General features: G+C 52.9%; 1 protein-coding gene and 2 long non-coding RNA genes across 18 annotated transcripts in view; 1 reads left to right on the forward strand and 2 right to left on the reverse strand.

Moving 5' to 3' along the window:
• Positions 1-12,708: 12,708 nt before the first annotated feature.
• On the forward strand, positions 12,709-231,486 carry LOC309647037. Of its 3 annotated transcripts, XR_014255743.1 has the most exons (5): positions 12,709-13,817; positions 68,319-68,360; positions 159,211-159,272; positions 226,425-226,506; positions 229,155-231,486. It is a non-coding gene; the product is annotated as an uncharacterized lncRNA (long non-coding RNA). The 3 variants fall into 3 exon arrangements; XR_014255745.1 differs by lacking the exons at positions 68,319-68,360; positions 159,211-159,272; positions 226,425-226,506; positions 229,155-231,486 and adding exons at positions 14,274-14,359; positions 14,477-15,379; XR_014255744.1 differs by lacking the exons at positions 68,319-68,360; positions 159,211-159,272; positions 226,425-226,506; positions 229,155-231,486 and adding an exon at positions 14,274-15,379.
• Positions 183,350-191,717, reverse strand: LOC309647038. The gene is made up of 2 exons (XR_014255746.1): positions 189,387-191,717; positions 183,350-184,692 (listed from the first exon to the last, which is right to left on the reverse strand). It is a non-coding gene; the product is annotated as an uncharacterized lncRNA (long non-coding RNA).
• Positions 231,487-282,231: 50,745 nt separating the features above from the next.
• The window catches only part of LOC309646811 (uncharacterized protein), a 7,076-nt gene continuing 5,538 nt past the window's right edge, over positions 282,232-283,769 (reverse strand). For 6 of the 14 annotated variants that reach the window (XR_014255592.1, XR_014255595.1, XR_014255597.1 and 3 more), the window contains one exon: positions 282,232-283,500. Coding sequence is in view for 5 of the 14 variants with exons in the window: in XM_082433462.1 (XP_082289588.1) it covers positions 283,391-283,500 (110 nt within the window). In the remaining 9 variants the exon portion in view is untranslated. Of the gene's footprint in view, positions 283,501-283,737 lie in introns of all 14 variants that reach the window. The other 8 variants (XR_014255594.1, XR_014255596.1, XM_082433463.1 and 5 more) reach the window with 4 other exon arrangements.

Here is a 283,769-nt window from a genome sequence, read left to right on the forward strand (position 1 = left end):
TGGCAAATGAGCACATGATAAGATGGTCAACATCATTAATCATTAGGGAAATGCAAATAAAAACCAAATTGAGATACCACTATACACCTATGAACATCTGAATTAAGACGCCCCAGGTTTTGGGGCAGATGTCGGTGAACTGGAGTTCTCATATGTTGCTGTTGGGTCTGTAAAATGGTGCATCTACTTCTGAAAATAGCTTGGCAGTTTCTTAAAAAGTTAAACACACATCTACTATCTGACCTAACATTTCCATCCCTAGGTATGTGCTCAAGACAATGAAAAGCATATGTCCATACAAAGACATGAATACTCATAGAATATTTGTAAGAGTCAAAAGCTGGGAACACCCAAATGTGTATCATCAAGTGAATGGGTGAACAAACTGTGTGATACACCCATACGGTGGAATGCTATTCAGCAATAAAAAGGAATTTCAAAATAATTACGCTGAGTGAAAGAAGACAAAGAGTACATATCATATGATTTTATTATATGAGGTTCTAGAAAATGCACTAATCTATCTTGACTGCAGACCGACGGTTGCCTCGTGACGGGAGCATGAAGGAACTTGGGGATAATAGACATATTGTCTTGATTGTGGGGTTGTTTCATGTACATACATGTGAGATTTACCAACTCGAACAACTTAAATGTGTGCTGTTTAATTTTATCCTCAATAAAGCTGTGAAAAAAAGGATGCAGAAAGGTTGAAAATAAAAGGTTGGAGGAAGATAATGCGAACAGTATACGAAGACAACTTGCTGAAGATAAAGCAGCCTGATCACTAGGAAACATCAGCATCCTACATTTATACCCAGTTAAACATAGCTTTGAAATAGGCACAGAAAAAAATTACAGAAAATTATAGCTCTCTACAAAAAAAAAAAAAAGACCTTCACACTAACATATCTCTCTCCCTGCAACTGATAGCACAAGCCATTACGTTTATGGAAGATTTGAACATGACTAGCAAATGACCTAAAGGGCAAGTGTAGAAAAGTGCACCCACCAACTGCAGAATAAACACTCCTTGGAAGCACCTCTTTGCCACTGAGTGTGCTCTTTGAGCACTGTGGAAATCGTAACAAAATGATAGCCAGAAAATGATGAGATTAGACACTAGGTAATACTTGTGTAAATAACAGATGGGTGAATGGAAAAATCACAATGGAAATTGGAAATATTTTGAATTGAGTGATGACTAAAATACTACAAGTTAAAATCTGTGGGATGAAGCAAAAATATTGCTAAGAAGAAAATGTATAGATTTAAAACATTTAAATTATGAACGGGTGAAAGTTGATCATCTCAACATTCATCTCAAGAAGTCATAGAAAGCAAAATTAAACTCAAGGAATGCAGAAGGGAGGAAATAAAGATAAAAATAAAAGTCAATAAATGAGAAAATAGAACCAACAAATCTAAGTTTGGTTCATTGTTAAGATGTCTAAAATTGGCAAGTCCTCATCAAGACATAAAAGGGAAGGCACAAATAATATTAGAAATCAAAAAGAAGAAATCACTAGAGATCATGTGGATAAAGATAAGATGATGAGGGATTTACGAACAACTTTATGCCAAGAAATTCGAAAACAGATAAAAACAAATTTCTTTAAAAAAGCCTTGATATCTACCTCACATCTACAGAAATCAGTTCGAATAGATTGTAGATTTAAATACGAAAGCCACACAAATCTTGGGATAGGAAATGATTTCTTAAACATTACACAAAAAACCACTATCCTTAAGGTAAGAGATTGATAAATTTTATCAGGATTCTGGTTTATTAAAAGATACCATTAAGAAAATGAAAAGGCTGGCCATCATCAAAAAGTCCACAAATAATAAATGCTGGAGGGGGTGTGGAGAAAAGGGAACCCTCCTACAGTGTTGGTGGGAATGTAAATGCCACTGTGGAAAACAGTATGGAGGTTCCTTAAAAAACTAAAAATAGAGTCACCATATGATCCAGCAGTCCCTGCTCCTGGGCATATATCTAGAAAAGATGAAAACGCTAATTTGAAAAGATACAGGCACCCCAATGTTCATAGTAGCACTAAATAAATAGCCAAGACATTGAAGCAACCCAAGTGTCTGACAGATGAATGGACAAAGAAGATGTAGCTAAATAAATAGAATATAACTCTGCCATAAAAAAGAATGAATTATTGCCATTTGCAGCAACATGGATGGACCTAGAGATGATCATACCAAGTGAAGTCAGAGAAAGACAAACATGATATCACTTATATGTGGAATCTAAAAAATAATACAAATGAATTTATTTACAAACCAGAAACAGACATAAAAAACAAATTTATGGTTACCAAAGGAGAAGGGCAGGGGAGGGATAAATTAGGAGTTTGGGATCAACAGATACACACTACTATATAAAACAGATAAAAAGGATTTACTGTGTAGCATGGAACTATATTCAGTATCTTAATAACCTGTAATGGAAAAGAATCAAAAAATATATATATAACCGAGTCACTATGTTGTACACCTGAAACTAACACAATATTGTAAATGAACTGTACTTCAATTAAAAAAAAAAAAGGCGAACTGAGTAGATACTTGCATTGCAAAGAATTAGAACTCAAATCTATAAGTAAAAATCCTATCAATCAGTAAGAAGAAGACAACCCAATAGAAAAATGGGTATTAATCAACAAGTCACGAAAGAGGACATGCAAATGGCCAAGAAAGTTATGAAAAGGTGCTCAATGAGTTATCGCTGATACTTCCAGAGTGGTCAAAATTAAAAAGGGTGAGGTTGCCAAGCTCCCAGAAGTCTTACCCGCTGAGGGCGGAAACCCGCTGAGGGCGGAAGCGTGAACAGTCTCGCTGGAAACTGCTTGGCATCATCTACTCAAGTCAAGGCTACACCTACCTCAAGTCCCAGTCACTCATCTTAAATATAAACCCAACAGCCACGGAACAGGAAGGGGGGGAGGGGGGAGGTGTGCATGGCGGCTGAGCCCTGGGCAGAAAACACCCTGTGCTACTTTCCTCCAAACTCTGCTCGGCACACACAAGAGCGTGGATGAGGATACAAACGTGTCGAATGAGAGAAGCAGGCCAGGAGTTCACGTACTGTGTGATTCTATTTATGTTGTTCAAAAAAACCCCCAGCAAAACTGACCTGTATTGTTTGACTCGTGATTATGTGGTAAAACTCTAAAGAAAAGCATGAATCTGGTTGTCATGTAGGTCAAGAGATGGTCACTGTGAACGGAGAAGTGATAATTCACTGAGCTGTAATGTTTGTTTTGTGTACTTTCTATGTGTTTGATGTTTCACAATAGAAAAGGCTTTTTGAAAAAGCCTCCAAAGGGTTTTACTCAATTAAGAATTTACTTAATTCCACACAGGTGCAAACGCGTAGCCATCCGTAGTTGAGCGCTGCGTCTATGACGGCAAACGTGCCTGTCCTGGTGGGCGAGGGATGGTGTGCGGTCGCTGTCACGGGACGGTTTTCCCCAGGAGGCCACGGAGCCTGAGCAGGAGTCGTCACTGGGAGCTCGAGGGGGTGCAGGTGCGAGGCCGAGCCCTCACTGCCGCCTGCGTGTATTCAGCAGGCGTTCACGAGAGGCTGCGGTTACAGATGGTGCCATGGCGCCGAGTGAGGGGCGGCGGGCGCGGCAGAGGGTCTTGGGCATTTCCTGCCCGTGTCCCCGGCCCGGTCGGCCGTTGTGCCTCAGCACGGCCCAGGCTGGGAGGGGAGGCCCACGTCGGGTCCAGGCCCAGCCGCTGCTCCAGAAGAACGGCCAGGAGGTGGAGGCCGGCTGCTCCGGGGCCCGGGACCTGAAGTTTGGCTGAGGGGACGCTGATCAGGGTGACTCCCTGAGGCTTAGACCAGGGCCCAGAGGAAGCGTCGTGCTGCCTGAGAGCCGGCTTTGCCGGGTATTCTCCAGGCTTGTGCGACCTGAAGGCCTCGAGCTGCGTCCGCAGATGCTTTGCAGTCAGGTGGCCTGCCGACAAGTTTTATTTCTTTCAAATAGGGACAAACACAAAGTGAAGTCGGTGCTTTTGGGTATGGGGGTAAGGAGGACACATAATTAAATGCAAAACAGGGATCGCTACGTGTATTAATTGCCACGGCTTAAGGGGATCTCAAGAAATAAAAGGGTTTTTTAGTACTGTTCTTCCAAGGAAAGAATTTGTAGTAATTTAATCATGTTCTGAAATGTTAATTTGAACCCACTCATCAGACATCAGACTCATTTTAACAAATCCATTTATTACATATTAGTACGTGGTTTCTAAACATCATTCTATACTTAGAAAATAAAAACAAAACACGGGCTCCTTAGAGACGCAGAGAAGATCCTTTCTTGTTGTGTTTACATACTGTTAAAGCCACATAAGCGTATTTAAAAACCTACTATGGTGCGTTACTTGCTTTTCCACGTCAGACCGTACTGGTGCAGCCCCTTCTGTAAGGGGCTCGATGCTCTCAACACACATTCAGGTCGAGTTTTCATCCTCTCCATTGCTGGCAGAGCTGCAGAGAGTAAATCCGTGCAGGTACCTTCACGCGCACGTGTGGCTGTGGAAGGGGCTCCCGTGGAAGTTCATGTCTCAGCAGGATGGACCTGAGTCCCTCGTGAGTGGGGTCTTCGGGCTCCTCTTCATGGCCGTCACCCTGGGGGTTTCTTCTGGGTATTTCCCTGGTTTTTTTTTAATCCTTTGCTTGGGGGTGTGTGTGTGTGTCTTTTTTTCATAGTGATTTGTGGGAACTGTTTGTAAACTTCTGGCTGCTAATCCGCTGGTTTGACGGCCCGCCCTCTGCTGGCGTCTGGTCGTCCACCAGACCTTAGCTGTCTGTCCAGCCCAGCATTTCTCTTCCTCTCAGACCTCCTGGTCCCCACTGTCGCCCGGGTTACCCCTCACACGGAGGATGGAGCGGGTGGTGGCTCTCCGGTTCCCACTTCCCAGGGCTGGTCCTTCCAGCCAAGGAGCTCTGTTCTCACACTGTTAGTTTTGTCACATTGTGGCTAAATGGATGAGGAATAAATCCTCCTTTGACTTGAATGCGGACTCCTTTGTGGGAGGCCTGTGTCTGACGTGTCTCAGGCTCCACGAGCCGGGGAAGATGGGTCAGGCGATGCGTGTTGTCTTCGCTCTCCGTGGGGGCCCCTTCCAGGAGGACCCCCCAGCCCCTGAACTCCGTCCAGGTTCGGGTTTCATCTCCTTGAGGACCAGGGTCCCTGGGCCTGGAAGCAGAGCAGGACTCGGGCCGTCGAGGGCGGGTCCACAGACTCCCCCGCAGCCCTTCCTCCCTCTCCACGCGGCCTCTGAGTTCAGGATTAACCCGCACGCCGTCCTCTCCGCGGACACCTGTCCCCGCCCGCTGGGCGCCTGGGGCACCGGTGATGCCGCCCCCTGAGCCCCGAGACCCCCCGCCCCACGCTATACCTTCTGAGGAAAATGTCCTTTTTAGAATTCATAAACACCATTTTGGTCTCTTTTTGCTTTTTAACGGGGGTTACAAGAAATATGTCCTAAAGCTGGGAGTGCCGCAGGGTTAGGCCTGGCGCGGGGGCCTGGCACCTGTGGACGCCGGGCCCTGGGGACCGGGAGGGGCCTTTCCGCCCGCGCACCTGCCACCTGGGCCCAGGGGGTGACAGCTCTCGGGCAGGGGGGCCCCGTTTAGTGCTGTGACTTGGAGAGCCTGACTCATCCCCCGGCATCCCCGGGAGGAGCAAGGACACGGCAAGGTCACGCTGTCATCACCGCCCCTGGGGCTCAGGAGTCAGGCTCCGAGCTGGGGGAGTTCTCGGCCCCAGGTGTCCCGTCCTGGTGGCCGGTCCCTGGGCTGAAGGCCGAGCCGAGGTCACGAGGACGGCCCCGCAGGGAGGGCAGTGACTAGGAATCAGCTGAAGTGGGGGCGAGGGTTTCCGAAGCTCTCAGGGCACCTGTTCCCCCATCCAGACTGTTTCTGCGTTTACTCTCAGGCTTGTGTGGAGCCGACAGAAACAGGAAGTCTCAGGAACAGTCTTCAGAGTATGATGTGAATGAAACATGCCTTGTTTTAACAACTTTCTTAGTTCTTATCATTGTAAATACTTGAGGGAACTGTTTTTTCAAACAGTTTCATCACATCTGGAAGCGGATTTCTTCTGTGTGTTAGGGGGCTCTTAGGATAAGCTACTTTGAGAATGAGGATAAAGGTGATTTGCTGGGGTGGTGGGATGGTGAGTGAGGTGAAAGTTACTTTCATTCATGTTGGTTTTATTAGGGCAGGGCTAACAAGACTGACGGCTTGAGAAATTTCATTTTTCTTCAGTTTTAAAGTCAAGTGCTTTGTCTTGGCTGTATCAGGTGGGAATGTAAATCATCCCCCATAGTCTCCCTAACCCCCATTCTCCACATCATCTGTAACATTTTTATTTAATACTTAACAAAATATATCTAAATAGAAAAATGTCACTTTTCATCACATAACAAGTACCTTGAGACTTTTTCTGTTAGGTTACATTTGGTGTTGATGTTTGTTAAGTTCTGTTTGTCTCTTAATATGAAGTTGTGCTGTAGTGGAATGTATTCCATAGAGGGGGTAGGATTTTCAGCAATAATTTAACCCTTTTCTTAAGGCTTGTATGACATTGTGTTAACTGACAGATTCATTTTTGTATCAGAAAAGTGACAATATTGATGTGCTTTTAAAATACTTTATATATGATTTTAAAAATCGAACTCATTATTTTCCAGATTACCACAGGAAAGAACACTTTGTGATCCGGACTCAGTCAATGCTTGGATTTCAGGGACTTTTTTTGAGTTGGAGGAGAGGTATTTGTGTTTTGTTGACATGGACGTTTCTTTGAAATATTTTACTGTATTTGACAAACTCATACATTGTGAAGTTACCCATCCTCTGCAAACACCCAATTTCCCCAAAGGGTTTTACCAGAGTGTTCCCACTCCCAGCATGCGAATACGTGGGAGGGGACGAGCAGAGAACATTTTATGTCGAGGAATGATTTTCTTCAGTGTTTTATTCCTGAACGTGAGGCTTTTCTCTGTGATACCTAGACCCTCCCTGGCTCCACAGGGCTGTCTGGTGTCAGTGCAGGATAGAACCCTGTGCCCGGACGCACGTCCAGCTCTGTCCTGTGTCCACTGGACCGGGAAAGAAAGCGGGGACACGCAGAGCACCGCTGGGCAGTGGGGCGATGTGGACCCTCAGACTCTGCAGCCCTTTCCGCCCGCCAGTGCCCTTGGCTGCAGGAGGCTCCGCTATGGCCTCGATGTAAGTGGAATAGAAGCTAGTCTTTGTCTGACAGAAGATTCTGAGGTTGAGTGTTAAATTCCTGGGTACAAATGGTGGAGACTGTCCGACAGGAAAGCGTGTCTACACGTCAGTGGCAGCAGCAGCGACAGCGCAGGAGTTGGGATCCTGTTCGTCCTTCACGGGGTCACGTGAAGGGGGAGCAGCTTAGACGTCGCGAACAGCACTCTCGTTTCTCGGATGAGGAAGGACAGTCCTGCGTTTCGCAGATACAGTGTTTGAAACGAATTATTCCCTTTTAGGGAAATGTCGGGTGGCTGGAGCCCTTTGCCCTTAAACAAGGCCATGGGCCCCTCTGCCGACACCCCGCCCTCCCCGCCCCCTGGCCTCAAGGAACAGGCCTCCCTGTCCGGCTCCTCTCCTTGCTAAGGCCTCCGTGTCCGGATTCCGACCTTCCGTCTAGGGAGACGGCTTTTCTAGAACAGCAGGGTGTTGACAGTCGAATTCTCACAGAGCAAGCGTCCTCTGGACACCAAGGGTCCTGTGAGCAGTTCTGGTCTGTGGGCTTGGTCCCCAAGGCTGCAGGCACCGCTGGGAAGTGCCCACGACCCCCCGGGACCCCTCTTAGGCCCAGTTCTGTGCCCTGGATTGAGACTGGGAAAGAGTCCAGAGGCACGTTAGAGAACTTTTGATTCTTCTCTAAGTCCCAACGTTCAGTCCCCAGGAAGCATTCTTAGGACCTGGGCCCAGCCTCGCCCAAGACCAGAGGGTTCGGGAAGATGCCTTGGGTGTTTGCCTCAGCCCTGACGTATTTTGTTGTTGCTGGAGTGGGCATTCCTCCGAGATACTCACTGTATCAGACACACTGCCATCGTGGTCACTGCTTCCCAGCACAGCCTGGGCTCCAGGGCTTCTGCTGGCAGCTTGGGGCGGAGGGGCCCTGGGCTGTGCAGCCCCCAGCCCCGGGGTGGGCCCACGGGCAGTGACCCCCAGGAAGGGCCAGTGGGGTGCAGGCCCGGGCCGACGCCGCCCCTGGACGCCCGTTGGCCTGAGGGGCTGGGTGGTCGTTTAGCGTTGGCAGTCCGGTCTGAGAGCAGTAGCCCCGGGCGACACCCTCAGGCCCGCCCTGTGGAAGCAGCGTGGCACACACGGTGTCTGCGGAGGGCTCTGAGGCCCCCGGGGGACAGCGCCTCCAGACTAACGAGCCTCGGCACTTCTGCTCACAGGGGCGTTTCCCCGGCAGTGATGCGCGGACCCCGGGATGGACCCCTTTCCCGCGCAGCGACGCTGACCGAGCGTGTTTGCATCGAGTGAACACATGGGAGGCCCGTGGGTGGTCCCAGGAAAGTGTGTGTTTGTCGTTTTCAGTTCTGCTGTGGAGTCTGTGCTCCTGGAGGACCGCCACCCTGTCCTGGGTGGGGCTGTCAGCCCACAGGACCTGGTGGAAGCAGAACCAGGCGTCTGAAGGGGGTTGAGTTCTGTGTTTGTTCACGCAGCTGGCTGATTTCAGTGTTTAGAGTCATGCATTTTCGGTTGTGTTTTTAGAAAAAGGCCTCAAGGTGGTTACTTGATTCAAAGGGAGATTTCAGCGAATGCTGTCACCACAGTGAAATCAGGGACCTTTTCTCTGCTTTGTCATCTTTTTACAGAAGTCACCCTGTAGAGTTTATTGAGCTGTTTCTGCCCAGGAATAGCTGTTCGGTTTAAGCTCTGGTCCTGTTGGCGTAGCTCTTGGCTGGGAGTCCCTCGGCACACGGCCACGTTGGGGGCCGGGGGGGCTCGGAGCTGGTGGCCCTGTCCCTCCTCGGGCCGTGGAGAGGGCTGTCGCTCCTGGTTAGAGGAGTCGGGTGATGGGCTTTTCCCCCGTGTGGGGTGGGCTCGTCTCCGGTGCCAGCAGTGCTTGCAGGGGGACCGTGTGCGTGGCCATGACTTTGGGGGTTGGTTTGCCCCTGGACTCCCCGTTGCCTTTGAGGACTTGGGTCCCCGACGCATCTGTGCTCAGGTGTCTCCCTCGTGACCCTAAACTTTGCAGGGACCAAGGTCTGGTCTGTCACGGGTGCTGCAGGCTGGTCTCCCCCTTGTGGGTGGAGCACGTTGGGGGGAGACGTCTGCGCTGCCTGCACCAGGCCGCTGTCCTGCCCCGGCTTTGAGTCATCAGCAGAGGGCAGTACCTACCCTCGTAAAGCACGAAGGACCCAGTTCTGCAGGAAAGGCCGCCCGTTCCACGTGGACACAGATGCATCCGGATGGAGCTGGGGTGTTGCTGGCCTCACCTGCTTAAAAAATACCCTGCGGTTGCACTCACTATGCGAACCTGCGGACGTGGGCCTCTCCTCGCTAACCCCGTCCACAGCTCTGGAGGGACGCCGCTGTGTCTCTAAATAGAAACATGAGTGGAGCGCAGAGGGATCACATCAGTGTGTCTGAAGGCGGTCCTGCGGTGAAGCAGGCAGGTTCCTGGTAAGTGAAAACTCTTACTCTCTCTACAGGGCGGCTCAGACAAGTAGAGACCTGGGGGCCACCCGACTGCTTGCCGCCCGCCCAGCCTGCCGGTGGCCAGGCTCTGAGGTCGGAGTGGGATTGGCTGGGGTGATGGGGGGACACCAGCTGCATGGGGACTAAGCCGGCGCCGTGCCGGTCGCTCTGCCTTCTCCACGCTTAGGACGACGCGTGCCCTCCTGTCTGGACACTCTTCCCGGTGGCTGAGGGGGGACAGGGCAGCCCAGGCTTTGAGGGGCGCTCGGGGGCCCTGCCCCGTCGGCCTTCACCCTCGCCTCTGTGCCAGTGACGCTCCTCACCTGGCTCTCAGCTCTCTTCCTTCCACGCGTGAAAGATGCCGGAGCTGGGGGAGGGGAGGGTCCCTGACCCGCGAGGCATCTCAGCTCTGCAGCTGAGCTGTTGTCAGCGTGGAAACCGGGGACACTTCCTTCCTGCCCCGTTAGCCGCGCTGCAGGTGCCCGGCCCGCGGGTCTGAGCGGCCAGCGCTCGGGTGGGCCTTGCAGGAGCCCTTCGGGTGCCAGCCCGGCTGCGCCGAGTTCCCCATCGGGAGTGGCTCCGGGGTCTGGGAGCCGCCCTGCCCGCTGCGTCCCAGTGCCTGAGCCGGGCTGAGCGCCGCCCACGGGGACAGGCCTGGCTTCCCGCGTGACGGACACGCCGCGAGGCCAAGAGTCAGCCAGTCATGTGACATCATCACTCACCCACATGTACACGGACGTATCTGTTTTTTCCCTGAGAGGACATTTATGTCTTTTATCTGAAGCCCAGTGTGCCCGAGGCTCTCAGACCATTTTATAAACCGGGCTAGTTCCCTCCGTCTCCTGCACATGCTCCCCTGTGTTACTTCAGTTCCCAGACGTGACAGTCAGGGCGCGGCCCCGCCCGGGTGACACGGCCCCAGGCGCCCGGCCTCCCCCCACAGCTGTCCGCACACCTATGCGTGTCGTCCACACTGCCTGCCGAGCACGGAGCGAGGTTTTCGTTGGTATCTTTTCACATGGAAAAAATAACAAATTTGTCTCTGATCTTTCAAAAATGCCTGAGCTTCTTAAGCAACTGACACACCCTTTGGGCCTCCGTGCTTTTATGTGCAAAATGAGGAGATGGGCTTCAAATCTTCTCCGGGCCCAGGGGTTCAGTACCTCCCTGGAAGGGCTGTGGGGAGCAGGGTTGAGCGCCCAGGGCCCAGAGAAATCCCGCGTTTGCCTCTTCACACTTGAGCATCCAAGATGTTTCACTGGAGGAAGGAAAGTTACTCGGTGATTCCTGACATTGTATCAACATGCAATTAAAATGCTTTTTTAAAAAATGGAGGTGAAGTTATGTAACATAAGATTAACCATTTGAAAGTGGACATTCAGTGGCATTCAGTACATTCACAGCGTTGTGCAGCCATCACCTCTACTCAGTCCCCAAATATTTTAATCACCCCAGAGAAAACCCGGCCCATCGGCAGGCACTCTCCGTTGCCCTGGCAACCACCCGAGCACTTTCTGCCCCTGTGCGTTCCTTCACCTGCTCTGGACGTTTCGTATAACTGGGGTCATGCTGTGTGAGGCCTTCTGTGTCTGACTTCCTCCCCTTGGCATCATGTTCAGGGCTCATCTGCGCTGTGCTGTGTCAGCACATTATTCCCTTTATGGCTGAGTAATAGTCCGCCGTAGGGACGGACCACGTTTGTTATCCATCCGTCCATCGAGGGGCATTTGGGCTGCTTCCATCTTTTGATTATTGAGAGTGCCGCTGTGAACACGTGTGCCCAGGAATGTCTGCCCGTTTCCAGTCCTTTGGGGGCATCAGAACTGCAGTTTGCAAGCGAGTCCCTTGAAGGAGGGAACTGCAGGTTTTGCCGGGTGGCTCGCCCAGTGCAGGACAAGCCCTTCTCCACTTGCTTGGGGCGTCCTCTTTCCTTGCTGTTTAATCCACATCTACCTCAATCTCTCTACTTCATTGGTCCTTCTTGGAAGGATCCTTTTGTGTTTCCAGTTACCAAAATTTGCTGTCTTGTAGAAGTGCTCCTCTTAGCTGATGTATTTCCCCAAAATGCCTCACATTTCTAGTCTCGTTTGGAACTGTTTAAAGACAGTGATACCACCTGAGTTACTCTGGCCAGAGTGTTGGACACACAGACCTCAGTCCCTCCCAGCTTCGGACACTCCGTCTTGCTTTCTTCTGGTAACTTGACCTTATTGTCCTTCTAAGCAATGAAAAAAAAAAGGTGGCTCAACAAATCTGGTGACTATTTGGACACTGAGTTTCAAGTTTCAGAAGCTCCCTTGGTTTCCTGTTTAGTCAGCTTGGAGGCCACCAAGGCAGAATAGAAACAACTGTTACAGACGCTCTTTCACATATTTATGGACGACTGTTTCTTGGGAAAGAATTGGAACCTCTCGGATGCACTCGTACCGGCTGGATTTACTCTGTCCCATCCTCCGTTCTTAAGAGAGAGGTGGGAGAGGAGAGAGGAAGACTCGAGGACCCGGGCCTGCTGTCCTGAGAAGGTACTGGGCTCTTTTTGTTCAGGGCTGCCGCCAGGCACTATGAGTGTCTGGACCAGATGCACAGCGAATTCACAGCCTGTCCATTCAAGTGCTGCCTGTGGTCCCCACCAGACGGGAGAGGCGCCAGCAGCTACTTTCACTAGAGGTCGGAGGGCAAATGGCCGAGAAAGGCCGCCTGACAGACCCTGGACCCCTGTGCCCACGCAGAGCAGATCAGGGAAGCCTGGGAAGGCCCAGAGATAAGAGGGGAATTTTCCCGCTGGAGACCCAGCAGGGCCGTTAGGAGGGCAGGGCTTTAGGACCCAAAGACCCGGGGGGTTCCCCCGCCCTCAGCTGGGAAAGGCCCGGCGGGGAAGAGTGAGGGGCGGGGCAGTGGGGGGTGACCAGAAACAGACTTCTGGGCCCTAAACTAACCGTAGGCCTCTTCCCCGCCGCAGCCCCTCGAGCAGGCGAAGAGCCGTCGGAGGCTGGAGATGGAGCCTCACAGCCAGCTGCCCACAGAGGCGGAGGGGCCGGAGGAGGGTGGTCCTCACCCCGCGTGTTCTGTCTCGGGGTGCTGCCCCATTCCTGGTCCTCTCACCGGGGCAGCAGGCCCTTCTGGGTGCTTTCTGCTCTGTGCCCACCGTCTTCCCCAGCACCCAGCCTGGGGCAGGAGGCAAAGAAAGAACCCGAACCACTGTTGTGTGGGTCCAGGTGTCCCAGGGGGTTGCTTCCTCATCTACACCTTTCAGAGTCTTTTGTTTGTTTTACAGATAACGCCCAAGATTTGGGGCTTTCCTTAATGGGAGGAATAGGAAAAAGTATGTCTACTCCATCCTTCTGAAAGAGGAAGTCTTAGAAAAGGATTTTTAAAAACTGAATTTGTACCCAAAAGTCTTACTAATCTCTACCATTAATTATGATTATTTACCTGTAGATTCTTTGGAATTTTCTATGTAGACAACTCTTATCATTTGTACATATGAATAATCTTTGTTTTGTCCTTCCTTTCTACTTCTCTTACCTTTCTCTTTTTCCAGCTGTGCTGTGCTAAGATTTCTAGTTTGGTGTGGTAGAGCGGGCAGATCTTATTTCTGATCTTCAATTAAGTATCAATTATGTATCTTGTATGCTGTAGGTTTTTTGAAGAGACCCTTTATTGGATCAAGAAGTTTCTAGCATGTTAAGAATTTTATTTTGTTTTAAAATCATGAATAGATATTGTTTTTTCCAAAGTTTCCCCAGCATTTGTAGAGATGATCATATGCCATTCTGGTTGATGTGGTAAATTACATCAATTGATTTTCTAATAATACATCAATCCTACATTATAGTTATAAACCCATATTATCTTTTATCTGAAGTAGTTTGTGTAACCTTTGAATTTTTTATCCCTTTAATGTTTGCTAGAGCTTGCTGGTAGAAACTTACAGGTCTCGTGTTTTCACTATGAGAAGATTTTGAACTATTCTTTCAATTTCTCTCTGCAGGCTACGTGGGGTGAATCTGATGGAGATGCTCACATCGCTTTTCACTTCAGACATCCAGCCCTGAGAAGCTCTGCCCACTCTCCCAAAGCTCGTGTGAAAACACAAAATAGGGTAAGTGCTGGAAACGGAAGCGTTACCTCTGCGTGACCCCTCTTGGTTTCCTCTACTGGGGGCAGAGCTTGACTGAGGTTAGGGCTGACCTCCCTTTCCTAGTCAACTTCTGTAACCTAGCAATGTGCGTTCCAATGGTGCTTTTGTTCTAAGAAAATTCTACCAGGGTAGAAAAGTTTGAGTTCTCAATACTATAATTTTTTTTCATTTGAGGGGTTCCTAACTTCTTTCAAATTCAGAACTGCTTTGAGAGTTTTATCAGCTACGGGCTGCTTCCTAGAAAAACGCACACACATACACAAAATTCTGCATAGCAGGATTGATCACTGCTGTGGCTCCAAGGCGGCTGTGCGTTTCCTGTTCTCCCCCTTTCTCAGCGGGAGTGAGGTTTTATTTCATTTTGGCACGCTGCACGTGTTAAGGGGGAAGATAGATTTTTAGGTCATGCGTTCATAGGTCTCTGGGCCCTGAGAAGCCACACCTGGACCCGATGGCAAGGATGTCACCCAGGGGTGCTAGACTTAAAGCTGACGGGGTGACAGGTGAGTCCTCAGGGCCGCTCTCCCATGGGGAGGGTCGGCGGTATTCCCTGTGTTGGAACGGGGTGGGTGTGGGTACCACTCATCCCCTGGCTGTTACACTGTATTCCTGTCTGTTAGATATGCTAGTTTTCCCCCCTACAAGCCTCTCCCGGTGGGAAGTTACACGTCACTGCATTTGTGAGATCAAGAGTGGGTGTGTGATGTGCTCTAGCCAGTGGAGTGAGGACCGAAGTGCCCCCAGACAGACGCTTCTGCAGCTGGCCTGGGATCGCCCCCCTTATTCTTTGGACGTGCTTTGGATGGTGCGCTCCGCTGGCCTCAGTTCTGGGGCAGGGTGGCGTGGAGTACGGCTGCAGCCAGTTCGTCCCTGGACGAACACGTGGCCGTTACTGAAAGCCACAGGGATTTGGGGCTGTTTGTTGCTGCAGAAACATTTGTTTTTTATGAATGACACATCCTTCTTCTTCAATATCCAAGTCACTGCATTTCCAACTTTCCCGCCATGCTGCGCGCTCTGGGAGCGGATCTGTGATCTCCGCTGACTGCCACCCACCAGGCTTCCTTCCCTTCAGCCGATGGGAGGCGCCGGCAGGATGTTGAAGAGCAGAGGCGGGAGAGCTCGGGGCCTGAGTTCCCGGCTCCCTCCTTGCCAGGCGAGGCCGGAGGCGCCTGTGTTTCTCTCCCTAAGCCTCGGCAGCCCCGTCGCTGCGCCCTCCGCTTGTCTCCAGAGCCCGAGGAAACGGCCTGCTGCTCTTCTGTGTCCGGTCACATCTTCTCATTTCCCTTCGCCGAGCTCTCTTTAGTCATCCCCGAGCCCCGACGGGCACACTCGGGGCGGATGGAGCAAGTGGGAGCGAGGGCAGAGGCCACCCTCACTCCCGGGAAGGGCATCCAGGACGTCACCCCTCTCGGGGGAAGGGCCGGCACCGACAGCATCGTCTTCGTGGGTATGTTATGCCTCTGAGGACGTTTGCTGCAGCGATGAAATAGCCACAAATAAACGTTTGCCTGGAATTTGCAGTCATTCTCATGGTGTCCTGAGTCCTGAAAAAGGGTCCTTATCCCAAGTTCTCAGGAAAGGAAACTGCCAATTTGGGAACTTAATGACACACAAGGCCACCTAGAGTGCCCGCGCGTGGGCAGTGTTTACTGCCCTGGGAGCAGATTTCCTGACCTGCCTGCTGGCCCCCGACGTCCCATCCGCTCCCCGAACCTGTCAGTGTGACGAGGTTTCACCCCCTTGGTTGTCTTCTGTTACGTGGCACAGTGGGCCTGGAAATGAGCAGACTGGATCATCTGGGTGTCCAGAGCGCACCAGCCCCGGGGCAGAGGCCTCATCAGGCTGCAGGTGCTGGGGTGCCCATGCTGCCGGCTTCGGGGGCCTGGAGAGGGGCCGCCCCCCTCGTGGGTGCTGGGCCGACTGGGGACCAGCGAACCCACAGACGCGGAGGGCAGCCTGAAGGGAAGGACGCCCGTCCTTTCGGACTCGGGACTCTCCTCCGGGACACGAGCCTCCGTGGCCCCCCTCCCCACTCAGGGCCACTCGGGGCGTAGCACCTGCCGGTGAAGAAGGCCGAGGGGGAGCCGCGCTCAGAGAAACTGCGGCGCACCTGGCCTCTGGCTCGGACCGCGTGTGCGGCCTCCTGTCCTCACCTGGCCTCTGGGTCGGACCGGGTGTGCGGCCTCCTGTCCTCACCTGGCCTCCGGGTCGGACCGCGTGTGCGGCCTCCTGTCCTCACCTGGCCTCCAGCTCGGACCGCGTGTGCGGCCTCCTGTCCTCACCTGGCCTCCGGCTCGGACCGCGTGTGCGGCCTCCTGTCCTCACCTGGCCTCCGGCTCGGACCGCGTGTGCGGCCTCCTGTCGTCACCTGGCCTCCGGGTCGGACCGCGTGTGCGGCCTCCTGTCCTCACCTGGCCTCCGGGTCGGACCGCGTGTGCGGCCTCCTGTCCTCACCTGGCCTCCGGCTCGGACCGCGTGTGCGGCCTCCTGTCCTCACCTGGCCTCCGGGTCGGACCGCGTGTGCGGCCTCCTGTCCTCACCTGGCCTCCGGGTCGGACCGCGTGTGCGGCCTCCTGTCCTCACCTGGCCTCCGGGTCGGACCGCGTGTGCGGCCTCCTGTCCTCACCTGGCCTCCGGCTCGGACCGCGTGTGCGGCCTCCTGTCCTCACCTGGCCTCCGGGTCGGACCGCGTGTGCGGCCTCCTGTCCTCACCTGGCCTCCGGGTCGGACCGCGTGTGCGGCCTCCTGTCCTCACCTGGCCTCCGGCTCGGACCGCGTGTGCGGCCTCCTGTCCTCACCTGGCCTCCGGGTCGGACCGCGTGTGCGGCCTCCTGTCCTCACCTGGCCTCCGGCTCGGACCGCGTGTGCGGCCTCCTGTCCTCACCTGGCCTCTGGGTCGGACCGCGTGTGCGGCCTCCTGTCCTCACCTGGCCTCTGGGTCGGACCGGGTGTGCGGCCTCCTGTCCTCACCTGGCCTCTGGGTCGGACCGGGTGTGCGGCCTCCTGTCCTCACCTGGCCTCTGGCTCGGACCGGGTGTGCGGCCTCCTGTCCTCACCTGGCCTCTGGGTCGGACCGCGTGTGCGGCCTCCTGTCCTCACCTGGCCTCTGGGTCGGACCGCGTGTGCGGCCTCCTGTCCTCACCTGGCCTCTGGCTCGGACCGCGTGTGCGGCCTCCTGTCCTCACCTGGCCTCTGGCTCGGACCGCGTGTGCGGCCTCCTGTCCTGACCTCTGAGCTCCGAGCCCTCGCTCAGCGGGGTCCAGGCCGTCGTCCCTTTTTTGCCGCGATGGGGCCTTCAGCAGGGAGAGGCTGCCTCGTTTCAGCCGGTTCTCGTGAGAGAGGCTCGCTGTCTACACTGGCGAACTCACTCGGAAGTCTGCGTCCTGCAGACGGCGGGTGGATGTGTTAGATTCTGGAACTTGACATTTCTAACTTTTCCGGCTCAATAGCGGTTTGCGCTGTTTGTGCACGTGGCTGTTTTGGATCCCGTGCTGTGTCAAAGGTCTGCGGGAAGGGGCTCGTTTGAATCATTTGTTCGGATTCGTGTGTGTTGTCTGGTTGGTGGCAGGTCTTTTAAAGACGGTCTAGTGCACACACAGAGGCCTTGGACACGGCCCAGGCACGTGAGGAATTAAAAATCCACAGTAAAAACAAACAGAAGTGTGACTGTGTCAGCTGTATGAGTGGGGTTTGGGACGGAGCGATTGGCCTGCTCTGTGGAAGCACATCTGGGCTGTTCGCCGTGAGAAGGAGCCTCGCCAGATGGCAGTCACGTCGGGACGGTTACCAAACAGAAGTGAACCACGCACGTCGGTTTGATCTACCAAAGCAGTTTGCAGTGATAAAGTGTTTTCTTTTCTTTTGAAAAACTAACGAAAGCCATGTCACCCCCAGAATACTACGATTTGGCTAATCTCTCCCAACTTTCTTGACTGTTCTTGGGAAGAAGAGCTCTTCTCTTGAACGACCCCCTTTCTTGCATGAAGCCCGGATAAATTGCCACCATCAGTGAAAGCACAAAAGCGCTTTACAAAGAAGCTGCCTTGGAGGACTGCTGGTGGGGACACGGTCATTCCCCAGCCCCTCCTCTGTGCAGGGCAACCGGCCGTCTCCCCAGCCACATTTCCTAGTAGGAGAAGGAGATTCCAGGCCGCAGGAAAGCTGACAAGGTTGGGAAACCAGTGGTGGACTTGTAGCAAGTCTTGGAAGTACATTTATATCCTGGAAACACTTCTGTTCACTGAAACTCTTTCAAAATGATGTGGCTCAAAGGCTGCCACACACGTGTAATTGGATGTAGGGAAACCAGTCCCGGGACCATATAAGACTGTCAAGGAGTCAGTTCTGACGGCGCGTGCTTCTCAGGTGGAGGCCCGGAAACTTTAAAAGGTGCTGAAGAAACTGTGGGGTGTTTGCATAACCTTGGGGTCGTGACGCGTTTGCTAAGCGAAACACAAAACCCAAAAACCGTCCAGGAATTGACGGACAGGTCTGACTGACAAAAACAAAACAAACCCAAAACACAAAGCACTGCTTATTAGTGAGAAACACCACAAAGTTAAGACATCAGCCAAAGAGCAAGAGAAAATATTTGCCACACACAGTACAGAAAGGGAGTTACAGTCGTAATGTTCAAAGCGTTCACACAAACCAATCAGAAAAGGGCAAATAACAGAAGGAAGGGCAAGATCAACTCCCAGAAAAAAAAAAAAAAGAAAACTAATGACCCACAAATACTGAAAAGATGCTTAACCTTCCAAATAATTAGGGAACTGTAAATTAAAAATTCAGCATGATGCCAAGTTTCAATGGTTAGATTAGTGGAAATTAAGAAGATAGAAATTATATCTGGGGTTGGTGGGGACACTCATATCCTGGCCGTCACAATTTGACAGGATCTAGAAAAATTAAAAATGTACGTTTTTGACCCAGCCATCCCATGTTTGGAATACAGCTTGTGTGAATACTTGCATATGGACACAAGATGACCAAAAAATTAAATGTACCCTGCAGGGTTACACAGTGAAAATTGGAATCAACCTCAACGTCCGTTAGAGAATAGTAAGCAGTTTTTAGTGCATACATATATCTTATGAAATATTATGGGGCATCGCAAAATGTAAATTAGAGATATAGATGCAAACATAGAAAATTCTCTACTGTATATTCAGTGAAATTCTTATTTACCTCAAAAACAGCACCCAAAACTGTGATGCACAAAGGATCTGGCAGCTGTAGGCACTCAGTAATTGTTTGTTTGTTTGTTTGTTTTAATTAATTTATTTATTTTTGGCTGTGTTGGGTCTTCGTTTCTGTGCGAGGGCTTTCTCTAGTTGTGACGAGCGGGGGCCACTCTTCATCGCGGTGCGCGGGCCTTTCACTATCGCGGCCCCTCCCGTTGCGGGGCACAGGCTCCAGACGCGCAGGCTCAGTAGTTGTGGCTCACGGGCCTAGTTGCTCCGCGGCATGCGGGATCTTCCCAGACCGGGGCTCGAACCCGCGTCCCCCGCATTGGCAGGTGGACTCTCAGCCACTGCGCCACCAGGGAAGCCCCTCAGTAATTGTTGAATGAAATGTGTGTCAGTGGACGGTGGGCAGCTGGATGCTCACAGCCGCCACTCGGGGATGGGGTGGGACACTTCACACCGCATGCACTTCTGTGGTTCCCACGTTTCTGCTGTGATCGTTTTAAAAAAGTTGTGCCCTCCCAATGAAGTGCTTTCACTGCAAAGATGGCTGCGTCAATGTGCAATATTAAGTTGTCTTTTTGGTGGCTTTTTAAAGTAATGGTGCCAGCGAACTCTGAGCAAATATTATTTCCCGTACTGTCGGTTGGGAAGGGAGCCTCGGAGCTGGAAGGGTTGGGGGTTAGGGCGCTGGTTCCTACTGTCTCCCCTTCCTCCCCTGCTCCCAGAGTCCCCTGAGGTCATTTTGCTGAGATTCCCGACAACTTCCCGGCTGCTGGGAGTGGCACGGGGGCTTCGAAGCGGGATCGTCGGCTGCCTCTCTGTCCTTCTCGAAACCTTCTCTTGCCGTCCTCAAAAGCCCACGCCCTGGTTTCTCTCTCTCTGCTGCTTTTCCTGTCCCTTTGCTGCTACTCTTCTCCTGCTCCTTAGGTGTTAGTTTTCTTTAGGATTTGTGTTCAGACTTCTCTTACTTTCTGTGTTCTCTACACCCTTCCTGCATGACCCCATCCACTCTCATGGCTTAAATCCAATCTACGTGCTGTGTTTCCAGCCCAAACTGTTCTGAGCGCCAAGCCTGGGCCTCCAGCTGTAACCGGCCGCCGTCACGTGGGTATGTCAGAAGCATGTCAGATTCAGCGTTTTCAGAATCAGACTCATTTTCTCCAAACCTGGACCAGGGCTCCCTTCTCTAAGCCCTGCTTTATGACGGGCAGCCCCCTCTGTCTGTTGAGAAACCTGGAATTTATCCTCTATTCGTCCCTTCTGTCGCATGCCGCATCCAGTGGGAGATGAAGCCCAGCCAAGCCTTCGTGACTAATGGCTCGTGAACCAGCCTATTCTGTGCTCTCTGATCCCAAAGCCACCACCTTGGTTTAGGCCCCATTCTTGGCCTGGACAGCGGAACAGTTTTCTGAACCTTCCCGCTGCCTCTGGTCTTGTTTCTCGGGAACCCTTTTACTGCAGTGGATGATGCTTCTTCCCAAAATCCATAGGTAGCTTTTCACCTGTTTCAGGACGAAGCACAAGGCTCGCCCCGCCGGGCACCCGCATCTACTGCCACCCGCGCTCTCTGCCGTGTCTTCGTTACCCCCTCACCTACACACAGAAAACACTGTGGCTCCTTGACACGCCATGTTCTCGGGCCACGCTTGTTCATCCATGGAGGCTTGTTGAACGATTGCTGAGGGCCAGGCTCTCCTCCTCGTGCTGCACCGTGAGCGGGACCGTGTTCCCGGTCGGGTTCGCGTTAGAGAGACCCCGGCTCTCTCGCTCGTCCCGTGGGGGGCTCGGCACCAGGTCTAGACGCGGCCCCCGGAGCCGTGAGCAGGCAGGTCGTCCGTGGAGGCGCCCGCTCCGTGTGTTCCGTGCTCGCGGCGCTGGGGGCTGAGACAGCGCACGGCCCGTGGGGGGAGGGCTGGCGCCGGAGGCCCCGGCCGGGGGTGAGGTCGCCGCGCTGGACCCCGCACAGCTGCCTGTGGCGTCGGTGTTTTGGCCACTGCAGGGGCGCCTTTGGAGTCCTGAAGAGACAGTTGGACTTTCACTGCCTCAGGGAGAGGGCTGCGGGGCGTGGGGACCCCTGGGTGGGCGGCGGGGGAGGGGTGAGGAGAGGGAAGAGCGAGAAAGAGCCCTGGGGGGTCTCTGAGGGGCGGAGGCGGGTTCCGTTCTTACCTGCTTGGTTCCCAGTGTCTACAGGGTGTCAGCGGGAGTGACAGGGTCCAGGTGTGGGTAGGGCTGAGTGGAGACACAGGGATGGAGATGCTGGGGGCCCCAGCGGCGGGGAGGGGGGAGGGAGCAGCCAGAGGAGGGTGAGACCCGGCATCACCCCACCCACCCCACGGGCAGAGCACTCAGACCTTCGGCGGTGAGGATGGGGAGAGGACAGCAGAGTACAAACAGGCAAGGAGCCGAGAGAACGAGGGGAAACGGGGGTGTGCGTGCGTGTCAGCGGTTCCAGACGCTGCTGCGACCACAAATAACAGGCCACAGCGTTGGGGACCCCAAGGCTGCAGGTGACCTTAAGGTTCTCCGTGGAGAAGTGGAGCGCGGGGTAGAGAGTGGACGTGAGCAAGCCCACACAGTGTGCAGGTCCGGGTCCGTCTGGGATGCAGCACTCGGTGACGTGAAGGAGACACCTCGTGGGGAAAGCTGGGAGGGAGAGGCCTGGCGGGTCCTGGGAGACGGGCCGAGGTCGGGAGAGGTGGTCCATCTGCGGAGGTTTCCACCTCCCCACCCTCATGGAACTGTTTCTAATTATCCTTTAAACCCCATTAGGCATTGCTGCCCCAGAAGCCTTTCTGCGCCCTTCCAGGCACCTCCCTGAGCTTTGCACACCTGTCGTAGCGCCCGTCACAGCACCTGTCACAGCGCCTGGGCGCCCCCAGCGTGGTTCCGGGCAGTTACCAGGTGCTCGCGTGTGTGCAGGTCACCTCAGCTCTGCTTCTCCTGAGATCCTGAACTCCTTGGGGCCGGGACCGTGCTCACTGCAAACCCGTTCGCTGTCCAGACACCAGGCTGTCTGGATGGGGAGTGAAGGGGTGGGTGGGTGGGCCCGCACTCTGAGTGAGCGCCCGGGGTCCCCAGCCTCACAGGCTGTGTGTTTGTTCTCCCCAGCGCCTCCGCGTAGGCAGGGCGGATGTTCACAGGGCGCCCTTGTCCCAGGAAGTCTGGGGCTCCTGTCTCCTCCTCCCACCCTTTGTGACATGACATAGGTTGATCATTTGTGCTCTGTCATCATTTTTCCAAATTATTCTCATGTGAATGCCCCTCCCCGCACTTTACCTGGCCTCCCTGGGATGTTTCCAGCTTTGCTACGCCTTTCTTGGCGTGCAGAGCGTGGGCAGTAGAGAGGCAAGTGTGTGAGGGTGTTATGCAAGGTGGAGATTTCGCCTTGGGTACATTATGGAGAGATTGGTCAAAGGAGCAACTTGTAAATGAATTATGCTGAGAGTATCTATTGAACGAAGGCAACCTGCAGGCCCCTCTGACCCTGCGGGGACCATCGGCGCATCCTCAGCCTCTGAAAATGGGATCACGTCTCTGCTGGCCCACGATACGCTGAAGGTTGCTCTTTGCGCCCAGTTTTCTGATGTCGTGGAGGCCCCTGCTGTGATCCCGAGGTGCCAGTTCGGCCAAGTGAAGACAGAGACATTTCAGTAAAGCCTCCAGACATTTACTTAGACTCAAAACTGCTTCTCCAAATTCACGCACTGTGTAACTCTGCAGATCTTCAAATATATTTCTGTCACTGGCTCCCATAAGCCTGTGTTGTAACTTCTCTTCTTGTCCTGGGGAAGGAGTTGGGAAGGGCTTAGTTGTCTCTTTTGCCCCTTCCAGAGAACTGCCAAAATATTTTGATTCTCGCAGATGAAGTCAGTTTTAAATTGTGCTTCTCCTGAGGCTCGTTTGGAAGAAGACACAGCAGTTCTGAGAAACCAGCGGTAGGGCTGCCAAGTTGCCCTGTTTCCCTGGCTGCGGCTTCGGCTTCGGCTTCCTCGCCTTGGGGTAGGTGAGAACCAATCCCGTCTCTGCGGGCTGGAGAGGCTGGTCCAGCCCTTGGCCTTGCCCACCTAGGGCCTCTCCTCGCCCGGCATCCTGGCTTCAGTTCGCTGGCAGCGGTCCGGGTCCAGGCCGAGCGTCTCTGCAGAGCCTGGGTTCTGCCGCCTCTGTCCTTCCCAGGGTGCCCGGCCCTCCTGGCTGGGGGCACCTGGACGGCAGGGCTGCGTCCGGCTCTGGCTGGTCACACACGAGCAGAGGAGGTCAGAGCTGCCAGGACGGAGCGGCCGAGCAAAGGAGCAGAGGCCTGACCTGGAGGCCGGACGGCCCTCCGGGGGCTGTGGTGGGGGGGGGGGGTGCGACGGTCTTGAAAGAAGTCTGCTGACGTTCAGGAAAGGGGAGGGAGGCCTCACGGTGCCCGAGGTGTGGTCACCTGGTGCCCGACACAGGCAGGACACGTGTCCTCAGCACCCCAGACACACCTCTCGCTGAGAGAGAAACACACCAAATCCCAGGAGGGTTAGGTGCTGTGCACAGGGGCGGTGGCAGGACTCGAGGACAGACCCCTCCAGACCTCCCGGGAGCCCTTTTCCCGCCTCACCCCTGCACTTCACATCTCTTGGTTGAGTCCTGACGAAAGAGTAAAATGAAGTGTTTTGATTAAAATTTCTCATGAATGTCTTTCGACAACAAAATAAGTGTGAACACGAGCGGTCTCGTGGGTGAGCCTCTGCAGGCTGGGGGCCGTGGCGCCGTCCCCGCGGCTGCTCTGCGCCCGTCCCCTGGGCTTGGCACTGGGAACAAAGGGGGAAGGTCCGGAAGCGGGTACTGGGTGCTGGGTGCTGGCACAGAGCTGGAGGGCTGGCAGAACGTACCAAGAGCATATCAAGAAGCAAAAGTAAAAGCACTTCAGTGTGTTTTGTGTAGTGTTTCCACTGTTTTGGTAAGAACACAACACACGAGCAGCTGTGAGCTACAAAATGCAGATTGTGTAATTTCTGTGGTTCCACATATGAATTAAATTCTCCTCTATTTGCAGGTAAAACTGGTATTCCACAGTAAAAGGTAAGCAGTAAAATTCATGCTAATGATCAAAATTGTAATATTTGTTTACCTAGAATTTAAGTAGTAAATAACCAACATCATGACTAGTCGAGGGGGATACTGTGGACAAAGGAAAAAGTTGCCTAATTTAGTTCCTTTCGTGGCATTTTCCTTTTTCACCGGGGGCCTGCACAGTACGGAGCTGGCCCTGAGTGGACGGGTTTGCGGAAGGAAGAGGAAGCGTTGATGTTTTGTTTGTGGACGTGTTGATTTTGAACTTGTGCACTCTGGATTTTAGGAAAAAAGGTCTAGATTTGGGAGCCAGCCAACAGTGTAGTTGGCAGTCAGGACCCCGGGCTGGGATCATCCAGACCCCCTGGTGGAGGGTGCGAGCCCGAGGCAGCGGTGGCGTGGGAGCGAGACGCTGCCCTGGTGCGTGGCCCACGGAGCAGACAGCGCGGGCAGCTGGAGAGCGAGCCGGGGGCGCCCTGAGAGGCCGCGGGTTCTCTGTCCAAGACTGGACTCTGCTCTAGTCTTTTAAGCAGGAAAAGGAGGAGCCCTGAGTACCCATGGCCTGAGTAAAGTATCGCCCACCCATTCCAGGCGAGGAGGTAATTTCCTTCAGTCACCTGGAAGTGACCAGACAGGAGAACATCATCAGTTGTTATTATAAATTCATTTGTTGCTGGACACTTAGGATGTTTCCACGTCTTGGCTGTTGTGAATAACGCTGCTGTGAACCTGGAGGTGCGTGTATCTCTTTGAGATACTGATTTCATTTCCTTTGGATAAATACCCAGGAGTGCAATTGCTGGATAGTATGGTAGATCTGCTTTTAATTTTTTGAGGAACCTCCATACTGTTTTCCATAGCAGCTGCACCAGTTTACATTCCCACCAACAGTGCACGAGGGTTCCCGTTTTTCCACATTCTCACCAATACTTGTTATTTGTGGTTAACAGGTGTGAGGTGATATTGTGGTTTTCATTTGCATTTCCCTGGTGATAAGTGATGTTGAGCACCTTTTCATATACTTGTTGGCTATTTGTGTGTCTTCTGTGGAAAATGTCTATTCAGTTCCTTTGCTCATTTTTAAATCAGGTTGTGTAAACATTTTTTTGGCAGTTGAGTTGTATGAGTACCATATATATTTTGGATATTAACTCGTCATCAGATACATGGTTTGCAAATGTTTTCTCCCATTCTGTATGCTGCCTTTTCATTTTGTTGATGGCTTCCCTTGCTTTGCAGAAGCTTTTTAGTTTGATGTATTCCCACTTGTTTATTTTTGCTTTTGTTGCCTGTGCTTTTGGTGTCATATCAAAAAAATCATTACCAAGACCAGTTTCAAGTTTTTAACTTATGTTTTCTTCTAGGAGTTTTCAGATTTCAGGTTCTACATTCAGGGGTCATTAACACATTTTTGAGTTAATTTTGTGTATGGTGTCAGATAGTGGTCCAGTTTCATTCTTTTTCATTTGCATGTGAATATCCAGTTTCCCCAACCCCATTTATTGAAGAGGGTACCCTTTCTGCATTGTGTTTTCTTGGCACCTTTGTTAACAATTAGCTGACCACGTAAGTGTGGGTTTATTTCTGGGCTCTCTATTCTGTTGCATTGGTCTATGTGTTTTTATGCCAGTACCATACTGTTTTGATTAATACAGCTTTGTAAGTTGAAGGGATAAAGAAAAGGTGGTATATATACACATTCAACGGAATATTGTTCAGGAATAAAAAATAAGGAAATCCTGCCATTTGTGACAACATGGATGGACTTGGAAGACATTACTCTAAGTGATATAAGCCAGACACAGAAAGACAAATTTTTTTTGATCTAACTTATACGTAGAATCTAAAAAAGTCTAACTCATAGAAGCAGGGAGCAGAATGGTAGATGCCAGGGACAGGGGATGAGGAAAAAGGGCACAAACTTTCAGTTATAAGATGAATAAGTTTTGAGGCTCTAATATAAAACATGATGACTATATTTGATAACACTGTATTAAAAAATTGAAATTTACTGAGAGTAGAACATAAATGTTTTCACTGTAAAAATAATATGTGAGGTGATGGATGCATTAATTAGCCTTACTGTAATAATCATTTCACAATGTATACATATGTCATCACATTGTACACCTGAAATATATAGAATTTTTATTTGTCCATTATTCCTCAGTAAAGCTGGAAAAAATATGAAATGCTTAAAATACACATAAATAAGCCACAAAGTTGTATAAATCTAAAATGATGTCGTACCATAGCACAATTAAAAAATGATTTTATGCTTGTGAAAAGTGTTGTTATGAACAAATAGTGTATTAGGCAGAAAGCTTCTTCCCCCTCACTTGACTGAGGATGAATTTGAGCCCCCCCAGGAATGAATTGATGTCTGTAAAACTCGACCCAGCACAGGGCTCGACCCATGGCAGATGCTCAATAAATGGCAGTTACTTCTGAGTGACTTGCACAGGGTTACATGACTATCGGTGCAAGACAGGACTGGAGCCAGGCACCCTGTTTCTGTGCCGTGCAGCGCGACCTTCCTGGTTTGCTGAGGCTGAAAGGGAAAACAAGGTTCAGAAATCATGATGAGTATTATGTTAACTGCACACTTTAGAGATTGCCAGGAACTCTTATTTGGAGCATAGAGGTTAGGGACACAGACTCCAGAATCAGATTTTCTGAGCTTAAGTCCTGACTGTTGCTTCCTGGCTATATGTTGTTGGGAAAGTTACTAAACCTCTCTAGGATCAAGTAGATCGTCTTTATAACAAGGATAGTAATAGCACCTACTTCAACAGATGAGAGAGGTAATACTTGGAAAGTTCCTAGAAATATTCTTCAGCACAGAGTAAGGAAATAATTAATGTTAGTCATTGTTGTTATTATATTCATTATTTCTTTTGTTCCTTACCCCATCCAGTGAGATAGGCAGGGTGTGTATTATCGCTCTCATTTTGCAGGTGATTACATAACTTGCTCAAGGTCTTGAAGCCATAAAGGAAGGGCAGTCTCCTGACTCTTAATTCAGTGTCACAAATATTTTGGTGTTTGACTCTCTAAAGACAAGAGATAGATGGTGTGTAACCTCACTAAGGTGAGAGTAAACGCGAAGTGTCCAGTGTTGAATTTCCTCCCCTTCCAGGAACCATGCCCTCCCCGGGCCATGAGTTCCAGTTTCTCTCAAGCTGGGTGCACTCTCTGCTCGTCACGTTGTTCCTGCCAGACTCAGTCGTGAAACTAGTGCCATAAGTTATACCGTGAGAAATGGTATTGTAGTCAGATAATTTGGGAAATAGAGCTCCAAGATTCCTATCTGGAAGTTCTAACAGTGTGTGTCAGTAAACCATAGGTTGAAAGTCACGTGGAATCTCATGAAACCCGGGGTTTCTCCGAGGTGCTTGTCCCCAGGACTGTGTTCCGCGTTACGTCTATGTTATTACCCTACTAGACTAGTGCTGAGTGGCGCGCACCTTGGGAGAAGCAGTAGGCCTGGTTCACCTCATGTGCTGGAACCCAGACGTGCACGTTCATCCAGGCGGCGGTTCATCCCGTGAAAGGTGATGGCCCGTCTACCACGTGCTGGGCCCCGTTCTAGACACTGGGAATGCTGCCGGGTGAGGCGGGCGTAGTCCCCGATGGTAGGACACTCACAGCCTCGTGGGCTTTCCAGGCACTGGTAAGTAATCAAATAGAGTAAATGTACAATTAGAAACTTAGATCAGAATTACAGAGAACTATGTCCCATGGTAATGCTCCACAAAGGAAGTCAGTATACATGAGGGGGCAGGGGAGTGTTTTGGGAAGAGCGAGCCTTCTGGGCAAGAGAGGAATGTGGGCAGAGGAAGGCTGGTGGGGGCCTCGGTGACTGGAGCACGAGGGTGAGGTGGTGGCACTTGGGGTGGGGTGGGGCACGCACGTCGGAGTCACCTGGAAGGCCTTTAAAGTTCCTGATGTCCAGGCACTGCTCCAGACCAGTTAAATCCATCTTTAGAGGTGGGATCCGAGCAGAGATATTCTTTAAAAGCTTCCCAGGGACTTCTGCTTCCAGGAAGGTGGAGTGGATGTACTTTCCCTTATTCCTCCTGCTAATTGCAACTGGGTGCTTCAAAGCTGGCCTGATGACGAGTCAGGGCCTCCACTGTGGCCCAGTGACCGGGAGCAGCCTCCCTTGGGGCAGGGGAGACAGTGAGCCAGAACTCCCACCCCCTCCAGCAGCAGTGAGGACCCCTGCCCGCCGTGGGTGTCCGTGGTAACCAGGTAGGGAGCCTGGGCTTCTAACTTTGTCTCCCAGTAATCGGACAGCACCCCGCACCGGCCCCCCTCCCCGGCTGCGATGGGGTCAGAGACGCCCAGCTGAAGTCGAGGCTCCCACAGGATCCAGGGGCTCAGTAAAACATCATTCATCGTACCGGCTCCCAGATGACCTCAAAGTGAACGAAAAGTCAATATATGGCAAAACCAAGATGATAAAGGTGTTAGAGTTATCTGTCAGAGAGATGGAGGACTGGGAATCCTGCCCAACTCCGCCCCACGCCCCACCCATCCAGACACACGGATTCAACAGCACACGGGCAGATTCCCTTTTAAGAAATCTGGAAACTCATTGAGAGGCTTCTGCACCCTGGACAAGTATGGAATTGGCCACCTCAAAGCTGGCAGGGAAGTTTGAGACATCCTCGGGCCATCATCCCTCCCTGAACCCTGTGCTGCGCAGGAAGAAGGGACCCCCAGCTCCCGGCTGCTTCCCGCGGGGGAGGCCTGGTGCAGATGTCCAGCTTTCCTGGGGCTGCCGGGCCTGGCTTCTGTCCTGCCTGCCTGGGAGTGTTGATGGGACCAGCATGCTCCGGCTGCCTGGGCGCTAGTGAGAAAAAGGTTTGGGTTAGCATGAAGGTTCAAGAGGCCCCCAGAGTCTCTGGCCAGGCTGGTGGCCGAGGGTCCTCTCTGTGCTCTGGGTGCGGTCAGGCCGCGAAGACCAGGAGAGGCGGCTGTTTTCTCTAATTCCAGACACCAACCAAGAGATCAAGGAAGTGGAGAAACAGGGGCATGTGTCCCCACCAAAGGACCCAGATAAATCTTGCCGTCCGTAGCAGAGCCGTAGCAGAAGGTATTCTCACGAAGCAGCTCTAGGGTCTCCTGAGCCCCCCGAGCGGTGTGGGAGGCTGGCGGGAGTGAGGCCCCTCCGACACTCACAGAGGATGCCCAGTGGCCGCCCTCCTCCCGCCGACAGCATCTTTATAACCAGCTCTCGCCAGTGGTTGAATGAATGAGACGGATGACTTAATTACTCGTGCAGTTCTCATTCAAGCTGTCACTTTCAGAATGGGGAGAAATCCACTTTTACCGTAAATTGGATACACGGGGACATCAGCCTCTGGAACTAGTTTGGAATTTTTCCTGCACATTTCACGTGAAGCACAACAGGAAAGATTTAAATAGCGGGACTAGCCTTGACGTGAGTTGGCTGGGTACCTGTCCCCCCCGTCCTCTGAGCCTCCACTTGACTCTGAAAAATGGAAATTATAATACTTGTTCTATGTACAGGACGGTTGTGAAGGTCAAATAAGATAACACGTGTGAAAATGCTTTGCAAACTATAAAAGTCAACTGCAGAGTCAGCTTGCAATGTCAGATCCCAGTTTACATCTTGCATTTCCTTTTCTGTTATTTACTTTCAAAGAATATGTCTGGAAGCGTATCAGTCAGAGAGCACGCTGAGGTTCTCAAATCCAGATGCATTTATTTCCTCATCATGTGGAGAAAAGGCATCTGATCCTTTACTTTCTCTGAGAGGGCGCCAGAGGGGTGCTGCCGCTGCTGTGTGTCTTCACCGAGGGACGCAGTGTGTGCGGTAGGGGCTGTGAAGAGTGATGGGGTCAGAGCCAGCCTGCAGGGGCCCTGGGGCTGATTTGGGCATTTAGTGCAGAAGCATGTTGGGCTGGATGGGGGAAGGGAGGAGGGGAGGGTGTGTGTGTGTGTGGTGCGTGCGTATATGAGCATGTGGGTCTGTGTGCATGGTGTGTCTGTGTGTGTGGTGCGTGCGTATGTGAGCCTGTGTGTCTGTGTGTGTGGTGTGGTGTGTACTTGTGTGTGTGTCCCTGTGCACGTGGTGTGGTGTGTGTGGTGTTGGTGGTGGACGTGATCCTGTAACTTAATTGAGCCCTGAGACCTCAAGGTCGTGTCTGGATTCGTGTCCAGAAGGGTCTCTGTGATGGGCATGCACGTCTCTGCCACCTGGGCCCTTGGCGGCCCTTGGAGGCCCCAGCACGATGCCTTGGTGACTTTCGCCGCATCAGTAACTACCATACAGGGTCGGGTGCCCCACAAGCCCAGGGCTGCCCAGGGAAGATGCCCAGGTCTTTGGGGGCATCAGGAAGGCTGCTCAGGGCAGGACCCCCACCCCGGGGAGGAGCTGGTCCCGTGGCGACTGTCACTCCACCTTGAGGCGTGTGGGGATGGGCGAGGGGGGGAAGGGGGGCCGGGTCCACAGGCAGCGGCGGTGAAGCTGGCCGCGGTGGCAGCGCCGGGTCGTGGGACAGAGGGAAGGAGCGGAGGGGAGGGTGGGCGGCCCAGCCTGGGGTCCTGCGCTTGGGAGGTGGAGGCTGGAGCCCAGCTCAGAGGCTGTGTTATCAAAACACACTTAAACTGCTCCATTGCCCAACTATTTAATTTATGTTTGCTAATCCGCATTCTAAATCTCCTTCTTTCTGGTGGGGGAGCTTTGAACAGACAGAAACCATTTGTTCAGTCCTGCGGCACTGGATACAGGGCCCTGGGGAGACTGCAGCCTCATTTTTATCCTGACTTGAACGCTCACTGCAGTTAATGCAGCGTGTTGACTCCTGCAGTGTTTGGTGAAGTATTGTGGTTGGCTGAATAATTTTCTCTGGCTGAAAGGGTTGGCTCTTAGGTCCCACCTAGGTTCCTAATCGCCTTATGAAAATGCACGAGAGTTTACTGTACAGCTGTTAATTTTTTAATCTAAAAACTTTGTTTTTATTTTGTTATTTAAAATAGAAAAAGCAGTTTGATCCCTTGCGGCCTGTTTGCCAAACATAACTTGTTTCCAAACTGCGATGATCTTGGAGCTGAACTACCACAAACAGTGTTTGGAACCAGTAAACTGTATTTATTTTTAGCTTTTAAACAGCCAAATAGTTTGCCCTCAATTTTCAGAGGAAAAAAATTCCCTTCTGGGCTGAAGCTCTGTGCTTAGTGTCTCTGTGCCCGACTGCTCCCGTCCAGGCTACAAATCATGGAAACAGAGGTTCCTAGTGATTCAGCCTTAATAACAGTGCCGGTGCTTATGAAATACCAGTTTCTGAAATTACAGCGAAGGATGTAGTTAGACTGGCCAAGTTTAGACAAGCCCATGAGACCAGAGCCGCAGCACCCGGTGTGAGCCGCACTGGGTCAGGGCAGCACCCCCGGTCGGGGTCCGTGCAGGCGTGCTCTCCGTGATGCTGGGTGCGTGGACTTGCACAAACAGGGCCACTGGTCAAAGGAGAAGGAGCGCATGTCCTGAGCACTGTGGTCTAGACCCGTCCACGCATGCCCGTCCTTCAGCTGTGAGAGTGGGTGGGGACGGGTGAGGCCGCGTTTACTCACGGGTGAGTTACCCCATCTCTCTGAGCCTCGGTTTTCTCATTTGTAAAAGTAATAATAGGACCTGCCTCAAAGGGCTGTTGTGAAAATAAAGCGTAAGTCTCTCCGGAAAGTATCAGGCACATATGCAACTATAAATTGTTTAGTATTTTTACTTCTGTTGTATTACACATCTTTTAGTTCAGGCTAGTGTATTTATTTCTTGAAGGCATCATGCAGAAGACAAGGAAGATCATTATTTTGAGTTTTAATGGTTCTGCTGGCCTCTTCCATGATTCAGAGAAACTTCTTAGCATCTCTGGTTCAGCTTCAGCACCTGCCACATCATCTTGTCTGGAATTTGGGCTGTGAGCGTCGGTCAGGGTGCTGAGGGCTCCCCTGCAGGATGGCCCCAGCTCTTCTCATTTCTAGCACCAGGGCTTGGTACCAAGCACGGGCATCTCCTAAGAGGCATCAGAAGGAGAGCCATGTGGGAGGTTCTCATCAGAGGCAGAGGAGCAGGGACCCAGCAATGCCCCTGGGCTTTCCATGGCCGCTTCCCGTTGTGACCGGGAGACCTTAGCGTGCTGGCGTGCCCTGCAGGAAATGCAAGGGACTGAGGTCAGGACCTATGCTCGCCGTCTGCCAGGGCCTGGGTGACTGCCGAGGCTTGGCCTCCTGCTGGCCCCTGGGCTGCAGGTCTCGGCCCGAACGCCGGAGCCTCTGATGCTGCTGGGCCCGGGCCCCCCGCGGGCAGAGGCCCAGAGGCAGGGCGGGTGCGGTTACTGAAGTCACCCAGCTCCTCCTCCTCTCCCGGAGCCTTTAACTACCCCGAGAACGATCTCAGGGAGCTGCTGTGACTCTGTTGCTGTGGCTGCAGTGCCGGCAGACTGTGCCCCGGGCAGCGTGTCAGCCGCTGGGCAGGATGACATGGCCAAGGCCAAAGTTGCACAGCTCGCGGCGGGGAAGCCGTGACTCCAGGTCTGCCTGGTCCCGACTGGCCAGGCCTTGAGCGAGGTGGTCGGGACCACCTGCTGGGGGAAGCCCCGTCCCTCGTGGTCCGAGCTCTGGGTCTAGGGCTGCCCGGCCCTGGGCGCAGAGGCGTGTGTGGGAGGGTGGCCTTCGTGTCTCAGTTGTGTGAGTGAGCATGGTTGTGCACTGGTGACATACAAATTCTGGCTTTGCTTCTTATTTTCCCTTTTTCTACTCTTGAAAATAAGAGCAAAGCATGTCTAAAGACAAGGATTCCATCCTGGCAGTGTCCACTGTGATCACCCGAGTTCTGCGGTGGAGGTGAGGGCTGGACCCTGATTTTCAAAGTCAACAGAGTGCGTGTGTCTGAATGCATGTGTGCACGGGGTAGTGTGTGTGTGCATGTGTGCGTGCACATGGTGTAATGTGTGAACACTTGTGTGAACGTGTATGCATGGGTGTAATGTGTGTGCACGCGTGTGTGTGTGCACGGTGTAAAGTTTGAGTTGTTGCTTGGCCCCTTTGGTGGTTCACGTTACGTGTAGTAAATCCGTGTCTCTTAATACAGCCGAGCTGAGGCGCGTGGGTCTCCGGGGCTGTGATGCGGTGGCATCCGGGTCAGATAAACAGCCCTCGGGAAGGAGAACAGCTGGAGTTTGGGAAGACAGACCAACACCAGGGAGGAGAAGCCTTTTGAAATTGGGTGGGAGAAGCCACTTTAGAAACCCCTGTGGAGCCCCTGGTCACGTCCCAGGCCCCCCCGTCCCCTGGGACCTCTGTCAGCAGTGCATCGGGTACACCTTTGTCTGCGTACCTGAGGGTATAAAAGTATGTGTGCACGGTTTCCCCAACATTTTTTTTCTGCCTTGAATTACATTAAATCTCATCCTGTTCTAGATTTTCCACAGGTGTATCTACATCTTTCTCTTCAAGTCCTTGGAAACTAGTCGTGTATGTCAGGAATGTCTCTGATTGGCCATGACCCTTTCTGTCCCTCTTCTTCAACGCACAGTTATTTCCTGTCGCTTTCTGGGATTAGCTCCTGTGAATAAAGGGTCTCTCATGTAAAAGCAGAATATTTATCTGAAGAGAACAAATGTGGATGAAAGGTGAGGTGGGGACCTTTCCTGCCGGACCGTCGGTGTTTTACGGCGTCTGCGGTCTTGCTCTGGACGTGCAAGGCTCGTGCCGTCTTAGGAGCCTGGGAAAGGGAGTATTATTCGGTTTCCGCTTCTGGTTCGGACCCTCCTCAGCTCCCAAGCAGACGCACTCCTGAGCAACTGCAGAAACGCGCGCGCCGTCCTGAGGCCGGGGCCCTGCTCCTCCTCCCGCCTTGCCCACCAAGGGTCCCTTGGCCGAGGGGCGGGGCGGGGTGGGGTGGGAGGGGCCTCGGTCTGCCCTGGCCCCGCCCCATGCCCTCTTTCTGGAGGACGATGTCCCGGGTTGAGATTCCGTGCTGATGGCACGTGAGGTTAGAACCGGTCATCATTACGAAGGCCGAGGGGACACTTCTGCTCGTGCCCTTTCCTGTGCCTGCGACTGAACGTCAGATTCCAAGTCCTTGCTCCTGCCAGACCTTTAGGGCTGAGGATTTGCTGGAATTTTCCACGCGCCCCTCCTCCAGAGCCCACGCCCTCCCCCGTCCCTCCTGCAGGGGCTGTGGAGCCGGCGGTGGGCAAGGGCACTCCCGCCAGCCCCCCTTCCCACAGCGACACTGGGTGACAGCCGAGATGACCCACCGTGCACTTCAGCCGATGGCATGTGAAATGATTCTGTACCATTATTTATTCTCGTCGTGGGAAAATAGTTACACGTTTGTTTCAGGAAGGCCTTGACATCTCTTACAAATTAATTTTTGTCTTTTATGCAGAAGACTATATTTTTGTTTTCAGTAAAGGCTTAAACTGGAGCTCATAGCTTTGGCTCTTTGCTCTGACATTTGAGACTTGAGAAGTATAAATATTTTTCAAGGATATAACCAAGATAAGAAGAGTGCAGTTAAATGCACCATTAATGCTAGGAATAAAAAAACGAGAGAGAAAAACACTTAATAAATTTTCTAATTGTTTTTGGTGACATGTGTCTAAAGAGCTTTTTTTCAGCCTTGACTTGTTTTATTACATTTGATTTAGTTAAGGCTGCATATTTAGCCTAACCAAACTGGGGGGGAGAAAAAAACACTGCAAAGGACGTGATGAAGAAAATGATTTTTTATAAAGCAGGCTTGAGGGACTGCCCTGGTGGTCCAGTGGTAAAGAATCCACCTTCCAATGCAGGGGACGTAGGTTCGATCCCTGGTTGGGGAACTAAGATCCCACATGCCGCAGGGCAACTAAGCCTGTGTGCCACAACTACTGAGCTCGCACGCCTCAATGAGAGAGCCCGCGTGCCGCAAACTACAGAACCCACGTGCCCTGGAGCTCGCGTGCCACAACTTCAGAGCCCACGTGCTGCAACTACTGAGCCCGTGTGCTCTGGAGCCCAGGTGCCACAACTAGAGAGAGAAAGCCCGCACGCCACAATTAGAAGCCTGAGAGCCACAACTAGAGAGAAACCTGAGCAGACTGCGTGCCATAACGAAAAGATCACTCATGCCTCAACAAAGATCTCATGTGCTGCAACTAAGACCAGATGCAGCTAAAAAAAAAAAGAAAAGCAGGCTTGAATAAAAAAAAAAGAACAAAATAATGTCATTTGCAGCAACACAGATGGACCTAGAGATTCTCATACTGAGTGAAGTAAGTCAGATAAAGACAAATATCATATTATATCACTTATATGTGGAATCTAAAAAAAGGGTACGAGTGAACTTATTTACAAAATAGAAATAAAGTCACAGATGTAGAAAACAAACTTATGGTTACCGGGGGTAAGGCTGGGAGAGGGATAAATTGGGAGATTGGGATTGACACATACACACTACCATATATAAAATATATAACTAATAAGGACCTCCTGTATAGCACAGGGAACTCTACTCAATACTCTGTAATGACCTATATGGGAAAAGAATCTAAAAAAGAGTGGGTATATGTACATGTATAACTGATTCACTTTGCTGCACACCTGAAACTAACAACATTGTAAATCAACTCCACTCCAATAAAAATAAAAATAAAATAGAATAAAATTGGACTTTTGACTAAAAGAAAAAAAAAGCAGGCTTGAACAAATTCTTTTCATTATAAGAGAAGTTTTAATGCATAAGAGTTTGCTTTGATGCAAAGATCTATTACAATTTTTTTAAAATAGAAAGTGGTTATTACATTGTATGTTCATAATAAAGAATTCAAAGGCTACCAATGAACAGAGAATTAACTAGGTCAAACCAAAAAAGCAGTCAACGTGGTTCTGTTCCCAAGGTCCAGGAAATTTGAGAGAACCACTTATGACAGCTTTCCATTTTGTGGTCTTTCAGCTTAACCTCAAATTACAGCTCAGAACCAACATGGAAAGTAGAGCAAGATGGCTAGGACGAGGGGAAGGGGAAAAATTAGGAATAACAACTACCATATTCTTGCAACTTATACTATTGAAAAGTTTTATGAATAATCAGGAAAACCAGGATAGAATCTGAAAAACTATTTTTAAAAAGTATTTCTCAAAATATTTTACACTATAGAGTTAATTATCGTGGCATATTATCACAGTTTCCCACTGCTGCTGTAACAGATTATCACAAACTGAGTGGTTTCAAGCAACACAGATTCTCTTACATTTCTATATGTCAGAAGCCAACAGGGGTCTTCCTGGGCATCCCATCTGGGAAGAGCTGTGCGTTTTGAGGGTAGTTTTTAGTCTATTTCTCATTCATTCATTCTTCCCCCACATTGATTGGAGATGTTCTGTGTGCCAGGCACCACGTTACCGTGGGTTCTGGGAGCACAGAAATGAATGGGATAAACTCGAGGACCATTGCCTGTTGATGGGGCCTGTGAACACATTTTTTCCCTGGAGCCTGCAATAAATATTTGTTGAACCCTTGTTCTGTGCTCAGCACTGCTCTAGGTGTTGGGGATACAGCAGAGAACAAAATGGACATTTAACATTTCTGTCTTCATAGAACTTACATTCTAGTCAGCAGTTACAACGTGAGGCCACAGGACACTGCCAGTTTGCCTGCTTCTGTTGGGAGGGGTTTCACAGAGGAGGCATCTCAACTTAAATGATTGTTAGGTCTGCCTTCTGTCTCTATATTTGGCCATTCTGGACATTTTCTATGAATAGAATCATACAATATGTGGTCTTCTATGGCTGGCTTCTTTCATGGAGCATAGTGCTTCAGAAGTTCATTTATGCTGTGGCGTGGTACTTCATTCCTTTTTATGGCTGAATAATATTGTATAGATTTACCACAGTTTTGTTTATTCCTTCATGAGTTAATGAGTGTTTGGTCTGGTTCCACATTTTGGCTATTTCGCTACTGCTGCTATGAATATTCCTGTACAAGTTTTTGTGTGGATATATTTTCAGTTCTTGTGGGTATATACCAAGAGTGGAACTGCTGGGTCGTGTGGTAATTCTATGCTTAGCATTTTGGGGAACTTCCAGACTGTTTTCCAAACTGACCGCACCATTTTGCATTCGTACCAGCAATGCTCTGAGACTCCAGTTTCTCCACATCCTTGACAACACTTGTGATTGTCTGTCTTTTTGATTTTAGCCATCCTAGTGGGTGTGATGTGGTATCTCATTGTGGTTTGATTTGCATTTCCCTAGTGACTAATGATGTTGGATACTTTGTCATGTGCTAATTGGCCATTTGCATTTTTGCTTTGGAGAAAGATCTATTCAAATCCTTTGCCCATTTTTAAAATTGGGTTATTCATCAACTTATTATTGCATTATAAAAGTTTTTGTATATTCTGGATACGTGTCCCTTATCAGATATATGATTTGCAAATGTTTTCTCTCAGTCTGTGGGTTGTCTTTTCACTTTCTTGATGGTGTCATTCGAAGCACAAAATTTGTTGATTTTGGTGAAGTCCAGTTTAGCTATCTTCTCTTTTCCCAGTTGTGCTTTTGATGTCAGACCTAAGAAATTACTGCTCCATTCAAGATTATGATGATTTACTCTGATGTTTTAACAGTTTTATAGCATAATCTCTCATACTTAGGTCTGTGGTTCACTTGAGGTAGTTTTTGGTGTGTGGTGTGAGATATGTCCTATTATTTTACCTAACATACTACATGATTTACTTGATTATTATGTTTATTGTATATTGTCCCTGTTTGAATAGATGCTTTCCCATAGTAACTGCTTTTCCCCTCTTTGTTGCTGTTAGATCCTCAGTACCTAGAACATTGCTTAAAGTAAGTGCTCAGTGAGTATATATTTAATTTCTAAGTGACAATCTATGGGTAACAACATGGTATTTTAGAAGAGGGGCTAGTAATTGTGCCAGGAAGGAGAGTCTGGCTGTAGTGAGAGGTTCTTATGAAGACCATTTGTTGCTCACTGAAGGGATTTATCTTGAACAGGAATCAGCAATTCAGACAAAGCCCCGGTGGAGATCCAGATTTCTGGAGGGTAAACTTGTTTGGGGAACAGGGCTTTTATCTGATGGATTCTTTGTTCCACATTTGTTTGTTTGAGTTTTTTTGTTATTTGAGTTTTTATGGATTCATTAATACATACATGGATGGAGAGGGTAAGAGTATGGTACTCATCTTACTATACCGTATAGTTTCCTGGAAATTCTCAGAGGGGTATCTCCTTTAACTATAATTGACAACCGTAGAACCCTGAAAACTGGGTATTTTTCAAAAGACCCAGGGGATGGTATTAACATTTTTCAGTTTTCCAGAGATGGACAATTAACGATTAAAGTTGATCTATGACATTTAACAGTTGTTTTCTGTGTATAAGGATGTTGAGAGGCTTCTAGGGATAGAGAGGGGAGAGGTACATGTTCTCTGCCCTCAAAGAGCTCAGTCTCTCGAGACAGATATCTGCTACTGTGATGCCATGCAGGGTTTGCTTATGCACAGAGGAGGTATGAAACGTTATTGGTATTTATAGGATGAAGAAATACAGTCTCGGAATGAACTCGAGAAAGCTTTCTGGAAAGTTCTCATTTGAGATGAACTTTGAAGAATGAGTAAAGTCACCTCCACAAAGTGGTGAAGAAGGAAGCGTGAGGATCAGGACCCAGCAGGGCCGGTGTGAGCAGATGCCTGTGTGTGTGTGTGTGTGTGATGCCTCTGTGTGTGTGTGCGAGATGCCTCTGTGTGTGTGTGTGATGCCTGTGTGTGTGAGAGAGATGCCTGTGTGTGTGTGTGTGAGATGCCGTTCTGTGCGTGAGAGATGCCTGTGTGTGTGTGTGTGTGTGTGTGTGTGTGAGCAGATCCCTGTGTGTGTGTGTGAGCAGATGCCTGTGTGTGTGTGAGATGCCTGCGTGTGTGTGTGTGAGATGTCTGTGTGTATGTGATGCCTGTGTTTGTGTGTGTGAGCAGATGCCTGTGTGTGTGTGTGAGAGATGCCATTCTGTGCGTGAGAGCAGATGCCTGTGTGTGTGTGTGATGCCTGTGTGTGTGTGTGTGTGTGTGTTGAGATGCCCGTGTGTATGTGTGTGTGAGCAGATGCCTGTGTGTGTGTGTGAGAGATGCCTGTGTGTGTGTGTGAGAGATGCCTGTGTGTGTGTGTGTGTGAGCAGATGCCTGTGTGTGTGTGTGAGAGATGCCTGTGTGTGTGTGTGAGCAGATGCCTGTGTGTGTGTGTGTGTGAGATGCCTGTGTGTGTGTGTGTGATGCCTGTGTGTGTGTGATGCCTGTGTGTGTGTGTGTTGAGATGCCCGTGTGTATGTGTGTGTGTTGAGATGCCTGTGTGTGTGTGTGAGAGATGCCTGTGTGTGTGTGAGAGATGCCTATGTGTGTGTGTGAGCAGATGCCTGTGTGTGTGTGTGAGCAGATGCCTGTGTGTGTGTGTGAGATGCCTCTGTGTGTGTGTGTGAGATGCATCTGTGTGTGTGTATGTGTGAGATGCCTGTGTGTGTGTGTGTGTGTGTGTGTGTGTGTGAGCAGATGCCTGTGTGTGTGTGTGTCTGATGCCTGTGTGTGTGTGTGTCTGATGCCTGTGTGTGTGTGTGTGTTGAGATGCCCGTGTGTCTGTGTGTGTGTTGAGATGCCTGCATGTGTGACACTTGGGATGCCGGCCACTGTCGCATGCTAGGCATCACTTTTAAACTTTCGCCGAATGTTCAGGGTTTTCTAGGAAGTTGCGTTCCTTAGAGATGAGACCTTGGGTCTTGTCGGAGAACCGCTGGCAGGAGTATGTTGGTAGGGAGTCCCAAATGTCTTAGGACGAAGACCCTTGACCGGCCCTTGAGGATACCAAAGCCGAGGCCCAGCTGAAGAAGCCGCGTTTCCGAGGGAGGTGTCCTAGCCTGGCTATCCTGTCCCTGTCCCCAGGGGCTTCTGGGCCCCTCGTGAAGGGTCGGACCCAGCATGTGTTATGTGGAAAGCAGGGGCCCCTGAAGAGCAGGCGGGCGGGGTTCGCATCAGCGCCTCTTCTGCGCATTCCTGATGAGTGTCCCTCCTGGGACTCACCCGGTGGCGGGCGGGGGAAGCAGGCGTCTGACCGCAGGTAGGAAGCTCGACTCTGCGAGGGGCCTGGGCGGGGAGGGGAGCCGGCCCGCAGGGGAGGGTGGGGCTGGAGGGAGGTGACAGAGGACAGGTGCCCGGGGCGGGGCTGTGGAGGCGTCAGGGGTGGGCAGCGGGCTGCCGTCCCCGAGGCCGGCCACCCTCCCCAGCTACGCGGCCCGCACTTGCTCCAGCCCTGGTCCAAGGTGAGTAAGTCGGTCACTTTTCAGCTTCCTCTGACTGCTATGTCCTAGAGCGTGTGGTGGCCTCCTCTCTTGGGATTGAAGGCAAACAGCGGGGCGGGCACAGCCCACAGCCTTGAAGCACCCGTGGTGGGCACCCCGACGTGGTCAGCGCTTCTCTGGGTGGGGGGCTCCCTCTGACCCGGGGCTCCCTGCGTTTTCCGGTACCTTCTCACGTCTGCAGAAGATGTAAGGAAGAACTTCTCTTGCGAATAATCTTCCTTTAAAAATAACTTGTATGTTCGGGTTCCCTGAAAGCTAGGTGCGTGTCCCTTCCTTTTCCTTTTGATGAAGGAGCGGACTGGGACCGCACCAGAGAACAGGAGGCTCTGCAGTTCTGAGGGGCTGGGAGGGCATACGGTGGCTGTTCAAAATTTAGAATATTGGTGATCAAATCTGAAGGCTTCACTGTAAATGGTGTATAAATATGCAACTTAATAGAGTTGAAACTGGGGACTGAGGGCTTAAGGGAATTCCAGGTAAGGTAACTCCTTCTTGGTGGAATGTCGTGTGAATGTTCACAGCCACCTTCAAGAAGCTATCTCACCCTGTGGTCTCCCTCCAAAGACAATACTAATTTCCAGTCAGCAGAGCAGTGATTTAAAATATGATATATAAATAAGTCATTACAAGCTAGACCAAGATCGCTGGCTGAAATGCACGTTTCCTTAAGAAAACAGACTGGGAAAACTTTAAATAAAACACTTAACAGTCTTTTTAATGTTTTAATTATTGGTTTGGTGCCAATTTTTTTTTTCACTAGACAAAAATTCAACCGTTAAAAATATGGCACCAGGGCTGTGCCTGGATGCTGGCCAGAAATGTTTACAGGGCACCACCGACGGGCCGGTGCTCCCAGCGTGATGGTGAGCGCGCTGCCTCGGCTTTGCGTTTCGAGGAGTGTCACACGGCTGTCTCAGCCTTAGCGCCCCTCCCCCTCCCCCGTTCTCCCCCCTCCCCCCTCCCCCTTTCTTCCACATGTTTGTTGAGCACTCGCCACATCAGAGCAAGGCAGGTAAGGCCCCGCCTCCTTGGAACTTACCTTATGGAGAGTGAGAGAGCAAGTTAGGTCAAGGAGAGCGAGTGATGCTCTGATGACAAGGGGTGTAGAGAGAGTAACGGGAGCCCCCCCCCCAGGTAAGCGGTGTGGGAATCATCCTGGTGGAATGTCCTGGAAGGGTTTCAAGGCTGTCCAGGCTGCCCCTCGAGCAAGGCATGGTCTGCGTGAGGACACAGCCTCCCTGATTTCTCCTGTGCCCTTCCTGCCACAGAGCCTGGTTTACTTCGGGGACAGGTGTGTCCTTTCCCAGGTGGTGGAGGCCCCTGTGGGTTTCCCGGTCGAGAGGTGGGACAGTTACCATCCCCACTCGACGCTGAGGAAACTGAGACTCGGGGACGCCAGCTCGCAGCCAGACAGCTGGGCTCCAGGGCGGCCGTGTCCACCCCGGCCTCGGCCCCTTCGCTCTTCAGATTCCTGACGCCCGGTCGCCGCAGGGCCCTCTGCGCTGGCGCTTCTCCTGTGCTTACGTGGGGTGACCGTTCGGGACCGAAGGGGAACAAAACCACGTCTAAGCGTCTGCAGATGTTCTCAGACCCGTTACTCACCCCAGGATCGGTGCGGCTGGACCGTGCGGGACTGGGGGTGGGAGGGGGAGGGTGATGGGAAGCCCGCGTTCCCAGGGTGATGTGCAGGGAAGTTGTGTGCAAATCCGAGACCTGAGTCAGCAGCTGTGCGATTCTGCCCCGCGTTCAGAGGGTGTGCTGGCCCGCCTGATGAGCCACGTGTGCTCTGGACGGGGCGGAAGGCCGGGCGGGGCCGTGTGTCTGCAGGATCCGCCACATCTGGGTCCTCCTGCGTCACAGAGCTGTGGGAATTGGGGTGACTGAAGTCTCCAGGTCCAGCGCCTGACAAACCGGAGGCCCGCAGCCCCTGTCGGCACCTGGACGTTTGCATCCTTCGCCCCCCTTCAGAAAAGTTGGGGTGGTGCTCTCTCTGAGCCACACACTGGGGGCGGCCCTGCACGGGGACGATGGTGAGACATTGCCTGGCCGGCGTGGCTGCCGTCCGGGGTGGGGTGCACTCGCACTCAGCCAAGGGGGTTTATCCGAAGGTTGTGTTAAACGTCCTCCGAACAGCACTGAGGTGGGTCCACAAGTCATCTGATTGAGGGGGGCCTGGTCTTGTAGCTGCTGCTTTGAGCTGAGCACACAGCAAGGTTGTTTTGGGGCATTTTATTTAAAAATGGAAATCTCGGGGAGGGTCATGCCCACGTCCCCCCCCAGTCACTGGGGCCAAGCGCGTCCCTCTTCACACAGGGCAGGTGCGCCCTGGGTCAGCTGCTCGCTTTGGGTGGAGTCTAGACCCCTCCCCACTTAACGCACAGCCTTAGTTATGAAGGGCAGCACCGAGGCAGCACATCTGGACCGAATTAGCGAGGCTCCCGACATCGTCAGCTCTCACTCATCAAGTCCCCGAGGAAGGAGGAGGCTTCCTTCTCTTGTTTATCTATTCAGTTGTTATTTACTGTCTGCTCTTCAGGTGTCAGACTCTGGTGACATGAAAGCACAATTTTCATGATCTACCCTGTGGGCAGATGTTTTTAATTGGTACGAGAGATTTCCAAGTTTGTTTAGGGGCATTTCAGAGCTTTTGCTTTGTCCACTTGATTTTTTTTTAAAAGAAATTTATTTATTTATTTATTTGGTTGCACTGGGTCTTAGTTGTGGCTATCAGTCTCCTTAGTTGTGGCATGCAAACTCTTAGTTGTGGCATGCATGTGGGATCTAGTTCCCTGACCAGGGATCGAACCCGGGCCCCGTGCATTGGGAGCACAGAGTCTTATCCACTGTGCCACCAGGGAAGTCCCCACTTGATTTCTTATTAGCACAGCATATGAAATCTTTGGCTGGTCTCAACATTTTAAGTAAGGAAGTTTTCACGTCGCATAGTGGACTGAAAAAAACCTAAAAGAGCCTAAATGCCTTTAAAAATGGCTTCCTAATATTATATGAAGACATATGAGCTCTTTTAGTGAAGGTGTTTTAGGTAAGCAATTTCATAATTTGTCTTCTCCAAAGTAATAATTTCAGAAGAAGGTAAGTAAACTTATTTTTTTGAACGTTGGGCTATCTAAACGTGCTCCAGTGATGGAAAACCCAGGCCATTAGACTCAGGACAGAAGCGAGAGCTGGCGTCTGCCTATCTAGGACACAGGCTGGTGTGGACAGAGGCAGGAAGGTCTCAGGTCCTGCTCACCACATGCAGGGGCCGCCGGCAGCAGCTGCTCGATGCCGTGTCTGGCTCAGGACACCATGAGTCATCCAGATGCGGCAGGTACCCCTTGGGCCCGAGTGGACGGCCCACCACTTCCGGGGCTTCCTTTCGGTTATTCAGTTCCAGAGTTCTTTTCCCCTTTTCTTGGTTTAACTTTTAAATTCAATTTTTTTATTACAAGTAATAATTCCTTTTAACAGTTTTAGATTACATATTCATTCATCACATTAAAAAAAGAACTCAAAATTCTTTCCCAGGCAAGACATGTTTGTATTTTATAGCTTTTTTTATTGTGGTAGAAAACACATAACATTAAGTTTGCCACCTTAACCATTTTTAAACGTTCGGTTCAGTAGTGTTAAGTATATTCACAATATTGTGCAGCAGATCTCCAGAACTTCTTCGTCTTGCAAAACAAACTCTGCCCCACTAAACATTTACTCCCCTCCCCCAGCCTCGGCACCCACCGTTCTACTTTCTGTTCCTATGAACTGGCCACTTTGCAGACTTCACATAAATGGAAACGTACAGCAACTGTGCTTTTGTGTCTGGCGTATGTCACTGAGCATGGTGTCCTCAAGGTCCATCCACGCTGCGGCGTGTGTCGGAATTCCCTTCCTTTCTAAGGCTGAGCAATACGCTGCCGTGCGTTCAGACCGCATTTCTTTAATCCGCTGCCCGCACCCGCCTCTTTGGATGGGCACGGCTGTGCAGGCATCTCTGTAGCGGTCAGGAGGCTGAGAAGCCGTGGTGCGTGCTAGGGCCGGTTTTGTCTGTGGACCGTCTTCGTGCCCGTTCAGTTCAGTTAGGTCTTATTAACAAAAAAGTCGGCTTCTCGAGGACATTTTGTGCTGAGCGGTCAGCCTAGGTCCCCTAGACGCTTTCCCCAAACAAATCAAATCAAGGAAGCTGTGCTTGGGGACAGGAACTCGAGGGCCACGCTCCATGGCTGTGACACGAGGGCAGGGCGCGGGCGCCTCCGCTCCCGGGCCGCTTGTCTCGTCCACTGCCCATGGACATCTTGCTCTGGTGCTGCTGGGTTTCACTGGGCCCTCTGGTAACCAATGTGGTGTTGTCCCTGCCGCTGGTGGTCTGCCTGCAGCGATTCCCGGGAGTTTATTCCCGGCTTGCGCTGTGTTTGTAAACACTGACCACTCCAGGGGGGTCACCCTGCGTGGAGAGAATGTGTTTACGCAGGTCGTTGGGTGGGGTGTGCTGGAACCCCTTGCCTTTCCTGAGCCCCTGGAGCTCAGCTTGGCTGGCTTGTCCCTGGGTTTCACTTCCTGGTTGTCTGAATACTAAGTTGCTTATTACAGCAGAATTAAGATATGTCTAAATGTTTGCAAAGCACCATTGTTTTGGAAGTTTTGGGTAGGAGAGGGACTTCTCTGTTTCTTTCTGTAATTTAATATTTTTCAGGCCGCATGGTCTTGGGGTAGAAATGGTCACAAGGAGAGAAACTCAGAGAAACTTCCTATATATTTTCCACACAATTACGGTGTGGGTTCTAGTTCATCCCCGATTCCCCAGCTGTTTCCGGGAGTCTCGTGGGCTGAGGTGCTGTGCTCTGAGCTGCTGAGCTGTCATTCCCAGTTTACTGCTCTGGTTTAGGGAGTGCCTCCCACAGAGGTCCTGGGCCTGGGGCGTTTCTGGGCCCCTCCATCCAGCCTGCCCCAGACGGTTGTGGCCCACATGCCACGTGTAATATTAAAGTTACAAATCAAAGCAACAGACAGGTACCAAATGTACATGTTCTATTGTTTTATCCTGATAAATGTCTTCATAATGACAAAATAAAAATATATGTAAAGCTACAATTCTTATATGACTGAAAGCAAAATATCAAGGATGAATTTAATTATTATTCCACATAATAATATGTGGAATAATAATTATTATTATGTATGGGTGTTCTGTAGATGTTTGAATGAATAATCAAATAAAACATATACAATTAATACATAGCACAGGGCTTCCCTGGTGGCGCAGTGGTTAAGAATCCGCCTGCCAATGCAGGGGACACGGGTTCGAGCCCTGGTCCGGGAAGATCCCACATGCCGCGGAGCAACTAAGCCCGTGCGCCACAACTACTGAGCCTGTGCTCTAGAGCCCATGAGCCACAACTACTGAGCCCGTGTGCTGCAACTACTGAAGGCCACGTGCTCTAGAGCCCGTGCTCTGCAACAAGAGAAGCCAGCGCAATGAGAAGCCCGCGCACCGCAACGAAGAGTAGTCCCCACTCTCCACAATTAGAGAAAGCCCGTGCGCAGCAACAAAGACCCAACACAGCCAAAAATAAATAAAATAAATAAATAAATATTTAAAAAAAGAACACTGATTTAAAAAAAATATATATATATAGCACAAAATTTATTTTCTCTTGCCTAATTTCAGCTAAATCATGAATTATATAGATCTAATAAAGATGTTTACATAATTTGTGTTCAACTGACAGTAATGCTGTAAATGATTAAAATGGAAATATTTTATAAAAATATAAATTAAAACAAGTGTAAAATCATTAAAAATTAATATTTTCATGTTTTTGAAAAATATTTTTTCTTTTAAAATATTAAAATTAAAGTGCAAATTTTAAAAATGAATATTCATCTTAAATCAAAATTATTGAAATAAAACTGAAAATTTAAATTTAATTTTAAAAAGCCTGATGATGTCTTACGTAATTTTTGTCATATTTGTATTTTTATGAACATGAAACAATTTGTATTTCTAGCATTAAATGTCGTCTCGTTGCCGACGTGAAGAATTGGTATTATGCTCGTGTGTTGTGTCTAGACCAACATACATAAGTTTACGAGTAACTTAAATGGTTTAAGACTGCGAGCTGTTTCTCAGTCACTGTGGTTTCTCAGCAGCGGTTGTGCGTACCGTGCTGACACGTGGACCCCTCGGGATCTGTGAATAGACACCACAAGAAAAGCAAGAGAAGGGGCTCTTGGCGACCTGGGTGCCGCTGGGAATCTCTGCTATGTAAGGGTCTGCTGCGTTTATGCTGAGGCAGGATTGAAAAGATAGGTTAACTTTCCACACGTGTGTGTAAAGCGTTCTCACACCCAAGCGTCCCCCCGTGTGCGACGGCAGCATTCCCCCCAGGCTGAGGGCAGCGGTCCAACCCGCAGACCGGCACAGCACCTGGACACAGCTGCCCTTCGTGCTGAGGATGCTGGGCTGGCGCCGGGGAAGTGGCGACTGGGTCTGGCGGCACCGCATCCCTGGGGGACGGCGCTGGGCTGGACCTCATGTGAACGATGTGCCCTCGGCGCTCGTCCTTCTTCAGTTTGTTGTTTGCTGTTCACGATGGGCAGAGGCGGGTGCAGGCCCCTCTTGCCTGGTCTAGCTCCTGAGCTCTCGGTCTGAGGCTGTGCCAGAGTGGGGGAGGGTCTCCCTCCTTGACTCGTGTTTCATTCCTTTATAGACCAGCATGGACGTGTGCCCTTGATGTCCCGAGGGAGTCGGACAAAACAGCTTTCGTTTCTACTTGGTCTGCGTTTCATTCCTCTCTCCCTGGGAGTCAGACATGAGCTGGGGAGCGGAGTGGAGGTTCTCTGAGTAGCGTACATCACTGTGCTGTCTGTACTCAAAGAAAGCTCACCTTCAACATGTACTCGCTGGGTTTGGGCCACCTCTGTGGACCTTGACTCTCTCCTCTCAAGAAGAAATCTTTCTTGGGAATCTTGACTCCTCATGCAAATATCCCCCATGGGCTCCTCCATCTGTCTTCCCAAAATACACTAGACACCCACCCTAGAACTGCCTGATATGTTGCATCACATTTATATGCTGTTATAGCAATGGAAACGAGAGAGCATATAAACCAACAGTTAGGCATCCATGTAATATCTCTTTAATAAAATTCGTTAGCATTCTTAGCTTTGGGGAAATTTTCATTGTCTTTCTCCTTTTTCCTAGTGAAGGGATCTTTAAATGCAGTATTAAGACTTTATATGTGCTATTTTATTTAATTTTCATGTTATCCCTGCAAGATAGTTGTTGTTTTCTCCACTTTTTTTTTTTCAGATGAGAAAATGAGTTTTATAGAAATTAAGTAATTTGCTATTAGTAAGTGCCAACATCAATATTTGAATACTGGTCTGTTTGATTTCAAAGTCTTTGTTTTTTGTGATAAACTACCTCCTGGTTTTCACTGCTGCAAGTAAAATTCTACTTAAAAATTTTAAATGGGAACCAAAATTATTTCTTATGATGGAATTTGGGGAATGGATGAGCATCTATAATTATCACCTTCGACTCAGTGCTTCTGGTATCTGCAAGGCTGTTGACATCTGTTGGCTGTTTTCCCTGGGGAGATATCATGGCTTGGGAACCTTAGTTTATGATTCATTAAAAACCAAAATAGCCATAATACAGGGTTCTGATTATGGGATAGATGCTGGTGAGAACATTAAGAGGACAGGACAGAAGACTGGGAGAACACAATGACTGGTTGATTGTGCTATTCTTTTATTTTTATTTTTTATAAATTTATTTATTTATTTATTTATTTATTGGCTGTGTTGGGTCTTCATTGCTGTGTGCGGCAAGCGGGGGCTACTCTTCCTTGCGGTGCCCGGGCTTCTCATTGTGGTGGCTTCTCTTGTCATGGAGCACAGGCTGTAGGCGCGTGGGCTGCAGACGTTGTGGCACGCGGGCTCAGTAGTTGTGGCTCATGGGCTCTAGAGCGCAGGCTCAGTAGTTGTGGTGCACGGGCTTAGTTGCTCCGCAGCATGTGGGATCTTCCTGCACCAGGGCTCGAACCCATGTCGCCTGCATTGGCAGGTGGATTCTTAACCACTGCTTAACTACTTAACCACTACTCCAGGGAAGTCCCCGTGCTAGTCTTTTAAAAATCTAAATAGAGACTTGAAGAACAATGAAGGGTTTGCTTAGTTGGTTGTGGATGACAGGAAGCTGGTGGAGATACAGATCATGTTGGACGAGATCATCTGAAAGGTAGTGTGATGAAAATCCAATAGGCCAAATAAGTAAATTGGTAAATACTGTATTTTGTTTCAAAAGGTCACTACACTGGAAGAAGTTCAAGAAATGTGAATGAAAGTGGTAAAATAAAAACAAGGACTGGGAGAGGGGTTACTAATAGCAAAATGGTGGTCTGAGAAGCTCTGAGCTCTTGCTTCCCCATGGAAACACTGAAAGGAACAAACAGAAACCGTCTGAACCAGCTTTGTCAGGGCTCTGGAAAAGTCAGTTTACAGCCACCAAGCAAACACCCAGTCAAGAAAAAGCCATATTCAAAGTGGTCAGGAGGTTTTGTGGTGTTCTTACTTACTCTTACCCGACTCCTCCCCTGGGGCGGTGGCAGGTTTGAAGCCGCAGCAGCCTAGTTCCCAGGTCCCTCCCTTAAACTGGAGGGAGCAGAGCAGACTTTATTGGGAAATTACTGTTTGTCTATTCTAAACTGTCTGGGGGATACCTAAAAGACTAATGCAAGGTGCTCATCTGTTTTGCCTAACTCAGAACTTAGAAGGAAAAACTGTGGGCAGTGCCCCCAACAGCTACACAGGTTCACAGATGCCTAGGGCAAGACATACAGTAGACAATCTAGGGCATGGGGGAGAAGCTGGAGTGAGACTCTGGAAATTAGGGCATTCTAAAGCAGCTGTGTACGCAGGAGCATTAGAAATCCAAATGCATACCTTGGCAAGATGCATATTCAGAAAAGACACGAGAAAACATTAAGCTTTCACCTTGGGCTGATTCCTAGGCTCAAAGCAAGCCTGACTGAGTGTTGAAGGAGCTCCCCAGACAGGGCCAACTGATAAAGACTTGTGACATTCAAGGAAGACTCTCACATTAGCTGAACACAGTGTAAAGGACAGACTCAAGTGATCACATGGGACAAAGACTAGTTTTTGCAAAAATAGTTTGGGAAAGTCTCAAAACTAATGGTCTACTACAAGGATCAACAAACAAAAAATTCCTGGAGAAGGAGGTCAATCTTATTTCCAGAGATACTACACTGTAATATTAAAGGGCCCAATTTTTAAGAAAAAAATCACAAGGCATACAAAGAAACAGGAAAACATGGCATATTCAGAGGGGAAACATTGACAGAAACTGTCTCTGAGGAAGCTCAAACATTGGACTTACTAGACAAAGACTTTAAAAAACTCTCCTAAATGTGCTCAAAGACCTAGAGGAAAACATGGAAAAAGAACTGAAAGAAATCAGGAAAATGATGTGTGAACAAAATGAGAATATCCACAAGGAAGTAGAAATTATAAAAACGACCAAACAGAAATACTGGAGGTAAAAAGTACAATAAATGAAATGAAAAATTCACTGCAGGAGTTCAGTAATAGATTTGAGCAGGCAGAAGAATCAGTGAACTTGAAATAGGACAATTGGAATTATGGAGTCTGAGGAACAGGCAGAAAAAAGAATTTAAAAAAGTGAACAGAATCTGAGGGATTTATGTGATACTATAAGCAGACCAATGTTTGCACTATGGGAGTCCCCAAATGAGAGAGTGAAGAGAGAGACTACTTGAAGAAATAATGGCCAAACTCCCCAAGTTTAATGAAAGATGTGAATCTACAAATAAGAGAGCTCAATAACTCTGAGTCAGATAAACTCAGAGTGACTCACGTGGAGATACACTGTAATCAAGCTGTCAAAAGACACGGCAAAGAGTATCTTGGAAGCAGCCAGAAGAAAGCACCTCATTACGTACACGGCATCCTCCATAAGACGATCAGCCTATTTCTCAGAAGAAACTCTGGAGGTCAGAAGGCAGTGGGATGACAAAGTGCTGAAAGAGAACTGTCAACCAAGAATCCTCTGTTTGGTAAAACTGTCCTTCCAAATGGGGAAGAAACTAACACATTCCCACACAAACAAAAGCTGAGGAGGTTCATTACAACTAGACCTGCCCTACCAGCAATGCTGATGGGATCTCTCCGGCTGAAACGCAAGGATGTGTGACAGTAAATAGTAGTCACGAGAAGATATAAAGATCTCTGGTACAGGTAAATACACAGCAAATGTGAACACCAGTATTATTGTAATTTTGGTTTATAACTCCACTTTTTATTTTCTACAGGATTTAAAAGATAAATACATAAGAATAAAAATCTATGTAATTTGTCACATGATGTATAAAGATGTAATTTGTGACCTCAATAATCTGGAACTGTGTGGGGACAGAGTTTTTGTATGTGATTGAAGTTGACACCAAAATTTCAGATTTGATTGTCATCACTTTAGGGTATTAAATGTAATCCCCATGGTAACCACAAAGAAAACATCATAAACATCATAAAGAATCAAAATGTCACTACAAAGAATCAACTAAACATAAAAGGCAGTAATGGAGGAGATGGGGGACAAAAAGTGATATGAGGTATATAGGAACAAATGGCAAAATGGCAGAAGTAAGTCTTTCCTTATAAGCAATGACTTAAAATTTAAATGGACTAAACTTTCCAAACAGAAGGCAGAGATTGGCAGGATGAATCTAAAACAACAAAAACAGGACCCAACTACGTGCTCCCTTCCTGAGACTCACTCTGGCTCTAAGGCCACACATAGGTTGAATGTGAAAGGACGGAGTGGGGTCAGCAGCATGGCGGCATGAGTCATTCCTTTATTCTCTCCCCTTTGATTTACAATTAGCTGGACACCCATGACTGAGCCTAACCGGCACATTACCCCAGGACACCTGGAAGCTTCTACCCACCTGTGCAAATGAAAGTCAGCAGACAGGCCTCAGTGGGGCTCTGGATCCAAGGGAGTGGGAGAGCCTGCCCCACTGCCACATGTCACGATGGGGAAAGGCAGCCTCGGAGTGTAGACCCGGGCAGGCATCTGCGGCTGACAGAGGATCCCTGGGGGTCCAGCCTGCCGATGGGAAGTCGGGTGCCCCTTCAGGGCAGGGTAGAGATGGGCTCTGAGGGAGAGGGGGTGGAGGAACTCACCCAGTCAGCTCCCCTCCCCAGGGTGACGCTGCAAGGTGTCAGAGGTGACCTCTCTGGCCGAGAAGGTGGAAAGCGTGAGTGACCGTCTGGCTGACCCAGCTGTGGGGTTGCAGCTGGAGGGACCCGTTTCTCTCCTGCAGCTCCTGGGTTTCTGAGGAGGGCCGTCTGACTGGGGATGGAGAGAGGAAAGAGAGGCGAGAGACAGAATATCAAACGGCACTGAAGGGGCGTGTCTCCTGCTCTCTGCTCCGGGATTCTGGCAGGAGGTCCACCCACTAGACCTCTGGCAGTGCCCTACTCGAGGGTCCCCTGCTGGGTCCGTGGGGACCCCCAAAGCCCAGTGCCAAGTCCACTCCTATCCCCACTCTATGCCAGCTCCTGTGCACCATCCTCAGTGTATCTGCGGAGCTCCTCCAGGAGAAGCTGCAAACCTGAGCTATAGCGCCACCTTCTGGGATACAAAAGAAAGGTTTCTAATTGCCAGCCTGTCGAATTGTGAGAAACAGAGTAAATATAGATTCTTAACTAAGGAAGGTGTCTGCTACTTCAGATGCGAAAGTAGAGGCACATATAGTCAAGCACTATGAAAAATCAAGACAACATGGTATTAGGAAAAGAAAATAATGGGACTTCCCTGGTGGCACAGTGGCTAAGAATCCGCCTGCCAATGCAGGAGACATGGGTTCGAGCCCTGGTCCAGGAAGATCCCACATGCCACGGAGCAACTAAGCCCGTGAGCCACAACTACTGAGCCTGTGTGCCACAACTACCGAAGCCCGCACACCTAGAGCCCACGAGCCACAACTACTGAGCCTGTGCACATAGATCCCGTGCTCCACAGCAAAGAGAAGCCACCGCAATGAGAAGCCTGTGCACAGCAACGAAGAGTAGCCCCCGCTCGCTGCAACTAGAGAAAGCCCGTGTGCATCAACAAAGACCCAACACAGCCATAAATAAATAAATAAAAGAAAAAGAAAATGATAATTCTTCAGCAACTGAACTCAAGGCTTAGAATATTGCAATCTACCTGATAATTCTTCAGCAACTGAACTCAAGGCTTAGAATATTGCAATCTACCTGATAATTCTTCAGCAACTGAACTCAAGGCTTAGAATACTGCAATCTACCTGATAAAGAATTCAAAATAGCTGTTATTAAGAAATTCCATGAGCAACAAGAAAACTCAGGCAATTCAGTGAACTCAGGAATAAAATTAACAGAGGATATCTTTACCAAAGACATTGGAATTATAAAAAAGAACCAAACAGAAATTCTGGAGCTGAAGAATTCAGTGAAGGAGATGGAAAATTCAACAGAGTATTGGTCACAGAGCAAACCAGATGGAAGAAAGAATAAGTGACTTGGAGGGTAGGAATAGAAAAATAATTCAGTTAGAATAGAGAACGGAGACTTAAAAAAGTAAAAAAAAAACCTTATGAGAGCTATCAGATTTGCTCAGGAAGACAAATGTGATAATAATTGGTGTAGCAGAGGAGTTGGGTGGTGGGGTGGAGACAGAGTTTATTTAAAGAAGGAATAGCTGAGAACTTCCCAGACCTGGGAAGGAATTAGAAGCATCAGTACAAGTCCATTAAGCTGGTAGAACACCTTATTATCTCAATACAAAAACACCTTCTCCTTAGACACATTCTAATGAAACTCAAAAAATCAATGATAAAGAAAGAATCTTAAAGGCAGGGAGTGAGAAAAAGAAAGTAACCTACAAATGAGCCCCTATTAGGCCAGGAGCAGATTTCTCAGCAGAAACCCCACAGGCCAGGAGAGAGTGGAATGACTTACTCAGAGTTGAAAGATAAAAGTTGCTAACCAAGAGTACTTTATCAGGCAATGTTATTTTTCAGACATGAAGGAGAAATAAAGGTTTTCCCAGAAGAACAAAAGCTGAGGGAGCTCACCACCACTAGACCTGCCCTGCAAGAAAGGCTGAAAGGAGTTTTTCAAGCTAAAATGAAAAGACACTGATCAGTGACATAAAAACACATGAAAGTACACAACACTGCAGTATAGGTGAAAAATAGGCCTTCAGAATTAGAAAACTGTAATTCTATGTTAGAATGGTGTGTTAACCACTCAACTATCGTATAAAGATGAAAGAAACAGCATGAAAAATAACTATGGCTACTGTAATTTGTTAATGAATTCACGGCATAAAAAGATATAAGTTGTGACATCAAGAAATATAAAAGAGGAAGAGTAAAAGGTGGAGCCTTAGTAGGTGAGTGAAGGTGCATTGCTATCAGCATGCGGTGGAGGGCTTTACCTATGAGATGTTTTATGGGAACCACAGAGCCGTGCCCGCCGAGCCTCCCCAGGGGGCCACCTCCGGGTCCTGCCTCCCGTCCCCGTGGACAGACCCATGGACAGACCCACAGATGGACCGTGCGACTGAGGCGGGGCAGCAGCTGGAAGCCTCGCGGGCGCTCCCTGCCCCACCCCAGTGAGAAGCACCCCCGTGCCCGGGCCTCCTGCCCCGGGGGCTCTGGGTCTGTCTCCACCTGCTTCGGGGCGGTGGTGAGACCAGCGTCAGCGGGGACAGGACAGTCGCCCCCCGCCCGTATTCCAGCCGCACAGAGCAGGCCGCAAAGGGCCCTCTGCCCTCCTTCCTGGTCGCCCCACCTCGGTTGTGGGCAGTGGGCCCCATGCCGGGCTACACCTGCATAGCAATGGCCGCAGGGAACGACCGATTACAAGGCCGGACCCTGGAGCCTCGGGCCACACGTTTGAACTCGTCTCCTTCTGAGCAACTCCTCATTCCCGACTTTCTGGGATTTACTGTTTGCCTTTCAGCCACCGTTGCCGGCGTGGAGAGGCGCTTGGGGCGAGGGCTGTCAGTCCTCCTAGCTGACAGATGCGCGCATGCGTGTATACACAGCGCGCATGTGCGTGCAGAGCCCCACGTGCACGTGCGCACACGTGTGGCCGGGCCCGCGGCTCCGCAGCCGCCCTCGGTGTGGCCGGCCTCCAGGACCCCTCCGCGTCTCGCTGCTCCGATGCGCCGAGCGCGCGGCCGTTCCGGCGAGGGGGCAGCGGGCTGAGGACGCGCAGGTGGCGGCTGGTTCTCGCAGTGGACCCAGCCTGGGTCTTTCAGGGATGACGTCAGAGCGAGCTTCGCCGGCTGCGGGCTCGTCGGGGGCCTGGGGGTGGATGAAGACCTTCCCCAGCAGCAGGACACGTGCCCGGGAGGTGATGGCTGGTCCTGTCCCAGTTTCAGGCTCCGAGGTCGGCGATGGGTGTGGCCGTGACCGTAGCTGAGCACCTGACACGTGTAGTGGAACTTCTGCAACTGATCCAGGTTCAGGGTCTGGCTGGCGAGGCCTCAGAACAGGCAGGTTTTCTTAATCACCTGGAGTTGCACTTGACAGAAGTACCAGAAGTTCCGTCAATCACCATGGGACAGCGTCTGTTTTTCCCTTTTCTCAAGACGTCCAGAGAGAGGCAGTCTGGGGCTGGCGTGGGCGCCGCGTCCTCTGCTCGCCCGCCCCCAGCCCCGCCCAGTGTGCGGTTTTTGTCCTGATTCCAAGGATGCCGGCTCCATATCCAGACATCCCTTCTGTGCTCCAGGTAAGAGGGGAGAGCAAGGGAGGAGGGCAGGACGTGTTCGCCAGCTGGGGCCCCTTTTCTTAGGAAAATGATGGCTGTATTAGAAGGGCCACCGAGTGGAATTCCATCTAATCGCCCTGACAGGTCCCAGCCGTCCCGGCTGCAAAACTCTCTTCTGTTAGGATGGAAGGACAAAAAGGACGGTGGTGAATTCCAGCAGGATCCCTGACACATCCTTTAAATGCAGGCGCTGACCCAGGCAGTGGCCGCCTGTCATTTCACGTGTCAGTTACACAATGATGTGACTATGTCAGTTATACATTACATATAATGCTCCTCTGTGAGGACCCTCTAGTAAGCGCTGGCGACTGAAAATCTTTGCCGACCTCAGTGGGCCAGGCTGGGGGCTCCGCGGGTCAGAGGGGCAGGGCTCTCGGATGAGTAGGCAGGGCCGTTTTGGCAGAGCCTGGGTGAGCATCGCCCCTGGTCCGGAGAAGGGGAGGTGGGCACGGCTTCGGGGGCTGGTGACCATTCCTGAGGCTCTAAAAAACGCAGCCATAAAGTTACTCAGTTTTCCTCCTGGCACAACCTAGAGGTGGAGATGATATCGTTAACTGCGTGGCCTTACAGGTTTCCAGGTGAAAATGCGTTTGGACAAGCAGACAGAGGTTTGGGAAGTGTTATCGACTATGTCGTTGCTGGTCACTCAGCCGCCGGACCAGATCTAAGCCCAGGTCTTTGGATTCTGAATTCAGGCCCCACTTCCATCCCAAGTGCCTCCTGCTTTAATTCACCCCTCTTGTCCTGCATCTGCGTTTAATCCTGTAGGATTGGGAATTTGGAGCAGTTTTGAGAGAGAAAACGGCAAGAAGGAGGGCATTTTGTAACTCGGGAAGAGGCTGCCCTCTGCGTGTGCGGCCCTGAGGCCTGGGTGCTCGTTCCCCCGGCTTCCCTCTGAGCCCCCCGCCCCTTCGTCTTCACGTGCGTTGCTCCTTTTGAAAAAATATTCATTGTTCATTGTAAAACTTATATTTTGCATGTTGTGCATATTTTTTTATCTGTCCAGAGAGAAGGTCAGGTAAGGACATCAGAGTTAGACAAGATCCCATTGTTGAGAAATAATCACTCAATTTGTGGACTGAACACTAGAATCTTCCTGTGTGTATATAAAATATGCAAATGCAGGCAGATGGATGTTTACATAAATAAGGTTATACCGTATTAGGTCTTGTTTCCTAGTTCCTCATACACCACCATGGCATGGACCTCCATTGGTGCCCACCAACCAGCTCTGCACCATTAGTTTCTGGTGGTCGGGAGCCGAGCTGCCTGCTGCTTGGACCGGTTCCCGCACGCCGGGTCCTGACTCGCCTGGGCGTGGACGCACCTGCCCGCCCGTCCACCGGGCAGTGAGCGGGGTGGACCACGAGGGGGGTGGGCAGCGCAGCCGTTAGCAGTAGCAGTGAGGACAGAGGTTTTCACGGGCGCCTGGGAACACCGAGTCCTGACCACACTGTTTAGCTTTCCCTGCGGGGAGGGCGAGGGCCGCAGTCCTAACGTAAATGGAAGAGACTGGAGTTTAGAAAATATGACAGAGTTGAAAACTTAAAGCTGGATCACACAGGAACATCCCTTAGAAGAGAGCTGTTGGGACGAGGAGGTGTGTATACATTTCCGCAGCAGTTTACGGTTTGGAGTCCTCCCGAGTCTGAATCCGGCCGGTGGCTGGGGGTCGGCGTGCCCTGGGCAGCGCTGTCGGGACGGGGACTCAGCCGACGGGCATGGGGGCGTGTTGGGCCCTGAGAACCCACGTTCGTGCGTCCGCTTCCATTCATTGTTTGTTTCAGGCTGATGTCAGTGCCACGCGTGGAGCTTGGGACCCTGAGATTGACATGTGCCGCATCCCTGCTTTTCCTGTGGGTCGAAAAGCCACTGCAAACACAGCGCAGGAGTTCGGTTCATAGGGGCCAGAGCAGGTGTGGGGAGGGGGGTGGGCCAGCCGGCCAAGGAGCGTCCTCCCCGCCCCCAGCAGCAGGGAGGTCTGCGGCTCAGGGACCCCCTCGCCTGGGCGCTGGGACATCGGGATGGTTCTGGGTGGAGAGGAAGCGGGGTTACTGCCTGCAAACCTTCGTACGTAAGCATTTCTGGTAAAGGGCTTTCAGAAGAAAGGGGCTGAGTCCCCAGAGCTCACTTAATTGGTTGTGGTTTCTTTCTTCATTCCGGTAAAATTTCAGTGTCATTTCGTATTTGTACCTGTGTATTCTTTTTCTTTTCTTTTCTTTTCTTTTTTATAAATTTATTTATTTATTTATTATTTGTTTTTGGCTGTGTTGGGTCTTCGTTGCTGCGCACGGGCTTTCTCTAGTTGCAGCGAGCGGGGGCTACTCTTCGTTGTGGTGCACGGGCTTCTCATTGTGGTGGCTTCTCTTTTTGCCAAGCACGGGCTCTAGGCACATGGGCTTCAGTAGTTGAGGCATGCAGGCTCAGTAGTTGTGGCTCACGGGCTCTAGAGCACAGGCTCAGTAGTTGTGGTGCACGGGCTTAGTTGCTCCACAGCATGTGGGATTTTCCCGGACCAGGGCTGGAACCTGTGTGCCCTGCATTGGCAGGTGGATTCTTAACCACTGCGCCACCAGGGAAGTCCCTGTATTCTTTTTCTTAACGAAGGGTCCCCACCTGCCTAAGATTCTGATCGCACAGAACCTGGAGCCCAGTGGCACACGATGTTTGGCCAGTGCCATCCGCGCACGCCGCCCGGTGCCCCTCGGGCCCCTTGGGGTCCGGCATGGGGTCGCACACGGTGGGGAGCAGCCCGTGTGCGCTGCTCGAGAAGATGAGCCCCCAGAACCCTCTTCCTGAGCCTCGCCGGGTGCCCTCGCTCTGGTGACGCGTTTGCTCGGGAGAAGGAAGGAGGGAGGGGGCGGTGTCTGGGGCTGCTGCCGGCGCTCCGGCCAGGGCAGCGGGGACACCGCGGGAGCGGCCTCGGCCCCCGAGCTGAGGGACTGGGCGCTCACCGCTGCCAGCGCGTGAACGGCCGACCTCTCCTGTGGCTCAGCCTTCCGGGTCACAGGTCAGAAAACAGGTCCTGAGAGGTCGCTGCCGGCTGGGGGCCAGGCAGCCGGGAGCGCGGGGGGCGGGGTGGGTGCCGGTCAGCAAGGACGAGCCCCCGCCTGCGGGTTTCAGCTTTTACGTGGCAGCCCCGGGGATGCGGGGGCCCCCGGGGGCGGGTGTGCGTGCCGCGCACGGGCCAGGTGGGTCTCATGGTGCCCCTGTGCCCCAGTGCACCTTGCCCCAGCCCGCCGTCCCAGCCACGTGAAGACACGTTGTCCTCGGCCCTATTTTCTGGCCACGACGCCGAGGCTCAGAGTCCGGCGCGTGAGCCCACGTGGCAGGGCTGGAAGCCGCGGCCTCGGCCGTGTCCCCAACTCCCGCCTCACTCACCGTGGCCCCCGGAGCACCGCTCCCCTTGAGATGCGGTTACCGTGTTGACTCGTGTCAGAAAGGAGCCAGCTGAAGGAGGCCCTTTCCAGGCCCGCGGCTGAGAAGCGCTGGCTCCCACTGAGTGGCCTGGTCGGTTTGGGCTGGGGAGCCTGTGATCAGAAATACATCACAGAGTGTAGTGTGATTATAAGTTAGCTATTTTAGATAAATGTTTTCTAACTCCTCAGTGTGATCCAAGCAGCTCCTTCTTTGCAAGAGTTGGCAGGGCACAAAGGTGTTTTTACTGTTCATCTTCTGTTTAAATAAGGTTAAAAATATTTTCTGAATTTTTTACTTGGAGGCCAAGAAATAAGTCCAGCTGTAGTAGAAAAAGGTCTTTTCTCCCTCCCGGGTCTGTCTTCACGAGAAGACTTCTGGGGCTTCTAAGCTGGGGAGCCTGGCTGGGCCTCAAGCCGGGCCGGGCCGTCAGGGCACCCGCAGCAGGGCCTCCGTGCGGCCTGGGGGTCACGTCTGATTGGTGTAAGGTCACGCGCTTTCCGTAACAATGCTGAAGCCTGTAAGCAGCGGCCCCCGGCTTGTGCTTAGGCCGCTGCGCCCTCCGTCAGGACAGTGACCTGCGTGCACTCCTCCAGGAGCCCTTCCGTCTTCTGGAAGCTTCTGGGCTCTGTGGTGTTGTCTTAGACCTCCAGCTGGCGCTTTGGGTGGACAACGCAGAGAGGGGCATTTGGGACATTCTTAGGGCCTCGGTTCCACCTGGTCAGCTGTCAGGGCCCCCGTGGGAAGTCTGGCTCTGGTGGCAGGAGAGATATTTCGGGTTCTGCCCTCTCCCCGGAGTGTGGTACGGAGGGGCCTCTCTGTGTTGGTCTGGTCACCATGGTAGCCGGCCGCCCCCGCAGCTGGACATCTGGAACTCGTCACCCAAGAAGAGATAGAGCTTTTGGACGTTTCCAAGATGGTAATCTGGTGAGTAATCCGTCCGCTGGAACTGTGGCTAATCTTGACTGCAAAGTGATCAGGTTTGATCTTCTTACTGAGGAGACATGAATTTCGGCCCCCGAGTGGGAGGGAGTTCTGTGCTGGTGGACCCTCCGGGCACGCCCCTCCGCCTGCCCCTCTGGGTCTGGCCTGCGGGGCGGTGTTCCCACAGCTCCAAGCTGGTCTGTGACGCCAGGTGACTCGTCTGCTCTGGTCCCAGACAGCGGCCTGTGGCGTGGAGGAGGTGCCCAGGGCAGTGCGCTCGTCTTCACTCAGATGTTCAGTGGCCTGTGACGGGCGTGAATAAACTGCTTCGGGTCTGTTCCCTCTTCTGTGAAATGAGGAGCTTGAAGTATCTTCTGAGTTCATTTCTAACTACAAGTCTGTGTGCCGGATTAGGTGCCCTGTTCTGGAAGCTTTCTGCTCCGTCAGTGTGATCTGCAGAAAAGCAGTAACTTGTTAAGCATTCTTTCTGTGCTGTCATTGGGCCAGGGAATCTTCTGGGGTCCAGGTGACACAATTAGACTGAGCACCAGCAGGTCTGAACCCGTGTCTCGGCGGTGCTGGAGGCGGCTGAGGGCCGGGGGTCTCTCCAGCAGCCCGAGCATCTGCCTCCTGGTCCTGCGGGTGAGCTGGGCCCCCGCCGAGCGCCGGACACCGCGACCTCGCAGCCCCACCCATGGCCAGGGGCGTCTGGGCGCGTCTCTCCCGCAGAACCTGCTCGGTAGATCGACTTTCGAGGTCTCATCAAGTTGTGTCCCACGGGAGCCAGGCTGTCACCTTCTTCCAGGAGGGCTGTGAGTAGGACGCACGTGGGGAACGGGAGAACCTGCGGTGAGCAGAGCACAGCGTCCTCATACAGCGCAGGGCAGGAGGGCCGCGCAGGACAGCCAAGCACAGCCCCGCGCACGGGGACAGGACAGTGTGGACGCGTGGCCCGTGGCTCTGCGCCGCACGGCACGCGAGGGCCGCATGTACTGTGCTGCACTGCACTGGGCAGGACTGCCCTGCAGGATGCTGCCCACGCTGCACTGCAGTGTGCCGAGCTGCACCAGCTTCCACGGTGCTGTGTCATCCTGGACCATCTGGGCGGTGTACGCTGCAACGTGCTGTATTGGGCCACACTGTATACGCTGCACTGCGCTGTGTGGCACTGGACTGTAGTGTCCTGCACCACACATTGCTGTGCTCTGCAGCTGAGCAGCATTACAGTAGGTGGTATAGCACAGCCCAGTGTAGCAGAGGGCAGGGTCCGGTACTGTCCAGGACAGTGTAGCAGAGGACAGGACACTGTATAGCGCAGCCCAGTGTAGCAGAGGGCAGGGTTCCGTACCGTCCAGGACAGTGTAGCAGAGGGCAGGACACTGTATAGCGCAGCCCAGTGTAGCAGAGTGCAGGGTCCTGTACCGTCCAGGACAGTGTAGCAGAGGGCAGGACACTGTATAGCGCAGCCCAGTGTAGCAGAGCGCAGGGTCCCGTACCGTCCAGGACAGTGTAGCAGAGGGCAGGACACTGTATAGCGCAGCCCAGTGTAGCAGAGTGCAGGGTCCTGTACCGTCCAGGACAGTGTAGCGGAGGGCGGGACACTGTATAGCGCAGCCCAGTGTAGCAGAGGGCAGGACAGTGTATAGCACAGCCCAGTGTAGCAGAGTGCAGGGTCCCGTACCGTCCAGGACAGTGTAGCGGAGGGCAGGACACTGTATAGCGCAGCCCAGTGTAGCAGAGTGCAGGGTCCCGTACCGTCCAGGACAGTGTAGCAGAGGGCAGGACACTGTATAGCGCAGCCCAGTGTAGCAGAGTGCAGGGTCCTGTACAGTCCAGGACAGTGTAGCAGAGGGCAGGACAGTGTATAGCGCAGCCCAGTGTAGCAGAGTGCAGGGTCCCGTACAGTCCAGGACAGTGTAGCGGAGGGCAGGACACTGTATAGTGCAGCCCAGTGTAGCACAGGGCAGGGTCCCGTACAGTCGAGGACAGTGTAGCGGAGGGCAGGACACTGTATAGTGCAGCCCAGTGTAGCAGAGCGCAGGGTCCCGTACCGTCCAGGACAGTGTAGCAGAGGGCAGGACACTGTATAGCACAGCCCAGTGTAGCAGAGGGCAGGACACTGTATAGCGCAGCCCAGTGTAGCAGAGGGCAGGGTCCTGTACCGTCCAGGACAGTGTAGCAGAGGGCAGGACACTGTATAGCTCAGCCCAGTGTAGCAGAGTGCAGGGTCACGTACAGTCCAGGACAGTGTAGCAGAGGGCAGGACGCTGTATAGCGCAGCCCAGTGTAGCAGAGGGCAGGACACTGTATAGCGCAGCCCAGTGTAGCAGAGGGCAGGACACTGTATAGCGCAGCCCAGTGTAGCAGAGGGCAGGACACTGTATAGCGCAGCCCAGTGTAGCAGAGTGCAGGGTCCTGTACAGTCCAGGACAGTGTAGCAGAGGGCAGGACACTGTTTAGCGCAGCCCAGTGTAGCAGAGCACAGGGTCCCGTACAGTCAAGGACAGTGTAGCGGAGGGCAGGACACTGTATAGCGCAGCCCAGTGTAGCAGAGTGCAGGGTCCTGTACCGTCCAGGACAGTGTAGCAGAGGGCAGGACAGTGTATAGCGCAGCCCAGTGTAGCAGAGTGCGGGGTCCCATACAGTCCAGGACAGTGTAGCGGAGGGCAGGACACTGTATAGCGCAGCCCAGTGTAGCAGAGGGCAGGGTCCCGTACCGTCCAGGACAGTGTAGCAGAGGGCAGGACACTGTATAGTGCAGCCCAGTGTAGCAGAGTGCAGGGTCCTGTACAGTCCCGGACAGTGTAGCAGAGGGTAGGACACTGTAGAGCGCAGCCCAGTGTAGCAGAGTGCAGGGTCCCGTACCGTCCAGGACAGTGTAGCAGAGGGCAGGACACTGTATAGCGCAGCCCAGTGTAGCAGAGGGCAGGGTCCCGTACCGTCCAGGACAGTGTAGCAGAGGGCAGGACACTGTATAGCGCAGCCCAGTGTAGCAGAGCGCAGGGTCCCGTACCGTCCAGGACAGTGTAGCAGAGGGCAGTTAGTATATCGTCCAGGACAGCAGAGCACGGCTCCCATGGGAAGCGCAGTGTGTGTGTGTGTGTGTGTGTGTGTGTGTGTGTGTGTGTGTGTGTGAGACACATCTCAGCAGTGCACAGCGCAGTGTGTGTGTGTGTGTGTGTGTGTGAGACACATCTCAGCCGTGCACAGCGCGGTGTGTCCTCTTGCGGCTCCCGCTCTCTCACGGCTGCATTCGCCGGTGGCCGGGTTCCCCCCGGGGACCCCCAGGCTGCCTGTACGAAGAGCCCAGCCTGTGTGTCTGCACGCTTGTGTGCTGGTTCCCCTGCAGCCTGTTTCCCGAATGAGCGCGAGGGCCTGGGGTCCGAAGGGCCTTCCTGGAAACCCCTCCAGCCCGGGTGCCGCATGACGGGGGGCACCTGGTGGGGTCCCGGGGCCGGAGAGGGTGCCCCATGGCCCAGCACGCATGGCCACGTCCCACTCGGAGAACGTCAGTGGCCCCCTTGGTGGGCCAGGCCCGTCCCGTCCTGTGCGGCCCCAGGCGACAGCCCAGGGTTCAGGGAGCCCAGATCTGCCGTGTCAGCAGCTCCTCATCAGTCTGCTGAGAGCCAAGCCAGCTCTCAAGGAAACATTTCCTGCACGGACCGTGTGTTTGTTATACTTCCCTCGTCTGTTTATGAAGGCTGTGTCAGCCACACTGATTTACATAAACACTGCGGGGCTGGGGGTGGGTCTCCCCCCATGAGCAGCTGAGTACAAACAGCATTCTGCGGCTCTTTTTCTTATTGTCTAAACACAGCAGATGTTGCTGAAATGACCCAACAAGGAACTACAACAAAGGAGACCATTTCAAGGGGGCTTTTGATTAAAATGCATTCCAGATTGACAAAATGTTACGATATTAATGGAATGGATCATTTAAATGTCATAGTTGGCTCCTACAGAAAGCAAGCCTGATGCAAACTTTTGCAGCTTCCAGACCGTAAATGCCCGGGATGAGCGCCTCGCAGCTGTACGCAAACCAGCTCTGTCCAGTGCCCTGCCCTCACCTCTTTAGTTGTTTATTTGCGCGTCCTGCGCTGCTGCCCTGGGGCAGCCTCCGTCCTGGACTCAATGGGGATGCAGAGCCCTGCCTGCCCCGGGGACGCCCTCTGCCTTCCTTCCTCTGGGCCAGGTGGGTCCACGGGTATAACATGTGGTCTTGCCCCAGTGGGCCGCATGGCTAATTTGGAACTTCTCACTGATGTGATTCTGAGAATCAGGTGTTACAGTCCGAGGGGCTGCGGTTGGAGATGGTAGACAAGGGTCTGACCAATCCCTCGAGCTTTACTTTGGCCACCAGGGAATATCTCTCAAAGAGTGTTGGCAAAATCCTGCCATTGAGTCATTTCAATCAGAACAGAAGGAGCAGCAGGGTTAAACCTTCCACCGTGAGGGGCAACGTAATCTGCTTGAATGTTGAGAGCGAGCCTTTGTACCATGGGTCCCAGGAAGCAGTGAAGTGGAATACTTGGATTCAGAGAAGGAGCCCTTGGCATGAGCTGGGGATGCCATGGGGACACTGGGCTGGTGACCCCTGGTGGCGGCAGACCACCTAGTGCAAGGACCCCTGAGGTCCTTCCTGGGATTCTGTGTCTGAGAGTGGCCTGAGCTGGAGACCTCGGGCCGCTGCAGGTTGGGGCTGGCTGGGGATGGCCTCGCGTCCTGGTGTCGCTGTGTTTGCATCCTGTGTGCGGACAGGGCTTCTCGCTGCCACTTGGGTTGTTGTGTCCAGATTTGAAATTGGGCTGCTTTTAAAAATTAAACTCTGCCAAGCTCTTAAAACAGAGCTTATCACACAGGAAATACCCTGTACCCGTGGCTGCTGTCTCTGAGTTTGTTTCTCACCACGTCACTCAATCACGTTTGTCACTGGGAATCAGCACCATCGGGAAGGCAGGATCAGCCCGGCATCTGTCTGAAGTCCTTCCAGCCGCAGAGGGTGTGGGGCTTGGTCTGGGGGCAGAGACCAGCACCTAGATATGTGGAACCTTTGCAAAAGGAGACTGGAAAGGAAACAGGATTAATTCCTTTGGCTCAGGCCTCATAAAGATGGTGGTGGGAACAGGGTTCCTTATAGGGTAAAGGTTAGCCTATAACCTTTCTATAAGTTAATTTTATAGAATTTGGTGTTTGGTGCAATGGCACATTCGGGTCCATTTTGTAGGTGGAGAAATAAAGACCAGAGAGGCTAAGTGACTTTTCCAAGGTCACGCAGGCTGGGTTTGGCTCCTGTCCATACTGCCTTTTTCAGTGGACTCTGTGTGATCTCTGCTCCACTGCTGAGAAGAAAGACTATGGTATTTATCCCAAGCACACAGTTGGTTCAGTAGCTTTATGGAATGTTTATGAAGGATGAACAATTTCCAGCTGGAGGAAAGAGTAAGGAAGCAGTAAAAATGGCAAAATTCTTTTTTTCCCCTGTATTCCCATTAGACTTTGGGCACCAATGAATTGTCATTAACTTTTTAAAAATTAAACTTTTTATTTTGAGATAATTGTAGGTTCACATGCACCCTTTACCCAGTTTCCCCTAATGGTGACATCTTGCAAAACTATAGAGCAATGTCGCACCCAAGATATTGACACTGATGCAAAATACAGAACGTCTCCATTGCCACAAAGACCCCTTGTCTCTCCATTTATAGCCGCATCTACAACCTTCCCCTATGCACTCACCTGAAAGGCGGTAACCACCCATCTGTTCTCTGGTTGCATAATTTTGTCATCAAGAATGTTATATAAATGGAATCATATGCTGTGTAACATGTCTCCACTCTGAATTATTTCTAGGGGTTCATACAGGTTGCTGTGTGCCCAGGTAGCTCATTCTCTTTTATGGCTGAGGATTATTCCGTGATGTGAAAGGACCACATTTCCCTGGACTGTTCACCCAATGAATGACACCTGGGTTACTTCCATGTTGGCTATTATAGATAAAGGTGTACATTTCTGTACGCTTGTACATTTCTCTAGAATAAATGCTCAGGAGAGCAACTAAGTCATATGGTGGTTGCATGTTTAGTTTTGATGACAAATGAAATTACAATGGAGCAATCAGTTCAGACGTACAAACATTGAGTCGGGTGGCCATTGGGGATCTGGTCTCAGACAGGTCTCTGCCCCACTGAGAAGCTGAACTTTCTCTGAACTGCACCAGGTCCAAGGACACCACCAGCTGTATTCAGAACAGCACCTGCCAGCCGCAACCTTATGGTCTCAAGGTGGCTTGTGAATACGCAACCATTTCAGACCCCAACCGACCCTTGCTTGACAAGCAGCCTTACTTCTTATCAGCTCCAGTTATAACTCTTGATAAACAACTCATGGAACCAACTGTAACTTTGCAGTTTTTCCTTTATAAGCCTCCCCCATTTTGAAGTCAGGGGAACACAATTCAAGTGCTTCTTTTTTTAAAATTAATTTTTATTGGAGTATAGTTGATTTACAATGTTGTGTTAGTTTCAGGTGTACAGCAAAGTGAATCAGTTATGCATACACATATATCCACTCTTTTTTAGATTCTATTCCCATATAGGTCAGTATTGAGTAGAGTTCCCTGTGCTGTACAGTAGGTCCTTATTAGTTATCTATTTTATATATAGTAGTGCATGTATGTCAATTCCAATCTCCCAATCTTGAACCTGTGTCTTCCAGGCTGCAGTCCTAATAAACCTCAGAGAAACACCTCTTTATTTCAATCAGGTCTCCATTTCTCAGATCTTGGCTAACAGTTTTTGTTGTCAAACTCCTTTCCAGAGTGACTCTCATTTTACGTCTCACCAGCAACGTGTCAGTGATCCAGTTTCTTGATACTCTTCCCAGCATTTAGCGTTATCGCTATTTAAAAAAAATTTTTTTAGCCATTGTGATAGGTGTGTAAAGCTGTCTCATTATAGTTGTTGTTGTTTTATTTTTTTTTAAATTTTATTTATTTATTTATTTATGGCTGTGTTGGGTCTCTGTTTCTGTGCGAGGGCTTTCTCCAGTTGCAGCAAGTGGGGGCCACTCTTCATCGTGGTGCGCGGGCCTCTCACTATCACGGCCTCTCTTGTTGCGGAGCACAGGCTCCAGACGCGTAGGCTCAGTAGTTGTGGCTCACGGGCCCAGTTACTCCGCAGCATGTGGGATCTTCCCAGACCAGGGCTCGAACCCGTGTCCCCTGCATTGGCAGGCAGACTCTCAACCACTGCGCCACCAGGGAAGCCCCTGTTTTTTTTTTAATATTTATTTATTTGGCTGCGCCGGGTCTTAGTTGCAGTACGTGGGATCTTCATTGCAGCATGTGGGATCTTTAGTTGCAGCATGTAGACTCTTAATTGCGACATGCCTGTGTTCCCCGACCAGGGATTGAACCCGGGTCCCCTGCATTGGGAGCGTGGAGTCTTACCCACTGGACCACCAGGGAAGTCCCTCTCATTATAGATTTAACTTGCATTTCCCTGCTTACTCATGATGTAGAACATTTTTTTCATGTGCTTATTTGCCACCTCTGTATCTTCTTCAGTGAAATGTCTCTGTGTCTTTTGTGCATGTTCTAATGGATTTAAAATTTTTCTTTCTTTTTTTTACTGCTAAATTTTGGGACTTTAATATTCTTTCTCTATTCTTTATATACCCTTTGTCAGATATGTAGTTTGCAAATATTTTCTCCCAGTCTATAACTTGATTTTTCATTCTCTTATCAGTGTCTTTCACAGAGAAAATGTTTTAAATTTTGATGCAGTCCAATTTAACACTGTTTAAATTGACCGTGCTTTTGATATCAAGTTTAAGAACTCTTTGCCAAATACTAGATCATGAATATGTTCTCGTACGTTTTTCCTAAAAGTTTTATAGTTTTACACTTTAAGTCCACAACATATTCTGAGTTGGTTTTTGTATAAGGTGTGAGACTTAAGTCTAAGCTCATTTCTTAGCCAATGGACGCCCAATTGCCCCAACACCATCTGTGGATAAGCTGTGTTTATGCCATTCATTTGCTTTTGCAACTTGGTCAGAAATCAGTTGGACACATTTGTGTGGGTCTACTTCTGGGTTCTTCAGTCTGTCCCATTGATCTGTGTGTCTGTCCCTTCACCGACACCACACAGACTTGCTGACTGTAGTTATAAATCTTGAAATTGGGTACTGATTCCTCCCACCTGATTTTTCTTTTCCAGAACTGTAGCTATTCTAGTTCTTTTGTCTGTTCATATACATTTCTGGATGACTTTGTTTATATCTACAAAAAATCTTGGTGAGTTATAATAGGAATCATTAAACCTGTATATCAGTTTTGGGGAGAATTGGTATCTTTTAACATTTGATTCTTCCAATCCATCAACACCATTATTTCTCTGTTTATTTAAATTTTGTTTGATTTCTTAATCAGCATTTGTAATTTCTCTCATACAAGTCCTGTACATTTTTTGCTACATTAACACCTGAGTATTTCTTTTTCTTTTTTGACCAATTGTAAATGGTATTGTATTTATAATTTAAGGGTCCTTGTGTTTATTGCTACTATGTAGAAATATAATTGATTTCTCTATGTTTATTCTATATCCAGTGACCTTGCTGAACTCACTTATTAATTCTAGGAATTTGTTTCTTTTCTTCAGATTCTTTGGGGTTTTCTATGTAGACCACCATGTCATCTGCAGGTAGGAACATTTTTATTTTTTCTTCTCTGGTCTGTGTGCCTTTTAATTTTCTTTTCTTGCCTTATTGCACTGGCTATAACTTCAAGCACTGTGTTGACTAAGAGCATTAGAGTGGATATCTTTGTCTGGTTTACAATCTTAGGAAGAAAATGTTCGGTCATTTACTATTAAGTGTAATATTAGCTGCAGGGTTTTGTAGGTCTTCTTTATCAAGTAGAGAAAGTTCTCTCTAGTCCTATTTTTCTGAGATTTAAAAAAAATCATGAATGGATATTGAATTTTATCAACTGATTTTTCTGCATTGATTGATACAATCATATGATTTTTCTTGTTTAGTCTATGAATATGGTAGATTACAATGATTGATTTAAAAATACTGAACCAGCTTTTCATCCTTGAGATAAAACCCACTTGGTCATTGTGTATAATTCTTTTTACATATTGCAGAATTCTATTTGCTGGTATTTTTAAAGGATTTTTACACTTATATTCATGAGAGATGTTAGTCTGTAGTTTTCTTTTTTTGTATGATGTTTGTCTACTTTTGAATTCAGAAGTATTCCCTTCTCTTCTATTTTCTGGAATGATTATGTAGAATTGGTAGTAATTCTTTAAGTATTTGGTAGAATTCTCCAGTGACACCATCTGAACCTGGAGATTTCTTTTTTGGGAGTTGCTAATTATAAATTAAAATTTCTTAATAGTTAAAGGGCTATTTGGAATAGTTATTTAATATTGAGTGAGTTGTGGTAGCTTGTGTTTTTCAAGAAAATGCTCCATTTCATCTGATTTGTCAAATGTATGCCTGTAGAGCTGTATTCCCTGATTATCCTCTAGATGTCTGCAGGGAAAGTGATATCTCTACCTCCTTCCTCATATTGCTGTTTTGTGCTTTCTCCCTTTCTTCTTTATAAGTTTTGCTAGAGGTTTGCTAGTTTTGTTGATGTTTTCAAAGTACCAACTCTTTGTTTCATTGATGTTACCTATTACTAAAAAACAATTTCATTTATTTCTGCTCTTATCATGATTATTTCCTTCCTTCTGCTTACTTTCAGTTTACTTTTTTCTTCTTTTTCTAGGTTCTTGAGGTGAAAGATTAAACTATTGATTTGAAACTTTCCTTTTTTCTAATGTATGCATCTAGTGGTGTGTATTTCCCTTCCGGCCCTGCTTTATCTGTGTCCCACAAATTTTGATATATTGTAATCGCAGTTTCACTGGGTTCAATGTATTATTTGATTTCCCTTGAGATTTCCTCTTCGACCCATGAGTTTTTAAAGGTGTTTTACAGGATTTTTCATTTCCGAGCGTTTGGATATTTTCTTGTTAATGATTTCTGGTTTGTTAACATTGGGATCAAAGAATATATGATTTCAAGTCTTTAAAATTTGTTGAGTTTTTTTTAATGGCACAGAATGTGGTCTCTCTTGGTGTATTTTCTCTGGGTCCTTAAAAAAATGTGTGTTCTGTTGTTGTTGGGTGAAGTGTTCTACAAATGTTGATTAGAAACTGAGTATTAATGATGATCTTGATTTATTCCTTCTCTTTGATGATTTTCTAATTCTTTTAACAATTGTTGAGAGACAGGTGTTGAAGTCTCCAACTATAATTATGGATTGGTTTATTTCTTTTCTCAGTTCTGTCAGTTTTTGCTTCACATATTTTGTATCTGTATTGTTTGGTGCACACACACTTAACAATTTTCATGTCTTCTTGGTGGAGTGACCCTTTTATCATTATATAATGTCCCTCTTTGTCTCTGGTAATTTTCTTTGCTCTGAAGGCTACTTTACTGGAAATTAATATAGCCACTCCTACATTCTTTTGATTAATGTTTGCATGATATACCTTTGTACATCCTTTTACTTTCGATCTGACTGTATCATTAAGTTTGAAATGAGTTTCTTGTAGACAGGATATAGTTATGTTTAGCCCATTTATGTTTAGACAAATAATAAAGTACTTATTAATATGTTAGAGTTTAAGACTGTCATTATCTTTGGTTGGTTTCTGTTTGCTCTCTCTGTTTTTTATTTCTCTGTTTTGTTTTTGCTTCCTTCCTGTGGGCTACCTGAACATTTTTTAGAATTCTATTTTGATTATCTGTAGTGTTTTTGAGTGTATCTCTTTATATAGCATTTTAACTGTTTTGCACTATGTATTACATTTTATAACTTATCACAGTTTACTGGTGCTGCTGTCATTTTGCCAGTGGAATGACTTGTGGAAATCTGCTTCCAATCCTTTCATCTTCCCATTTTTATAACACAATTATCTTAAACATTTCCTCTGCATACATTTAGAACCACATCAGACTGTTATAATTTTTGCTTCAATTTCATGATATAATATAATATAATACACTCAAGAGAAGAAAAGGTTGTTGTGTTTTCCCATATTTGTGCTTAATGTGTTCTTTCTTCCTTCCTGATGTCCCAAGATTCCTTCTTTTACCATTTCCTTTCTGTTCAGAGAAATTCATTTAGCCGTTCTTTCAGGGCAGGTCTGCTGATGACAACTTGTCTTAGTTTTCCTTCATCTGAGGGTTTTTGGTTTCCCTTCCATTCCTCAAGAACATTTCACTGGGTATACAATTCCATTTGACAGTTTTTTTCTTTCAGTTCTCGAATCATTTTGTGCCAGTTCCTCTGGCTCCTCTGGTTTCTGATGAGAAATCTATGATCGTTTGGATTCCTTCCCACTATTGGTGAGGTGTGTTTTTTTCTGGATTCTTTCAAGGATTTTCTTTGCCTTAGTTTTCAGAAGTTTAATGATGCGATGTCTTGGGTTTATCTTGTTTGGGATTTGCTTAGCTTCTTGTATCTGTAGGCTTTGTCTTCTGCAAAATTTAAGACATTTTCAGCCATTTTCTTTGGGTATTTTTCAGGCCCACCCACTTTCTCCTCTGCTTCTGAGACTCCAGTGACACAAATGTTAGATTTTTTGCTATAGTCTGAGGCTCTTACCTTTTTCCAGTCTATTTTCTCTGTTATTCAGATTGGGTAAATTCTATTGATCTGTTCTCTAGTTCACTGATTCTTTCCTCCATCCCTTCCGTTTTGCTGTTGAGCACGTTCATTGAGTTTTTTTATTTCAGTTACATTTTTCAGGTCTAAAATTTCCATTTGGTTCTTCTTTCCTCTATTTCTTGCTGTGACTTTGTATCTCTTTGCTGAGACTCTATTTTTGTTTTGAGCACGTTTATATTTGCTCATTGAAGTATTTTTATGTTGGCTGCTTTAAAGTCTTTGCCAGAGAATTCTAACGCATGTCATCTCAGTGTTGGCATCTATAGATTGACTTTCTTCATTCAGTTTGAGACCCTTCTGGTTCTTGGTGTGATGAGAGAATTTAGATTGGAGCCTGAACGCTGGTTATTATGTTTGAGCCCTTTGGTTGTTGTGTGTTTCCTCTGACACTGGTCCAGTGGGGGCAGGAGGGTGCTTCCTCATTATTGCCAGGTGGGGTGATGTCCTGCATCCCCACTCACTCTCCCTTGACACTGAGGGACATCCCCTTATTGCTCTGGGAGAGGCCCAACTCCCCTGGGCCTCCATGGGTCTCACCGGCTGTGAGGGGTAGGACTTCCCTCCCCATGCCCTGCCTTGACACCACAGCAGGGGTGACTCCATTACCGCTGGGCTGAGGTGAAAGTCCTACTGTCCCCTGGGCCTCTTCTGGCACCAACCAACCTGGCAGAGGGAAGGTCCCTGGGACTGCAGGTCGGGGTGGAGGTCCAGGCTCCCCATGTGGTCTCCACTGACACCAACCTGGGGGCTGAGGTCCTGGGGTATCTCCTGGCAGCCTGGAGTGGGGAGCATAGGCTCCTGACAGCCTAGGAAGGGGAGTGTAGGTCCTGACTAGGCCTTTGCTGGCATGGTATTGTGGAGGGACCATAGATTTTCCTGTGGTGCTTGGCTGGAACACAGTGGTTATTTTCTAAAAGTTCTCTTTCTTGCTGGGCTGCCCTTTGCCTGGCCCTTTGCCCAGAAAGAGCAGCTTCTGCGGAGGCTTCTTTGTCTGCGTCCGTTGGCATTTCCAGGTCACCAGCTTCTTTAGCTCCAACTCTGGGACATACGAGGCAGAGAGCAAAGCCAGGGACTCGGCGTGGCCATCCCTCAGGTCCCGAGGTCGCCGGCCAGTCTGGCCTCTCCTCTCACTTCTCAGTGTCTTACATTTAATGCCCAGTGTTTCCATCATACTTAGTGGGAGCAGGAGAGGAAAGTACACCTACTCCGTCTTCCCAGAAGCAGACGTCCTGTCATTAACTTTGAAATGTCTTTGCCAAATAATATAAACAGCAAGTGGAAAGCAGAAAGTCTGGGACTTTGTATGCAAATTCGTCACCACACTCTAACAGGATCCACCTCCAGAGAGGACTTTGGATCCCTTTCTGGTTGCTTGTGGTACTGAGGGTGCTGACATTCTCTGGCTGTAGGCACTGAATTTCCACAGACTTAATTTACGTTGGGTTATTCTGGGACCCTTGCATTGAATTTCATCAGGATGGCCAAGGTAGACAAAAGTGAATACGGAATCTGCAGCAAAGGGTGGTGACTTTCTGGGGCAGGGAGCCCAGGCCGTCAAGCCTCCAGGAAGGGCAGGGTCTGAGTTTTGAGCACAGAGATTTCCTACTTCACATCATCAAACAGAGATGGGCTTAAGTGGCTGTTGCTGGAAGAGACGCATTAGTGGATTTCCTGTGGCACCTCGTAACGAGCAGTGAACTTGAGCCTGCTCAAAGGAGAGCGTGGTCCTGGCTGGCGGACCGGCCCAGTGTTCAGGGAATCACTATAGTGACAGATGCGGTTATAAAGTATACAGAGGAAAGCGATTAGTAAGTGCCCTCGGATGATGAAGTGTTGCCAGATTTCTCGTGAGACAGGGAAGTGGTGTGAAGACAAGGGCACCTCCTGATGACTCGCGTAACAAGCTCTTGAACCCGACTTTTCCATTTGTGAGTTGTTTCTAACGGGGGATAGAAATGGAGACTATTTTTGGATCCAAACGCTAGACAGATTTAGGAGTTCAGAATTCGTAAAAGGAAGACTAAGAGCTGGTTGAAGTAACAGTAGAAACATAGATTATTTTAAAAGTCACCAATCCATCCAACCCACAACAAACACTCTGCTTCAAACTACCACCTCCTTCACTCTGATGCTTCACCAATCAAAAAACTTATACTTGGCACATAAATGTCCCGAAGGCCCCAGTCCAAGCTGGCTCTGCTCACTCGTGACGTGGAATAAGGCTTTCTGGAGCCACAGGCTCCCCTGATGTTCCAGGGCCTGGCCAGGGTCTGGCCCAGAGTAGGTGCTCAGTGGTGTTTATGAAGTGAATTGGCTGTGCTGGTACCTTTCCTCTATGTCCCTAAATCAATAGGAAGGTTAGAGTCTGTTTATATTTGGCTCTTGAAATTGGGTTGGCCTTAAGATGAGTAAAGACGTTTATTGAAGTTCAAGATTCTAGGTTTACTTTGCAGATAAGATCTGAGCTTTGGAAATGACCTTGCATTATGGGACATTATGGCTTGGTCTTAGAAGAACATTAAACCGTGAACAATCCAGTGTATGTATAACTAGCGGTCCCTTCTCGGCTGGATGTGTGTCACTGCTTACGGTGGCGCATTAGACACTGTGTTAAGTCCTATTTCAGCATCTTCTTGTATAATGTGCCTTATGGTTTAAGTTGAGTTGTGTGTTTGGACATAAGTGGCCCTCTTTGTGGGTCAGTTGGAATTGGGTTCCACTGTGGACAAGGGGACCATGTGGTCTGATTAACTGCACAGAGGGTTGTGAAAGTGTCTCATGGCTACACCTGCTGTGAAGGAGGCTGAGGGCAGGGAGTGTTTGTAACTTGGCACGTTGCTGCCCCCAGTGATCTGGGATTATGCTGATAAAAAAGGAAAGAGGATGGTCCTCGGTGGACAGTCTGCATTTTCTGCCACTTCCGCAGCGTGTGTTTACGTGCACCGTGTACACCGTCTGCGCTGGATTCCTTTCTCACTGCTTCTCAGGGTTCGTGCTGTGCGGGGCTCTGGTGGGACATCTCTGAATTTGCTTTTGTGATCAACCAAGACGGGAACATTAACTTGTTTGTACAGTTGTACGTCAACATCAGACTGAAAAACGGTGCTAGAGATATGTATTCTCAGAGAAACAGGACCTACCACGCTCGATGCTGCATCCCAGCTCACGCAGATCAGAAGGGAGGTGCTGGGGACCAGGAAGCACGGTCCACGCTGGTGCACGTGGGGCCTCCTCCGACTCTAGGCTGCAGGGACATGACCTTGTCCCGGGGTGGGGTGCGCGGGACCCGTACATGGGAAGGGATCTGACAACAAGGGCCTGACCAGGGCGCACTCAGGGCTGGTGCTCCCGCCTCTGGAGTGAGGTTTTCTTGTCTTTCTGAATCCTCCCCCCAACCCCTCCTGACAGTGGCTTCTTTACCCCTTTCCACTGTGTCTGATCTCATGGAGACCGTGTGTGCGAGCACTTAAGCCCAAAGGAACGAGGTATCAAGAAAGTGGCCCCGCACCCCTTCCCAGACCTCTAAGTTCTGCTGGTACCGTCCAGCCCGATCCCGTGCTCCTCCGTGACGAGAGAGCCTGCTGTGCTCACCAGCTGTCTCCCCCGTCCCCATGTCCTGCGCCTTGCATACGAAATGGGGCGCCTCAGGATGCCTGCCACGGCTGAATGGAAAGCGCTTGTTGAAGTTGGCTGCTTAAATCAAATAATGGGGTCTCTTCTTTGTAACTATAAGGCATGTGAAGACAGGCCATTGTGCTTTTATAGATTTCAGATTTGTATGTTAGACGAGAATCTGTATTTTTAAATTGCTATGATGGACAAAATAACTGCTAATATTATTGAACACTGAGAAATCTGTCAGTTGAAAGCTTTACATGTGTTTGCAAACAGCCTCCAAATGTATTGGCTTAAACCAAGCACCATTCATCACTGGTCACGAGCCTCTGGGTTGGGGCCCGGCTCGGCTGGTCTTGGGGTGGCTTACTCGTGTGTCGGCGGTCCGCTGGTCCAGGAGGGGTCCACGCGGATGTCTACGGTTGACCAGCTGGTGGCCAGGGCTGTGAGGCAGCTGGGCCACTGGGTGCTGGTCGTGCAGCAGGCCGGCCTCGGTGTGTTCGCAGGGCAGCGAGCGACGGGGCTCCTAGGGGGGAGACCAAGGTGCTCCTCCCGCCACTTTCTATTGGCTGGAAAGTCACAGGCAGCCCAGATGCAGGAGGGAGCTGCCACCTCCTGGAGAGGGGGCTGCAGAGACACATTGCGAAGGCGGATGTCCCGGGAGGGGCGGCCGATTGTCACGTTTTTGCATCTACTGCACACGGGTAAGCGCTCTCAATCCGACCATCCTGTGAGGAACACCACTCTTATCCCCGTTTTGCACACAAGGAAACGAAGGCTTACAGGGTGAGGTGAGTTTAAGTCTGTTCCAGATCCTACCTCTGAAAAATGGCAGGGCCGGGCCTCCCACTCGGGCGTTCTTGTTCCAGAACCCCTTCTCTCAGCTGTTCCCTCCAGCTTTAAACTAGGTATCGAGGGCGAGGGCGGCTCAGGCTGGGCTCCCCGTCACAGAGAGAGTTCCAGGTAGCAACGGACGAGTCCTGCAGGTGTCAACACCTGCCCGTTGGAAAGGGTCTTGGGAACTAGGTGGCATGGAGGGTGAGCTGCGCGTGGCCCACTGGGACACGGGGACGCAGCCGTGTCCCTCCAGCACCGTCTCCAGGAGGAGCACCAGACACAGTGAGCACGGCTGGGTCCCGAGAGCCGAAACTGCGACCGTGTCAAATCCCAAGGATCCCAAACGTGTGTCACCCAACGAATGTGCTCCGAGACTGTTCTGCGTGCTGGTGGCGGGTCTGGTGACACCCGTGGGCGCAGATGGGTCTTGAGAAGTAAACTGTCACTGGTAGCCAAGCCCGGACCCTGAGCACAGAGCGGACCTGCTGAGGAAAGGTGGGGTGAGAGGGGAGGCGGCCACCTGCCACCCGGTGTGTCTGCAGGGCCGGTGAGGCTTGTGCTGAGGCCACGTGGTTTTGCAAAGGTCCTGAGACTCAGGGAAGCACGAGGACAGGAAGCCTCTGGCGTCTTGGAGAAAACAAGCAAAAGGATGGATCTGTCTTTAGGGGGCCCGCGAGGCCAGCACAGCCCACCTGAAACGCACAGACGGAGGAGGGAAGCGTCCTCCCTCAGCCCCGGGTCTGCACTGGTCCTGGGGGGTTGAAGCAGAGCCGCCACCCCTCCTCCACGCCTGGGGCCCCAGGATGAGGGTGCAGTCGTGGTGGTCGGGAGTGGGAGGGGCCTGCTGGGGCCGAGCGTGTCATCCCACCCGTCTGGGAGAGAACAGCCGTGACCTTCTCAGAACGGTGACGGGCGGACAGGCGGGGTCACCGGTGCGAGTGTTTGTATCCCGGGAGGACTGAGGACATCCCGGCCGGTGGCCACCAGGTGCCGACAGGCAATCGTGCCGAGACCTTCTCTCCACACTCGGCGGCTGGAAGCACCTGAGGTTTCCAGCGAGGCCCCCGGGAGTGCCAGGCAGCCTGGGCAGGGTGAGAGGATGCAGACGAGGCAGGGGGGGCCTTGTGCTCCGTGACACCCCCCTGCCCCCGCCCCGCGTGCCTGACCTGCCCTCAACCGGAGATGGCTCTGGAGGGAGTGACTTTCTCAAACTTCTTTTGACTCCGATGAAACCACCTCCTTCCAGTTGTGTGATTTGAAAGAAGCGCTGCCCGAGAGTTGTTCCTGGGCCGCAGGTGACCCGGGAGGGCGGGGTGGGCTGGCGGCTGAGCCTGTGGACGAGACTCGTTGGCCGACACGAGGAGGTGGATCAGACTCGCCAGGGCAGATCCTGGGCGTCGGGGCAGGAGGTGCGGGGAGGGCTTGGCCCCGGGGCGCGTGAGCCCCAGGTGGGAGCCAGCCTCGGAGCCGGAGCGTGCTGCATGCCTTCCCCGCCGAGGGTGCAAGCTGCCTGATGCCGCGGGGCCTTTTCCTCTCCCCCAGGACCGTCTGTGGGCACAAGGTTCTCTGTCTACCGAGCGCTCGGTGAGAACCCCTGTGCAGTTCTTAAGAAAATCGGGACCTGAAGTGTTAGCGCTGCTATTTCTGTCTTAGTAACACCATGTCTTCAATGCCCAGCACTCTCGCCTGGAGAAGTGCTACAACAGGTGAGCGCACACAGAGCTCTGCTGACCGCAGCGTGTTGGGAGCAGGGTCGGTGTAGATGGACCAGGAAACCCTGGGGCTCAGGGGAACTTGTAGCCAAAGTGAAGCTAGAGATGAAAGTGAAGCTTCTCTGAGGAAAGGAACTTACTCACCGTGAATTTCCCTGTAGCATCACATGACAAAGTATATCACTGAAGCCGGAAAAGTGGGTGGAGTGGTGAACCCCAGAGGCGTCAGAAAGCAGAGCCCTGTGACATTGTGAGTTTGGGGAGTGTTGGGTTGAGCAGATTGGGTCCCTTTTCTGTGGACACTCCCGCCCTCAGGTGCATCGCGCCTTTTGGGAGGGGACATGGGATATGGCCCCGGGCCAGGGATGAGTGTAGGAATACTGGGTCAGCCCGTCTGCTTAGGTCCAGGGTCTCCGGCCTCTGAGCTAGGTGGGCTTAGACAAGTGCTTTGATCCGAGCCCCGGTTTCCTTGTCTGTGAAAGGAGCGCAGTCGCAGCACTTACTTACGAAGGTAAGGTTGTGCGGAATTACTCCCTGCCTGGAGGCGGTTGAAGGCCTCGGTGCAAAGTGCCCTGAGGGGTGAGTGCTGAGTGAGTGCACGCCGGGCTGGCCTGGGCCAGAGAGCTGGGTGTGGCTGGTCGGGGGAGGAAGGCTCAGGAGTGTCCGTTGCTGGCTGGGGAGGGCCGACGGGTGTGTGGTGGCCCTGGGCGCTTCACGGTGACGAGGTGGGTGAGCCTGGGGCGGAGTCGGGACAGAGGGTGCCGTCCTCCAGGCGCACTGAGCTGACCGCCACCCCCCCCCCCCCCCGGGCTATTCGGTCAGAGAGCCTGTAAATTCCTTGCAGCTTAAGTAAGTCTGAGTAAGGCTTTCTGTTTCTGGCCGTGAGCGCCTTCGAGGATGGAGCGCTGGGGCAGAGTGGCTGGAGGGGTGCTGGGTGCTGGCAGTGGCCGGGCACAAACACAGCCCGGCTCCCGGGTGGGGACACATGACCTCCGTCCACCGCTTGACCTCTCTGCTTCTTAGTGCCCTCAAGGACAAAAGGGGGGAATCCACATCTTCTCTACGCCAACCTCACGGTTACGGGCGAGGTACAGAGGAGAGAAGGGGTGTGAAAACACTCGGGAAGCAATCAAGTGTTCTGTAAATGCAGGGCAGACACATTTATAGAATAGTGGAAACTTGACCACTTGATTTAAAGCCGGTGGTACATGATTTTTGGCTAATGCTAAAATAAGAACGTAAAAGCCAGCTGTCAAAATATTATAATTGGTTTCCGCCTAAACCTAAGGCTTTAAATTCTGTGATGCTGTAAGTTTCAGGGCTTATCTGTGGATTTCTGCCATTCTGGAATACCGTATCCTATTTAAAATTCTATAGTCCTGAGTATTTCAAAAGAGGCTCTGGAAAGTATTCATGTATAAACAAGGAACTTCACTGCTGGTAATTTTATTTCATGCTTTAAATTTCCAAACTTTGTAATATATTAGTCCTCATTTGCAATCGACCAAATGGACCAGGTACTATTTGATAAAAGGTAGTGAAGTATTTACTTCAAGTTTTAAAGAGAAACAAATAGTTTTAACGAACAGCGTGGTAGAAAGATTTAAAAAGGAAAGCATCTACAAAAAAACAGGAAGAAATTATGCAATGACTTTAATGAAATTGGAACTTGAAATTATTAGCAGGAGTAATGACCCCGTCTTCGGTGAGGAAGGCAGTTCTGCATGGGTTCTGTGCTCCTACACGTCTTGCCAGGACACTAAGAAGCAGGCCTGGCTGTCCTCCAGCCGGGCCATTCCTCTGCGCTCTCCACGCGGTAACCGCGGCAGTGGGCCGGGGTCTCCCTCCAGGACAGAGAGGGGGCCGTACCGGGTGGGCCCCTACACCCAGTGGCTTCAGCTGCCGCAGAAGCCAGCACGTGTAAGACATCCTTCCCCCACCCCTGTGGTCCCGGGGTCTCGGGGGCCGCAACTGGGCTGCTGGCCGCACCCCGAGTGTTCGAGCCGGTGTCTCTGACCCCAGAACTCAGGTCTTCTCAGCAACCCTGGGACGGAAACTTCTAAGGAGGTGAAACAGCTGTCCCTGACTCTCCACAGGTCTTGACAGTTTCCGCGACGTTGTGTTTGGTTGATTTCCATGAAACATTCCTTGTGCAGGATTCAGTCCCGTGGCGTCTGTGGGCTCCTGGCGCGGGTCACCAGCAGAGGGAGCCCCGCTGATGACTGAGCTTCCCTGGCGGTGCCGGGCCTGCGCCTCGCCCATGCAGTCGTCCCGCTGAGCGAGATGTGGGCAGGGAACACTGGCCACGTTGACTTGGGCTTCAGGGCATCAAAGGGAAGAATGTCACATTTTCCAAGGGGACCTCCCAGGAAGGAGCAAGCCAGGGAACGTGCACGGCCAACCCAGGAGCAGCTCAGAGTGGTGTTTTATCAATAAAGGATTGTTCTGAAGTTGATAGCACCCGACTTGTGAAAGGAGAGGTCCTGAATATCATAGGATATTTATCTTTGGAACTCTAGAACTTTCTCTTTCCTTTGACACCCTGCATGCTGTTAAGAAATGAGGTCCTGACTTGGGAATTATCTGACATTTACTACGTCTAAAAACTTCAAAAGGGAAGCATGAGCGGGTCCGTGCACTTTGCTTTGACGTCTTCTTGTCTGTACCATCACCTGTCAGCTCTTCAGGTGACCAGCGCGTCCGGAGCTGACCGTCCGCCTGAGGCGAGGCCGGTTTCCCGGGAATAAGTCTCAGCATCAGTATGTGACAATCTCAGAACCTTCTGTTTGTTTCTATAATAAAGCTTCGCTAGGTGGAAGCACAAAAGAAATACGTTCATTAAAATAAAGGGGAAATAGTTAAAAACAATTCAAAATTGCATTTAAAAGTTGCCATATGGAGGGAGACCGAGCGGAATATTATCAGTGATAAGGATGGTGACGATGACGATTATTTCAACAGTGTCTCTTGTCACTTGGATTTTCTTCTGAAGCCCGGGAGTCGGGTAGACTGTGCAGTGACATCACTCAGCCTCCAAAACCGGCTTTTCGCTTCTATCGTGAAGCAGCAACGTGACCTGGTGGCTGTAACAAAGGGGTCTCTTTGCCTGTGTGCCTTTTTCATTTTTTCATTAGCTTTAATTTCCCCTTTTACTTATCATGACCACCACCTTGTGTAAAAATACCTTACAGGACTCACATGGTACAAGAATAAGAGAACTAAGAAAATACAGCCGGTCCCTAGGCAGGCTCTGCTCTTGGAAGATTTGTCAGAGGAAGTGACGTCACTCAGATCTAATTTTCCCGCACACACAGTGTTATGAATAAAGGATTATTTCCCTAGAAGAGGGCCTATGCCTAAAATTTAAAGGAATACCTTAAATTCCCTATAGACTCAAAAGCCATAGAACTTTCAGAGGCACAGGCAGATCAGTCAAGGAGGGCAGTTCAGAGCTGGTTGCATATTGTTTATTGTTGTTTGACTTGTTCAGGTAGGGCTGCAGCATCCCCAGGAGAGAGGCTGGTCTTAATCCAGGAACTTTAGGGAGCCCTGGGCGGGGCTGGTGGTCGAGCTAAGGAGCGGGCGGTGTGGCCACCTAGAAGAGTCACGAGGTGCCCTGAGCCCTGGGCTGCTCAGCGAGGGGCAGAATTAGGAGTGAGTCGTTGGAGGGTCCGGGGAGGCCGATGTTGGTTTTACAAAGGCCCCCAGAGGGAGTCGGGCCGCGCAGATGTGGGGGGCCAAGGAGACAGGGAGGCCCCTCTCCTGGGTGGAGAATCCTCTGGAAAACTCCTGGCTGCACGGCGAGCATCCTGCAAACACGCTAAGTCGCCACCACGTTGGCGGTGCTGTGCTGGGCCCTCCCAGTGAGATACACAGGGACGCGGGGCTGCCCTTGGGGCTCTCAGGACGCCTCCTCCTGGTGAGCCTCTGTGATTTGACATGAGGTTTTTTTCTCTCCACCACTCTGCTCCAACAGTTTCTGATATTTTCCACTCCCCTTAGTTTTGTGACCCAAAAGATACGTTTCCCTGACAGTAGAAACTGTGTATCAGAAATTTGGCTTCTGTATTTTACCCCCAGCCACTTGCCATGGGACACACACACAAATGTTGTGACACTGGGAAAGTGCAGGTGAGCGCAAAGTCACACGGCCCCCTGGGGATGGGGGACCGGCCTGGAGGCAGTCACAGGACTTGCGTGGCCAGTCTGAATTCCGAATCGGGTGCTTCGAGGTCCGGGCTGGGCTAGTTCAGGGCATCGTGACCCCGGCCGGGGTGGGGGTGGGGGATCTCGGAAGGCCTCCCGCTTGGGGCTCAGCCACCCCGGCTGCACGACCATAAACCACACGACGGGCACCACGGAGCCTTATTTACCGGCTTGTGTTTTTGGAAGAAAGGCCCAGAGCCTGGAAGTCAGCGGTGAGACGACGACCTCATGACGGTGTTTATCATCTCACGTTAGGCTGGCTCCTCCTAACTCCCGGGGCACAGGGAGGGCTTTCCATCTGGGGAAGTCTCCCCGCACCCCTGAAGCTGGGTTACTGGTGGCGCGAGGCACGCGGCTTCCCGGGGGTGCCGGTGGGGAGGAATAAAGACACACGTGACTCCCATTTCACTTTATTCTCACCCCTCCCTCTCCCTCGGAGTTGAGTGGGTTAAATTTTACGGGGCTCCGACTGGGTCCGGCTGGCACGTGGGCCCTCCCAGTGGCCTCCACGCAGGGCCCTGGGGTGAGAACCATCTCAGAACCCTGCCCCCAGCGCCTCCTTTGGGGCCAGAAATTCCCATCGTACCCAAGCCTCTGGGTTCAAGCGTTCAAGGGCTCCATTAACACGTATTATCATCAGTTTATTTGAGAGACGTGACATATAGAATTCTTAACATTTAGCAAAGATTAACTGAGCACATCAGTCGGCCCTGGGAAGGCTGAGCAAACGGGCCTGGTGAGTGTCCACGGGGGACGCAGCTCTGCCCACGGCGCGTCCGTGTGCTGATGGATGGACACACGAGCGCTCATGTGTGAACGTGTGGGCGGGTACCTGCGTGTGAATGCATGCATGTGTGTTGTGTGTACATGTGTGCATGCGTGTTGTGTGTACATGTGTGCATGCCTGTGTGCGTGAGTGTGAGTGTATACGTGTGTGCCTGTGCCTGCAGGTGAACGTGTGCGTGTGTGTGTACACGTATGTGCACGTGGGTGTGTACAGAGCAGTTGAGGCGGGTGGGAGTGATGGGGATGGAAGTGGTTCTAGGCTACAAAAGGCTTGAGATGTTTGATGCAAGTTAGGACTTAAGGGATTAAAAAAATCATAAATACATAGTTTTAAACAAAATCCAGAAAGTCAGAAAGTGGTGCGAGAGTAATCTTGGTGATCACCTGACCACCCCGGCTGCATTCTAGATACGGGAAAATTCCAGGGCTCTAGACGCTCACGCTTTATTTATTTTTTCCCAGAGTGAAGGCTGGCCTCGGCTCGGGGGACGTGAACAGCCCCCGGCCGCCTGGGGAGCCGCTCTCCTCCTCTGCGGCTGTGGTTTCCCTGCCTTCACCGCTTCTCTCCCTGTCTCACAGCAGCTGCATCGTTAAACTAACCCAGCGCCTGGAAAGAAGGATCGATCTACTCTGAGATTAATGATAATGCACTTGAATTTACATAACACGTCAAGTCAGGAGGGATCCCGAGGCGCGTCGCGCACCCTGCCCCCACGGCCCCAGGGCGGGGGTACTTCGGGGCCATAGCAGCGCGAGTCCAGACTCGACGGCCAAGGAGCACGAGATGCTCGACAGACTTTGGTCATGGTTAAGCGTTTGCAGCATGCCGGCTCAGCAGCTTAGAAGATGTTCTCGTGCCTCAGTTTTGCAGATGAGGGTGGGGGCCCTGGAGTCCCACACGGGAGACCACGGCCTCTGTGCAGGAAGGTCGCAGCCTGGCCTTTGTGGCCACAAGGAGCTGCTGCACAGCCCCGGGTTGGGGGCGGGCAGGAGACCGCCCCCCCGCTGGCCCTCCCCTGCTCCCCTGGTCAGGCACGCAGCTTTCTGCTGTTTCCCCGACTCACCATGTCCAGCTGCTCTGGGGCGGTGCATTCTGTTCTCTGCCTGGGGTTGTTTTGCCCAGAACGCACCCTCCACACATCCCCTGGGCCACCAGCCAAATGTCAGCTCGGTAGGAGGGCCTCCCCGACACCTGACCTCAGAGCTGGGAGCGACCTGAAATTATCTTGCTGCTACTGGTACACTGTTTGTGGTCCGTCTGCCCCACTAGAGCAGACGGGAGGGCTTCTGTCCCCTGCCCGCTGTGTCCCCAGTGCCTGGAACGGGGCTGAGGTATAGTAAGTGCTGCGTGCCTCGCCTGTGCTGGAGGGACGTGCGTGAGGTGACGGGGGTCTAGACGTGGCCGCTCGGGCCCTGGTCCGATGACACATTACTGGAGTAAATCGATTTTGTCTCAGAGAGGCCTGGCTTAGTTTAGGGTGTTTTGTCGTCGGGGCCTCGAGAGATGGAACCTCTCCTGTCCTTTCCCTTCGAGAAGGCGCTCTGATGTTTGCCGGGCGCGGGTAGGTGAGCTAGGCCAGCCGCTCTGACGGGCTGGGGCAGCCAGCTCCCCGACCCACCCTGTTCGGAACCCCCCTCCACCCGAGACGGAGTCAGCCACGTGGCGCGGGGTCCAGCCCAGACCTCCGGACAGCAGGGCGGACGGGCGGAGGACACGGTGCGAGCCGGTGGGCAGGGCTGTGTGGGGCTGTGCAGGTGCAGGGGGTCCTGGGGTGGCGGCGCGGTCCCCGCCGGGAAAAGGGGAGGGGACTCCAGGCTGGGGGCAGCAGGAGGAGACAGGAGCCCAGAGGCGCGTGAGCACGCCGCGGGCAGGCTCTGGGTCCCTGCCACTGGAGAGGTGGGGAGGGGGCCACGCCCTGGGCTGTGATCTCGTGAGCGAGGCAGGGCCGGGCCTGGCCGGGAATTTTACGGAAGACCTCCCAGGAGCGCCCAGGGTGCGCAGGAAGGAGGCCGGTGAGTCGCTCTCTGGGAAGTCTTCCCTGAGCCGTTGCTGAGTCCGTGCTCCAGGACACGGTGTGGAGGCGTGTTTGCTCGCGTGTGAGCGGGAATGGCTCACTCCCTGGGAAAAGCAGAGGACGGAGTCCCTCGCACCCTCAGAGCGCCCGGCGGACGATACGCTCCTGCGGTCTGCCCACGCGACCCCCTCTGGAAGAAGAGTTCAGCCGCCTGCTTCCCTGGAAATGCTCTCCTGGACCCCGCGCTCTGAGATGATGCCGGCTGCATTTACATCGCGGGGAGATGCACGCCTAGCTGTTTCTCTGCCCTGGGATACCTCTCGTGGGGGGGGGGGGGCAAGGTCACGTGCAGTGGGATGCTTCTCAACAAATAAAACCCTTCGGGGCAAAGTGAGGGTGTCCAGCTGTCCACAGGAGGGTGAGGGGAGGTGGCCTGGAGGAGAGGTGGGAGACAGGCCCTGCCAAAGGTCACAGCGTGGGGGGCCGTCCCTCTGTCTCCTGTTCTGCTTCTGCCTCTGTGAACCCCGCGTCTGAGCCGCAGCAGAGCCCCTCTCTCAAACAAAGGTATTTCTTGATTACCTTGGTGAAAGTGACTCTGGCTGCGTCAGGAAAGCGCTCTGTGTAATCGAGCCGTCTCTCCTCTGGGCTCGGCTGCCTCGGGTCTTACTCTGGACAAGCGGCCCCTGCGGGCACGCCCCGTCCTCGTCCTCGTCCTGGCCCGCCGGCCACGTAGCGGTGCGTGGACGTTCAGTCCCCGCCGGGCGGTGAGCCTGCCTCCTGGGTCCTCAGCACCCGGGCGAGGGTGGGAGTGGCACAGCTGTCCCCGTGTGAAGGACGTTGGTCTGGAGGCCGCGGGTAACTTGCCTCTTTGCCTCACTGGTCATCTCAGGGGAACGACTGAGATGGAGGTTTTTTACTGGTCCTGTCTTCAGTCAGCCAGCTGTTCCTGCTTATTGTTTGTCTCTTTTTCTCCCTTAAATAAGGACATACTCTTCACATCTTACCATGAAATAGTTTGATGTGCTCATTACTGGTAGGCATGCAACTAAGACTCACACAGCGGTAGTCATTTTTTTAGAGTGATTTGAAAAATAATCCTGGGACTCAGGATGTTGGATGCTGCAGATCACGGGCACACGTGGGAGTGTGGTTAAGCTTCCCAGTGACTCTCTTTCCTTCCTAAAGACCAGTAGCCCTCAAAACCGAGATCAGGGAAGCGCAAGGCTCCAGGACACCATCTACATTCAAGCACCAGCAGATCAGTTCTCAGAGGCAGATGGGAGCTTTCCTGGGACATCACCCAGCTGTGCATGGATACAGGGACTTGGCGGTTCCCTGCATGGTTTTCACTGATTTTTACACGTCGAGTATCCATAAGTCACGTGAGTGCATTGATGGTAAAAAATGAGTTTTCTACATCTCTTGACTTTTGTATGTTTGAATTGTGACTATGTGATGAATATTCTTATCCATATGGAGAAATATCGAGAATTCTGCCTGTGGTAACTGGGCATGTGTATGCAAACTTTCTGACACACCAAGTAATAAATCTCTTTGCAAATTTAAACTGCGTGAAGCGTGCTCTAAGGCTCGGATTTTATTTCCACATTTTTACTCAGTGTTGTGACTCTGTCCTGGAGGGAGGTGCGCCCACCTCAGCTCTGCCAGGTTCCTGGCGTTGAGGCTGCATGTGGATATGCTGGTCAGTGTGGGGAGGGGTCCCCTCTGACGGGGGCAGCGCTGGGCACTGAGAGGAACGCAGAGCCCAGCCCCGCTGACCGTGGGGCGGATCCTGCCTCCCCGCTCCCCGGTCCCACCAGCCTGCCCGCCCGCCCGCCTGCTCGGAGCCGAGGCTCACTGCCTGCGGCGAACCTATTTTGCAAACAGGACCTGGGGAAAAAGCCAGACGCGCCCAGGTGCTGCAGCGCAAGACGCAGAGCACAGACTGCCCGCAGCCCCTTTCTTAGCGCTCGGGGGTTGCCCAGGCTGCACGTAGCCTTTCCGAAATTTCTTTCCAGCTCCTCGTACAGAAAAACGTGTGTCTGTCAGGGTGGGTACCGCCCAGGGCCGCCAGATGTCACTGCCACCAACCGGCTGCGCTCAGGGTGAGCGGGGCGCCAGGCGGGGCTGGAGCGCTTCCTGCGCGGGTTCGCGGGTGGACGCGCCGGGGACCGAGCGCCGGGGGGCGCCCCGCACCTGCCCTACGCGCCCCGCACCTGCCCCGCGCGCGCCTCACCTGCCCGCGCGCCTGAGTCCGCGCCTGCCCCTCGCTTTCGAGTCCCACCGCCAGTTTCCACTTTGCAGGAACGAAATGCAGGGGGGGAGTCAGCGAAGGGACAGGGCTCGTTCTTCCTCCAGAGCCGGGAGGCTGAATGCGCGGTGCCCTGGGTGGGGCGGTGGGCAGGTCCAGGGGTGGGTGCAGTGAAGCAGGGGGGCCTTAGAAGCCACAGCTAATGTCACACAGCTGCAGGAGGCACACGGCCCCCAGGGGAAGCCTTAGAAGGAATAACGTGAGGAACGACCCATCTTTTGGAAACACCTTCCTTTGGGACGAAGGTGGCACCACCAGGGAAGAGCGCTGGTCCCCTGGATGGCTGAAGGGGTGGCATGGGCCAGGGTTTGAATTAATTTTTCTGATAATTGTTTATATTTCTTGATTAAATTCATTTTCTTTCTGTAGTGTTACACAATTTTAGGATTTGTTCCTATTGTGTATGCACAAACGCCCGCAGTTCGTACTGGAAGCGGTGATTTGTGTGGGAGAGCCAACACCTACATCGGTCCAGCTGCGTTGGAAAGCTCAGAGCTGCCAGGGTGGCCAGAGGAGGACGGCGGCAGTAAAGCAGCAGGCTGTACACTTCCATCCACGCGCTTAGTGCCCGGGGAAGTAAAGCAGCAGGCTGTACACTTCCATCCACGCGCTTAGTGCCCGGGGAAGTAAAGCAGCAGGCTCTACACTTCCATCCACGCGCTTAGTGCCCGGGGAAGTAAAGCAGCAGGCTCTACACTTCCATCCACGCGCTTAGTGCCCGGGGAAGTAAAGCAGCAGGCTCTACACTTCCATCCACGCGCTTAGTGCCCGGGGAAGTAAAGCAGCAGGCTCTACACTTCCATCCACGCGCTTAGTGCCCGGGGAAGTAAAGCAGCAGGCTCTACACTTCCATCCACGCGCTTAGTGCCCGGGGAAGTAAAGCAGCAGGCTCTACACTTCCATCCACGCGCTTAGTGCCCGGGGAAGTAAAGCAGCAGGCTCTACACTTCCATCCACGCGCTTAGTGCCCGGGGAAGTAAAGCAGCAGGCTCTACACTTCCATCCACGCACTTAGTGCCCAGGGAGGCGCTCCCTGTGTCTGGGGCCCGAGGGTGGCGACTTGCTGTCTGCGACCTCAGGATGGTGAGGAAAGCCTGTCAGCATGCTGGTGTGGCTCTTTCCCTTGGGAACAAGCCTTTTGCTGAGGAGGAAGGAGACCCTTTTCTCCTGCCTGCCCCACTGGGAGAGCAGGCCCCTGGGCTCGCAAGGCTTCTTTCTCCCATGGGCACATGTGGAACGATTCCTTTTCCCCGGTCCTGCTTGAAGGAGTTAGTCAGTCGGGTGACAGGATTCAAAGGTTTTACCCACGGTTGGTGTCTGGGCTGTGGCTAAGATGGTCTAAGTGGCCAGGGCGGAGAGGATGCCACAGGGAAAGGGGCCCTGGCCCGGAGCGAGGCTGTGAAGTGGCTCACTGAGCGGGAACAGCAAGAGCGGGGCTCAGGGATTAGTAAGTGCGGGGCACTGACCACAGCCAGAGGACGCTTGAGGCTGGGGACACACCAGTGCCCAAAGCAGACCAAGTCGCGGGCCTCCGTGGACTGCGTCTTCCGTGGGAAGAGACACACGAGCCGTGTAGGTGACGATGATGAGACACACCAGGGAGAGGTGAAGCGGGAAGGGGCGGGAGTGTGGATGCACTGGTCAGGGACAGTCTCCCCGCGGGGCCTGAGGGAGTCAGCCCTGGAGGCGACCTTGGGACCGCGCGGCCCAGACGCCGAGGCAGGAGCCCGCTGGCGTCCCCGGGGGACCGCAGGAGGCCGAGATGGGGAGGCCGCCCAGATGGCCGCGAGCGTGCCGTGGTGCAGGCTCACTGGCTGTCACCCTGCCGAGACGGGCTCCGCAAGGGGCTGTGGTGCTCTGGCTTCGGCTTCAAGACGTTAAAGTCATGCTGAGAACAGTCAAGGAGACAGAGGCTGAGGAGGCTACGGCAGTGGCCCAGGCGTGAGGTGGTCAAACCGGGAGGTGGTGCTGAGAAGTGGTCGCTATCCGGACGTATCTGGGCTGAATGTGGGCCGGGCCGGCCAGGACCAGCTCGAGAGGGTGGGTTGTGAGAAATTCAGGAGCTCTGTCCCCGGAGGTTAAGCATCAGGGGCTTGAATTCGTCCCGGGTGGGAGTGTTTACGCCACGGAAATGAGCAAACCTACAAATCCAGGCTCTTTCCTCTCGGAGGGTGGGTCTCTCGGCCCGTCACGGCGTGAGAGGGCAGGTGGCCACCCAGGACCGCAGTCACCGGAGGGGTGAGGCCGAGGAGGCCACAGGTGCGGGGCTCAGGCGATGAAGGCAGCTCGTCGCGGGATAACCACCCTTTCCGTCCAGGTGGATGCCATCCTTTCCTGTCCGGGATTAAGAGCCAGCCCTGGTGTTGGGCCCACTTGCCCTCTTCTTGACGCGCCGGCGAGAGCCGGACCGTAGTTCTTCCAGCAGGGCAGCCGGGGCAGCTGGCCCACGGGGCATCTCTACGGACTCGCCCCCTCCGCGCACATTCTCACCTGCCTCTCGCCCGCCCCTCTCCATCCGACTCTGTCCTCCGAGGGCACCAGTGGCGCTAACGCTCCGCTCCCCAGCCTTGTGGAGAATACCGCCCAGTGCCCCGCACAGCCCAGAGGGTGCGGTTTTGGCGCTGTCTGTGATTTGACTCGGACGCATCTGGTTTTCTCGGTTCACCCTCTTTGTCACCGTGGACGCCAAGGTTAAGTTCTCGTCAGGCTGTACGGGCGGGCAGGCTTCAGCGTCCGGGACAGCCCCGCTGTCCGGTCGCATGGGCAGAGCTGCAGCAACTGGGCGCACACAGCCTCCCTGTGGAGCTGACAAAAACACACCGGAAATTTTACAAGAGCTGACTTTTCTGTGAAGTGTCCAGAACTTTCCCCTGCTACGCGGTCTGGCGCCGTCCGTGGGGCCGTTCCAGCCCGAGCCGGAGCTCAGAGGTGCAGCTCTGCAGGGAGGCGGCCAGGCCAGGGGCCGTGGAGTCCAGGTGCTGACCCCGTCTGGCCTTGACTCACTCGTGGACGGAAAAACCTTCTGGGGATTTTGTGGGGATCGGGTACTGGGGGCCCGTGAGCTGCCTTTTCGGGGAGCCCTGGCTGCCGGTCCTCCTCCCTCGAGGAGTGTTTGGGGAGGTGGGGCGCACGCTTGATTTTCCTGATGCTGGGAGAGTGCTACTGCCATCAGGGGGTGGGCCGGTGGGGGGGACACGGGGCCCTGCCCGCTGCTCCTTCAGCAGGAGCCCGGGCCCCAGCGGAGGGCGTGGGAGTGGGACCCTGTGCACCGACGCGGCCACAACTCTGCGGCGAGGGATGAGGGCTGAAGGGTCCTGGAGTACCCCCCGGTCTCTCGGGGGGAGGGGGCTGTGCTTGGATCTCTGGGTGGTCACGGTCGGGCTGCTTAACCCCTCGGGCCTCCATGACAGCTGCACAGCCAAGAGGTCGACACACGCTCCCGAGGCCCAGCCTGTTGGGGCTTCTGAGCGATGCAGGACGGAGGGCCAAGCATCCTCTTGGTGGGGCGGGAGGTGGGGCAGGTGCGGGTTCCTGTGGAGCCAACTCTGGGGACTCTCGGGGGAGCCAGGGGGGGTGGGCGGCTGTGCCCTTGGTTGGGGGGACTGGCCCTTCGTGGGGTGGACGGCAGCCCCAGCGTTCACGGGCAGGGATTCCAGCTGGTCTGAGTGGAGACTTGGGCCCCGAGAGGAAATCTGCTCGAGGGTCTCGGGGGCCTGGGCTCTGCCATGGCCTCCGATGTTTCACGGGAGCTCTGAGCACACTGGGCCCCGGCCCTCTCTGAGCTGCCCTGGGAGCCCTTCTGCCTGGTGTGCACCCGGGGGTGATGGTTTGCTCTGTGTCGGCGTGACTGGGCCCCGGGGCCCCAGGTACCGGTCAAACCTTGTTCTGAGTGTTCCTGGGGGGGGGGGGTGTTTGGAGAGGTTAACATTTGAATCCTTTGAGTAAGCAGATGGCTCTTCCGGAGGGTGGACCGCGTCAGTCAGTAGAAAGAATAGAACAGAGGGCTGGCCTCCCCCGAGTAAGAGAAAATTCTCCCGCCTGGTGGCCTTTGGGTGCCGGGGCGGGTCTTCCCTTCCTTGTTCCCCATAGGTTTCGGCCCGTGGACTTGAACTGGGACATCAGCTGTCTGTTCTGCAGGTCTGGGACTTGCCAGCGACTATAGTCACGTGAGCCAATTCCTTATAATTAATCTCTCTCATTGTTAATGTATATTAATATCAGCATCGCCATCGATACATGTATAGATACGTAGCGCAGATGTAGGTGCAGACAGCCTGTGGGCTCTGTCTCCTCGAATTCCCTGACTGATACAGTGTTCGGTTATCTCGCACGCGGGGCCCCTTAGGGGGTGGGAGGCTGATGTGTCAGCTCCGTGGAGCCCTCAGCCTGGAAGGGCAGAAGCTGTTTTCAGGGCTTCACAGAGGGAATGAGCTGCCAGCAGAATAGAGTAACTGCCCAGGCAGTGCTGTGAGCGGCTGCAGGTGCCGTGCGGTCCACAGGGCGAAGTCCCCCTCCTCTCCGCAACAGGGGCGCGACGAAGGCCACACGCCTCGGCTTGACTTCCCTTGCTCGACAGAGAGGTCCTGGGTGGGGGGCACGCAGGTTCATCTGTGTGTGCAGGCTCGGGGCTTTTGAAAGAAAGATTCCGGAAAAATATTTCGTATTATTGCCACTATTATTTCTGGGTTTCATTCTACCTGTATTTAAAGAGAAGAGGGCATAGGATTCAATGATCTACATGTTTTTGGCAAAGCACTTAAAATTTCCCGCTCTCTCAAATTGAAAATAGCCTTCAAAATTCTGAGGTCAGAATATAATTACTCTGAACAAAACCTCACTTGTTCTGCCCAACCCACCATCTCTTGAGTTAAGCCCGGCGAATCTGGAGGTCGATGCAGCTGCAGGAAAGGTCACCTGGAGCCGCTGGCCCCTTGCACTTATGCAGAGCCTGTCATGCAGCCGGTAGCAAAGCTGCCTGCAGCCTGTGCATAGATAGATCCCCCCACCCCAGTCAAGGGCAGCGTCTCTCAGGCACCGCGTGACCAGAACACCACCCCACAGTCTCCTGGTTGAGAGAGGACAGGGAAGAGTGTTTTCTCCATTTCGAACTGAGAAGGTTTTTCCTCACAGCCATCAATTCTTGGATTCTCTGACACCAGCTGGGCCGACAAGTCAGTTCCGATGCCCATTCCTGCAGTGCGAGCAGACCCCGCGGGTAGGGGCTCAGTCCCACCAGACCCCCCAGTGCAGACACAGGTTCAAAGGTGGCGCCCAGGCCCCCTCACTTCTGCCTGGACGACTTCAGATTTGGTGTTTCTGGCCACACCCGCCTCCTGAAGTTGCCCAGGGCCTCACCAGAGTCACCTCGTTAGCATACATTTAGCTTTGCTCTAAAGGGCCTTGTTATGAATAACGAAAGACGCTCCCGTCACTCAGGAAATTCCAAGGGTTTTCAGAGCTCTGTGCCAGGAACCTGGACGGAGACAGATGTGTGTTTCCTATTATACGCCCAAACGAAGGCCGTTTCCCTTGCCCAGCACTGGTCACGGTGGCACGAGGCCAGAGCCCTGGGGTGAGCGGGTCAGTGCTCGGGGGAGGGGCTCTGGGGGCCGTGCATGGCTTCCTCGCGTTTTCTCGTCCCACAGAGCTCAACCTCTGTATCTGCACTGACCAATAAGATTTCCGTGAAGAGGAAGTGTTCCAGTGTGGCAGCCACTGACCACGTGTGGTCACTGAGCATTGGACGCGTGGCTGGTGCACTACCATGTTATTATTTATTAGGATGACCGATTTATTTAATTCCAATCAGCTCAAGCCCCTGTAGCTCGTGGATGTGTTATAAAGCTCTACACACAGACCCTCTGGAAATGACCGGAGACCTCATGGGGAGGGGACGGCTCCCCCGGGTCAGGAACAGCTCCATGCCCCTCATCTCCTACCTCCCTCCTGGGAACCGTAACCCAAAGTGAAGAGATGCCGGCATCCCTGGGAGTGCTAAGTGTTGGACCCATCCATCCACCCACCCATTTATCCATCCATCCATCCACCCACCCATTTATCCATCCATCCATCCATCCATCCATCCACCCACCCATTTATCCATCCATCCATCCACCCATCCATCCACCCACCCGTCCGTCCATTTATCCATCTATCCTTCCTTCCATCCATCCATCCATTTTTCCATCCATCCATCCATCTTTGATATATGGATGGGTAAATGGATGGATGGATAAATGGATCCATCTTTCAAATATTTCTTGAGCATATTCAACACTTGGTCACATTCAGCACTTTTCCAGGTACGTGAAGATTTTTAATTTAGAGTCACCCAGCAATTCTTGGTATAGATACAGAATCAAGTTTCGTATAAGAGCAGAGTTAATCACTAAAATTATGTTTAAAAGTTCTCCTCCCCGAAGTGATGCCAATTGAGAGGGTGAATCTGAGTGGGAGGAGGTAGGTGAGAAACAGGGTGAAGTGATGACTCCAAGCCTTAAATGTGTGAAGGGCCTCCCTGAGCGAGGGGCGGCTGCGTCTAGCGTGGAGTCCTGTACCTGCAGCCTGAGTACATGAGGTTCTCCCTCCACAGAGGAATGGGTGACTCTTGCCAAGGAGAGTGTGTCGGTGACGGAGGGCAGATTTAAGGAGCCGAGTTACTTCCCCCAAGCGAAAGTGTGGGTTAGAAGAGGCCGAGCAGGGGCCCTGGCGTGGAGTTCAGGAGGTGGAGTGAAACGGAAATCTCAGAGCAGTGAAAACGGAGACAGAAGAAGCTGTCAGACAGAGCTGGGCCACAGCACCAAGTGAGGCGGCAGGCAGCCCTGGCCGGGGTCCCCTCCCGTCGGAGGCTGGTGTTTCTCCAGCGGGGAGCGGCTCAGAGGTCAGAAGGAGGCGGGCCAGGTCTGGGAGGGCTGGGGGAGCATTGCCCAGGGACTGCCTGGAGGAAGCACTTGCTGTGAGCCTGAGCCGCTTCCCCGCTGCCTTGCGGGGCGGGAACAGCTCTTTCCAGGAGGAGAGAAGCCGGGTGCAAGTGTAGCTGCACATCTTGTTCTGCGCGGTGGCCGGCGCTGGCCCGGGTCTAAATGAGTCGTGCGAAGATGCTGGGCCAGGGCCCTTTGTGGGCGTCTTACTCTGCTCCTGCTGCTGCAGCAAGTTAGCGCAGACGGGGGTCTTGGAGACAGCAGAACCTTATCGCTCGCAGTCTAGAGGCTGGACGTCCATGGATAGGTATTACATCTAATATACTAAATACATACGCAGAGATATTTATAAGTATATATAAAATATATATAGCATTTGGAATGGAATACATACATTATGTCTCCAAGCAAAATGCACTTGTCTCTGTGTAAGTGAAAGAGCTGGGTGTGTGGGTGATTCTGCAGCTCTGCACGCTGCCTGGAAAGGGTTTGTCTGGAGTGGAATTCGTGGATTCTTACATTTGCATAAATTTTTTTGGTCTGATTTGTTCTAAACCTTTACAAGTTTACATAAGTATTTTGATCTAACTACCTTGAAGTCCCACTGTCATCAGAATGCCTGCAGCTCCGGCTCCCCATCCCAGGGCCCGAGGTAACTCCCCTCAGGCTGGGGAGCCCGCCTATCCCTCCACCGTGTGCAGGCAGAGCTGGGGTGCGGAAGTGGGGGCGGGAGCGCATCGGGCCTCGGGGCTGCGACCCCAGCAAGAGGGCCGGGCTTCAGTGCCCAGATCTGGACGGATGGCAAGGGCAGGGGCGGGGAGCCTGTGCGCCAGAGGTTGGGGGGTGGACCCACAGGCAGGTGGCAGCAGGTGTGCAGCCGAGCTCCGGGCTGGTGCTGGGCCCCAGCTCCTGGGAAACAGATGGCCACAGGGAGGGGTCTCCGGGGAAGGAGGGGTCTGCAAGGACAGAGGCTCAGTCTTTCCTGGGGGCCAGGTTCTCAGCCTCTGATTCCTGACTTTCACAATCACACGAAGCCCTTTCAAGTTGATTTCCATCCAAGAGGGAATGAAGGCAGTTAATGGTAATTTAGTAAAATGTTTAACTTCACGTGTGGGAGTGGAGTTTCGACGCCAGGGTTCCCGCTGGTTTCGGGGATGGACTCCTGTCTGTCCGCACGCACGCACTTCCGACCGGCCCACAGGTGCCTGCAGGGCAAAGCTTGTGCCTCGTTGATATTAGCTGGGTGGAGAATGCCTGGCCCTTCAAGGAATGTTTACTTGGGGGTCGGCTTGACCCTGTTTCCAGCAAACGGGGAAATGGGGGATGTGGGGGCCCAGGCAGCTGAGATCGGGGGCTCCTGAGGCTGTGGTCCAGGCCCTCTGCCAGCGCAGGGTGGGGCTGCATCCCCTGCAGGCTCCCAGGGAACGGACGCCAGCACTTTGTCAGCACCTGGTGGGGAAGAGCTATTGATTATGCTCTGCCTCTGTGGGTGGCCTGTCCTGCAGGGGGCCTGTCCCGCAGGGGGCCTGTCCCACGGGTGGCCTGTCCCGCGGGGGACCCGTCCCGCAGGGGGCCTGTCCCACAGGGGGCCTGTCCCATGGGTGGCCTGTCCCGCGGGGGGCCTGTCCCGCGGGGGGCCTGTCCCATCCACGGCCAAAGCCGGTGTGAGGGAAGACACTCCAGCGCGGCTGTAGGAGAGGAGGCCAGGCGGCTCTGGGGTCCCCGCCCCAGCGTTGGACCACGGCTTCCCGGGGTGGAGGTGGCCCCCTTCCCTGGCATGGGGGCCTTGCCCTGGGCCTGGCCTGGACCTGCGCTTCGGGAAGGGCCCTGTGGCTTTCCGCGCAGCTCGTGGCCAGGCCTGAGCTTTGACGGGCAGGGGAGCGTGCGGGCCGGGAGCCCCTTCCCCCGACACGCTCACTGTGGCTGGAAATTCCCCTGGGGGAGAATCCTTTCCAAGGAGTCCCATTTGGAGCCCTCAGGCTTCCTCTGGTAATTTATGAGAAATTTGTTATTGGATCTGCCCCCTCAGGGTTTTGAGTGTTAATGAAAAGGTTTTATTCTCAACCTTAAAATTATAAAACAGTCGCTAATTTTGTTTGAGGAAGCTTATGACTTTTAAGGATGAAGAGTCTTTTCTAAGACACGTGTGTCTGTGTGATCTGAGCACGTTGAGATCTTTCTGGACCTGAGATCACACTTCTGTAAGGAGGCAACCGTCCCAGATCCCTGCTTGGATAAACTGGGCCCACACGACGTGAACGCGTCTGCAGTTAGAGAAACAGGGCCCACGTGACACTGCAGGAGAGCGGCTGATGGATCCCACAGAGTAGAAACAGCTGGAATCAGGTGCTCTGAGAGCATCGCTGACGAGGGGCGGGAGCCTGGAAAGATGAGCAGCGAAGAAGACAAACAGAAAAAGCTCTGCTCTGGCTGGGCAGGATTCAAGCCTGCCCTCTGCACGCGGTCTGCGTGGCCTCAGGGCAGGGCTGCACCTCTGTGACCCTGACGCACAGGGCCGGGCGGCTCAGGGTTTCAGGAGGCTCAGAGCAGTTTCGAGGGTGTCGGGCTCGTGGAAGGGGCCCCTGCTTTTGCTAACGAGGTTTTCATCAGCCACATCCTGGTTCACAGCACTCTGGGTGACCCTTAATGCAGGCTCAGTCCCGGATCCGGACCCGGAAGCGGCTCCGGGAAGGCAGTGGAGGTCAGTCTGGCTTGCAGGTCGGGGGGGACCACGGCCACGGTCCTCAGTCCAGGGAGAAGCCCGTGACTGCACAGCACTGTGAGGAGCAAACAACCTGCTTCTTTTCTGTTGGCTCTGAAGTCTGTGTGGATTTCGACAAAAGCACTAAATTTGGAAAAAAAAAAAAGAGGCACATTATGTATTTTCAGGGTTTCAATGATTTACACATTTTTTTTTAAAGGATTTAAAAAAGGTTCTGTTTTAAGGTGACCTTGGTTGGCTTCATCGTCTCAAATGTTTCGGGTCTGAATGCAGCTTGAAAACACAACATAGTCTGTAAAGCCTTCGGTGCCTGTTAGTCACCCCCGACCAACCTGGCCCGGAGCCCAGGACCCTGCATCACCCTCCCCTCGGCCTCCACAGCCGGCCTGGAGCCGCTGAGGTCAGAGCCTCTCGCACGGCGGCCTTGCCATCCTCGCAGGCCCCTGAGTCTCCCTGGGGCGGGAGCCTCAGGGCAGAAAGGGGTAAAGCTACCTACGATTTCTTCCTTTTGCTGTCTACACCTCTGCCGCTACTCTCTGTGGGTTCATACTTTGCAAACGTACAAAATAATTTAATCATTATATACTGCTTATTTTAACTGAAGTATTTGAAGTTGCCTAGGTTAAAGCTCACATACGATAGGACCATTAAAACAAGGGTAAAGAAGAAGAAGCCAAAGGATGGGAAGGAGGACGTCACCATAATCGGGAGACACTTGCTGCTCCAAGCCTTAACTCAACTTTGAAACCACTGGCAACCTGGGTAGATAGAGAGAGAGAGAGAAAAAAATTAAATAAAACACTGTGAGTCACGTGCTTTCCATCATATCATGAATACAAAGAGACCAGTTTGAATCTTGACTTGCGTCCTCTCAGCTCTGAGAGGAATATGTCACGTGTGTCTCTACATAGGGGATGTTGATTGCGTCCTGTGCGAGTCTTCATGGAGATGATACAAGAGTTTCAGGGACTTTATTCTTCATACGTCACTTTCTTACATTTTCCTTCGTCCACCCCACTGAGAAGAGACGAGCGTGATCCTGGGGCCACCTGACGCGTGAGCACAGCCCTGGTCCCCACCCGCCGATGTGCCTGGCACTGTCTGGTCCATTGCTTCGCTGAGCAGGGCCTGCGATCGCCCCGACCTCTGACGGAGCTCCTCTGCTGTGTGGGATGCACCCTGTGTTGCAGCAGATGATCCCCAGAAGTGCAGCCCGTCAGCCACACCTGCACCACGGGACCCACGAGTGCCGGTGCCCCCAGCCCCGTGGTGCCAGCCCCAGGCGGGGGTGAGGCCGGGGGCCGTCTGTCCGGGCGGGGCGGAGGGAGATCTGTTTGACGAGGGCACAGCCTGGCCCGTCCACGGTGCGACAACCAAGAGGGCTGGCTTTCTCGAAAAGCTGTGACTTATGAGAATTCAGATTTCGGTGGTTAACTGCTCTCTTGTGGATCCAGATGTAGCGGGCTCACTTATTTCTTTTCATACGACAAAACCCGTTCTCTACTTTGAAGGGATCCAGCCACCTGGTCCAAGGGAGCAGGTGGGCTGTTTAGAATAACTAAAAAAAACTCTGCGTGGTGTGAGCTGCCTGAGCCCCTGGCTGTCTGCCTGCCCCCAGAACCCCTCTTATAACCAGGCCGGCGTGAAGACAGTGGCCCACCAAGCCCGCGTGGACTTGCCTGCCCTCCGGGTTCGCTGGGTGCTTCACGAAGTCAGCTCTGTGCTCTGGAAACATCGCCGCTTCACTGAGGTGCTGAGATGGTCCCTAAAGCAGCTGCTGGTCATGAGCCAGACCTGACAGGGAGGAGGGACGGAGGCCACGTGTACAAGGCCCTGACCTTGAACCTTGGGTTTGGTCGGTTGTGACTGACCACTGTGGTTCATGCCCGACACTGGCCTCCTGACGTGCCCTCCGGAAATGGGACCCTGCTTCTGGGGATGCCGCAGGGATGCTTCAGCAAAGACAGCACCAGCCATAGGAAGGCTGACCTCCACAGCCCCCAGGGTCTGCCTGGCGGCCAGGGCACCTCTAAAGCCAGCAGTCCCCTCAGACACGTGGGGTCTGCAGTGGGCGAGCAGCTTGCTCCCAGGATCTCTCCATGTGTCTGGAGCTGCTGCACCGTCACAAAGGAAAACCGTCCTCTATACCATCCCCGGCCAACCTTTTCGGTAAAACTTTTACTGTGGTAAATATTTTAGGTTTTTCGAGCCAAGAGGCAACTTTGAGGATATTATATAACTGCTTATGTAAGAAGAGAGAAAACAAATGTCTACGATTTTTTTTATTGACAAAATTCAAAATATAATCATTGTGTACAATATTTTATAAGAAGGTCTGCTAACGAGAAGAACAGAGTTCTTTCGTGGGAGGATAACATTTCACTTAATGAGCTCACGGTCAGGGTTCTCTGTCACCAAAATCGATGGCAAGTGTCCATCTATTTATGCAGACCTGGGATGAGATTTCAAATATTTGGCCTTTGAAAATGTCTTTTCACACAGTCACTGCTAAATATTGGTATTAATCCATGAGCACATGACTTTAATTGAACATATTCATTACTTTCAATGCATTTATTGAATTCAATTAAGTTCTTCTCTTGATTATGCTTTTATATTGCAGATTTATCACTTCCTATTGAAGTTGGGTGGAAGGCTCTCAGTTGCATAGTTTAATAGGTTTTTTTAAATTTAATTAATTAATTAATTTATTTATTTTGGCTGCATTGGGTCTTTGTTGCTGCACGTGGGCTTTCTCTACTTGTGGCGAGCGGGGGCTACTCTTGTTGCAGTGCGCGGGCTTCTCTGCTGTGGCTTCTCTTGTTGCAGAGCACGGGCTCTAGGCATATGGGCTTCAGTAGCTGTGGCACGTGGGCTCAGAATTTGTGGCACACGGGCCCTAGAGCACAGGCTCAGTAGTTGTGGCACACGGGCTTAGTTGCTCCGTGGCATGTGGGATCTTCCCAGACCAGGGCTCGAACCCGTGTCCCCTGCATTGGCAGGCGGATTCTTAACCACTGTGCCAACAGAGAAACCCTAATAGGTTTTTTAAAAGAAAATTATTTAATGAATATTTTCAAACATCACACAAAAATAAAGAAAATAATATAACAAACCACATTTATCTAGATTCTAAAATGATCAAAACTTTGCCATGTTTCCTTCACTTATCATTTCTCTTCTTTTTCCTTTTCCTTTTCTTTTTAAAACATTTGGGAGCAAATCCCAAGCATCATGTCATTTTAATTCTTACGTATTTCAGTATTCATCTATAAAAAATACGGCTCTTGTGTAGCTATTCTTTTAAACCAGGAAAAATAGAAATAATTTAAATTAGAAAACATTATTTTCCTCTCTTGATATCAGTAATGTGGAGATTAAAGCAAGATCACAGTAGTTAAGAAAAGAATGAAGCTATATTTTCCTTGCATATCTGAGTGTATAAAGAATCAATCCCATTAGCTTTATATGTCTTTTTAAAAATAATTTTTTATTTTGAAATAATTATAGATTCACAGGAAGTTGCATGGAAATGTAGAGATGTCTCCCGCACCCTTGATCCAGCCTCCTCTGACGCTATCTTTACGCATAAATACAGTACAATGTCAAACCCAGGAAGTCGGTGTGGGAACCATCTGTGAAGCTTATTCAGATTTCATTGGTTACATACACACTTGCGTGTGGGTATGTGTGTTTGGCTCTGTGCAATTTGATCATGTGTGTAGCTTTGTGTAACCACCACCACAATCAAGATGTCATCTTGTGTCATCACCGCAAGGCTCTCTTGTGCTATCCCATAATAGGCACAGCTACACGTCCATTTCTGTCTCTAATCCTTAGCGACCACCATTCTCCCTCTCTGTAATTATTTCACAAATTTTATATAAATGGGTTCATGCAATATGTACTTTTTTGAGATTGGCTTTTACTCAACATAACGTCTTTGAGGTTCATTCTAACTAGTGGATTAATGGTTTGTTCTCTTTATTGTGGATCAGTATCCCACAGTATTGATGTACTGCAGTTCATTGAACCACTCACCCACTGAAGGATATTCGGATAGTGTTGAGTTTTGGACTACTATGAATAAAGCTGCTGTGATTATTCACGTGCAAGTTTCTGTGTGAAAATAAATTTTCATTGTTCTTGGATACGTGCCCAAGAATGCACTTTGGGTCATGTGGTAATTTCACTTTTAGGTTCAAAAGGAACTGCCAACGTGTTTTCCAGAGTGGCCATACCATTTTACATTCCCACCAGCAATGCATCAGTGACCCAGGTTCTCTGTATCTTTGCCAGCATTTGATGTTCACACCATTTTTATTGAGTCTTCTGAGAAGTATGTAGTGATATCTCATGTTTTTACTTTGCATTTCTCTAGTGGCTAATGGTGATGAAAAACTTTTCATGGGCCTATTCACCATCTGTATGGCCTCTTCGGTGAAATGCTTCTTCATGTCTATTGCAGAAAACATTCCTATTGGAAATGTCTAATTTTCTAATTGGATATTTCGTTTTATTTAAGTTGAGGCTTGAGAGTTCTTTAGATAATCTAGGTACCAGTCCTTTGTTGATTATATGATTTGTAAATATTTTCTCCCTTCTGTAGCTTGTCTTTTCATCCTTTTAACAGAATCTTCTGCAGAGCAAAAGTTTGAAATTTCGATGAGGTCTATTTTATCAATTATTTTCCCTTTTACATATGACACTGTTGGGGTTAAGGGTAACACAACTTTGCCTAGCACAAGGTCCTCCAAAATTTCCCCTAGAAGTTTTATAGTCCTATATTTTATATTTAAGTCCATGATACATTCTAAGTTGACTTTTGTGTAAGGTGTTATGTTTTTGCCTATAGATGTCTAAATGCTCCAGCAATATTTGTTGAAAAGGCTTTCCTGGGACTTCCCTGGTGGTTCAGTGGTTAAGAATCTGCCTGCCAATGCAGGGGACACGAGTTTGATCCCTGTCCCGGGAAGATCCCACATGCCGCGAAGCAATTAAGCCCGTGCGCCATAACTACTGAGCCTGTGTTCTAGAGCCTGTGCTCCACAACAAGAGAAGCCACCGCAATGAGAAGCCCGCGCACCGCAACGAAGAGTAGCCCCCACTCGCCACAACTAGAGAAAGCCTGCGCGCAGCAACGAAGATCCAATGCAGCCAATAAATAAATAAATAAAATTAATAAAAAATAAAGAAATAAAATAATAAGTTACAAAAAAAGGCTTTCCTTCCCTAGTTGAATTGTTTTTGCTCCTTTGCTACGTATCAACTAGGAATATTTGTGTGAATTTATTTCTGTGTTCTCTATTCTGTCCCACTGATGTATGTGTCTATCCCTCGGCCAGCATGACACTGTCTTGATTGCTGTGGCTGTAGAGTGATCCCTAACATGGGGAAGAGTGATTCCTCTTACTTTATTCTACTTTTTGAAAACGAATTTGGCTCTTCTAGAACCAATCCTTGTTCGTATAATTTTGTCTATCTCTAAAACAAACCTTTCTGAGATTTTGTAGAAATTGCATTAAATCTGTATATAAACTTAGGAAAACTGACAACTTCTCTATGTTGAGTCCTTTAGTCTATGAGCACAATATGTCTATTCAAGTATTTATGACTTTTTAATTTCTTTCATCATTACTTTGCAATTTTCATCATAACCCTATTCATGTTTTGTTGGATTTGTAGCTATGTGTTTAATTTTCTTTGAAGATATTATAATTGGCAGTGCTTTTTAAATTTTGATTTCAATTTGTTTGTTTTCAGTAGATAAAGGTGAAACTGATTTTTGTGTGCTGATTTTGTATCCTGAAAGCTTATCAAAACTCATTTATTAGTTCTATGAGTTTTCTTGGTAGATTCCTTAGGATATTTACATAGACAGTCATGTCATCTGCAAATAGACACAGTTTTATTTCTTCCTTTCCAATCTGTACATCTTCTATTTCTTTGTCTTGCCTTATTGCATTGGCTGGAATGTGCAGAACTATGTTAAATGAGTGCTGAGATGAGGCATCCTGCATTGCTTCTGATCTTAGAGGGAAAGTGCTCAGTTTTTCAATAAGTATGATATTAGTTGTAATATTCTACAGCTCTGTCAGTTTCTGAGAGTGTGTGTTGTGGTCCCCAACTATAATTAGTTTATTTTTTTCTTTCAGATCTATTAGTTGAAGCTCTGGTGTTTCATGTATACAGGTTTAGAATTTCTATATATTCTTGAAGGACTGATGTAATGTTCCTCTTTCTACCCTAGTAATTTTCTTTGCTCTGAAATCTACTTTATCTGATATTAATGTAAGCTTTCCTATTTCTTAAAAATTCATGTTACAGCATATGTGTTTTCCTATCCTTTTTTTTTTACATATTTATTGGAGTATAATTGCTTCACAATGGTGTGTTTCTGCTTTATAACAAAGTGAATCAGCTATACATATACATATATCCCCATATCTCTTCCCTCTCCTATCCTTTTAATTTAAACATACCTATGTTGTTATGTTTCAAGAGAGTTTGTTGTACACATTTATTTGGGTCATGTTTCTTTTTTTTTAATCCAACATGTCAACCTGTGTGCTTTTCTTGTTGTATTTAGACCATTTACATTTAAAGTAACTATTGGGACTTCCCTGGTGGCGCAGTGGTGAAGACTCTGCACTCCCAATGCAGGGGGCCCATGTTCAATCACTGGTCAGGGAACTAGATCCCACATGCATGCTGCAACTAAGAGTTTGCATGCTGAGCCCTCCTGCCACAACTAAGGAGTCCTTGAGCCACAACTAAGGGGCCCACGAGCTGCAACTAAGGAGCCCACCTGCCACAACGAAGACCCGGCACAGCCAAAAAAAAAAATTATTAATATGGTAGGGCTTAGGTCTGCTCTTTATTATTTCCTTCTTGTTTATTCTGTCTGTTTCTCACTTCTTTTGATTTATTGTGTTCCTATGTCTAATTTTAACATTTTTTAGAATTCCGTGTTGACTTCTTTATAACATTTTTTGTATTTATAACATTTTTGAGCATATAACTTTGTACAGTGTTCTTTTCTTTTCTTTTTTTTAAAAGCATGATTATTGCCAGAAGAGAGACATTTTATTTTTGATTCTTTATTTATTTATGGCTGCATTGGATCTTAGTTGCGGCACGTGGGATCTTTCATTGCAGTGTGCGAGCTTCTCTCTAGTTGCAGTGTGTGGGCTTAGTTGCTCCGTGGCATGTGGCATCTTGGTTCCCTGACCAGTGATCGAACCCACGTCCCCTGCATTGGAAGGTGGGTTCTTAACCACTGGACCACCAGGGAAGTCCCTACAGTGTTATTTCTGATTGTTCTATGTATTATCGTATACTCATGTGACATCACTGCTTACTGGTATTGACATTTTATCACTTTGAATGAAGCATAGACCTTATTACTTCAGTTAAGGTCCTTTTTCTTTCTCCAGTTTTAAAATATAGTTGGCTTAAATATTTCCTTTACATACATTAGCACCATATCAAATGGTGTTATAAATTTTGCTTCAATCATAAAATATGATTAAAGTAACTCATCAAAGAATAGTCTATCATATTTACTTTTATTTTCAGTCTTTCTATTGCTCCTTTTTTCCCCTGAAATTTGCAGCCTTCTTTTATTATCATTCTCTTTACTTTTGTAGAGCTTCATTTTGCCAGTCTTTAAGATAGGTCTGCTAGTAACAAATTATCTTAGTTTTCCTTTGTCTAAGAATTTTTTATTTCCTCTTCATTCTTTAAGTGTAGTTTACTCAGATATAAGATTTTAGTTGACAGTTCTTTCCTCTCAGCACTTGAAAATTGTTGTGCTTCTTCTTTCTGGTCTCCTAGGCTTCAGATGAGAAATCTGCTGCCATAAATTCTTGTTCTTTCATAAGTAATGTGTCATTTCTCTCTGGTGGTTTTTAAGACTTTTTCTTTGTCTTTAATTTTCAGAAATTCCATTTTGATGTACTTGTGTGGATTTCTTTGGGTTTATTACATTTAGGTTTCTCTCATCTTCTTGAATCTATAGTTTTATGTATTTTACCAAATTTGGAAAGTTTTTAGTCCCACATTCCTACCTCCCCTCCTTTGGGACTCTAATAATATAAATGTTGGATCTTTTAGTATCCCACAGACTCCGATAATCTGGTCATTTTTGAAGCCTATTTTTTCTCTGTTCAGATTGAGTAAATTCTAATGATTTGTCTTCAGGTTCACTGAGTGTATTATCTAATTTCACCATCCAACTATTGAGTTTATCAACTAGTTTCAACATTTTGATTATTGTGTTTCTCTTTTCTGCTATTTCCATTTAATTCTTTTTTATAACTTCATTTCTTTGCTGAGAATGTCTACATTTGCATTTGTTCCAGGAGATTGTTTGGCAGGTAGTTTTCTGTTTAGGGTTAGCACATGGTGCTGGCCTACTGGTTCCGACAGCAGTTCACCTTTCAGAACGCTTGCTGTGCTCCTCTGGTCTGACGTTCTGCTGGCACCGCTGGGGCTCCCTTTCAATCCCTGTTGGTGTTGCCCACAGGGATGGATAGCATTCTTCTGGGTTGCCTTTTGTTGCTGGGGCAGAAGGTCAGGAGCAGCTGGGCCGAGATTCCTCATGCAGTTGGGGGAGGGCTGGCCCTGCAGGTGGGCTGGTCTACCTGCCAGTGACCCGGTTTGGGGAGAGGAACTTGGGTTTCCCCTTTCCCAGGCCTCTGGCTAAAGAGAGAAGTGAGAAATGTTTTTCGTCCATGCCTCTTGGCGGTTCTGAGCTGCAGTCTTCTCCGGCCCCTTAGTCCGAGACCTATGGCAGATAAAGGGAGCCCGGGGAACCACATTGCTTTTCCTCAAGTCTCCAGTCAGCCCCCTTCTTTCTTTCCAGGCTTTAGGGTCCTTTTATCATTCTCTGTTGATAATTTTCAGGGTTATTTAGTTGCAGTTAGAGGACACAGCAGAGAAAAGTGGGCTTACACCATCCTGTTCCAGACCCAGAAAGCCCAAGTGGATTTTGTAATATGGAAATTTCCTTTACACTTGCAACAGGAATTGCTGCCATGGCTGTAGCGTGAGTCGAGAAGATGCACCTCCCTGGCGATACGTGTGGGAATGGAGATTGTTTCTTGTTTTAAATTTTAACAACACAGAAAGTGTATAAAGCACCTTGACGCTACTTGTGATTCCAACAACGTTAGCTGTTGATGAAATGACTTTACCGCATGAAAAGTGTTATATATAAGCACCGTTTTGCCTTGTAATTTTAGGTTGAATTTATTTAGAAACATTATTAAACCTGCAGCAAGAGCTAGTTTCCAAGATTGTTCAGCGTTTGATAACAGTGTTTGTGGATGGTTCTTCCAACCATTAAGAAACTCAAGAACCCTTCCTGGCTTGAGCCCCAAGTCAGGCAGAGGCCCTTTTTTGTCTATTTCTGCTCTACAGCCTCGTTTTCCCAGTGGTGCTGCTGGAAGGTTGACAGGTCTCTGGGGACCAGAAGCCCTGGGTGTAAGGTCTGTTGGTTTCCGTGGTGGGAAACCCCCTGCATGGCTGATCTAAGCTCCCAGCGTGCTGTCACCCAGGAGGGCCATGAAGAGGTGGGCAGAGTAAGCTGTCCCGGGCGGGAGAGAGAGCTGGCTTCAGCAAACTGTTGACTGAGACCCTCCAAGGAAACCTGGCTTCCATGCCACACACATCAAACCGCTGCCGTGGGCATCGTACCTCGAGGGCTGTTCACTTGCAGTCTGCCTCACCTTTATAAAACATGCACACATATGGGAAAGCTGCTTTCTGCATGATTTCATTTTAATAGAACAGAACAGGGGAAGAAATAAATCAGATTTTTACTTTTCTGCACTGGGCCTGAAAAACTGGCTTAACCAATCCCACTGTTTTCTTTATACGCCAATATTTACTTTTGGAAGGACGAGCCCTGCACCCCGTGCGGTAGACAGTACCACCTATTAAGCAATGTTTCCTTATGGTATTGACAGAGACATTAGCCTGGTTTGGGTTCCGAAAAAATGGCAAGTCTTCTTTTAAGTGTCTTTTGTGGAGGCATTTGTGAATATATCAAAGTGATAAAGAAATCTGCTTCCTTGAGAGTTAGCGTTACTCAGTCAACCGTGTGCTTCCCTGCGCGTGAACAGATGCTCGTGGCGGCTCTGGAGCATGCCTGCTGTGACCCGCACTCTCCAAACCTTCCCATCTTCGGTCCCCACGCCGCCCCCCCGGCCGTCCACCCTCCGCGCTCCTGCAGGGTGGTCTGCACGCTTCACGCAACAGGCCCCCCTGGGCTCTGGGTTTTGTGGGTCCTGCTATGCCCACCGCCCGCGTCTGCCCTCTGGGTTGGTGGAGGCCAGCGGGACCGGTGCCTGCCGGCCCAGATCAAAGGTGGCTATGGTCTCGTGCCACTGGGGCCACCGTCCAGAGGCTCGAATCCAGATCAGGGTCTCTGAGTTCTGAGACCAGTTCCAGAGTGGGAGGGGGTTCCTCACACCCACCAGCAATGCTCAGACACCAGCCGGAGGTCCTACAACTCAACTCAGTTCTGACACCACCTCCCCAGAGATGGAATCGGGGCCCACAGCTTGAGGCCCCCAAGGCAGCCCCACCCCACCTCAGGTGCCAGTCTCAGTGCAGGGTGTCACCTGTGCTTTTGACCCACTGGCTGTAAATACAAGTCGAGGGCTCCCAGGACCTCCTTCTCCGTCCCCGTTAACTGTGTGTTAACCCGCGGGGCCGGAGACGAGGCTGGCCGGCCCAGAGCTGTCCACCCCCCTCTCTTATTTTATTGTTTCTTTTATTACTTCCCTGCGTTTATGTTAGGATGAGCGCGCCACAGCCTGCTGCCCCGTAGACACAGCCATGGAGGAAGGTAACCATACAGGCCGAGAGGTCGGGATCTGCTGCTGGCCGGGGGGCAGGGTCACCCCAGGCTGGGGGCCCTGAGCAACCCCCCCGCCCCAAACTGCGACCACCACAGCTGCACAGACGGGGCAGGTTCTAAAGGCTTCCTCTCCTCTTATGGGGTCTCTGGCCTTTAGACCTGGTGTCACTCCAGCTTTCCCGGGACAGGACGAGGCTGCCACTCCCCAGGGGCGAAGGCAGAGGACTTCTGGGCCCCCAGCCGCTCTGGGTCCGCTCTTGCCTCTCCACCTTCGTCCCCTCATCCCGTCAAGGCCCCTTCACGCCCCGTCCCGAGGTCAGCACTGGAGGAAGAGTCTGGGGTTGTCAAGGTAGCCCCCAGGGCGTGCGGTCCAGATGGGGCTGCCGGGGGGTCCAGGAGGGAGGCTGGGGGCCAGGCTGAGCCACGTGTGGGCACATGTCCCTGTCAGAGCCCGGCACGTGGAGCCCTCGGTGCGACTTGAGGTGTAGGGAGGCTTTACCCAGAAATCCTCCCCTTGACCAGACATTCCTTTAACAAGACACAAAGCTTTCATTTCATAATTGGAGATAAAAATCTGAAAATGCAAATGCTTGGAGAATTACTGCCCTGGCCTGAAGGGGTTTGAGTTCCAGGATAAATATGTTGCTTTAATTTTAGAAAGGAGTTAGGAAGCAGGAAGCCCGTGGAGACAGGAGAGGGCAGGAGGGAGAAGCCTTTCAGAGGGAAGGAGGTGGGGTCGGGCCTGAGTGAAGTGCCCGTTTCTGCCCAAACCCCTGCTTTTCTAGACCTGCTCCCGGCCAACGGGAGCTGTGATTCAGGCTGCGTGATGCTGGGCCGCGTCGGGACGGGGGTCACCGCGGGACTGGCGTCTCTGCCACGAGAAGCCTCTGAGAAAAGTGCTTCTCAGCAGAAAAAGCCCCCAGGGGTACTGACAGTGAGGTTAGGTGCAAGGGAGCGACAGACACGCGGGCAGCGCATGTCAGAGCAACTACAGGCACCGTGGGTGGGGTTTGGGGCGTCCGGCCAAAGGGGGACCGACTCCCAGCCACCCACGGGGAGCGGTTCGTGCTGAGAAGCGCCTGGGGAGGCGGCCGGGGGCTTCCAGGGAGATGGAGCCGGCTGCAGCGCACAGCCTCGCGGGGGCTGGAGGATGGGGGGCGGGCGCGGCCTGCATCCCGGCCGCGGGGGCAGCTGCAGGAACGCCCGCCCCCGCAGGGCCGCCTCGACGCCCCGCCCCCGACGCTGGGGAGGCCGAGGCTGAGGCCAGAGCAGAGGTTTCTAAGGAGCCCAGGGAAACAAACACAGAGGCCCCAGCCGACGTGCCCCTGATCAGGGCCCCTCAGGATGGCAGAATCACGGACCTCGGGATCAGGCTGGTCGCTGCGGGCGGCAACACCCCGGAAAGAAAGTAAAGACACATGGTGCACGCTGAATCATATTTTTCTCAGACAGCATTTAACGTCAAAGAAAGCGGGGAAAAAATAGGACCAGATTAGTCTGATGCAGCACATTCTCTTGTCGTGATTGTTTCGGTTTCCTGGACTACTCTTGGGAGGCTGTTCTTATTTGGGACAGGATGCTAAATGCTGTCGTTCAGGACTCATTTCACAACAGAAACCTAAGTTCTCATCCGACCCAACTTCTCCCACCAGACAGAGTAACATGTGTTTCTCATAAAGTTGTACATATTTATCAAATATGTAAATTAACAAATACCATACCCACCGTGTATTATATAAATGTGTATCAAATATTTTATATCCGGTAGAGAACTCTCTCAGCAGAAAGTGGGGAGAGGGTGGTGCCCACACCAGGACCCAGGTCTGGGTCGGAGGACCCCGTCCCGTCCCCGGTCCAGGCTGCTGGCCACTGGTTCCCTTGTCGGGGGGGGGGGGTGGCTGGGACAGGTCACACAGAGCTCGAGGAGTCAGGATGCGCGGAGGGCAGGTGGGCGTGTGACCTCTGAGAGGCCCCAGCCACCCCCCCCCCAGGAGTCCCACACCTGTTACTATTCACAGGGCGGGGCCTAGTGGGAAGGGTGACATGGTGCTTGAGATGGATGGCCCACCGGTTAGGGTTGGTGCCGGGTCTGTTGGTAACTCGTAGGTAAACACAGAGTTCGATCCTGTCGTCTGTGACCATTTCCTGATCAGTCCCATGTGCCCACTGCTGCTAAGGATTTCCTCCCCGGGGGAGCGCAGCCCCTGCCCCCCAGGCCTCGCTAAACGCTGTCAGGAGCCCCACCCCTACCCAGCCCCCTCTCCCCACTCCGTGGGTTTTCTCAGCCGCTGCGGTCGGTTCTGCGTCATGGAACTCACGTCTCAGAGCGAGGCCGTGATGAGCCCCACCCGGCGCTCACAACAGCCGCTTTCTGTTCCAAAGGCTTTTCGAACGTTAACTTGCTCCACCTGCACAGAGCTCTGCAGGATGACGCCCTTATCACCCTCCTTCTGCAGATGAAGGGCGCAAAGCCCGGAGAGGGCCCGCCGCCTCAGGGTCAGAGCCACGAAGCCAAGCAGGGCGCCTGGCCAGCCCCCCTCCTGGGCTCACATCGAGGATGAGCGGCCCCGGCGAGGCCGGCGGCTCCTGGCTGCACGGCAGAGTGACCCCAGGAGACGCTGCAAACGAGACTTCCTGGGCCTCCAGCTCAGAGCCTGACTCAGTGGCTCAGGGAATCTCGTCAACATCCCTAATGTGCGCCCAGGACCGTGCACCCTGCAGCACGACTCTGGGTGCATAGTAGGCTTCTGTGCACACGTGTGCAGACGGCCCAGCGGAGGCCTCGACCGCCGAGCCTCAGATGAGTCTGCGTCTGCAGATCAGATGACAAGCCACGGCCACGAGCTGTCACCGATCTTATCAGATATGGAAAGTTTCGACAATGGCGGGTGACTAATTTTAGGGAAATTTATTGTAATTTGAAAGGAAAACTTCTAACCGGAAGAGCAGTTTCTTCCCAAGCTCGTGCTTCCACGTCTGTCACCGGCCTGGTTTCTGAATCCACTCGCAGGGCGGGTGTGCCCGGCGACCTCACTCCAGATCGCTCTGTCCTGGTGGAGAAGTGGCCTCAGAGTCACTTAAATCAATTCCCTCACCGAGCATCTAAATCGGATTCAAACTCTTTCCACCAAGGGCAGCAGCCGGTCCTCTCGGCGGCCTGGCCTCCCCAGCGTGTGAAGGTTCTCACCCCCACCCCGCCAGAGCCGGACAAGACATTTAATGTAAATTCCTGCTCCCGGCACGTTTCCAGAGTGCACATCTTTCTCTCTGACATCAGAGTAAAACCCCAAAAGCAGAAAAATCCCAGGGTAGCAACTACCCGAGATTAATTTCCCCTTTCTGTTGGCCGTTCTCTCTGCCTCCAAGGGTTAAGTATGTGGAGGGAAGGGTTGCTAGACTTTGTGTCTGTGCTTGGTGGGAACCATTAAATTACCGCTGGATGTTTTTGATTATACTACACATCAGTGCCTCGGCCGGCGGCCTGGAAGCCACATGTGCCCGCCGGCCGGCCCGCGCCCCCCTCCCCTGCCCACGCTGGCTTGCGGGGGCCCCTCTGTGGCACCGAAACGCCGAGAATGGAGCTGGTGCCGGCCCAGGGAGAGGAAACGGCAGTAAAACCCAGAGCCACGCGGCTTCCTGGAGCCAGGACGCTGGGGTTGGCTTAACTGCTCTGAAATGAAAAAGATTCGGGGGGTTTTCAAGAAGTCCCCGAGGTATACTTGCCAAGCCTCAAATATCAGATTGAATTACAGTTTCTGATCCCGCCCTCTCCCCGAGCTGGTCTGCTCTTTTCTCCTGGAGGTTTGTCCTCGGCTCTGGGCCTGGGAGGAGGGAGGTGAGCGGGGGGGGGGGGCAGCTGAGGGCTCCCACCACGTGGAGGTGCTCGGGAGAGGGCATCGCCGAGGCCCCAGGGCCCCGAGGCTGCCCTTCTTCTGGGCCAGCATCCATGTCATTCATCAGAGTCTCAGGGGGGTCTTCGAAAGAACTGGGAAGCACTGACAGAGAAAACAGAAGTATGATCACACCCGTAGTGGTTTTCCTGGGGGAGCGGATGGCTTTAGGAAGTGACTGAAGGAGCACAGGGAGGGTCTGAGCTCACTCGGGACCCGCCTGCCTCACTGAGTAACCGGCAGGGAAGCCGAGCCGAGGGCAGAGAGGATGCAGCGTGAGAAGCAGTGCTGAGTCGTGCGGGGAACCCTGGCCGCGATCAGTGCAAGGGATTGTTGGGGGCAGGCAGGGGAAGAGCCCCCCACACTCGGGGAGACGGAGCTGCCCCGGCTCACAGGGTGGGCGCGTCCCAGGCCAGGCCCAGGGGACCAGGCTCGCCTCCTCCCGGCCCGCCGGGCGCTCGAGACTTTAGGCTCCTTTGCTGCCTCGTGGAACGGGGCCCTGGGGTGGCTCCGAAGGCCCAGGCCCTGGGGGGGGGGGCGGGCACCTGAGGGTGCGTCCCTGCTGGGTGATGGAGACTCACAGTCTTCCAAGCATTTGTAGGGAAAGAGAGCACCGAGATCTGTTTCGAGGACACGGGCAAGAAAAGTGAGAGGAAGACAGAATCTCCGCCACCTGGGGTGGAATCAAGGCTCCTGGAGCCGTCAAGGTCAAGATGTAAGGAAAACAGGGCGAGTCCACGGGCCACTGTCATGGCCGTGGCACGGGCTGTGCTGGGAGATGGTGTCCTTCCTGCACGCACGCCGGTGACCGAGCTCGCGGCCTCTCCTGTGGTGGGAGAATCACTGGCGCTTGGTGGTGGCCCTGCGACACGTGCGCCCTCGCCCGGGGATGGTCGTCTTGTCTCCCGTGTCCTCCTGCCCGATCTCTGGCTCCGCTCACCTTTGTAACCGTGGGTTTGCCCCAGTGGGCTGCGAGGTCCCTTATGGTTTTGTTGGTGGTGGAGGTGTCACCGTGGTGGCAGCAGGAGGGTCCAGGAGGGTCCAGGTTCAGCGCGTGCTGCCCCTGCTTCCGTGCAGACACAGGACACAGGGACCACGGTCGTCACGGGATGACGATTGATCCCAGGGCACAGCGTGGTTGTCAGGGTGAGGGCAGCAGTTGAACCGCACACGAGGGAAAGCACTGGGGTGAGTGTGTGTGTGGGTGGACGAACCTTATGGGGTGACCCGGGTGCAGGAGGAATGCTCACGTCACCGCCCCTGTTCCCGGCCTGTGCCACGTGGGTGAGGCTGCACCCACATGGCTCCCTCTGGGGACACAGGCTGATGACCTCGTGGAGCACAGCTTCACGCCTGCCCATGTGGCCAGAAAGGGTCTCTGTGTCCTCCGCCTGCAGCAGGGCAGGGGGACAGAGCCAAAGGTGCCGCCTGCTCCCTGGGGCTCACAGTGGGCCTTTCACACACGTTGTTCAATGTAAACTGCACAAAAATTTCCTAGAGGATAATTATTATTCTCATTCTTTTAAATGATGGAACTAAAGCCCGGAAGTGTATTAGTTAACATCAGCTGTTGTAACAATTAAGCCACTGAATGTATAAAGCTTTAAAAATGACAAAGGTTTATTTCTCATCTGTTTAAATCCCAAATGGGTGTTCCTTCTCGAGGGAACTCTCCTCCAAGCCACGCTTCAGAGACGTGGCTCTCTTAACTTGGGACTTGCCATTTTCTTTTAAGGTGCTTTGGCCCCTATGGTGAGATTGATTTAAAATTTGGTGAAAATGGCATTTTAGACCTGGAATGAACCATAGCAACAAATAGTCCAAACTCCATATTTTATTGATTGAGAAGCAGGCACTTAAGGAGACTGAGAGACTGACCAAGGGCTCAGAATTAGGTTTTATACAACTCAGCTCCTCGAAGCAGGAGGCATCACACGTCCTGATTTCAAGCTATACTGTAAAGCTATGGTAATCAAAACAGTATGGCACTGGCATAAAAACAGTCACATAGATCAATGAGACAGAACTGAGAGCCTGGAAATAAACTCAAGCCTATAAAGTCAATTAATATTTGACAAGGGAGCCAAGAATACTCACTAGAGAAAAGATAGTCTCTTTGATAAATGGTGCTGGGAAAATTGGATATTCACAGGCAAAAGAATGAAACTAGACCTCAATCTTACACCAGTCACAAAAATTTACTCGAAATGAGTTAAAGACTTAAACATAAGACTCAAAACTGTGAAACTCCTAGGAGAAAACATAGGGAAAGATCTCCTTGACATGGGTCTTGGTAATGATTTCTTGAAGATCACACCTAAATCAGAAGCAACAAAATAAAAAAAGAAACAAGTGGGACTACATCAAACTAAAGAGCTTCTGCACAGCAAAGGAAACCATCAACAAAGTAAAAAGACAGCCTATGAAACGGGAAAAATATTTGCAAACCATATATCTGATAAGGGTTAACATCCAAAATATATAAAGAACTCATATATCTCAATAGCATCAAACCAAATAATCCAATTAAAAAATGGGCAGAGGATCTGAATAGACATTTTTGCAAAGAAGACATGCAGATGGCCAACAGGTACCTGCACAGATGCCAACATCACTAATCACTAGGGAAATGCAAATCAAGACCACAATGAGCTATCACCTCACACCTGTCAGGATGGTTATCGTCAAAAAGACAAGAAATAAAAAGTGTTGGCGAGGAAGTGGAGAAAAGAGAAGCCTTGTACAACTTTAGTGGGAATGTAAATTGGTGCAGTGACTGTGGAAAACAGTGTGGAGTTTCCTCAAAAGTGAGAAATAGCACTACCATATGATTCACCAATTCCACTTCTGGGTATTTATCCAAAGGAAATGGAAACAATAACTTAAAAATATATAAGGATCCCCATGTTCACTGTAACATTATTTACAACTGCCAAGACGTGGAAGCTACCCAAGTGTCCACTGGTGGATGAATGGATAAAGAAATGTTTATATTTATATAACACAGTGGAATACTACTCAGCTATAAAAAATAGGGAATCCTACCATTTGCTACAAGACGGATGGACCTCGAGGGCATGATGCCCAGTGAGACAAGTCAGAGAAAGGCAAATGCTGTGTGATGTTTCTTATACGCGGCATTTTGAAACAACAACAACAGCGATGATGGCAACCCCCAGCCATCAAGAGACGAGATTGCTGGTCACCAGAGGCGGGGGAGGTGGAGGGAGGGGGTCCCAATGTACCAGCTGCAGTTCCAAGGTGAATAAGGACCAGCATGTGATGCCAGCACGGGGACTATAGTTACGGCTGAACCCCCACCCATCAAGAGACGAGATCGCTGGTCACCAGAGGCGGGGGAGGTGGAGGGAGGGGGTCCCAATGTACCAGCTGCAGTTCCAAGGTGAATAAGGACCAGCATGTGATGCCAGCACGGGGACTATAGTTACGGCTGAACCCCCACCCATCAAGAGATGAGATCGCTGGTCACCAGAGGCAGGGGGAGGTGGAGGAAGGGGGTCCCAATGTACCAGCTGCAGTTCCAAGGTGAATAAGGACCAGCATGTGATGCCAGCACGGGGACTATAGTTACGGCTGCTCTGTGGTGTACAGGAAGGTGAGAGGGGAAACCCTAACAGTTCTCGTCACAAGGAGAAATGTTTTTCTTTTCTCTTTATTGTATCTGTAGGGGATGATGGACTTTAGCTGAAGGAACTGTGATCATTTCACAGTGTGTGTAAGTCAAACCATTGTGCTGTATACCTCAAACATATACGGTGATGTATGTCAATTATTTCTCTATAAAACTGGAAAAATAATCCTCTCGGATACAATTTAAAAATAAGAGTCTTAGGTCTCTCTTTTTTTTTTTTTAAATAAATTTATTTATTTATTTTTGGCTGTGTTGGGTCTTTGTTGCTGCACGCGGGCTTTCTCTAGTTGCGGCGAGCGGGGGCTACCCTTTGGTGCGTGCGCGGGCTTCTCATTGCGGTGGCTTCTCTTGTTGCAGAGCACGGGCTCTAGGCGCGCGGGCTTCAGTAGTTGTGGCACGTGGGCTTCAGTAGTTGTGGCACACAGGCTCAGTAGCTGTGGCGCACGGGCTTAGTTGCTCTCCAGCATATGGTATCTTCCCAGACCAGGGATCGAACCCAAGTCCCCTGCATTGGCAGGCGGATTCTTAACCACTGTGCCACCAGGGAAGTCCTTAGGTCTCTTTTTAAAAAAAAATCAGTTCATGCATTTGGTTCTACAGATGCTAGTGAAAATTTGCTGAATGGGCCAAAATATAGATAAGATCTTTTCCTTCCTCAGTAAATTAAAAAACAAAGAAACCACAAATTCAAATCAGCTCCTCTTTGTAGACATAAAGTGTGGGTTCAGAGCTCTTCAGGACGGTGTGAATATCCCATAAGGAAGGGCAGTGCACGAGGCTGAAGGTGGAGATGACTTTCAAGAAGAAAATAGTGGGTGCTCTTGCCTCCCTGAATTTTCACCTTCTTTCAAAATAGATGTTTCTGTCTGTCGACTAACAATGAGTGTTCCCAGTAGGTGGCAAGTGATTTTTCTTATTAACAATCCAAAGGCAGATATGATGCTGTGTCCCTTTGGTGCTCCGGCGGAGCGTGGGGCAGGCGGGGAGAGGGGGCCCGCAGGCCTCATCAGCTCCCAGGCCATCGCTTTGGGCACAGGAGGTGAGGCCTGGCTCGCAGAACAGAGGACGGTGAAGGAGAGGAGCTCGGTGCTTCTAAACAGAAAACAAGCGGAAAGATGAGTCACGGCGGTGCTGGTGCAAAGGCTGCACTCAGGGAGGGATGAAGGGGTGACAGGCTGAATCTCATCCTCTGATTCACGTCCCGCTGAAACCGGTCCTCTCCTCAGGAGATTACAGCCCAGGCTCGCCGTCTCCACCGCGGAATGTGTGCTCGCTCACCAGCTGGACTTGAGCACGTGGTGTGGGTGACAGCGGCCCAGGGCCGGGAGTGACCAGAACAAAGGTCAGGTCGTGGCCTCCAAGCACCAAGTCTATTTTTTATCCACACTCTCAACACCCACTTCCTACCATCAAACAAAAGGTAGAAGAAAGACTACCACAGCTCAGAACCTTCACAACAGCAGCGTGTGATACCCACTAAAGCCCTGGAAACGGTCATCACCGCCGTCACCGCACTGAGGACCAGTGTCTCCCTGCCAGGGCCCGTGTGGCAGGGCGGCCCTCCTGAAGTCCAGCCTCGTGCTCAGAAGGCTGTCACCAAAGGGGATGTGCGCTTACTTTACTGGTGCAGACAGAAAGGCTGGTTTGCAGAATGATTTTTTTAAGTGAGAGAAGTAATTTGTAAGAGGAAAAGTCATTGCTTTGAGCACGACTTTTGTTGTCATTTGTTGTGGTTGTCAAATCTACAGAAGTGCAAAAACTTGCAGAAACCCATGTTGAACTCTCTTGGAGAATGCACAGTCTTCCAGAAACCCCCTGTGTTTCCCTTTCCGCTAGGTGACAAATGGTCCTGCAGCCTTGGTTGGCAGAGGGGAGTGTAAGTCTGAAGTTTGAAGCACTTGATTCTTATCAATTGTGTAGAGCAAAGTGGAAATAAATTACATGGATCTCAAGTAACTTAGTTTCCTGAGTTCTTTGGAGACTTGAGTGATTTCGGTGGAAATCTGAGGCTCTCCAGCCCAGCAAAGGCAAGAAGCAGACACACCACGGCTGAGATGGAGAAGCCCAAGTACAATGGAGTTTTTAGAGGGCCCTCTTTAGACAACACCAAAATTTCATTCTCATGTTCAGATCAGCTTCCTGGTAAAGGCAGCTGCTTTGCCGACAGTGAAGTCAGAGTAAAAAACATGTAGAGAGCAGGTGAGACACAGGGCATCTTTCTCTTCAACTGTAAAAGTTTGGTGACCGATTGCCTTGCTTTACTTACTTTTTAGGATTTTATTTGGTTGGTGATATTATTTTCCTGGGGCTTGTTACAGTAAATGTACAATACTTTTTGTTTCTTTGCAGAATAAAATGCAAAACCCTTAGTTTCTAGACAGGAAAAAACAGGACGGCAGCAAAAGGCTGAGGTGCCATTTGATCCTCACGGGCTGGTAGCCTGTGGACAGAGTGCCCGGCCTGGGGCGGGTGCTGTTTCTGTCTCCACCCACCCCCACCAACTTCTCCCAAACTATACAAGCTTCAGAGGAATCCCTGGAGCTAAGGGGCCAAGTCCTGGGGGCTCGGCACTGGGGTGAAACTCTGGGAAAACCTCACAGCAGGGCAGGCAGCCGCGTCCAGAAACAGCTCCACGGGGAGAGGGCTCCGGGGATGTTTTCTAATGTTGTCACAGACTTGGAATCAGCAAAACATGTCCTTTAAAGCAGATAATCTCTGGCTGCTGTGCTGTTTTTCATACAAAAACATTTTTATATGAAAAACTTCCTGTAATAAAAAAAGTTACATATTTTCTCCAATAGTGCAAACAAGTAGCTAAGGTGTGAACAGCAACAAACCCGTATTTATTTTAAGAACTTAATGCCCTGATTGCATTTTCCTTCCACTTCACTTCTCTCCTTCTATTATAAAAGGACATCCATGATGACCGCCTGGGTATGTTTTTTTTTAAAAAAAGATCCTTTTGCCTTAAATTCCATTAGATTTTGAACCTCTGGAATTTCACAAGAGGTGTCAAATTCAGCTGACCCCAAACTTTTCACTTGAACCGAAATAGAGCCTGGAGGAGAAAGCCCTGCTGGGTGCAGGGTACACGACCCACGAGAAGAGTGACAAGAGGATATTTTAAATGATCTTGTCCGAGCCCGGGGCTCTCGGGTTCTGCTTTCCCTCTGAGAGGGGCAGACAGGACTTTGTTTAGATTTGCTGTGGCTGCCTCGTCATCATCAAAAACCAAACCTGACACAAGTTTCTTATTTACTAACAACGCTTTCACCTTTTTCCTTCTCTTCATCTGGTCTGTGGTCGGTTGCTGTGCATTCCTTCCTTCAGCCCTTAGTCTGGGCCGACGGTGTGTGTGTGTGTGTGTGTGTGTGCACAGATGGTGAACAAGACAGATCCTACCCGCGCGCGTGTGTGTGTGTGTGTGCACCCCACGACGGATTGGACCGGCCGCGGTTTGCACGCCGTGCCTGTCGCCGGGAGGGATGCAGGCCGGCGCTCCAGGGCGGACCGGCTGCTCCGACAGCCTTTTGCGACCCTTGCTTGGAGACGCTTTCCGGTCTGAAGCGTCTGCTCACAACGACCCCGATGTGTCTGCTGCTTGGCCCGGTGCTTCTCGGCCGCACCGGGGGCGTGGAGGACAGGCTTCCCCCCTCTGGGCCGCGGGGACGGAAAGCTGCCTCGGTGCTCTGGAGCCGTCCGGCATCACGGGGGCCGGAGTGGGGGGGGGCGCGCCGTGTGGGAAACTCCGCGCCAAGGTCGCGAGCGGGTGCCCCGGGAGCGCACCTGGTGGGACGGCGAGCGGGTGCCCGGGGAGCGCACCTGGTGGGACGGCGAGCGGGTGCCCGGGGAGCGCACCTGGTGGGACGGCGAGCGGGTGCCCGGGGAGCGCACCTGGTGGGACGGCGAGCGGGTGCCCGGGGAGCGCACCTGGTGAGACGGCGAGCGGGTGCCCCGGGAGCGCACCTGGTGGGACGGCGAGCGGGTGCCCCGGGAGCGCACCTGGTGGGACGGCGAGCGGGTGCCCGGGGAGCGCACCTGGTGAGACGGCGAGCGGGTGCCCCGGGAGCGCACCTGGTGAGACGGCGAGCGGGTGCCCGGGGAGCGCACCTGGTGAGACGGCGAGCGGGTGCCCCGGGAGCGCACCTGGTGGGACGGCGAGCGGGTGCCCGGGGAGCGCACCTGGTGGGACGGCGAGCGGGTGCCCCGGGAGCGCACCTGGTGGGACCGAGGAGGGGCGGGGTGAGCTGGCCGCAGGCGTCTGGGCACGCTTGGCGGGGAGCTGCAGGGGCGCGAGCGGCGGGCGGCCCGTCCTCCGGCAGAGCGGCCTCCGCAGCAGGCCCGGGGCACGTGTGCTCTTCACCAAAGCGGCTCTGGGGCGGCACACGGGAGTCTGCGCCCCATGGAGGGCGGGTGAGGGCCTCCCGCCTGGAGACGCCCCAGGGCTTTGGGGAGCTGGCCGAGGACTCCGGGCTCCGCCAGCTGCGCTCTGCGCTCGGAGGGCAGAGACGACTTTCTTTCCGCCTCCAGGAGAATGCTGCCTTCGTCGTATCTGCACAGAGATGGAGAGGGACCCTGCTACAGCCCCGCAGCTGTGCGGGGCTCAGCCCTGCCGGAGGGGTCTGCCCGGGCCAGGCTGAAAGGCGCGTGGCCCAGGTCTTGCGACCCCGTCCCCTGTGCCACATCCGTCTGATTTGTTGGGAGTTGCCTTTTCATACAGGGACATTCTTATGATTACGCAGAATATTCCGTGGCTTCCCAGGGCCTCCTGCCCCTCCTGGGATCTGAAATTGCACCTTGAGGGTCTCTGCCTCCAGCGAGTCTCCCCCCGACAGTCGTGCACGGGGAGGTGCCCGGCTGGGACCGGGGGCTGTGGAGGCATCACCCGGCTGTCACCGGCAGCCAAGGGTGGACACAGCTGCGGCACCGTGGGGAGAGCGCAGGGTGTGGGAACCGCTCACCCATCACAGGCCTCTGTTGGGCCGTGCGCGCGCGCGTATGTGTGCGTGTGCGCGCGTGCGTGTGTGTTACTGAACCCAGGTCCCGCTGCTGGCCGTTCGAAAGCCAATTCTCGAGAGACAAGGGTTGCTAGGAAAGGAAACTTTGCTTTATTTCAGAGTCCGGCAACCGGGGCAGAGGGTGGGCTCCTGTCCGAGAACCAACTCCCGATGGCTGCTCAGGGGACAGGGGCTTTTAAAGGGGAGTTTCAGGGGTGTACAGGCAGAGCGGGGGGGCAGGACAGCACAGTCAGTTCTGACAGTCGTCTTGAAATCGGGAATGTGGTGGTCTGATCAGCGTCACCTTGGTTGTTTTAAGTACAGTTAACCCTTAGTTGCAGGGTTTGTTCCCATTTCTTTGAGGCCAGTTCCTGAAACTGTGTGAAGTGGGGCAGCTTATGTCGTGGCTTCAGTTTGGTCACCATGCAACCATCCTCCTCCACCTGGCGGGGGCTTCAGTATCTGCAAAACAGCTCACGGGATGCGGCTCAGAATGTGATCTACAGCCCTTAAAGCAGAACTAAAGGCCCTTGACTGTGCTTAATGACTCAACTATGATTGTTTGGTCTCCTTTGACTGTTTTCCTTCGTTTCTGCCTTTTGTCACTTCTCGGATTAAGCTTACTCTTTGGCTAAAGGTTTTCCGCTGAGGACATAGTGGTGGGGGGCAAGGACCGCAGGGCCCTGCTCCGGGTCATGTGGACTGCTCCTCAGATTCTCCAGCCAAGATTCGGTGCCCTGTGACGTGGGTGCCTGGTCGTATGGCCCTGTCGCTGCTGCTCCTGGGAGATTCTGGGCAGCGGAAGGTGGGCCACATCGGCCGCCTGTTCCCAGAGCCAGCTGCCCCGTGAACTGGGACACACTTAACGGATAACGGGGTCCTTCCCCATCCTAATTCAGACGTTCCGCTGTGAGCCTTCAGAGCTGGGCTGAGCTAGTCCAAATATCACTTTGTTTACCTGACCTAGTTAATCGGCTTTCTCTTTAAAGGAGGAGCTGAATTTGACGCTCTCCACCCCAGAATCACTGCACGTGAGGCGGGGAGGAATCTTCGGACTCCTCCTCGCTTTGTTCTGCAGGAGAGCCGTGCACCACGGTGGCCAGAGCACAGGCGGAAGCCCACAGCCCCGGGGTCTGGTTCTCAGCTCTTAGCTGTGTGAGCACCAAAGCATCTGCCGTCTGTCTCTTTCTTTCTACAAAGGGAATCGAGGCACTGACCCCGGCTGCTCTAATGACTGCACGAGGCGGTGGGAGGGCCTGGCGCTGGCATCATTGCCGCAGGATTACCATCTCTGGCACATGCGAGCCTGTGGCCCTGTCTGGGCTCAGAGAGACGGGGGCAGAGCTGGCCTGGCCGCTCTGTGCTGTGTGCCCTGGAAGCCGCCCTCAGGTCCTGCCCTTGGTGCTGTGGTGGGAGCAGATCACGGCCCGAGCTGCCTCTTCTTCCTGTAGGAAGAGGGGAAGAAAACAAGTTTTAAAAAACTCAAGACCTGACATGATTTTGAAGCCAGGCTCTGCCCTGTCCTGTGAGACCCGAGGAATGTCCTGTGAGGTCTCGGCTTCCTCTCCTGTAAAATGGGGATCACTGCAGCCTCTTCCTGGGGGTTTGGCAGGTGTGGACCATTCCTGGGGCGGCCAGAGTCACTGTCTTTCCGGCAGTGTCCCCATCGTCACCGGTGGGGCTCTGGGAGCCCCTGGCTCCTGGGGCGTCAGCGCTCGGCTTCCTCGGGCTCCACGGGGCCACAGTCTTAATCGGTCGGCCACTCTGTCACTTGGGCGCTGCCGCGGCTCCCGCCCCCTCCCGCCCCATAGGCAGGAGGCCGGTCCCGGCCTCTCCTTCTTGGGTCCTGGCTCCTGACCAGGTGCTCAATAAATATTTGGCGAACGCTGACTACGGCGGGAAAGCCACTCCTGCTGCTTTTCTGGACTGTTCTCCATGCTGTAGCCTTGGGTCCATATGCCAGGCACTGGCTACCTGGCCCTCAGGCCTGGGGCCCCTCACGTGAGGTGGCCACAGCTGTCCCACCGTTCCAGTGGTCTTCCTCTCTTATTAGGACGTGGTACGGCAATCTCACTGGCATGTTATCGTTTTCTTAATCACTACATCATAATTCTAATGCCTTTCCCAAAGGGAGAAATTTTGTTTTTCACTGGCTGTGTCTGTATAAACGTGTGTATTGACATAAATGCGCTGAAGTTAAATCAGTTATTAAAAACTTACAAAAGCTCAGGTATGCCAGCTTGTATTCAGCCTTTAGAAGGTCTGCAAACTGAGGTGATGGGCTCTGCTCGCAGCTCACATAGCCGGGCTGCAGAGATGGCCCGTGGAAAAGCTCCTGAAAAAATTGTTAGGGCCTTTCTACTGGTGGAAAAAGGAGTGTGGACCCAGAAAGCCGGTTTCCATGCTCCCCTACCCAGTCTCCCTGGAGCCCTCGCGCCCCCCCCCCCCAAAGGTCCCGCTCCCCGCGTCCGCGGGCAAGTGGAGGCCTGGCCAGTCACCCAACCTTCCCAGCACCCAGGGGACCTGGGATGTGACGCACTGGCCTCACCCCGGAAGCCCAACACCTTCGCCCCCGGGTTCAGGGCTTCCCATGCGGCTGCAGCGCACCTGACCTGACGCTCACCTGCGAGCACCGAGGCGCCGGCCTCCCTCCCCTCCCACCTCCGCCCGGGTGAGCCCCCCACGCCGTCCCCCTGCGCCGGTCCCGTCGTCCGCCGGCGCCCACCAGACGGGGGCCAGGGCCCCGCCGGCCTCGCCCCACCTGCCCCGGGACCGCCACCCGCGTCGCTGGCGCCGAGGCGCTCATGGCTCTTGCACTCTCATGACTTGTGTGAGCAGCTCATTTAGCGCCGCGGCCACGCGTGCCCGCGCTGCCTCCGCCCCCGTGCGCGCTGCAACCCGCGCTTTTAGGAGACCCTTTCAAGGGATCCCAGGCCCGGCCGCCCCCTCCGCCCGGCCCCTCCGCAGGCCTATCTGCGCTGCGATCTTGAGTCCTTGCAGGAAAGGAGCTATTTCTGGCCACCGGTCACTCCACCCAGGGCACTGGTCTCATCTAAGATTTACGGTGCTTTCCTGTGTGTGCCTGGGGATTAGGAAATCTGTTTGCTGTCACAGCAGACGCCTGGCTGCTGTCATGACATACTTGGCAGACTTTTTCTGCACAGTAATTTCTGTAGAATGTTGAAAGGCACATGCAGGGTATTTCTGATGCCCATGGGCACACACAACATCCCCTGCATCTCTGGGACCTGACGTCTCCCAGGCTCCTCCGAGATGCTCCTTGGTGGTCACGCTGCGTCCGTGTCAGGAGCCTGTGTTCGGGGGTTGGGCCCCTTCCTGAGTTCTAACAGGGGAGGGTGCCTGCAGCTGGGGGACGGGGCGGCCCCTCCATAGAAGGGCAGAGAGGAGGCCTTTGACATCTCTCGGAGTTTTCTAAACTCTAGCTCTCCTTTTGAAGGATTCCATGTCCCCCTTGCTTAGATTTCTAATATAGATGATGTTCCAGAATAATAGTAATACTCGGGCTTCTGCTTACAGAGAGGACGCTAGTCTCCGTGCGCAGTAGATGTGGAACGGGTAGACCTGGCGCGGGGCTGGCGCGGGGCGGGAACTTGTGAGCTGCGCGTTTGGACTCAGAAAGGGGCCCAGATGAGCTCAGGCAGAGGGCTCGGGGGCGAGCGGCGGGGACCTAGGGGACGGCAGGTCTTTTCTGGGCCGGTTTAGTGCAACCCGGGGGTTCCCATCTGCATCCCCACCAGCCCAGAGTAGCTCAGACCAGGATCGCCTGGGTGGGGCCCGAATTCCTGCCTCTTCTGGGGCCTCACTGTGTCCTGGGGGGCTGGAGGCTGGTCCCTCCTGCGCCCCGGGAGACCAGCCCCTTCAGCAGTGGACCCCCTTGCGGGGTGGGCCTGGGGGCACGGTCACCACCGTGTGCTTCTTTCTGCTGGCTGGTCACCTCCACGTTCTCTGACCACTTATCCATTCAAACCGAATGTCCCACCATGAGGTCACCTACCATTTGGCGAAAACCCCTGATTGCCCCCTCAAAGTGAGTGTCTTTGGGGTGACCCCAACCCGAGGAGAGAAATAGAGGTGCGTGTTTCTCTATGACGATGTAAACATGTTCCTGAGCCCAAGCCCGTGTCCCGTGACTCCTGCCTGACTAGAGGCGGCTCAGCACCCACCAGTGGCCTCGGTGTCACCGTCAGTGACCTGGCCCTCCTTCCTGGTAAGTTCTCAAGAGCTTTTGGCAAAACTGCCCCGTCAGCTCCGTCTCTGGGGCCCCGAGCCACCCTCTCTGCCCCTGCCTCCCACTCGGCCTCTTGACTGGAGGCCGCCTCCTTTGCAGGTGCTTCCAAGGTGGAGCTGCTTGATTCTCACGCCAGGCCGTGTTTCTAACCGAGGAGTCGTCTACAGGTGGCTGAATGGCCATCATCTACAGTGTCACCTGCTGAGAGCTGGGTGGTCTGTGTTCCTTGTATTGGGGACATAGCCGGGCAAACACCGGTGGGGTCCCTGGCCTGATGGGCGGGGGTCCAAGCTCCCAGGACCACCCAGCTCCTGTCTCTGGGGGGTAAACGCTTGGAGTCCCTTTCATGGCCCCTCGTGTTTATTTTTCATGTTCTGTCAAGGCCTATCGGTTCTTTCTAACCCATTCTTCCTTTTTCGTCCCCCTTCTCCTGCTGCTCTGGTCTGAATTCTAACTGCTTCTAATCTCCTCACACCGCCCTCCCCTGTAACTCCCATCCCCTCTCCCCCTGCTGCTGGATGACTTTTCAGAAAGGGCAGATACGATCAACTTAACTATTTGGTCAGCAAGCGTATACTGAGCACCTACTGTATGCCGGACACAGGGAAAAGTGCTGGGGCTGCAGAGAGAAGGAGCCCGCCTTAGAGACCCCCGGAACTCACCACCTCCTCCACAGCGACCTGGACTAAAGCACCGAGTGGTCAGTAGGCACCAAGAGACAGAAGTGCTGTTCCCTCTCACCTGCCAGATTAAACTCACGTTCCCCTTGGAGCCCGAGCTCCCGCCACCTGGGCCCAGCCTGGCTTCCCGGCTTCCTCTGACCTGCTTCCTGTCTCTCGGCCAGCCCGCACTCCTGTCTCTTCCTGAGCGGCCGCCTTTCCTGCCGTTCCGCTTCTGCCTTTTCTCTGTGTCTGCGATGCCCCACCCTGACCGCCAGCATCAGCTCAAGTTCCGTCTCGCCTCTAAACCTCAGCTTGTATTCAGAATCCCCCCGCCTGTCTTTCTCACACTTCCTGGCCTTGCATCTGGGTCTCCTCCACGCCATCGTCAGACACCGTCAGCGCTGGAGCCGAGTGCCCTGCGCACCCGCACGCCGCGGGCTCCCTAAGCGCCGGGCCCCGTTCTTCATCGGGCAGTGCTTTCGAGGGAACGGCTGATCCCGGGGCGAGGCTCACGGAGGGAGGAGCCGTCTCTGGGGCTGGGGGGGGGCTCACACCCAGGGTCCTTTCCAAGAAGAGGGTTTTGGACAGGACCCACGGACCGAGAGAAGCCAGGGCAGTACAGCTGGAATGAGAGGCTGGGGCCTCTGAGCCTATTTCCAGTGAGAATTCACATATGGTTGTGTCTGGGACCCCAGAAGAAAAAGACCTTATTTTAAGTGGGTAAAGGGAATGACTCAACCCTGGTCTCAGGGTGAAAGGAGAATAGACCAGCCCAGAGGACAGTGGCCCCAGCACTGAAGGGAAGTGGTGACTCAGTGACTTCTGGAAGTCAGCTGAATTCTTTTTTTTTTTTTTTAATTTTATTTATTTATTTATTTTTGGCTGTGTTAGGTCTTCATTTCTGTGCGAGGGCTTTCTCTAGTTGCGGCAAGCGGGGGCCACTCTTCATCGCGGTGTGCGGGCCTCTCATTATCGCAGCCTCTCTTGTTGTGGAGCACAGGCTCCAGACGCGCAGGCTCAGTAGTTGTGGCTCATGGGCCTAGTTGCTCCGCGGCATGTGGGATCTTTCCAGACCAGGGCTCGAACCCGTGTCCCCTGCATTGGCAGGCAGATTCTCAACCACTGCGCCACCAGGGAAGCCCCAGCTGAATTCTTTTACCCATTTACCTGAGTAAGGCAGTGTGGTCTTTTGCAATCTCTACTGTGTGTAATGTGTGTCCTGGCTTTTCGTCTCGCTCTTGGAGAAGGAGAGGTGGTAGAAGGCTGGGCCCCGGGGAGAAATGCGGAGAGTGACACTGGAAAGGGTGGAGGTCATAGGGGTCATAGGAGCACAGAGGCGACCTCCTCACAGGTGGCTGGGGAACCGGGTCCTCGGGACCTTTTAGGATGCATTTGGTTGCAAGTAATTGAAAGCCCACCTCAAAGTAGCGGGAAGAGTAAAGACAGGCATTTCTCATACTCTGAAAGGCCAAGGGAAGGGGCCCCAGTGTGGCAACTCCATTCCCTGGGCTTGACCCCGAACGGCAGCCAACCTGGGTGCCCACCTGGATGCGAGGCTGCAGGAGGGCTTCCAGGGCCACCACCGACACGGGACAGGGGGACGGGATGACTCGGGGCTGCCTCCTGGGGAATCAGGAGGGGTCTGGTCCCCAAGTTCCGCGTCTGCCTGGTGGGCTCCTGTCGAGGGGAGGGCTTTGGGAGGCACCGCCCAGGACATCATGCTCGGGAGCCACATGACGGTCAACAACCCACCGAACACGCTGGTTGAGATTTAAGTGCTTCAAGGACAGACCTTGACTTTTTGGAAACCACGCACGGTGTCTTAGGCGGTGCTGCCTGCCGGGGGCGCTGGTTCGCTCTGGTCACACCTGCCTCGGCCCCTCCCCTGTCCCGTTCCCCCGGACGCCCTGTCACCCTTCCGCTTCCTGTCCCGGCTGCGTCTTCTCTTTCTCCCACAGACGTACAAGCCTCAGGCACTGAAGCAGCATTGTAATGCTGCATTGAAGCCGACTGTTAGAAGAATGGGCAGGTGCGTTTTCCGTGCCTGTCCTTTCTCGGGACCAGCTACTCTTTCTGAGCAAACACGCTGGACCTCGTATACCTGCAGCCTCATCCACGTCTGGCAGCGGGTCCGTGAAGGGGCTGCTCGGTGACTTGTCTAAAGTCATACAGCTGGTCAGGGTCCTGGCTTCAAGCCCTGTGTTTTTATCTTTTACAACCTTCTGCCAAAGCCTGTCTCGCTGCGGGGACGTTAACACTGCCCGGTTTCTCGTCGCCAGCGCGGGTGGCTGAAGGGGGTGGGACCGCGCCTGCAGCCCAGCAACGAGGCCTCGGTGTCTTCTAGCTGCTCCTCGGCCGCAGATTCAGCGCAGGCTGTCCCGGCATAGGGCCCTCTGTGCAGGTTTCGGGAGACCGGGGGCCCCCTGTGCTGCTGGCCTGTTTCTGCACGTGGGTAGAGACACCACGGCCTGCCGCAGAGGTGGGTGTCCTCAGGGCTGGGCGTCCAGGGCCCGGACACCACCATCGGGAAGGAGGGGGAGGCGCCCAGGCCTTCGTGGCTGACGAGCAGAGAAAGCAGGGACGGGGCCGATGGCTGTGCCCCCGGCCGGCAGAGACGTGGGGCTGGGCCCTGCACTGCTGTCCCCAGAGGCCGGCCGGTCACCGTGCTGGGAAAAACAGCTGTCCACGCCGTGCACTTACCTGAACACAGAGGGAGGGAGGCCCTGGGCGGGTGGACCCAGAGCCGCAGGCGGGCGGCTAGGAGCTGCCCAGATACTGGCCTGTGGGAGGAGGCGGGACCACTGGGGGCCTGGGAGCTGCCGGCCCGAGGCGCCATAGGGTGGCTCCCGAGGTGAGTGGAGCCCCCGCGTCCCGTGGGCGCGGGGAGGGCCCTGCAGCTCTTCCTCTGGGCTGCGTGACTTGCACGAGGTGAAGGCTTAACTGCCTCTGGTTAAATCTGTATGAAGATAAACCACCGTTCCCAGGAAGCCTCACAAGGGGCGGAGGCAGTGGCGAGGGCCCCGTGGAGGCTTTGGGACGCTGCCGGCCTCCTGCGGGCACCAGGCTCCCCCGGGGACACCGCCCGGGCTCCGGGCTCCAGGCCTCACTCCGCGGCCAGTACAGCCCCTCCCAAGCGTGCCTCACCAGACGGTGCCCCCGGGGCCTGTGTTTCCTCCTGGGCATGCCGTCCCCCGTCCCTCTGCTTCCTGGGGTGAGGCCCCCCGTGCCCCCCGGGGCTCCCGCAGCCGGCACTTGGGGGACCCGCACCCCAGCCGCTCGCTGTCACATCCACTGGCCGAGCCGCCTGCTGTGCCTGGACATCACACCCCGTGCCCTGCATGGAGCCCGGCCTGTCGTCCTCAGGACCCGCTGGACGCAGAGACCCCGGGGGTCTCCGCGGAGGCTGTAGAAGTGGCCCAGCTGCACGGTGTCCCCTGCTATGTTCTCAACCCCCATACGGTCCCCTTGGGTCCACGGCCATCTGCTGTGATGGCTGTGGCGGCAGCAGCATCAGGGAGCGATGAGGTGAGATCAGAGGCGCAGGAAACAGTGACTAACACGGAAGAGCCGGCGGTATCTGGACAGGAGGTGACCCACTGTCTTCCCAGGGACCTCAGTTGGCTTCGCGCGGGGACTGGCGCACTCACTTCTTCTCCAGGCTGGTGGTGCATCTGGGCCTGGAGGTCTGTGTGCAGGCGCTCCCGGGCAGTGCTGTCTGCAAGGGAAACCGCCATCCCGAGCCCAGGGCCACCGTGCAGCCTGCACTGCGTGTGACCTGCGCCCCAGCTGGGTGCCAAGGCCTCGCCTGGCCTGGGGGCGCCCCCAGGAGTCTCATCCCCAGCTGCTGTCGGGAGTCTGACTCACTGGAGAAGCAGGAACCTGGGTGCACCTGCCTCTCGGGGGGCCCCTCCCCGTGTCCTCATCTGGGCCAGGTCAGGCCGCGCCTCCTTGGTGCAGGGCTGAGGCCGCGATCTCCTCAAGTGGTTGTTCCCAAAGGACACCTACAAATGTCTAGGAACGTCTAGGAAGATCTAGGAAGAAATGAACATTTACAGTGAGAAAACTTACAGGATCATGATGTAGAAAAATTGAAATTCGTTTCAAAGTTGAATTTGGTTTAGGAACGCCAGGGAAGAAAGAGAAATGGCAATTTCCTCTCTTTCTCTTTGCCGTCTCTCTCTCCCTGCACACACATACATACAAATCCTACCCTCGTGTGCACACACGCCCACACACAGCTCCCCGTTGCAGGCCAGGCCGCGTGAGCGCTCACACCAGCCTTGGTGGTGAAGCCATGAGACACTGTGCCCCCAGAGGCCACAGGGATTGCGGAAGGATGTGTGTGAGTATCCCATGCGTTCTTGTGACCTAAGGTGTATGGAAATGAAAACCACAGTCGAAAAGCCAATGTCACACTCATTCCTCCTTCCTTTTCTCCTTTAGAATAGATTCTTAGAACGTTTCATGGAGTCGCTAAGAAAACAAGTGATTTCAATTGTATTTCCAGGAGGACACAAAGCAGGGGCCGTCCAGGCTACACGGGAGCTGCCGGGGGGGTCTGGCCGCCCCCCGGGCCACAGCTCTGAGACGGGGCTCTGCGATGTCTTTTGTCTGTGGCCGTTTTGGGCAGCCGTGTGGGTCCTCTGTCACTTGCCCGTGTGACAGCTTCATTCATGAGCCCACTCCTGTAAGACGGTCAGACGTGCATGCTCTACCGGGCTTCCTCTTCAAAGTGGACCCTCTGTTGGCATGAAGATGGCTGTGTATTTGGGGACAAAACCTTCCAAGAAAGCCAACATTGAAGTGTTTGGTGTCTAAGGATCTCCTGCTCAGTGGTCTCCGCTGGGAAAGCCCCTCTGGCCATCCTGCCGGAGAGGGTCACGTGAGAACCGGTCCATGAGGGGCTGCTCCACTCCTGGGGCTACGGGGACACAAGCCAGACTGAGGAGGCATGGGCCCCCGCCCTGGTGGGAGATGGTACGCGCATTCACTCAAGGAGCGTCAGTGAGTCACTGCTGGCACAGCGCTCTCGCGTAAACGGTGAATCCGAAGCACACGGCGAATGGACCAACGTCTGTCCTCTTCAAACACAGCCGCCCTGTGCGGTGAGGCTGGGGTCGCAGGGCCCAGGCCTGCTGGGGCGGCCCCTCTTCCACCCAGGTCACTCTGATCGGGCTCTGGCCTCCAGAGCTTGGTCCTCAGGGCAAGAGCCAGAGGGGAGCTCCGTACCTGACTGACCCAGTGCGGGTGTCAGCCAGGGCGCCGCATACCAGGACCGGCTTCGGGCAGGAATCTTCACGAGGCACCGGCGAGCTCCGTCCTCGGCCGAGACTCTGGGGCCAGAAGGCCTGGCATTTCCTGGGTCCGTCCACCCAGGGATTTGGCCGTCGGTTCACAGTGACGGCCCCTCCTGTGCAGAAGGGCTGGAGGTTGGAGACGCGGTGCACGTCCGGGCGCTCTCAGCTCTGGGGGAGGCCGCTCTGCTCTCCTGACCCGAGTTCAGTGGCCTGCCGCTTATTTTATCTCCCCAAACAAAACAAATTTCTCTCCATTTTGTCCGATTTCCTACCAGATAGAATCTTTTGTTTTCACTTGCGGCCTCGACGGCTTCCAAGAATTTTTTCTTCTCCAGCCGCCCAGGGTTCCCGGCCTGTGGGCCGGCTCCAGCTGAGGGTGGGGATTCCCTCCTCTTCCTTCCCGGCTTTGTCCGGCTTCCTGCGGGCAGCGCGGGGCCTTGGCGTCTGGGGCGTGGCCGCACGTGCTCCAGCCCTGCGGAGGGGGCGCGGGAGGCCTCCTCTGATCCCTGCCCTCTGCCCAGCCTGGCCGGAGCAGGTTGGCGCCCCGGGACCTCACTCGGACTGCAGCGTCACCTGCTGCGGGAGGGAACTCCGTCCAGTTTTAGGGGGATGGCTGGGAAGATACCCAAGAACATTAGTTTAGGAGCCGCAGCTTTGTTCCAGCGTCTTTTCAAATAAGGAGAGGGTTTCTCCCTTACAGTCCTTCCTCCAGACTGAGTTTTCATCCTACACGAAATCTAATTGACTTGGGAACAAAAATCTTAAAACTCGACATGGCGACCGTCTTGGCCACCAGCATCAAGTTTGAGGAAGGTGCCTTAGGTCGGGAGCTGGGACCCGGCGCCCCTCGGCCCTGACCGTTCATCCATTCAAGCAGCACTGACTTCGTTCCCGCTGATGTCGGGCCAGAGCGTGAGATCTTACAGAGAGAGAAAGAGATACAGTCGCTAGCCCTGTGGGCTGCTGTCCAGTGGGGCAGACAACGTACTGAATAAGCAAAACCAGGCTCGGCACAGGTCCTCCGTCAAGGGCTGGAGCGCGAGTCCTCAAGCCTCCGCAGCCTCACGCTCTGGCCTGACTGCCCGGAGCCGCCGTGGACACGTGCACAGGACACCCAGCGATGTCCGGTGACACTTCACTTACAGAAGTGGGTGGCAGGTGGGTTTACACTGTGGGTTGGTGCTTTGCCAACCCCGATCAAAACAACACACAGGCGACTGAAAGAAGCAGGACGTGTGTGCAGTCTGAGCACATAGAAAGGAATTTGATACTTTGCAGACCTGGGTGATGGGAAGAAAGTAGGTAAAGAGGGAGAAAAGAGCATCTGAGGCAGAGGGAGGGATTCAGGACGCGTTCTGAGGTGAAGCTGGACTTTTGTCTCTGTTCCGGGAATAATGGAGCGTGTCTCGTTGGGAAGCACAGCACAGGTGTGTCTGGGGCTTCCCTGCTGGCCGTGCTGCGGGCCTGGGTGGGCACTGGGAGGCCAGTGCTGCTGTCCTGGGGGTGGTGGCGACAGTGGACAAAGGTCATGGCTGTGCAGGTGGATGGGAGATCAAACCCAGGTGATTCTCAGCATCAAATCATCAAGATCTGGGCGAGGGCGCAGGAGGTGTCAGGATGACCCCCGGGGCCCGCCCCACCCGGTGGGTGTGCCATTTCTGAGATAGAAAACAGAAGGGGGGCGTGGAGAGTGGGGAGGCCTCGAGGTCCATATGGGGATGCTGAGTTGGGTGGCTTCTATTTATCCAAGGAGGCAAGAATGGGGGGAGGAGGGGCCCCAGGAGGCCACCCCCCGACCTCCTGTTCCAAGGTGGCTCCACCTCTACTTGGGACACTCGCCCCCTCCAGACCCCTCCCCCCGCACGCAGTGTGTGACCCAGTGACAGTAACAGACTGAGACATCCCACCTGTGTGACCGAAACCCCCAGTCCTCGCCTCTGCTATGGTTTCTTATTAGAAAATGGCTTTTGACCTATATCTTGGGGAGGTTTGGCCTTTTGGGGTCAATCTCAGGCACTGTTGGTTTCTGGGACAAGAGAGTGACAGGAAGACAGGCATCAGCCACGTGGTGTTTAGGACACGAAAGGCGGCATGACTTCCCTTGACCAAGGAGGCTGCGAGACCCCCTATGCCCTCCATCCCTTCACACTGAGGTCTGAATTCTGACCTGTTCAGAGGCTCAGCCTTCGGACACGATCTCTCCCCGCAGTCTCCTCCGCCTGGGAGCCCTCCGGCACCTGCACTGCAAATGGGACAGCATTCCGGACGGGCCAGGCGCCCTCCAGCCAGATCAAGTGAGGGTGGCCCGGCGACCAGTGATGGGCTCCACGGGGACCCCAGGCGGACCCCTGAGGTGTCAGTCTGCAGGTGCGGTGTTGGGGGCAGGGGCTGGAGCCACTTGGGAGGGGTGGGGAGCGTGTATGTTTGTGTGGGGACGTGGACCGCTGAAAACACAGTGCTTGCTGAAAACACAGGAACTGAAACAAGAAACATCCCACCATCCACATACACAGAGAATAGCTGTGCATAAAAAACACAAAATGCCCTTTGTAAGAACACATTCAAGTAAGAAGAAATGCATTTCAGAGACACTGTCTTTGAAGGGAGAGGGGATGGGAGTGGGCAGGGGATCCAGTGGGATTTAATAATCCCCGCCACGGGGCCTCGCATGGACCCAGGATGCTGACGTGCCGAGAACAGGAACATGACTGACTCCGCCCTCCCCACTGGACGCTGGAGAAACCGTCCAGGCTTTTCTCCCGGGGATCTAATCCTTGCAGCAGGTGCTGGCGAGGATGTGGTGTGCTGTCCGTGGGAGCGTAAAACGATGCAGCTGCTGTGCAAAACAGTGTGGAGGCTCCTCAAAAACTAAAGGTGGAACCACCATTCCTGTGGATCCAGCTACCCCGCTTCCGGAGATCTGCCCCTAAGAACCGAAAGCAGCGCCTGGAACAGAGGCCTCGCCCGCCACTGCGTCCACAGCAGCGCCGGTCGGTCACAGGGGCCAAGCGGGGAGGAACCCCCCGCCCGTTAGGGACGAGCAGAGCGTGGTCGATACGGGCGGCGGGGTACCATTCAGCCCAGAAAGGAGGGGCTGTGACGGGGGGCTACAACACAGACGCCCCTCGGGGACGAGGGTGAGACAAGCCAGGCACAGAGGGACAGATGCGGTGTAATTCCACTTACAGGAGGTCCCGAGGGTCAAAAACACAGAGCCAGGAAGTGGGGCGGGGGCGAGGGCTGCCGGGGACGGGAAGGGAGTGTTTCCTGGGGACACGGCTTCACTTCGGGAAGATGAGAAAGTGCTGGAGGTGGCTGGTGCTGACGGCTGCACAACAGCGTGAGTGCACTTAGTGCCACGGAGCCGTGCACTTAACCTGGTTAAAATGGTGGATTTTACATCCCCTGTAGGTGGCCGCTGTAAAACACTTGAACACAAAGGCCTACCCCTAGCGTGCTTTACTGTTCTGGTGACTGCGTTTGGTCACCGTTCCCGCAGATCCCGCCGGTCCCAGGCCCCGAGGGACTGGGGGCCCCTCTGCCGGGAACTCACTCGGGTCTGAGTGTGGACGCTGCTCTCCGCAGCTGGGCAGGCGGCCCCCACCCTCTCCACTCCCCTGGGGCTCACGGACACTCCCGGCCCCGGCTGGCACCCCAAAGCGGGACCCCCGGTGGCCGTCAGTAGGCGTCCTCTGTCGCAGGGATGTTTTATTTTCTGAGGAAGCTCAGACATTCAGCTGTTTAGGATGATGATAATCTTGCTTTTTGATAAATTCTCAGGGGAAAAAAATAATTTTGGCTATTTCTTTTCAACTTGGAATTTCTTTTGAAAAGTAGCCTCCGTAGCTGGCCCTGCTCCTCTGTGTGGGTAGAGCCGTTTCACATCTGTCACGCTCTGTGCCGCGCTCCACTGGGACCGAGTGATTTATAAAGCACAGCCTGCAGCTCTGGGGCCTCCTCCGCGGAAGTGTCCAGAATAGGAGGCTGTTCTCCCCGAGGACCACGTGGGCACGGCATCCGCTCTCCTCCCTCCCCTACAGATTGGGACCAAGCCCCTGGGAGGGGCCATCGGGGGTGGGGGGAAGATGAAGAGAGTTGAAAGGAAGCCAAGACTCGAAGTAGCAGGAGCCCCGTCCCCAGTCGCTGCCTTTGTCCCGCGTGTGCCCAGCGGGGGCTGGGGGCCGAGGCTGCGCCCGCCTGCGTGGAAGGAGCTCCGCTCCTGGAGGCTCTGATGTGGCGGGCTTGTCTCCAGGCTGCGCGCCGCCTGGGCTGCCCCGGGGCCGCCTGCTCCCACGCCCACACCTCTGGGTGAACCCCAGGGACACTCGTGGCTGTGTTGAGGGCCCGGGGCCCCTCTGCCCGCTTTGCGATGACACCTGGCTTGGGCCCTCCTTCCCCGAGACCCCGTGCCGCATCTCAGAGGTGAGAGCGGAAGCCACTCGCCCTCCTGTGTCCTCCCGTCACCCGCCAGCAGCCGGGTGGCCAGGGATCCTGAACTGGCTGCAGCTCGGGGGTGCGGCAGGCACCCGCCCCCCCCGGCTCTCACCTCTGCGGCCAAAGCCAGCAATGAAGGGCCCTGCTGGCCGCAGAAGGTCTTCGGCTTCAGCTAATTTGTGTCCTTTTTTGAACACATGGGAATCGAGGATCGCCAGGCCTGGCAGTTTTGAAAGAAGACTTTCTTTCCATTTTGGCAACTTGTCTGTTTAAAGACACTGCACTCTTGCTGTTAGATGGGAAATAACTTCACAAAAACGCTTCTGCTGGGTCAATGAGACCCAGCCTGGCCCTCCACCGCCCACCTCTCACCAGCAGAATTGGCCTCTTATCGATTTTCCCTTGGCCTCGGGTGTTAATTGTCACAAGGTCAAAGTATAAACTCTCTGGGGGACCCTGGCCTTGTAGGGATTTGACTGAAGATCAGAAACAAATTGCAGCGAAGTGCGAACTCCGGGCCGCGGCACCGAGGCTGGGCGTCGCGGGCGCCATCTCTGCCGCGGGGCGGCTGGCGCCTGGGCGGCTCGGCTTGGCGGCCTGTCTGTCCTCGGACTGTGTTTTCCTTCAGGGGTGGGAGGCTGGGGGAGGGGGGGCGCCCTTTGCCTCGTGATTTATACTCGGTTGGAGGAGCCCGGTTGCGCTTTCTTCCGGCTGGAATGTCTCTGATGCTGTTTCACTGCGAGGCCATCGGCTGGGCCACTGCAGAATGGCCCCAGGGACGCGGCGACCTCCCAGTCGGGTCATCTGTTCAGCAGAATTCTAAGCGTCTCTGTAACATCTGGGTCCTGTTAATACCTTCAGAATATTGCCGTTAGCTTCGGGACATCAGGGGACGCTTGGAGTCAGGCTCAGCCCCAAACCTTGGGGTAGTTTTGACTCTTCTCCTTGCGATTCTTGTGGGTTTTGTGGGAGCATTCTCCCCTGCTCCCTGCCCTGTCCTGTCTCCTCTGCCGTCACACAGGTGGATATTCACCTCCTCCAGCGAACCCAGGGCCAGCTGGAGGCCCGCAGTGGACGGTGGGTCTGTGAGTACACAGAGAGGACGGGGTGCAGCAGAGACACCCCAGCTGCACATGCCGGGGGGTGGGCGGGAGAGGGGCCGCCCTGCAAGCGCCCCGGAGCACTGGGCTTCCAAGCCCCCATGAAGGTTTCCTGGCCTGCTGCGGGTCCTGGCCTGTCCTCCGAGGGCTGGAAGGCTGGCGGGAAGGAGGGAGGGAGGGAGGGAGGAAAGGGCTTGAAGAGTTGGGTGCAGAGAAGTGATGGAGGTGAGGAGAATTTCTTAAAGAAAAGCAGAAACCTTTTGCAACATCTGGTCAGATGGAAACAAACTTGCATCAGTGAAAAGTGTGGTGTCCGGGGCAGGGTCTGCACGGAGACCTCAGGGGGTCGGCAGGCCCAGGGTGCAGGGTCCGGGGTGGGAAGTCAAGGGAGAAAAGCGTGAACCTGTGAATCCCACGAAGTGAATTAATCCACGGAGCCCCTTGTGGGCAGTCCCTGTGCGCAGACACAAGCCAGGCGTGATCGACCTGCAGGACCCAGGATCCAGGAGGTTCTGTCTGCCGAGTGCCGGCTGCCGGCTGGGCCAGGACAGCCGCCAGGCCCCAACCGAAGAAAATCTGTCTGTAATTATCTTAAAGGGGTAGAAGATAAGTCTCTGCCTCTGAAAAGTACTGGGAACAATTCTGCCGACACGTGCTTCATCCCTTGAAATTCTAATTCTCAGGGTTCGACGGGAGAACTGCAAGTCTGGGTAAAACTGAGCAGCAGTTTTCTCGGAGTTCAGAGGAAGGCCAGGCTCAGTCAAGGATGGCCCCCCAGCCCAGGACCCTGGACCAGGTCCGGGCCGCGCCCTGGACCGAGGACGGCCCACTGCCCGGCCTCAGACAGCTGCCGCCCCGTGGCCCAGCCGGGACCTCAGACCCGCCCTCCACCAGCGTCTGTCCTGTGAGCAAAAGCTTAAAAACCCCATTCACCGCGTGTTTGGGTTTATATCTTCTTTGCCTTTGTCAAAATGATGCAAAATCGCTTGGAGGACAAATAAGCAAATACAACTAACTGGGCGGGTCCTCAGGTCAGGAAATTGCTGCGCTCACGTGTCTGCTGGGAGGAGGGTCCCCAGAGCACGCTCTCCCACACGCTGCGTCCAGGCCCTGCTTTCGCCGGCCACAGCCCCACACCCCGCGGCTGTGCTGGGGCCGTGTCTGCAGGCTGGATGCCCCACTCGGAGCCGGCAGATGTTCGGTGCCCCTGCAGCAGGCGATCCTCTGCTCACTTCCTCCCGGCGGGATGAGCCGACCGCCGGCATCGACTGCTCGCTCGGCGGGGTTTAGACAAGAGGCCGACCCTGGCGCAAGCTGTTCCCGGGCCAGGAGCTCCTGGTCTGGCGGGTGGTGCAGGTGAAGCGGAGAAGCATCAGGGACACCCGTCACCTCGTGCGGTTTCCTGATCTTGGCACCCGAGGAAGCCCTCCCGCTCCCTCAGGGTCCTTACACCATGGAGAAGACGTGACGAGCCTACAAGATTAAAAGGCAGCTTGTGTTCATTTGCAAAATGGACAAATTCTGAGCAGGATGCCTGCAAAGCTGCGTTGGCACAGAGGCCGTTCTGCTGGGACGGAGGTGGCCCGTTTCTTCCGTGTGCGGTGGCTACCCCGTGACTCTGCCTGGAAAATGTGGGTCTGCGGTGCCAGCTGAGGGGCTCCCTGGGCCGAAACCCCGGGTGTCCACTCCCGTTAGCAGCTGGGGGGCGGCAAACGCACATTAGCAGGAGCTCACGGGGGCCGCCGCTTTGGGTGTGGCCCCGTCTGATTCTCACAACACTGTGCTGTGCCCATTTCGCTGACCAGGACACCGAGGCTCGGAAAGGTCAGGTTGGCGGCTCGAAGGTCACCTGGGAGCAGGTGTAGCTGGGATGCGAAATGAGACCTCCAAGACCACAAGGCTGTGCTTCGTGCCGACAGGCGTCCAGAGTTGTCCAGAGCAGGGGCTGGGAACGGCGCACGTGGGAGTTCAGGGGTTGTTGCGTTTTGCCCTTTGAGAGAATTGGGCTGTGTTTCACGTGCTCTCCTTCCTGCCACGTGCTTTCTCTCGGTCAGTGGCCCCTATGACACGGCTCCTCCAGGCCCCGCAGGCGCTCGGCCAGGCAGGGCTGTGGGGCGACGGCGGCCTCCACCCCGACACACGTGCCAAGGCAGAGCCGGGTCAGAAAGCGCCGGTGCTCGCCGTCCAGGGCGTGAGCCGGACAGAGGCTGGGCCAGGACTCCTCAGCAGCTGGGCTGGCTGCTTCCTGGTCACTGTTGAAGCGACCATCTCACGAGCCTTAAGGTCCACGGGTGTGTGTCTGTGGCCCTTTAACTATGACTCTGGGCCATCCCGTAGGGAAGCCTCTCCCCTGGGCCCGTCTGAGCTTTCAGCTCGCTGTCTGTTCCGGTCGCTCACCGGCGGGCAGCTCTGCGCGGTCACGGGCGGGTGGGGACAGGACTGCGGGCTCCTCCGCATCTCCGAGGCCAGTCTCGGGGGGACCCCTTCCCGGCCCCGCCCAGCAGGCCCGGGGGATGCTGGCCGCCAGGTCCGCGGGCAGCCGTCCTGCAGGTACCTATTAATAGCCAGTTTCCAGTATGCTCCCTGTAAAGTCGGGCCTCATTTTTAGCAGCTCCCCGTTGCTCACAATTCCAGGAAAAGCTCCCTTTGAACGTCTTCCTGCCAGAGGACGGCTCAGCCCCCGCTCCCGTGCTCCTCCCGGGGGCACAGTCTGCCTGGGGGCTGCCTGGAGGAGCATCGGGGGTGGGGCTGGCCGGAGCCGGGCCTGCCCTGCCCAAGGTCATGCCGACTCCCCTGGCGTCCGGCTCGTCGCACCTCCAGGCCCGTCTGGGGACCAGCCCCCGCCCCGCCCGGTGGCCACCTCCCTGTGGCTCCCTGGCCTGCTCCCCACCTGACAGAAGCAGGCTCTGAAGGCATAAACCGGGTTAGGTCACATTCAAATCAACAGTTCCCAGGGCCTGGCATCTTGTGCTGAGCAAGAGTGGCCTCTGCGACGCCGTGTCCGGCTGCGTTGACCTCACCCCCTGCTCCGGTGCCCGGCCCGGGTCTCCTGCTGTTCCCTCCATCCGGGGAGTTATCCCTCCACACAGCTGTGTCCTTTCTGGGCTCTGCTCTCAGGTCCCCTCTGAGAGAAGCCCCGGGACCCCCTGAAGCAGAGGGGTGGCCCTCGGCCCTGGCACCCCTGACCTGCTGCTGGACATCTGGCTTTGCCATCCCGGCTCCCTCACACCACTGCACTCAAGCCCTCGAGGCGAGCCAGGGTCCCTCTGGGTCCCCGGGACACAGAGCCGTGCCTGCCCAGAGTAAGCGCATGAGACATTTGATCCGGGGATGGCTGATGAGTGCGCAGGAATGTGCCCGTGAGGGAGGGGGAGGGCAGTGTTTGCAGGGGGGCCGAGGCAAGTGTGGGCTTTACACACAAGCTGCCCTGAGGCAGGGCTTCCCAGCTCTACCCTCACGCGATAGGACTTCCCTGGATTTGTCTTTGGTTTGCGTCGTGATGGGCACTCATAAGAAGAGGACAGAATCCCTCAGGAGCTGATTACGGAGCAGTTCACACCCTTGGAGCTGACGGGAAGGAGGGCGATTCCCCAAAGTGATGACGACATCAGCCAGGCACCAGACACGGAGTCAGACGCGAATCAATCTAACGTAGGTTTTAGGGGGCGGGGGACCCCGGTTTACTTCTAGCTCTGCTCTTGGGCCCCCAGATCCCCAGAAGGACTGAAGGACAGGAAACGTGGCCCCAGTAACTCGGTGTTACCGTCGGAGGGACCGGAGACCGCGAGGCAGCTGTGCCTGTCACCGGCACCGCTCACGGCCAAGCCACGGGCCGAAACGCGAGGACACCGAGGGCGGTTTTCCCAGGTCCCCCTGCAGCCCGAGCCCCCTGGGGCTGGAGCCACCGGCTGCCTGGGACGCTCTTCCCTGACTGGGAGGGGAGGGAGGCCAGCGTGGTCACTGAGGTCCTCGTCTCCGTGACAAGGTAAGCCAGCTTCGTCCCACACGCTCTTGAGAAGGGACGCGTTCCTCTATCAAGACACCACTTTCTCTTTTCAGGCAGCTAAAAGTGATCAACATTAGAACGTCTTAAAAATACTGAATAAAACCTTAGTGCCTTTACTCAATGCTCCTGTTTTTCTTTCTGGGTTAGCGAAGAACAAGCTGGTTCTCTCTCTTACTAATATACTCGTTGCAGCTTCGTTGGGCCAACTCCCAAGTCTTTTGCTGGGAGTTCAGACTGCTATGGAGTTTAGGAGTTAGTAATACAACGGCCATAGCGAGACGGGATGGGGTCCCGGGCGCTAGGACAGCACTCGCCTTCTCTTCCAGGGCGTCACCTTTCTGACGTCGGCTCCACGTCACGTGGACAAGGTCTGGGGTTGAGTCGGGGAAGCTGCCCACGGACGGCAGGCACAGCCTGGGGACTGTCTGAGCACTCGCGCGGCCCCCGACGTGGGCGTCCTCCCGCCGCGTTGAGGAAGGAGAGCCTCGCCCGGCGCGGCGGGGGGCGGGGGGCAGCGCTGCCCCAGTGTCCGGGGCGCGGCTCTGCAGCCTCTGCAGGAGCTGAGGGCCGCTTCCCAGGCCTCCCAGGGCTACGGCTGGGTCATCAGCTCAGCGGTGAAATGATGAGCTGTGGGGGACGAGGAACAACAGAAAGGGGGCCATTCGAGCCCCTCTTTCAGCTCCTTCCCTTTCTCTCTTTCTCCCTCCTTTCCAGAAACGGACTACAGACTAGTCCAGAAACGGACTAGCAATAGCCGGAGGCCCGAACTGAGCTTCCTGCGGGGCGACTTCTCCCTGAGAACCGCGTGTCCCGGGGCGTCGGGGCCCACGCAGCAGCGTTTGCCAGGCTGCACGAGAGTCGTTTGTGCTGCCGGCAGCCCCCGCGGCATCTGATTTCCCCCCGGTGGGAGCCCAGCGCCCCCAAGAGGGCCGCGTCCACCTGGGGGGCCGGTGCCCCGCGCTCGGGAGAGCCCGCCCTCGGAGCTCCGTCACTGATGTGGCGGTCTGTCCGCCAGGACACTGGCCTGGAGCGCTCAGGCCTCGTGGGCACTCACGGCCCGGGTTCCACCTGCTGAGACTCCCAGAGCCTGTGGGGCATCCCCAGCTCTCGGCCGACACACCAGGAGCCCTGACGGGAAACAAACAAGGCCACAGCCGAGGACGGGCGCTCTGGCTCCTCGTCTCCTGCTTTTAGGACCAGATGAGAGGCGTCTCTTCTGCCAACGCTGCTTCTGGTCAAAGGGACCCAAAGCTGTCGCCGGAATCAGACTCAGATGCAACGGCCGCTGCTGACACTGCCTTGACGGACGGCTAAGGCTGGCGAGGGAAGACCCTGGGCACTGAGTGATAGGCCAACGGGGCTTCACATCAGCGCCGATCCCCTTATGAGTTGCCCACCCCTGTGCTTGTGTCCCTTTCCTCCTCCTTCCCCTAGAACTTGGACACTTGGGCTCTGGAGCCAGCAGATGTGGCTTTGACCCCAACGTGGCCCTTGTGGCCTTGGGCTACTCTACCCACCTCTCCAAGCCCCGGTTTCCTCACGAGTCACCTGCAGCGACACCAGTGCCCCTCCCTCATGGCTAGGCGGGGCCGTCCCTGTAAATGTTCAGCACAGGCCAGGCACGTGCCAAGTATGCAGTAAACATTGGCTCGAGCCTATTTTGGGACCTGCACCTAAATCCACTTGGAGAAATCTGAGCAATGATAAGCAAATTTCAAGGCACAAAGAAAAATCACAGTCAGGATTTATCAGTTATTCCTCATTGCAGGAAAAATGGAGAAGTTGCCAAATGAAATGCCATTTATCCAGAATCATAATGAATACACTTCTAGGAAAGTGACTTTTTGGAAGGTGGAGATTTTAGCTCTTTATATAGCAACTTTACATTTGAACGTTTCTGGTGATGAGCTTTCTGAAACATGCTGTCCAATTTCCTGCCTTCTTATGCAGAGTGTCTAGGCCATAATCCATCCGTTTCCTTCTGTCCGGGCGTGTCACCGTTACGTTCCTTTTACTGCTCTGTGATTGGACGGAGGTGGTGTGGAGTGCAGGGCTTGCTGCAAGCTCCACTCATCTCCCCCCTTTTCCTCGAGGCGAGCTCCTCCCACCTGCTCTGAGTGGCCGGGGCTCGTGCTTGTACCTCCAACTCTCCTTCCGGACGCGGCAGGTGTGCCTGCGTTGCCCCCAACGCTGTGACACAAGGAGGGCTCTGCAGAAGCAGGAAGACTGTGAGGTCCTCTGGGGGGACTGCAGACATTTGGGAGATGCTAGAACGCAGGTCTCTGGGCCACTGAGATTGTACTTTCCTCTTTTACATCATTTTTAGCCTTATATTTTCCAATTTTAATTTACTTCTTATCCTTCTTCACAAACACTTGGGAGGGACTAAACCTTCACTAAATGATGTGCTCTTAATGGACCTCAGGGTCTCTGTGGGCGGCGGGGACGGTTCGTCCTCAGCACCTGTGGATGGACGTGAGGGGCAGAGCCAGGACTTGAAGCGCTCTGGACCAGTCTCGCAGGGGTTCTCTGGGCCAGAACAGCACTTCCTTCGGCTCAGTCACACGAACACTTGACCCAAGGGTGACAGGCGTGAGGGGCTCCGACGCTTCCTCCAAATACGAGCTGAGGGGTGAATCTGGGGGAGCTGAATTGGCCTTGCCCAGGGCTCTCTCTGCTCCCACGTTGTTCAAACTCAAGGATGTTCAGAAAAAGTCATAGGAGCAGCACCAACATTTTGTACTTAAAATAGGATCACGTATGTAATTACTGCAGAGTTTCTGCATGTGTTTGATTTCCGACCCCTAGAATGGCTCAAATAGTAACTGTTAATTAAACATTAAATTCTAAACACTGGAATCATGAGTGAAATGCTCATATATTAGGAAGAAGCTTTGCCAGGAGGGGCTCGTCCACGATGGCGGCCCAGGAAGACCCTGAGCTCAGCTCCTCCACGGACACCCCAGACCTGCAGCTTCACGGGCAACAATGCCCTCTGAAAACGACCCGAGAGCAGCTCTTCCACAGCGAGGGGTAAAAGGACCCCTCGAGGCAGGTAGGCGAGGCAGGGCCTGAGGCTCGTCAGAAACCCCACACGTGGCTCGGCCGCCCAACATCGGGAGGCCCTGCATCGGGAATCTGTGGCTTCCCCAAGAGACGTGAGGGGCTTGTGCCCCATGCCAGGCACCCTGGCCCTCGGGACCTGCATGCAGAGACGAGCCCTCAAGACACCGGACCGGGCTTTCGTGCAGGGGACCTGAAGGGCTGTGGGGAGCAGAGACTCCCTCACCCAGGACCAGCGCACGAGCAGGTGTTGGAAGAGCGCCTGGTCCATATGTGAAGGGGGGTCATCGCTGAGCTCAGTGTCTGCCGACAGGCCTGCCGGGACTCTCTCCAGGGGTGGAGGCGCCGGAGGGCACTTGCACCCTGAGCCTCCCCTCTGCTCCACGATGGCCGGAGGGACCACGCCGTCCACACCGGGATGCTCCTTGATTGTCTAGCTCTGGGGGTCGGGGGGTGGCACTCCTGGGTCCCACGGCACTGGAACAATCAAAGAGAGAGTTCTTGGCAGGCTACCACCCCCGGGCACTGCGCACACCCCCGTCTTCCTGTGAAAACGGCCTGTTTACTTGTCCTGGAGCTTCAGCCTGAGGGGCTTCAGTTTTGCCCCCATGTAGGAGCTGAGAGGGACCCCCATCCGTGTGCTCTCCCTTGGCCTCGCTGCAGCTCACAGTGCCTCCCAGACAGGAGCTAAGAGGCTCGTCTGGAGCCCTGATCGTCCCACCGGTTCCCAGGGAACACTCCAGATCTCCTGGCCTGGAGGCCAGCAGAGTTTCCACCTGCGACCCAACACGGACGCCTGGATTTGCAGCCTTTAAAAGCTGCTGCCTGAGAAACTGGCTTCTAATCGGCCTGAAACTACGTGCTGACTGAGATCCTCCCCTTGGACACTGAGAGGTCTCGGCACAGCCTTGACGCCTGCACCTGTCAAGAATAAACCAGGCTACTCAGACAATCACACAGGTTCAAGAAACAACCAAGAGCTGGGCAAGGTTCATCCCCCACGTGAGCCACTCCTTCAAGACTGGGAGACGTGGCTGTTGTTCTGTCTAATATGTAGAAACAAACAGAGAGATGATCAAAATGAGGAAACGGGGATATGTTCCAAATGAAGGAACAAGATAAAACCTTAGTAAAACCTTTACTGAAATGGAGATAAGTAATCTACCTGGTAAAAATTTCAAAGTAATGGTCATAAAGATGCTCACCAAACTCAGAAGAATGGGTGACACTGTGAGAACTTCAGCAAAGAGTTAGAAACTATAAGAAAGTGCCACAGAGAAGTCACAGAACTTGATAATACCATAACTGAACTGAAAAATACACCAGGGGAGCTCAACGGCAGACTAGATGAAGCAGAAGACATGGCCAGTAAACGTGAACGCAGGGCAGTGGAACCCACCCAATCAGAGCGGCAAAAAGAAAGAAGAAAAAAAAAAGTGAAGGTAACTCAAGGGGCTTACAGGACAGCATCAAGTGGAATAATGTTCATATTATAGGAGCCCCAGAAGATGAAGAGAGAGAGAAACGGGCAGAAAATTATTTTAAGAAATAATGGCTGAAAATTTCCCTAACCTGGGGAAGGAAATAGATATCCAGGTACCAGAAGCACACAGTTCCAAAAAATGAACCCAAAGAGACCCACAACAAGGCACATTGTAAGTAAAATGTCAAAAGTTAAAGATAGAGAATCTTAAAAGCATGTAAGAGAAAAACAACTAGTTACATACAAGGGGACCCCCATAAAGCTATAAGTAGATTTTTCAGCAGAAACTTTGTAGGCCAAGAAAGGTGACAAGATATATTCAAAGTGCTGAAAGGAAAAAGCTTCCAACCAAGAATACTCTACCTAGCAAGGTTATCATTCAAAATTGAAGGAGAGATAGAGAGTTTTCTAGACAAGCAAAAACTAAAGGAGTTCATCACCACTAAACCAACTTTACAGGAAATGCTAAAGGGAATTCTTCAAGCTGAAAAGAAAGGGCATTAATTAAATACAAGAAAATACATGAAATTAAAAATCTCACTGGTAAATATACAGTAAAGGAAGTTTACCATCACTTATAAAGCTAGTATGAAGGTTAAAAGACAAGAGTAGTAAAAATAACTATAATAATTAAGGAATCCACAAAATAAAAAGATGTAAAATGTGACATCAAAAACATTAAAATGGGGTGGGGAGGAGTAAAAATGTAGAGTTTTAGAATAAGTTCAAGCTTAAATTGCTATCAACTAAAAACAGACTGTTATACATATAGGCTGTTATATGTAAGCCTCATGGTAACCACAAGGTAAAAGCCTGTAGTAGATACACCAAAGATAATGAGAAACTTCTCTTTTAGAACTGCTTTTGCTGCATCCTATAAATTTTGGTATGTTGTGTTTTCATTTTCATTTTCATTTGTCTCAAGATATTTTTTATTTCTCTTTTGATTTCTTCTTTGACCCATGGGTTGTTCAGGAGCACATTGTTTCATCTGCACATATCTGTGAATTTTCTAGTTTTCTTCTTATAATTGATTTCTAGTTTCATATCACTGTGGTCAGAAAAGATGCTCGATATGATTTCTGTCTTCTTATTTATTAAGACTTGTTTTGTGACCTAACAGATAATCTATCCCAGAGAATGTTCCATTTGTCCTTGAAAGAATGTGAATTCTGCTGATATTGAATGGAATGTTCTGCAAATGTCTATTAGGTCTATCTGATCTAATGGGTAGTTTAAATCTTACTGATTTTCTGTCTGGCTGACCTAGCTTTTGTTGAAATGGGGTATTGACATCCCCTATTATTATTGTACTTCTGTCTATTGCTCCCTTCATATGAATTAAAATTTGCTTTTTATATTTAGGTGCCCCTATGTTGGATGCATAAATGTTCAGCAAAGGTATATCCTATTGATGAATCGACCCCTTTATTATGACCTTCCTATATAATGACCTTCTTTGTCTCTCGTTACAGTCTTTGGTTTTAAAGTCTGTTTTGTCTGATATAAGTATAGTTACCCCTGCTTTATATTGGTTTCCATTGCAATCAGTTCTGTGATTTCTGTTTGGTTCTTTTTTATATTTCCTGTCTCTTTGTTTGAAATTCTTACTTTGCTCATCATGCATTGGTCTCCTGATCTTGATAAGCATCTTTATGATAGTGATTTTGAAGTCTCTATCAGGTAAATCACTTATCTCCATTTCACTAAGATCTGTTTCTGGATATTTATGTTGTTCTTCTGTTTGAAACACATTTCTCTTTTCTTCATGTTCCTTGACTCTCTGTGTTGGTTTCTGCTTACTAGATAAAGCACCCACCCCTCCCAGTCTTGACAGAATGGTCTAGTGTAGGAATTGAATTTCATCAGTGAACTCAGCCCAAGCCCTTGTCTGCCTCTCAAACCATTGTAATTGTCCTAGCCACCTTCTTTATTCTCAGTCACTCCCAATAGTTGAGGGGGTGCCAAGACCCACTGGTGTCGCCAAGGAGAGGCCCACATTCCGTGACTAGACGCAAGCTGAGTGGGAACCAGACCCTCCAGCAGTAGCTGGGAATGTCCGTAGTTGAGCCCCTTCTGGGCAGCAAGTGGAAGGTGGGCATTTGGGGCTGCTCCCTCTGCACTGCACCCTGGGGTGTGGCTGTGGGGAGTGGAGGCGGCCCTGTACCAATAACTGCTTCTTTGTTACTGTCTGTGGGGCTCCTGAATGGAAGCCCCATTTCCACCAGACCCAGGGGCAGCCGCAAACACTGAGGTGTCAGACGTGTGTACAGACTCCTTCCAGGGAGACACTGAGGTCTTGGTGGGGAGGGCAGGGAGGTGTCTGCCGCTTCCCTGTTTCTGGGAGGTTCGCAGCAGCCAGTCCCTATATGAGTGCCTAATTAGAAGCTTGACAAGTGTGCAGATGAGTTCCTCTCAGGGAAACACTGGGACGCGGGTGTTTCTGTCCGCTGAGCGCTGGGGGGACAGCTCTGGTGAGTGCTCACATGCAGTTAATTACTCCTTCCTCGTTTGTTACCGTCTTAAGGATGCAATCCTCACCGCCTTCAGAGCAGGTGTTTTGGGGCCCGTCCCTTGGTGGGAGTCTTAAAAGTTGGGGTTCTAAATGTGGGGTCCAAACCCTTCCCTGCTCGGAAGGAGCTGGGCACTGGGGTCACCTCCCGATGTCACAGCCTGTGCTGCGGGGGTTCGTGGCATCTCAGCCTCTCCTACACATCTCAGTTGGGTGTTTCCTATTCGAGTGATGATAGGAGTCGCTCGGCTGGTTTCTGTGTTTGATCCGGAGGAAGTTACTCCGTGTACAGCTGCTCCTTCAGTGGGTCTACGGGAGCAGGGCACTCAGGCGGCTCCGTGTCATCACTTTGGTCGAACCCCTAACGTTCTCACACTAAACAGGGGTTCCTTCTCCCTTCAAGGGGCTCACCTGTGAAGCTGTGGCCCGTGGAGACCGCCTGCTCCCTGGGCCCCACGGGGCAGCATACGTGTGGAACGATTTCTTGTGTGTTTGACTTACGGGCTTTCCCTTGTGAGTTTTGGAGTGTTTGTGGATAAATGCAGGCCTGATGGGCCCTTTATATTTCAGTAATGCAAGTAGCTGAGAAAGAAGGGCTGCAGCCGAGAAGCAGCAGATGAAAACTTGCAGACAAAGGGGATTGAATAGTCAATTCTTTCTCATAATTTCCCAAGCTGAGTAATGAGTGAAAGATAAACATAGTGTGCAAACAGTGAAAACCAAATTAGATTTGAGATTCCTGCCCCTTCTGATTTAATAATAAGTAATCCAAGCAGTTATCATTTGGGGGAGTAACGAAGTGATACTGTAAAAATAAACGCTTTCTCCGGCCAGAGTCCTTTGTCCCCAGGCCACTGCGGTGAGGGCAGGGCTGCTGCCTGAGCCTCCAAGGGGTCTGGCACGCCTGGGAAATGACAACCGTCCAGCAAGGGAAGGAGATCCTTTCAGCTTCAGCAGCCCCATGAGGACAAGAAACTCGGAAAGCGTTAGACACTCTGTGTCCCTAGGGGCTGGGAATCTGTGTCCAAAATCACCCCCAGGTCTTTTTTTTTAAAGCTCTTTTGAAAATGAAGAATAGGGCTTCCCTGGTGGCTCAGTGGTTAAGAATCTGCCTGCCAATGCAGGGGAAACGGGTTCGAGCCCTGGGCCGGGTAGATCCCACATGCCACGGAGCAACTAAGCCCATGCACCACAACTACTGAGCCTGTGCTCTAGAGCCTGCGAGTCACAACTACTGAGCCCGAGTGCTGCAACTACTGAAGCCCGTGCGCCTAGAGCCCGTGCTCCGCAACAAGAGAAGCCACTGCTCTCTGCAACTAGAGAAAGCCCACACACAGCAACGAAGACCCAGCACAGCCAAAAATAAATAAATAAAAAATTTTAAAAAAGAAAATGAAGAATAGATTTGCTTTTATTTTTCACTTAGTATTTTTGTCTATGAAAGTGAGTTTCTGAATGAAGATTCTGTGTCAAGTGTAGTTACGAGTCAAATTCCACATCATGTCCTGTCGTTAGCTTACCCTGCAAGGTTCAGGCGACTTTGGAACGTGACAAAGCCCCTGGATCCAGGTTTGCTTTCTCCTACCTGTGTCCTGCCCCGTGGTCCTGTGTCCTGGCCAGGAAACAGCTCCGATGGCACCGCAGGCTGTCCTGGGAATTCAGCTGAGCCTCCAGCCCAGCCAGACCTGTGTGGAGGCCCAGGGATGTTAATCCACGCAGGCCGGCTGTCAGCGGATACAGAGCAAAAGCCGAATGCAGTTGTTTCCTGATGGCTCCTCCAAAGCTATCCCTGGGAAAATGAAACAGTGACCATTCTCATCTTGAGAAATAATTATCTCTGCTTCCTGACAGTGAAACACAACCACCAAAACTGTGCTGTTGGAACTGTGGTTAAACAGAAAGCACTCCTTCTTTCATGGGCCTCTTCCCTGCTGCAGGGCACAGTCTATGGCTGTAATTTTTTTCAGGAGGGACAGTTTGTCCAATTAATGCAATCTGATTAGGATAGAAGAATTTGTCACTGCCATTAACAAGTACTGTTTAAATTAGCTGAGCCTTTACTTTCCATACAGCCCCCGTATTTATACATCATCCACAGTTTACAGATTCGGGAACTGAGGTTCGGGAGGGCCGGGAGGCTGGGAGGCAGCAGAGGTGGGGTTTGAACCCCTGGCTCGGTCACACCGCCACGTTCCTTTGAGGGAGCCAGGAACTCAGGGGCTCGTGGGTCAGCCCTGGGCAGTGCCCACAGCTCAGAGCCTCCGGGCGGGGGGCCGGAGACACAGGTCCGCCAGGTGACCTGGAGACGCAGTGAGCTGGGAATGCTTTAGCCCCTTTCAATTTTGCTCAAACCTGAGAAGACGTACACCCCAAACGAGGCCGAGTCCAGTGCGTTCTTCTCTCAGTTCTTTCCAGAGCATCCTTCTGTCACTTGCACACGTGGGTGTTTAACAAATGCTCAGGAGCACAGGCCCGATGCCGCCCCGCACTGTGCGTCGGGCTGTGGAGGTGGTAAGGCCGCGTGCTGGGTGTCATGCTGGGGACGGGGTGAGGGCAGGGTCAGGGCTGCAGAGGGTGAGGACCAAGGGGACGCCCCGCAGGCTGTGGGTCGGGAGTGGACAACTGGGCCGGGGGTTCTTTCAGGAGGAGGTGGTGATGGAGCGGATGCAAGACGGAGGGCAGGGGTCACCGGGGCTCCCAAGCTCTGGCTGCCGAGGTCAGGAAACGCTGTGGATGGGGTCGTGGGCGGGGCGGGGCCGCGGTGCGTGGGGCGGGGCCGCGGCACGTGGGGCGGGGCCACGGTGCGCGGGGCGGGGCCGCGGTGCGCGGGTTGGGGCATGTCCAGGAGCGGCAGTGTATGAGGTCCTGGAGCTCCGCCTCCAGATGCAAGTTACGGTCTCACACTCCGCCCTTCTCAGTCGGGACAGCAAATGAAGCATGAGCGGGTGGACCAGGTGTGGACCAGGTGTGGAGGGTCTAGATCAGAGCCCCCTCCACTCCTCTGTGATGCTGAGAAGCGCGGGCGCCGACCGCATCTCCGCACGGTGTGTCCCGCACGACTGCGCCCCGTCACGCACTTCGGTGGCCACCGAGGCCTCTACTGGAGGGAAATCCTCCTGTTCCCGCACTCGGACATGCTGTCAACTCTGCGCCCCCGTCCCCAGCCTCACGCCAGGAGCCACGAGCCTGTGCCTGCTTTCCTGTCGACCACACGGCCTCAGAGGAAGCCCGTGGTGGTTAGAGACGAGGACCCTCCCGTCTGCGCAGCGCCTCATCTGTGACCTTAGGACCTGCCTTAAAACTGAGAACTAGTAAAAAACAAAACGAAACAAGGCCTGGCAGCAAATGCCCAGCTGGACGAAGAGGGAGAGAGAAGGCGACCCAGCCGAGTCTGGCCCCAGCAGCGACTGCTCTCTGAGCTAGGCCCCCTCCCCTGGCCCGGTTCTCCTGGAAGCTGGTTCCCGTCCTTCCCTGGAGGAGGAGACTGCCCACCGCGGGCAGGGCCGCAGGGGGATCCCGCGGAACCTCCTGCTGCTTGGCTGGGGGCCCCGGCAGGGAGCCCCCCGTTCACCACCGTTTGCAGGGAGATAAGCTGCCTTTTGTTAGGATGCAGGGGTGAGGATTTTGTCTAAAGGCGCTTTGTGAGAAATTGGTTTTGGTTTTCCTGCGAATGTTTGTCCACGTCCAGGGTGTGCTCCGTGGCCCAGAGGAGGGCCCTGAGGAGCAGATCACAGTTACAGCCATGAAATGAGCTAACCTCGGGTCAAGCAGTGTAAATAAATATCCAGGCCCACGGCCTAGACCAGCCCTGAAACGACTGCATTACATATAAAGACTTCATTCAAGCCTTTCAGGACAAGATTGCAAAACCCCAAGTTTGCAGAGCCGCGAAGGGAGTCCAGTAAACAAACCCTGGGACAGCACGGGCCCTGCGCCCCCGCCTGCCTGACCGCTGGCCTCAGCTGGTTCCCAGTGCACAGCAGTGTCCAGGGTTTAGAACAAGATGTTTTGGGGAAGAATAAGAAACACTAATGTTAATCATCCTGGGGGAAAGCAGGCGTCTGGGGAAGAACAGGCGGAGGCGATGCCACCTCTCCCGCAGCCCGTCCTGACGTCGGGGTGTCGGCTCTCTGGCCGCCCCCTAGGCTCAGAGCCTGGACGCGCCTGGCCACCCCAGCCTGGTGGTTTCCAGAGACCCTCCAAGACGCCACTCGTCGAGATGCTTTGCCGGGCAGACGCCAGAGGACAGGACTCACAGATTCTCACGGAGTTCGGGTGAATCTTAGAAATCAGGAAAGGACGTTTGAGGATTGGGTGGCAGGAAGAGGAAAATGAGGATGTAAAGTATCTTGGGTCGAGTCACTGTGTTTGCTTAGGATCTGGGGTCACATCTTTAATCATAAGGACAAGCTCTGTTCCGAGGACTCGGTCAGTGTTCAGTGTCTCAGGAATGACTTTGTAAATGTTGACGGGGTGGGAAAGAAATGGTTCTGGAAAAAGGCCCATACATGAGTCTGTTACTGGATGTAAAGCGCATGTGTGGTTCATCCAGGGTCCTCCATCCAGGGGACCCCTCATGGGTGCCGACCCCCCCCTCTTGGGCCTCTGTGGATGGTGACCCCTCCCCTGCTTCCCCAGAGAACCGTGTCCTGTGCTGCTCCCAGGGCCAAAGGGGGCGGGGGGGGGTGCCCTGGGCAGCAGCTCAGCCTCAAGCGGGACGAGGGGGGTTTCAGTCCGCGTCACCCTCCGGGGAGTGGCACTGGGGTCAGAGCCCACTGGGCTGCTGACATTAACAGCTGAGGGTTATGTCCTTGAAGTGAAATTAGAGAGAGAACTAAGGATTTTCTGATCCACGTTTCAAGAATTAGAGACCATGCTTTCAGAAGTCCACACAGAACCTGCTGCCGCTCACGGGGTGTCCCACTTCCCGAAAGGTTATAACTCACGGCTTCTTGAAACACCGTTTTTGCATTTCTAATTTACTTCTCAACAGTCGATTTTGGAAAACAATATTGGAGAGAGAAATTTAAATTGATGTAAAGTATGGAAGAGTTTGTATTCGTGTCTAAAGATTTGTGATGTCACATGCATACGTATTTAACTGAAATTTAAGACATTATCTGTGTGTCTGTCCATCGGTCTGCCCATCTGTTTGTCCGTCTGGCTCTCTGTCTCACATACACATACTCAAATGCATTTGTAAAATATAATTCTCAACCATTTAAATACAACCAAACAATTTCGCCAGTCACAGGCAAAAATGAGAAAGAGCGAAAGACATTTTTAAAGTAAACTTTTTATTTAGGAGCAATTTGGAGCTTAGCCAGATTTGCAACAAGGCCCTGTTCAAACGTGTCCAAGTGTCACAACAACTACCTTTACCGGGAAGGTGTGGAACCCAGGCCCACTTCATCCTCCTCGTGGCTCTTCACCACCTTTGATCTGGAACAGTGTCTCTGTGTTTCCTTGACTCTTGTGGCCTTGACATTTAAAAAAAAATTACTGCTGGTAATTTTCGAGTATTTCCCTCCGTTTGGGATGACCCAGAGTTCCCTCATGATTAGATCCGGTTTGTACATATTTTGGCCAGAATACCAAAGCAATGATCTTATCAGGGGGCAATCGATGTTGATTTTTCTCGTTACCGGTGACACTGAATTTGACCACGTAGTTAAGAAGCTCTATGCCAGCTTCCTTCCTTCTGGTTCTCTTTGTAGTGATAAGTATTTGGTGTGGAGATGCCTTTGAAACTACTTAAAGTCTCATGCCTCATGCACTGATGTTTCTTGCCAGAATAGCTGACAGGCGAGGTGTATTTTTAATTCCTCCTGCATTTAGTAGCTGCTGTTCTACTGCAAGGGAGAACTTCCTCTTTCATGTAAGGTTTTTATTACCAAGGTGAGACCACACGGACTCCTGTTTCAGTCCGAGGGTTGTAGTTCATCACAATCACTTTTGTTCCGAGGTTCGGATTGGCCCCCGTTCGGCCACTGAGAGCCCCGTCAAGGTGGCTTCCATGTCCTTACAAAACGTCCGCATTTCCTGCTCACCTTGTGCTTTCCCGGCCCTGCCCCCAGCCAGCCGCGTCTCCAGGGAGCCTGGTGCCTTTCAGGTGGAGAATTACATTTGGGGCCAAGAGCTGGGATTGGGGGTCGTCCTTGTCACCAGGGGTGACAGTGTGCAGACCCTTTTTGTGGGTGGCGTCATAGAGCCTCCACACATACGTGCGTGTGCACGTGCACGTCCTACCCTTCCTGCGTTTGTCGGCTTGTATTGCAAACCCTGAGCTATGGTGATGCCTCACCTTTCAGGTTCACGAGCCGTGTCTACACTGATAAACTGTCTCAATGAAAATTTCACACAATGTGGTGAAAAACTTGTCACCCAGTAAAGAAACCCTCTCATGGGTGTCATGGGTGGGAAGTTTAAGATGGAGAAGTTCATGACAGAGTTTTTCTCCTGTTTTTTGTTACATTATGTACATTGAAAACCCCTCAACATTATGGTGGTTAGACAGTTAGGGCGTGGTTGCTGTGGGGAGGAGGGTCGTTTGCGGGGATGTCTCAAGAAAGGGGAGGGTCTGGAGTCTGTGGGGCGGGGGGCGGCGAGCAGGGCCAGACCTGAAGGACCTCGGGGTGTGCTTGGGGTTTCTATGGAAACACAACATTTGTCTCCACAGTGTTTATGATTTTAGAGATTTTATGATCTAATTTGCTAACACTGTCGGGAGGTAGCAAGTGTTACCTACACACACAGGAGAGGGGAAGGCCTTTCTGAATCACAGACACATAAATGTACTACACGGAGAGAGAGAGACAGCTTAGAGCTTCAGTCTGAAATTTAGTCTGGAATCAAGGGCAAACACAGAATTACAAATCCCGCTGGTCCACACTGGAAAGCTGTCGGTTCCCAGTGGGTGGGGGTCCTTCCCGGCCACCCTGAGCACAACATTGGGTGCTAGACCCCCTTTTGGGCCCCTGGACCACCTGTCAGGATGGACACCAAGAGCCCTGAAGCCCGTGACCTGGGGGGGCATGGGGGCTCGGGGACACGAGAGGTCAGATCCAGGTCGAGAAGCTAGAACTGGGGGGCAGGGTCGCAGGACAGTCGGGGGGCAGGGTCGTGGGGCAGTCAGGGGGCGATTCCACACGGGCTGGGGCAGCAGGGAGGCAGGGGGGGCGGGTATCTGTGGAGGCAGGTGGACATGGTCCTGGTGTGAGAAGGGGGCAGGTCTCACCGAGTCCCCAGGGGAGGAAGGAGGAGAGGCGTTTCCAATCAGGACACGGGGCGCTGTCGTGGATCCGTGTCCTGGAACACAAAAGCGGGAGGCATTTCTCAGGTGCCTCCAGGAGATAATGCCTGACGCTGTCATTATCTTCCGAACAAGGAAGACGTGTTAAAAGCAGAAATCATCTTCATGCTAAGTCAAGACTTCAACAGATTTTTTTCATTGATCCTTGAATTCTTTGCAATGTTATAAACTACTTGTGATTAATCCTCTTATGTGAGAATAGAAACAGAATCTGAAAAAGTACTCACTGAATGTGGAGCCAGGTTTAGAAAGGGAAAGCGTTTGTGAACCATTCGACCTGTGAGCAGCACTGAAACCATTCAGGAATAGCTTCCCCACTGACACTCGGGTGCCAACGAGGGGCAGTAAGTGCCCTCGCCCGGAGGCTGTCACCAGAGTTCCAAATGGCCATCGTGGAGTATGGGAAGCCCTGACCCAGCCAGCTCCATTCTGGTGGCCTCCCTGGAGGGCTGACACGATCCGCAGAGCTCCGTGGGACCGCGGCATCATCGTTTCAGTAAGGACGCAGAGCCTCAGGGCTTGGAGGGGACCCGGCCCAAGTTCCTGGGCCCAGTGCAGGCGTCAGGGTGCAGCTTCTTACTCCCAGCCCAGAGCTCCTCCCGCCCCTGGGAGCTTGCCTGTGGGAGGAAGATCTCTGATGTTTGAAATGAGACATTGTAACTGAAGATTTAAAGGAAAGTTTGAAGTAATGAAGAAAGAGATCTCTGCCTTTCCCAGTGAGTGGGACAGACAGCAGCTGTTACACTAGAGCAGAGAAGCAGGGATGGCGTTTCTTAATCTAGAAGAAGCATGGCTCACTAACGTCCAAGAGCCGAAGTCACCTGGCCAGCTGGGTGGCAGGTGTGGCAGGTGTGAGGGTGCGGACATTGTAGACCCCGGGCTGCCTGCCTGTCTTAACCACAGACCTTGGTGGGGCGTGGGGAGGCCAGGTGCAGATCAGGGAGGGAGCGGGGGTTTACAGTCTGGAGGGAGCTCCTGTACCGTGATTTGGTGGGAAGGACCCGGCCGGGCAGAGCGGCAGCCTTAGGACTGGCAGGTGTGACGATTGCAGTGGGCTCTGGGCGCGGGGTGTGTCCAGGCTGGCCCTGGGGGACGAGGGCGGGCGGAGCGGCCCAGGGTGTGAGAGCCCCTTAGAGGAGGGATCGGGGGTGGATGTAACTGGGGCTGGGCTGACCTCAGAACTGGGCGCAGCCCATCGAGGACATGGTCCTGTGTGGCCCTGGCTGCTCCTGCTGCACACGCTTCTCCAGTGCAGCCTGCTACACCGCCTGCTGCCTCCCTCCCGCCCCTCCTGGCGAGTCCAGAGCGGCCAGACGCCCCAACGGTGCCCGGGGCCCCGCACGGCCACAGCGCCCACCGGGTGCCTCTGCGCCCTTCACCGTGTGGAGAGGGCTTCACGCGGCTCGCAGCTGTAACTGCGGGAAGGAGGTGGAGGTTTGGGTCTTAGCAAGGCTACAGGACATTGTTTGGCCGATTCTTACCTGCTTTGTCCTTCTCTCTTTTCCACTTGTCCTACAAAACTGGCGGCGAATCTACAGTGTGTAGGCGGAAGAGTCACCTCCCAAATGGTTGTGATGGGGATGGTGCCCCTGAGTCCCGCCACCTGGGGACCAGTGTGAGCGAGGCCACCGCTGGTCTTCCTAGGAGTGTGGGGTGGACAGGATATGCCCCCAGACTCTGCCAAGGAAGGAACCGGGCAGACAGCTGAACACCTACCTGGGTCTCGGCAGCCCTCAGGTAACGGGGAACTAAAGCCTCTTGTTTTCTCTCTAGATGCTTCCTTATAAAACTCTGTTACCTCTCGTGTTGGCTGATCGTTGATGGTCGGAGAAAACCTTCACAGACACAACCAACCCAGTGTCAGCCCTGAGCTGTTAGGATTTCAGAACTTCCTGCAGCGCCCTTTCCAAGCGGTTCTCGGCAGAACACTGTGACCTGACCGTGGTCAGTGAGACTCACTTTTTCGTGCATGCCCACTTTCTATTTTTCTTTACATGTGCCCGGGGAGGGGGCACAAGGCCAGGCCATGCAGGCCCCCCCCATCCCCCTCCCCCTCCCTCCAGCTGACACTTCCTCTTTCCCTATGAATATATTTTTCTTAGTATTACTTTCCATTTAGATTCTTCATTAAAAAATTTTTTTTTCTTTTTGTTTCTTTTAAAAATGTATCTTTCCTTTGACTCTTCCGGAGTACTTTACAGAGGAAAGCCAGGGAAACAGCAACATCTGTCAACAGGTCTTGAATTCTGAAGAATTTAGTTTTCTTTCTTTCCTAAAAATTTATTGAAAGGACAATAGCAAAGCCGATGATTTATTAGAAAAATACACGAATCACTTTTGGTGAAGGTTCCCATAGTTTCCTGTTTGATAAAGCTGTGGGGTGAAGCTCTGCACAGGAGAATGTTTTGTTAGTAACCGAGAGTCAGAATTAAAGGGCTGAGTTGATCCTGAGGAAATCCAGCTTTATTTTTCCTCCTTCTCCCCACCCCCCATGAAGAGTTCATTCATTATAGAACTTCTTTGTAAAGTGATCTTTGTGTTCTTTTGAGCTTGAAATTATACTCGAATGTTCTTCTGGAATGTTTTCATTTTCCTTTAAAATAATAAATTTATTGACTCTCTGGAACTAAACTAAATTAGGCAGCATGGCTGGGGGGCGGGGGAGGGGCAGGGGGGCAAGCTGGATATCACGCCTGCCCTGGGGTTGTTGCTGTGGCGAAGGCCCTGCTCTGGCCGGTACTGCTTGGATGGGCTGCTTCAAACACCCCAAAGCTCCCTCGCAGCTGTGACGTGGCCTAATCCACCCTTTAACCCCTGATGCTTTAGCTTTTTCCCCTGCGAAATGGGGATAATAATGATATCTAATCCACAGGATTGTTGGATCCGTAATAAATGCCCAGCATCTAATGAGTGCTCCGAGCTCACGGCTGTTTATTAAAGTGTGGCGGGGGTGCACCTACACAGTTCACCAGGGAGCCACGCCCGTCACGGCGGGAAAATATGCCCTGTTCCGCTCCATTCCAAGGTTGTGCTGTTTCCAAAAACCCAAGGTCTGGCCGAGATGAGATCTTTTGCTGTGTGTGAAGGTAGAAAACAACAGGGAACCTGAGGATCGTGCTTGTGATGAAGGGAGGGGCTGCCTTCAAAATGCCCTACATCACCTGTGTCACCTGCATCACCTATATCACCTCCATCTCCTGCAACACCTGCGTGGTCCCCTGGCAGCCCAGCTGGCCCCTGAGGGTGTTCACGCCCCACTGGGTGAATCCAGATGCTCTAGCCTGGGGTTGGAGTTGCTCGGCAGGGCCAGGTGTGTCCATGCCTGAGTCACCACGGCCAGGGCTGGCCGAGGTCCTCCCCTCCACGGACAGCATGTTGCACGTCTCCAGCAGCGTACCTTGAGGGCAACTGGAAACTCCTCTCTGCTGTGCCTCTTCTCCCGAGACATCCGAACATCAGAGGGTGAGGGATCAATCCGTTTAAATTCACCCTCTAGTGTACCCGGAGATTAAATAGTGCACAGAACGTACACCGGACTTTCCAGCTAAAATAGATTTTAATATTTACAATGCTTGTCATGACAGTTAGGATACAGGAATATTATGGAAGCAAATGTTAAACACCTTCAACATCAGCTTCTGTGCCTCTTTGCAAATGAGGTTCTGTTACAAGCTGACAACTTTACAGCTGCTCCTGTGAGCCGCCCATCGCCCCTGGATGACCTCTCTCAAGGCACCATTTGCCTCTGACCCCGATGCTCTGTGGGCGCCTCATTACTCACTGGGCTACACCTCGGTCACTGCGATGTCACTTTTAGGTCCCATTCTCAGGAGGTGTGGCCTAATTGGGAAGACAAGTAAGTGAGCCTGGTGACACAGAAGTATTAGAGGAATAAAGGTCGGGGAAATGGTGGACATCACCAGGAGGTGACCACCAGGGGGACGTGCCGGGAGCTGGGGGTGGAGTTTGGGGCAGGGACGCTGGCGAGGGGGCCATACCATTCCCGTCCCCACATCGTTCTGCCTCACTTGTGTGACATCTTGTCCAGTGACAGGTGCAGGACACAGGAAGGGACCTGTTGGTGCCAGCACCCTGATCATAGCCAGTACCCGAGACTGAGCAGTACGGCCCTGATGCCCCCAGATTCTCAGGAGGGGCAGGAGGCCAGGTCCACGTGGAGAGGCTGTGCTTTGTTCCCTCCTGCCGGGAAGATTAAAGGACAAGATAAATGCTGAAATTCTCAAAGCCACGAACCCACCACCTGTTGTTAACACAGTTCCACCTCTGAGCTTCCAGACAACATTCCCGACTTCGCCTGCCAATGGAATGTGTCATCAACATGGAAACCATGTTATGTGTTTTATTGTAATGAGAAAACCTTCTGTTTCCCCAGAGAGTCCCAGGGAAACTGGCAGAGATACAGTTTGTCTTTCCATTTGTGTGTCATCTTCAATTTCTTTCTTTAGTGTTTCATCAGTTTTCCTAGTACAGGTCTTTTACCTCCTTAGTTAGATTTATTCCCAGGTATTTTATTCTTTTTGATGCAACTGTAAATGGGATTATTTTCTTAATTTCTCTTTCTGTGTATAGAAACACAACAGATTTCTTGATATTAAATTTGTATCCTGCAACTTTACCAAATTCATATTAATGAGTCCTGATAGTTTTTTGGTGGCATCTTTGGGATTTTCTATATATAGTAAGTACCATGTCATCTGCAAATAGTGACAGTTTTAATTCTTCCTTTCCAATTTGGATTCCTTTTATTTCTTTTTCTTCTCTGATTGCTATGGCTGGGACTCCCAATACTAAGTTGAATAAAAGTGGCCCACTGTCATCACTTTTATTCCATATCACTGGAAGTTCTAGCTAGCCACAGCAGCCAGACAAGACAGGCTTTCTGTCAAGTTGTTTTCCAAAAAGGTGCCGCCATTTTAGAATCCCACAGGTAGTGTGCGAGGTCCAATTTCTCCACATCCTCACCTACACTTGTCATTGTCTGCCTTATTGATTTACCATCTTTGTGGGTGTGAAATGATATCTCATTATGATTTCAATTTATATTTTTCTTATGACTAACGATGTTGAGCATCTTTTTTTACATGTGCTTATTGGCTGTTTGCTTCTTTTCTTTAGAGGAATATCTATTCAAACTTGTCTTCTTACTATTTAGATTCGAGAGTTCCCGACTTCAGCTGCCAATGGACCGTCTCATCAACTTGGAAACCATGTTATGTAAGTAAATATATATAAATCCTTGATATAAGTGCCTTATCACATTCAGGATTTGGAAATATTTTCTCTCTCTGTGGGCTGTCTTTTCACTTTTTGGCACACAAATGCTTTTGAAGCACAAGAGTTTTCAATTTTGATGAAGTTCAATATACCTATTTTTTCTTTGTCACTCATGCTTTTGGCATTATATCCAAGTCACAGACATCACAAGGAAAGAAAGGAACCACATGCCTAACCCAAGGTCATGAAGATTTGCTCCTATGTTTTATTCTAGGAGTTTTGTAGTGTTAGCTCTCACATGTAGGTCTGCGATCCATTCTGAGACGATTTTTGTGTGTTGTGATGTAGAGATCTTAGTCCATTTTTTTCATGTGTATATTCAGCTCCAGCAGCAGTTGTTGAAAGAACTATTTATTCTCCCATTTAATTGTCTTGGCACCATGTCAAAAAACAATTGACCAAAAAAAAAAAAAAAAAAAACCAAAAAACCCCAAAACCCAATTGACCATAGTTGTATGGGTCAAATTTTGCTTTCTCAATTCTATTCCATTATTCTATATGTCTACTATGCCAATATCACACTTGCTTCGTTATTGTAGCTTTGCAGTAAGTTTTAAAATCAGGAAGTGTGATACTTTTAACTTTGTTCTACTTTTTCAATACTGTTTTGGCTATATTGCATCCCTTGCTTTGACATATACATTTTATGGTGAACTTGTCAATTTCTTCAAGAATCAAGCTGGGATTTTGTTGGGTACTGCAGTGAGTCTACAGGTCCATCATTTTACTTTAAATTTATTGGTATTTTTGAATCTAAAGTGTGTCTCTTGTAGGCAGCATATAATTGGATCATGTTTTCTTTTTAATTCACTCTACCAGTGTCTTTCTTATGATTGGTATGTTTAATCTATTTGCGTTTAATGCAGTTAATAATAAGGTAGACTTTACAGCTTCCATTTTGCTATTTATTTTATGTGTTATGTGCTTTTTGCTCTTTTTCTCCATTAATTTTAATTATTAACACAGTTTAAAACCACTTAGTCCAGAAATATACCAACTTAATTTCAATAGAATACAAAAACTTTGCTCCAATATAACTATCTTTCATTCTCCTTTGTGCCATTACTGTCATATAAATTACATCTTTATACATTACAAGCCCATCAACACATTTTAGTAATTATTGCTTTATACAATTATCTTTTAAATCATATGATGAAGAAAAGAGTTACAAACAAAAATATATTTACACTGTCTTTTTTTGTTGCTTTTTAAAATTTATTTATTTTTGGCTGAGTTGGGTCTTCGTTGCTGTGCGCGGGCTTCCTCTAGTTGCGGCTAGCAGGGGCTGCTCTTTGTTGCGGTGCACGGGCTTCTCACTGTAGTGGCTTCTCCTGTTGCGGAGCACGGGCTTTAGGTGTGCAGGCTTCAGTAGTTGCGGCACGCGGGCCCAGTAGTTGTGGCTCGCGGGCTCTAGAGCGCAGGCTCAGTAGTTGTGGTGCATGGGCTTAGTTGCTCTGCGGCATGTGGGATCTTCCCAGACCAGGGCTTGAACCTGTGTCCCCTGCATTGGCAGGCGGATTCTTTACCACTGCACCACCAGGGAAGTCCCTACAATGTCTTTTATATTTACCAATGTAGTTGACTTTTAATGTGCTCTTTTTTTCTTAATATGCCTTTGAGTTACTGTCTCATGTCTTTTTATTTCAGCTTGAAACATTTCTTTTAGTATTTCTTGTAAGGCAGGACTGCTAGTGACAAAATCTCTCAGTTATTGTTTATCTGGGAATGTCTTAATTTCTCCTTCATTTTTGAGGAATAGTTTTGCAGATGGAATTGAGTTTGCTAACTAGCTGATCTTAAAAAGGGTTGTTCTGAGTTGTCTGTGTGGGTCCCATGTAATCACACGCGTCCTTAAAAGTGGGTGAGGAGTAAAGAGAAGGTTGCATGATGTGATGCAGGAAGGACCCAAGCCTGCACCGCTGGCCTCGCGGATGGAGGGGCCGTGAGCCAAGGACGAGGGCAGCGTGACCACAGATGGTCCCTAGATCCTGCAGAGAGAAATGCAGTGCTGCCACCATCTTGATTTTAACCCAGTGAGACCCGTGTCAAACTTCTGACCCGCAGAAATGTAAGATGATAAATTTGTGCAGTTTTAAGGCACTGGGTATGTGGTAATTTATTACAGAAGCAATAAGAAACGAATACAAGGGAGACTGGAATAGGCCAAGTTAAAATGCCACAAAGCCCACTGTTTTTACTGAAATTCAGCCATTTTTCTTGAATAAACACTCCTTGGATTGTTGTAATCCTTTGGATAATTTCCAGAGTTCTGAAAAGGTTGAGTTTGCACTTTTTCCCAGTGTTCTTGTTGCTTTTATGAAAGAGTGGATCTTTGGAGGTTCCTGTTGGCCTTTCCAGAATTGCTTTTATCAGGACAACAGTTTTAAAGTGGTGTTTGTTGAAGTGCTAGGAGGTCTGCAGGAAGTTTACAAAGGGCATTCATTATAGGAGGCAAAGGATGATCAAGTGAGACTCCAGGCCATCATCCAAAAACTTTAACTTAAAGCAACTCTGTTTTTATCTGTTTAATACATTGGGCTTCCATTTAAATTTTGTTTGAGCAGTTTTTTGTTTACTGAAAACAAACAAACAAATTTGAAAACCTTGCTCTATCCTCTTCCCCCATCTTTTCACTCACTCCTTGTAACCACAAATGAGACATGTTAAGAAGTTGTAGGACGATCCCTTCCTCTGTGGTGGCTGAGCTAGCTCACCGTGAGTTCTAAGCAGAGTTGCTGACAGCTGGTTCCAGATATGGGGATGCGGACACGAATGTCATCCCATGGAGCTGCCAGTCAGCCATGACGGAGACTGAACTAGGATGTGCTAGGGTGAGAAATACCGACCTGAGTTGAAGAGGCGAGATAATAACATGAGAAAAACAACAACTCCGAGATGTCAGGAACAATGGTCACGTCCTACAAAATTCTAAAACAGAGTCACTCACACGTGGAATGTTAGGGTTGATGGGTCCACAGAGGTCATGTGGTCCAGCCCCCAGTTTGCAGAGCAAGGTGTGTGTTTTTAAGTCCATAACGAGTGGTGGTTTAACACAGCTCCACGAATTCCTGGAACGATTACAAAGAACCAGGGCAGGGTCCATGGTGAGGTGGAGAGCCTGCAGCTGAGGGGTCTCGGGCAGGACAGGAGGACTAAAGGCACCGCGCTGGAAGCAGATGTCTGTGACCAGGAGAAATATAGGACTGTGACATTGTGGTCCATGAATTTCACCCTCAAACCTATTTAAATTCCATTTCTAATCAGCAGCTGTGTGACCTTGGGGCAACATAATTTAACATCTCTGAGCCTTGTTTTACTATTCTGAAAAGAAAACAATACTTGTCTCTCAGGAGTAGGTGGGAAAACACATATAAATCTGGGCTGGGCACACAGTAGGGCTTCCTTTTCCTGTTGGATGTTGTTTTGGTCAAAAATCCAATCACTGAAATTAGTGTCTACTAGAAGAAGTGATATATAAATCTATAGAAGTGATGTGACATCATTTATGGTATCTATATATCTAGCCATTCCGTTCAGGTAATAATTTCTGGATGGATTTCAGAGGAATCTTTTATTTTCATAAGAATTAAGAGTTTGACTATCTGAAAATATCACTGAAATAAGGTGTAAAAAAAAATCACTAAACAAGCCAATGATTCTCCTTTTCAACATGAGCCCAGGTGATGTTGGCTGGTTGATCCGTCCTGTGCTTACAGGGCTTCTCAACTGTGCCCCGCACCACCTTAGGGGCATCTGGCAACGTACGGAGACACTTTTGGTTGTCACAGCAGGGCAGGGGGTGATCCTTCCGTGCTCAGGGCAGCCCCTCAGCAAGGAGCTCTCTGGTCTGGAGCATCCGTAGTGCTGCTGTGAAGAAACCCAACCCCAGGGTCACCTAAGTTAATGGGACTGAGCGCCTGTATCACACGGTCCTCTTTGCTTCAACCCCCAGACCTTTCCATCTGCAGCATCTTGAGCTCTCTGGACACCTGGGGAGTCTATCAAATGCTCTGCCCCTCCGCCCTCCTGCAGCGGGTTGCTGAATTGGCCCATTAATTGACTCCGATTGTCTAGACAGCAAAACACCTACTCGGGCCAGACCCGCAGCCCCGTTAGGACTGGGGGCAGATCACCATCCCGCCAGCTTCTCTGTCCTCAGTTGGTATAAGACGATTGGGGTGGCTGGCTGGAGTAGGGAGGGGCCAGAGTCCTTGTCATCGGGGCCACAGGTCATAGGGAAGGGGTGGCTAGTGATGAGGGGTTACTTTCTTCCTTTCCTGCGACACCTTCTCCTCCCAGCAGACGGGGACGAGCGAGGAACCGGATCTTTCAGCAGGGCTGGCACGCCCGTTCCGTGTCCCAGGTCAGCGCCTGCTGGGGCAGAAGCTCCATGACGCGCTCGCGTCCCACATGGACGCTGGGGGCCGGCGGGGGCCGTGGGCGGGGAGTCGCCGACCTCGAGGAGCTGGGGTGGGAGCTGAGGGGCGGGCAGGTCAGGCCGCGCGCGGCAGGAACGGCCCCGTCGGGGAGTCGTGCGAAGACATCGCCCACGTCCCCCGAGGGGCCCCCGGGGAGGCAGGCGCGGGTAGGCTGAGGGGCACAGGGGCCCGGCCCGGTGGTGCCCAGGACCTCGTCCCGTTTCCCAAACGGCGGAGGGGCGCAGAGGCAGGAGGGAGCCGCTCACACGACACACGTGAGCCCAGCCTGCGGGTCCCGCGGCTCCCAGAGCCTCCGATTCCTGGCGGCGGCGCCGCCCAGCTCCCCGCGCGCAGGCGCCGCTGCGTCCCAGCAGGACGGGGTCTCCGGGCCGCAGCAGGAGGGCCCCGCCGCCCGCGCCCCACGGAGGAGCGGGGGCTGCCCCGGGAGCGAGGACGGGGGGCGGGGTCTGTCCGCTGCAGGGGGCGGGGCTTCGGCTGGGCTCTGCAACACGCTTGCTGGGCTGAATTAAAGGGCAGCAAAGCCAGGGGCCGGGCGCGCGCCGCTCCCCCGCCTCACCTGCCCGGGTGGCGGCCGAGGGGGCGGATGCCCTTCTCTGCAGAACCTCCCGCCCCGCCTGTCTCGCCCTCACCCCCACTGTTCCCTGAAACAGGCCCGCGAGGAGCCCCCTCCCAGGACATTCCAGGGAATGTCCTGCTTTTGGAGGAATTTTAAGATTTCCTGTAATTCCATCCAGCTATAAACCTGCTTCCCCATGGAAACTATGGCACCAGAAAAAGCTTCTTTATCTGCACGACAGAAAGCCTCGGACTCCCCAGGGGACGCGGCTTCTCTTTCAGTTGTAGGGGTCACAGGGGACGTGAACTTGGTTAAGAACCACCGAACAGAGCAAGTTTCTCTCAGGAGGAGAAAGTCCAGGAGAACAGCTGCCTGTTCACAACAAATACGTTCCCGAGAGATTGTCTCAAAGAAGAACGCAAAGTATTATTTTCTGGCATGAAGCCTTTGGACCACTGCCCAGATTTTCCGTAAAAGGTGTTTCTTTTTCTGTCTTAATCATTAGATCGGGAAGCAGGTCTATTAGCAGCTCGTAGAGCTATTGACACCGAGGCGACTGCGACTCCTCCTTTCAGCCTAGAGGACGTGTCCCTGACTTGCGAGTCGCGCGTTCTAGGATGGGGGGTCGGGGTGGGTAAACCTTAGCTCTTCCGAAAGGCAGACACCAGGGCGTTGGGAAGGATTTAAGGGGACCCTCACTCCGTCTCCAAACGCACAAGACCCACAGGGAACCTTGCTGAAAACGTGGGCCCCGGGACCCCACCCGCCTCGAGACTCCAGGTCGCGTCGTCTGCTGAGATGCCCTGGGATTCGTCTTCTGAACGAGCTCCCAGGCCTGTGTCCCAGGTGGTACAGGGCCTCCCAGGGAGGAGCCTGGAAGGCCCACGGCCTCACCCGACACCTTGCTTTACGTGGACACTGCTGCGGGCCGGGAGGCCGGGCCATCGCGAGGGGACGGTCCATCCTCAGACCGGCGTGCTGCTCATTGTTTCATCCTGACTCCCAGGAAGATTCCGTCTCATTTGTATTTTGAGGAGAAGAAACTTAAAGCAGAATTTGAAGAAAGTTCCCAAGCTGATAACTTTGCAAAGAAGAAGAATTTTTTAAACGTTATCTGTGATGCATCGATTGAAGGTCTGCATTGATTCCTTGCGGGTTGGCAGGAGAGACAGGGTGGGGGGACTGCACCCCACCCACTGCGGGGCGGCCTTGGGGCCCCTCGGAGGCTGCATCCTGGACCTACTAACCTGTCCGGCCGGCACAGGGCCTGTCGGGGGGCCGCCCTCCAGACTTCCCCAGAGGCAGGCCTGTTGCTGAAGCGCTGGCAGCCGGGTGGTGCCGTCGGCGGTGGGGGCAAGACCCTGACTGGGCTCGGGCTGGTCTTTGTACCCGCCTTTCTGTTCTGAAATGACTTTTCTCCCCCCTGGTTTGGTCTTAATTCTGAATATCGACATTTTCAACAGCAAAGGACAAAATACGAAGAACAAAATATAAACAGTTACCATACTGGGTAAAGACATTATTCTGGCGAGACCTTAAATCAGAAGTTAGTCATCATTTTTAGAAAGCTGAGAAAAGTGGCTTTGACGGGAGAAGTTAACAGCACTTTAGTGCGTTCCCTTCCTGAAGGCTCAGTCAAAACCTGCAGGACGTCGACTGTGTGAACACAGGTGCTCCTGATGACCCGGAGCGTCCGCCGGCGAAGGTGCAGGAGCGGCGAGGCCCCCGAAGGAGCCTGCGAGGGTCTCTCCGTCCCCGCCGGGCCCCACAGCAGCCCGCCCCGCTTCTCATGGGGGGCTGGATCTTTCCAGAGTGACCACCTGCTGGGCCGGCCTCCCTCTCAGCCCCATCAGCCGGGGCTCAGGATGCAGGGCCCGACCAGGCTGCTGCTCTGATTTGGGCCCAGCGGCCAGGGATGGGGGCGCCGTGCCTGCCCCCTGCTTTCGCTGCGGTGACGCTTTGCTAACAGCCAGTATCGAGAGGTGTGGCAGAGCCGAGATTCGAGAATGATTCATAAGAAGAATCCCAGGCTGGGGCCGGTTCCCGTGGGAGTCCGACGCTGTGTGGGAAAGTGCGGGGTGCAGGGCAGGGAGGGGTGTGAGGACCTGGCGGCAACGAGGTCCAGACCCTTCCTTGGCCGTCCTTGAATCTTATCATCAAAAACGTTGGGGAGCGTCCAGGCTGGGTATATCCAACACGTATCATGCATTCAACATGTTGCAAGACAGGCAAACAGAGGGGCTTTGGGAGCATTGTGGCAATCTGTCCTTTAGAGACAGCTGTGTGCTTTAAGAATGAGTTTTGTCGTTTTTTTAAAAAATTATTTATTTATTTATTTATGGCTGTGTTGGGTCTTCGTTTCTGTGTGAGGGCTTTCTCTAGTTGTGGCAAGTGGGGGCCACTCTTCATCGCGGTGCGCGGGCCTCTCACCATCGCGGCCTCTCTTGTTGGGGAGCACAGGCTCCAGACGCGCAGCCTCAGTAATTGTGGCTCACGGGCCTAGTTGCTCCGCGGCATGTGGGAATCTTCCCAGACCAGGGCTCGAACCCGTGTCCCCTGCACTGGCAGGCAGACTCTCAACCACTGCGCCACCAGGGAAGCCCCTAAGAATGCGTTTTTAAAGTCGCCATCAGGATGTGCCAGAAAGCGGGCAGTGGTGGAAATTTGTTTTATTTTATATTAAACATTTTTTATATTTAAAAATATATTTTACATTTAAATTTCAGCTGTTTAGTTTTTAATGTGAGATTTGGAAACCTAGATGGTAGTTCTCTGAATAAAGATAATTTCTTGAGTTCCTAATTTCAGATTTGCTTTGACTCTGTTGTAATGCATGTGTTGGCAGAAATAACAGATGTTGATTAATTTTTATAAAAGAAATTAAACTGACTTTGCTTTCCTCTAAAAGGCTTAGAATGATATTAAAACGTGGCTTAAAATCCTCTGCACTTAAATAATAATACTTTATTGTCAGTGGAGATTGCTGCCTGGATCTGTCGTATGCAGCTGGCTTTTGTTTTAAATTAATTTTGATTATGAGCTATGTGGGAAAGATCTAATATTTTTTTCTCTATCTACTGTTCTGAATCCATCTTACTGACACTCTGTAAATAAAACTGAATGGTGGGCCAATACCAGTGGAATTGCCATGTGAAACAATCCCAGATCTCCTCTTACCTTAGCCTGGTTCCAGGCATAAATACCCTGATTCAGGTCCAAGGCTGTTCACTTCTTTTCTGTGGCAACAGATTCTTCACACATACATTTAAAGCATGAAGTATTTATTTAGGCTAAGGTTCTGGGGAGTGTGTGGACTCGGGGGTCCCACTTGGCCCCGTGGAGGGTCCTCAGGGGGGCAGAGGGCCCCTTAGTCCACCCCTTGGCCCACAGTCCTCGCCACACAGCAGATGCCCAGTAATATCTGTAGAGCAATTAGATGTAACGGGTGATGATTTCGTCCTGCAATCTGTCAGGTGATGAAGAAGTCGGGAACATTGGGAAAAGGGGCTTAGGGAGCAGGCGGCTGGGGGCTCAGGTCTCTGCCTCCAGCCCCCCCGCCTCCCAGGCGCCCCCCTAGGGGAGGATTTCAAAGCACTATTGAAGCCAACCTTAGTCTCTTTCTCTTTAAATAGCATGTACATATATGTGTATGTATACAGGTATGTATATAACATATGTGTAATGCAATAATATGTCCTATTTACGTATTGCCTCTTGGAAAAGCCCACCACGAGGGACACAAGAGAAGTCAGGTGGCACAGCAGCCAAGGACCTGCTTTCTTTCAGGCCCCAGATTCTTTAGTTGAGGCTCATTAAAAAAATCCAAATGGGCTTCCCTGGTGGCGCAGTGGTTGAGAATCTGCCTGCCAATGCAGGGGACATGGGTTCGAGCCCTGGTCTGGGAAGATCCCACATGCCGCAGAGCAACTAGGCCCGTGAGCCACAACTACTGAGCCTGTGCGTCTGGAGCCCGTGCTCCCCAACAAGAGAGGCTGCGATAGTGAGAGGCCCGCGCACCACAATGAAGAGTGACCCCCACTTGCCACAACTAGAGAAAGCCCTTGCACAGAAACGAAGACTCAACACAGCCAAAAATAAATAAATAAATAAAGTGTAAAATTAAAAAAAAAAAAAAATCCAAAAGAATGACTTGGTTACTTTAGAAACTTAACAAGGCTTAGGTTGCCTGCTCCTATGATCCTACTTTTCAAAAAAAAAAAATGCTGTAAAGAAAATAGAATGGTCAAACCAAGTTTTTTGTTGTGCTGCTATGTATTTTTTCATTTTATGAAACAGTATTAAATGTGATTGCTTTTATGCACTGCGATTAATCAGGCCTCTTGCCCCAATAAATGTCATTTCTCAGGACAGACTCAGGCTGCGAGCCCAGCTTCCCCGCCTGTCGATAGCGTGAGAACGTCTCCCGGGGTGTTGGGCTGGGAGCCTCACCTGCTGCGCGTGCGTCACCTGGTGGCCGAGTCCCAGAGGCGGGGTAACCTGTTTATCGGGTGAGCTTCTCGGCAGGTGTGGACCGTGCTTTTCCCACGAAGCCGGCCCGGTCTGTGCAGGTGGATAATTAGTTCACGGGGTTGAATTTGGCTTCGGCACCTGCCAGGCTTTGAACTCTCGCTTCCCAAGGGCCATGTGGTCACCTCGGACTCCGGGGCCTCTTGTCCTGGGATCAGATGCAGCGGAGGCTCTGTTCCCCGTGACTGTTTAACAAACTCACAGATCCAAACACCTTCCAGAAACATCCTGCGGAGGATGGAGCCAGGATGAGACGAAGGCCTCTGCCCTCCCGGGGCGTCCGTGCTGCTCCGAGGAGGGGCCCGGCCTCAGGTGGTCGCAGCCTGTGCACGTGCGGCTGTGCTCGTGGCCCGTGGGGCATCCGTTTGTCCTGCCAAAATGCAGAAGAGTGTGGGGAAAACGCCCCGTTTGGGGAGCCTTTTTGCTCTCTTCCAAACTCGCGTCGCTGGGACAAGGGGTCAGCTCTGGGTCATGGGGGCCTCTGAGCTGGCCCATGATGGAGAGGACGTGCCTTTGCCTTGAGAATCCACGCTTCTGGGGCTTCCAGGGGGACTCAGCGAGAAAGACGACGCCCAGCGCCAGCCGGAATGCCCCGTCCCAGACACAGTCGGCCTCCGGCGGCTGGGGCCCTGGCTGCCCCGGGCTGAGGGGTGCAGGTGGGGAGGGGGGAGCCTCGGGGGCCTCGCGGGGCCTCGCGGGCGTTCGGGCTGCTAGCGCGTTTGGTTATTATGTTCGCACGTGTGTAGGAGAAGAGGACCCAAGTGAGATAACGTGATGCCTTTGCAGGTTAACATCGGCGGAAACCCTTTTTGTTTGTAGAATGTGAATTCCTTCATTCCCCGGCTTTCCTGTGATGGCTACGTGATCTGTGTACACTGATCGGGTCCCGACAAGCTGGCTGAGAAGTAGCCTGGGACAGAGCTCCTCCTCAAACAAACCAAGTGTTTGGGGGCTTGGGTCCTTATCTTGTTTTGTTTTGGTTACACTGTGTTCTGTTTTTTAATAGCTGTGCTCTTGTGAGAAAAGCTGACATTTACTGAGATCCTGGACTTCTACAAAGCGCCATTAAATGAATTATCTTATTAAAATCTCATAAGGAAACCCATGGAATAAGTACTTTTTAATTTCCCTGTTCTACGGGTGAAGGAACCTAGGCTAAGGGACTTAGATGGCCCAAGGCCACAGAGCCGACTCGTCTGGGCCAGACCCCACGTCTGGCTCAGCTCCGCGAGGCTCAGGCTGGGCCAGCCAGTCAACGAGGGGGGGCTGCCCAGTGACGACTTCGCTGGTTGGTGCCGCCTGGCCTCCTTTTCTACTCAAACAAAATTCATTTCAAACAGGTATATTTTGGGTGTATTTGATGCACATTTTTTTCCTCTTTGTGTGTACCTTCATTTCTTCGTGAGACCCTGATGGAGGCGGCTCATTCCTGGTGAGGTGGAGCCCGTGCCGGGAGCAGCAGGTCCTGAAACCTCGGGTTTGGTTTTCCCGGGAGCGGGCGCAGAAGCCTTGCTCTGGGGTGTGGCTGCAGCTGCAGAAGTGTCCCCCGCCCGCTCTTCCTGTCCCCTCCCCGCCAAACACACGTGTTGAAGCCCTGACTCCCGGGTGACGGCATGGGGACATAACTTCCCCCTGGAGATGGTCTCTCCAGGTGCATCACACGGGGGTGAGGCTTCAGCAGTGGGCTTGGAGGAGGGACACACATTCGGTCCGTGGCAATGCTCCTTAGGCTCTAAGTAGGTGGCGTTTTGAGGGTCTGGGTCGGGTTTAGTAAGTCTCGCTCAACAAACGTGTAGGAAGCAGTCCACGTGCCAGGCGAGGTATCGGGTAGCAGGCAGACGAGGAGAGAAGGCGGGTCCTCCCCGAACTCATCCCCCGCAGTGGCCCCGTCGGACCACAGGCAGAGCTCGCCTCAGGCAGGTCAGTGATTCCCGGCCCCCAACGCCCTGCCTACCCTCCGGAGAGGAGCTGGTCACCTGTCCTTGTATGGAAGAGGCCCGGGTGGCGTGGGCCCACGCATGTGGGGTGTTTTCAGGCTGACTTAGGGTTAGGGTCGGCATTCTTCGACGAGTCCTGTAGTTTTAACCACGAGCCACGTGTCAGGGCAGAGCCCTCAGCGCAGAACCAGGAGGCCCGGATTTACTTACTCATCAGCTGTGTGACTTGGGCCAAGGACTGAATCAGCCCGAACATCTGTGACCTCACGTGTTAAGTGGAGACAGAACACCTATCAGGAGGTAGTTTACGAGTCAAGCGGGGCCTGAAGCCCAAAGAGCCATCCCCGTGGTCTCAGGTCAGCCCTGGGCACCGGCCCTGGTGCGAGGAACGGGGTATAGAAAGAAAACGTCTGTTCTTGCTTTACCTTCCCACTTTCCTGGTAGACTAGTCACAAATGGGGTGCTGAGAGCAGATGTCATTTGGTGATACTCAGCATAGGTCTGCCGACCCTTAGAGGCTCAACTGAAATCCTGTGAAATACTTTCTCGTTCGATTTCACTTTTCCTATTAAATGTTATGTGGGTAGGAACTCAAAGCAAAGGATGGAAAAGCCAGATGGGCTGTTTAAAATCCTTGGAGCTCAGAAATGCCTTTGTCCTCAAAACAAAGATTTTTCTAGACCGTTGGTTAACAGAGATAGGGCCTTTGAGTATTTTGAACAGTTTGAAGGAAATCAGCCCCATAAATTTACTTTTCCTCAACAAAACAGATTTGCTAACTCAGTTTTCCGTATAAACCTATTCCCACAAGAGTTAATGTCTTCTGTTTCTCCTGAATGCAAGCAATTCTACCATCAATAAAGTAAAAATGAGATTTTCACACAGAGTCAGCAGCTTGTACATGTGGACCAGTGGACTCCCGCGTCCAGGGGGCTGTGGGCATAGCTCTCTGACCCGAGCTCCTGAGCCTGGGTGGCAGGAGGGTCAGGGCTGCTGGTGTCTGGGGTGAGAGGGGCAGGTCGCATCCCTCAAGGCACATTTGAAGGAGTCCGAAACTCACCCCTGGTCAGAGGGCATGTGCAGGGGAGACACCAGCCCTGAGCAGGCCTGCTTGGGGTTCAGAGGACAGCAGAGGGTACACACAAGATGGGCACACTCTGTCCAAGAAGTCGTATAACTCTGAAGTCCCAACTGCGCCGATGAACAGACACAAGAGCGCAGGGCTGTGCTCTGGGACTGAGACACCCAGGAGGGCCTGGGCCGGGTCAGGGACCCCCAGCCTCTCGGCCCAGCTGGGCCGGGGTCTGCTGTCTCATCCGGCACCTCCAGACCAGCGGGGCACAGCTGGCACTCCCCGGTTTCTGACCCTGCGTCTCCACCGGTGGCCCTGGAGTCGGCTGGGACTTGTACGGGACGCAGCCCGCAGGTCCCGGGGGGTGTTTTGACGCTGCTGTTTCCAGGAGAGCAGGCGGCAGGTGCACGTGCCCCTGGATGGCTCCGGGCCCTTGGGGCCCCCGTGGAACCTGCTGGTCCGCGTCAGGCTCTCCTGGCTCAGTCCGTCCCGGCCGGGCCACGTGGCCCTGGTGACACCACAGCAGCACCTCCAGAGGGTTGCCCCCTGACCCCCTCACCTGCTGCAGAGGGGGCGGTCGTGGTCCTGGGGGACCTGGACATAGGTGTTCGGGGGTGTCTGCACCTCTGGCCCGTGTCCCCTGCTCCCTGTCCCCCCCAAGCCCGTTTCCCAGCCTGGGTCGGGGTCAGGGAGGGGTACACAGGGGGCCCCCGCTCCCGTCCACATCCTTCACCCCCAGTTCACACTGGGTCCCCCGGCCCTGACCCCACCTTTCCAGGGGTGGCAGCAGGGGGGCTCCGCCTGCACGGCCTCGGCCCCTGGGGACGCAGGGACCCGGGAACACTAACCGTGGGGAGGTGGCTCCCGGAGAAGCTAGAGAGAGCCACTGGTTTCATGACGAACCTGAGGGAAAGTTGGCCGTTTTCCCCTTAAACAGGCTTCGCCGGTGGGCCTGAGCTGAGCGTCTCTTGGGGCACTTTCTCTCTCTCCTTGTTTTGAACGATGAATCCTCCTCGCCGGCCCTGTTCAGGGCACAGGCCGCTGCTGCCGCCCACCGCCGTCCAGGCCGCCTCCCCGGGGCCCGACCCGCGGGTGGCGCCACAGTCCCCTGCGCCCCTCTCGCAGGAGGTGTCTGAGGCCGCGCGGTGCCCAGCGCGCTCCCCCGACCCCAGCTGCCCGAGGTCTCCAAAGACGCTGCCTGGCCCCGGGCGCTCCCTCACACAGCCTTGCGGTTTGATTAAACGTTAAATACAACTTCCCTTGTGAACTGAGAGGGAAGGACGAAGCAGTGCAGCAGGTCTGAGCCCCGGCGTCGGGGGGCAGTGAGAGTGACCAGGGTGCCCCCTGGAACCCAGTCCTGGAGGCCCCGTGGAGCAAGAGTTCCCCCCCCCGCCCCATAAAACCCACTTTCCCCGAGGTTTCCAGCAGGGACCTCGGGGTCACCGTGGGCTGCGCCTGCTCTGAGAGGTGCCTCCGGGTCGCGGGCCCTGAGGTGGGAGACGGCGAGGCCGGGGTGCTGGGCTCGTCCCCGCGGGCTCCGTCCTGATCCTCAGAGCCAGTGCGACGCCTCACGTGGTACTTCAAATACTACTGGGGTCAAACTCTGGTGAGACACAAGGATTTTTGTTAGTTTCCCTCGAATACACTCTTCAACGTTTCAGTTGATGAGACAAATTCTGAATTGCCTAATGCAACTTACCTAACACAAATTTTCTATCATGTGACAAAAATGAAAGAGAATGAAGAATTCCAGTTTGCATATACAAACACATAACATTTACATAATATGTTTTTAGAGTATATTAGACATTACAGAAAACATATAATATAGAAACTCTTGATAAGAAAAAAATGTTATGACTTATTTTACCTTAGGGATTGAAAGATTAGGGTTCTTTTCATCTGCCTTGATTCGTCTAAAAGGCCTTGTACCCAAGAGCACAAAAGACACCGGAGTCTGAAGCCAGCCCCTCGTGAAATTGCTGGGTGAGCTCAGTCTCCAAATCAGACACGCTCAGGAGGCCCCCTGAGGTGGAACCAAAAGTGAGAATTCCCCCCCAGCTCCCTGTCTCCTCCTCCTTTGTATTAAGCATCATTCGAAACCATCAGCAGCTTTTCTGGGCAACAAGTCAGCAGGCAGCGGAAGGAGCCGTTTGGGAACCAGGGAAGGAAAACGTCCCTGTGACTCCTCCTTCGTCCTCACCGGGAGAAGCCAGTCTCTGAAGTGTCACTGTGTCACCGAGCCCCTCCCCACACGCGGCCCCGGGGCCCAGCATCCAGCTCTCCGGACCCCCAGGGCCTGACCTTTGCTGGGAGCACGGTGGGCTGCGGAGCAGGGTGTGGCAGCGGCCCTTCCCAGAGTCGCGGAAGGACGAGTCAGAGCCGCAGGGACAGCAAGCCGCGCAGACATGTCTCCGAGGAAAGGCTGTTTCCAGCAGGTGTCGGTGCCCCTGCCTCGATGCGCCCGGGAACACAGTGTGCCTTTGTGAAGGGGAAACACTGCACCTTTATGCAGACCCGCCAGCCCAGAGGTCTGAGATGCATGGAAACAACGAGGGATTTAAACAAGAAGAAGAAGCCGCAGCCCTGGGGCCCGGCGGCAGGTGCAGGGCGGTGAGCTCCTTGCCCCCCGTGGCCGGGAGGCCTGCCTCCTGGGGGTCGGCCCTTCTGCAGGACCTCATCTGACCCTCTGTATTGGGATCAGGACCCAGGCAGGGGCCAGGACCCCACTGGGAAAGGGCAGGCTCGCTGTCTGGAAGCAGAGCCTTTGGGGGCCTTGAAGGGCTGCTCTTGGGTCGCAGCCCCTCCTGGAGCCCACCCTCTGAGCCTGTGTCTCCCTGGGCCTCAGCTTGACACAAAGGAGGGCCGCCGGGCGCGGTGGACCCAGGTGACGGCCCCACCAGAGCTGCTCGGGCGAGTTGCTGGGCTCGGAGTCCGACGGCCTGGGTGTGGGCACCAGCGCCAGCCGTGCCCTCTCGGGTCAGGCACCCACCCTTTCTGCGCCTTAGTTTCTCACCTGTGACCCGGTGCGGGGAGAGCGCCCGCCTCACCCGTTGCCGTGAGGATGAAACGAGAAAATGCTGCGGCACGGCTGGAGCAGTGGGTCTAGACAGTGAATGGGAACAAGGGAGGCGGATTCCAGGGCCCAGCTGGGGGGCAGGACGCCGGGCGCCGGGGATGTGCTGGGGGAAGTGGGGCTCAAACCCCGAACAGGGGGAAGATTCAGATGCTGAGCAGCTCATCAGAGGAAGGCGTCCACCAGGGCTCAGGGCACGCGGGGCAAAGCCATGCCAGGGGCCCCCTGGACTCAGGGTCGTCACAGCGACTGTCGCCCAGGTTCCAGGAAACGGTCATGATGGGAAAGACACGACTATCTCGTGACCCAGCTCAGCACACAGCTGTACATGCTGGTGTGATGATGAGCAAAGCTCAGGAAATGAAATTCACGGAGAAATTAAAATACTTTAGTGTGATCAATAGCTTCGATAAGTCATTTAAAAATCCCTGTAAAAGAGCAAATGAGCCAAATTCCCTCTTCTGCTTCACCATCAACACCTCCTTGTTCCAGCCCCACTTCATAGGAGAGAAAATATTTGCTGAAACTGAGTTTTCTCTGAAAGTCAAGTCCTAATGAAAAATGTACACAGGACACAGAAGCAGCATTTATTCATTTCCACTCAGGTTTCTAAGTCTTGGGCGAATGTTTTCTTTTAACTCAGAGGAATGTATACTGCCTTGGAAAAAACTGTAAATGATGTCACTTTGCAGAATTTTTCAAAACATTGGAATTCTGCATGTGAGCGATTTTCTTAGGTTTTAGGTGAGAGCAAATTAACAATGAAAGATTTTAGGTATCTGATGTATTTCTTCAGCTCCCTATTAAAAATGTAGCGTGTTCCGGGCAGGGGTCAAGGTCCAGAGGGGAGGAGGGTCTGTGTGTGTCTCGTGTAGGGAGGCCCACCAGGCTGGGCTGTGGACACTGTGGTGGTGCGTAGCCTCGGGCCCTCAGCCCTACTGGGGCTTCACCCGATGGCCTGGCCATCAGATGGGCCGTTTCCTTGCTGTGTGACCTGTGCCCGACCTCAACGCTCCGTCCTCACCTGTAACATCGGAGGTGACGGTGTCCTCTGCCCCATAAGGTCCCTATGGGCTTAAGGGGGTGATGCGGGCCAACTGCCCTGGACGCCAGTGGGCTGTGGTCCCGGAGGAGCTCGTCCCGGCTGAGGGCAGGGAGTGGACCTGTCCACCCACAGGGGGGGACACTTAAGGCCACTTGAGACCCACTGATGGGTCAAGGCCACTGGCAAATGGCCCACTGGAGATGCGCTGTGGGAGACTCAGGGCTTGGGGTGAGTCCTGGAGACACAGAGGACCACGCGGCAGTGGAGTCTTGCGGCCTGGGTGCTGCCGGGGGCTCAGAGATGCGAAAGCTGATGCAGCGCTCACGGGAGAGCAAGCCCGCAAGCCCGGGGCTTCCGAGCCCCCTGCACCCTCCCTTGGGAGCGGGGGGCGCTGGAGGGAAGCCTGGGAACAGGAAGCCGACGCCCTCGCTCGCTGTTGCCGGTGGGCTTGGATCCCTGCGCGCACGGCTCCCCTTTCACGGAGCTGTCACCATTTCAAGGCGCTAATTAAGGTTTTACGAGTAGACACGTTGGCCCTGAAGCCCTAGGGTAAAGCGCTGTCTGTGGGGAACCCAGGTCCCGGTTCAGACTTGGCTGCTCAGCCGCAGGCCCCCCTCCCCCCAGGCCCAGGGCGCCTTTGAGTCCACGTGCCGTCTCCATCCAGTCAAAGCAGCCGAGGGCGGGAGGTGGATGGAGCCTCCGTGGCACAGCTCACTGCCCCTGAACCCGCGCGGCGGGGCGGGCGGCAGTCCTCGCCTGGGGGACACGTGCTCTGCTGAGGGCCCAGGGGGCCTGTGCGCATGCACCCACGGCGCTCACACCCGCCTGCTTTCCGAGGTGATCCGTGGGTTCAGTCTGTCTGAAGAGTCTGGGTCTCCTGTTTTCCTGCCACTCTTTCCTACAACTCTGAGCATGGTTGGGGAGGTCAAGTGAAACCCTCCTGCAGATGGCTTAGTTCCAACATTTTGCACTATTTTCTTTGCATTGTGACTGCAGGAAGTGGGCTCTGGGCCTCTGTGTGCCGATGCCAGAGGAAAGTTGGCTGAGCTATGTTTATAGGTCGTCTGATGGCTCTAGAAAAGTCTTTCGGGGGAAGGGGAAGTGGCAGAACGGTGGCATTGTCATCGATGGCATCTCTGTGGACTAAAGCTCCGGGGGAAACCACAACACTGACCGCACGGGCGGGCCCGCGGACCACAGACCGAGAAGAGACAGCCGGCCGCTTCCTGCCGCGGCGGCTTGCCTCCTGGGGCTGTACGGGGGCTGGGCAGCCACGGACAGAAGGGCAGGATCCACCTGGGCTTCCGCCTGCGCAGCATGCCTGCTGACACCTGGGTCTCAGATTCCTCACGGGAGCCGCTGTGCATGCCCAGCAGGAAAGGAGGTTCTGGGGCCCCATCTCACCCACGCTTCCAGCCCAGAGAAGGAGGAGGCAGCCGGCTGCGTATGAAGAGCCCTCCGGAGATTTCCCTTCGCCAGGAAAACGTCTACTCCCTGTTCCATTCCCGTCGTGAACCGGCGCGTAGGATACAGGTGCTGGCCCTGCTGCCTGTGCCCGATCTGTCGCCCTCAAGCGTGGGGCCGAGTGAGAGCGATCCTTCCCCTTGATCCGAACACTGACTCAGCGCCTCTCTGCAGTCAGACTTGGCGCGAGGCGGGGGCTCACTTCTCAGCAGGCTCGCTCGCGGGTTCCTTTCTCATCTCTGCTCCCGGGAGGGGTCCTTTCCCAGCGGCGGGGATGCTGCCCCGGGCGGACCCCTGCCCCGGAGGAGGAGGTGCGGTGCCCCGGCCTGGCTCCCAGGTCCGTTTCCTTTTCCACTGTTTGGCACACAGAGGCATTAGGAGTAAAACTCTGAAGCTGGTTGCTTTCAAATAAAGAGGGTTCAAAGCACGTCGGCTGTGGAAATCCACGCTCACTCGTGCGTGCTGTCTTCCCCGGATGACTGGTCCCCCGTCGGGCTTTCAAGGCCCACGGGGCGTCTCCCCCGTGGTAAGAGTCTGAGGACCAGGCATTCTTTGTGAATGAGACAGGGAGCATTGTCAAGAACACAGCTGGCTTACAAACACCTGCCCTCCCTTCCGCATCCTGCATGCAGGTACAAGTGAAGCTTTCAGCAAGCACAGGTCTATTTCCCAACAGCTGCAACAGGTAAAAACTGGCAGAATTTCCTGGCATAACTTGCCCCCTAATTGTCCTTCTAGCTGATACCTGTTCTGAGTCGCTCCAGGTGGATTTAGGATAAAGCCCTCCTATGAGCCTCCAACTACGAGGCATTCCAGTGGGCTTGCTTTTAAGCTTGGTCGTTGCACAGACCGTACAGAGGGAATCAGAGAATCACAGGCCAAGTCGGAGGAGGCTTCCCAACACCCCGGGCAGAACAGGTGTATGCAAAGGTGACTCTGACTTCCAGGAGACAGTGCCCGGGACCTGCAGGTCACAGCACGCAGTGAGGTTTTCAAGAGTGAGGTGTAAAATTCCAAAGGTTTGGGTTCAGTTCAGATAAGCACCCACACGTTTGCATCTTCAGTTGAAACCTGCCTGAAACGTCTCAAACAGCCGGTTAAGTTGGGCTGGAAACCTCGCAGGAGCTCCATTTCTCCTGAGGCTTTTGGTGTTTCCTATAAGAGTCAGCCCAGAACAGCCTTTCCAAGTCTGAGCCAAAGATGGAAAAGTCATGAAGCAGCGTCTCACTTTCTATTGTCTTGTGTTCAGAGGCTGTGCTCACTGGAGGGTCGGGGTGCTTTGTGCAGAGAGGAAGTCATAGCTCAGCCCGCAGGCTCCTGCCTGGGCTGGGAGTGGGCCCTCGCTTCCCCCAGGCCTCCCTGCTACGTGGTTATTTTCATTCTGAGAAAGGGAAAAAGTGGCAGGGCTGTGCAGCAGACCCTGATCGGTGCTGGGGGCCTTTTCTCCAGAAGTCGAGGGAATGACGGTGCTGGGCTGGGAATCGGATTGGTCTCCTGGAGACCCAGCACCTCCGGGCGGCTAGAGTGAAGCGCGAGTCACCCGTCAGGGCCGCGGAGCGCACCCCTGGGTACTGTACGAGGGAGGGGGAACTACAGAAGGGGAGCGAGTGGCCGCACAGCTGCTAGTCAGGAGCAAAGCTGGTCGATTCCCCGGGAAGAGAGGCCCCACTGTGCTTGGCGCGCTGCTCTGGAGACCAGTGCCGGGAGCAGGGCTCCGGGGTGAGACGCCCACGCTGCCCGGCTTTCTCCGCAGAGCGCGGGGCCGTCCGTGCCTTGGTGGCAGGTGCTCGTCCGTGCCCCCCCCCCCCAAGCCAGCACGTCCTCCCGCCGTTTCCTGGGTGTTCTCAGCATGATCTTCTGTCGCTCATTTTAGTACAGCGTCAAAGCAATTGGAGAGACGTTCCTCGGAGGCCCTGGTGGACGACAACCCCGCCCCCTGGGCTTTCCGCTCTGGTCCGGTCCTTCTGAGGCGCCCCTGGCGGGGCCTGGTGGCCCGTAGGGAGGCACGGCACTGCCACGGAGGGCGGGTGGCACGTCCCTCCTGCCCTTGGGGAAGCCTGCAGCCCGGGCAGAGCTGGGGTGGAGCCCGGGGCTTCCTGGAGGCGCAGGTCGGGCTGGTGCTCCGGCTCAGGGTCAGGGGTCTTCAGCGCCTCCTGGGGGACGCTGGGCCCCTGCTGCAGGGAGACGGTGGCCCCAAGAGGCGTGTGCACCTGAGGACAGCGTTGTGGCATCTGAAGCCAGGGATGTGGCACGTTGCCGTGTTTGAGAAGACACGGCCTGTGACTTCAGCTACTGCCCCACCCAGCTGCAGCCAGGCCGCACTCTCCCGCGCTGACCCTGTGACGGGCTGGGGCCCCATGCCCACCCCGGCCTCTGGGCAGCAGGATGTCAGAGCTCGGCGTGTGAGAGTCAACAGCAGCTTGCAAGGGGCTGGGGGCAGGAGGAGGACAGGAGGGGCCCGGGGTGCAGGGACAGAGGCCCTCCTCTGCGCGATGGGCTGGTGTGAATCTGTGAGCCAAAGTCGTGACTTTTCAGAATTCATACAAACCCCAGAGGCACAGATGGTGAAACGTCTCCCGTAAAGCGTGCTCTTTCTCTCGAGTTTCTCGGGGGCTGGAGAGGGTGGGAGGGGAGTCAGAGGCTCCTGAGGTCGGGGTCTGGGCGGCAGCAACCAGGGCTGGCTGGGGCCCGGGCTCGGCCATCGGGGACGCTCTGTGGCTGGACTCAGGGGGTCGTCCTGACTGGTCCCCTGCCCTGGGGGGACGCTGACCCACCGCGGAGCAGACGCGTGTCCTGGGGACGCCGTGGGCCGTGGCCTCTGCTGCCGGACGGAATCAAGCCCCGGCGCTTTGCCGACAGTGGGAAGGCTCGGCCCCCATGGGGAAGCCGTGCGGGCTCCGAAGCGGGACGCGCGGAGAACTCGGACGAGCAAACAGACCCACGGGTTCCGGTCAATGACTACAGTAAGAGTAAAAGCCCTTCTGACTTTTGTCGGCGTGGACCAGCCTTTCAGTAGATGCTAAGCCTGTCTCATGCTGAGTCTCTAGATAAGACGGGTGAGGCTGGGCCTGCCTGTAATTCCCACGTTGCTCGGGGTCCACCGGGCGGGGGGCAGCCGGGCTGGGAAGGCACTGCCTGACCCCCTCGCTTTCTAAAGCCCTGTTTGTTTACCCTTCACACATGGGTCTGTGCTGAGGCAGCCGGAGTGCGGTCTCGCTTCTTTTTGCTGGAGAGTAAAAAGGGCCGACATCCCATGTTTATTATTGTGGAATTTTTCTCAGCAAAGCTGAAGAAATACATCAAGATAGTTTGCTCTCAGGGGACAGAGTTCAGACGTTTCACAACATATAAATAATTGTCCTTAACGTGAGCCACTTATTCTATGTCTTCTTTGTTTACGGAGAGTTTTCCTTATTGAATGATAAAACGACTAAAGCTCAGTGTATGGACTCCATGGCCAATCCTAGATTCTTGACCTACCCTCCCGCGTCTCGGGGCTGAGAAAATTCCTTGAAGGTAGTGATAAGATCTTTGCTGGGCCCTCTGTGTGCCCACCGCACACCGCAGGGCCCGGGTCAGGACAGGCCAGCGATGCCCACCTGGGCTGGCCCCCGGCACGTCTGGCCCCTGAACTCGGGTAACAGCTATTGCACTGTGCCACTTGAATTTGAAAGCCGAGGGGCCCCCAGGGAGTATACGCCATGAATTACTTTCTCCTGGAGACCCTTAATCCCAGGTCTTTTAAACCTTACTGGCCATTTAGTCCCTGACTTGGAGCTTCTGTTAGTTTTTCTCACACTTTCTGGAAAAAGGCTGTGCCGTGGCCACTCTCACCTCCCAGATCCCCGCGTCTCACAACGCCCAGAGGCGAGTCTGAACCGGCAGACTCTCCGTGTCAGAGGCAGGCCGGTTCCCCCAGAATTCACATGTTCTCTCCGAAGATGTGCAGTATCTCTATGAGTCAGCAGTTTTGCAAAAGTCATGATTTAATTTAACAATGTTGACTTTGGTTGCCCTGCCCACACAAAATGAACATTTTCTGAGCTCTGAAACGATTTTGGAGGTGATTTCCACTTTGCCTTATTTCACTAACCTTTCAGACTCAGGTTTGGCCCCGAGGAGGATTTGGCACAAGGAAACCCAGGAGGCATCACTAAGCGTTTAGCGTCTACAGGCTCCGGGTTTTAAACAATCGATTACTTAGAAATGTTTTGGAACCGATCAGACGTGGTCCCACTGTCGCCAGCTCCCTGTCGTGTCCCTGTCTTATCCTGGTGTCCTCTGGAAACGTGGAGCAAATCGCCCACCTCCCAGGACTGGTCTGCAGCACCACCTGGTGCACAGTAGGCGCTCAGCGTGCGCATACAGTAGGCGCTCAGCGTGGGCACACGGTAGGTGCCCGGCATGGGCAATCTGTCACGCTGCACCATTTACGCCCTGCCCTTTCTGCCCTCCGTGTTCCACCAGACCTAGGAAGTCGGATCCCTCCACCGTCAATCCCAGCGTGCTCACAGTCAGCAGACTTTTCCCCCCAAGCAGGAAGGGAGAACTGGGACAGCTGGATAACGAGGTTCGGGACAAGGCTGCAGGGAGCAGAGCTGGGTCAGGCTGAATTTCCTGATGCGGCCACTGAGCAGAGACCCTGCACCGAATCCACAGCCCGGGAAGTCAGGGGCTCTGAGGTCTGTGCCTGGCTGGCTGATCTGGGGACAGAAGCCGGCCGACAACGAGAGAATGGGAGTGCCTGGCCCCCTGGTTTAATAGGAGGAAGGGGCTCAGAGGCTCAGGGGGCTGGAGGGTTGGGGGGATTTGTCCTGAGAGACCTGCTTTCCCCACGACGTGAGAAGTGGGCTTGTGAGGGGACCGCAGCATCCTTGAAGTCCCCACGATGGCTCCTCTCTAAGGCTGGATCTCGCAGAGGGGACTGCAGCCCCTCAACTGGGAAACCTACATGTACGGGAGAAACTGGACCTGGGACCTTGGGGCCAAGGGGGGTGCATCACCCGGTGCAGCGGAGCCCAAGTGGCACTCAGAACAGGTCGGATCCGTGGGCCTGGGTGCCCTGAGCTTCTGGACGTGAACGGGGGGAGGGGGACGCCAACTGAACTCCCCACTGATCTATGTAAGTTTTCCCACTCGAGGTGGCCGGGCGCCCAGGCACGCGGGGCCTCCAGCCCTCTGGGTCACCCGCGGCGGCCGTGCTGCCGTCCTGCCGCACGAGGCGCCTCCGGCTCCAGCCCCACTGCCCCCTCCAGGTGCCCCACGAGGTCACTTGTCCTGGGCCGGCTCTGACTTTGCCTCTGCCCTCTGGGGGTCTCCTCCTTCCTCTTCTTGCTCCGTTATTTTCACAGCGGGTGTCACCATCTGACATGCTGTGTACGTTTCCTGGTTCTGACCACAGACTCTACGCTCGAGGAAGGTAGAATTCTTGTTTTGTTCACTGCTCTATCCCCAGTCTCTAAACAGTGCCAGATACGTACGAGGTGTCCACGATTAAATGAAGAAATCCTCACCTGTAATGGTAATTCCTCTCAACCAGAGAACAAAGCCTCTTTCCTTTAAAAAAAAAATATCCCAGGCTTTTCCCTAGAGATTAGCTTCTTATATAGGACAGTCTTTGTCTCTTTTCTTTCTTTGGCCTTTAGTAGGTCTTTGATCCCAGCTCTCAGGGAACCAAAATACAGACATTGGCAAAGAAGGAGGGCACACGGGGCTCAGAATGGCTGTTATCTCAGAGTTGAGGGCTAGCAAGTGCCGGTGAGGATGTGGGCAAAGGCGAACCCTGGGTGCTGCTGGTGGGAATGTCAGTGGTGCAGCCACTGTGGAAACAGTACAGAGGAAATTAAAGAAGTCAGAAATAAATGGAAAGATTCTGTGTTCATGGGTTAGGAGACAACATTATTAAAGTAACAATTTATTGTTAATAAGTCGAATAAAATATGTCAATTCTACCCAAAGTATACAATGCAATCTCTATCAAACTCCCAGTAAGTTTGCAGAATGAATAAACCAAATGTGGTATATACACTTGCTGGACTATTATTCAGCCATAAAAAGGAATGAAATCCTGACACATACTATGGCATGGATGCAGCTCGAAGACATTTTGTTGGGTGAAATAAGCCGATATTTGTACAAAACACAAATATTTTATAATTTCATGTATAGGAAATATCTAGAAGAAACAAACTCACAGAGACAGAAAGTAGATGATGGGTGCCAGGGTCTGGAGAAGGAGGAGGGGGAGCTCATGTTTACCGGGGACAGAGGGTCGGTTTGGGAAGATGAGAAGCTCTGGGGATGGAGGTTGGTGACGGTTGCACACCAATATGAATGTACTTAGTGCCCCTGAGCCGTGCATTTAAAAACTGTAAGTTTTCTGTGATGTGTGTTTGATCACAATTAGAAAGAAATCATCTTGTCCCTGCATGGGAACCACGGGACCCGTGTGTAGGGAGTTCCACCCATGACCACTGGGAAGTGGGTCCACGTGGAGCCCCGGCACACGGGCTGCAGGGGAGCCCCGGGGCTGCTGGAGCCTCGGCCGTTCTAAATAAAGCAGATTCACTCAAGGGAAAAAAATGAGCTGCAATTGCAGAAAATTTTCCTGAACACACGATTACTGTATTAAGTTCCCCCCAACCATGAGCTCTTATTACGTGAGTCCTTTGCCCACGTCTGGAACTCTATCTTGTGGTCAAAAGGGGAAAATTTTGTTAAACGTTTGAGGCTATATATTGCATATAGGGAGAAAGAGGCCAACTTTTAAGAAGGGTCTCAAATCACTTAAAAAGTCGCTATTCCTCACCCTCAGAGAGGCTGGGCAGAAATCGCCGAGCGGCTTTGACCGAGGCCCCTCTCTCCCGGGGGGCTCCGTTTTAAACTGCGTGGCCTCAGGGTTGCAGCGTGGGCGGGGCACATAAACACCCAAATTGCAGCAGCGTGCGGGTGAATGATTGCTTCCCTCTGTGATGATAACGGCAGGCCTGCTGTCAAGCCGGGCTCCGTGGGGGATTGGAAGTGCTTCTCACAAGGGAAACGCCTCCAGCCCGGGCCTTCAGAGTGCCATTCCCATGTACTTGCTGGAACCTTCCGGAAACCGCATTCCTCTTTGGTTGGGTTGAGCAATGTGATCTCTCCCAGCCAGAACGCTTCCCAGACCACCTCATCGCAGCCTGGGAACGGAATGTGACCAGGACGGGTTAACTCGCTGGGGCTCAGGGCTCCATTCCAGGCTGGGCCTGCAAGAGAGGAAAGGAAGGATTTTTCTCCTGAGAACAGTGTGTCAGGCCCCAGCATATTTCAAAGGATTCAAACTCTCTAATCTGGGGACTAGGGGCTGGATTTAGGAAGGCAATGACATCACCTCTCCCACAGAGTGGCTGGAGTTGGCCTGGATTTTAGGTGAGGCGGCATTTGACAAGTGTCAGAAAAATCCGCAGGACTCTTACTGTCACTTTTGGAAATGGTCAGACCAAAGGAAAGTAACTGTGAAAGAGTGAGATGGTGACCCCGTGTTTTAAAATGCAATGTGCAATGGGAGAAAAAGGGAGGGAGGGAGGGAGAAAAAGAATACTTTTTGAGAAACAAGGTAGGGATTTTGAATATTATATGATTTTGGATAAATGACTATATTTATTTTAACAATGCAGTAAAGCGAGTCTCCATCCCATCCCACGCCACGGCAGACGATGCCTAGCAGGGCTCGGCACCAGGACCAGGGGCTCGGTGGGCAAGCCTCTGATTCTGAGTTGTTCTCATGTAATTGGGTGAGTATACGTGGGGAAGTTCCATAAGATGGAGGGGGAACAGTTCAAAGACGGGTGGTCTCTGAAGGTCAGGGGTACCACAGGTTTTATTTTTTCAGGCGTATATTTGATCCAACTTCTATACGGTGTCAATTACAATTATTTCTCCCTGGACTGAATCTGTAAACTGAAATCATGTTGCTTGTCAAAGATTTCTAGCCCGGAAGTCATGGAGAAAGCCCCGTTAGGGCCTGACACCCCCTGCGGTTGGTATTTTGACTTTGCGATCCGCTTCTTAGAATAATAACTGGAGACAGACAGGGCGTCTGTGTGTAGAGTGACCGAGTCCAGCATGAGCCGGAAAGAACACGGCAGAGGGCAGCTGCTTTGGCCGCCAGCGTGGTCGGGTTTCCGCACAGGTTTTCCTCTATGATTTGGAGTTAACCGTTATTTATATTTACTCATGTCTCTCAGTGTCTCGGTCAGGGATGCTTCCTGCATTTTTCTGGCTTCATTTCCCATCTTTTTAATGTAAGTCCTTTGGCAGTTATTTCAGCGAAGGCCTGTGACTTCATCTGAAAAAGCCTGTATCTTGCTCTCACTCGTGAATAATAGTTTAGCTACGCATAGAATTCGGGCCAATCGTTTTCTCACAACACCTTGAAGATGTGACTCTGTCCCCTTCTGGTGTCTTTCTTTTGAGGAATGTACTCCTATTGCAGCATCTCTCCTCTGTGGCTACTTTGGACAGTTTCTTCCTCTCCTTCGTCTTCTGAACGTGGCGAAGTGTGGATTTCTTGTTAACCTTTCTGGGTGGATGTGGTGAGATTCTTCCCCCTGAGTGTTTTCCTTTGGAGTTGAAAGCTCTGGGGGACCTTCTCTGTAAAATACCGTCTTACCTCCACTCTCCGTGCCTCCCCCCCAGCCTCCTCTGATCTCGTTTTATCAGCGGAGAGATGGCATCCAGGTGCATCAGATGAAACGCACCCGACTGCAGCCCGAATGAAAGAGAGGCAGTCACTCTTTGTCGTGTGACGGAGTGTCTGGAGGAGGGCAGGCCCATCCCGTTTCACTTTCTGCTTCATCCTTCATGTGTTTGAAGACGCCAGCTCCGGCTGTGTCCACAGCCACATGGGAGGAGCGGGGCGGAGCATCCTGGGACCTTCGGCTGGCAGTCCTGCTTCTGCCTCATGGGACAGAGCTGGCCCCTAGGTCACCGCTTCGCTGAGGGAGGCTGGGGGGCATTTCCAGCTGGGCACATTGTGACCCCAACAAGTGAGGACTCTGTGGGTAAGGACTGCAGATCGGGAACTGTGTCCGCAACAAGCAAACCCTCCCGGGTGCGTCAGGGTCTGGACTCCCACTCAGGGCTGACGACGCTGCTTTACACGACCGTCTCCTTCCGTCTCTCGGTCCTGGTGACGTCCTCGGACATGCGTTCTAGCTCACCAATTCTTTCTTCACCTACCTCTAACGTGGTTTAACCACGAAGTTTACATTTTAATGACTGGGTTTTTTTTTCCCCAAGAGCTCTATTCTTTTAAATCTACCTAGTCCTCTTTTAAAGTACCTTGTTATTTCTCTGTGGATTCTATTCTTTCTTCGATATTTTAAAACTATTTTTAAAAATTTTAGAATATTTATTCTATAACTTACTTGAGAAGATTGTTCTATCACTTCAGGTCCGCTGACTTGCCGTGATAAATACTTTCTCGTGTGTCATGAGACCCTCCCGACGCGGAGCTTCTCTCTCCTGCCACCTGTGTGGTCTCGATGGAAAGCTTGTCCCTCTGAGCAGCCTTGGGCTTCTTGAGCCCTCAGGTTCTTGGACACGTGGATCCCAGACCACAAAGGCCCTGTCGCGAGGCCTTGTGGAGCAGCCAGAGTCCAGGCTGCGGTGTGGGGCTGGGCGGGATTGCAGCTCATTTTGGCCCCTGTCTTGGGGCCCCCGATCCCCTCGCATTGCCCCCGGCCCGTGAGGATCTGAGTCAACTGGGGCACAGAGGCTGGGAGGTTCTCAGGGAGAAAAAGTGCCGCAGAACGTGGATCCAGTGGTGTGTTCTGGGGAACAAAGTAAAGATGACGGACACGGAGCTGCAAACCATAGGGGGTCAGGACACTCCCTCGTTTAGGCCCTACACTCGGGACCAAGTTCCTGAACCGTCTCCTGCAGGGAGACATCTCAGGGAAGCACAAGTAAGAGTCAATGCCCAGAATGAACAATGAGGAACGTTTCGTCACCGTGACTTCCCTGTGTCTCTCCGAGCCCGTGACGGTCCCTCACCCCCGCCTCTGCCCTCTGACCACCCCTGTGTCTGAGGCACCTGCTGGTGTGCAAACACACAACAAGTCAGCACGACACGACCAGAGAGCTTAGGGGCCTGGGAGGGGCCTTGGCTTTCACAGACCCCTTCATGGGGACGGTACCCAGGCTGCGTCTGCAAAGACAAGCTCTGCTCCCACGTGCTTCCTTAGCCCCTGCTGGCCTTCAGCCTGGACATCTGCTGACTTCTTTTTTTACAGAAAGGAGATACACAATCTTTTTCTTTTAATGTTTACACATAATATGTACAGACTTTATCCTATCTGTCTTGAATGACTTGAAAAGCAAAGCAGCTGTTCCCTGGTGCCCTCCTGGGTCGAGTTACTCACTCTGGTTCTCTTCACCAGAAGAATCTCTGAGTCACTCAGCTCATGTCCTTTTGCTTTGTATCATGCAGATGTGGAAGCATCTTTGAGAGAGAGAGAGAGAGAGAGAAGGAAGGAAGGAAGAAAGAAAGAGAGAGAAAGAGAAAGGAAGGAAGAAGGGAGAGGCGGAGGGAGGGAGAAAGTTTCCACATTCAGAACAGCTGAATCCTTCCTGCTCCCACCGTCCCTCTGTATCCATCACGTAACTAAGAAACAAGGTGACGCTTAGGTCTCTCACGATTTCCTAGACAACAAAGCGGGCCTCCCTGTTAAGCACCACCCCCCTGGGGGTAGCCCTGAGGTCCTTGCTGGCAGTGGGTGCTGACTCTGCACGTGAGCAGGGACCTCACTTTGTCACCCCACGTGTGTCTTCAGGAGCTGCTAGATCTGCAGTAGAGACGAGGGAAGTTCGCGGTGGAGACGAGGGGTGGGCAGTGCTCACGAGGCCCCGAGGCTGCTCAGAGGGACCTGGTTCCAGGCGTCTGTCCCCAGGGGCGTCCTGGCTTCAGGGGACCAGGTGGGTTCCCTGGCTCATCGAGGAATCTGGTGGAACGTGGTCATTCGTGTGGCTCAAAGGCTCCACTGATCCCTCTGCCTGAGAGAAAACAAACCCGCCCTAATCACCTGGACCTAGAAGCAGGAGCTCCCGGAAGGAGAAAAGCAAAAGGCTGGTGTCCTTCTCTCCCAGGAGAAAATCGTTGTCGGTCCCTTTCTCCTCTTTCACTGGCTTTTTTCCCGGGATCGTCCGCAGGTGCACACATTTTAAGCCCCCTTGGCCAGAGGGCAATGGGACCTTTTCAGTGTGGTTGAGGGGAGAAGCGGTAGCAGCCGAGTAAGCCTGAGAGTCTGCTAGTGGAGGAGGTGGAAACGAACACGGACGCGACGGCAGGTTCCCCTCCGTCTCCTCCCCACCTGTTCAACAACCCAACCAATTAAAAAAAAAAAAATTTGGCAATTCACGAGGGAAAAGTTTTACTTTGTCTACAGCTTAAAATGTGCCTTGCCCCTGCCCCGGGAATGTAAGGTTCAGAGCCATCTTTGCCCGATGTGCACGTGTCGTGATGGGTTTCCTAGAAGACAGAGGGCAGGGGCTGTGTCGTCTGCTGGGAGAAGAAATAATTCATGCTCCTGCGGCCACCTGGACCCGGCAGGCATCGTGCTCAGAGAAGTAAGTCAGACAGAAAGACAAGCACCCTGTGATCTCACGTATACGTGGAACCTAAAACACACAGCAAACTGGCGAACGTGACAAAACAGAAGCAGACTCCCAGGTATTTATTCTCCTTAGAGAATAAGCTAGTGGCTCCCAACAGGGAGGTGGCGATGGGCAATACGGGGCTAGGGAAGTTAAGAGGTGCAAACACTATGTACGAAATAAACAAGCTCCAAGGACACACTGCACAACAATATGGAGAATACAGCCAGTATTTTATAATAACTGTACGTGGAGTAAAATCTTTAAAAGCTGTGACTCACTGTCTTGAACAGCGGTAACTTACCTAACACTGTACGTCAACTACACGCCAATGAGAACAACCCTCACCCTCTAGCTCCTCGGCCTCGGGAGGGTGTAGAGCCCAGGCTTCACAGGAGGAGCGTCGCGATGTAAATGGAAGACACACGGTCGAGGAGACTCCCAGATGAAAGGAAAGCGAAACAGGAAATTCTAGCGCAAAGCTCTGTTCTCAAGACCCATTGAAGGAAAACAGCCCAGTTAATGAGAGAGCTGAGCCTGCTTCGTCCTGTATTTATCTTGGCCAGACACCAGTCCTCTTCTCTGCAGAGATCGGAGGAATCTGGGGAACTCCAATTACGGGCTGAGGCCCCGTCGGATGGCCGAGGCCACGCTGGGCCCAGCCTCTGCTCACAGGTCATGAAACAATTTCTTCCACATTCAATATTTTCATTTCGTGGTCCTTGAAAATGAAGTATGTTTTAATATAATTCTAGGCCTCAAATTCAACAGATATGTTCTCAGTCTACAACGAAGGGATTGGATTCTCCGTGGAGCTGGTTGTAAGCAAGCACGTCCTTTATTGCACTTTAAAAAATACGACTTCTCTCTACTGAAGGGTGGCGAGTAAGGCATCACTCCCGGTGATTCACCGAGCTGTCTTGTTTACCACGATTTTAAAGTGCTCAGAAGTACCATGTTGAACCAAAGGAAAAAAAAAAACAATATTGTATCTTCGAAAAGTTTTTATATGCGATGCAACCTCATTCCAGCTGACCATCTCAAGCCTCCTGAAGTGCAGGTAGCAAACCGCATTCCTACGATCCTATGATAAATGGGGCTGTGAGTTAGAGAGAACAAAAGAATTTTCCTGAAGTCACATAATGGGAGCTCTGCCACTAGAATTTCCTGTTTCATTTCACATATTTCAAGCCCAAGGGGAGAGCCAATCCCCCAGCACACAGATGACTTGTGCAGAGGAAATTTTGTCTATAAATACGATCCTTTAGAATTTTCCTCTCAGTTCTTGGTTTCTGCGTTTTTGTTACCAAACAATATAGAGATCAGTGGACAGAAAGTGTTGGTGGCAAGAAGGCTGATTTTGGTCGTGTGACGTAGCCCTGCACGGGCCCAGGCTGCCCGAGGACGAAGGCCAGCTCGCAGGAACGCGTGAACGTCCACAACGCCACGCCCGGGGCGTCAGTGCGGGGGCCGTCCTCGGACACTGGTGACCGCAGCATGTCACGGGAGGCCCTGGGAGGTTGACGCCACAGAGGCGGTGGGGGATGAGCTGGACAGGGCACATGGGGCTCGTGCTCACGGGGCCAGGCCGGGTGCCCCTGCCGTCCCTGTGCCCTTCATGTCCCGGGGATGCTGGGCCCATCCTGCTTCCGTCCCAGCCTCCGTCCCCTTGCGAGCGCAGAAGGAGGGGTTAGCGATGACGGGGCAGAGCGCCAGCCCGGCCTCAGGGAGGCCCCTGCAGGACCGGAGGGCAGGGGGGGGTGGGTGTCCTGCAGAGGCGCTGGACAGTGGGCAGGTCGGGTGGGTGCCACAGGCGACCTGCTGGGGAAGCCGGGGTGCCCCAGCACTGTGGGTACTGGCCCCAATCCCCCAACTCAGAGCGAGGCCCTGGCTACCGGGGGCTGGCAGGAAATGATGCGGCATTCTGGGGAGAGTTTGGGCTTGGACTTTGGCCGCTTTCAATCTGGTCTCTGCCGCAGCAGCCTGTCTGGGTCTCCTTTGTAAACGGGGCTGACGGTGCCGACCCCACGGGGTCGCTCGGGCATGAAAGAGATGTGGGAAAGCCCAGCTTGCACAAGCGTCCTGTGAACACTGGACCCTCCCCACGGCCGGGGTGGGGTCTGCCGGTGCTTGGCGAGGGTCTCGGCCTAGGGGGGACCACAGACCAGCAGGGCTGGGGGGGCAGGACCGACGTGGCCCGCGGGTGGTCCTTCCGGCCCTGACCTCCTTGCTAACCCTGCAAGGCCGGCGTGGTCCTCGGGACCCGTGTGGAGGCTGTCCTGGTGGGGGAGGGCTTGGCTGGCAGCAAATGGTGGTCTGGGGGCCGTGCGGTTAGTGCTGAGTGTGGAGTTGGGACCCTCCCGGGAACCGAAGGGCCCACGATCGGGGAGGGGAGGGGAGGGTCCTGTCAGCCTTCCTTCTCGGTGCCTGGAAATGCTCAGAGGGGCTGGGCTCTGGGTCCACAGCCCTGGGTTCCCATCACCTCGTAGCGTCGTCTTTGGTGCAGACTCGCCCTGGAAGCGCGCGACCCTTTTAAATGTCACGTGCGGTTTGTCCAGAGACGGGCTGAGCAACGCTCTTTCCAACTAAGGACGAGGTTGAAGATGCCATCGCACGGCCCGAGGACACACCTGCTCGGCCCCGGGAGAGGATCAGGTGGGGGCCGCTGCCCCCTCACCTGTCACATCCTCCTGTTTGTGCCCATACGGCCCTTCTCCTCCCCGTACGATCTGTTACGTGCATGTTTACTGTCTCCCCACCTCCACTGGGGCGCGAGCTCTGTCCCACAGCGTAAGAGGCATTTTCTGTTGTATTCAATGCTCAGACAGGTACCCTGTCCAAAGTAGGAGCTCGACAAATATTTGCTGAATTTAAGTGGGTTTTGACGATCACTAGACACACAGAGGTGAAGTGCAGCAAGGCATCGATCACCTAGGTGTCTAGGTTCGGGAACAAGAGTCCCCCGGAAGAGGCCTCTGAATCTAGAAGTGAAAAGCGCTCAGTGTCTGGAGTTCAGGAAGAAGCTCTGTGCACGTGAAGCTTGACTGCGGGCGACTGGCTTCCAGGGGCAGGAACGTGCTGAAGCAGGGGTTGGGTCTGCTCCAGATGGGGGGCAAGTCGGAAGAGGGGTCTCCAAAACACACAGGGTGGGGGGGTGACTTCAGCTTGTGCCCTGGGCTCCTGGGTGGGAAGCCCGGCTGGACAGGACGTGAGGATTGGCTTCCTCCCCCTCCCCCAGGGGCTGCTCCGCTGTTCCATTTTGTCCTGAAGAGGAAAAGTGGTGCTGCCTTCAAAGTCCCACAGGAATATATTTCTTTTTTGATATTTTAATATTACACTTCCACTAAGTTCCTTAGACAGCTCGTGTGGATTATTTCCTGCTTATAGACGATTGCATTAGGAATATGGCTGTCTTTCCAAAAGAGACCCACACATTTTCATCTTGTCACAAGGCTCTGAGCGTCTGGCGCGCACATGGCTGCTCTTATTTTTAAGTGCTTTTGTGTGAGAACACGAAGAGCAAGGTTACATGGAGAAGAGGGTGTTTTGGAGTCCGCTTCTACTGTGTTACCTAACACCGCACTTGCAGATCTCGTAAGAGAGTCATCAGAAGGTGTTGGGAGCATCAGACACGTACGTGATTCTGCTTTATTTCTGGTGACAGAGCAAAGTGGGAAACGCAGGTGACATTGGAGGAGACGGCCGAGGTAGGTCACGTGCCATCGTGGGCCGGGTGACGGCTCTGACCCGGTGCAGACAGGTTCGTTCTGGGGTGTCTTCTAACCGCGCCGCCCTGGTTTCCACATTCGTGACCCAGGGAAGCCGAGTGTCTGACTGTGACGCAGGGTGGCTGCAGTCAATCGAGGGGCTGGACGGAGAGACCCGGGACCAGCCCGTGTGACAGTTACTCACGTTTGTTCCTGGATTTTGATGCAAAGCACGTCCTCCCCTTTGATGCAGTTGTGGCCACAACCCCGAGGGGCCCGCATCTCACTTCCAAGGCCAACTTGGTGGGAAGTGGATTTGGAGCCCGCCCCTCAGAGCCCCTTTGAATCCTTCATTCTCAAAACACAGGCTTAAGGCACAAATTAAACGTGGTGCGGCCCGGGGCTGTCCCCTCAGAAGGACATAAATGCGCTCTGCATCAGAAGATGGCAAAGCCTAGGCTGCCTAGCATTCAGACGGCGTCCCGGGTGTCGCGCATCCCGGCGAGGACGCGTCGGCCCGAGGGGCGGGCTCCTCCGTGCGAGGGACGGGCTCCTCGGGGGAAGGGACGGGCTTTGCCGGCCTCTCGTCCGCCCCACCCCGGGCCTCACGGTGCGTCCAGGGAGCAGCTCCGACCCGACGGTGGACCGCGAGAGGGACGCCCTCTTTTCTCCCATGAGGCACGTCTCCATCTGGCTGCTCTCTCAGCCGGCTCAGCAGGTTCACAGAGAGGGAACCAGATGTAACCTTCCTGATTTAACCGTGGAGCAAGCGTGGCCTCACCTCCTCTTCCAGGGAGCCCGTCCGGCACGGGGCTGACGGAGGAGAGACGCCGGCCTGGCTGAGGTCCCGCCCCCTGCACCCTGGGTGGCGCTGTCCTTCAGTCCCCTGGCCTGCGACAGGCCGTCAGGCAGGTGCGGGGCTGGTGAGTTTGGGGCATGCAGCACGTGCTCCGTTAACCTGGGCGGGTCACGGGAGAGGAGAGGGCTCAGGATGCGAAATGACAGCCAGAATCACAGACTGGGCAGCTGGGCCCCCATCCTTGCCTCAAACGCGGTGTCAGGCTCCTGGCAGGAGGAGCTTGACGCCGCAAGCAGGGCCCGCGGTCGCCGTGTCAGGGCTGTCGTTCACTCCGACCCCAGTCCTGGAGTCTTTGCAGCTGAGCCAGAGTCAAAGGCAGACACAGATGGACGTGGTAAAGGGGGAAATGGCTCCCTTTGTACCCCATATAAAACTCACCAAGATAAAACACGTTTATTAAAATCACATGTCTATATCTCTCACCAAGCACTAACTCACTCTGAGGGTGAGTTCACGGTTCCTCGGGCTCGTGTCTGGAGGGTCTGGGCCCCTGCCCCGCCCCTTGAGGTGCACGGGGCTCCCGTCCGGGTCAGCGGGCCCGGCAGCTGGTTTCTCAGCCCCGAGGTCGTGGCCTCCACGCCGGTCTCTCCCTGGAAGCTATGAGGTCGGGGAAGGTCGAGGGGGGGCTCGGCCCTGTGCTGGGAGCGCCCTGGCCTCCGCCCACCGGGTGCCGGCAGTACCCCCAGCCCTGGCGGGGACAAAATGTGTCCAGACTTTGCTAAGATTCCTGGCGCAAAGTCACCCAGGACTGAGAGCCCTGTGTTCAGAGTTTGGGGTCCCTGGCCTTTCCAGGGAGATTGGGGCAGAGGCCCAGCCTGGTGTGCGGGTGTGGGGAGGGTACAGCGTGTATTTTAACACAAACAGAAGCCACGGCGCCGCGTTGCCTGCACGGTTGTTCACGTTGTCTGGAAAACGGCTAATGTGGTGGGTTTGCAGTGATCTTGTGCGTCCACGGGCGTGTGGGATGCACTTCTCACTTCTGTGTGTAAACGCGTCTAGTCCTTACCCGTGTCTCCACCACCTCCCTAGAAGGAAACTTCGCAGAAGAGGAGGATGGCGGGTGTGGAGGAGGCCGGGTCCCTCACGGTCCCACCAGCGCCCTGGTGTGGCTTCCCTGCAGCCTGGGGCGTGTCTGCAGGGCTGGGCCCACCTCCCTCCCCGGCTCCCGGGCACACAGGACGAGGAACAGGCACAAGGTGGGAAGAGGAGGAGGGCGGGCCCCCCAGAGCCAAAGCGCCGCCCAGGGTCCCTGTGCCAGCGCCAGGCCTCTGGTATGTGTGTCCATGTGTGTATGTGTCCATGTGTGTGTATGTGTGTCCCTGTGTCTGTGTCGATATGTGTGTGTGTCTGTGTCCGTGTGTGTCTGTGTTTCTCTGTGTGTCTGTGTGTCTCTCTCAGTGTGTGTGTGTGTGTGTGTGTGTGTGTGTGTGTGTGTATGTGTGTCCTTGTGTGTAGGTCTGTGTGTGTGTGTGTGTCTGTGTGTGCGTGTCTGTGTCCGTGTGTGTGTGTCTGTGTCCGTGTGTGTCTGTGTTTCTCTGTGTGTCTGTGTGTCTCTCTCAGTGTGTGTGTGTCTGTGTGTGTGTGTACACGTGTGTGCATGGTTTGGACCTGGTTGTGTTGGTTCCAGGCGGGCCTTCCCGTGCCCTCTGGGATCCAGAACAGAAAAGTGCCCTTGGGAACCACACGTAACTCGCTGGGAGACACAGCTGCTTTGTGGAGCTCATTTCAAATGGGTTTTGTTTTGAATCTACAAGTTCACTCACATCCAATGACAGCGAATTCATAGATTGTGATGTCACGCGGACTGAAAGCAAAGGGCTGGAGAGGCTGCTTTCTGCCAGATGTGCCCCTGGCTGCAGGAGGCCCCTCCCCAGCTTCTTGGCTTTGCTCTTGGGCAGGGCTCCGGGCTGCACTTAGAGCCTCACTTCCCTGGACGGGTTCTTCTCCATTTGACGGCCCTGCAGCCCAAGGCAGCCCTTGGTGACTACTCACACTGATAGCAACAATTTATTTGCACACTGAAAAGGGAATGTGTCCTTCCAGGTGTAGAGACACCTACGTCGTCTGGGGCGGGCGGGGGGCGATGGGGGCAGCTGGTAGAGCAGCAGCTCAGGGACGTGGCTCATCGCTTACGGTTTTAAAGTCTTTCTCAGCCTGCAGGCCCCCCACCCCCGGCCCCGGCACTGACGTCCCCTGGCCCCTCAGCAGACTGCCGGCCTTGTCTCGTCGCCGTGGACGGGGCTGTACTTCAGGGGCCCAGCGTCAGCATGCTTCATTTAGGCAGCTAAAGGAAGGATGTGCTTGAGGCCGGTTTAGGGCTGGGGTGGGGGCACTCTGGGCCTCAGGCCATTTTGCTACAGGAAGGGGACTTCGAACCCCGAGGACGGGAGGGCGTGCGCCCCGCACCCCCGAGTTCACGGCTAGCCTGGCGTCCACGCTGCGCTCTGTGGACAGCACCACCCCCTCTCGGGCCTGCCTCGGGACCGCGGTCACATCTGATTTCCAGCGCAGAGTATTTTACGGCCAGAGAAAACCAGAGCCCGCCTCCCCCTGGTGTGATTCCCGAAGAACACCAACGTGTGGGTGTGTGAGCTCAACCACCAGACACGCGGGGTGGGATCTCACGATCCCATTAAAACACCAGCAGAGAAGTGGCTTAAGGGTCAGACCCACTTCACGTGTGTCTCAGGGTGGACGCCGGTGAGCTGAGTTCCCGGGAGGCCCAGCTGCACTCGCGCTCCCCGCGTGGGCCTCCCTGCCCGGAGCCCCCGGCCAGCTGGCCCCCTGCTTGGCGGGGTGGTGGATGGCGCCCCTGTGCTCCCGCTCCGGTGCTGACTGTCTGCGCTAAATGGCTTGTCCTCCCGCTGTCACGTTTCAGAACCCGACCTTCTCCTGCAGACAGGACTTCTTGGGATCTGCCTGCACGTTCGGCTCTCGGACTGATGACGGACTCGATGACATGCTGGTGAAAACCTGTTGAGAAAAGAATGAAGAAAGAAGCGAGGATGAGTCCCTCCCGTGCGAGAGTGTCCTGACCGCTCTCGCCAGAGTCTCCGTGTGAAGAGGCGTGTTATGATGAACCCGAGCAACCCGGGCACAGCAGAGATGGGGTGGGGGGGCTTCCAAACACAAAGCAGCACGATGGATGACGGCGCCGTGGTCCAATCGGAGCACAGCTTCCCCCTCCTCCTCTTTCTCCCCGGCTCCCGTTTTCTGCTTCTTCCCGCAGGAAAGACGAGAACTCAGCTTTACTTAACAGACAGCTATTGGGCTCCTGCCCTGCAAGGTGCACACCACATACTCCGTGGGAGGCTGAACACCGTACAACCTTAGGAAAGTTACACGAAGACTCGCGCCTCAAGCTGTGTGTCCACTCACTTGCTCACTCACACCTCCGACGCCCGTGTCGGCCGCCCGCTGGGCCAGGAGCTGTCACAGGCCCCAGGGACACACAGCTCCATGATTCAGGGCTCTGGTAACCAGCCGTCTGTCCGTTTTCCAGGCAGAAAGCCCTCTCCCCCTGGGAGGCCGAGCAGCGTCCACGAGGGCTGTTCGCAGGGCTGGGCCCATTAGGAGAGCAGCAAGGGGTGGCAGGGGCCCGGGGAGGCGGGGGGCAGATGACCCTCAGCTGGCAGCCCCCGGCCAGCGGGAGGACAGGAGCCCGGCCCCAGGAGTGGGGCGGGTGGGGCATTCGGAGGGGCACCCTGGTCACGGTGTCAGGGTGACCGGCCTGGGGACGTATACTTGCCAGTGCGGCCCTGGCCTGGTGACCCCAGAGGCAGAGGAGGTGGGACCGGGCTGAGGGGACGTCCGACTGGAGGATGGAGAAGAAGCTGCAGGGGCGCCCAGGTGTTTCATTTGGCTGAGAAGAGACCAAAAATAGTGGGGAGACAAAAGGATGGAGAGATTCTGAGGGCAAGCTCTTGAGTCTGAAGTGCCCTGAGATGTCGAGAGTCACAGCAGCTCAACGGGGCTGGAGTCCTGGGAGGGAAGGTGAGGGGAGACCAGCTGCTACCAACAAGTGGGCGTGGGCCGGGGGTCCCTGGGGAGGCCGGGGGGTCCCTGGGGAGGCCAGTGGGGGGGGTCCCTGGGGAGGCCATGGGTCCCTGGGGAGGGTGATAGACTTGCTTTGATTTTAAGGTTTGCCTAGAATTTACCTACTGAGAACAGGGAGAAGTTTAAGCCTCTATCTAGGAGTCAGGATTCATAGACGGACCAGTGTCCAGGGCGAGATCTCAGAGAGGCTGCCCCCCAGGACACAGAGTCCCCCCCAAAACAAAGTGCCCCCCCAGGATACAGTCCCCCCCTGGCACAGAGTCCCCCCAGGACACAGAGTCCCCCCCCAGGGCACAGAGTCCACCCCAAAACAAAGTGCCCCCCAGGATGCAGTCCCCCCAGGACACAGAGTCCCTCCCCCCCGAGGGCACAGAGTCCTCCTACCCAGGGCACAGAACCCCCCCCGGGTCACAGAGTTCCCCCTGGAGCGGGGATCTGGCTGCAGGTGAGGCTGTGATGGACAGGCCGTGGTGCTGAGGCTGCAGTGGCCCCACGTGTCTCAACCGTGGGCAGGGCTGCCGCCCAGAGGTCTGTGATGGAAATCAGAGCAGACCCCTGAGAAGAGGAGGGAGTTAACCGGCTCTGAGCCTCGGGTCTGTGTCCTGGAGAGAGTAGTGTCAGTAGCCACTGGAGCGTCCGGTGGGCTGAGTGAGCTGAGTTTGGGAAGGAAGAGAATGCATTTGCTTGTCAAGGTCCTGCATTTGCAACGATGTCTCTTTGCACCTGGAATAAAGCACCTGGGGCCCCAGGAAATGTCAAGATCACAGCTTTAAGTTTAAAGTCTTCAGTGTGAGCGGTTACACAAGATAATTGTGGAAGAGGACAGTGTGAGGGGGGCAGAGACCAAGATCTTAGCCTCAGGGTCCGGCCACCATCAGGCAGGAGGGGAGCGAGAACCTTTAAAGGAAGGGTTGGGCCCGCAGGAAGTGGTGTCGGGCAGAGACGGAGGTGGGGTGATGGCCAGCTCCACACACAGAGACATAATAGGAGGCGGCACAGGCTTGCCAGCCAAAGTGCGGTGTTATGTTCGAGTCCTGACTTTGGAGGAGACACAATCATCCCCTGGGAACCCCGAGCTGTGGGCGAAGCCAGCCGAGCAGGCAGGGCAGACAGGGACCAGCTCACGGGATTCTCCCATGAGGCTCTCTGGTAACCTTTCCACCAATGGATGTCAAAGCTCTGTGTTAGGAAGGGAAAGTCCTGCTGCCTAAAGAGTTTTTACTCTTTTAGTTTCTATCTCAGAAGAAGGCACAGGTAGAAGCAAGTTCCTTTCTTTAACTTCCGGGGTAATCTCGGGGTGCCCCGGACGCACGCATGGGGGATGTTTTGAGCTGAGGGGTAGGGCATGTTCTTGGTGATTCTATGAGAATTCTTCATCTCTTGTCTGGTTTAATGTTATTTTAAAATAGTGTTTGTGTTTAATCATTTTTTTGAGATCTTGCTACCAGATTTTAAAAATCTGCTGCTACAAGCCAAGATAATTTGCTCATATAATTGTTTTTGAAGCAGATCTTATGCAAGACATTTTGTGCTGGTAAAGCTGAGCTATGCATCTGCTGACTTGTGGCCAGACACCAAGAAGGACCCCAGCTGATTAGCAAAGTTGCACCCTTGCCAGGGACTGGATCTGAGGCCCATGTGGCCGTCCTCATGACTCAGAGGAGGTGGGACTCAACACTCGTGGGCGGCAGGGCTGGCGGGGCGCCGGCTCTCTGCTGCTGAGATAAGCAGTTCCTCTCTGGCCGGCAACATGTGCCCCCAGTCCCCGGGAAGGGGGCCCAGCTTCCTCTCCAGCACCCCTCCTCCCTGGCCCACTTCATGGAGGCTTTTCCCTGGAAGAAGCGCCGTCCACCCTGGGCTTTTGCTGCGGCCTTACCACTGGGGCCGCCCTAACCCCTCACCATTGGGTTAAGTCTGGAGCAGGGACAAGAAAATTACTGAAGGAGGCCTGGGAGGTTCACCCAGACCCCTCTCAGCTTGTGATGTTACAAGTTCTTGGAGTCGTGAATCTGGCAAAAAGCAGGGGAAAAAAGAGATTTTGATCAGAACTACCATCAAGTTTAAAAACCGTTTTCACCAAGCATGGCCACAGTCTGCTTGAAGCTGGTGGCTGGTAGGGACTTGTGCGAAAAAGAAACTGGATCCTGTCTTCTTTTTATTATAACTCGGCAGCGAGGACTGTGTAGGCGGCCGGCGATCAGAAATAAATGTCTAACTTGGATTCCACACAACTGGGTCCCGCTCCAAAACACACTGCCTGCCCACTGGCCCAGCTCAGGTCCCGCAGGCACGGCAGAGGGGTGCAGTCTGGGGCCTGGCTGCAGGGTCCCTCCGGGGCCGCGCCGGGAATCTGCTGGGGCGCAGGTCCCCCTGGTGAGCGGGCGACCTGCTCCCGTCCACGGTATTCCAGGAACACCACACAGCACATCTAGTCTCTTTAATTTTTTTCCCGGGGCATTTTATTCTCTTCTTCCTTCGGCTCCCCCTCTTTCTCTTTCCCTTGTTTTTACAATCTCCCTGTAATGACTAATTGGCAGTGTTTCCCGGCTTTTTTTTATGTTTCTCTTGCTCTGGTTACAAGTCGTACTAACCCAGCAATATCCACAGGGACCAATAGACAGCCAACATTCCCAGTGATATACTGCTCTCCCTCTTCTTTAAAGTGTAGCACATTTACAAGGAAATGCACACGGCACGGGGCCCACTCCCGGGGTCGCCCGAGCTGCGCGCCCGCCGTCCCTGCTCTGCGCCCCCCTCCGCGCTCCCCCTCCCCGCGCGCCCGCGGTCCCTCCTCCGCGCACCGCCTCCGTGCGCCCGCGGGGCCGCCTCGGTGCCCGTTTACTGCGCGCGGCAGCCACTCTGGAGCCGCCGCACATCTGGATGAAGTCAGGCCCGCGCCCGGGCCGGCGCCCAGCCAGTCCCCACCCGCTGGATTTCCTGATGTAAACAGAGCAAGAACACAGCAACTCTGCTGAATGTGTCATGCAGCGCTCTTTATCTGCTTGGGGTCAAAACGGAGACTTGGAAAAACAGAAGTGTTGCTTTGAATTTAAACAGCTCAGAGCCAGAGCCGAGACTGGTCTGCAGGGGGGAGGGCCAGCGCCTCCAGACCCACCTCCCGCTTGTGTGCCTACTTGTTCCACTTTATGGTGATTTGGGGCTAATTTCATTATCTACAGCCAAATTGGAAACAAGATGCTGTTTCTGTTAATGGTGCCGAAGGCATGTGTGAGTCTCTGTGCAGCGGGGAGAACGTTCCGACCGCCTCCCCAGCCCCGCCCGCGGCCCCGGGAGCCCGCCGGCCCGCACTGCTCTGAAAGCGCGTTAAGACGCCGATTTTCCCAGACGGAAGCCCCCTGCCCCGTTTCTGAGAGAACGGCGTTGCTTTCTGCCGCTGAGCGCCGGCCAAGAATGCATTTCCTTCCTGGGTTCCCAGAAAGGCTCAGGGCTTGGGGCTGAAAGGACAGGTTTCCGACGCTGCACAGCGGGACGCATGTGCTTCCTCTCCCGGTTTCTCCAGGAGGGAACTGCTCGCCTTACGCTGTTGTCTGCGCCAGGGTGTCTGGCTGGGGTCCTCATCTTCTCCCAGAGCTTTTGGTTCCTTCTCTCCTTCTCTGGCAGAGGATGAAGTCTTAAAGGATTTGGGGTTCTGAACGTTCATTAACTAGAAATCAGCCAACTATGAACCATGACAAAGTCATTTTGAAAAGATGGTAAAGAGGGAAAATAGAAAATGATGGCACAGCTTGTGTTGTCATCACCAGCAATTAAAATGAAATGTAGCCGGTTTCCACCTCAGTCCCGAACCATTTCAGCTGCAGCATATGAAGATCTCCATCCTGGCCCTGAAGCAGGGACTCGTTTTGCAAAAGTCTTTCGGTGGAACCGAGGAGGGGCCCGCTGGCATGTCTGAGGGCAGAGTTGGCGGTGGGGTGCGAGCAGGCTGGGCGAGGCTGGGGGCTGTCCGGGTAGGATTCCTCAGAGCAGCTTCGTGGGGAGGTTTGTCTAAATGTTTGAGGTCATCGGGCCCAGATGGCTGGACGTCAGGGCACTGGAATGTTGAAGGAGCCTCCAGTGCATCACTGTGCTTTGAATAGGCTACCAGGGCACTCCTTTTCCTCCCACAGACTGTATCTTGATGAAGTTGCCAGAAACTGGGCCAAGACTCGTGGAGAGAACCGAGGTCCAATTTGGCAAGTTGGCTGTTAGCGGCTCTCTGCCTGGTGGTTTGGTAAGGAGAAGGGGCCAAAACCCAGAGTGAAAACGAGGTTCGTTTAGAGCCTCCAAAGGCAAATGTAGGGTTTGCCCCACCCCTGTGCTCTCTTTATATGTTGAAATGCTGAGGGTAGGAATCTCCGGTGACTTCCTGCGATCACGGGGGTGTCCTGGGTTGAAGAGGTCTGGCCGGCAGTGCGGGACCTCTCAGTATAAAACAATTGCTTCTCCCTTTTCACACCGTTGGAGTTTTACACAAGTACCACGGGACAGGCAGCAGGTTCAAATGAGAAGGGACCAGCATGGCCCCTCGGTTACTTACCTACTCCAGCCCCAGTTTGCTCATCTCTGATGTGGGATAACAAAATCTGCTTCTCCAGGCCAGTAGACGTTAAACTAGGTAATGCATGTGAGGGCCTATATCAGTGCCTGTTAACCAGGGTTACCACACAAAGGCTTGCAGGGAGACTTTTATCCTGCAATTCTATTCTGTGTTTCTGTCTTTTTACTTCCTGACTATTACAGACATGGGACTTGAGAAGACGTTTTGACCTCTTGTCCTTGAAGAGATTTCTTCAAAATCCATTCCAAACACCCATCTTACATTTTCTAGGAACTCCTTGATTTCAAACAGTTTGTTCCATCATCGAACCCATCGTCAGACCGTACATCCTGATTCTTAGAGTCGGGACCAGTTCACTGTAAGCACAACCTTGCCTGTGTTGGGCTGGAGGTCCTCACCGAGCCCGTGCAGCTGCCTGATCACGCTTGGCACACCCTCCTGCTGTGCCCACGGGCCAGCAGTGACCTGTGTGTGCGGCGCCCGTGTGTGTGTGTGCCCGTCGAGGCCAAACGCTCAGCACGGACACTCTCATGGCCACAGCTTTTTTCTTTAATTGAAGTTTTTATTAAGATGGTTGTAGACTCACGCGAAGATGAGGGAGTCCATGCAGTCTTTACCCAGTTTCCCCCAACGGTAACATTTTGCAAAATTACAGAAGGATACTCAGCTCGGACATTGATATCGACACAACTCACTTACTGCACTCCTGTGACTTGCACTCAGCGTGTGTTTATTTGTGCTACACGTAGTTTTATCCCGTGTGTGGGTCCTGTGGACACTGCTGCAGTCTGGATGCTAAAACAGTTCCATCAACACAGGGCCCCCTCCCTCTCTCCCTGCCCTCCCCCTCCTCCCGTCCCAATCTTTGGCAACCACTGATCTGTTCTCTATTTCTAAAATTCTGCCGTATGTAGGATCTTTTGGGGATTGCTTTTCTCACTCAGTGTAATTCCTTGGAGATTCATCCAAGTTGTTACATGTACCAATAGTTTGTTCCTTTTTATTGCTGAAGAATATTCCATGGTATGACTGTTTTGCAGTTTTTTATCCATTCACCTGCTGAAGGACATCTGGGCTGATTCCAGTTTTGGGCTATTACAAATAAAACTAGTATACTATTTCTGAACAGGTTTTTGTGTGAACATAAGTTTTCATTTCTCTGGTAAAAATGTCCAAAAGGACCATTGATGACGTGTATGGTAGTTCAATGCTTAATTTCATAAGAAACTGCCAAATTGTTCTCAAGACTTGCGGCACCATTTTACATTCCTGCCAGCAATGTATGAATGACTGAGTTTTTCCACATCCTGGCCAACATTTTAGCGTTCTGATAAGTGTGTGTGACCTCATTGTGGTTTAAATGTTCATTTCCCTAATGGTTAGTGATGTTGACTATCTTTTCATGTGCTTGTTTGCCATGTGTATATGCTCTTCAGTGAAATGTCTCTATGCTTTGTGCTCATTTTCTAATTGCATTGTTATTTTTTACTGTTAGGTTTTGAAAATTCTTTCCATATTCTAGATACTGGTCCTTTGTCACATACCGTATTTGCCAATGCCTCATCCCCGTCTGTAGCTCAGCTTTCCATCCTCTTCACATGGACTTTCACAGAGCAAAAATTTTTAATTTTGATGAGGTCCAGTGTACCAAATCTTCCTTTTATGGCTGTGCTTTTGGTGTCAAGTCTAAGAACTCGTTGCCTAACCTTAGATCCTGAAGATTTTCTCCTATGTCTTTTTATAAAAGTTTTATAGTTGTGCCTTTTACACTTAAGTCTATGATCGAGTTTGAATTAACTTCTGTATAAGAGTCCCCTCCCCTCCTGTCCAGTTTCATCAGTACCACTTCTTGAGAAGGCCAGCTTTCCTTCATTGAATTACTTTTGCACCTTTGTCAAAACTCAGCTGAGAATATTTATCTGGCTCTATTTCTGTGCTCTCTCGTCTGTTCCATTGATCCTTGTGTCTTTCCCTCTGCCAATACCACACTGTGATTTCTGTAGCTGTGTTATAAGACTTGATGTCAGATAAAGTGCTTCCTCCCTTCTTATTCTTCTTTTTTAAGATTATTTTACCTTTGCCTGTGCCTTTCTATAACAATTTTAGAATAAGGTTGTCTAGCTACAAAAAGTCTTGCTAGGTTTGGATAGGAATTGCATTAAACCTATGGACTCATTTGGGGACTTGACATCTTTACTACGTTGAATTTTCCAATCCATGAACATGGTATGTCTCTCCATTTATTTATGTCTTATTTTATTGCTTTCATTAGCATTTTTAATTTTTAGCATACCCTTTCTGTACATGTTTTGTTAAGTATATATCTAAGTATTGCATTTTCTTTGCAGTGATTACAAATGGTAATATGTTTTAAATTTAGTTAATTAATGTTCATTGTTACTATGTAGTAGAAATGTGATTGCTTTTTGTGGGCTGATCTTGTATCCTGTGACCTTGCTGAACTTACTTTTTACTTCTAGGAATTTTTTTGTAGATTCTTTTGGATTTCTACAATAGACAGTCATGTCATCTACAAATACAGTTTAACTCTTCCTTCTTTTATTTTCCTTGCTATTGCAGTGGCAGAACTTCCAGTGCTATGCTGAATACCAGTGGTAGAGCCTTGCCTTAGTCCTGATTTTAGTGGGAAAACATTCATTCTTTCATCATTAAGAATGAGGTTAGCTGTAGATGCTAGATGCTCTTTATCATGTTGAGATAATTTCCCTCTATTTCTAATTTCCCTCTATTTTTATCATAAATGAGTGTAATGTTTTATCAGATGCTTTCTTTGCATCAAGTAATACGATTGTTTTTCTTTTGCTTGTTGATATGGTAGAATATAGTGATTGATTTTCAAATACTGACTAGCCTTGCATACTTGGAGTGATCCTACTTGGTCACTTTGTATCATTCTTTCTATACATTATTGGATTTAATTTGCTGATATTTCAGTGAGGATTTTTTTGTGTCTAAGTTCGTTAGATATACTGATCTATAGTCTTATTTTATTTTCACTGTCTTTGTCTAGTTTTGGTTTCAGGATAATACTGGTATCAGAAAATGAGTTGGGAAGTGTTTCTTCCTTTTTCATTGTCTGGAAGAGATTGTGTAGGATTAGTTTTAATTTTTCTTTAAGTGTCTGGTAGAATTCTTCTTCCTAGTGAAACCATTTGTGTGGGAGATTGCTTTTTTTGTGTGTGTCGGGTGCAGCTTTTTAATTGTGAATCCAGTCTTTAATGGTTATAAGATTATTCAGATTGCCTATTTTGTCTTGGATGACTTTCAGTGGTTTATAGTTTTCAAGGTCTATTTCTTCTTATTCATAGAATTTATTTGTATAAATTTGTTTAACAGTATTCCCTTATTATCTTTTAAATGACCACAGGATCTGTATTAATATCCCGTTTGTGATTTGTGTCTTCACTCTATTTTTGTCAGTCTTGCTATAGGTTTGTCAGTTTTATTAGTTTTTTTCATCAAACTAACTTTTTGTTTCATTGATTTTCTCTGTTTTCCTATTTTCAATTTCATTGATTTCTGTTTTTATATTAATTATTTCCTTCCTCTTCTTTCTTCCTTCCTTCCTTCCTTCCTTCCTCCCTCCCTCCCTCCCTCTCTCTTTTCTTCCTTCCTTCCTTTCTTTCCTTCTTTCCTTCTTTCTTTCTTTCTTTCCTTCCTTCTTTTCTTTTCTTTCTTCCTTCCTTCCTTCCTTCCTTCCTTCCTTCCTTCCTTCCTTCCTTCCTTCCTTCCTTTCTTCCTTTCTTCCTTTCTTTCTTTCTTTCTTTCTTTCTTTCTTTCTTTCTTTCTTTCTTTCTTTCTTTCTTTCTTTCTTCCTTTTCTTCCTTTCTTCCTTTCTTCTCTTTCCCAAGATTCTTGAGGTAGAAACATAGGCATTTTCTGGTTTCTAATGTAAGTATTTAGTGCTATATATTTCTCTCTCATCACTGCTTTAACTGCATCCTAGTATTTTGAAATATTGTGTTTTTGTTTTCATTCTGTTCTATGTTTTTAAAAATAATTTCCTTTAAGACTTGTTTTGACCCATGGATTATTTAGAAGTTTTTTTTGAGATTTTCCTGTTGTCTTTTTGTTATTGATTTCTAGTTTGTTTCTATTGGGGTGAAAGAATAGACTCTGTATGATTTTAGTTCTTCTAAAGTTGATTTTTTGTTTTTTTGCCCAACATATGGATTATCTTGGTGAATGTTCCACGTACATATAAAAATTTGTATTCTACTGTTGTTATGTAGTTTGTTCTATAGAAGTCAGTTAGATCGTGGTAGACTTTATTGATCAGATCCTGTATATTCTTTCAGAATTTCTGCCCAGTGTTACTACCATCTGCTGAAACTGTCAACCGTGTCTCTGGATTAGTGTATTTCCCCCTTCAGTTCTATCAATTGTTGTTTCATATATTTTGAGGCTCTGTTGTTTGCTGCAAATGTAATTAGTATTATTTTTCCTGGTAGATTGATCTTCTTATCAATATATAGTGTCTTTGTCTCTAGTAACTTTATTTGCGCTGAAGTGTACGTTATCAGATATTAATAGAGCTACTACTGCTTTTTTTAAAAAAAATGTTTATATGTCTATTTCCATAATTTTGCTTTCAACCTGCCTGTGTCATTAAATAAGAGAAGTTTTTTGTTAAGCAGCGTACAGTTGTAGCATGTTTATTTTTCCAGCCTGCTAATCTATATCTTTTGATTAGTGTATTTGGACAATTTACATTTAAGGTGGTTATTGGTATGTAAGTGCTTAAAAGGACCATTTTATTATTTGTTTTCTCCAGCTCTTGATCCTCTGTTTCTTTCTTCCTTTTCTTTCCTGGTACACTGACACTATTGTAGGATCCAAACTTGATTTATCTTTATTATTTTACTGTGCCTCTGTGTATAGTTTTTGTAGTGGTTGTTCTGGGTATTTAAATACACATATGTGACTTATAGCAGTTGACTGGTATCAATATTTTACCATTTTCAATAGTGGAAACATCACTTCCATTTAGTCCCTTTTTCCTTCCTTGCTTTTAAATATTGTTTTCTTATGACTCAGAACGTGTTATGATTTCTGTTTTCTTATCAAACATAATTTATAAAACTCATTAGGAAAAGGATAATCTGTTGTATGTACCCATTTCTACTCTTTTTGTTGCTCCTTCTTCCTTCCTGATTCTTTCTTCTTCTTTCTTCTGTAATTTATCTGTGTGAAGTACCTTCATTAGCCAGTTTTTAACGGTAAGCCTGTTAATGACAAATTATTTAATTTTCCTATATTTGTTTTTATTTCTCTTCCATTTCTGAAGGAAAATTTTGCTGGGTACAGAATTAATGGCTGACAATTCTTTTCTTTTGCCCTTTAAAAATATGATTTGAGGTTTGTTCAGCTTTTTGGATCTGTAGGCGTGTGTTCTTTGACAGATTTGTGAAGTTTTCAGTTATTATTTCTTTAAATATTCTTTCAGCCACCTCCCACCCGCCCCATCTTTTTTCCTGTTGGGACTTTGATGATACGAATGCTGGGTCTTTTGTCTCACAGGACCTTGAGTCTCTGTTCATTTTTTGTTTTTAAATCTGTTTTTTCTCTATTGTTCATTTTGGGTGAATTCTATTGTTCTGTCCTAAAGTTCACTGATTCAATCCTCTTTATCCCTGCTTTACTATTGAGCCCATCAAGCTAATTTTCATTTCTATTATTCTGCTTTTCAGTTGTATCATTTCCATTTGGGTTTTTCTTTTTTATAACTGAATTATCAGTTGTTTTGGTTTTGTTTTGTTTTGTTTTAATTTCTTTATTTTATTTATTTTTTTGGCTGCGTTGGGTCTTCATTGTTGCAGGTGGGCTTTCTCTAGTTGTGGCGAGTGGGGGCTACTCTTTGTTGTGGTGCACAGGCTTCTCATTGCGGTGGCTTCTCTTGTTGTGGAGCATGGGCTCTAGGTGTGCAGGCTTCAGTAGTTGCAGCACGCGGGCTCAGTAGTTGTGGCTCGCGGGCTTAATTGCTCTGTGGCATGTGGGATCTTCCCAGACCAGGGATGGAACCCGTGTCCCCTGCATTGGCAGGCAGATTCTTAACCACTGTACCACCAGGGAGTTCCATTTGGTTCTTTTTTATAACCTTTTTTTCTTTTCCAAGATTTGTTTTTTCATCTGTTTCAAGAGAATTTGTAATTGATTGTTGAAATATTTTGATGACTGCTTTAAAGTCCTTGTCAGATGATTCTACTTTCTGATTAATATCATTGTTAGCATCAGTCTACTGGCTTTTTCCCTTCAAGTTGTGTTTTCCTGGTTCTTGATGTGACAGGTGAGTTGCAGTTGCATCCCGGATGTTTTGTCTGGTACACAAGGAGTTTCCGGGCACCATTTAAGCCTTAGTTTCAGCAGACAGTTGTGCTTTTAGGTTTGCCACAGAGTCTTACACTACTTTTGTGGACTGAGGCTCCAATGGCAGTTTCATTTTCGGAGTCTTTGCAGTGTTGCTTGGTGAGGTGCGTGGGGACCTGTCGGCAGGGCTGCCGTGAGGGGTCAAGGCGCCACCCACACTGAAGCCTCAGGACATGTCCCCTACTGTCATTATTGTGTGAATTTTTCTTCCAAAGTGTAATATGTTATACGTGTCCTACACTCAACCACCTATTAGATATTAAGAAAACTCTCTTTCCTCATCCTGGTCAATAAAAAGAAATATAAACAAAAGTGCTAATCCTTTCTTCCATGCTAGATTGGACTGTCTGGTGGGAGAAGTCTCTGGGCCGGCCGGCCCTGAGGTTGGGAACCGGGGGTTTGAGGCTGACCGGCGAGCAGGGCCAGACAGGGGGGAACGGACAACTGAGCATAACATAACAGGACTACGCAGGGCGTGGTGTCCGCCTCTCCTCGTTAACTCCTCACCTCGGAGGTTGTCCTGACGCTCTTGGATAAGGTGGGAGCCGGGTGGGACTTAGCTCAGGTACCTGGATGTTGGAGAAACTTGGGAGAAAAATTGAAAATACGTACCCTAGAACATGAGTTATAGTGGGATGGGCATTCCATTCTTAGTTATGCCATCTTATCACTGTGCCAGGGAGACACGGAGGCCGTCCTACTGCTTCAAGCCCAGTGAATTACTGATCCTGCCTGCCGCAGAAAGATCAGAAACTGCCGATCAGAAAATAACAAAATTTAATGGAAATAGTGGGAGATTAGATCAAATAGTAACAACTTCACATCCTGCCTAAGAGAAGTATTGACTGCAGCATCTTTTCTCACGGGTTCTGCTCTCAGAACCGCATCCTGCCGGGCCCAGTGGATGACGGGGGCCTGTCCTCGGGGGAGTGCAGGAAGGGGCTTCACACCCTGGTTTCGCGACCAACAAGCCACGAGTGCGGGCAACTGGCAACTCACTAAAGGCAGGGCAGATGGGCCATCTGTGAAAGGGGGAGGATTCTTCCCCTCTGGTAAGGATTCAGAATTTCTTTAGTAAAAGTATTAGTAACAGCTAAACGAGGCCACATGTAAAGCTCTGACCCGAGATGCTCAGTAGATGACGTAAGGTCCTCACTGTTACTGTTTTTGCTGGTGACTCAGCTGCTTCCCACGAGGAAGGAGGGGAGCTCTTCCTGTCCTTCCCGCAGGTGCCCGGCTGTGCCCGAGCAGGGGATGAGGCAGGGCCCTCGGGGCTCTGTTTGTGACCGTCCCCTGGAGGAAGGCGCTTCCTGCCCTATTGGTGACTGAAGCCCCGTAAATGCTCCTGCAGCCTGAGAGGCGGAGGCAGCGTGAGCGGCCCCTCCGAGCCTCCTTGTCGTCACGATGGGATGACGTGTAGGTTTCAGACGCGAGCGTTCAGGCGCTGCGAGCTTGTGGAAGGGTGAGTGAGGCAGCCCCAGCTTCCACGCCTCCCCACGGCTCAGGGTGCACTCACCCGGCTGTGTGCGCTGGCTGAACCCGGAGGAGCCCCGGGTGGTCGAGGACAGGCCCATCCGCGCGTCCCCGGGGCCCGGCTCACGTATGGCTCGAAACTCAGGAGAAGGAAGAAGACGCAGCTTGTCCTGGGGGTGTCCCGGCGGGGCTGGCAACCACGGTCTTCTCCCTGAACCCCGGAGGCTCCCGGGGTCGAACCCGAGGAGGAAGCGCCTCTCGCCCTCGGGCTGCAGCCTGGCACGGGGCCCAGAGAGGCTGCTCACGGCGTAAGGTGAGGGACGCACAGCTGCGGCCGCTGGTCTCCGCGGCCCTGGGGCCGAGGGCCATTGCCCGGGGCAGGGGTGCCCGCGTTCGGCAGCCCCGCGTCCATCCCGGTGAGGAAGGAGCCCTGGACGTACACATCGGGCCCAACGGCGGGCCTGGGCCACCCGGCTCGGGGCGTCCGTTCGGGTGACCCCTGCTCTACTCACTCAGCCAGCCTCTCCCTCTGTGGGTTCCTCGTGTTTGGAGGCGGTTCTGGGATAGTGAGCCGGGCTCGGAGCACGAGTCCTGGGTCCTGGGTGTGGACCGAGGCCCCTCACTGCCTAACGGCCCCGCCTCGGAAACTCCAGCTTCAGCCGCCAGAAAGAGGAATTAGGGGGGAAATTTGTAAAATTGTCTGGCACTGAGCAAGTGCTCAATGAAAGCAAATTAATTTTTTTGACTCTGCCAACCCCCAGTGTTGATACGAGTTCTTCTAGAAGTTTAATTCCGAATTCCTGTTAAATAGTATGTTTATCACCTTTATCATTTATCATATTGTTTGTATGTTATTTACAATGCTTTCTTATTTGAGATGCTCCGCCCACACTCTGTCCGGACACAGAACCGAAGCCAGCATGATTTCGTGCTAGTCCTCTGATTTCAGAGGATAATTTTATTTTTCCAGGAATCTCTTGCCCAAGCAAATGGCTTGACCGTTCCTCCCGGGAACTTCCACGGATGCGTCCACAGTCTTGCCCCGAGGGTCAGAGATCCCTCTCTGAAAGGCCTGGTCCTGCTGGACCATTTATGGACAAATCCCACGTGGTATCTCATCCTCACGGCCCCTGACCTGGGGACCAGGTCACACCTTCATTCACACCTGGGGACCTGGCCCTCTGGCCAAAGGACTCAGCTGCACAGGCCAGGCCAGCCCACTGGTCACTCTCGGCCTCCTTCACAGACGCCTCCCGGGCTAGGGTCTCAAGGGGTCTGCAGTCTCCCGCCCTGGACGGTGGGGAAACTCCGGGGGCCAGGCCGGGGGCCCAGCCCGAGTCTGACTCGGGGTCTCCTCTCCTGGGCCTTCAGCGACCCCCCTGCTGGCGCCCCGTCTTCCTGGTGACGGTGAGAGGCTGTGGTCCATGGCTGTGACCCCAGAGCCCCCAGATCGAGGAAGGGCTTCTTCACAGCCTCCCTGAGGCTTTCTCACGAAGCTCGCGGGCCGCAGCCCCTTCTCAGGCTGGCGGCCACAGGGCAGGTGTCCTGTAGGTGCCGGCATGTCCCATCCCCACTAGCCTGCTCTCAGGAAGTTTCTCTTCCATCAGGAGGGACGTGCTGGCCCCATAGCGGTTGCCCAGGCTTTCTCCTCATGGCTTCTCCCGGGGAAACACCGCATCTTCGTGCCAGAGGACGTCTGCCAGCTCCTCGTGGCTCCACTGAGTCCCTGAGGGGAGGTGTGGGTCGGGCTGGGATCCTTGGCGCCTGCCTGACATGACCTGATTCGCTGACACGTGTTCAGCTGTTACTCAGGTGGCCTTTCCTACAACGATGGAAGTATCCACACTGTCCTTCCTCTGTCTGTCTCTCTGTCCCTCTCTTTCTCTGTATTTTCCCGAGTCATGTGCCATCAGGTAGCTATTAGGAAATCTGCTTGAGGACATTAGAGTTTTAGGAAAGCAGGCCCTTCTCAACTGTTATGAGTTTTATTTGGGTTACGTAACTTTTACTTGGGTCTTGGCCAAAGATCGCTTTTATTGGGAATAAGTTATTACCGCTAAGTACTACTTTCCTAATCCTTTTGGATATTTAAGAATCTTTATCAGAAGCAAACGGGACACCAGTAACTTTTGGTCCTTTCCAAATAAAATAACTTTGTCCAATTGTAGCAAGAATTTATGTCAGTGTTAGGACAAATTTTAATCGTGTTCTTTATAATTCGCTTATTTGTCCCTCAGAGGGGGTGATGGCCTGCAAGGATGTGTCACTAAATCAGATGTGGAAAACGTCCCCAGGTTTCGGGACAAAGGCGTTTCCCACCCTGTTGGCATCAGAACCAAGGTGGGAATTTCGAGATGGGGTGACACCAGGGAGGTCCTTGCTGGGCTCCTGGGGATGCAAATAAGGGCCGTGTGAGCTCACCAGCTGTGACTCGACATCACAAGCAGTGCATCCACCCAACAAAAACAAATCTCTGCTTTTGGAAACATCCTAAGTTATAGAAGCTCCGTGACGTTGAAAGTGAATAAAAATTCTTTAAATAATGAAAAAGGAAATCAATTTTCTTCCAAATAATATCTTACCTGATATCATCTAAACATGTTGAATTGGGTTGTTCTCCTTGGCAATGGAATTAATTTTATTTTTTAAAATTCGTGGTTTATCTCTGGATCCCTTTCTGTCAGTTCAGGGTATCATCCCTTTCTTTGATTTCTACAGAATTTCTAAGATTCTTCATTTCAGATTCCAGGAATTCTGGTTTTATTGTTGTAGAACAAAACAGCATTTGATGGATTTTATTTTTTTAAAGAAATGTACGACCCATACTACGTTCTTTATCCTCATGAGTACATTCTTAGTACTTTGAGTTAAATGGCTGGGACTCTCTGAGTTGGAGGAAGCGGGGGCCCAGGCCAGCTGTGCCCGGGGTCACTCCTGCGGTGCAGGGTCAGAGGCCTGTTTCCCCGCCCGTGCACTCACCCACCCCTGGAGGAGTAGATGTGGTGTCTGGCCGAGTCCTTGGCTACACTCTTTAGCAGCAGAGCCCCTGCACTAGCTGCTGAATGTAGGGCACCCCAGAAGGTTTGCATTGACTATGTGACCATCACACACTAGGTGTATTGCTGAAAGCGAGGTCTGATTCGTCAGCAGAGGCGTGGGGTCAGAAGCCTTTTCTTGGCGGCTTTGGATGGTCGCCTCAAAGGCAGCGTGACTGAGCAGCATTGAAAGGTGCATCTCCAAACGGCCGGACTGGGAGTTTGCAAGTACTGTCCCCGCGGGACGGTGCCTATTCAGATACATTCGACTGCTCTGTGACTGTTTGTGGCCAGTGTTGGACGGACTGTACCCACGGCCCCGTCTTTACCTCCAGCCACGTCGGGCACAAGCTGAAGTGATGCCCTGACTGCAATTCCGTCTTTCCTGCTCCAGTGAAGGGGCAAATTCGGGCACGCTGCCACCGAAGCACACCTGGAGGTGAAGATGAAAAGGAAGTAGGCTGGTGCACAGCCCCTGAAATCCCGATTCCAGCAGGAGTGACGGACAGAGGCTGAGTGCGCTGGGGCCTCTGCTGGGGCCACGCCTGCTCGGCTGTGGGTCAGGGTGCCCGGCTCTGCCAGAGTCTTTGCCTGGCAAGAGGCCCCTGTGGCTCCGCGTCCCTCCCCGGGGACCGCAGTCTGGGCTTCCCCGGGTTCCCGATGGGACCCGAAGTCGCCTGGTCTCCTGCTGGCCGTCCCCTGGGTCAAGGGAAGAAAGCTCGAGAGATGGCCGACCTGGCCACACCGCAGCCGCTGCTCCCCGCTGGCGGCCGTTGGCTTTCTGGGTGGGGCTGGCGCCCCGGCAGCCCGAGAGGCGGCCAGGTGGGTGCGGCCGGTGACTTCTGTCTGGGAGGACACGGCATAACTGCACAGCGGGACAGGCTTTTGGCAAAGCAGAGGGAGGAGTGGCGTGGAGGGGTGAACGCTCAGGACCAAACGTAGTGGAAAGGATATGCTTATCACCCCCACTTCACAGCCCTGACTGCATCCTTACGTCTAAGCTGGGGGCTGACAAACGCTTCATTGTGCGGGAATCTGGGTTAAGTCACCGTGGGCAGCTGACTTGGCTTCAGGACTTGGAAATGGCATTTCTCACCTCCTCCACACTGGTCTTTTCAGTTGCTTGCCAAGTTTAAGGGGAAAAAAAATCCCTGAATTCTGGTTAGAAGTGTTTCAAACGTTACATAAAGAGGCGCTTGGCTGGTTAACTGGCTAACTTCTGCCTGAGTTTCATCTCAGGAAGCGTTTAAGCGAGCTCCCTAGGACAGCCCTGCTAGTGAGTACTGTGATTTAAAGCCCCTCTGCACACTCAGGCCTCGGCGGGCCTGCTTTACAGCCTCGTTATGCTGCCTAAGAACCACCAGTATATAAAAATCACAAACACATTGTGTTTGCTGAAATATTCTGGTCTACGTTTGAAAAGGAGCAATAAATTCCAATTTGAAAAATAAAGTTCTCTGAAGAAGATAGTTATTTTCCTGTGTTTTAGGTTCCGCACTTTGGCCTCAAGTGAAGCTCAGAGTCACGTTGGCACGTGGGAAAGCCAGCTCGCCCACGTGGTGTGACACTTCTGATCCTAATACGATAACTGTTTTCATTTGTCTGTGAAATTAGGAAATGCCGTGCCACTTTCTAATGTTATCGCTAGCTCATTTTTTTTTTTTTTGGCTTCGTATTTATGATCGTGTAGACGGAGAGAACAAATTCCACTCTCCGCTAACCATCTAGAGACCACGTTGAGATTTTAAGCTATGAAAGTAGCTTTCAGTTTAGCCTGGTACTTGCAATTTGCAGGAAGAGTTGTGTGCCCTGTTCTGGTGAATTCAGGGGGTGCCACGATGGTGGGTCTCGGTGCTTTGTGGTTGGGAACACAGTTCCACGCCCGGCCTCAGAGCACAAGTGGAAAAGTTCTGTCTATGAAGAGGGTGGTCCCCTTGGAGGATGCCGCGTGGCTGCCTCAAGTCGCAGGGTAAGCTCACCAGGTGCTGGGGTGAACCGCGCTGCGTCGGGGGGATTCTCTCCGGCTGCTGGCGCTTCGTGTCTGGGGCAGAGCCTGCTCCCGGGTGACGATGTGCCGGGATGCTTTAGCTGTGGCGGACCCCGTGCTTTCTGATACTCCTGAGTGTGGGGCAGGGGGCTGCCGTGTTTACACTCGGGGCACCTGTCTCTCGGGGACCTGCCCAGCGACGCCCCCATTGCTGCTCTGGGGCCACACCCTCCCGAGGGGCCGACTTCACCAGAGACTGTGAGGCTGGGGTGCGGCTGGTCCTCAGCCCCTCCTGCCCCTCCCCTCCCTCCCTCCCTCCCCCTCCCCTCCCCCTCCCCTCCCCCTCCCCTCCCCTCCCCCTCCCCTCCCCTCCCCTCCCCCTCCTCTCCCCTCCCCCTCCTCTCCCCTCCCCCTGCCCCGTTCACCCTCCCAGTCGGGAGTTCATTCCCTCTAACTCGTTTTCTTGCTCTTTCGTTTAAAGCATGATTTGTTTTCTTAAGAATTCCTTCGATAATGCTTGCAGCCTTGCAGCTAAAGCATCAGTCAGTGACTGCCGTGTGGAAAACTAGCGAAGGTAATTAAAGACACACGAGTTTGTATTCTTTCCTTATAAAGACCAAATTACCCAGGCCCCTCTCTTTAGATTCCCTGCATTTTCCTGCGGAGCTGAATGTTACACTGCAGCTCTGCAGGGCCTTCCGGTGAGTCGGGCCTGGGCCGGGGCCTGGGCGGGTGGATGGACCCCTGGGCACCCGCGTCCTGTCAGTTCAGATAAACTGCTAGGTCCTGGTCCCAGATCCCGCATCTTCAAAGCCCAGTGTCGGGTTACATTTTATAAGTAGAAAGTCAGATTCAAAGACTCACAGAAGATAACCCAGTCTTAACTCAGACACTTAAAGACGTGCTTTTGATATTTATATGCTTTATTTTCACAGGCGCTCTCTGTAGGTCAGGGATTTAAGCCCGGGAGCGTTCCCGCCTGAGCCAGCCTGGATTCTAGCTGGGATCAGGGGCTCGGCCTTGCCACCCTCAGGGGCTCTGGGTCGGCCTGGGGACGCTGGGACTCGGAGCCCGTCCCCTCGCAGGAGCCGCTGCAGGGCCTGCGGGGTGAGCTCGCCTGAGCAGAGGCGCCTGAGGCGTCTTTACAGAAGCCCCATTTCAGCCCAGCCCCCGGCTGGCCCTTCCACCGGGGAAAGGGACTCTTCTGTGGCCGAAGGGTCTCCCAGGGCAGACTTCGTTCCTTCACTTGGACGGATTCGGACTCCAGCCCAGCCCCTCCTGTTGGATCCTTGAGCGTCGTAATGGGATTGGATTGTGTGGTCCGTCCTCTTCCAGAGAATCATGAGGCATTTCCCAGAACACTTGCTAAGACGAGCTGCCCCCTTAGCACTGCCGTGGGCTAAGGACAGAACTGGGGGGGCCGGGCACCCCGCCAAGCCCCTCCTCCCGTGGGCCCAGCGGCTCTGATGCCCAGGGAGCCCGCCCGGCCCTCTCCTCCCCCAGCCCCCGCCCTCATTAGGGAAATGCCGTGTTTTCTTTGCATTCCACGCCCCCCCCCTCCAACCCCCGTCCATTTGAGCATTTTGGAAATCTGTCGGGGACTGTGGCAGATGGGGCTGAGGGCTGCGAGGGGAAGAAGAAGTAAAGGGAGTTAGGAAGTGTCAAGGAACCCATTGTCTGCTCTCCACCTGTTGTTACTCTGCTCCCAATCAACCTGCTAGCCAGGCTGGAGCCTGCGGCCATCTGGAAGCTCTGCTCTGTTTATAAACTTGGCACACGGAGCTGCACTCCCGGGCCTGACCTCCCACACGGATCTGGAAACAATTAGAGCAAGATGACAGGCAGGCGGGAACGGCCCAGGGAGGGAGGGCGGCCGGGAGGCCTGGGTCCCGGCGGGAGCCGGGCGGGGCTGGGGAGAGGGGTGCCGGGGTGTGCGGAGCCAGGGTGGGGGAGGGAGCCCGGGGCGGGGGGTGGAGCTGGGAACCCGCCCGTGGTTGTTTGCAGCCCCCCTGGCCCCCAGCCCGCCCCTCACTGGGAGCTCGGAACCAGCCCGTCGTGGACGCAGAGCATCAGGCCTTTCTGCTCCTCGTGAGAAAAACGTTGCACAGTCTCGGGTCATTTTTTAATTTCAGAAACACGTTCTTGAAAAGCACTTTTTAACCACAGGAAGTTTAAGCAGTGTGCAATTTTGCCGCGGAAAAACTAAGAGATGATCCAAGTGCAGGGGGGCCGTTCTTTAACGGGGCAACCCTGGCAGGCCCCCTGTTGGGAGCTTCGTGTCCGGGAGCCGATTCAGGCCGGAGTCTGGGCCTCACGAGATGAATGAGTCTCTTCCTCTTCGCTCAGGAAACACTTTTTTTCTCTCTCTTTCCCCGGCAGTGTGAAATGCGATTCCCCGCTCTGAGTGGATGCTCTCTTCGCTCTCAGCTGGGTCTCCAACTCCTGAAACATTAATCTGTGGGAGCTGCTGGCAAACCAGTCACTGGCACAATTAACAAGCTCCTGGTTGGCCACACGGCCTTGAGGAGGGGAGGTCCCGGCTGGGGGGCTCTGCACCAGGAGAGGCGCCTCTGCCCTGGCCTCGGGGCCTGCTTCTGCAGCACAGAATCGCCTGGTCTCCCTGGAGCGTGGGCCCTGAGGGCATTCGCTAAGATCTCTGAAAATCGATCCGTCCTCCAGGCAGTGTCAGCCCACACCCAGGCCCCCTCTCCTCTCCACGTGCGGACCTTCCCCACCCAGCCTGGTCCCCGTGCGGACCTTCCCCGCCCAGCCTGGTCCCCGACATCCACTCTCCCTGCGCTGTCTTCTTTGCATAAGCGTGTTCTTTCGCACGCCCTGCTTCTGAACCGCTGTAGGACATGCCCTGTCCCACGACGTGAAAAGACCATCCCGTGAGGCCCTGAGCAGAGTGCCCTGCTGCCCAAGGGCTGCACCCCCGGGGAGGCTCCAGAAGGCCCTGGAGACGGCCGATCTCATAAGCCAATTTTGGACTCTGAGTCTTGCTGCAAGTGGATTCATTTGAACTATAATATAAAATACTGTGTTTATTTAACCCCTGTAAGCCGATCTCCTTGGTCTTTGTGAACTGGCTGGGCAGCTAAGGACCCACATTCCTTCCACAGTTAATAAAACTCCGTATTTTTCTCTGTATTCATAAATTTAATCACACTCAGACCCACTTAATCTATGTTAGTTTTTGAAACTTTACCTAGATTAAAAAACACAGCGCTGCCCTCACCCCAACATGCTACATAATCGTCATCTTTAGCGTAAAGGACGTAAATTGGAAATTTTGCCAGTTTTTTCCTCCAGAAATCATCCCGTATCTTTGCAATTTTCTGACCTGGGGGTCGTAGAGATGTAAACTGACCTGGTTACAATTCTTCCCAAGAAATACATTTACACTTTAAGTGCCTATATTTGTTCAACTTTATTAGAACAAAACAAAACACCCACCCCAGCCAAAAAAAACAAAACAAAACCAACCAACCAACCAACCAAACAAACAAAAACACCCAAGCCAGATCTAACTAACTTCATGCAGGACCCTTTGTAAATTCTTCGCGATGCTCGCGTGTACTTGGGGAGAAACATCTTCTCAGAGACTGGAGGAGGTGGGCTGCCCATGGCCACCGCGATGCTTCTTTCTGCTTCCTCTGCCCTCTCAGGGTGGATTCTGAAAACTAATGACATTTCTGTAAATCGTTTTGCTCTTTTTGATAGAAATAAATGCGGCTTCTCAGCATGAGAGCCTGGTCACCCAGCCAGCAGCCGACACCCCCTGCACTGCAGCCTTTCCTTGTCCGGAATCTTCTCCAAACAACAGTTATTTAAATGGTGCCTTAAAACCATCTTCCTGGCTTGTAATTAGGAACACCAAGCGCCCTCTTCGTTAAAATGTTTATTTTCATTTCGAAGCGTGGTCGTCTGTCCTTCCCGTCTGAGTCCTTTGGGAGTCCGAGTCATTCCCGCTGCAGGGACGCATCTGCCAGCCGCCCTCCTGGATACATCTTCTTGCACTACTTGCCTTCACCCTGATCTCAGTTCTGAGAGAGCCGTCTTTTTTCCTGCCAAAATGGAAAACAAACAAACAAAATGAAACCCGGACATATATTCTAGAGAGTTATTTTTTTCGATTTGATTGTTTCTTGAAATTTATAATACATTCTTACGATAACACTTTCCTTGAATGTTTGGTCCAAGGAAGCCTTTAAGAAAGAGAGAGTTTTTGCAGCTTTCTCCTCTGGAATTAGCTGGTTTTCAAGTATTTGCTGGATCTGCAGAGGGAAGTGGCTCTGAAGCGACCTCTCTTCCCCAGACGCGCAGGTGAGCAGTGGGGACTAAACTTCTAAAGCTGCGACCAAGCTTCTGTCTAGAACCTGGACCACGTTCTGGGCCTGTCGCATTTTTCCAGAGACGTTGTAGGGAGAAAGGTGGGTCCCGTCCCCTGTATGTCCCGCGTGGTCTCTAGGGGCTGTTTAGCCTTGAGATCATTTGACGGAGGATGATTTTAAGGCACATGTTCCGTAAGTCGTGCGTTCGTTTCTCGGCTGGGGTGTGAAGCGGTGACCGGGCCCCTGCCCGGATGGACTGGACGTGGCCTGGGTCATCGCCGCGCCGGCCGTGCAGCCCCCTTAGACTTTCCTGTGATGCTGATGAAGACGTCCGAGGGCTCATGTAAGGGTGGTCGGGGCCCGGCCGGCACCAAGCGCCAGGGACACCCCAGACGAGAGGGGGGCGCCGGTGGTTACAGCAGGTGCAGCAGAGCCGTGTGAAGATGCTGACACAATGACTAGTGTGTCTCCTTGTCTGCCCTTCTGGAGGGTCCACGTCACGTCTGTGTGTCTGCACCGCCTGTCGTGGTCCCAGCACATGACCTGGGGAACCGCAGGCATTTACTGGGTATATATATATGCTCCAGGGACGAATGAATGGACGGTCAGGTAATAGAAACTGGGGAGTATCTTACAGCAAAAGCAGCAGGGGAAGGCTGGGTGTCCTGGAGGGACCGTGCGTTCAAATAATAACCCCCTGCCCCAACAAAGGAGCTGAAACACAGTCAGGGATGCTACTTTCTTTGGAAGCAGAGTCAGGCCCACTGCTCGTCGTGGGGTTGCACCAGGAGTTTTGTAACCGGGACGAGTTTCCCACATGTATTGTCATGTCTCCAAGCCTTACAACCTTAGAAGACACTGCTTTGGATTCTGCAGGAAAAGAGCAGACCCTGAACGAGAAGACGTCTTGTTTTTGACAGTCAAATCCAAATCTTATTTGGCAACTTAATTTGCTGAAAGCCCAGCTTTGTGGAGCGCATGGTGGGGGGGTGGTTCCCTTAAGTTCTAACTTTCGCAGCGCAGCAAGGGTGGACGGCTCGGAGCTCAGGGAGTTGCCCGCAATGAGGACGGTCAGGGGGCGGCAGCTCCCAGGAAAGGAGGGACCTTGCCCGGGGGTGAGGTAGCCTGGAGGCCGCGGGCTGGGTTTTTCTCGGAGCCCAGGGCCTCCCTCGGGTCGGCGGCTTTGGACATCCCCCCACGAGCAGACGCCTGCGCAGCACATCCACGGGGACACGGTGCTGCCCCCGGCCTGGCTGAGTCTTGTTGGAGGAGGTGGGGAGGGAAGGTGGGCAAGACCAGAAGGACTGACCCCCCCGCCCCGAAGCCCCAGTCATCCAGCTGGGAATGTTTTGAACAGCCCTGGTGGAGACTGGTGTCAGCGGTCCCGGACAGTACCGTCTGCACTTCCCTGCTCACTGCTCCGGCCTTGGCACCTTCTCACCCAGAGGGTGGGTCTCTCAGGGCAGGCACGGGCCAGCACGTAGGCGGGCTGCTCAGAGAACAAAGGCCACGTCCAAGCTCCTGGCGAAACGCTGGACGCATCTCTGTGGGAACCAGCGAGGCCCCGACCGGCCCAGCGACTCCCCTGGTCTGGTGCCCTCCTCGGGGCTGCGGGCAGGTTCCCAGCATCCTTGTGCATTTCCAGTCTGTTCTCCCTACCCCTCCTTTATCAGGCCAGTCATGGCGTAGATTATGTGTGTTTGAACTTCTGGAGTCGGGTGGGCGTCTGCTCAGAGCCCGCCTCTCTCACGAGCCACAGTCCCTCTGGGAGAAACGGCTCCAGTCCCCTGCCCTCCCCGAGAAGGTGGCTGCATCGTTTGCCACGTGACTCCAGTTTTCCCACTGTGTCCCCACTCTCTGCGTCTGGGCTGTCCAGTGACTTGCTTTGGGCTAATAGAATGCGTGCAATGTCCCAGTTCCAGGCCCAGCCCTCAGGGGTCTTGCGTGCATCCGCTCTCTGTCTTGGGACCCTGCCTTTGCCGTGAGGAAAAGGCCAGGCTGACCCACCGGAGCACAGGAGGCTACGTGGAGCTGAGCCGAGCCTGCCCGGCCCAGGGGACCCTCAACTGACCGGCAGTGACAACAGATCGTGAGCCCAAATTGAATCAGCTGAGCTCTGCCCATGTCAGCAGTGTTCCAGCCACTCTGTACACCCGTGACAAATGTGACTTGCTGCCTTTTGAAAGCACCACGTTTTGGGGTGGCTCGTCAGGCAGCGATAGCTGACCGGTACAGTCAATAAGCATCTTTTGCGGCTAAATCAGAAGGATCCTTCTTTCGGTCCTTGTAGCAGAGACTGTTACATGTGCCCTTTTCATCACGACGGTACAGCAGGCTGTTCTCTCACCTCCTGGGCCACGTGACTGGTCCTAGCTCGTGGGATGCAGGCAGGAGGAGTGTGGGCTCGCCCATGCTTTCGGCCCCTGGGCTGGATGGAGAGGACACACGCATCCGAGTGGCCACACGGAGGGCGGCTGTTCCTCGGGTGCGTCTGTGCAGGCTGGGTGTGAACAGGACGCTGACTCGGGCTGTGTCAAGTCACTGAGCCCCGGGGTCTGCTGAGCGGCTGGAGCCGCCCCCCTCCCCGGCCTTGACCTCCTGGAACCTTGGGAGGCTCCCTCCTCCTTGGTCACCCCCCCCCCCCGCCCCCTTGTTTCCGGGCCCGTGCGCTGCAGTTTCCCCCTGCGCACGTGTCGGTGCTTCTCCATCACTCTCAAGGAGATAAGGTCCAGAGGCCTTCCCATGCCTTCCTGGACCATTTCCTGACTGCCCGCCTGACCCTCTGGCCACCACAGCCCTCACATTCCGTGCGTTTACAGAAACGCTCTCCTTCACTCTGACGGGTTCCGTTTGCGGTTCTCTCTGCTTGAAATACTCTTTCCACTTTTGCTACCGCTTTGGGTTGGGTCTGTCACCCATTTCAAGAGCCCTGGCCCCGAGGTCTGGTGAAGAGCCGCCCGCAGGCTCCTGTGTCTGCCCCCATCAGAGGACTTCCTGCTGTCACGGCCCCGATCTTTCACCAGCCGACCCCGGGCTCTAGCTGGGTCAGCCCGTGTGCTCGCCATGCGTCCAAGTGCACACACGGGCGCTGGTCCCACGGCCACTCGGATCACCTTCAGGGAGGGAGTGCCTCAGTGAGTGAGCCTTGTAAGAGCGCAGAGCAAGAGTGCATGACGTCCAGAATCAGACTCACCTTCAGTACCTGTAATCAGTGAGGAAGGCGACCAGAAGGGTGACCTTGCTTGACCCTCCTTGGAGATTCTCTGCACTTGGTCCCTCTGACGATTACTAGGCTATTGACGGTTATAGGTAGGGAACAGCCCTCTTTCCAATGGTGTTTCCTTCTATTATCATTAGTGATGAAAATTGGATTTATTTCACATATTACAGTGCAGGATTTGATGTTGTTTTTATGTGAACATAACTGCTCTGTAAAACCTCAAGCATTTTTCTCTGCTAGAATTGGCAGATGAGAGGTTATATAAACTTGTGGCCAGTGGAGAGGTTCCCAAAACATTGCTGTTGAAGCAGAGGGAACAGAGGGCAGGAACGTGGGTGTCCGAATTCCTTCTGCAGATGGAGTAGGCCCGCTTGTGTCTGGTCTTTATTACAGGGCTGCTCTCCACCCGCAGGATAGCTCAGGAAGGTCAGGCGTTCTGCCCAAGGTCACACAGCAACTTGGGCCTGACTCTGTGTCTGAGAGCAGGTGTGGTTGTCTTAGCCAGGACTGCCGGAACCCCATCTCTTGCACACCCTGTGCTCCTGGACGTGGGGACGGACCCCTGCTCACTCACCCTGATCAGCCTGGTGGTGATCAGAGGGTCCAGAGGGTCTGGAGGGACAGCGTTGGCTCCCGTCCCATGGGGGGACCGTCCCGACATCTGCCTCCCTTTGTGAGCCTGTCCTGCTTGTGTGCTGCCGCCCTGATTTCTGACCCCACGGGGAGTGTCTGGGCACAGGGAATGGGGGTGGGGGCGTCCTGCCGTCTCTCATGACAACGAGAGCAGCGGGGGCCGGTCGAGGGCTTCCCGCACTCCCAGCGCGTCACCCGAACGGCCTCGTCTAATCCCTGGGGGCACCACCAGGCAGGGGCAGGAGGTACGGGGGTTCCAGGAACCTCCCAGAGCCCCTGCCCTCCCGCTCCCATCCGGGTACCTGTCTGGGGGGCGGTGCCAGCGTTGACCCCCAGGCGGGTCCTGTGCGTGGAGCCCAGCCCCTTCCGCCCACCCCCCGCCCCGACGCCGCTTACTTCAGCTCCTCTGGAGACCACGTCTCACACCCTGTGGGGGGCGGGCGTGTCGGCTGGGAGACACGGCAGGAGGCGGCACCGATCACACGTGGAGTAAGGGACACGTCCTCGTGACCACAGACACGTGTGCTGGCGTCCAGTCACCGGCTTTTACACCTAAGTTCCTCACCACGTGCCTCTGCGTTAACTTGGCCGTGTCGCTCACAGGCAGCGGAGGGTGAGCAGGAAGGGCCGCCCCCGGACCACATCCATCCCGCACGGGGAGGGCATGACCCCGCCTCCATGCTTCCACTCTCGCAGGCGACCCCACGCCCCACGCGTCCTGTGCAGAGTCAGCTCAGACCCTGCAGGGTTTTCCTTGTTTTTCAGCCACAGAGCATGAGGCGGAGGCCAGGAGATGCCTGTCGGCCCGCGGGGTTTGGGGGAGCCCTGGCTGCTGTTTGCAGAGGGGGAGGAGGCCGGGCCGGCCCTCGGGCTGCCCGCAGGCCCCGTCAGCCAGCGGCCTGGGCCCCGTCTGCCCGGCCGCCCGGCCGCCCTGTGTGTGTGGCCGCGGCGTGTGAGCTACTGGGGCCGTGGTCCCGCCAGCACCTGGGCACCGGTCGTGCCCCTCGGGCCCGGCTGCCAGGCAGCGCTGCTCCCGGATGGGCCCGGCTCCTCCCTGGGGATGGGCCTGACCCGAGGTCTCTCATCACTCGGCAGGACAGCCTAGTGGCTACTGACACGGGCTCAGGGCCCCCGGTGACCTCGAGGAGCAGTGCTTTCCAAGGCTGGGCTTAGTCTGAGCATCCACGCTGGCTCTTGGTCACGGTGGGGTCCGCGGAGAGAGCAGGGGTCATGGCTACGAGGAGCCCAGACACGCAGGGCCTGACTCAGCCCCCGAGAGGCTGCTGCGAGGGTCCAGGAGGGCACAGCGGCGTTGTGCACGGGGGCTGTTGCTGGAGAGGGCGAGGCGCCTGACCATGGATGCTTCTGGAAGATGTAGCCAGCAGACTTTGCTGATGGAGTCGCCATGGAGGATGAGATGGGAGAAACCAGGGTGACCGGGGGGAGGCTGGGGGATGGGCCGTTTCCAGCAGGCTGCGTCAGGGCCCCAGTGAGAGCTTAGTAGGAATGGGGTGCGTGGATCTGGGGTTTGGGGAGTGGTGGGGCTGGAGGCACCACTTTCACCGTGAAATAGTTTTAAGGACGTGTAGACGGACTGGTAAGTGTGCGTCCTGCCTTTGCTCAGGCATCCCCAACCAATCAGCAATTCAGCTGACGTCAACTGTCCAGTCATCGAGCATCTACTACGTGCAGTAATATTCCAGTAGCCCCAAAACTACCGTGGAATGAAGTTACATACGAGTAACTTATAACGTAACTCTTCTGTTCATAAAGATAGCTTTATTTGAAACCCAGAAGTATCTTAGCGGTCTCAGTGAGGTGGGAAGTTTTCTCATCACGTAGGTGTAGACACACACACGCGCACAGGACAGCCCGCCGCCGAGGTCTTCCCAGCAGCCGGGAGGTCGGGCGTGAGCGGGACGACCAGCCACCCGCACGGGGACACAGCGAGGGCCTGGGGTCGGGAGCGCTGCCTCGGGCCCGGCCTGGCCCTTCCCCCTGCACTCGGACGCTGTTTACTGATAAAAATTAATAGGCGATTTTCACCAAAACAGAGAGGCCGGCCGGCCCCATAGGAAGCTGCACCATCACGTGGGCGTGAATTCTGGGTCACATATTTTTCCCCAGAGAATATGTTTTTAAACTTTTTATTTTGGGATAATTAAAGAGTCACGTGCAGTTGTGAGATAAAAGGCAGAAAACCCGTTCACCTTTTACCCCGCCTCCCCAGGGTAACACCCCGGGAGACTATGGACCCACACCTCCACGTCACAACCTAAATACTGAGTTTGTGCAGCTACTGGCGTACCCATCACCAGGGGTTGTTTATCTCTTTGTTTATCCCATCACCGGGATCCCTGAGCTTCCCTTTGGGGTCACCGCCACCCCTACCCCTGGCAACGACCATCTCTTTTCCGTCTCTGTATGTTATACAACGTGTATGGGACGTGTCCTCACTGGGCGTAATTCCGTGCGGCCCGTCCTCCTTTTAGTCTGAGCGCCTTCCGCAGTCTGGATGGAGCGCCTTTTCTGCAACCACTCATCTGCTGAAGGACACCTGAGTTTGCTCTTGTTTTGGGCTATTACAAAGCAAGCGTCTGTAAACATTCATCTACCAGTTTTTGTGTGAACATAAGTTTTCTAGGATTAAGAAAAGAAATCCTTTAAAATTCCTGAATAAATGGTCGACGGGGCCCCCAGGGCACTGCGGGGAGGAGGGTCTACCTGGAGAGCCGCCCTCACGGGATCGGCCCCCGTGGGCGTGTGGCTCTCATTCTCCTCCTCCCGCTCCCTCCCGGGTGTCACCTGCAGACACTTAGCCTGCGCTCCCAGGGCCCACATGGAGAGTCGGTGGCCGTCGGCGGTCAAAGAGGATTTTATTTCCGACTGCTCTGAGCTGGCACTGTCTTCAGAATGCCCTCAGTGTACCAGAATCAAGTTATCACCTGAGGAAATAGTTCCTATCTGTCCTGTGGCTCAAAAGTTTGAAATGTATCAACTTGAAATAGTAAAACGTTGGGGACGTGGCCTTTTGGGTTCTGCTATATTTGTAACAGAAGAGTCGTATTATTTTATTATTATGTTATTTTATAGTCACACCTGAGGCAAAGCATCCTTCTCTTCCCTGACAATGGCGTTCAGACGAGATGGTCCTCACTGCTGCTCAGACCACGAGGTGAGTGTCAGCGTCATTCTCATTTCACAGGTGACATGGAGTCGCTTTCTGAGTCACAGGGCTGGAGCAGGTGGAGGTGAGCCGGACCTGGGCGGCTTAGGGAGAGTCCAGGGAAGCCTTCCGTCCATATGATGCCAGCCGGGACTTGCCTTCTGGATCCAGTTGTGGGGTCCGCTGTGTAGGCGCTGCCGGGTGGCTGGTGTTTACCCGGCATCAGGATCGGCGCCCCCTCCTGCTTGAGGACCAGGGTCATCTCTCAGTAGCCGTCCTGAAAGCACAGCTACTTAAATATATACTGATACACAGAGCTCTTTGTCTGCTGAAAGGATATGAAAGTCAAAATACTTTTCCTGGAGCCGTTTGGTGGGTCAGCGCGGAGCACACGGTGTCCCAGGACACGGTTCAGAGCCGCTTCCTCTCCCCTCTCGCCCCCGTGCTGACCGCACACTTTCCTTCTCACTCACAGGAGGTGCTTCCTGCACGACCCGCCGCCGCCCGCGGCATCCCCACTGCGTCCGCCTCCCGAGAGGGTTCCCAGGCCCCCCTCAGGGGACTGCTTTTTCAGGGCATGCTTCCCTGTTACTCTGCTGTGCTGAGAGGATGGCGAGGTCAGCCCTGGAGGGTGGGGCTCTGCTCTTCGGCTGCCCCACGGCCTCACTTCCATGGACACTTTGCGTTTTTCCTCGTCTGTCTGGGGCAGGTACCTCTGCCCTGACCCGCATTACGATGGGCAGCTTTTGGCAGCCACAGGCCAGTGCTTGCGAGGGACCCTCCCGTCCGCAAGCCCAGACATGGGCAGCGGGGACCATCCTCCCCTCGCCTCGTGGTCCGAGGGGGTCTGGTGGCTGCGGGACACACCCGTGTGGCCTTTCCACGCTGCCCTTCACGCTGGCCACTCTCACCCCTGACTTCTGCGCAGAGGTGAGTAAACGGTCTGTTAGTGTCTGTCGGTAGACATTAGCTACTTTCCACCCTGAGACGTGGCCTCAGGAGAATAAATACCCTTTATTTCCAAATCGTAAGAGAGTGGGTCCCTCCTGCGTGGGAGGAAGCTAGGACCCCGTCCTGGAGGACCAGGCGGCAGCTAAACCCCCAGGCTCCTCTTCACACGGTTTCTTGGAGGCTCTTTTATCCCCGACTGTCCCGGGGGTGTCAGTGCTGAGCCTGGACACGGCTTTAACACGGAGAACATTAAAAAAAAAGTTCTTGGCCAGATTAGTTTCCCAAATCCCTCTTTCCATGATTGAGAATAGTTTTGCTTTAACAAGCATTCTTTGCTCACGGCTCTGCTTCTCATCTGGCCCAGCCTCCCATGAAGTCATAACGTTGTGATAGGGCAGCGGTTACCAAGATGGAAATGATTATGGTATCGCAGGGGCGGCAAGCATGCCCGACACGGCCGAGGCCACTGCGCCCTCAGCCGCGTCTCTCCCGTCTTCCCAGCCTGTCTTTGTCCGGAGCAGCTCTGGAGAGTTGCACCGCCTCCCTTGATTCGATTCTTGCAGTTTGACGGTTGTGGCCTCAAAAGTTTGGACGAGGGTTTCTGGACCAGCTGTTATCTGTCGTCTCTGGGGATTCTGGGCTCCCTCTGGGAACGGGATGAGACAAGCCTTTCTGGGACACCTTTCAAGTAGGGAAACTGGAGCACATGCTCTGAGGGAAGCCAGCTGCAGGAAATCTGGCAGAGGTGACCGTGCGCTTTGCTGAGAACAGGAACGGGGCCTGGCCGTGTACTTGGATGAGTTGGAAAGGAAGGGCAACCAGGAAGAACGGACGAGGGCTTTTCTGTATTTAAGACTAACCTTGGGAGAGAGGCCGCAGGGGAAGAAGAATATGGCCACCAAACATTCAAGTAATTAAACTTTTTAGGCGATAGTTTAGCTCAACAAATTTAACCTATTGGACAATAGTCCTTAAAAGAAAACAAAAGTTGAGGTTTTCGCAATGAAGTAACAAGCAATGTAAGACGTTGCCGCTCTTACTGTTCTAACCCGATCTGTTCCCACGCGGTGGACACCATCACCCTGGCGACCGAAAACCAAAGCAGGCTGCTCTTCTCCTGGCCCCTGGGGTCTCCTTGCTCGGAGCCCCTCCAGTGGGTCTCCCTCCCGCCTCCTGGGCGAGGGGGCTGGGAGCCCACTGCTGCCTGTGCTTAGCCAGCGAGGCTGGCTGTCCCAGCCACCTGCTAGAGCCACAGGGCCACTTCCACACAAGGCGATTGCCCTGTACACACCCCGCAGCTGTCTGAGACTTTCACAGAAATATCCAACTCGTTACCTACCGACTTCAGTTGGATGAGAGGGGGTTTGGGACCACTGTGGACACACATTTGCTTCTCAGGTGTCCACTGAAGAGAACGCACAACCTGCAAGTTTGAGCTGTGTTTTATTCGGGGACCTTCCTGAGGACATAAGCCTGGGAAGCAGCCTCTCAGTAGGTCGGAGGGACCGCCCCAAAGAGGTCAGGGAGAAACCAGGATGTAGAGGAGTCTTTGGTGAAAGAAATCTAGTCAAACAGCAAAAGATTTCTGCTCATCACTGAAAACAGACATCCCCAGTTAATGATTTTAGTGCTTTTCTAGGTATGGGAAGGTGCAAGAGTCTGGGCTCATTGGAATGATTCTTGAGATGTGCATCTTCACTTTCTAGGGCCAGTATCCGGGGCACAGAATGCTTCCTGTTTTTCTCCATCCTGGATTCCCCTCGGGAATTCATGCACCTTTGGGGACCTGACGGCAAGCAACACGTGGTGTTTACCGGAAGGGCAGGCGACAGTCTTTGTCCGCACAGGTAAAGGGACATCAACAAGACTGTAGGACAGGAGTTTTGGGGGCGTCAGGCCTGGTTCGGGATGTTTGATGACTGTCCCCATGGAAAGTTCTTTAAACCATACCATGAAGGCGCGTGGGGAGAGTTACACTCATTTCACCTCACATAAGAATGAGTTTGGAGAAAATAACAGCCCTGGCGTGAGAAAACTGAAACATTGTTCAAGGACGTGGCAGATCTGTTTTCTGCATTTTCCTGTTGGCATATTTTGGTTCACATAGGCGAGGGGTTAGGACTCTACCCTGTTGCCTGTGGGCTTGCGTTTACTGAGTCCACTGCCTCGGCACTGGGGGGCCTCGTGGGGTGCAGGAGGTCAGGGTCTGGGGGTTGTGAGTTACGAACCTTACTTCATGCTCACGGATCATTTGTAGCCTCCGTAGAGAAGACTCACCTTGTCCACACGAGTGGACATAACTGTGGCTCCACATTGAACTTGGGCGGGAGAAGCCGACCAGGAAACCAGCCCTCAGCGTGGCTCCCAAGCCCGGCTACGTTTGGGAACTGCTGATGGGGGGCAGGCTGTCTCCGTCCTGCAGCTGCTGGGGCACGTGTGCTGAGGAAGCCTGACCGCTGCTGTGGTTTATGTGCTTGGTGTCTTCCTGAATATCCGTCTGCCATGAACAAGTGGATTTGACTTCCACTTTGCAAAGACACTCCTTGTGTCAAAAATCATTGTTGTTTCCTGTAAGGTGCCCCCGAGGGTCAAACTGAATTTCTCCTGGGAGGGGGAGAGTTTGAACCATCCGACTATTTTCTGCCTGGTGGTCCTGAAGCCTTCAAGGACAGGGTTGCTGTGACGGCCAGCCTGTCCTTCCCAAGGCGTGTTGACGCCCCGATGGGTGGTGGCCAGAGGTTGTGGAAAAGCCCCAAATGGCAGAAATGCAGTTGGGGGTTCCATCACGGTGGTGGGAGTGATTTCATAGCCGGTGGCCGGCCTTTCCTTGCTCAGCCCTTCCCGTAGCCGTGGGGACACCTGGCGGGAACACGACACGGGCCACGGTTGAGGCTAGGCTCTTCCTGAGTGAACAGAGACGGAGAGTGCATTTCGCCTGGAATTCAGCCTCAAGTGGTGGGCTGGGCTGGCGGGCCAGCCCGTCTCGGGGGCAGAGGTCCGGGCGTCGGCAGCGTCTGCCGGGCGGCCTAGGGGCTGGACCTGCTGTCCCTGCCCGTGTGGAGTCCCCAAGGCTGCACTTTGTGCCTTCGGGGCATTTTTCCTCTCCCTCAGAGTAACGTGTGGCCACCCTGCGCCGCCCCATTGGCCCCTGGGCCGAGCCGCCTCTGCGCCCGTGGGGGCCGGGCACCCGGAGGAGCCCTGCGGATGAACCTGGCTTCTCCGAGGACCCCAGGCTGCCGGCTGGCTGGATGCAGAGCCCGAGGTGAGTGTCGCTCCCTGGGGCTGGACACGCAGTTCAGTGTCCGGAGACAGAAAGCGCAAAGTGACCTGTTCTTACGCCGCAGATAGTCTGCAGCTCAGGCTGGGGTTTTAGTGCTTTTAATGCCTCACCATTTTACACCATTCAATGTCCACCTTCCCAGTGAGAAGCCACGGCCTGTATTCAGCCATTTCTTCCCGTGGTCACGGGTGGGGTGACCAGTTGACCGAGGACGGATGTGGTTAGAAGGGCTCGTCTACCACGTGGCTTCTCGAGAAAGGCCGTGCGTCGCTCACCTCCATGGGAGCGTTGGGACCCCAGACGGTAGGAGCGCAGGTCCTCCAGCTCTCGTGCGTCCGCGGTGGTTGTGGAAGGCGCGCTGTGAATCTCAGCCGCGCGCACGCTCTCTGGCCCTGCTCCAGGCCCGCTTTTCTTCCTTCCCTCCCCGTCCACACAGGCAAGTGCACAGATATGCAGTGGAGGTCGCCCCCCGGCAATGACCTCGGGCCTCATTTTAGTAAATCCCTGGCCTGGGAGGGTGCCGGTGCCTCACGTGGGTCCGTCTCCTGCCCGTCGCTCGACCGAACCTGCTCAGGACAGTGTCCCACACGGGCTGTCTTTCCAGTTCTTTTTTCTTCCTAAAAATATATTTCAAGCATGTCATCCTTTAAATCTAAGAGGAGTAGCAGTTGCATGTTTTCACAGTGTGCACGCCTTAGTTCATGCTCCAGCTGTGGACGATCGGGAAAGAGCACCATGTCCTGCAGGCCTGCCTGTGCCTTTGTCACCCCCTCCACCCACGGCTGCTGTCCTGAAGTCACTGCTGCGCGGGTGTCCGCTTCCCGCAGCACCAGGTCCGCACCTGCCTCTCGGCGTCAGTCACCCTGGGAGGGGTGTGCCTTGCTTCCTCTCTTCCCAGAGGTGAGTTAAACGCCCGGGACCCGCTCACCAGGACGTTAAAGACCATCCTTCGGGGGTCATTGGCCCATCACCCGCCCACTACCACCTGTTCTGGTTGTCTTTCCTAGAAAGCAGCCAGGGGTGGGCAGCTGGCCGTGGCCCCGTGAGCGAGTGGGTGTCCACGCTGGGCTCCCGGCTGCCGGCCCGGTCACCCTCCTGCAGCCCCCCCCCAGAGCCCCGTGTCCCCGGCCGGCGCCCACCTCTGTGCCTCCGCTGCGTCAGATCTGACAGGGTCTCGGTCAGGGTCAGGGCCTCAGGGCTGACCCGAGGGCTCCTGAGCGCGTTCGTACGAGAGTCCGGACCACAAGCTGGCGCGCGTGCCGGCTGAGGAGGTGCGACGTGATGCTGGGAACCATCGGCGCCTCCGCGTCGTTCCTGCTCGGCACCTGCCACCTGTCCTAAAAGGCCGCATACACGCCCCGACTGCGTTCACTGTCGGTCCCACTGGAAGTTCAGTCCCACCGGGGAGAGGTTTTGTCTCTTTGGCCACGGTGCCCAACAGCATAAACCACGGCAGGCGCCCGGGACGGTTCTGGACAGAACAGAGCCTGCCACACGGTACCAGGACCGGGGGGAAGGACCAGGCGACTCTGAACAGGGTCCAGGCAGAGGCCGGAGGGCGGTTTTCTCAGGCGAGGGCAGCGCCTGGACGTCGTAGGTTGTGTGTTGAGACTTCTGGGGATGGGCGGGGCCTGGGGGGCTTTTCAGAGTCAGTTCTGGGGGGACGTTGGCAACACCTTCAGCGTTAGTTGGAGAAACAGAATCTGGACCAAAGCCCCCCAGGAATTCACGACTGAGAGGAGCCAGGGGTTCAGGTGCAGCGAGATCCCAGGAGAAAGATGTCGCTGTCCATTCAAACCTGCATCGCGCCTGTGGCGGGCACGGAGGTCGCGTGGCTTAGACAGGGCACCGCCCACCCCAGGTGCTTATGGCCGACGTGGGAAAAATAGGTCAGTTACAGCCAATGACTGAGAGGCAGCTTGAGAAGAAGGCCTCATAATTCCGGTAAAACCCTGGACCCTCCTCCCAGAAGATGCACCTGTGAATGCGGATTTGCAGGCTGTACGGGATTTCAGGGCCTCGGCCACACCCTGAAGGGTGTCCGGGCACCTCGGGGCCGTGACAACCCAGCTTAGTTCACGCTCCAAAGGCGCGGAGCGGCCCTGGGTCTCAGAGGCTCCTCGGGGCAGAGGGGAGGCCTGGTTGGAAGAGCTCGTCACGCCCAGACGACCGGCCAGGAGCCGCCCTGGGGGTGGAGACCGCGGGGCGTCCGGGGGAAATGGCCTCGGTGGCAGGGGTTCCACCGCCCACGAAGGACGCCTCGGCGGAGGGCAGTCTGCTGGGCCCACCTGGTTCTGGGGGCTGCTCGCCCGCGGTCTCCCCTTCCAGGCTCCCTGGAGACCCCAGGGCAGCATCTCAGACCCGGCTCTCCCTCGCTGCCTCTGCTCACCCTGCGTTCCCTCGCTGCCTCTGCTCACCCTGCGTTCCCGGCCTGGCTCACGTGCCCACTACGTGGAGGGGCCCATCCAGGCATCACCTAGAAGCCCCCGTTCGTCCCCGGCCGTCCTCAGAGCCCGCCCACAGTCCGCCTGTCCTCTTGGCATGTCCACCGGGACACCTGAAGGGAATTTCAGAGGTGGTTCCCCCCTGGCATTCCCATTTCAGGAAATGAGACCACCACCCACTCAGTCCACTCGAGCAGAGACAATAGGGCAGCCGTGAGCCCTTCCGTCCCCACCCTGCACACCCAGCCGCTGACCGACCCGTTTCCTCTCCCTGCCGGTCCCCCGGCGCGTCCTCACCGCCCATCCCCTGCTGTCCGCGGGCTCACCCCGCCTGGCCTGGCCGGCCCCCGCCCCCGCCCCGGGGTCTCCCTGCTTCCCTCCGGCCATCCACACCTCACGTCCGCACCCTGCAGAGGGACCTTCCGAAATCCTCCCTGATCACAGAGCCCGCAGTAGGCCCATGTTTCCTGACGGCACTCGGCCTCCTTGGTGGCCTTTGTCCTGGCTTCTGAGCTCTGCACAGCCCCAGCTTCTCTGCCCAACCACACGCCTGTTTCCTTCCCCGGAGCATCAGCTGGTCTGCCTCAGCCCCCGACGGCCCTGCTCTGCCCGGCCCTCCGTGTCCCCGGGAGCCGCCTCGTGGGAGAGCTGCTCCGAGCCCCCGGGGCCACCGTCTGTGCTCTGCCAGCAGCTCAGCACGTTCTGGCTGACTCCAGTCCGTTACCGTCTGCTCCCCGATGAGCATCTGTGCACGCGGGCCTACGCCAGCCCGGCCCCAGGACGGCACCTGCCTTTCTAGAAGGGATGGCGAGCGCCCCCCCGGAGGCCCACGCGCCCACCGGCTCGCTGAACGCCGGGGCGGCCGCAGCAGGTGGCTCCCGGGGCTGGCCGGCTGGAGCCCAAGGCCTCTGAGGAACCGGCTCCGGGGCCCCCAGGGCCGCCCCACCTCACAGTGGAGGGCCACGGCCACGGGGTGGTGGCTGGCGTGGGCTGCAGGGTCCAACTGCCACCAATGGGTCCGGGGGGGGCAGGCAGTGTCTGTCTCCTCTGCCCCCAGCAGTCAGGACGTGGTCCAGAGAGCCCAGGAGAAGCCCCCCTGGCCCCAGTCCACTTTGTGAGCAGGGATTTACACCTGGAGCTTGTTCCCCACTGGGGTCAGGTGCTGACAAGGGAAGACCCGAGTTTGAAACTGGGCGCCGGCCCTGTGTGTGTGCTCCTGTGCACGCGTGCTTGCCTGTGTGCATGTGTGTACATGTGTCCATGCGTGTGTGCACGTGTGCTCATGTGTATGCATGTGTGTGTCCATGCATGTGTGCAGTGTGCTCGTGTGTATGCATGTGTGCATACGAGTGTGCGTGTGTGTATATGTGTCCATGCGTGTGTGCACGTGTGCTCGTGTGTATGCATGTGTGCATACAAGTGTGCATGTGTGTGCATATGTGTCCATGCATGTGTGCACGTATGCTCGTGTGTATGCATGTGTGCATACAAGTGTGCGTGTGTGTATATGTGTCCATGCGTGTGTGCACGTATGCTCATGTGTATGCATGTGTGTGAGTGTGCACACATGTGTCACGTGATGGGTGAGGACTGCGGGGAGGGAAGGGGAGTGGACAGTACAGGAAGCAGGGCTCTGGGCACTGAGGGAGGCCAGGTCTTGACGAGCGGCGTCTGTGGGTGTCTGTGGGAGCCCCAGGGAGGACACGGGGGGAGGGGGAGGGAGGGGATGGCATAGACCCTGTCCTCCCTCCTCCTGCATACTTGCCTCCAGTTTCACCCCCCTTCCCCCTGGCTTCATGATCTCTCTAGCGAGCCCTGATCCTGTCCTGGAGATGGCATTTAAGGCCGAGGTCTGGGGCCACTGGGGAACCTCTGCTTCTAACCCCTCTGCCCCCAGAGCAGGAAGAGTTGTCTGCAGTGACCCACGTACACGTGCTTGTCTGTAAGCGTGGCTGTGGGTGACCAGCTGTATCGTTCTGAGCAGAATGGGAGCTCCTGCTGGCCTGCCCAACTCCCACCCCCGTCACCTGCAGCCTCCTGAGATCCGGGTTCCCACCGTCTGCCGCCAGCCTCCTTAGCTGTGCTCCCCGCACTGGATCCACCAAACTCCTGCAGATGTTTCGGCCTCAGGGTTTGTGTCTTCCCAGCTCTTTCTCCTTCTCATTGGCCCTGATTCCAGCCTCTTTCAAATCAAGCACCTCACCCACTCGTGTTCCCCCCGTCTCCCGTGACTCGCTCACGAGACGGTTCACTTCTCCAGCCTCTTTGACACTCCCTTCTGCCCCCCAAGCTTGTGGCCCTGGAGCTCTCTGTCCAGTGCAGACCCCCGGCCACGGCGACTGCGGAGCCCTGACACATGGCTGATCCAAACGGAGATGCTCTGTGGGTGTAAAGATGGTAAAATGCCTCACTTGTAATTTTTATATTGGTTACATGTTGAAATGGTAATATTTTAGATACATGGGCTGGATAACATTGAAAGCTGATTTCACCTATTTTGTTTTAGCCTTTTACTGTGGCTCCTGGAAAGCTTAGGTTACACCTGTGGCTTGCGTTGTGGCTCACGTGAGATCCTGCTGGACACGTCGGCCACCTCCACCTTCCACGCTTCCGTTCTCGGCACCCCCTCTGCTCGAAACACACTCCCATCCTTTATTTATTTATTTACTTTGGCCTAAATTGCTTATCTTGCTAGGTTAAGTCAAGTAACCCCCGTCTGAGTTTCCAGAGATTGTGTGCTTACCTTCATCATAGCACTTATAGCACAAAGTATTTTAACATGTTTGTCTTTCCTGTGAACAGGAACAGGGATTGTTTTATTTATTTTTATGCCTCACACCCGCTGCATGTACCTGACAGGCAGCAGTACGTGTTGCAGAACTGAATTGTGGAGTACAGCCCCGGGTCTTAAGTCGGAAGCGGGCAGCCTGCTATCACTTTGAAGGTCGTAAAAGTTAAACACCGATGTAATTGAACTTTACTATCATATTAGCTCTGACGTGTAAATACATACTCACTGACTCATGAAAAATCAGTGAGAATTGATGATCCAGTGAATGGACTAAGGCGTAGGTTGTGTTTACTCAATAAGTAAGTCAGGCACCAGCATTTGCTGAGGATCTACATTGTACACGGGGCACTTACTGGCGGATTTCACCTATTTTGCTTAGAGCTGTAGTCAATTGTGTGGGCTGATTATTCCATAAGATAATCTTAATTCCTTTATTATGTAAAGCCTAGTTGCTATTATTTAATAACTATGTAATAAAATTTGGAATTTTTGGTAAGGTAAATGTCCAAACACATGAAAAGTATTTAAGAAAACAAAGCTGGCATTTTGTTACAAGTCCCAGACTGCTAGGTGTGCACGGGAGTCGGCTACAAGGCGGGCCTCACTGCCATCGAGTCTCCTGCGATGCACCTTTGCTTCTCTCCTGCCCGTCCTTCCTGCCTGACCTTTGGACGAGCCCCTCCAGCTTTCTGATGGGGAGGCTGCCTTCCCCCACTCCTGTCCTTTTGGGGCCAGCCTTGATTTGGGGAGATAACAACCTCAGACCTCCCCCATCACCATATTTTGTTTGGGGATGGACAGAGGGCTCGAGTGTGACCCGTGCACATCTGACCCCGAACTGGCATCGCAAACTCTAAGGGTCAGCTTGGGGCATCTTCGGCTGCTGTCCTTGCTGTTTATGCTGCCTTGAGTTGGGTTTCTGTCACCTGCATTCAAAGAAGGCCCGTGTCCCTGTGTCCACAGGGACAGGGTCGCAGGCAGGCAGCAGAGCAGTCAAGTCTCGGGTTTGCAGACTCGGGCAGTGTCTTCATCTTTAAATGGGGGGCAATCACAGAAGCTGCTTCACAGGTTTTCCATGGGGGTTAAAGAAGCTGATGGGTATAGGTGCTCAGCAATGCCGGCTGCAGAGGTGACGATGGTGGTGACGCTCTGATCACTCTTAGGGCCATTTCTAGGGTCTCTGAAGACCCCGAATTTCCTGGTCCAACGTGGAGACTGTGGAAGCGTCAGGCGTGTCTTTTATAGCTGTTTTGTCCCCAAGCACCCCCGTACGCTGAGAATCACGGCCGACAGCCCGTCAGCACGCCGGTCTGGAAGTTCACGCACACCGTGGGTCGAGGCTCAGATGGCGAACAGCACAACCTTTAAAGTCCCTGTGATGATTCTGTCTGCAAAATCCAAGCCCAGAGCGATATTTTAGTCACACAGACCACCTTCTGAAGATACTGAGTTATGAAGTCTCACAAGTGACCAATGGTTCTGGCCTCTGTAACAGAAAGTTTACATATAAACTGCCGGGTGGGTTTTGGGGACGTGACGCCCAGGCTTTCTCCTTTTGCAGGGTCCCACCCTGAAGACAGGCGGCCGCTCCCCGCCTGTGGATGGGTGACGAAGGTCCGCATCCTCTTTGGGTGCGAGGTCTCTGCAGTACTGGGGGCTGGGGCAGCACAGGGATGAAGGACATTTTTGCTTCAAAACATCCACAGTCAGACAACAGCTGCCTTATCACAGGGGAGGCCTGGGGACTGACTAGGCAAGTAGCTGTGAAACGCGCCCTTTGGAGACAGGACTGTTGCATCATCCCTGCCGACGGCAACCTGAACGAAAGCTCTAGAAACCGCTTGGCTTGAGAAAGACCAGCCCCCTCCCCAAAGTTGCTGAACTGCCTCTTTGTCTTAAGTCTGTCGTCTCGATAAAGCTAAGCAGGAATTCAGACTTTTTGAGAGCTTCGTGTTTTTATCTTTCGAGTGATTGGAAACCCTCTGGACCGTGTGCCTGGCCTGGCTCTTTGAAGGCTCCGTGAAGCCTTTCCTCTGCTTATCTCCCTGGGAAATGTCAGCTGCATTTCTCTGGGCTCTGGGATCCCTCAATGTCCACCAGGCACCGGGCAGAATGTCCAGCGCTGCAGGCTCTGGGCTCCGCTCTTAATCCCGCGGGGCCAGGAGCACCAGCCCCGAGGGGCCGTGGCAGCATCTCGTGGCTCCGGGCCGTCCCTGGGTTTGGACCTGGACTAACGTGGCAGCATCGTCCTGTGACCCCCTCATTCCTCGGCCGTGAGGTGGGTGCCTGGCAGACGTGCTGGACACAGCTCCTGACTGCAGGGCCAGCCCACTCCCTGGACGAGGCTTTAGGGACATTTCCTGATGGGCAGAAACAAAGGGGGACGGAAAGAAAATACACACAGGGGAGTTGAGACTTTGGCAAAGGACAGATGCTCATCTCAGAGTGAACAGAAGGAGACAGCTACCATTTCCCCTTGAACCTGCAGTGACGCAGACACTGGTGCATCGTTCACTTTCCAGGCCAGGAGTGCGTCTTCTCCCCCCGTGGAAACGCGAGCAGGGAGCGGCCGGCAGGGGTCCCCGGGTCCGCTCAGCCCCGCGTGTTTCTGTGTGCAGGACACAAGTTACCTTACTCCTATGCACCTCGTTGTAAAAGTTCATTCACTTTATCAGATTCTGTTTTCTGCTTCTTCTTTTTTTTTTTTTTTTAATACAACTGTTGGGATAGAAATTACATTTGCTCAAGCTCTGAATTCATTTAAACTTCACGAAGAAAGTCTAGAACTAAAGTGAGAATAAAATTACAGAGTTTTAAAATTCTTAAGACAGTAGAGCAAATAGGGGATCTCCTGGAAGCTGGGCCCCTGGTTTCTGAGACAGAAGCCAACTTAGGGAAGAATGAACGACACCAATTCTACGTGATTCAGATGACTGACCCTCGGTGTGAGAAGTCTGATGAATGAGCCTTGATGTTAGTGAGTGCCTAAAGCATGAATGAGGTCCGCTGGGTGAAGCCCCAAACGGTGGAGGTTTCAAGTGCAGAGGGAAGGCTGCTGCTGTGTGTTTTACACTTGTTTCCTCCCTGGTTTTCTTTTCTTTTTGTTTTCCAAACCAGATTACTTTTGCATCCTTACTTGACTCGCGGTTATGGTAACAATGTTTGCAAAAATACAATTTTCATTTTATAGACTACTTCCACGTATATTATTTACTTAATCCTTATAGGGGTTGTATAATGCAGGTAGTTTTAATCTTATTTTACAGATTAAAAGCCAGATTCAAAGAAAAGTGCAGGTTAAAAGCCCGAGACACAGAGTTGCAGACTCTTCACTTTCTGGGCTGGTCAGGTGATTCAGTCGTTCAAGACCTCCGTTTCCGCGTCTGTAAGGTGGGCACCACGACAGTGCTTTCATCCTGGGCGGCTTAGAGGCGGTGAACCAGACAAGCGGCTGCCTGACTGGCCTTGTCCACACGCATCACCGTCCTTTAAGAAGATGCCCTGCACGACTTCCAGCTCCAAGGCTGGGCTCCTTCCGGCGAGGTGCTTCCCCCCGACCCCCCGCTTCCCTGTCCTGGATCCTGGGGCCCACCTTCCTCTTCCTCTGCCCTGGGAGAGGGTGTGTGTGTCTGTGACAGCCACACCCCTCTGGAGACTTCTGCTGCGAATAACTTGCGGGATAGACCCCACAGGCAGCAAGGCAGGGTTTTGAACACAGGCGGCGCTTTTAGGACTCGGGGTCCCCCCAGTGGGCTTGGCCCTCTGTCCCACCACTCACCTGGGGGCCCCTGGGGCTTGTCTCCCCCTGTGGGTGGGCTTCCCGTCGCATCCGTGTCCTGGCCCTGGGGAGAGCCCAGGCCTGGGTGGGGGGCAGAGAGCTTCATCACCTGGACATGTTTATGTGGAAACGATTTCAACTCCTATCCGGTGGCTTATTTCCTCACAGATGAGGACGGTGCACAGGGACACCTCAGGAGCCGAATGATCACACTTCGTTTGGGGCCTGGTCTCAGAAGGGATCCATTCCGCTGACTTCAGAGGAGGAAGTCAAGGAAACGGAGGGCACTCGATGCACACCCCTGCCTGTCTGTCCCTCAGGGTCCTCGCGTGGATTGCACGAGGCTGCTCCCAGGCCAGACGCAGCTCATCCGCAGTTTCTGGAACCTTCCGCCTCCCAGCCCATCTCTCCCAGGACTCAGCTCTGCACGGGTGCTGTTTGCACAAGCTGCCTGCCTTCCACGCAGAGGGAGGCTACAGCCGGGTCACGGGAGGGGCTGGGCCTTAAACCCGCTTGCATCAGAGCAGTGCCGTCCCCAAAGAGTGGAGGACAGCGGTCATCTGACCTTCCTGATGCCCGAGGAGAACGGCGGGCGGGGAGGCTGACGAGCCTCGCTCCTCCAGACTCGGCTCAGGCCCGTCCAGCCCCCGAGCAGGGGGGGCTCGTGTGCTCGAGCTGGCGTGCGGGGTCAGATGCCCCAGGCCCCCTTCTCCTGCCCAGCCCTCGCCCCAGCCTGAACCCTTAGGCAGCGGCGACGGCCCTCTGACCCTCTGTCCCTACATCTGTCCGCCTTGGCCCCAAGCCTGGGGTGGGCAGCTGCGAACGTCCAGCTGTCGGCATGGTGCCCGGCCCACAGCTCGTCCTGGAAGGTGTGGACAGAAGGGGTGTGTCCGGCCAAGTGACCGACAGGTGGCCCAGGGGGATGAGGCCGTCTGGCTGGTGTGGGAGGGGCCCTGGGGGCAGGTAGGAAGGGGCTGGCACAGGCGCAGCCATTCCTCTGGGGACCTGGTCCCCACTTCCTCGAGAAGGTGACAAGAAGAAGGTGTGGCAGGTGCCTGTGGTTCGAGGTGTCCCTTCTGCTGCCCCCGGCCCACCACTAATCCCCGCACAAACACCTGTGAGCTTTGGCGGTACCCCGGCATCCTCAGGACCGCATCTGGGCCGTGGGGAGTGCACGTGTGTGTACGTGCAGGGGTAGGTACACGAGGCGAGGCCATGGGACAAGGGGAAAGTCGCAAAGCCGGTGAGTTTTCACTTCTCTTCTGATTCCTCCGCTTTCCTCTGACCCTGGGCCATTCTTGGGGGTGCAGGTGTCCCTCTGCCCCGGCGGGACTGTGGCCCCTAGAGCCTCGGGTCAGGCAGGTTCCCTGTCTCTCCCGGATCTGGCCCACCCGGTGGCCTGGGGGCCTGTGCGGGAACAGGGTCCCCGCTGGGCGAGCTGCCCCCCCCCCCGATTTTCCCTCCGTCAGTGTTGACGTGTCCACCACACGTGTGATTCCGAGAGCTCTGGCCTCTCCTCTGTAAGCAGCCAACATGTGGTGCACATTTACACAGAGAATTTGCACAAAGGCTTGGAAGACGAAGCTTGGGTTTTGCATTTGAATTGCTTTCCTGATGTTGTAGGCATGTGACTCGTGCATCTGCTGTTATATTTAGAAGGTGATGCCATGTTGGCAGGACCCTCTGCAATAGGGTGGCTGTAAGGAGGCGCGTCCAGGGGGCAGGTGGCGGCGTCTTAGGACGCGGGTGAGGACAGAGGGACACACTGGCGGTGGTCCTGGGTCCTGAGGAAGCACCACAGCTGATCCCCTCCTGTCTCTGACGGGACGCCCAAATCATCTTGACTCTAAGTTCATTTCCCTCCAGTTTCAACTTCCGCTCTTTCTTGCTGGTTTCAGGTGGTCAATAGCAGAGATCCAAAATTCATCCCAGAAATGCCAGAAAAAAAGCTGGGGGTCGGGGGGCGCTCACTGGCCAGTTCATCGCCGTCTGGTCATGGCAAGAACGCGGGCGAGGGGTGCAGTTCCAGGACTCTTTCAGACTTCAGGATTCATTGAAAAGTTTAAAATCACACGAGAAGGCTGCTTATGGGAAAAGCAGCTCACGCCGGGAGCCGAGGGGAGCCGGGGGTGGGGGATGGCTGCTCCTCTGTGTTCCGGGTCCTCCACACACACTCGGGGGCCGGGGTGTCCCGGACACTGTGCTTCTGAGAACAGACACAGGAGGCAGGGCGGGTGCTGCGCTGCCGGGGAATCCAGAATAGAAGATGCTGTGCCGACTGCCAAGTCTGTAGACTGTGGTCCTGCAGGCAGGAAGGGCCGTCCTCTATCCCCGGTGGGGTCGGGGAGGGGGGGTCCACACCTTGTGATGACGGATCGAGCTGAGTATAAAGGCTTTCCCCCTCCTCCCTCCCTCCTGCCCGGAGCCCGGGGGCGGGTGGCCGGAGAGGGAGTCCCGGGGCTGCAGGTGGTGGGACTTTATCTGCTTCCTGAGTCAAGGACAGCAGGTGGCCTCCTCCTGCACAGATACTGGAACCCAAATATTTCTTTTTAAGGAAAGCTTTCAAAGCCAAGCAGATTTGCTCCCGTCCCCCCGAAGGCCGGCACCCTGTGTGTATTTGTTACAGACTTTTTAATCCCACAGCCTCACAACAGCAGCACAATCTCTCGATTTATTTTGGCTCAAATTTCCCCCTCAGTCAATAGTCTGAATCTTGGCAAAGAAAAGGGAGCCGGAGTCCAAGCCCTACGACTCGGAGTTTGCCACGCGAGGAGATGTGAGGTCTGTGTGCACACCACGTGCATGCGAGTGTGCGTGTGCCCACTTACCTACCGCCTTTCAAACAGCTCTGGAAACTGGGTTAGAAAATGCTTACTTTGAATATCCTTGGGGGGATGGGGGGGACAGGGTGAGGAAGGGCCAGGTGTCTACACTGGCTGCAGCAGGAGTGACCCTTGCATCAGGCTGGCGGGACTGGGCCCCCCAGAGCAGGGGGACTGAGGCGTCGGGGGGAGAGGAGGTCCACAGCCTCTGGGGTCCTTCACTCCTGCCATCAGCTCTCTGAGTCCCACTGTCACCTGCCGACCTCTGCGCCAGTCAGACGCTGATAGGGACACGATGGCAGCCATTACTGGAGTGGTTCCCTGAGCCCTCGATTCAGCCACCGGATCCAGGAGAGCAGAGATGCCGTGGACGCACTCGCCACTGGGATGGAAGTCGGGGACGCTGGTCCAGACCCGCCTTCCTGAGGACCAGCGGCTCAGCCAGACTCAGGTACAGAGGCCGCGCAGAAAGGCGTTTGATGGAGAATTGACGGTGTGACAGTTATGAAGGCCTTTGCTTTTTAGTGACTCAAGTTATCAGCAAACTTTTATTATCTGGACTGTTTGCACATGCCAAAATACCTTTGAGGGAGCAAAACAAAACTTGCAAAGAGCTGAGGTTTGGTGCGAAATTACTAAAAGTGAAAAATACTTGGGAATTTTAGAAGACCCGTCAGAAAGCGGTCCTGTAACAACTGGTTTTATAAACTACCTTTGATCAGAAAGAAATAAGTATACAGAAATCCCAAGAATAAATTCGTTGTTTTGAAATAATTTAAGGTCTCCATACCTACTTCTAAAATGTATCCAAAGACAGGAAACAATGTCCTCCAGTGAGATGAGAGGGTCAGGAAGGATTTCAAAACACCCATGGCTGAGTAGACCCACTAAAATCAAAGTATAAAGTGAATAATAAAGTTACTATTATTTGCATTCCACTTAAAAGTTAAACATTCTTTAACATGCAAGTAGACTTGGGTCCCGAAACCAAAATTAAGTGACGGACCCACTTCTCTTCCTTGGTGTAGCTGTTTTTGGTGGTGCTTATTCTTTTTGATTGTGAAAGTAACATGTACTATTGAAAAGTTTAGGAAAAACAGCATCAAAAATAAGTTCAAATTCACTTCATGATTTTGAGAAAATGCACATTAGTCACACTCGGGGGATATTAATTCTGGACACACACACACACACACACACACATTTTATTTGTGCCGAAGCGTGAACAAGTGTGTGTATGTCTAACTACGGAATAGGAGTTGTGCTTTGTCCGCTACATCCCGGCACAGTGTTTCCCGGGTCACTAGATCCTGTTGAAGGTCGGGAGTGGGAGGTGGAGAGTCAGGACTCTGGTTCGTGGTGAGACGGAGGCCAAGCCCCCCCTCCCCGCTGCTCTGCGTCCCCTGCGTCCCAGTGTCCCTGTGACGGGGCCTTGTCCGTGGAGGTTGTGAAGACGCGGTGTGGATGGGCGTGAGAGGCTCAGACCAAGCCTTGGACACTCGGCTACGGCGACAGGGTCCGGTGGCTGCACCAGGCCCACCGTGTTGACAGGCATCATTCACACTTCCTTCTCCAAGCCCCTCTCGGTTCCTGATATTTTTCTCTAAAACAAACAACACGCTCACTGCTTTGTTTTCTTTACTGACCCAGAATGGATTCTTGGATGTGAAATTTTTGCATCAAAATATATGACCCTTGAAAGGCTCTGTGTTTTTCTAAACTGATACTTTTCCAGGAAGCTTCCCCTTTCGTGACGATGGTCTCTCGATGCTGTGATGGCAATTGTGTGATCGTGTGTTCAGTGGCTCTGAAACCCTGAGCAGAAACGGGCTTAGTCTGTGTCGGGCGGGTCGCGCCCCTGGACCGAGGACTGTCCTGAGCCCTCGAGACAGTGTTTGTTGGTCCAGTGAGCTGGATCCTGGGTCATCATAAGGGGAATGGTTTAGATGCGCCGGAAAGAAGGTCATTTCCAGAACTGCTGGGGATGAGTTAGTTCAGAAAGAGCCTGAGTTGAGAACGACCTCTTGGCTTCCGCCCCCCCCGGCGGCCCCTCCCGGCTGGGCCCCCGTCTGTCCCAGCTGCTCTCATCCTTCTGCCAGGACCCCGGGACCCTCTCTGTACAAAGTAGGAGCCAGAATAAGGTATTCAGCTTCAGTGCATGTGCCTAGTGACCACATGAGTCTAAGGCTACTGCCGGGGACAGAGGACATTGCCACCAGTGCAGGAGCTCACCTGGACCGTCACAGGGATGCTCCAGGTGTCACCTCCTCCTGGGAGCTGGCCCGGGTCCTGCCTTTTCTTAGCTCCCTGCATTTTCTCTTACGACATTCATGACAATCTGAATTAGCCGTTTATCGAATCTTTTTGTTTGATCCCTTCTCGAGAACATAAGCTCCCCGAGGTCAGGGATTATGTTCATCTTATTTGTGACTGTATCTGCACCTCACCTAGTCCCTAGTGCATGGCACATTCTCAAGGAGAAGGGGGTGGGGGGAGGAGAGACAGGAGGAGGGGGAGGGGAGACGGAGCGCGGTTTGGCGTGGGCCCCGGGCGGCAGCCTGCGGACGGTGACATTTCCTCCTGGCTCTGCGGCTGCAGCTGCTGATGTGGGCAGAGGGCAGATGATGGGGGAGGAAGGAGTAGGTTCCCGGCTTCCGAGGAGCTGGATTCGGGCCTGCGCCGCTCGGCTGGCTGGGAATCTGCATGTCTGAGTGACGTGGCTGGGGCTCGGGAAACACGCGCCCTCACCACGAGGAAGAGCCGCAGGAGATGGGAGGGACTCCGGACGTCCCGTGACCCCTCCCTCCCCTGGGGCTCCTGAACACAGTGTGTCACTGTTACCTGAACACAGACGGCACCTGGGCCTGCGGATGGTGCGGCTGTGAACAGAGTGGGGACGAGGTACCGGCTGCACTGAGGCCTGCTCTCCACCGCCCAGAAGCTTCCTTGGCCTCAGACCGCCAGGCCTGACTGTCAGGGCAGCAGAGAGGCAGCCTGCGTGGGTGGGGACGGCTCTCCGGACGTGCGCCGAGGGCAGATGTGGGGCTGGGCGCTGGCCCCGGGGTGGGCAGGGCAGGGGGCCCGGCAGGGGGCCCGGCAGGCACGCCCACCACCCTGGGGCCCAGGGACGTGTGGACCCCTCCCTGCGCTGGAGGTCTCGGGACCAGGGCGGTGCGGCGGGTCAGCCGGCCTCGCGCACGGAGAGCCACCGTCACGGCGGAATCCCTCGCGCGGGCTTTGACCGCGCGCAGCGCCCACTCTCCCGCGGCTGCAGGCGCCCCGGCCCCCCGTGGCCAGCGCGACGGCCCTGGGACTCTGTCCCTCATTCCCACCCGGCTTTAAGCCACGTTTCTTCATGCTCTACCCCTTGGGGGGTTTTCTTTCCTTAATAAATGTCTCTCAGAACTCTACCAAACGACCTCTGAAACCTCGGGAAAGTGGGAGCAGGCTGTCGGGGGGTCCCTCTGTGTCCCCCGCCCAGGTGAGACCCTGCCCCCCATGCCCAGGTCCCTAGATGGGGAGGAGCTCCCGGGCAAAACTCTTTTTCTCAGTAAAAAATCTATATTTTTCCCTTTGGATTACCTTCACCGTATTTTATCTGCACAAATATCAACCTGGCCTCAGGGTAGAAGTCCTGGGACCCTGCCCGTGCCTGCATCCCCTGGGGACACGGGGACAGGGAGGGGCGGGGCGGGGGGAGCCCCGACCAGGCTCACCCCCAGACCCCTGACGCGGCCGTCACAGTCCAAGATGTATTTCACATCTGTTAATGTGTTGTCTACGCATTTATTTGTTCCTGCATCATTTATTGTGTCTGATCTGTCTCAGACATTGTACTAAATTATGGGAAATCAAAGAAACACAAACTCTTCACATCCTCGCAAGCGGACAAGCTAACGCTACAGCCACTAGTAAGAGGCAGCAACGAGAGGACCCAGAATGCGTGTGAACGTAGCGCCCACGCGCGGGCCAGAGGCTCAGGCAGAACCTTCGAAACAGAAACGGCTGGAAGAGCCAGTGCTTTGTCTGCTGCCGGGTCTGAAGGACAGAAAGATGTCGCTCGGAGACAAACCAGGGACGTCCCCAAGGTCAGACACAGTGATGAGGCATCTTTTGAAGTGAGGAATGATTGTCCGTCCACACCCGTGCCCCCCACTCTGTGAGTTCATGGTTTTAAAATCAATTTTCACAAGCAGGAGAACATGGCGCATGTGTGTGGACATGTGTGCGTGCGTGTAAACGTGTGTGGACATGCGTGTGTGTGCATGCGCGTGTGTGGACATGTGAGCATGTACATGTGTGTGGGCATGCGTGCGTGCATGTAAACGTGTGTGGGCATGTGTGCTTGTACATGCGTGTGGACATGTGTGTAAACGTGTGTGGACATGTGTGCGTGCGTGTAAACGTGTGTGGACATGTGTGCATGTGCATGCGCGTGTGTGGACATGTGAGCATGTGCGTGTGTGGGCATGTGTGCATGTGCGTGTGTGGACATGTGTGCTTGTACATGCGTGTGGACATGTGTGCGTGTAAACGTGTGTGGACATGTGTGCATGTACATGTGTGTAGATCTGTGTGCGTGCGTGTGTGTGTACACAGGCTGTTGGTCCAGTGAGACGAGACCGTCCGCACAGCGAACCAAGGCGGCTGCACTTAGGGATTTAGGGAAACCGCTCTTCACGCTTTGCCACTGGACTCACTGAGCTGGAATCCCAGTCACGTGGCCTTGGGTAAAGTTCCTACTCTTTTCTCGCCTCAGTTCCTCACCTGTAACCACGAAAGAGAAGCCACGGCTTCCCTCTAGGTCTGCTGTGGCTGTTCCGTGCCCTGCAGGGCGCGGCGCTGGCGGCGGCGGCTTGCTGGAGGCACCAGTGCGCAGTGGGGTGCCGGAAGCGCTTCCCGGGGGGCTCGGTGGGCGTGATGCCAGCCTGTGTCCTAAATCCGCAGACGCCCGGCCGTGTGCGGGCAGACCCTCCTCAGGGCAGCCATACCGCCTTTGAACCCGGGAGACAAGCGAGCATGAGATCAAGCCCGTGAGACTCGACCCGCGGGTCCCCCCAGCAGGCGGCTCCCTCCCGGGGGTGCGAGCGCTCGGCCGGGAAGGTGCGGAGCGGCCCCCAACCCCGTGCCCCTGGCTCTGGGGACGCGTGGTGACGGGGTGGAGCAGAGCTGGGGGCCTGACCCCCGAGGGGTCACCGACGCCTATGACACTTCTCCCCAGGTCCCCGCACCGAGTCCTCCGGACCTGCGTCTAGAGCTTCACCATGTCACACGTGGCACCAGCCACAAGTGGCTACTTGCGTTCAAGTCACTTAGCGTTAAAGCAAACCAGTGCTTAGGTCCTGGGTCACTTGGGCCGCAAGTCCAGTGCTCGGCAGCCTGGCGACCAGCGGCCGGCACGAGGGGCAGCACAGGGCCGGCCCCAAACCCGCTCGGGGAGGCCTGCGGTCGCGCTCGAGGTCAGCGTGATGAAGGCTGCCCAGCGCGGGCCCCGCAGGGCCAAACCACCTCCTGCTTGCGAAGGTCGCCCTGTGCTTCTGAACCCGCTTTCGTCTTCTCCTGAGCACCTGCGAGACACCCTCGCGGAAAGTGAGCTGTGGAAATACACTGGCAGGCGGGGCAGAGGCCGGGCCCTCGGCCAAGGGCAGAGCCCGTGGAGGCCGCAGGAGGGGCCGGGCCTGGGACCGCGGCTCCGGGTCAGAGCCTCACCTGTAAATGAGTGATTCGCAGATTTTGGTAAACACAGAAGCGCAAAGTCAATCAATCAACATCATTCAGAAACCCAGGCTGGGACCTGTCTCTTTGTTATAGTTTCCAGATGATTCTGCTGCACTAGTGAATTTTACGAATCACTGCCCTCTGTGGTCAGGTGACTCATTTCAGGGATCTGAAAAGACCAGACTCCATCATCTTTTCCTTCTTTTGACTAAATTTCTCCCACAAGCCAACATCTCACAGTCCCCTGAGTGTGCTGAAGTACAGCTGGTGAGGGGCAGGGGTCTAAGGATGGGCTGTCCGTGGGCAGCGGTGGAGGGAGAGGCTGGAGCAGGCCAGGGTGTGTCCGGGTCGCGCTCAGGACCAGCGCGGTCCCTGGGATCCCGCCGGGTTTCCGTGGATCTGCAGAGATCACAAGAGAATCCCCCAGCCCTGGGAGCACACGTCACTGCCCTGAGGGGTCCCAGTGCGCCCCGGGAACCCGAGGCCTGGAGGAGGACCGTGTGGGAATATGACCTTCCCTTCTAGACTGGAACCTTCCAGGCTGGGGGGCTGGGCATGGGGGTGGGTCTTGAACTGGAGAAGCTCTGGGGCAGGTCTTGAGGATGGACACGCGTTTCTCTGGCCCGTCCTCCTCAGCCTGGCTCTCACTCTGGGGGTGGGTGGGCGACCTCTTAGCCTCCCCTCCACCGTGGTTAGGAGGGTAGGCGGCAGCACCTCTGTGACCCCCGCGCTTGCAGCCCTGGGCTCAGGCCAGGCGTGTCACAGGAGGTGAGGGCATCTATATTATTCACAGGAGAAAGACCAACAAGTGTTTATCTTCTGAAGGCAAACTGAAGAAAGAGGCTGCAGGTATATTTGGAAGAAAACAAAATATGGTTTGCTATGAGTGTTCAATGGTGCCTTGGAGTTAATGGCTTTGCCTAACCATCCAGGGCGGTGATGAAACACATCCTGCTCCTGGGCTCCTGGCTCCAGGTGACAAACGACATGGGAATTTGTCCACCTTGTGCTCCTGGGTCTCTCCCCCTCTGGAGAGAAGCCTCACACGAGGGGGCTGGGGCCCTTCCTCTTCCTCCTAAGTGGCTTGAGCCCTGACGAGAGGTGACAGCACTGCCCAGGGTGGACGGCCCAGGGCAGCTGTGCTGTTTCGGCACCAGCATATTCTGGGCGGCCAGGGCTGCCCTGGCTGTGGAGAGAAGGGGACAAGAGGCACCTGGCGAGTTTACTTGGGCAGTTTAACTGATCCGATTTGCTGCAGGCTTGGGGAGAGAGAACGCTGGAAGCAGAGCAGGCGAACACGTCTGGGGTGGCTCTGCCAGCACCCCGTAAACTGGGGGGGGACGCTGGCCCCTCCGAGAGGTGAGGTGGGGTGGAGGCCATTGTGCTCACTGCCAGCAGGTGCCCCTAAGCCCGTGCCCCCACCCTGCTCAGACCTGCGCACCGCTCAGGGACCGACCTGGGGGGGCCTGTACATCCCCGTCCCCACGCCCAGTGAGGCAGAGCCCCATGCCCGCAGATGCCACCTGCCGGAGGGGGCGGTATCACCAGTGGAGCGACGGGAGATTCTTTGACCCTTTCCGACTCTTAGGTCCTGGAGTTCTGACACAAACCCACCGCAGGGAGTCGTCTTGGGTGAGCGTCCTCAGGTCACCTGTGTGGACGGTTCTTGTGCAACGACTGACTTGGACTAGCCGGCTGCCTCTCGTTATGTCCCTGACCCTGAGTTTTAACCGCCTCACCCCTCTTCTACGGGGCCTGCTGGGTTGCTGGGGCTAAATTCCTGCGATTTACACTTGGTTTCAGAAGTCGTGGGTGAGTTTCCTAAACCTGTGGACACACCACTGAGCTGGGGTCAGAGGTCCTCATGTAGGTTTGTCCCGAGGGGAGTGCTGTGACCCCGTGGAATGGGTTCTGCAGCCGTGAGGGAGACGTTTAAAGGCCTGAACCGAAGTTTGTGTGCAGTAACCTCACACTTTACTTTCCAGATGAGGATTTCCGGGACGAAGGAAATACAGTCAGTATCTGCCATGACTTGACTCTTGGAACTGTGTCATCTGAAGAGATCCGAGTCTAGTACGCGATTCTCATTGATGGTGAAACAAACAAAGGCTGAAGCAAATAGATGCTTAATAATATTAACCAATTGATCATTATTAATTAAGAATATTGATAATAAATACTAAATAATAATAAATACAAATTAATTGATATTGGTAATAAATAACATGCTAAGCCCTGTTCTTTTGAAAATATTCTTTTCATAAACTTTTTATTTTAGAAAGAGCTAGTCTTAAGTTTACAGACAAGTTTCCAGCTGGGTCCCGATGGTCCCGTAGACCCTGCACGCAGCACCCTGTCACTGACACTGAGCTGATATCGACGCGTTCTTCTCTGAAGCCCGTACTTTGTTCAGGTTCCCTTAGCTTTCTCGTGATGCCCTCCCGTCTACGAGACACCAGTTGCTCAGGCTCCTCTTGTCTGGTGACAACGACGGCTCTGGGGAGGGCTGGTCAGGTATTTTCGTAGACTGTCCCTCTTTCTGGATTTGTCGGGTGTCTTTCTCATGATTAGGCTGGGGTTGTGGATTTTGGGAGGAAGACACAGCAGGAAAGGGCCCGTCTCGTCCCGTAACACCAAGGGCACACCTGCGGGATGATGGACAGACCACCCCTGAGGTTGAGCTGACTGCATGGGGTGGGGGGCGTCTTTGTCGGGTTCTCTGCTGTGAGGTAACTCCCTGAGTTCTGCACTTTCCATCCCGTGCTCTCTGGAGGGAACTCACTCTGCAAAGCCCCCCCCCCGGAAAGGATGGGGATCTACCCCACCCCACTGAGGGGGAGGTACCTGCATAAATTCCTGGCATTTCTTGTCTATCAGGCATCCATCTGTTCTCCGCTTATTTAGACCTGCAATCACTTTTTTACATCATCAGGGGGTCATGGACGTTTGGCTTCTGCTTTGAGTTGTTCTGTTGTTTGAATGGTTCTGGCCACTGGGACTCTCCACGGGCTCTGTGTTTCTTTCTTCATAGCCCGTCGTTGTGTCATTTGTGCTGTTTGTTGTTGTTTTCTCACTTCGCATGTCCTTACTCTCTGGGACACAAGAAGCTCGTGGCCTCGAGGCAGCGTTTCTGACGATCTCTGGCTCCTTCACTGGGATGTGAGAAACCAAGGTCTGGGCTCTCGGTGCACCCGGTGCTGCTGGGAGGTTACTGCTTCCAAACCCTCAGCTGCAGAGTAAGGAAGTGTGAGTGTGTGCTAACCCCTGTCTGCAGACACGCATATTTCTATATGAAACGGTCTGCATCTCGTTAAGCTAAACATGAGCCCATACTTAGGTCTCAGTCTGTCATCCCTTACTGTACAGAACATTCTAGGCTTCTCCCCTTGCTCGTCCGGTGGTGAGAAACCAGCCCCCGATCTGCCACTCATACTGTTCAGCTCCAGGCTCTGTGTGTAGCGGTTTCAGAGCTGTTAACCCGTCTGGGCTTCACTTCATCAACCAGAGCTCAGTTCTGTAACCAGAGAGTGTCTTTTACATTTTGTCTTACTGTCTCTGCTCATTAATTAGGTGAATTATGTGAGCGCCACTTTTTCCTACTCTCCTTTCACTGAAGTTGTTTTATACATTCATAAAACAATTAGATTTGGGGGGTCACATTCTGTATTTTGCCCTGAGATACCCTGACCTCCTAAAGAGATTTTTCAAAATTCGCATAAACATTGCCATGTGAATGTTCACTCTTGGTGCTATCAAATTCTGTGGGTTTTGATAAGTGGAGAGGATCGTATACCCGCCAACATGGCACCATGAAGAATTCGTTCTCCACCTCACAGTACCCCTCCCAGGATTCACAGACTCACCTTTCTACTGTTCCTCCTCCCAAATAGCTGGGATGACTGCTTTGCTTTCCGGGGCTGTAGGATTACTGCCTTCGGAATTGCATGTAAAAGGAACTCCAAAGTCTACAGAGTTTTCAAGCTGGCTTTTTTCTCTTAGAAACTTGAGTTTCATCCATGTTGCTGTGTGGGTCGATACTTCGTTTCTTTTTATCACCGAATAGTATTCCCTTGGGTGTTTGCACCATGGTTTGTTTATCCATTCACCTTTGAGGAACATCTTGGCAGCTTCCATTTTTGGCGGTTATGGTTAAAGCTGCTGTAAATGCTTGTGTGCAGGTTTTTGTGGGCATAGTTTTCAATTCAGTAGGAGAACAATTGCTGGATTGTACATAAGACTGTGTTTACTTTTATACAAAATTGCCAACTGTCTTCCAACGTGGCTGCATCGCTTGCATCCCCACCTCTACGGCTTGGAATTCTTGTTGCTCCACATCCTAACCCCGAGTGGTTACTGCTAGTTTTTGTTTCTTGGGTTTTTTTGGGTTTTAACCATTTAAATATGTGTGTAGTGGTGTTTCGTTCCTGCTTTAATTTTCAGTTTCCTAATGAAAAAAGATATAGAACATCTATCTCTCCAACACTTATTTGCCATTTGAGTATCTTCTTTGGTGAAGTGTTCAGTTGTTTGTTTGTTGTTGAATTTTAAGAGTTCTTTGTGTACTTCGGACACAGTCCTCCATCAGACATGCATTTTGCAAAGATTTTCTCCTAGTCTGTGGCTTGACTTGTTATTCCCTTAACAGAGTATTTTGCAGAGAAAAGGTAATTAATGTTGATAAAGTCCAGTTTAAAAAATTTTTCTTTCATGAATCATCTTGCATGTCTGTTGGGTTTTGTCTCATGTATGTTGAAGACCTTTTACTAGGTCCATAAGCATTTGGGATTGCAATGTTCCCTTGATGAACTGAGTGACTGAAGACCATTCTTTATCATTTCTTGTGAGGCAAGTTGGCTGGTGATGAGTTCTTTCAGCTTTTGTAGGTCTTAAAAGTCTTTATTTAGCCTTTACTTTTGAAAGGTTGCCCTCCCCTCCCCTGAATAGAATTCTAAGTTGACAGTCTTTTGTTTCAGTATTTTAAATATGTTGCTTCACTGTCTTTTGCTTGCATTGCTTTTGGTTAGAAATCTGCTCTCATACTTATCTTTGGTCCTCAAAGTAACATGCCTTTTTTTTTCTTTCTCAGTGCTTTGAAGATTTTCTCTTTATCAGGCAGCTGGGGGGCAGGTGGCAGCTGGGCCTTGGTCCTAATGGCCCCGCATGGCCACGGGAGCTGGGGCATCTTGCGATCCGTGGCCTTTACATTCAGTGAGTCGTGGTGTGTGCAGTGCACGTGGAGCACCAGCAGCATCTCCCTGCTTAGTCGCGAGGAGGAAGCGCTCGCTCCCCCTGGGACTGGAGAGGAGCCCGGGAGACCCGAGGGGCGAAGCTGCTGGGCTTCGGGTGTGGGCGCAGAGCTGCTCCCTTTCTCCCCGTTTCTTCGCGCTGCCTCCAGGGATGCCATTTTGTTTAACTGTATGATTTTGGAAACTAAACATCCTGTGTAAAATTGGAGTCTCTTTTATCACTTTTAAAATATTGAATTTTGAACCTCTAGCATCCAGTCTGCGATCTGTAAATACTATTTCCTAACAAAGGAGACCAGAGTTTCTTGGAGGATCAGCTGATTCCAGGTCTGGGGCAGGAAGAGCACGAGGTGAGGCCAGAACACGTTGTCACTGAGGAAATCAAGGACACAAAGTCCCCCGGGATGGTATTGAGGGGCCCAGGGTCCAACCTGAAGATGGATGATTCTTGGGTGGTTTGGGGTAATAACTGTGACAGATCGGACCTTAACAGGTACTGCTCACGCCTCCTCCCCGACACCTGGGTTGTGACAGAAAGTCCTACTTGTTCACTCAGCGGCTGAGCTTCTCCCCATCCTCTCTTGCCACCTGTGTCCCCAGATTAGCCCAAGAGCCCTGAAGGCGGGGATCCATCACTGGACCCTACATAGTCACTCAACAAATATGAGCTGAATGATAAGTAAGTGCACAGAATAAGCCAGGATGCCCTGAGATAGTGACACCGAAGGGTCGAGGGGCTCTCACTCTTCCTTCAGGTCAGGGGACCCCTGGAGAGTGTCAAGGAGAAGCAGTCCTTTCCCTGCAGAAACAGTCACACGTTTACAGCACAAACACAAAGCTCCCTCTGCACCCACGGAAGGGTCAGGACTCACTGTGATCTGTTCCCAGCATGGACCCACCAGCCACTTTCATAAAACAAGATTCACTGTGGCAGAGCTTTCCTACCCAATCAAGCTGACACATTAAGAAATTACCAAAAGAGAAAGAACCTTTGCAACCGAATCTTTTATGGTACAATTAGAAAGCATTTTATAAAAATGTCATACTTTACCTTATGTAGTCCATATTTTTGTCACATTTTGATGGATAGTTTAAAACTTGGAGTCTCTTTAAGTAACAAAAATCCCCACTGATCTAGTGTCTTTATTTTTTTTGCAATAAGATTTACTTACTTAAGCCTAAAGTTAAAATCTGAATGCTTGTCCAGAAAGTTTTAGCAAGTTCCATTTCAGTGAGGTTTTTTTAAGCTACAAAATGATCATGTCTTAAGTGCATTTGTAGCCAGCTTTTCAACACACACTTAGAAAAAGGGTGTGGTGTAACCCCCTAAGAGAAGCAGACTCATTCAGTCTAAATACACCCCATTCCTACTCTCTCACCCACATCTTGCTCAGCTTTTTCCTTTTTCTTTTGCATCCGATGGTTTATTGCTTAATTTTGATCTTGAGGTGTCAGCTGTGTCTGACAGCTGAGTCTTTCCATGTGCAAAACTGAAAGTGTATCTTGTTGCCAGGTTTGTACTCACAGAACTTTATCTATTGAATACATTCTAGCTGCTGTTAACTGCTATGGCAGTGACATCAGAGAGAAGGGGCTTATTCACATCCCAGAGACTCAAAGTAGGATGATTACACGAAGCCGGATGACCCTTTGGGTGTCTGTGCAACACCCAGCAGCTGGGCCCTCGGGTTTACATTTCATTTACATCAAAGGCCTAGCCAAACCCAGAGCGATGTTCCCGGATGGATGGCTATCTTTTGATAAGGGCGTGTGGGGCGTGTCCTTGGCTGTCACAAAGGTCACGTGGGGTTTCAGTGCGGTTTTATGGAAGAAAATTGTATTAGAACATTAGAGGACGTGCTTTCAAGTCACATTAGAAGATTGTGACTTTCCCGGTTAAAGCTGGCGAGTGCTTCGGGCGGCCCTGAACCCGGGTGGGAGGTGCTGCTTCCGTGACCCGTTCACACAGAACAGTGGCCTTGACCTTCACCCACTCAGTGTCCAGGTCACTTGTGTTGGGTTCTCTGTCACAGCGTCACCTACAGACAGGCCCGGGAAGACGCACAATGTGTTGAAGGAGAAAACTCAGCACGGTGATGTCCCGTTGCTTTTTTGTTCGGGGGAGGGTGGGGTCAGATCAGCGAGATCCCCCCCCAGTGTCCGAGGCTGTCGTGTGTTGGGGGGAGGGCGGAAGCCGGTACGAGACACCTACCTACGCGTGGCTGCCTTTGACAGAGGGGGAGGGTCTCCTGAGCCTCAGGACCGTGCCTGGGCCTGGGGGTTATTCCCCCCATCCCCCGACTTGTCCGTCCTGCTCTTAGAGGCAAGCTTTGAATCTGCACGAGATTAGGGACGTGCAGTCCGAGCGCTGAGCCACGAGGGTTGTTTTCTGGCTGTTTCTCTCGTGCTGCACCTCCGTGCAGGGCCCAGCAGTGCGGCCCCTCACGTAGTGCCTCTGCCCTCCGGCCCTGCGATGCTGTGGGAAAGAACCAACATTCTCCCCGTTATTTTAATTTTTTCTTTCACGTTCAGCATGATGATTATGTTAGCTTTCGTTTTGCCTTTGCAAAATGAGCCTTTCTGTTTTCCTTCAGGGAAGATGTGTTACAGTTGGAAGTAAACTGATTTCTCATCATGTCGTCTTTCTTTTGAGGAGAACTGTGGAAATTTTCAGTTATTTATTTGCTTGGGCAACTTTCAGTCTTTCCTCTTCCCCCATGTCTCCCACAGAGAAGGCTGACAAACTCTAGGGAAAAGACACATAAAATTTTTAACATTAAATTTCTGAGTTTTTCCCCCTACACTTAAAAATCTTAGGATTGTTATTCTTCGTGGGTTGATGGCCAAATAGTTCTTTAAAATTATAGCCTTTGCTTCCTGTTTTCCAGGGTTATCTGAAATCAACTCCTCAAATATAGACCAGTTGCAAAACACAGGCTTAAATTAGTTGGCTCGGGGCCCAGGGACGGTACTGTCCCAGGCAGGTGGCCCCGCTCGTGTGCGCAGCTGCCGGACCACGTGGAACGGCCCGTGACCTGCCGAGGGCTGCGTCTCTGGTCCTGAAGCTACAGCCGACTCCCCCCACCTGGAAGGGGGGCATCCCCTCCTTCCCTGACAGTCGTCCTGTCTGGGTACAAAGAAGGAGGACGTGGGAGTCCCTTCCGCGTGCTCCCTGTGATGCGACCCTCCCCGGGCTGGAGGCGTCCTGGGGGTCCCGTCCGTGATGTGTGTTTGCGGGGCCTCCTGCGGTGTCGGCGCCGCGGGCAGGACACGTTTCTATGTCACTAGTCTCCCCCACGCACAGTCTCAGCCCCCGTCCGAATACAGTAGCGGAACAAGTTCCTGTGCTGACGATGCCAGAGATGAGGGCGAGAAGCGGCCGCGCGCAGGGCAAGCCTGAGGACGCGGCTGGGAGCGAATCATCCGGTGCTCTGAGCTGTCTCTATAGCCAGACGCCGAAGAGCCAGCCGGGTACCTTCCTCCATTGGACGCGAGCGCACCGGCGGGCTGGCGGAGAGGATGGGCCCACGCCACTCGTGGCAGCTCCCTTCCCTGCTCGCGGGGCCGCTGGTCCTGCTGCAGACGGACACCGCCGACCAGGGACGGAAACGCACCTGCGGCCTTGCGGGCTCCTCGCTGGCTGGTCCGCAGGGCTTGGCTGCTCTGCGTCAGGGGCCGTGTGCACCTGGCTGGGTGGTCCTCACACCAGACCCCACCTGCCCATCACCAGGCTCAGGGCTCGGCGTGATGTGTGGAGGGTCCACTGGGCCACTGCGTACCCAGCACCCCCCAGCCTGGGCACCCCGCCCCCATAGGCGTGTCCGCGTCCCTCACGGTCACAGAGCTGCGTGTGTCACGACGAGCCGTCCGCAGCGGGGCTCTCGGCTGACTCTGGGAGATGGTGCTCGGCTGGGGACTGTTGGCGAGGCCAATGGCCGTGCCGGTGGCCCGATGGCCATGCCGGTGGCCTGATGGCCGTGTTGGTGACACCATGGTCATGCCGGTGGCCCAATGGTAGTGCCGGTGACCTGATGGCTGTGTAGGTGACCTGGTGGCCCGATGGCCATGCTGGTGGCCCGATGGCCATGCTGGTGGCCCAGTGGTCATGCCGGTGACCCGATGGCCGTGTTGGTGACTTGGTGGCCTGATGGCCATGCTGGTGGCCCAATGGCTGTGCTGGTGGCCCAGTGGTTGTGCTGGTGATCTGATGGCCATGTCAGTGACCTGGTGGCTTGATGGCCATGCCGGTGGCCCGATGGCCATGCTGGTGGCCTGATGACCTGAGCGCCCCTGACTCTGCCCCTCGGGGCCCAATGGTGACATCTTCACTTATTTCCATGATCTCGGAATCTAACAACGAAATGCTTGTGTCCAAGTCTTTGCTTCCGACCCCTGGTTCATTTCTGGCTGAAAGTCTTACGCCAGGAAGCCAGCAATAAACTCCCACGGTTCTGGGGGCCGCTTGGCCGTGGACGTGCCTGCCCCCACCCTGCAGACGCGGTCTCCCGTGACGGGGGTCAGGAGGAGCTGGCTGCCCCCGAGGGCTGCTGGGAGGAGGAGGCATCTCCTTTCCTCCGTCTCCCTCTCACCTGCCGGCCTATGTGCCGCCTCTCAGATTCCAGCCCAGCGGGACTCGGGGCCTAGGCAGGCGAGGCTGGGAGGGCCTCACAGAAGAATTAGGAAGCCCTTGTCACCTCTCATCACTTTTAAGCAGTCCATTTCCCTGGAAACCCACGCATGTTGGACCAGACAAGCTGTCAGCCTCTGAGGGGCCTTCCTCTGATGTGCACGGCCTCTCTCCTGTTTACTTAGACCCTGCCCGACGGTCAGATTCTGTCAGACCCAGTGGTTCACGGGTTGTCTGCAAACCCTGCCACTCCCCTCAGGGGCGTCATTGAAAGAAATAATGGTGAGAAAACACTCAAGGATGTGCAGGTTGACTGGCCCCACAGCCGGGAGGGAAGGGGGCTGTGGCGTCCAGGCCGAGGCGCCCTGCCACCCTGGGACCGGCCTTCTTCTGCAGATGGAGGGGGGCATCCAGCGTCTGAGAGGAGAAGCAGGCCATCTGCTGTGTTTACATGGAGACGGGAGGCCCACGTCAGGGAGCACGTTTGTCTGGAAAGAGGAAGAGTTGCTTTTAAGTTCCACAGCAGAGTCGCTCTAGTTAAAAGGTCTGGCAGAGTTTCCGTTATAAACTCATTTTCATGGGTTTAAAACTCTGCCATAAGGACTTCAGGCTAGAGCTTGGCATCCCGAGTGCACCTGGGAACAAAGCTCTCTCCCTGCCGTGTCCTTGCAGCCCAGCTTCCGCTCTGCTCCCACCCTGTCTGCATCCTGGGGAGCCAGGGGCAGGCCGGAGCCCCCAGGGCAGGGAGAGGGCTCCAGTGCCCGGGAAGGGGCGTCTGGCCAGCAGCCCTTTACTGGATGTGAAGCTTGCTCTGCATACGACGCTTTCTCAGATGTTGTCAGTGGCTCCTGGGATCCCGGGGACGAAGGTCCTGACGCCACTGGACACGGACGTAGGTGGGAAAGTGCAATTAGCCCCAAAGGCTGGTGTCTGGGAGCTGACACTCGGTACAAGAGACTAAGCTCACCGAGGAAAGAGCGGTGCTTTGTCTTTGATCCAGAAGGTGAACAATCAAAACAAAATTAGCAAATTCGGCACAGGGTTACAGGAAAATGATCAGAATACGAACAGAGAGTTTCCAGAGTTAATCTGCAAACAATCTTAGGCTAACAAAGCAAATTTTGAGGGAAATGTTTTTCTCTCACTTAATAAGAGCAGCATGTGGGGAATTTAATCAACACACACTCATGTCTGATGGGCATCAGCCTAAACTGAGGGCCAATCTGACGGTGAGCAAACCCTCGGCTGGTCTCCGGGACCAGTGCCTCTCCAGGCGGGGCCCCCGGGCCCTGCAGGTGACCCGCCGGGACTCCTGAGGTTGTGCTAGTGTGTGAGACCGCATCTCTTCTGGTCCCAACAACTTCTGCTCTTCCATCATTAAATCATCTCCGCTTCTGTCACATTCCTGCAGCAACTACAAACGCGTGCCTTTTCCTTGAGTAACAGGCTGTCACCAGAGACATCCTGAATAGTTACGGGAGAAGAAAGATTCTTCAGACAATAGATCAGGAAGGTTAACAGAGCCTAGAAAATAGAGCCAAGAGCTTTTAAATTAGAAAAGAAAGACCACGGTGAACTGGAGGCCATGCCCAGCTGGACGGATGTTCTGCCGGGAGTTGAGGATACCGTCCATGCACGCGTTCAGCGGCCGTGGTGAGTGGTCGGGGCGAGTCCAAAGGTTAAGGAAAGGCCTCCGTCCTCAGCCACGATCGTGCTGGTCTCCAGCTAGTGTCACGTCAGCATCACCGCGTCGTTCCTACACTGGTCGAGTCAATCTTACCAAAGCGAAAATGACTAACAATCACCACTTACTCAGTTTTGTCAGAAACCAGGCCTTGACGGATGTGCAGGAGACAGGCTGAGCTCCGTAAGGAAGCAAGTCACTGAGAAAACTGGCCCTTCAGTCTCAGCCGAGCCCAGAGCCTAAGAAAGTCAGAAACAAGAGGTGGGTCTGCTCTCCACGGCCCCGGCCTCAGTGTGCATCCCAGGGAGCAGTGAGGGCTGGAGATGCTGTTTTCATTGCGCGTTTACCTTCCTCCCAGGGCGTGTAAACCAGGTGAGGTTCAAAACAGTGAAATTCACGGTTCCCTTCCAGGCCAGGGCGTGATGCTCAGATGAATCAGAATATTTTAAAAGAAAATTAAGTGCATTGAAACTCCCTCCTTATCTCATCAGGCACGAGGCTTTCTGGAGCAGTGATAATGCTGGTCGAGTGTCTGTTTAGTTTTGTTTTGGAGACAAGTAGACACCCGGGGGGTGGCCCTGGGGAGTTGGCCGGACCCTCCCCTCTGACGACGCCTCCCACACAGGGGCGGCTTCCTTGCCCTTCTCTCTGCTCTGCAGGCCCCTCACCATCCTGTAGGGACCACGGGCAGCACGGCCCATAAAGGCACAGTGACTGTTACTCACAAGTGAGACAACAAGCCAGCGAACGAGGAGATGCCAGCCCTCGCCGGGGTGCTCGGGCACTTTGCAGCTTGCGCTGTTTCCTACCCCGGTGTTAGAGGCCTGGGACTTGAAGAGACCCAACAGTCTGCAGACCCTGCCCTGATTCGGAAAGACAGCACCACTGCACTTCCTTCGCAATTAACGCTTGGTTGAGAAGCTTGTTGCTCATTCTGAATGAATACTCTTCAAGGGGCACATTAGAAATCTGTTATTTCATCTTTAAGTCACACAGATTTATATCAGCTCCTTGCAGCCAGTAATCCTTTTCTCCCAGATTAAGCGGGACATATGTGCGTTACTCAGCAGAGCGGCCTGGAACACGCAGAGCTCCTCCTATGAGCTGGAGATAAACAGCTTTCAAACGACGCCTGCATTGATTTTTCCTCTTATTGACATTGCTGATCAAGCTCAATCACCATTGGTTTCCTTTTCTGTTTGGCTTTAATCCTGAAGTGTCCAGGCCCTCAGGCCATCCACAGTGGGGAACATCCACTTAGGATGGTTTTAAAATACATTTCTTCTTGTTAAGTCGCCAAGCTGGGCACAGCGTGGGTAGTTTTATCAGGGGTAAAGTTTTAGCAGTTACACATCTGCTCACAGTCATACATCTGCTCACAGTCATGGGTAGTGACTTCTCTCCGAGTAGGCTGATGGGGTGGGGAGAGCCGTCTTGCTTTCAGGTGGAACTGACTGACTTTGGGATTGGATAAGAGTCCACATTTTTCACCCAAGAGCTGGGAGGGTGAGGAGGGGGCGGGTGGGACAGCCCGGTGCTTGACCAGAGGGGGCTTGTGGGTGTCAAATTCCCACAGCGTTTTCTTTTCAATTTTAATAATTCTTATTTCGACTACACAATACGTCCCGTTTCACTTTGAGAACTGATGTGTAACTCTGTAATAAAGTGAAGCCCTTGCCCCAGAAAGGTGTCCTTGCTTCCCAGAGCCCACCCCAAGCCCCCAGGGGCTGTGTCCCCTGCTCGGGACCCCGGCCTGTAACACAAGGGTCGCGCCACCCCCCGCTCGGCGGGCGTGGCTCAGCACGGCCCTGGATCCCCCTCGTGACACCCTGAGGCTCTGGTCCCCACAGGGCACGTGGCCCTGCAGCACGCCGGCTCCACCGAGGCCCCATGCAGTTATCTCCAGGGGCAGGTCCCCGGCGCCCAGGGGATGGTTCTCACGCCGGTGCCAGCGCTTCCTTGTATCTGGAGGGGACCATCCGCCACTGTTCTCCCGGGCGTCACCTCCCCCTGTCCCAACACTGACTGGCGGCCATGTCACCTGTTCGCCTGTCTCTCCCCGACACACAGGCTCCCGGGCACTGACTGCGCCTTGGGTAGTGACAGTGCCACTGCAGGTAACTTTGTGCGGGTCTCTCTCCATCACTGCCACACAGGCATCCTGTCCCCAGTCCTTTGTGGTCACTGTCACCTGCCCATTTGTGGAGCAGGTGCGGAAGGGACTTCTGGGCGGGACGGGATGTGGCAGCTGGGTCCCATGTCAGTGATGGAGCGGGGCTGGACCTGGAAGGTTGAGTTCAGGTGCTCGGGCCCTGAGGAGCTCTGGGCTGCGTTGCAAGGACGTTGTTGATAAATGTCTGAGCAGAGCTGGCCGGGCCCGTGAGCTCCATTTTCTCCTTTTCTCGGACCCAGGCCTAAGTAGGGCAGACGCTCGGTTGGTTCAGCTGCATCTCTAGGAAGAAATGGTCCACACACAGCTACATAAAACTACAACATAAATGCTTTAATTTTTCAGATATAAAATGTAAGTTGCTTCCCTGGGAATCAGAGTTGAGATTAAGGATTGCATATTGCTAAAATATTGTGTTGTACCAGGAATCCAAGAATGTTTAATAATAGCTAATAGTAGTTATCATTTATTTAGCCCCTTTTTTTTTTGGTGGGGTGGGACTTTTTTTTTTAACATCTTTATTGGAATATAATTGCTTTACAATGGTGTGTTAGTTTCTGCTTTATAACAAAGTGAATCAGTTATACATATACATATGTCCCCATATCTCTTCCCTCTTGCATCTCCCTCCCTCCCACCCTCCCTATCCCACCCCTCTAGGTGGTCATAAAGCACCGAGATGATCTCCCTGTGCTATGCGGCTGCTTCCCACTAGCTATCTATTTTACGTTTGGTAGTGTCACTCTCTCACTTTGTCCCAACTTACCCTTCCCCCTCCCCATATTCTCAAGTCCATTCTCTAGTAGGTCTGTGTCTTTATTCCCATCTTGCCACTAGGTTCTTCATGACCTTTTTTTTTTTTTTTTTTTAGATTCCATATATATGTGTTCGCATACTGTATTTGTTTTTCTCTTTCTGACTTACTTCACTCTGTATGACAGACTCTAGGTCCATCCACCTCACTACAAATGACTCAATTTCGTTTCCTTTTATGGCTGAGTAATATTCCATTGTATATATGTGCCACATCTTCTTTATCCATTCATCTGTCATGGACACTTAGGTTGCTTCCATGTCCTGGCTATTGTAAATAGAGCTGCAATGAACATTGTGGTACATGACTCTTTTTGAATTATGGTTTTCTCAGGGTATATGCCCAGTAGTGGGATTGCTGGGTCATATGGTAGTTCTATTTTTAGTTTTTTAAGGAACCTCCATACTGTTCTCCACAGCGGCTGTATCAGTTTACATTCCCACCAACAGTGCAAGAGGGTTCCCTTTTCTCCACACCCTCTCCAGCATTTATTATTTGTAGATTTTTTGATGATGGCCATTCTGACCAGTGTGAGATGATATCTCATTGTAGTTTTGATGTGCATTTCTCTAATGATTAATGGTGTTGAGCATTCTTTCATGTGTTTGCTGGCAATCTGTATATCTTCTTTGGAGAAATGTCTATTTAGATCTTCTTCCCATTTTTGGATTGGGTTGCTTGTTTTTTTGATATTGAGCTGCATGAGCTGCTTGTATATTTTGTAGATTAAGCCTTTGTCAGTTGCTTCATTTGCAAATATTTTCTCCCATTCTGAGGGTTGTCTTTTTGTCTTGTTTATGGTTTCCTTTGCTGTGCAAAAGCTTTTAAGTTTCATTAGGTCCCATTTGTTTATTTTTGTTTTTATTTCCATTTCTCTAGGAGGTGGGTCAAAAAGGATCTTGTGGTGATTTATGTCATAGAGTGTTCTGCCTATGTTTTCCTCTAAGCATTTTGTAGCGTCTGGCCTTACACTTAAGTCTTTAATCCATTTGGAGTTCATTTTTGTGTATGGTGTTAGGGAGTGTTCTAATTTCATTCTTTTACATGTAGCTGTCCAGTTTTCCCAGCACCACTTATTGAAGAGGCTGTCTTTTCTCCATTGTATATTCTTGCCTCCTTTATCAAAGATAAGGTGACCATATGTGCGTGGGCTTATCGCTGGCCTTTCTATCCTGTTTCATTGATCTATATTTCTGTTTTTGTGCCAGTACCATATTGTCTCGATTACTGTAGCTTTGTAATATAGTCTGAAGTCAGGGAGCCTGATTCCTCCAGCTCCATTTTTCTTTCTCAAGATTGCTTTGGCTATTTGGGGTCTTTTGTGTTTCCATACAAATTGTGAAAATTTTTGTTCTAGTTCTGTGAAAAATGCCATTGGTAGTTTGATAGGGATTGCATTGAATCTGTAGATTGCTTTGGGTAGTATAATCATTTTCACAATGTTGATTCTTCCAATCCAAGAACATGGTATATCTCTCCATCTATTTGTATCATCTTTAATTTCTTTCATTGGTGTCTTATAATTTTCTGTATACAGGTCTTTTGTCTCCTTAGGTAGGTTTATTCCTAGATATTTTATTCTTTTTGTTGCAATGGTAAATGGGAGTGTTTTCTTAATTTCACTTTCAGATTCTTCATCATTAGTGTATAGGAATGCAAGAGATTTCTGTGCATTAATTTTGTATCCTGCTACTTTGCCACATTCATTGATTAGCTCTAGTAGTTTTCTGGTAGCATCTTAAGGATGCTCTATGTATAGTATCATGTCATCTGCAAACAGTGACAGCTTTACTTCTTCTTTTCCAATTTGGAATCCTTTTATTTCTTTGTCTTCTCTGATTGTTGTGGCTAAAACTTCTAAAACTATGTTGAATAATAGTGGTGAGAGTGGGCAACCTTGTCTTGTTCCTGATCTTAGTGGAAATGGTTTCAGTTTTTCACCACTGAGGACGATGTTGGCTGTGGGTTTGTCATATATGGCCTTTATTATGTTGAGGAAAGTTCCCTCTATGCCTACTTTCTGGAGGGTTTTTATCATAAATGGGTGTTGGATTTTGTTGAAAGATTTCTCTGCATCTATTGAGATGATCATATGGTTTTTCTCCTTCAATTTGTTCATATGGTGTATCACATTGATTGATTTGCGTATATTGAACAATCTTTGCATTCCAGGGATAAACCCCACTTGATCATGGTGTATGATCCTTTTAATGTGCTGTTGGATTCTGTTTGCTAGTATTTTATTGAGGATTTTTGCATCTATATTCATCAATGATATTGGCCTGTAGTTTTCTTTCTTTGTGACATCTTTGTCTGGTTTTGGTATCAGGGTGATGGTGGCCTCGTAGAACGAGTTTGGGAGTGTTCCTCCCTCTGCTATATTTTGGAAGAGTTTGAGAAGGATAGGTGTTAGCTCTTCTCTAAATGTTGGATAGAATTCGCCTGTGAAGCCATCTGGGTTTTTGTTTGTTGGAAGATTTTTAATCACAGTTTCAATTTCAGTGCTTGTGATTGGTCTGTTCATATTTTCTATTTCTTCCTGATTCAGTCTCGGAAGGTTGTGCATTTCTAAGAATTTGTCCATTTCTTCCAGGTTGTCCATTTTATTGGCATATAGTTGCTTGTAGTAATCTCTCATGATCCTTTGCATTTCTGCAGTGTCAGTTGTTACTTCTCCCTTTTCATTTCTAATTCTATTGATTTGAGTCTTCTCCCTTTTTTTCTTGATGAGTCTGGCTAATGGTTTATCAATTTTCTTTATCTTCTCAAAGAACCAGCTTTTAGTTCTATTGATCTTTGCTATCATTTCCTTCATTTCTTTTTCATTTATTTCTGATCTAATCTTTATGATTTCTTTCCTTCTGCTAACTTTGGGGTTTTTTTGTTCTTCTTTCTCTAATTGCCTTAGGCGTAAGGTTAGTTGTTTATTTGGGATGTTTCTTGTTTCTTGAGGTAGGATTGTATTGCTATAAAATTCCCTCTTAGAACTGCTTTTGCTGCATCCCATAGGTTTTGAGTTGTTGTGTTTTCATTGCCATTTGTTTCTAGGTATTTTTTGATTTCCTCTTTGATTTCTTCAGTGATCTCTTGGTTATTAAGTAGGGTATTTTTTAGCCTCCATGTGTTCGTATTTTTTACAGTTTTTTTTCCCTGTAATTGATATCCAGTCTCATAGCGTTGTGATCAGAAAAGATACTTGATACAATTTCAATTTTCTTAAATTTACCAAGGCTTGTTTTGTGACCCAAGATATGATCTATCCTGAAGAATGTTCCATGAGCACTTGAGAAGAATGTGGATTCTGTTGTTTTTGGATGGAATGTCCTATAAATATCAATTAAGTCCATCTTGTTTAATGTATCATTTAAAGCTTGTGTTTCCTTATTTATTTTCATTTTGGAGGCTCTGTCCTTTGGTGAAAGTGGGGTGTTAAAGTCCCCTACTATGATTGTGTTACTGTTGATTTCCCCTTTTATGGCTGTTAGTATTTGCCTATGTATTGAGGGGCTCCTATGTTGGGTGCATAAATATTTACAATTGTTATATCTTCTTCTTGGATTGATCCCTTGATCATTATGTAGTGTCCTTCTTTGTCTCTTGTAATAGTCTTTGTTTTAAAGTCTATTTTGTCTGATATGAGAATTGCTGCTCCAGCTTTCTTTCGATTTCCATTTGCATGGAATATCTTTTTCCATCCCCTCACTTTCAGTCTGTACGTGTCCCTAGGTCTGAAGTGGGTCTCTTGTAGACTGTATATATACGGGTCTTGTTTTTGTATCCATTCAGCCAGACTATGTCTTTTGGTTGGAGCATTTAATCCATTTACATTTACGGTAATTATCGATATGTATGTTCCTATTACCATTTTCTTAATTGTACTGGGTTTGCTATTGTAGGTCTTTTCCTTCTCTTGTGTTTCCTGCCTAGAGAAGTTCCCTTAGCATTTGTTGTAAAGCTGGTTTGGTGGTGCTGAACTCTCTTAGCTTTTGCTTGTCTGTAAAGGTTTTAATTTCTCCATCAAATCTGAATGAGATCCTTGCTGGGTAGAGTAATCTTGGTTGTAGGTTTTTCTCCTTCATCACCTTAAATATGTCCTGCCACTCCCTTCAGAGTTTCTGCTGAAAGATCAGCTGTTAACCTTATGGGGATTCCCTTGTGTGTTCTTTGTTGTTTTTCCCTTGCTGCTTTAATATTTTTTCTTTGTATTTAATTTTTGATAGTTTGATTAATACGTGTCTTGGCGTGTTTCTCCTTGGATTTATCCTGTATGGGACTCTCTGTGCTTCCTGGACTTGATTAACTATTTCCTTTCCCATATTAGGGAAGTTTTCAACTATAATCTCTTCAAATATTTTCTCAGTCCCTTTCTTTTTCTCTTCTTCTTCTGGGACCCCTATAATTCGAATGTTGGTGCATTTAATGTTGTCCCAGAGGTCTCTGAGAGTGTCCTCAATTCTTTTCATTCTTTTTTCTTTATTCTGTTCTGCAGTAGTTATTTCCACTATTTTATCTTCCGGGTCACTTATCCATTCTTCTGCCTCAGTTATTCTGCTACTGATTCCTTCTAGAGAATTTTTGATTTCATTTATTGTGTTGTTCATCACTGTTTGTTTGCTCTTTAGTTCTTCTAGGTCCTTGTTAAACGTTTCTTGTATTTTCTCCATTCTATTTCCAAGATTTTGGATCATCTTTACTATCATTATTCTGAATTCTTTTTCAGGTAGACTGACTATTTCCTCTTCATTTGTTTGGTCTGGTGGGTTTTTGCCTTGCTCCTCCATCTGCTGTGAGTTTCTCTGTCTTCTCATTCTGCTTAACTTACTGTGTTTGGGGTCTCCTTGTCGCAGGCTGCAGGTTCATAGTTCCCGTTGTTTTTGGTATCTGTCCCCAGTGGCTAAGGTTGGTTCAGTGGGTTGTGTAGGCTTCCTGGTGGAGGGGACTAGTGCCTGTGTTCTGCTGGGTGAGGCTGGATCTTGTCTTTCTGGTGGGCAGGTCCACGTCTGGTGGTGTGTTTTGGGGGGTCTGTGGCCTTATTATGATTTTAGGCAGCCTCTCTGCTAATGGATGGGGTTGTGTTCCTGTCTTGCTAGTTGTTTGGCATAGGGTGTCCAGCACTGTAGCTTGCTGGTCATTGAGTGGAGCTGGGTCTTGACGTTGAGATGGAGATCTCTGGGAGAGTTTTGCTGTTTGCTGTTACATGGAGCTTGGAGGTCTCTTGTGGACCAGTGTCCTGAACTTGGCTCTCCCACCTCAGAGGCACAGCCCTGGCACCTGGCTGGACCACCAAGAGCCTGTCATCCACACGGCTCAGAATAAAGGGGAGAAAAGAAAGAAAGAAAGAAGAAGATAAAATAAAATAAAGTTATTAAAAAAATTTTTTTAAATAAAAAAAAAATAGAAAGAAAGAAAGAAGAGAGCAACCAAACCAAAAAACAAATCCACCAATGATAACAAGTGCTAAAAACTATACAAAAAAACAAAAAAAACAAAAAAAATGGACAGACAGAACCCTAGGACAAATCGTAAAATCGAAGCTATACCAACAAAATCACACACTGAAGCATATGTATACACACTCACAAAAAGAGAAAAAGGGAAAAATATATATATATCATTGCTCCCAAAGTCCACCTCCTCAGTTTGGGATGATTCGTTGTCTATTCAGGTATTCCACAGATGCAGGGGCATCAGGTTGACTGTGGAGATTTAATCTGCTGCTCCTGAGGCTGCTGGGAGAAATTTCCCTTTCTCTTCTTTGTTCACACAGCTCCCGGGGTTCAGCTTTGGATTTGGACCCGCCTCTGCGTATAGGTCGCCTGAGGGCGTCTGTTCTTCGCTCACACAGGACGGGGTTAAAGGAGCAGCTGCTTCGGGGTCTCTGGCTCACTCAGGCCGGGGGGAGGGAGCCGTACGGAGGAGGCGGGGAACGCCTGTGGTGGCAGAGGCGTCGTGACGTTGCGCCAGCCTGAGGCGCGCCGTGCGTTCTCCCGGGGAAGTTGCCCCTGGATCACGGGAGCCTGGCCGTGGCGGGCTGCACAGGCTCCCGGGAGGGGCGGTGTGGATAGTGACCTGTGCTCGCACACAGGCTTCTTGGTGGCGGCAGCAGCAGCCTGAGCGTCTCCTGCCCGTCTCTGGGGTCCGCGCTGATAGCCACGGCTCGCGCCCATCTCTGGAGCTCGTTTAGGCGGCGCTCTGAATCCCCTCTCCTTGCACACCAGGAAACAAAGAGGTAAGAAAAAGTCTCTTGCCTCTTCGGCAGTTCCAGACTTTTTCCCGGACTCCCTCCTGGCCAGCCGTGGTGCACTAACCCCTTCAGGCTGTGTTCACACCGCCAACCCCAGTCCTCTCCCTGCAATCCGACCGAAGCCCGAGCCTCGCCTCCCAGCCCCCTCGCGCCCCGGCGGGGGAGCAGACGAGCCTCTCGGGCTGGTGAGTGCTGCTCGGCGCCGAGCCTCCGTGCGGGAACCTCTCCACTTTGTCCTCCGCACCCCTGTGGCTGAGCTCTCCTCCGTGGCTCCAAAGCTCCCCCCTTCCGCCACCCGCCGTCTCTGCCAGTGAAGGGGCTCCTAGTATGTGGACACCTTTCCTCCTTCATGGCTCCCTCCCACTGGTGCAGGTGCCGTCCCTATTCTTTTGTCTCTGTTTTTTCTTTTTTCTTTTGCCCTACCCGGGTACGTGGAGAGTTTCTTGCCTTTTGAGAGGTCTGAGGTCTTCTGCCAGCATTCAGTAGGTGTTCTGTAGGAGTTGTTCCACATGTAGATGTATTTCTGATGTATCTGTGGGGAGGAAGGTAATCTCCGCATCTTACTCTTCCGCCATCTTGAAGCTCCTCTCCAGGGTGGGACTTTTTTTTTTTTTTAACAAGGTTTTTTTTTTTTTCTTTAATTTTTATTTTATTTTATTTTATTTTATTTATTTATTTATGGCTGTGTTGGGTCTTCATTTCTGTGCGAGGGCTTTCTCTAACTGCGGCAAGTGGGGGCCACTCTTCATCGCGTTGTGCAGGCCTCTCACTATCGCGGCCTCTCACGTTGTGGAGCACAGGCTCCAGACGCACAGGCTCAGTAACTGTGGCTCACGGGCCTAGTCGCTCCGCGGCATGTGGGATCTTCCCAGACCAGGGCTCGAACCTGTGTCCCTTGCATTGGCAGGCAGATTCTCAACCACTGCACCACCAGGGAAGCCCAAGGGTGGGACTTCTTATCTCATTTTTACATGAGAAAATTGAGGCTTTTTCTGCGTAGAAGGTGCTTAATTAACTCTTTGCCCAGAATGGTGCTTGGCATATGTAAGGTGCTCAGTAAGGTAGTTAAACAAAGGATGGGATTTTTAATCACTGTTGATCCTGATGTACTGTAAGAATCGAATTTTTTTCCCTTGAAGTCTGCCCATGTCTCCAGATAGATGGTCTCTTTGTAACATCTCAGGCCCTGGTTCTTAGAATAGAAATGCAGTATTGATCTTCAAGTTTTATGAATGATACGTAAAAAGTAGAGAAGATTATCAAAGAAAATCATAAGGTAATTTGAATATTAGTAATCTGAATATTGGAATGTAGGTTGAGCTAATTGGAGTTGTTTTAACCTAAAGGAGGAAAGGCTAAGGTTGGTTTCAAATATATGGATAACAAAGTAATTTATTTTTTGCAGAAAGCAGATTAAAAGAGAGAAGAACAGATCAAAAATAAAATAGATTGTTTAAGAAAATCTGGTGGAATCTTCAACCTGGGCCATAAGAAGAGAAGATACACGATGGTTTGTCATTCTAATGAGGCGCTTCTGAGGTCTGTTCCAATACTAGAATTTGAAGATAGTTTTTGGTTAAATGTTTTTTCCAGAAGAACAAATACAGTTTTCTTACATGAGGATCACAGGCGATGATAAGTATTTGGTGGTTTGAAGACACAACCACAGTTACATTAGTAATAGTGGAAAAGTACACTTTTCTTACCCGAGTCATAAAAGCTGGAAAACTGCCAAGTACCTGTTAGCTGAGGAGGGAAGCTGGTCCCAGGGCTCACTTCCTGCCGTTGGTGCCGTTTCCTACAGAAACAGAGGGCGCTTCCCCCTGCATGGCTTCTGGGCTGTCACATCAAGTCCGGGGCGGAAACAAAGACGATGCGTTGTTTGTTGATTTCTCTCCATCATCAAATGGCCAGTGGCCAGAAGGCGGCCCTGGCGAGCACGAGGAAAGGTCTGTGGCAAATACTCCCCTTCCCTGCCCTGTTCTGACAACAGCGCTCGCTGGGTCACGATGCGGACGCTCAGATGAATAAGGTGTGTGGTCCGAGCCGCTTTGAGTTTGTCCGACGAATGCCACAAAAGTAAACTCTTGCTTAGTTTTTAAACATTTTAAAAATTGATAACAAAATTTAAAACAAAATACCTACCTTAAAATATACAGAAATCATCCACAATTTCAACATCCCATAACATTTTCTTTTTTTAAAAAACTTTAATGTCAGATATTAAGTTCTGAAGAGAAAAGGATAATAAAACAGCTCAGTGTTGGAGAAAGATTGCATAGACATTCAATGGACGTGGATGTGGGAGGTTCAGGGCAAGAGAGACGCTGGCCAGTGCTGTGTCCTGCCCCTCACCAGCTTCCTGGGCGGGGTGGGCGGCCACCCTCCAACCTCGGGTGCTGCTGGGCTCAGCCGGGCGTCGGGGCCGGGACGGAATGGGAGTGCACGAGGAGCCGTCAGGGGACGCAGAGTCATCCAGATCCAGGCTGGCCCAAGGTCACACTGGGGCTGCACAGCTGGCCCTCAGCATCTGTCCCAGGGGACTCACAGACTACCTTTGACTAAAGAAACATGGACGAGACAGAGCGCCTGGCACGTGGTTCTGGGGAGTGACTTACAAAGAGTATAACATGTAAGGGGAAAAACTCAAGGTCTCATACGAATGTGTTTCCATTTAGGCTCAATTACTTTACATAATTGCCTTTCTTGTCGAGGCATGTGAAAAAGTCACTGTTTTTCTTTACCGATTAGGGATCTGAAGTTACAATGAGTCAATAGTTTTTAGGGACAAGTATATTATCATGTGCTCCCTCCACTTCTTTCCTCCCTAAAAGCCAAAGCCCTCGAACAGATGTTACTCAGATTTTTCCAAAATGTAAATAAGTGACCCCTGGAGAAGGAGAAAATCATAGCTGGAAAGTTTTCAGGGAAAATGCTTTGTTTTTCAGAAAATTATACATGAAGGAAAATGATAAATGGGATTTAGGGTGAAAATATTTATGCAACTTTAACTATAACATTCTCTTCCCGGCAGTACGGTAATAATGCTGATTTATCCTTTTGCAGTTTTTGCTTTTGTGATTTTGGTCATCAGAAACTAGTCTGTGATCATTTGTTTCTGGCTTGAAACTCTGTTTTACTTTATATTAAAAGACTTGAAAAAAATCTCTTTCTTCTCACCATATTCGTGTTTCCATGACTACATAAGATGTTTTTTTAAAAAGTACCAGTATTTCTGAAAGTGGTACAGTGTTTTCAATTGCACACCTAGGAAGCAATTATTGTTTTGGGAGAGGATTTGAAGCTTAAACTACTTTGACGTTTGCCAGTAGGTTTTAAAATCTATTAATTCACTAAAAGCCTTAGATATTATTTCCTCCTTCCTGAACATATAATTTCATTTTATTTTATTATTATTATTTTTTAAATATTTATTTATTTATTTATTTGGCTGCTCTGGGTCTTAGTTGTGGCATGCGGGATCTTTTTTTTTTTTTTCAGTTGCGGCCTGCAGGATCTAGTTCCCTGACCGGGGATCGAACCGGGGCCCCCTGAATTGGGAGCATGGAGTCTTAACCACTGGACCCCCAGGGAAGTCCCCTGAACATATAATTTTAGACTGTAGTCACACTCATGTTCTCCGTAACCTGCCAGTGAGCATGTGTGTCAGCATCTTACCTGTGGAGAGATGCTGGCTTGTAAAAAATTCCGAGGGAAATAGGAACTCAGAAAGACAAGCCGTGGTGAGGGAACCTGTGACTAATCTGTAACAAAGTGAGTCTGATGGTTTGAGCTAACTTGCGTCTGTCCTCCCACTGCCCCGAGAGTTGGGACACCAGGAGACCAAGACAGTGCGTCCAATCAGGAGGCAGGAACTCAGCGCTGGACCCTGACCATGCCGCCCTCACTGTGGGTGGTGTGCGCCCCTCGGGGGTGAAGTTGGAGGGACGGAGAGGAAGTAAAAGAAAGATGCAGAGATACAAGAAGGGAGGAACCAGTGCAAACGAGCTTCAGATCACGCTGGCCGTCCCGGGTCTCGCTGACCTCGGCAGACTCGGAGAGTCATATTTTATGTAGACGAACCTTTTCAACTTCTCCTGCGTCTCAGGAACAGGCAAATGTTTTTCCTTGAGGCTTGGTCAAGGCATTCTTTATATTCCTCAAAGTTTTTATCGTATTAAGAGATGTCTTGTGGTGTGTTTGAGTTCATCTCGACACTGTATTTTTCATTATTAAAGAAAAAGGCATCTTTAGTTTTTGTCTGAACGTTTGACCCTCTGACCTCTGATGCGGAGGCTTTCCTGACGCAGTCTGCACGCAGCCCCGCTATACTTTAGAGGTAGAATAGCGTAACTCATTGAGTGTATGGGAAGTCACCCGCGTCAAATATCATTATTAAACTGGATGGAGCGCCCTGGGCGCCACTTTACTGGTGGATTCTTGTGGGGGGGGGGGTCACCCCGGCGGTGAGTCCACATCTGTACCAGGCAGACATCGCGGTGATATCCCTGTCCTGACCTCACTTTCCCATTCCTTATTGAGGGTTTTATTGATTTAGAAAAGCACACCCAGGTGGAGCTAAAGATAAAGCGAGGGCATGGAAACACACTGTTCAGAGCTGCTCTCGTGATGACGGGCGGGACGGTTCAGCTCCCCACACGTCGGGAGGCCCTGGGCCCTGGTCCCCCTGTGCGGCCCCGGGAGCCCCGGTGAGGTCGCAGGGAGCCCGGTCACCTGCTCTCAGGCTGAGAGCACTCGCCGGACAGTAACAGACAAGACTCCTTACCACACATCCCCTCTCAGAGATGGCTTTTGCTGACTTTTGCTGGGACCTCGCGTCTGTGGACAGATGTGACTGTGGGCTGGCGTCTTCCCACTTACGCTGGCTCGGGCGGCCGAGGGGAGGGGTGGGGGTGGAGCAGGACTTCGCTTGCTCTTGGGCGGCGACGCGGCTTCTCTCCAGACTGGACAGCAGGTGGGCATGGCAGGAGCTGGCCCTCCACGTGCCGTGCTTGTCAGACACACACTTTCAGGTCTCGTTTGCATCACAAATGCTTTCTTCCTCCTTTTCCTCACCTGGGACTCAAGCCCTGATCTGTGATGTTTGCTGCTGTCCGTGGTGTGAACGCCCCAGCTTGCACCAGCTCATTCCCCCACGAGACGCGAGTGAGCTCAGAGCTGGAGTCTGAGCCCAGGAGCCCCTGACCTGCCCCCCGCCACCTGCCGTGATCCACACGCGGCCTCAGGGACGCCGGGCACAGTGAAACGGAATAAAATATTTAGGAAGTGATGATATTTGAGTTCTTATTATTTTTGCATTGAATATAATTTATTCAGGTGTACGTTTATAGAATTTAAGAAATTCAATCATGGTAAAACTTAACAAGCAGCTAAAAAACTCCTGAAGATCTAACACGAATTTCCTGCGAGGCTCCCTGAGCTTGTCCAAGCCCTCCTCTGCTCCTGGCAAAGCGTGTGCTTTCCACGGATACTGTTAATCACCCAACTGAGTCTGGTGACTGGCTCAACAGTTAAAATTAAGTATAAGTATGGGTTTAGAAAAGCCTTTTAGAATGGAAATATTTTATTTGCAGTGGCTCCTGCCAAGACCAGTTCCATACATTCCTTTCATGGAATCACCTTTGAAACTCATGATGTCTGTGGTGACTTTTATTGAAACATAGCAAAACCGGTATACATGTTGCAATGGTGAGCCAACTGATTGACCAAGTTACTGATGTTAGACATTGTGAATTGCATATTGACAGTGAGCATGGAATTACTCAAAATGTGGGCTGTAAATCCATGGGTCTGGGGACCTGGCCCCTCTAAATTCTTGTAAAGTAACCAGTATTATTCTGATCATTTCTGTCTAAAATGATTATAGTCTATCATCAAGATACTGTGTCACCCAGACTTAAACCATGTAACAAAGGTAAAACCAATCCTGAGGTTAATATATAGGTAAAACTTGGACCCACAATTATTGAATAAATACCATTCACTGGATGAATTCAGATATGAAGGCAACACAGAAAATGTAATGAGTGTGAAATCTTTGAGCCTCTAGGTTACTTTTAAGACTGTCTAGGGGATTCTCTAATTATTCAAGTGAAGCCCACGCAAAATAGTTCTTTCAATACCTGCTTTTCGTTCTGCTCCCTTGCAGAACTTTGCTCCCCGATCCTGAACTAGGACCATGTGTTCCCTTGTGGGTGGCACTGCTGTCTGGCACACATTTGTGTGACTTTCCAGAAGATGGGGAGTAAAGAGTGAATAGGTAAAGTGTACAAAGCAGATGGACCACTGGAGGTGTGGCTGGAGGAGAGACAAAGGGGAGCCCCGTGTCTGAGGCAGAGACTCCCCACCGACCTGGCCGGGGCCGGGCGGGCTCCATGCCCTCGGGAGCCCATGTCCGGAGCCTGGATGGGGCATCACTCCTTCACAGCCTGGCCACCCGGTCGGCTGTGCAAGGGTCCTGCGCAGTGAAATTTAAATACCTACCTGACTTTTTAGGCAAAGGTAAAGAATTTTCTCCCTAACTTAAATCTCTTTTTTCCCCACACGATCCACTTGTATTTATAAAATTGGGTCTCACCTTTACCAGCAGTGTGGAAAGCACCGGGCAGGTTCCCCGGGCTGGTTGGTCTGTTGGGAAGATCTGGGACCCGGGAGCTGCTCCCTTTGAACCCGAGGAACAAGGGCTCTGTCACTGAGTTGACACAGGGGACAATGTGCACCGTGGACAGTTACTGAGTCCGAGGCGCCGTCCGCCTGCAGCTCCATCACCGAGAAGCCCAACTGCCCCGTCCGCAGGGGTTCCGCGTCCTTCCAGGGAATCGCAGCCTCCTTTCCTGGGTCTGCACGTGCACATAAGCACACACTCCAGTGCCTGTCACGGGAAGGAAACGTGGAACATTTGCAGGAATGGGGTCCCGTTCCACAGCAAGCGACTCCTTGCTCTGGTCCCGACTGCCAACCTCCCCTTCAGCCTGAGAAAAAACCCACAAATCTAAACACTGGCACCAAGCTCGGGCACCCGGCATGCGCAGGCCTCTGAGGCCCTGCAGGGTCATCTCACGGGGCAGTGGCCACATTTCAACACATTTCATTCAATGACTGTGGTTTTTAAGTGGGACTAATAAAAAGAAAGTTTGATTACTTAAACTCAGGCCAAACGTAGAATTAACAGCCTTCCCATGAAAACAACATGAAGGTATAGAAACAGTGTCGAAGGAACCAAAACAGAGCAGAGAAAATGCTATCAGAAAAGGATACACTGCTAACAGCAGTGGTAACACAGATGAGAGCTAACAGCAGGTGCTGTGCTGAGGGCACACCGAACCACGTGTATCACCGACTCTCCCCACAAAACAATCCTGACAGCTCAATTCCATCCTCCCCAAGGTGGAGGCCCTCGGGGGCAGAGGAGACAGGGGTGGAGGGAGGGTCCTGGAGATGCGGCCTTGGGCCTGGGCAGCTGTTTCAAGGCTCCTTCCAGGTGTGTCACCTTCTTTCTGTCCTCAGGAAGGGGCTGCAGACCGTCCTCTGGTGCAAAGCCGGCCCTGCCAATGTGCTGGTTGTTAATATTTTGATGGTTATTTAATTTTTTTTTATTGTGTTTGTTTATTTTTAATCGATGTACTTCCAGAGTCTTCTTGAGTTCTGTAGGTTTTCTCAAGTTCCTGTCCCTCTTCCTGAGCTAAGAACCAGGTCCTTGGACTCCATTCCTGCCTAGATTTTCTTTTACGTCTCCACATGGAAAAAAGAGCAAAGCGTGGAAGCCAGGAACCCCTCACTAAGTCCGATTCTCCACGACGTGCTGCTGTGGGGCGACCCCCATCCCCTGTCCACTCCCGGGTGCCCCGCGTGGCAGCGGGTCTCAGCACTGTTCAAACAGAATCTGCGCTCCCCTCGTGATTATGCCAGGTTTTTTTTTTTCACTTAAAAAAGCCTGAGAAGCGTTCGCTGCAGTTTATTGGGAGGTGCTCTTTCTGCGCTGGCGGCTGTGAGAAGAGAGGCTGGGGAAGCCGCTCTGAACAAGCAGACAGAGGCTTTGTCAGGAGGACGGTTTCTGCAGAGAAGCCTCGTCTTTCCAGGCCCCTCTTTCCAGCAGGTTGCTTATTAAAGAGACAGGTGTGTGTGCGTGTGTGCACCTGTACAGGCATGTGCACGTGTGCATGTATGTGTGTGCCCGTGTATAGGAAACAAACTAAGCCTTGGAGACCCCGCCTCCAGGAAATCTCCTTGCTGTGCTTGATGCCGAGAGAAAGTGACCTCTGATCACCTCTCTGGCGGAGTTTTTCAGCTCCCAGTGTCTAAGTGCTGGTAGCAATGATGCAGCCAGTTTCTCAGCCTTTGAACTCTCCACAGCCCTTTGTGTCTTCCTGGCTGCTCCTTGCCGGGCGGGAGAGAAGAATGCGGGCAGGCTGGTGCCTGTTCCCGGCGCTCAGGTCTGTGCAATGGCAGCTATGCTGTGCAGAGCCTTCTCTGTGTTTTCCTGGTGGTGGCAGCAGGATGTTGGACGGGTTTCTGGGTACATCTTGTTCTCCAGTCAAATGAATGATTTCCTTCCAGCCCTGTAGGTTCGCAGCAAGTTCCCGACGCCGGCTCTGGGTCTGGGTGGGAGCTGTCCATCTGTGTGAAGCTGGGCAGCCCACCCCTCTGCTCTGGGGGCCAGCTCTGCCTGGTCCGTCTGGGAGCGGGGAGTGGGCGCTCTCTGTCCTGCTGCCCCGCCTCCCAGACACCTCCTGTCACCTGGGCTCTGATGTCCTAGGACACGTGGCGAATGCTCCTGGCAGGAGCTGCCGCTGCTTTTGACGTGTCCTTGTGGCCAGGCCTGGTGGGCCGATGGCCGGGAGACAGGACTTTATAACATCTCGTGTCGTCTCTGCTGTGTGGGAACTAATGGCTGAGCTGGAATAATTAAGCCTTTGTACCAGAGCACACGCTGCACCATTAAAACAAACCTAATGATCCAGCGCACGTTTCCGAGCCCCTTTCGCCCCAGAAGCTGCAGCGCTTGGGAAGCTCTGTGTCTCTTGCCCTTGAGCCAGACCCCTCCCAGGGGTCGTCCACGCTCCCGTGTGGTTGCTTGTGAATGTTGTGGACCCTCTGAAGCTGCAGTGACTCCACGCCAGCGCTGGGACCCTGTCCATGGGCGCCTCCCCGCGTGGACCTTGCAGCTGAGGTCTGACCTGTCCGTGCCTCGGTTTACTCACCATTAACCATCCCATCTGCCCATCCACTTCTGGGAAGGCTGTAAGATCACACAAAGTCATGGGTGTAAAAGTGATTTGCAAAGTATAAAAACGCCACTCTAATAATAAAACTCCCGCAGGTGCTGGGGTCAGGGCACGGACACCAGGGAACGAGCCCCGCCGACCACGACTGAGCGTGTGCAGCCTCAGTGAACACTTCGGGGAACAGGCTTTGTTTCCTGGTGGCCGAGGGACCTGCGTAAGGAGCGTAGGTCCTGTGTACTTGGCACTTCAGCGTCCTCAGACCAGCGGTCGGTGCGTTCTCCTCACCAACACACACTGGACGCCTGTTACCTGGACGGCAGGTGCCTGTCGGTGCTGAAACCGGTGAATACCAGCCCCTCACAGCCCTGCGTCCACAAGGCAGTGCCAGACTGGTGGTCAGGACAAAGGTGGTGCCAGGCATCCGAAGGACGGGGAAGGGAATTCCTGCTCCCTCTCGCTTTCAGTTTTGGTTCTTACTGACGCCGGTAGGGTTGGGGACCGTATTTGGCGCACACCATCGCGGACGGCTCGACCCTCCGCGGACAGACGGAAGGTGGGTGAGCTCGGAGGACGGCTCACTGCCAGTGCCGATGTGAGTCACACCTCGGGGTGTGCCCAGGACGCCCTATCGCTTTGCAGTGTACTCTGCACCCATAGTACCTGGGATGCGCATGCGTGTTGACTGTCGTTGCAGGAAAACCCCAGACCAACCTTAGATGCAACGTGGTCTTCGGGGAGCTGGTGGCCGCCGTGCGCTGCAGGTGGACGTGGTGGAGGTGACTTCCTCATGCACATCAGCTCCTGAACGATGATGTGGCTGGTTCTCCCATTTGGAGTGGGAAGCCTGTAGCGAAGGACCCAAATGGCTTTGGTTTTCTTTAGATCGTAGCAGTACTCTGGGTGCTGCGACTTTCCGAGGGTCCAGACAGCTCACTACCCTCTGCAAGCCCCTCGGCTTTTCAGGCCCTGCCAGACTGCTTCTAGAACCTTCACAGCAGGTGAGAGATTAACTAACAGTCACTTACTGGCCTGGGGTTGCAGGTGAATGAGGTGCATGTTGTCCTTGGGGAGCCTGTCTTCTGTTGAGTATGGACACACACCAGCAGGAACTTGAACTCTGACGGGTTGCAGGTGACGGGGTCATGGGGGCCCCCGGAGTTTCCTGAGAGACCCGGCCAGAAGCAGGTCAGGGGCATGGGTTGGAGGGACCCAGGTGGAGCGAGGGCGAGGCAGGGAGAGAGGAGACAGTAAGATCAGAACCAGCTGGTGACCTGGGAGAAAAGGAAGGCGTAGGATGAAGTGGCAGAGGTATGTGCGGCGTGGAAGGTAAAGTGCAATGAGACGTGGTCTGAGAGGCAGGCCCTCAGGAGGCCGCGTGCGGAGGTTGAAACAGTCGAGGTGAAGATTCCGGAGGAAGGGTGGTGGCGCTGCTCCCAGAGAGGGCGAGAGGCTGGCAGAGACGGACCGTCCACACGAACATCTGTCATTCTTGGGTCAGGAGATCTGGATTCTGGGAACACTGGGGGAAATGTTAGAGTCCCCCGGAGTCCACGAGTTTGGTCTGAGAACAGTCTTCACGCATCCGTCACGTCACTGGGGATGGTCACCCTCCAGATGAGGGCGTTGCCATGAATTGTGGGCCCAGGGCCCAGGGAAGTCAGCTGGCAGGTGAGGGCAAAACTGAGGAGCGGGCCAGGCAGCGGCTCGGGGCTGACCCCTCTGCAGAGACCGGGGAGGTCCACAGGGAGGTGGACCCCGGCGGGAAGGGAGGGGAGGAGGCGTGAGGCCCCGCAGGCCCGCAGGGGTGTCAGCTCCAAGGGCCCCTCGTCCTGGCAGAGTCCGGCTGGGCGGCCTCTCGGGGGCACCAAGCTGCCGGAACACTTTCTAACCGCCCCGACAGTGCCTGTTTCTGAGGGAGTAACGCACCCGCCAAGGAAGGGAGGCTATTCTCAGGACATGACTTTTACCACGTGATTTCGTATCTTGTTGACCTGCACGTTCTCTGCCTTTAAAAGTTAAGATTTTGTGGCTGGCTGGAGAGGGTGTGGAGAAAACGGAACACTCTTGCACTGTTGGTGGGAATGTAATTTGATACAGCCACTATGGAGAACAGTATGGAGGTTCCTTAAAAAAGTAAAAATAGAACTACCATACGACCCAGCAATCCCATTACTGGGCATATACCCTGAGAAAATCATAATTCAAAAAGAGTCATGTACCAAAATGTTCATTGCAGCTCTATTTACAATAGCCAGGACATGGAAGCAACCTAAATGTCCATCATCAGATGAATGGATAAAGAAGATGTGGCACATATACACAATGGAATATTACTCAGCCATAAGAAGAAATGAAATGGAGTTATTTGTAGTGAGGTGGATGGAGTTAGAGTCTGTCATACAGAGTGAAGTAAGTCAGAAAGAGAAAAACAAATACAGTATGCTAACACATATATATGGAATCTAAGGGGGAAAAAAAAAAGGTCATGAAGAACCTAGGGGAAAGATGGGAATAAAGACACAGATGTAGAGAATGGACTTGAGGACACGGGGAGGGGGAAGGGTAAGCTGGGACGAAGTGAGAGAGTGACATGGACATATATACACTACCAAACGTAAAATAGATAGCTAGTGGGAAGCAGCCGCATAGCACAGGGAGATCAGCTCGGTGCTCTGTGACCACCTAGAGGGGTGGGATAGGGAGGGTGGGAGGGAGGGAGATGCAAGAGGGAAGAGATATGGGAACATATGTATATGTACAGCTGATTCACTTTGTTATAAAGCAGAAACTAACACACCATTGTAAAGCAATTATACTCCAATAAAGATGTTAAAAAAAAAAAAGATTTTGTGGCTAGCCGCATGCTGAAAACTTGTGAGTTTGAAGCCCTTGACCTTGTAACTTCACCCAGGGCCTGAAGGTCAGTGGGATCGTCGCCCTGGAGGAAGAAATCCTGCAGCGCCCGCCTGCCAGGGGCTCGGCGTTTAAGTTTCATAAGGATGTTAGTTTCTTAGCAGATTGTCCTGGGTTGTTCTAGTCCATAGAATAATCTTTATTGAACTCAAATCATACTTACTATGTACTTTAATTGGAGTCTATTTACTTCTGCTCCATTTTTGAGATATATTCCGTGTAATAAACTTACACTGTGAACGTCAAGTAAAGGCAGTGAATCAGCTAGTATTCTTCTCTGGGCAAAGACATACATACTCAGCCTAGTGAATTTTCCAGGTACCCAAGTGTCCCTGGTTTACTGCTTTTTGTCTCTGAGGGACCATTTTTTAATAGATTTTTTTAAAAAAATTATTATCTATTTATTTATTTATGGCTGCGTTGGGTCTTTGTTGCTGCACGCAGGTTTTCTCTAGTTGCGGCGAGCAGGGGTGGTGTGTGGGTGTCTTGTTGTGGTGGCTTCTCTTGTCATGGAGCATGGGCTCTAGGCGCATGGGCTTCAGTAGTTGTGGCACGCAGGCTCAGTAGTTGTGGCTTGAAGGCTCTAGAGTGCGGGCTCAGTAGTTGTGGCGCACAGGCTTAGTTGCTCCGCGGCATGTGGGATCTTCCCAGACCAGGGCTCGAAACCATGTCCCCTGCATCGGCAGGTGGATTCTTAACCACTGTGCCACCAGGGAAGTCCATGAGTGACCATTTTTAATTTTGTTTGGTGACCACCATGAAAGGTCACCGCTGACACCCCTGAAATGATGGGCAGAATTAACCACTGACCTCTGCTCTGGATCTCCCACAGTGAGTTGTGGGCCATCAGGGCTGCCTTGGACCTCAGGGAGATAATTCTGCCCTACTTTATGCTGCTGGGTACGTACTGGTGTCCCAACGACTTTCTCAGGAATCAGCGTCACCCTGGGCACACAAACTCACACAGAAAGAGGTTTTCCAACAACACAGGCCTTGGGATTCAGTCATCGAGTCATTCAGCAAATATTTATTAAGCGCCAACTCTCTGCAAAGCCAGGAGGACAAGAATGAATAAGACTGGTGAGATCTATGTGTTCGTGGACCTACGTTCTTGTAGAATGAAAAAAACATAAGATAATTAAACAGGAAATTAGAGAAAAGCAGAGACGGGCAGTGTGGTGACGTGCAGCGTGCTAAGCCTGGCTTCCCTGCGGGGGTGCTGAGGGGGGTGAGTAACTAGTGCAGCTGCGGCGATGGGGTGGCTGATGGGACGCTGTCTTCTAGGTTTTCATCCCTCCGCTGAGCGCTACGTCTCCCGTTTTCTCACAGCATAACTGACAGAAATGGTAAATCCTGCGTGAGGATCAAGGCTTTTGGAGGAAGCAGAGCGCTGGATGGGCACGTGCGTGGGGAGCAGGGGTCTCTGTCTGGTTTCTGACGTCACATCAAGGAGAGGAGATCCCTCCCAGAGGGCTGAGCGGCCCTTCAACAAAGGACCCCGAGTCCCCCCAGGGTGGGTGGGTGTGAACGCGCAGTGGCTCCTGGGCCCGCCAAGGGGACTCGGGTGGCAGCTGGAGGCTCCGGGGCTTCTGAGCACGGGGCCGGGATGCTGGGGGAGCCGCGTGCCCAGGGATGGCCGAGGGTGGACGGAGAGGGTGCCGGTGCGAGGGCTGGGCGGGCAGCGCCGGGGGTCCGGCGAGGCCTCTGCCGAGAGGAGCCCCGGGGACCCCTCCGCCCGCGCCCCGTCCCGGAGCCGCTGCGGGCGTCACCCCCACTGCACCCCGGGACCTGCGGGCAGAGGGCGCTCGGCTGTTCGGCAGCCGCATGGCTTTCCTGCAGACCCGGGACGTGTCCCGACCGCACCTGCAGGGCTCCCGTCCCGGGGCCGTGGCACTGGCTGCGCTGCACCTGCCGTGGGTGCGCCTGCCGCGGGGCCGCATACCTGGCGCTGGGCTGCAGGCCCCGGCCTGCTCCGCATCCTGCTCTGCCCGCGGTGGCGAGACTCTGCATGGCCAGGATTTCCTACCCGGCACGGCGACGGGGGGCTCCCCCTCTGCCTCCCCCCCGCACGGCCCATCGTGACCTCGCCTTCGTCCTGCTGCTGCTGTCAGCTCCCCTGCTTATCGCGGCTTCTCGAGAGCAAACTGATGGTGATGCCCGCTGGCTCTAACTGCTCAGGCCCAGGGGCTGGCCCTGGAGGAGGGGACACCGATCGTCGGGGAAACAGGGCTTTGCTGAGGCTGGACGGCTCTTCGGGGACAGCCAGTCGTGCTTCCCTGTCAGAACCAGCACACAAGCTTTACGTAAAGCCGAGTGCTGTTTGCTCCTGGCCCTTGAACAGTCTGGTAATTTTCCTGGGCTCTGAGAGACATCTACAGGGATGGGCTTGCTCAGGGCGACGGGAGAGGGCTGCTGAGAAGCAAGGAACGGCACACACCCGGGGGCGGCGTGCGGGGACGGGAGGGGAGCGGGGACCCCGCTGAGGCTCCGAGGCCACTCCGGGCGCCACCCACCGCCTGCCTCATGGGCCAGGACTTGACTGCAG

The sequence above is a fragment of the Balaenoptera physalus genome (genome assembly GCF_965194825.1).
Source record: "Balaenoptera physalus genome assembly, chromosome: 17".
Taxonomy (NCBI): domain Eukaryota; kingdom Metazoa; phylum Chordata; class Mammalia; order Artiodactyla; family Balaenopteridae; genus Balaenoptera; species Balaenoptera physalus.